The sequence below is a fragment of the Equus caballus genome, chromosome 21 (genome assembly GCF_041296265.1).
Source record: "Equus caballus isolate H_3958 breed thoroughbred chromosome 21, TB-T2T, whole genome shotgun sequence".
Taxonomy (NCBI): domain Eukaryota; kingdom Metazoa; phylum Chordata; class Mammalia; order Perissodactyla; family Equidae; genus Equus; species Equus caballus.
In genome coordinates this window covers 19,209,386-19,497,743 of record NC_091704.1, presented here as the reverse complement: position 1 = coordinate 19,497,743, position 288,358 = coordinate 19,209,386, and the positions used below count along the sequence as shown (strand labels likewise).

Genomic DNA, 288,358 nt, shown 5'->3' with positions numbered 1-288,358 from the left:
AGTAGCTCACAGCATTGCCCATCTCTCCTATTTTTCTACTAACTTTGTAGACTTGATCTTTCTGTCCTTCTCTGGAGAGAACCGAAATAATTTTTTATATTTAGAGCAGTTAATCAGCACTTGCAGAAACATCCTTGAATAATTTGTCCTACAGCGGGAAGGGTAGCACCTGGCTAGTTAGTCCTTCAACGGCAGTAAATCATTCCTATGGTTTCAAAAATGTTCTCAGCATTCCCAACATCATTTGTGTAAGTGAACACTCTTTCCACACCAATGTCACAAAATGAAAAACTTTCAAGGGAATACTATGCATTTGGACATGCAGATTCTGATATGTTTATTTTAAATTTCTTGTCATATTCATAGCACATAATTCTTTAAGTAGCTTATAAAAGGGAGGAAGGAATGCTCTAATGAGCCTTGAAATGTACTGCTATCATGCAAATTATAGAGGTTATGTGCTGAAAAGTGAAGAATTTAAACTTCATGGATTCAAATTCAGCATTCAAGCCAAATTCATTAATGGGTGATGAAACTGTGTGCTGGGACACCGGAAGGATGAAACAAACCAGTGTCTCTATTTGTGATTCATGCATTTTAAATATAGATGTGGCTTATGTCACGCCATGAGGGAGAAGCTTCTAAAGCTGATCAAAGAGCTGCTCAAGAAAGCATGAAAGATTTTGGTTTCAAAGGCAAAAGTAAAATCAACAACTTGAGCCTATTCAGGAAAATTTGCAGTGAGATTTAAAACAAAAGCCGCATCACAGATGCCCCAGAATTGGTTTCTCATCAGGGCACCAGGGATGCTGGTCTCTCCAAGTCTACTTGAAGAGTCCTGTGAAGATTTCTCCAACTTGTATCTGTTAAGGTGTTCATCTTCTGAGCTTTATAGCAAAAATAAGGCTAGAATTATGAAGATAAGAACTTTGACTAGGGTTCTAAGAGATTATATCTTATAAAGCATAATTTTATATAGAATTTTACTGTGTTGACCTGCTTGGTCAACTTACAAACAACTTGGAAAGTTTAATACTGTACAAATGTATTTCGGGGGTCACTTCTCTAAAAAGAAATCCAGGCCCAAAGCAAGAATATCACCACCCCCCCCCCTTTACTTTTGTTTCTATGAAAGGCTAAGATTCAGCTTGCTATACTTCAATTTACAGAAACTTTTCCTAGTTCACACCCATCACAAGAAGAATTTAACTTATGTATTGTATATAAAGTTAAAACATAATGCAAAGTGTACCAGAATATCTGTGTGTGTTAGGTTTTTTGGTGTCAAAGTAACTTCAGGTTATCTCAAGTACTGGGAGATTTACTGTATGTTACATATGGGATTAAGAAAAATAGGAATTTTGGCTACATAGCCAGGCATCGTGGGGCACAGCCAAGCTGGACAGCAAGGTACTACAGAACCTGGCATGCAGCTCCCAGAACTGGAAGGCACCAATGCAGCAGGGGTCACAGGGGACCCCAGATTGCCTCAGGAGCCGTCTTCATTGACTCTCCATCATCATGGTGATTCAGCAACCCTCTCTGTTTCTCCCAGCTCAACAGCTATCAAGCAAACACCTCACTCTGAATATCTTTTCCCTACCTCATGGCTTACGTTATTCATAGCTTCTGCTAGATCATGGTTTCTACACCTTCTTGGCATCTGTATACTGCCCTCTGTCTGGGGAATCCAGATCTGCTTTCATTCCCAATTGCCTTTCTCTTTCCCTTTGTTGCCAGGACAAATTGTTGAGAGAGTAAACCTGATTGATTTAGCTAATAACCATAGGCCACCTCACTTGCCTCTAGCCCAGTGAGTCTCAAATTTGGGCATGGACTCACCAGGAAGGTTTATTAAAACACAGATTGCCCCATGCCACCCTCAGAGTTTCTGATTCAGTAGGTCTCTAGTGGGGTCCAATAATTTGCATTTCTAACAAATTTCCAGCTGATGCTGATGCTTCTGGTCTTGAGATCACACTTTGAAAACAACTACTGTAGCTACAGGTTGGTGGTCCTGGGATAAGATGCCCATCAGCTGTAGGCGGGGGATACGTTACACGATTTAGAATATGGCCACCTGTGAACAGGAAACTTTCAAGTGCCATGTCCCTCAGCAAGCAGCCCTGGAAAGGAAACTTTTAATATGGCCTGTGGACAGGCAACTACACTCTGACATTTTCCATATCCACTCTTCTTCTAAGTGAGGTTCAACAGCATTCACTGAGTGCCTACTATGTGCTAAGCCTTCAACGTACTGAGCGCCAGAGTTACAAAACCAGTTAATTTTAACTCCTAATAACCGAGGACTCGGCTAAGTCACTTTAATAATGTAAAAATCAAGATAAATGATTTAGTTCCCTTTTGAATGCAAAGACACATCAAAAGAAAACTACAGAAATTCTCAAAAGTTTCCACTCAAATCATATCGTGTTGGAAAGGGGGGTGGTGCATAAGCAAGAAAAGCACATTCAAAACAATAACCAAGATAAAAGAATTACTTATCAACTACTCAGAATTTCCGTGTAAACCAAAGCGTATTATGATGAAAACAAGCTAGGCTCTGTGCTCTTAAAATCCAGCTGCGCGCAAGTGAAGTAAGCCTATGTGAAAGGAAGGCGGCGTTCAGCAGGGCTGCTAGAGGCAGGAAACAGCAAGTGTGTACTGGTTTTAGAAAAGGCCATATATGACCAGCCTGTAAAACAGGTGCTGTGAAGAATAGTTTGCACTATTTTTCCTTGACAGTGAACCCCAGATGAAACTACAAACCTGCCTTCTTCCCCAGTCGTTCCAGGGCGCAGCGCTCCCCTTCTCTTTCCTGGCTTTTTGTAGCATCCACTGCCCAAATTCACGGTGGATTGTGTTGTGTTATATCGTCCTCTAGTGGTTTCAAAACTTTCTCATCTCCCTTTTTTAAGGGCAGCATTTACCGCAGGGCCACAGAAGCACATGTTGCTTAACAAACGTCTGTTAAAGGTACTAGAATGAGTGACAGCGATCCTGCAGACGACTGCCACCAGATAAGATGACCTGTCTCAGCTTCCCTGGAGAACGAGTATTCAAGTACCGTAGGCTCAAGTTCCTTAGGCCATCACTGACCTTCTTTTAAAGTAGATAATGCAATATCATCTGCCACTGCCTCTTGTATAGTTTCAGGGAAATCCAATGTAACTCTTTTGGGTACTATAGCTCGGGAGTGCAGAAATTCCAAAAATGGTAACTACAAGTTCTCTGTTGATGAGAACAAATACAGTGAGTTGAAGTGTTTAAAGCAGGTCCCTATTCCAGAATATTGTGACTGCAAGGCATTTCAGAGTAAGGCTTCACATCTCAGTCATGTACAAAATGTGAACACCTCACTTACTGAATAAGCTTATGCCTCACCAATCTTTCTTTTGTATCAGGTTGATATATTATGCATTTAGGTTTTGATTTTTTTTCTTTTTTTACTTTACGTATCCATTCAACAATTGTTTATTGCTTCTGCTGTGTGCAAGGCCCACTGATGGTCAGTTTGGAGGGAGAGACAGAGGTGCAAATGGGACACACCCTTGACCTCAAACTGCTTAACGCATAGGGAGAAATCAGAGCACACACAGAGAGTGATAGAAAGGGAATTAGGAGTTCAAGGAAGGAAGGGCTCTCCTCTGAAATAATTCTCTTTCAGTACGTGGCAGCTGTCTTTCATTCCTGACTGAAGACCACTCAACAGCAAACAAACCACAGCAAATCAATAATGATTAAGAGCGATCTCATTGGTCTACACTGAAATTGTGACTAGGGACAAAACATCCCACTTTGGTTCTTCAGATGACAAAAATACTACTGGATTTCAACCCAGGAAAAAATATTCACTCAGTAATTACTGGCTTTAAGATACCTTACCAGGTACCATAGGGAAAGAAAACTAGCTAAGATAATGACTCTGACCTAAAAAAATGTATCATCCAGTGGGGAAGGTTGCTTGGCGTTAGCAATCTTGCAATGTATCAGAACTAAGATCCTCTGAATGACTTGTCAATTAAAGCTCAGCTATTTTTTTTGTTTTATTAAAATAATTGTTAAATATCTAGGTGTTAGCATTTGGATTGTGGGTTTTAAAAAAGCCTTATCTTTTTTGCTGAAAGAAAATATTGCAAAACATTTGTTGACAAAGGAATGGTATATGCAGAATATGAAGAACTCCTATTACTCAGTTTAAAAATACAAATCACCTAATCAAAAACTAGGTGAAATACTCAGACACTTCTCAAAAGAAGATAGTGGGGCCAGCCCAGTGGTGTAGTGGTTAAGTTCTCACACTCCGTTTTGGTGGCCCAGGGTTCACAGGGTCAGATCCTAGGAGGGACCTACACACTACTCATCAAGCCATGCTGTGGCAGCGTCCCATATGCAAAATAGAGGAAGATTGGCACAGATGTTAGCTCAGAGCCAATCTTCCTCACCAAAAAAAAACGAAGACAGAGAAATGGCCAATAAACATATGAAAAAGTGCTCAACTTTTTATTAGTCATGAGGGAAATGTAAATTAAGTGCGCTATCGCTGTACACCTATCAGAATGGCTTACAATGAAAAAGATTGATACCATCAAATGTGATGAGGAGGTGGAGCAGTCAGAACTCTCATACATACATTGTTGGTAGGCCTATGAAGTGATACTACTTTAGAATATGGTCTGTCTCATAAACCTAAACATACACCTCCTCTGTGACTCTGTAATTCTACTCCCAGATAATCACCTGAGCGGGGGCTGGGGGGTGAGGGCCATACCTGTCTATACAAAGACTTGTACAAGAGTGTTCAAAGCAGCTTTGTTTATAATACTCCAAAACTAGAACAATCCAGGTATCCATCAATAAGAGAATAGGTAAACTGTGGTAATTCATACACTGAACAAAAAGTAGCAAAACACACAGCGGTGAAAAATAATGAACTACTGACATGCAGCAACACTGATGAATCTCAAAAACATTGTGCTGAGCGGAAGAAGCATTATTCAAAAGAGAACACATTGCAGGATTCCATTTAGATGAAGTTCGGGAACAGCTGAATCTACTCTATGGTGCAAGAAAAATAAAAACAGCTGTTTCCCCTGTTGGGTGGGGGTGGAGCTTGATTGAGAAGGGACATGAAGGATCTTTCTGAAGGGATGGTAATAGCCACATCTTGATGGGAGTTTGGGTTACAAATATATATGTATCTGTCAAAACTCAACAAATACACATTTAATATGTGTGCATTTCATTGTACATAAATTTTATGGCAAAAGAAAAACTCTGTAAACAAATATTGAACTTCAGTTAATAATGTACATGCTGAAGTAATTAGGGGAAGTGTCTGGATATCTACAGTTGGCTTTGAAATGTATCAAAAAATATAATGGAGCAAATGGGTAGAGGAACAGATCTATGACAAAACAAGCAAAGCGTACTGTTAATAGCAGAATCTGGTTTGTGGATATGTGGGTTTCATTGTAAAATTCTTTCAACTTTGCTGTATGTTTGGAAAACATTGTAATAAAATGTTGGAAAAAAACAAAAATACACAATTGATAGGCTTCAAAAGTAGAACATAATGGTATAAACACCAGTTATAATAAATACAAGAAATAAGTGTATCTATATAAATAGTTTTAAAATACAGTCGTAGTCAGGATTGGTATCATCTTCTACCTTTTAAAAATCTGTCATTACTTCACACTCTTCCATATTTCTTCACTGTCTTCATATTTATGTTTTATCTTTTTTTTTTTTTTTTTGGTGAGGAAGATTCACCCTGAGCTAACATCTGCTGCCAATCTTCCTCTTTTTGTATGTGAGCTGCTGCCACAACATGCCCGCTGACAGACAGGTGGTGTAGGTCCATACCTGGGAACTCAACCTGGGCCTCCGAAGTGGAACACGCCAAACTTAACCACTAGACCACCAGGGCTGGCCCCATATTTATCTTTTTAAATGACTATGTAGTAATATCCCAAAATCACTGTGCCACAATCAACTTAAACCATTTCCCTGTGATAAACATTCACAATAGAAGAGGCTGAAGGAAAAGCCCTAGAATGGAGGCTGGTTGTCTCAATGCTTCTCATGCCGTCTCGGAGGGTCACTCTTTACCTGACCCTGGCTGGGCAGGTTACCAATCTCACCTGCCCTTAATCTTCTCGTATGTTCCCTGAGGTACTGTGACTCAACAAAGTCCACAGCCCCGCCTGCTCTGCACTTGGTGCTTTGATAAGGGTGGCTTCTAATTTTTCCTCTATCATGAATAATGCCATTATGAAGATACTTTTAAAGTATTACTTTTCAAATTATAAAAGTAATAATGTTGAATGAATGAAGTACTATTCATTATGGAAAATTAGGGAAATGTTTAAAAGTTCAAACAAAAAATTAAAATCACCTATAATCCCTTCTGCCCAAAGATTATCATTATCAACATTCGAGCGTGTCTCCTTCTAATTCAGATTTGTCCATTTTTTTAATGTGCCAATTTGAACACTTAGAAAAAGGATCTGATACAGGTTGGGTTCTCCAGGAGCAGACACTGATTTGGAATTTGCATGCAAGATATTTACAAGGAATCAACACCTGAGGAAGAAAGGGGGCTGGAAGCAAGATTGGGCAGAGAGAAAAGTGAAACTTCAGTACGGGCTCCACAGAGCCTCAACTCCAGCATGTCCTCTGGAGTGTATATGATCTACCAGAGCTGCGGTGCATTGAGACAAAATAGCCAGGCCTTGGGACCTCGCCTCCACAAGCCATCCACTGAAGGCCACTCTAGAAAGCTGAGGCAAGCTCAGAAAGAGTTGACAGCTGAGGTCTATGGGCTGACAGCTAGACAACAAGTCCCCCCCGCCCCGGCCACCTTGATGTGAGATCTGGGGCACACACCTCTCTGTTCACCACAGTATATTTTCTGTTTTAATTTGCATTTCTTTGCTACTAGCAAAGTTTTAAAAATAGGTTAAAATGCAAATCTAATCACGCTTTAACACATTTCCAATCTAACGTGCAACCCTGCCCCCAAATAAGGAGACACTGAAGGGTTAAGGTGTCTGGAAGTGCCCTCAAGCCTGGGTACAGGCTAACAGAAAAGATAGTGATGAGGCTGGACAGGAAGGAAAGGCTAGAACCAAATTAAGGAGAGAGGTTAAAACTTCACGTTGGCAACAAGGGAGTCAGTCACTGAATGCGCCTGAGTAGGGGGATGGTGTGATGAAATGGCAATCTGTCACAGTGATGCCAGCAGAAGATGTCAGCGCCACAATCTAGCCCTGACAATAGATGACCCTCCTCCAGCCAGTCAGACTCCAGAAGTCAGACCTTTCTGACTTCTTCCATATCTAGTTCTCAGTGCCCAACCACTCAACCATCATGAACAAGTTAAGGTGAAAGGCTAATTGGGCAGTATCAAGTGGTAGATGAGAAAACAGAGTATATAGAAACTATACCTGAACATTGTCCAAGCAAAGAACCCAAAGTTGAAATTAGAGTCAAAAGAATTTCCTTAGTATCCTTAGTTTATAAAGAATTTTGTTTTTTAGAAACTGCATTTCTCTTTTTTGCAGCCTTCTTTGTGTGTGTGCGCGTGAGGAAGATTGACACTGAGCTAACATCTGTTGCCAATCTTCCTCTTTTTTTTCTCCCCAAAGCCCCAGTACATAGTTGTATATCCTAGTTGTAAGTCACTCTAGTCCTTCTGTGTGGGATGCCAACACATGGCTTGACGAATGGCACGTAGGTCCATACCCAGGATGTGAACCGGCAAGCCCCGGGCTGCCGCAGCGGAGCTCACAAGCTTAACCACTACACCACCAGGCCGGCCCCAAGAATTTTTTTTAATATCAGTAAAAGAAAATACAATTCCCTTAAAAGAAAAACAAGAAAAAGATCAGAAAATAATTCCCACATACTTGAAAATGAGTGAGAAAAGCCAAGAAATGCGTCAACAGATGTTCAAACTCAATGGTAAAAAAAAAAAGTTTTAATTAAAATAGCAATGATACATAATTTTTTTACCCATAAAATTGCCCAAAATCTTTATCATTTTATTTTACTTTGAGGGTATCCAAAAATGCATTCCTACTTTTTATATATAATAGATTTATTGAGATGTAATTCATATAGCGTATTTAAAGTTATACAATTCAGTGGTTTCTAGTATATTCACAGAGTTGTGCAACCACCACCACAATTTTAGAACATTTTATCATCCCAAAAAGAAACTCTGTACCCATTAGCAGTCAATCCCCATTTTGCAACTCCTTTCCCCTCCCTTTTCTCCCCCACTTCACCAGCCTTAGACAACCACTAACCTACTCCATATATAGATTCACCCATTGTGGGCATTACATATAAATGGAACCATACAATACATGCTCTTTTGTGATTTACTTCTTTTTTTGAAGAAGAAGAAGTTTAGCCCTGAGCTAACTACTGCCAGTCCTCCTCTTTTTGCTGAGGAAGACTGGCCCTGAGCTAACATCCATGCCCATCTTCCTCTACTTTATATGCGGGACACCTATCACAGCATGGCTTGATGAGCGGTGCGTAGGTCCACACCTGGGATCCGAACTGGCAAACCCTGGACCACCGAAGCGGGATGTGCAAACTTGACTGTTGCGCCACTGGGCTGGCCCCAAGATTGACTTCTTTTACTGAGCATGTTTTCCAGGTTCATCCAGTGTTGTAGCATGTACAAGTCTCTTATCAGATATATGATTTGCAAATATTTTCTCCCATTCTGTGCATCATCTTTTCACTTTCTTGATGGTGTCCTTTGAAACACAAAAGTTTTTGATTTTGATGAAGTCTAATTTCTCTATTTTTTCTTCTGTTGCTTATCTTTTTGATGTTATATCTAAGAAATCATTGTCTAATCCAAGGTCACGAAGAGTTACACTATGTTTCATTCTACAAGTTTTATGGTTTTAGCTCTTAAATTTAGGCCTTTAAACATTTGGGGTTAATTTTTGCCTGTGGTTTGAAGTAGGGGGTCTATCTTCGTTCTTTTGCATATGGATAGCCAGTTGTCCCAGCACCATTTATTATAAAGACTGTTCCCGGGCCCATCCCCGTGGCTGAGTGGTTAAGTTCACGTGCTCCACTTTAGTGGCCCAGGTTTCACCAGTTTGGATCCCGGGCATGGACATGGCACCGCTCATCAGGCCATGCTGAGGCTGTGTCCCACATTGCACAACCAGAGGCATTCACAACTAGAATACACAACTATGTATTGAGGGGCTTTGGGGAGAAGAATTAAAAAAAAAAAAAAAAAGAAGAAGATTGGCAACAGATGTTAGCTCAAGTGCCAATCTTTTCTTAAAAAAAAAAAAAGACTATTCTTTCCCCATTGAGTTATCTTGGCACTCTTGTTAAAAATTAATTCACTCTAAGTGTGAGGATTTCCTTCTAGACTCTCAATTCTACTCCATTGATTTATATGTCTATTTTTGTGCCAGTACCACACAATTTTGATTACTGTAGCTTTGTAGTAAGTTTTGAAATTGGGAAATGTGAGTCCTCTAACTTTGTTCTTTTTCAGTATTGTTTTGGCTACTTTGGGTCCCTTGAATTTTTATATGAATTTTAGACTTGGCTTGTCAATTTCCATAAGAAGCCAGCTAGGATTTTTGTAAGATTGCATTGATCTGTAGATCAATTAGGGGAGTATTGCCATTTTAATAATATTAAATCATCTGAGTCAGTCACACAGGATGTCTTTCCATTTACTAAAGTTTTCTTTAATTGCTTTCAATGTTTTACAGTTTTCAAAGTATAAGTGTTGTACATCCTTTGTCAAATTTATTCCTAAGTATTTTTTGATGCTATTGTATATAGAATTGTTTTCTTATTTTCACTTTTAGAGTGTTCATTGCAAGTGTATAGAAATATAATTGATTTTTGTAAATTATTGATCTTGTATCTTGCAACCTTATTGAACTTGTTTATTGATACCAATGTTTTAGTGGATTCCTTAGTATTTTCTGTATGCAAGATCATGTCATTTGCAAACAGAAATAGTTTTACTTCTCTCTTTCCAATCTGCATGACTTTATTTCATTTTCTTGCCAAATTGCCCTGGCTAGGACCTCCAGTACAATGTTGAACAGAAGTGATGAGAGCAGACATCCTTCTCTTTTTCCTGATCTTAAGAGAAAACATTCAGTCTTTCATCATTAAGTATGATATTAGCTGTTGGTATTTTGTAAATATTCTTTATCAGGTTGAGAGTGTTCCCTTCTGTTCCCAATTTGTTGAGCATTGTTACCTTGAAAAGGGGTTGAACTTTGTCAAATACATTTCTGCAATATTTAGATGATCATGTGGCTTTTCTCCTTTTTTTTCTATTGTTGTGGTATATTACATATCTCTATTTTCTAAAGACTTTTAAAAAATAATACCTGGACATGGCAAAAAAAATTTAACTGATACAGAAACATATATGGTGAAAATCAAGCCTCCTCCACCTTTGACTTTCTCTCACAGTTATTTCTTTTTTCTTATCCTTCCAGATATTGTCTCTGTATACACATAAATGGGCAAATACTAATTTTTTTACACCAATAGAAGCATAAAGCAACACACTGTTCTGCATCTTGTTTTTTAACAAACTACAAATAGACCTACCTCATTTAACTGCATACTATTCCATTGAATGAACATACCATTATTAGGAATAATTTCACTAGCTGTGTAACATTGGGCAAATTACTCAACCTTTCTGTGCCTCAGTTTCCTTATTAGTAAAGAAGGGATCATAATAGTACAATCTCACAGAGTTGTCGTGAGGATTGAATTAATTATTACATATAAATTTACTTAAAAGAGTGCTTTAGACCTTACAAAAGATAAATAAATATTATTATTATGACATATGACAGTCTTTTGATGACAATTATGCTGCAATTAATATTCCTATATTTATGTCTTTGCACATTTGTGCAATATATCTTTAGGTTAAATTCCTAGACCAGGTACATTTTAAACTTTGATAGATACTGCCAAATTGTCCTTGAAAGAGGTTATATGAACTTACAATTCTACCAACAATGCAAGAACGCCTGGTTTCCCACACCCTTGACAACAGCGTATCATGAATTTTTCTAATTAAATGATAAATAATATTATTTTTGTGCAAAGATGGGTCAAAAACTGTGAAGGGATTGCTGGGAAGATGGCATTGTAGGAGGACTCTGAACTCAACTCCTCCCATGGACACAACAAAGTACAACTACCCTTGGAACAATTACCCCTGAGAGAGAACTGGCAACTAGATAAAAAGAACCACCACAGCAAGGGACAGTGTGACTGAGGTGAAAGAGGCAGAAATACATTTATGGAGAGGAAAAAAGCCACATTCCAGCCAAAGTGCTTCACAGCCAGGAGCAATAGTAAGGTATGGAGCTTTCCCTGGAAGAGTAGGGGATCTGACAGGGAGAGCTTTGCCACAACATGAAGATTTTGAACTCAGCATGACTGAGATGAGTGTCACAATATCTGACTTTGCTGGCTATTAACAACAAGGGAAATACCCCCAGAAAAGCTGTTGAACATAAGGGAAAGAAAAGCCTGCTCTTAAAGGGCCCACACATAAATTCACCCATTCTGAAAAGCAACACAAAATCACCAGAAAGAAAGGTGCACAGTCCTTTGGTGCAAAGAGACTCACTTGATAGACTCTGGGCATCTCAGGTAGGCAGAAGGTGGCTGGGACCACCTCCCCAGGGACTGAGCCATTGGTGGCAGCTGTTATTGCTGATACAGACACTGGCAGACGTCATTGGAGTTATTCCCTTGGCCTATTAGCACAGGGGTCTGTCCTGCCCACAAGAGCACCAATTTAATTCAGCTCAGCCAGGGCAGGCAGCCCCTCTAGGGGTGGGCATCACCCACCAGCAAGCCTTTGGAAAATTTGTGGGTCTGCATAGGTGGGGTGTATGGGACCTCTGCATGGGGCAAGTGGGTCCACCTTTGCAGGGAAGGGCATGCATGAGGGGTGGGCCAGCATTGGCAGAGTGTGGGGGGCCTCTACAGCAGAGCGAGTGGGTCCACTTCAGTGGGGCAGGGCATGTGCGTGGGGCAGGGCATGTGCATGGGACAGGACTGTGCTGCTGGAGTATGTGGGCCTGCAGACACTGGGGCTTGTCAGCTGCATCAGATTTGTTCTTCCCAAACAGCTATATAGGGAATCTGCCACACCTCCCAACACCTGAAACAAGTGTGTGCTGCCATGCTTGGGGCCAGCCCAACCCAGCTGCACTACTGAGAGAGTTGACAATAGCCTTGCAGGTCAAAGGCCTACAGCAACTGTGAGCCCCTGAGCCTAGCAACCAGTTACACTGGAGGCCTACTCAGTTAAAGAAAAACTGTAGCAGGAAAGTGCTATTAGACCTTGCAACCAACTAGGATGGGACTCCAGCCACCAAATAAAGTGACTGAATGGACAGTAGCAGCAGCATGCAGCTGACCATTATAACCAGCCAACCAGGAGGACAGCCTAGCCTTCCTGTACACCAGCAGTAAGAACAACCCCAGCATAACACAAGGACACACACAGGGGACACTCCTGGAATATTTTGAACTACTGGTGAGAGGGACGTACACTGCTGGGCCTTGTAAGGCATCTCTTCCATGAAGTCACTTCTCCAAAATAGGAGACATAGTTTATCTACCTAAAACATAGATGTAAGCACAGAGAAGCATGCAAAATAAAAGGCAAAAGAATTTGTTTCAAATAAGGGAACAGGACAAATCCTCAGAAAAAGAACTAAACAAAACAGAGGTAAACAATCTACCTTATAAAGAGTATGAACTAATACTGATAAGGATGCTTACTGATCTTGGGAGAATGGATGAATACAGTGAGAACATCAACAAAGAATTAGAAAATATATAAAAGAACTGATCAGAACTGAAGAATACAATAATGGAAATTTAAAATGCACCAGAGGGAAGCAATAGCAGAGTAGATGATACAGAAGAATGGATCAGTGAGCTTGGATGAAAGACTAGAGTAAATCATCCAAGCTGAAAAGAAAAAAGAATTTAAAAGATCAAGGACAGGGGGCTGGCCCAATGGCACAGCAGTTAAGTTCGCACATTCCACTTTGGCATCCTGGGTTTTGCCGATTCAGATCCCAGGTGTGGATCTATGCATCACTCATTGAACCACGCTGTGCTATTCATCCCACATATAAAGTAAAGGAAGATAGGCACGGATGTTAGCTCAGGACCCGTCTTCCTCAGCAAAAAAAAACAAAAAAAAAGAGTAGGATTGGCAGCAGATGTTAGCTCAGGGCTAATCTTCCAAAAAAAAAAAAAAAAGAACAAGGACAGTCTAAGGGATCTTTAAAATAACATCAAGCACACTGACATCCATGTTATAGGTGTTCCAGATGGAGAAGAGAGAGACAAAGGGACAGAGAATCTACTTGAAGAAGTAATAGCTGAAAGCTTTCCTAACCTAAGGAAGGAAACAGACATCCAGGTACAGGAAGCACAGAGCGAGCCAAACGAGATGAACACAAAGAGGCCCATACCAATACCTATTATAATTAAATGTCAAGAACTAAAGACAAAGAGAATCTTAAAAGCCACAAGAGAAAGGCAACAAGTTACATACAAAGGAAATTCCATAAGGCTATCAGTTGACTTCTCAGAAGAAACCTTACAGGCTAGAAGGGAGTGGCAAAATATATACTTAAAGTGCTGAAAGGAATACACCAGCAGCCAAGAATGCTCTACCCAGCAAGGCTACCATTCAGAATACAAGGAGAGATAGGGTTTCCCAGACAAGCAAAAATTAAAGGATTTTCTCACCAATAAACCAGACTTACAAGAAATGCTAAAAGGATTTAAGTGGAAAAGAAACAAATACAAATAGGAATAAGAAAATTATTTTTAAAAACACAATAAAATCAATGGTAAAGGCAAATAAACAGGTAGCAGGTCAACCACCTATGAAGCTAATATGAATGTCAAAGATGAAAGTACTAAAATTATATATTTTCATGACAAGAGGTTAACAGATATACACAAAAAAGAGGTTAATTGTGATATCAAAAACATAAAATGTGGGAGGAGGGGAATAAAAGAGTAGAGCTTTTAGCAAGAGGTCAAACTTAAGAGATCATCAACTTAATATAGACTGCTATTTACAAAGGCTGTTGTATATGAACCTCACAGTGATCACAAACCAGAAACCTATAATAAATACCCAAAAACTAAGAGAAAAGACCCAAACATAATACTAAAGAAAGCCATCAAACCACAACAGGAGAGAACAAAAGAAGAAAAGAACAGAGAAGAACTACTAAAACGCCCAGGAAAAAAGTAACAAAATGGCAATAAGTGCATACTTATCAATAGCTACCTTAAATGTCAATGGACTAAATACTCCAATCAAAAGGCTTAGGGTGGCTGATTGCATGACAAAACCAAGACCCATAGATATGCTGCATACAAGAGACACACTTCAGATCTAAAGACACTCACAAACTGAAAGTGAAGGGATGGAAAATGATACTCCATGCAAATGGAAATGAAAAGAAAGCTTGGGTAGCAATAATTATTTCAGACAAAATAGACTTTAAAACAAAAACTGAAATAAGAGACAAAGAAGGAGACTACATAATGATAAACAGAACAGTTCAACAAGAGAACAAAACACTTGTAACTATCTATGCACAAAACATAGAAGCACCCAAATATATAAAGCAATTATTAACAGACGTAAAAGGAGAAATAAACAGTAACAATAGTATTAGGGGACTTTAACACACCACTTACATCAATGGATACATCATCCAAACAGAAGATCAATAAGGAAATATTGGCCTTAAGTGATACATTAGACCAGATGGACTTGGTAGATATATACAGAAGATTCCATCCAAAAGCAGCAGAATACACATTCTTTTTAAATGCATATGGAACATTCTCCAGGATAGACCACCTATGAGGCCACAAAACAGGTGTCAATAAACTTAAGAAGATTGAAATAATACCAAGCATCTTTTCTGACCACAACAGTATGAAATTAGAGATCAAAAAGAGGAAGAAAATCAGAAAAGCCACAAGTATGTGGAGATTAAACAAAATGAGACTGAACAACAGTTGGGTCAATGAAGAAATCAAAGGAGAAATAAAAAAATCTCTGGAGGCAGATGAAAATGAAAATATGACATGCCAAAATTTATGGGATACAGCAAAAACAGTTCTAAGAGGGAAGTTTATAGCAATACAGGCCTACCTCAACAAAGAAGAAAAATCTCAAACAGTCTAACAGTGCACCTAAAGGACTAGAAAAAAAGGACCAAACAAAGCCCAAAATCAGTAGAATGAAGGAAATAATAAAAATCAGAGTGGAGGGGCCAGCCCAGTGGTGCAGCGGTTAAGTGCCCACGTTCCACTTCAGTGGCCCAGGGTTCACCGGTTTGGATCCCAGGTGCAGACATGGCACCGCTTGGCACACCATGATGTGGTAGGCCTCCCACATATAAAGCAGAGGAAGATGGGCATGGATGTTAGCTCAGGGCCAGTCTTCCTCAAAAAAAAAAATCAGAGTGGAAATAAATGAAATAGAGACTAAAAGAACAATAGAAAAAATCAATGAAACTAAGAGCTGGTTCTTTGAGAAGATAAACAAATTTGACAAACCTTTAGCTAGACCCACCAGGAAAAAAAGTGAGAAGGTTCAAATAAGTAAAATCAGAAACAAAAAGGTGGAAGTTACAACAGACACCTCAGAAATACAAAAGACAGGAGACAGCCCAGTGGCATAGCAATTAAGTTCATGTGCTCTGCTTCAGCAGCCGAGGGTTCACCAGTTCAGGTCCTAGGCATGGACCTATGCACCACTTATCAAGCCATGCTTTGGCAGGTGTCCCACATATAAAATAGAGGAAGACGGGCACAGATGTTAGCTCAAGGCCAATCTTCCTCTGTAAAAACAGAAAGATTGGCAGCAGATGTCAGCTCAAGGATAATCTTCCTCAAAAAAAAAAAGATCCCATGGTTGCACCAGGGAGAGTCTTGGCTTAGCACTAGTGTACAGACCCCACCCACCAAACACAAAGGCTGGGCAACTGAGGAGCAGACGCAGCATGGTTGGGCAAGCTAAATGCCAGCTGCATTAAATGCCCGTAGCCCTGCTGCAGCCCCAGGGAGGCAAGTGAGATCCAGCAGGACCACACGAGGGGCAGTGACAATCCAGACCCCAGCTTGATAGCTCCTTAGTGCAGTGGGAAAATCCACAGTTCCATGGTGGCCCCAGGGAGAGATTTGGCTAGGCCCTAGGAGAGAGCCTCACCCACCAAGCACAAGGGCTGGTGGAACACAGGATCAGACGTGGCACAGCTAGGCAAGCAAAATGTTGGCTACCTTAAATGCCCATAGTTCTGCTGTAGCCCCGAGGGAGTATGTGAGATCCAGCTGAACCAGATGGCAACAGAGCTGCAAGTCTGGGTGAACAAGTTCCCAGCAGCTGTGAAGGCCTGTAACACCACTGCAGTCCCTAAGGAGGGAGCATGTCAAGTCGGGTCTGTGGGAGCAGGCAGCAGCAACCCAAAGCCCCCATGTGATTGTCCCCACAGTTTACGGGAGGCCCCACAGGGCCACTGTGATCCCAAGAAATGGCCCAGGCTTGGTCAGGAACAGCTGACCGGGATCCTGGTGGGTGCAGATTACACAACTCCTGCCCACTCACTCCAGTGGTAGCAAGTGGAAAGCAGTAACCAAACTCTATGTCTACCCAGGGGCACTAATCCAGGCCATCAAGCAGTATGAAAAAATATATTAAATCTCCAGAACAGAAGGAAAATGATGAGTACCCAAAAAACAATCCTGAAGAACAGAAATCTATAACCTAAATGATAAAGAATTCAAAATAGCTATATTTTAAAAACTCAATGAGTTAAAAGAGAATACAGATAGACAACTCAATGAGTTCAGGAGCTACGTCACAAAAGGGCTTGAAACTATAAAGAAGAACCACTCAGAAATGTTGGACATGAAAAATACAATGGAGGAGATTAAGAAAAATCTGGACTCCCTGAGCGGTAGGCTGATAACATGGAGGACAGAGTTAGCAGTCTGGAGAATAGGAATATAGAAATGCTTCAGATAGAGGGGGAGAGAGAACTAAGACTGAAAAGAAATGAAGAAACTTTCCAAGAAATATCTGACTCAATTAGGAAGTAGAACATAAGGATTACAGGTATCCACAGGGAGAATGGAAGGAGATGGATCAGAAAGCTTATTCAAAGACATAATAGCTGAAAACTTCCCAAACCTGGGGAGGGAGCTAGAAATCCATGTGACAGAAGCCAATAGATATCCAAACTTTATCAATGTAAAAAGACCAACTCAAAGGTGTATAGTAGTAAAGCTGGCAAAACTCAACAAAAAAGAGAAAATACTAAGGGCAGCAAGGCAGAAGAAAATAACTACAAAGGAACCCCTACCAGGCTGTCAGCAGATTTCTCGGCAGAAACCTTACAGGCTAGGAGAGAGTGGAATGATATATTCAAAATTCTGACAGAAACTTTCAGCCAAGAATACCCTATCCAGTGAAAATATCCTTCAGATGTGATGGAGAAATAAAAACTTTCCCCAATAAACAAAAGTTGAGGGAGTTCATCACCACAAGACACCCCACCCCACTCCACCCCCCCCCCCCCAACACACACACACACACAAGAAATCCTCGGGAAGGCCCTCACACCTGAAAAAAAAAAAGGAAAGGGGTTACAAAACCCTGAGCAAGGAGATAAGTAGATAGACAAAATCAGAAAATTGCAACTCTCCATCAGAACACGTTAGCAAATGCTTAAGTATAACATTAAAGATAAAGGGAAGGGAAACACCAAGAATAAATATAACTTTGTCATTTTAACCACAAACTCACAACACAAGAAGAAAAAAAGAGTGACAACAACAAATTACAAGGAGAAGAGGAAAGGGATGGAACCAGCTCAGTCTAAGGAAATAAGAGTCTATCAGAAAATGGACTATCTCATCTATGAGATGTTTTTTACAAACCACATTGTAACAACTAAACAAATAATTAGAACACAAACACGAATTACAAAGAAGGATAAACTAAGAAACCAGCATAGAAAACTACCTCACCGATTTGGTAGTCTGAAATACATGGGACAACAAACAAAGGACATGCAGAAGAACTGAAAAACGAGTGATGAAATGGCAGCATTAGGCCCCCACATTTCAGTAATCACTGTAAACGTAAATGGATTGAATTCTCCAATCAAAAGACACAGAGTGGCAGGATGGATTAAGAAACAAGACCCGACAATATGCTGCCTCCAGGAAACATGCCTCAAACCCAAAGACAAAACACAGACTCAGAGTGAAGGGATGGAAGCCGATACTCCAAGCTAAGAATGAATATAAGAAAGCAGGTGTCACCGTACTTATGTCAGACAAAGTACACTTCAAGACAAAACAGGTAAAGAGAGACAAAGAGGGGCAGTATATAATGATAGGACACTTCACCAACAAGACATAACACTTATAAATATATATGCACCCAACACACAAGCACCAAGCTTACATAAAGCAACTATTAACAAAACTAAAAGGAGATATTAACAACAATATAATAATATTAGGGGACCTCAACACCCCACTAACACCAATGGATAGATCATTCAGACAGAAAAGTCAACAAGGAAATTGTAGAAGTAAATGAAAAACTAGACCAGATGGACTTAATAGTTACATGTAGAACAATCCATCCCAAAGCAGTGGGTTACACGTTCTTCTTAAGTACATGTGGAACATTCTCAAGGATAGACCATATGTTGGGAAACAAAGCAAGCCTCAACAAATTTAAGAGGCTTGAAATAATATCAAGCATCTTTTCTGACCATAATGCTATGAAACTAGAAATTAATTACAAGATAAAAGCTGGAAAGGGGCAAAGATGTAAGATATGGAGATTAAACATCATGCTCCTGAACGACCAATGGATCATTGAAGAAATTAAAGGAGAAATCAAACATTATCTGGAGACAAATGAAAATGAAAACACATCATACCAACTCCTTTGGGATGCAGCAAAAGTAGTCCTAAGAGGGAAATCCATTGCAAAACAGGCTCACCTCAGTAAACAAGAAAAACCTGAAATAAGCAATCTCAAACCATACCTAACAGAATTAGAAAAAGAATAAACAAAGCCCAAAGTCAGAACAAGGAGGGAAATAATAAAAATTGGAGCAGAAATAAATGAAATTAAAACAAAAAAGACAGTAGAAAGGATCAATGAAACAAAGAGCTGGTTCTTTGAGAAAAGAAACAAAATTGACAAACCCTTAGTCAGGCTCACTAAGAAAAAAAGACAGAAGGTTCAAATAAATAGAATCAGAAATTAAAGAGGTTAAATTACAACAGATACCACAGAAACACAAAAATTACAAGAGAATACTATGAAAAACTGTATGTCATCAAATTGGACAACCTAGAAGAAATGGACAAATTCTTAGACTCTTACAACCTCCCAAAACTGAATCAAGAAGAAATAGAGAATCTGAATAGACCAATCACAAGTAAAGAGATTGAAACAGTAATCAAAAACCTCCCCCAAAATAAAAGTTCAGGACCAGATGGCTTCTCTGGAGAATTCTACCAAACATTCAAAGAAGATTTAATACCTATCCTTCTCAAACTATTCCAGAAAACTGATGAAGACGGAGCACTTCCTAACACATTCTATGAGGCCAGCATGACCCTGATACAAAAACCAGACAAGAAGAACACAGAGAAGGAAAACTACAGGCCAACATTACTGATGAACATAGATACAAAAATCCTCAACAAAATATTGGCAAACTGAATACAGCAATATATTAAAAAGATCATACACCATGATCAAGTGGGATTTATACCAGGGACACAGGGATGGCTCAACATCCACAAGTCAATTAATGTGATACACCACATTAACAAAATGAGGAACAAATACCACATGATCATCTTAATAGACACAGAGAAAGCGTTCAACAAGATCCAACATCAATGTATGATAAAAACTCTCAATAAAATGCATATAGAAGGAAAGTACCTTAACATATAAAGGCCATACATGACAAACCCACAGCCAACATCATACTCAATGAGTAAAAATAGAAATACCATATGACCCAGACATCCCTCCACTGGGTATCTATCCAAAGAACTTGAAATCAGCAATTCAAAGAGACTTATGCACCCCTATGTTCTTTGCAGCATTATTCACAATAGCCAAGATGTGGAAGCAATCCAAGTGCCCATTAACTGATGACTGGATAAAGAAATCATATACATATACAAAGGAATATTACTCAGCCATAAAAAAATGATAAAATCATCCCATTCACAACAACGTGGATGGAGCTTGAGGGTATTATGTCAAGCAAAATAAGCCAGATACAGAAAGACAAACTCTGTATGACTCCACTCATATCTGGAAGATAAACAAACACATAGACAAAGAGAACAGATTAGTGGTTACCAGGGGGAGGAGGGGTTGGGGGTGGCCACAAAGGGTGAAAGGGTACACCTATAATATGACTGACAAATAATAATGTACAACTGAAATTTCACAATGTTGTAAACTATCATAACCTCAATTTAAAAAAAAAGAAATACAACAAACAAACAAACACATAGATACAGAGATTAGATTGGTGGTTACCAGAGGGGAAGGATAGAGGGAGCAGGGCGAAAGAGGTAACTGGGCACACGTGTATGGTGATGGATGGTAATTAGTCTTTGGGTGGTGAACATGATGTAGTCTACACAGAAATTGAAATATAATGATGTACACCTGAAATTTATATGTTATAAAACAGTTACCTCAGTGAAAAAATAAAACTATACAGACAGATGAATTAAATGGGAAACCAAGGGGTACAAAAACAAAAAAATGTAAAGGGACTAAGATTTTACCCTGATGCAAGCTCACAATTAGCCTCCCAGTTTCTTGGAAGCTATCAGAAGGCACAAGACTCTTGGATCAGAGACAAAGGATTTTGTTACTCATGCTGGCCGCATGAGCCTCACATTTGCAACACTTCACCTTGCCTCTCCCACTCCCAAATCCCACGACGGTAATTCATGGCAGCCTAGGTAAATACTTAGCATACAACTGAGAGTTTAGGAAACTCGAGTCTTTTAAAGGGCAGCCAGCAAACCTGCCCAGGATTTGCCTTAAAAGGAGGCATCATCTTTATTATCCTGATCAGCCAACAAATCTTCCCTCTGCCCAAGAGAAAGATACCATCTTAATCTTCCAAGGCTGTTTGCTCTACAAACATCCTTGAAAACAGTCTGGAACAACAGCTGTAAATGCCTCTGTTCAAAAGACATGCAGAAACACAAGACACTCATAGAGAATTGTTTCCAAAATTTTTCTGCTTTTCAGTTTGTTTTCCACAGTGTGTTTCTACCAGTTGAATTTCTAATCAATTTGAGAAGAAAGGTAACACCATATTTTCTCTACTGTAGCATATAGTTGGTACTAGCACATAGTAGGCCGTTAATAAATATTACATTTTTGACTATTGAGTGGATGAATGGAAGGATAAATTCTTGAAAAACTTGGGGCATAATTATAATGAAACTTCAAGATCTGCTGTAAAATTCTGATCTTCTAGTTGAGAATGTCTAAATATGAACCATTTCTCTCCGTCTCCTCATTTGCATCTTGCTAATCATTCCTTTAGATAATTAGGGTTCCACGGCAAAAAACAATTGTAGGAAATCTACTTCTATTGGCCTAAAAGAAAAGTATTGCAATTCTAACCTAATCAGAAACACCAACTGAATTCCAAGTTCCACTTGGGATGAAAGTTAATCTTGATTATACAGGTCATTTTACCTAGTTCTCTGAGCTCCAAAGGACTAGAACTAGCTGTAGAAAGACACAACAGTTGTTCCCCACTGCCATTCTGATTAGAAAATAGCAATTCTACAAAGAAATTGCTACCCAAAAAAATTGCTAGAAAAAAGGCACTTAGAGGAAGTGAAGCAAGAATGTCACTCTTTGCTGGGCCTTATACCCAATCCACCCAACTCTGGGCCAATGATTATCACCTGATGCAGGCAAAACATATGGACATTTTGTACAAACTAAATAAACGAACATAATGCTATGAAACATGCTGAATTTAAAACGCTAATATGGGCTGGCCCTGTGGCCCAGTAGTTAAGTTCACACACTCTGCTTCAGCAGCCCGGCGGTTTTGCTTGTTTGGATCCTGGGTGCAGACCTAGCACTGCTCATCAAGGAAGCAGCGTCCCACATCGTAGAACTAGAAGGATCTACAACTAGAATACACAACTATGTACTTGGGGGCTTTGGGGAGAAGAAGAAATGAAAAAGATTGGCAACAGATGTTAGCTCAGGGCCAGTCTTTAAAAAAAATAAATAAAACCCCAATATGATTGAGGGAGTACTGTATCTTTGCTCTCTTATTTGCCTTGCTGTCCTAAAAATAAAACAGCCAGTTATTTTACCAGCAAAACGAGTTTATTTGGAAACAGCAAAGGAATTGCAAACCGGGACAAGCAAGCTATAGCAAAAGTCACAGACAAGTCCTACAAGCATAGGAGAAAAATGTTATTTTACAGAGAGGAACGTTATTTTACAGAGAAAAAGGAGGAAGTTGTGAGGGATTGTTTTGAACAAAAGTCCAGTTGGTGGAAAGTGAGACTTCAGGGAGGTGATGCTTTCTCATTGGCTGAGTTGCCGGGGTCGTCTGTTTCTTGGGTGGGGGGGATGCACCCTAGGTCTCTTCCTGTTGGGGTCTATAATTCAGGATGCTTCCTGTAATTAACATCCAGAGGTAGTGCTTAAGGGCTCCCACTTCTGGCCTCCCGACTCCAGTTTAAATGAGGTTTCCCTTTATTAATTTTCATAGCCTCAAATAGGAAAATATGTCTTTAGTTTTTAATGGTCATGCCTTCCTCTGTATTCTACACATAGGATGCATCTTCCCACAATGCCTTTCTGCCATATCCAAAACCTTGTCTAAGTTCCAGGTCAGGCTCTGTCTATCAGTGAGCCTTTTCTGGTTATACTTATACCACACCTTATTTGGAAAACTTTAGCACGTGTGCCTTCAACCGGTAATGTTGCCAACCAGGGCTTCCTCTCAAACTGCTAAATATTTTCCACAATAGATTATGAAACCCCAGCAGGCAGAGGCTGTGATTCCTCATTCTTTTATATGTTACTGACTCTTTAGGCATATTCAAATTAAGTAGAGTATTGTAATCTAATCATAATTTACACTGCTCAAAACTCCATTTTCATCTCCAAATCGCAGTCCTCCAATTTCCCTATGAGCTATACTAATAGCCAACATTTACTGATTACCGTATACCAGTCACTGTTCTAGACGCTCGTCACGTATTAACACGTACAGTCCTCCCATCAATCCTATGATATAGATATTACTATTCCTGTTTCACAGATAAGAAACTTGAGGTACAGAAAGGCCCGGTGACACAACTAGTTAGTGGTAGAGTTGGGATTCACACCAAGACAGACACAAGAGCCCACTTTCTTAACTTTTTAGCAACAAAAAAACCACCCTTTTAAGGGCTGGTCCTACCCGGCCTGGTTTTACAGATGTGCCATAATGAAGTAGCACAGGTCAGCAGTCAGAATTTAAAAGAGATTCTGCTCCATTTAATCACATTTTCTACGGCCCCTCCCTCCGCGCTACAAGAACGCGCTGCGTCCCTGACGGCCCGTAGGTGGCGCTGCAGGGGCAGGCACTACGAGCTCTGGCCGGGTCAATGGGAGGGGCTGATCGGGGCGAGGATTCGATCCTTCACCCCACGGTGGGAGGAACTAGGGAAGGGCACAGGGTGGCGAGTGCGGCGTTGTGCGCAGGCGCAGGCTGGGCACTCCCCCGGGAACTGAGGGCTGCTGGGCCCGATGACGTGGCCTGGCAACGTCTGCTCCGGGGCGCCTCCGGGAAACCAGGCGCCGCCGGAACTGCCCGCGGCCTAGTCCCGACGCGCGTGAGCTCGTTAGCGGGAGCCGGGGACAGCGGCGGCGGCGGCGGCGGCGGTCTGGCCCGCGGGGACCTGACGGGGCCGCTGCCATGGGGGAGTGACGCGCCTGCGCCCGCTGTTCCGCGGCCGCGGCGAGACATGAGGAGACCCCGCGGCGGGGGCAGCGGCGGCGGCTCCTGAGCCCCGGCATGGAGGAGAAATACGGTGGGGACGTGCTGGCCGGCCCCGGCGGCGGCGGCGGCGGCCTCGGGCCGGTGGACGTGCCCAGCGCTCGGTAAGGCACCGACCCGGCTTCGGCCTGCGGAGCCGCTCTCCCGTCGCCGGCTCGCTCCCTCGCACACCCGGACGGCAGCGGCCAGCTGGGCGGGTGCGCGCGGGCATCGGCGTCCGCCCCGGGCCCGCGCCCGCCGGGCTCGCTCGCTCGCTTCCAGGCTGCTCCGGCTCCTGTCGGCCCCGGCGTTGCCGCCGCGGAATGAATGCTGTGAAATCCAGGAAGCTTCTGCTTGAGTTTCTGGGTTTCGAGGCAGACGTTACCCCTAGAACTGCCAGCCGGTTCCCGTGACAGGTTTTTCTAATCCGTGAGAAGCAGAGGCTGTTTCTCCCTGAAATAGTAGTTTAGTGACCGCTTAACCGCTCTGACGTCTCCCTGCCTAAGTTAGGGGGAGGTGTCACCGTCCTCTTTTCGGGCGGAGAAAAAAATCCAAACAGATGAACTTCACTGTTCAGGTTAACCCTGCACGTGAAGAATCCAGCCCGTCATCTAGTTTTAACTCGTTTGGTTTATTTTAGTTTATTTTATCGTTAAATAACAAATGTGTGCTCATTGTCAGAACATTCAAGCAGTACAGGCATCCATAGAGTAGAAAGTGAAATTTACCCTTTGCCCCCTCCCCCCGTTGCTCCCGCTGACCCCCAAGAGGCAGCACAGCGACCACTTTCAAGGGTGTGTTTCGTGACCTGCTCCAAGTTCTCAGGTTGTTTCAAAGGGCATAAAATATGGCCCAGCAGTTTGGTTGGAACTCGCAATCATTGCCTTCTTTTTTAGTGAGGTGGTAGTTCTCATTCTTGATTACTTCTTTTGAGACTTAAAGATCGTTTTGATAAATTCATTGGAACTGTAGCGGTGGCATTACTAACATAACTATTTTTTGTGAAAAGTAAAGAACATATAAAATGCTGGAGCCGACCTTAAATCAGCTGCATTTTTGTAGTATAAATTCAATTTTCTAATCTGTTTCGAGAAACTTATTTTGTAAATAACAGCATGTCCGAAATTATTTACTGAGACATGACAGCTAAATGCAATAGGCGATGCTCATCAGGATTTGATAGTAAAGGGGAAAATGCTATAAAGGCCAGTACTAGGTCCACTGACAAAATTGGACTGTGGATGATAGATTACATGAAGGTATCATATCTGTTAAATTTCCTGAAGTTGATAACTACTGATTTTATACGAGAATGTCCGTGGTCTTGGGAAATGCAAGTATTTAGGGGTAAAGGAACATGATGTATATAACTTAAATAGTTTAGGAGAAAAGTCTATGTGGAGAGAGAATAAGGCAAATGGGACAATACATTAACAATTAGGGAGTCTAGGTAAAGGTTATACTATTGCTGCAATTTTTCTGTAAACTTGAAGTTATTTTTAAATAGTTTAAAATTCTTTGCTCGAGAGCTTGTTGTCTTCGGTAGACGTGGTGAACAGTCCTTTCCCGTCTGTCTGGCATTATTTGCTTAGCAGAGCTGCCCTTCTGTTGTAGTTCATTGCAGAGTCACATTCAACTCAGGACTGGTTGGATTTTGAATGGATTCCAGGTCGCAAGAATTTTCCTTTGTATAGACTAAAAGTCAACCACTGGTCATAATCTGAAACAAAAGCTAATTGACAAATCGTTTAATTGTGGATATGTTTATGCCTGAATTTGCAAATGTGAATTGTTTTACATGTTTCTGTTTTGGCTTCTATAAGTCCTCTTTGCAGGAAAGGGCAGAGGGTGACAGTCAGCATTTGTTGAGTACCTCCTCCTGTGTTCCAAGTGCTTTGAGTATAGCCGTCACTTAGTTCTTACAACAGCGCTCCAGGCCAAGTAGTGGTCTCCTTGATTAGGAAACTGAGACGTAGAAAAGTTAAGTAATTTTCCAAAGATCACGCAACTAATAACTGGGAATCAGTTATCCTAAACCCCAGGCATAGTGCCTTCTACGTAGTAGACACTCGGATATTTATTGATTGAATCGAACTTGAATTACACACAGTGCTTTTGTTTTTTAACTGAAGAACTGTCAACTGTTGCAGCGGGCAAAGCGCAAGAAACAGTTTTGAATGCAAACCCAAATTTCAGTACTTGCAGGTTTAGAGAACCGGAGACTTTTCTAACCCTTAACAGAAAAAACCAGTGATACCTTTGATGAGACTAGTTAATGGTAAATAATGATTTATAAGTTGGAGTGTGGATTGGATCCCCCTGAGTTGCTCAGAGGGTCAGCCAGTGGCTCAAGGGCTGCTGCCCCTGTTTAAGAGCCTCCTTCTCCTTGTGCCCCATCTCTCCCCCTTAGTAAAGGAAGCTCTTCGTTGTTTCCCTCCACAACGTGAACTAGGAATGTCTACTTATTAGTATATGGTTACCTGGCCTTAGCTAGTGTTTCCTCTTTAGCCCAAAAGGAAGACTTCATTAATTGAGACTTTAAAAATCAAAGTATCCAACTTTAAAATTAAATGTTAAAATAATTTTCCTAATTTAATAATGGTAACAAAAGATCTTTAACATATGTTACATGAAAAGTCACATAGTATTGTCTAAATATGGGTAAACTTGTGAATATGTGAAAGTGTCTAAAGTATATGTGTGTCCATACATGGAGATGCAAAGGGAAACGTTTGGAAGGATGTACCCAGTTGGTCACCTGTGAGGAAGAAATTGGTAATGACTTTATTTAAAACTTTTGTAATAACCAGCTACTCAGGAGTTATTTTTGTAATCTGTTTTTTAAAAATTAAAAAGAGAATAAAGAAAATTAGTGTCAGATCGTAATAGTAATATATTATCAAGAAATATTTCATGTTCCATGTGACTAAATCCTGCTATTAAAGTGTCAGATTTTTATGATTTTGTAAATGCTTTAAACAAAACTATTTAGAAATAATTTTACATGTTGCCCTGTCTTCTTAAAATGAGTGTATTAAATACAATTTACTTTTTCCTTGGTGACTTCTGGTCATTATGAGCATCGTCTGTGACCCGAGCTTAAATACAGTAATTTCTTCAAAGGCTCCTTCGTAGTACTAGTGTTCTGTATGTGCTGCTCTCTGTTACTTTGAAAAACCCTTTCCCTTTTCTTGCCTTGTAATTTCTATTTTAATACACACATAGCTCAAACTCTGAAGATGACCTTCTCTTCCCTAGTTACGCTTAGTATCTTCTAGTCCATTCTCTTAGAACAATTACTTACCTGGGTCACATAAACATTTGTTTACTTGCCTGCCTTTTTTAGACCTCAATCTCCTTGAGGTCAGGGTCTCTGTTACGCATTTAGTGGCTTGGATATTGCCTAGAAGTGTGTTTAGTTAGTTGTAAGGAACCAAGCTAAGAGGGCTTTAAACAAATAGGGATGTATTCTCACATAAAAGAAACCAGAGCTTGCTGGTGTTTGTTCAGTTACGCCATCTAGGACCCAGATTCTGTCTTTGCTCTTTGCCATCCTAAGCGTATTGGCTTTCATATTCAGGCTTGTTATAACATGGATAACTTTTTTAAATAATGTAAACATCTCGATAACATTTTTTGGATAAATTTTAGATTGAAGTCCTCCCTTGAAAGCAGAAAGAAGGTGGAAGTAGTTCCAGCTGCATCTTGCCTTTTTATCATGACAGAAGCCACCCTGGTAGACTTCTCTTAGGTCTCATTGACATCTGGCACATAGTAAGTGAGCAAGGAATATTTGGAGAGTGGCTAAATAGCCCCATGGTGGATGTACAAGGCTCTTTGCTGACATCAAGAATTCCCAGACTGCTGTGATTTTTTAAATTTATTTATTTATTTATTTGTGAGGAAGATTTGCCCTGAGCTAACATCCATTGCCAATCCTCCTCTTTTTTTGCTTGAGGAAGATTTGCCCTGAGCTAACATCTGTGCCAGTCTTCCTCTGCTCTGTATGTGGGATGCCTCCACAGCATGGCTGATGAGTGGAACAGGTCCACACCCAGGATCTGAACCCTCGAACGCCAGGCTGCCGAAGCGGGCGTCACAGAACTTTAACCACTCGGCCGAGGGGCTGGCCCCTGGACTGCAGTGATTTTTAATGTACCTATGTCTATTTTCCCTAGTCTTTGTCTCCCCACAACCCCTTTCTCATTGACAGTATTGTTATTCTTTGTGTCCTTCTGTCCTGCTGCCTTATTTTCACACCTAGTTAAGAGCTTAAGGAGGAAGGCACTTGAGATCTGAACTTCCCTCTGTGCTTGATTTCATTCTTTCCTTTCATTCTGAATTCATAGTGGGGTTGCTCATAGTTTAAATTGCCGGAAACTTGACTGCCATCTGTGAGTCCATTACTGCACTCTGTAAGTTGTCGTACTAGACGTGACTGTATCACAAGTGAAATTGTGGAGTTAACTTTCTTTCCTTTGGTAAACATTTGCTGAGCATATATTATGAAAGTCCCAGTGTTAGGAACTGAATAAACAAAGGATTTCTACCTAGTGTTATTGGCTAATTTTGAATTGCTACCATGACCAGAATGTTTAATTAGCATTAATATAGTTAATGTTCTTAAGTCTATATGAGTTTTTTAGCTTAAAATGGGCCAAAATCTAAATCCTAGGTTTTAATAAGCATTCTGTCTTTCATATTTAAAAATAATTTTACTGTTCATGTGGGCCAATGTGAATGTATAATTGGGAACAGTTTAGAAAATAGGAACCCTCAAAACCTTTTGGCTGAACTTTGATTTTCTGTATGACGTTAAAAAGAGCATACTTAAGAGACATGGGCTTGCCCCTGGTTAAGTCTGGGCTTCCACTTCCCAATTTGTGACATGAGAGGAATTGGGCTAGAGAATCTCTAAGGTGTTTTTCAGCTTTTAAACGTTAGCGTTCAATTTTTTCTAGCACACATACCTTTGCTTTCGTACCTAGACAGTTAGTAGGGATTTGGTAGATTTTCCATGTTGTAGTTCGTGTTTTTAGCCAGTCTGCAAACAACCTAGAAACAAAATACACTTGATTTTTTTTCTTGTTATAGCCATACTTTTAAGTTTTTTATCGTTCTTTTTTCATTGAGATATCATTTACATCCAGTAAAATGCATAGATTTTAAAGGTACCAGTTTGCATTTTTCACAAACACGTGCCCTTATAACTTTCAGCACAATCAAGCTATAGGACATTTTCATCACCCCAGAAAATCTCCTTGATCTTTTAATCAGAAAATGCAGGGCTGGCCTGGTGGCTCAGTGGTTAAGTTCCCACGTCCTGCAGCCCAGGGTTCACCAGTTCGGATCCTGGGTGCAGACCTACATACTGCTTGTCAAGTTGTGCTGTGGCAGGCGTCCCACATATAATGTAAAGGAAGATGGGAACGGATGTTAGCTCAGGGCCAGTCTTCCTCAGCAAAAAAGAGGAGGATTGGTGGCAGATATCAACTCAGGGCTAATCCTCCTCAAAAAACAGAACATGTGGGGCCGGCCCCATGGCGGAATGGTTAAGTTTGCGTGCTCTGCTGCAGGTGGCCCAGGGTTTTGTCAGGTTGAATCCTGGGCGCGGACATGGCACCGCTCCTCAAGCCACCCTGGGGCAGCGTCCTGCATACCACAACTAGAGGGGACCACAACTAGGAATGTACAGCTGTGTACTGGGGGGCTTTGGGGAACAAAATAAAATAAAATCTTTAAAAAAAAAAAAACATGTAATGAAGTTTATACTGTTAGAGGTGGGTTAAATAGGAAGTTCTGTCTTTTAGGATGTGACTTCCATTAGTCCACAATAACGTTTTCATTTGTGTCTTGATAATTGATTATCACATTGTTAAAATCCCCAGATAGTCCTAAAAAAGGCCCCCCAGTCTATATTCATGATAAGAAAAACTGCTTTGTTCCAAATCTGATTTTCTTTAATTTATGTAATTTTATCTGGACAGATATATATACATAAAACAGAAAGTGAGCCATCTTGAATGGTAAAGATGTTGGAATTGCTAAGATTCATTCTTTCAGAGACTGAAATTTATTTTAATAGTTGCATCAAATTCTTGCTAAAATAGATATTTCCATGTCTTTTTAAGCAGATTACTAATTGTTTAATATAACATAGTTCTTTCTTGTTGATTCAGTGCCTTGGTACTTGATGTTTCACGCTCATCAGTTTTTATACCGTCCTGCGTACATTGATACCTCCATTATATGTCAGATTGTTTTAGCTCTACTATTTGAATGACCCAGGTTTCCCTTAAACTTCTCTGTTAGCTTTTTGTATTTTTTCTCCCATTGGTAGAAACTTCTTATTCCTGCCAGTGTGCTGTCCTTGGACATCCCTTACTTCTTGTCAATGTGTTAACACCTGTTTGATGTAAGCTTTAAAAATGGCCTCTTGAGGGCTGGCTGGTGGCATAGTGGTAGAATTCATGTGTTACGTTTCTGCTGCCTGGGGATCACGGGTTCAGATCCCAGGTGTGGACCTACACACTGCTCATCAAGCCATGCTATGGCAGCGTCCCACGTACAAAAAATAGAGGAAGATTGGCACGGGTGTTAGCTCAGGGACAGTCTTCCTCAAGCCAAAAGAGGAAGATTGGCAACAGATGTTTGCTCAGGGCCAGTCTTCCTCGCCAAAAAAAAAAAAATTGGTCTCCTGAGTGGTTTGTACAAGATGATCTGTTAGGGTGGGGGAAAAGATTAGACTCTCTCAGCTTTTTATCTCATTCTTTTTAATTTCTAATTTGTGTATGTTTTATAAAGTATATATAACATCAGTACTAAGTACATGTTTATAATATACAGATAAATAATGGGTTCCATGTGCAAAATTCTTTTGCTACTAGAAGGGTATGATCAAAGACTACTGGGCTAGGAAACTGAGATAATTTCTTCTCTATTTTCTAGTTTCTCTTTCAGGAGCTCCTTTTTCCTTTCTTTTTATGACAACCTAATTTTTCCATGGATGCAGTATTATTTCTTACCTCAGAGAATATTATTTATAGTTCTTTGTTGTTTTCTGCTATTCCCTATGATCTCTGTATCTTTTAAATTTCTTTGTTGTTTTTGTTTGTTTGGTCTCGTGTTATAGGCTTATCGTGAAGGATTGATTATCCATGGTTAGCCATTCAGATTTGAATGACACCCAGAAAGCTAGTTAGACCTGTGTGGGGCTTGTCCCCTAGTGGGCTTCTCCAGAGAAGGGTTCTCCTACTGGGAGACTGAAGCCTGGCTGTTAGGGTATTGGAGTTCAGTGAGGGAAGGGAGGTGGGGTGGCATAAGAAGGGAAACTTCCTTTATCTCCTGATTTTGGTGCAGCACCTCATCCCTCCGCTCCAGTGGCTAAGCCTCACGTGTCCTGTCCTGACTGAGGAGGCATAGTTGCCTGGCTGTGCTAGGTAGGAATCTGGGCATCTGCCTGGAAGACTTCCTAATGATCCTCTTCTTTTCAGCTCCCCAGGCCCTTGCTGAGCTGCTTCAGATTCCTGAGCCTTTTCAGGACTTAGTTTGGCCTTTATTTTTTTAATAGACTGTATCTATACATATATGTTTATATACATTAAAAAGAATCTGGAAGTATGTATACCAAAATGTTAATAGTAGTTATCACATTAATAGTGAATTGTTTGGTTTTTTGTTTCATTTTTTGTTTATGTATATTTATGGTTTTTATAATGATGCCTGTTACTTGTGTAATAAGAAGAAACCAAAGATGACAGAGTTCCTTGTGATTTCAGTGACGCTGAAACTTGTTTCTGTTTTTATTTTTCAGATTAATGAAATATATTGTGTTACTGTGTTTCAGTAAATTTTTGAAGGCCGTGGGACTTTTTGAATCATATGATCTCCTAAAAGTAGTTCACATTGTTCAGTTCATTTTTATATTAAAACTGGGGTGAGTGTGTGATTCTTTATTTCCTTAATTTTCTTTCATTTCTTTGAAAATCCTGTTTTAACTGATTATCTTTAGGAAATTTTATGTAGAATATTTTGTGCAATTTATTCCTTCTGACAAGTATTTGATAAATTTTTTTAAAAATAGAGTACCTGAGGTTAGAGGTACGAAGAGACTGGGTTGTTTTTTGTTTTTTGTTTTTAAAAAAAGGATTGTTGTGCTATAATAGCTTACCAAAACATAGACTTGACTTCAGTTTGTGTTAATGAGGTTTTTGCAAGTTTCTTCTGTCTGGCTTAATAGAAGACAGCTGGACTCTCATGTCTGCTTCGGCTTTCAGTCTGTTGCAGCGTCTCACATCCACGCCCCTGAGAGAATAAGAGTGAAAGGAGAAATAACTGTCTTCGTATTTTTACAGAAGTAGTTTTGACCTCACAGACCCCTTGAAAGGGTCTCAGGGGCCCTAGGGATTCCCAGACCGTACCACTGGTGTAGTCCGGCCTTCCTCGAGACACAGAATGTTACCTGAGACTTGTCTTGGCACAGGTGTTCCTTATTTTCTGAATTAAACCGTGCTGGGTATGTTCTCTACATGCTCCCTTCACAGCACAGCGTCCTGATATAGTATAAAGTTTACCTTATTCTGCATATAAGAAATTCTCTCTGAATAAAGTTTTCTGGACCATGAGATTGATAATGGCCACCTTCAGTGTTAACAAAAATCTGTTAGAAACTCCTGTGTGTATAATATTAGTAATTATGGAAAGTGATTCTTGATGAGGAAATTTTAAGCACGAGTTGTATGTATGCATTTTTATATAACTTATTTGGGGAATGTGAAAGGTAGGGACATATAATTAGTATTTTCTTCATTTATATTATTTCAGAATTTGTTATTACTAAATTTTGGAGAAGATAAGAATTGTTTTCTTTGGTAGTTCAAAGTATGAAAAAATAGTAAGACTCCTTTTGTGGCTTTTGAACTCATTTTTAAGGCAATTACAAAAGAAAAATTCCCAAAATGTTGCAGTGGAAGCCTTATTAAAATAAATATAGTTCTCCAGTATAATTCCTTTAGAGGATAACATACTTTTCAAGTTCTAGTATATTTGTTTAAAATGTGTCTTTACTTAAATCACACCTTTTATATGATTGATTAATATTGACATATTAATAATTCAATATTCACAGGACTGCATTTTTTATGGTTTTGTTTCAAAAGCCATTTTCTTCTGGGAAAAATATAACCAAACACCAGGTGAGTTCTTTTGCAGAATCCTTTTTTCCTAGCAGCTTCCCATTCAGTGGGCCAGGAGACAATGCTCTTTCCTTGATCAGGGTTACCTTATGAATAATTTAAGTGCACAGCAGAATATTTCCAGAGTTAGCCTGCTCTTGATTTGTCTTTTCAGAATTGAGGCTTCAAGAGCAAACTAGAGGGACCGGCCTGGTGGCGCAGTGGTTAGTTCACACATTCTGCTTTGGCGGTCTGGGGTTCACCAGTTCGGATCCCAGGTGCAGACTTATGCACTGCTTGTCAAGCCATACTATGGTAGGCGTCCCACACATAAAGTAGAGGAAAATGGGGGTGCCAGCCCGTGGCCGAGTAGTTAAGTTCACACGCTCCACTTCGGCGCCCTGGGGTTTTGCCAGTTCGGATCCTGGGTGCGGACATGGCACCACTCATCAAGCCATGCTGAGGCAGCATCCCACATGCCGCAACTAGAAGGACCCATAACTAAAAATACACAACTATGTACCCGGGGGCTTTGGGGAGAAAAAAGAAAAATAAAATCTTTAAAAAAAAAACAACAAAAGGTAGAGGAAGATGGGCACAGATGTTAGTTCAGGGCCAATCTTCCACAGCAAAAAAAGAGGAGGATTGGCAGCAGAATCTTAGCTCAGGGCTAATCTTCCTCAAAACAAAAAAACCAGCAAACTATAAAGTGGGAAGATAATGGAATCTCTATGGGGCTGGCCCCGTGGCCGAGTGGTTAAGTTTGCGCACTCCACTGCACGCAGCCCAGTGTTTCGTTGGTTCGAATCCTGGGCACGGACATGGCACTGCTCATCAAACCACACTGAGGCAGCATCCCACATGCCACAACTAGAAGGACCCACAACGAAGAATATACAACTATGCACCGGGGGGCTTTGGGGAGAAAAAAGGAAAAAATAAAATCTAAAAAAAAAAAAAGATAATGGAATCTTTAAAAATACAGAAAAGAGTAGAAAATTTTTCAAGCATGCTTGTAATTATTTTCTTAAATACAGGATCCTTATTCTGAAAGGTTTACAAATCAGACAGAGATGTGCCCAGGAGCCTAGTACAAATGTCATTGGGAGGCAGATAAGCATAGGGGTTAAGAATGAGGCCTCTGGAGTCAGTCAAATTCCTGCTCTGTCTGTCCTACTTGCTAACTCTTACTTTGGGCAAGTTGCTTAAATTTCTCTACCTTAATTTTCTCACTGGTACAGTGGAAATAATAATACCCTCCTAGTGGAGCTATGAGGAATAAATGAATTAATACATGTAAAGTTCTTAAAATAGTGCCTGGCATGCAGTGAGGATGCAATACGTATTAGCTGTCAGCATCATTGTTCCCTTTAGGCAGCTGAGGTTCAAATGCATCCCAGAAATGTCCAGTATTCTGCATAGTCCTCTCACATTAGCGCCTCTTTGGAGAGTAGATAGACCTACTACATGTCTGCTTTATACCACAACTTAGAAGCCAGTGCCGTGATTCTTTATCAAAATGACAAATTTAAATACCTCTGTTTTAGAGACCAAGGATGTTTTTTAAAGTAAGATTAATATTTTAAACCCTGTCTTATCTTTTTTCTCTCTTTTCAAATAATTAAAGCACTGTATATTCCTGATAGAAAAGAATTTAAAGATTAAAACATTAAGTATTCTAGCAAACTAGTAAACTAATGAAAAAGAAAACAGAAAATTGTACTCTAGAGGAAAAGATTTCAAGATCTAACAACAGAAATGGAAAACAGAATACTGTCTTGCAAATCTAGATTTAGTCAAGGAATCTTAACATTTTCTATTTAATTTCAAAGTATGTAATTATTTAGCCTTTAAAATACTTGCGTTACCATTATTATCTTTCTCTCTGTTTTAAGATTTTGAGATATTTAGCAAAACATAGATGACTGAAATTTTTTATTTTTTTTCTCCGTTTGTAGTGGATCAAAATATTTAAACACGCAGTTTCTGGATGTATCATTTCACTCTTGTGGTTTTTTGGCCTCACTCTTTGTGGACCACTAAGGTAAATAAAATGCATATTTTGAATGTTTGTTTATATTTCTTCATTTTGAATATATAATGAGTACTTATTTAGTTTGTGGACTAATTCTTTGGTGAATACTATTAATGTTTTGTTCATGGTCTATCATAGATATTTTAGTAGAGTTCAAAGAGTTTCAGAAAATTTTTAACATAAGTGGCTTTTTTATCATTCATTGATGATCACTTTACCAACTGATTTTAGAAACTTAAAGAGCTGAAATGGTAAATAAAATCAACCAATAAGGAGAGCAAACTCTTTAAAAGTACTCTCTTTGTTTTTGGGGGGTTTTTTTTGCACAACTCTGAAAGCACTCTAGAACCCGCAGAAAATGCTTGAAAGATTTGGGTGTAAACAACTCTCTTGGGAATAGTGGGTCAATCATCAGAGTAAAGATGAGTTAACTCTCATCTCACAGTCCCCTAGAGCTAAATGGAGTAGTCTTTTGGTGTCAGTGGGCCAATTGAGGGTGGAACATGCGTAAGGACCACTTAATTTAATGGGAATTGTAACCTGTGCAGCTGTGCATAAGCATTCTTTTAGTATTTCTTTATCTCTAACAAGTTTTATTTTTTGGGTAAAAGTATAAGAAAAAGTACCTTGCCATTGATGAAGGAGGAATATGAGGACCAAAAGAAAGAGCTAAGATGAAGGTTGTTCTAAGGAAATCTAACTCAGAATAGCAGGGTGGACAGTGTAGAAAGTGATAGGTGGGAATACTTAGTGAAAATCCTTTCCCCTCTCCCAGCCAATAGAATAGCTTCTGGATTTGGGTTCCTTCGGTTTGTTTACCCTGTGCTTTGTCCGTGACAGCAGCACCATCCTGGAGTGGTGGGAGAGCCGGCTGAAATTCCTCAGCTTAGAGAGAGCTTTTTCAATATATGCTTGAATATGATTGAGTGGTGGTATTGTTTAACATCCCTAATGTTTTAAATTTCTTATTCATAAAGTTATGTTTTGGTCCATGTGTTGTTACATCACTGTCCCTATGTGTTAGCATAGGGAAGGAAAGGGAAAAATTCATAAATTCTTATTTGGCTCCTGATTTAGTCATCTACTTCCTGTTTTTACAACCCCGCACTGCCACCAGCTCCACTGCCAACACTGCCCCTCTCATTCTAAAACCATCAGGCTATTTCTTGATTAGAAAGAAACACCTTTGGAACAAAATGGGCATAGAAGGAAACTACCTCAACATAATAAAGGCCATATACGACAAACCCATAGCCAACATCATACTCAATGGGCAAAAACTGAACCCCATCCCCCTGAAAACAGGAACAAGACAAGGATGCCCTCTATCACCACTCTTATACAACATAGTACTGGAGGTCCTGGCCAGAGCAATCAGGCAAGAAAAAGGAATAAAAGGAATCCAAATAGGGAGGGAAGAAGTGAAACTCTCGCTGTTTGCAGACGACATGATCTTATATATAGAAAACCCCAAAGAATCCATTGGAAAACTGTTAGAAGTAATCAACAACTACAGCAAAGTTGCAGGGTATAAAATCAATTTGCATAAATCAGTAGCATTTCTATACTCCAGTAATGAACCAACAGAAAAAGAACTCAAGAATACAGTACCATTCACAATCGCAACAAAAAGAATAAAATACCTTGGGGTAAATTTAACTAAGGAAGTGAAGGACCTATATAATGAAAATTACAAGGCCTTTCTGAGAGAATTGGATGACGACATAAGGAGATGGAAAGACATTCCATGTACGTGGATTGGAAGAATAAACATAGTTAAAATGTCCGCTCTACCTAAAGCAATCTACAGATTCAACACCATCCCAATCAGAATCCCAATGACATTCTTTACAGAATTAGAACAAAGAAGCCTAAAATTCATATGGGGCAACAAAAGACCCCGAATTTCTAAAGCAATCCTGAGAAAAAAGAACAAAACGGGAGGCATCACAACCCCTGACTTCAAAACATACTACAAAGCTACAGTAATCAAAACAGCATGGTACTGGTACAAAAACAGGTGCACAGATCAATGGAACAGAACTGAAAGCCAAGAAATAAAACCACACATCTATGAACAGCTTATCTTTGACAAAGGAGCTGAGGGCATACAATGGAGAAAAGAAAGTCTCTTCAACAAATGGTGCTGGGAAAACTGGAAAGCCACATGTAAAAGAATGAAAATTGACCATTCTTTTTCACCATTCACCAAAATAAACTCAAAATGGATTAAAGACCTAAAGGTGAGACCTGAAACCATAAGGCTTCTGGAAGAAAACATAGGCAGTACACTCTGACATCAGTATTAAAAGGATCTTTTTGGACACCATGCCTTCTCAGAGAAGGGAAACAATAGAAAGAATAAACAAATGGGACTTCATCAGATTAAAGAGCTTCTTCGAGGCAAATGAAAACAGGATTGAAACAAAAAAACAACCCACTAACTGGGAAAAAATATTTGCAAGTCATATATCTGACAAAGGCTTAATATCCATAATATATAAAGAACTCTCACAACTCAACAACAAAACATCAAACAACCCAATCGAAAAATGGGCTGGAGACATGAACAGACATTTCTCCAAAGAAGATATACTGATGGCCAATAGGCACATGAAAAGATGTTCATCATCGCTGATCATCAGGGATATGCAAATCAAAACTACACTAAGATATCACCTACACCCGTTAGAATGACAAAAGTATCTAAAACTAATAGCAACAAATGTTGGAGAGGTTGTGGAGAAAAAGGAACCCTCATACACTGCTGGTGGGAATGCAAACTGGTGCAGCCACTGTGGAAAACAGTATGGAGATTCCTCAAAAAATTAAAAATAGAGCTACCATACGATCCAGCCATCCCACTACTGGGTATTTATCCAAAGAGCTTGAAGTCAGCAATCCCAAAAGTCCTGTGCACCCCAATGTTTATTGCAGCACTGTTTACAATAGCCAAGACGTGGAAGCAACCTAAGTGTCCAGCAACAGACGAATGGATAAAGAAGATGTGGTACATATATACAATGGAATACTACTCAGCTGCAAAACAGAACAAAATCATTCCATTTGCAATAACATGGATGGACTTTGAGAGAATTATGTTAAGTGAAATAAGCCAGCGAGAGAAAGATAATCTGTGTATGACTCCACTCATATGAGAAATTTAAAATTATGGACTAAGAACAGTTTAGTGGATACCAGGGGAAAGGTGGGGTGGGGGGGTGGGCACAAAGGGTGAAGTGGTGCACCTACAACATGACTGACAAACATTAATGTACAATTGAAATTTCACAAGATTGTAACCTATCAATAACTCAATAAAAAAAAAAAGAAAGAAACACCTTTGGTATTTCATAGCCTTTCTTATTTTAGGTTAGTATTGTTCTGTTGATATATTTCTTTTCTTAAATTATAAGCTCCCAAATATTAATAGAACTAAAGTTATTGCTGCGTTCCATCATTACAGATTTTTGGGTAAAGAGGGAAAATGAAAATTTTTTTTTCTTTTTGAGAAAGATTAGCCCTGAGCAAACTGCTGCCAATCCTCCTCTTTTTGCTGAGGAAGACTGGTCCTGAGCTAACATCCGTGCCCATCTTCCTGTACTTTACGTGTGGGACGCCTACCACAGCATGGCTTGCCAAGTGGTGCCATGTCCACACCCGGGATCCGAACCGTCGAACCCCAGGCTGCCTTCATTTTTATGGCAGTTTTTTGAAATATAATTGATATACCATAAAATTCAGTCTGTCTTAGTCCATTTGGGCTACTATAACAAAAATACTATAAACTGGGTGACTTATAAAAAACAGAAGTTTATTCTCACAGTTCTGGAGGCTGGGAAGTCCAAGATCAAGGTGTCAGCATGTCAGCATGTTCACATTCTGGTGAGGGCCCTCTTCCTGGTCCATAACTGGTGCCCTTTTGCCATGCCCTCACGTGGTGGAAGGGGTGAGGGGTCTCTGGCAGGTCTCTTTTATAAGAACACTAATCCCATTCATGAGGGCTCCACCCTCATGACCTAAATACGTCCCAAAGGCCCCACCTCCAAATACCATCACAGTGAGGATTGGGTTCAACATGTGAATTTGGGGGGACAGACATTCAGTTGATAGAACTTTTAAAGTGTACAATTCAGTATTTCTAGTATTCTTAGAATTTTATTCACTTTTACTGCAGTACAATAATCCATTGAATGGATATACTCTGTATTATCTACTCTCTTATCACTGGGCATTTAGGTTGTTTCTGGTTTGGGCCTACTGCAAACAATGCTCGTATGAGCAGTCTTAGAAGTGTTTCCTGGGGCTGGCCCCGTGGCTGAGTGGTTAAGTGGCCGAGTGGTTAAGTTAGCGCGCTCTGCTGCAGGCGGCCCAAATCCCGGGCACGGACATGGCACTGCTCATCAAACCACGCTGAGGCAGCGTCCCACATGCCACAACTAGAAGGACCCACAACGAAGAATATACAACTATGTACTGGGGGGGCTTTGGGGAGAAAAAGGAAAAAAAATAAAATCTTTAAAAAAAAAAAAGAAGTGTTTCCTGGTACATGTATACAAGAAATCTGTGTGATAGAATCCTACAGGTAGTATTGTTGAGTGTTTGTAGCTTCAGCCTGTCTAAGGTAGATAATGCCAAAATAGTTTTCAAAGCTGTTGTACCTATTTTTTCATAATGTTTTATGAAATCAAGGGGAGATATTTATTTTCTTTTCTCTTACTCTAGTTGAATTCATGTCATGCTTCCTGATAAAGATCAGATATATTTCATGAATAATAATGGTTTATTTTTGTAGGACTTTGCTGCTATTTGAACACAGTGATATTGTTGTCATCTCACTACTCAGTGTTTTGTTCACTAGTTCTGGAGGAGGACCAGCAAAGGTAGAATTTTCCATTACTAGTTACTTGAAAATTGAAAGTATACATGTAAAATATGATCCAAAGTATATAGTATCTTTTAGCGTTTAAAAGAATACAGGGGCTTTTTCTGCTAATTTTAAGTTTTAAAATAATACGGAAAGGTAACTTCTACCCAACTCAAGTATACTATCAAAACCAGGAAATTGACAATGGTACAATCCATAGACATGATTCAGACTTCACCAGTTTTCATACACTGTGTGTGTGTGTGTGTGTGTGTGTGTGTGTGTGTGTATAGATTCGTGTAACCACCACTGCAATCAAGATGCAGAAGTGATTATCACAAAGATCTCCTTCATGCTGTACCTGAACCCCTCTCTTGCCTCATTCTTTTTTGAACATACCTAAAAACTTGTTATAAGTAAAGTCTGATGAACATTTATCCAACATTTTGCCAACTAGGCAACCCTATTTACCTTAAGTAATTTAAGTACTATCCCCTTTTGGTAAATGAGTCACCAATCTACAATTCCAAATTCTTAGGACTACAGTATTTCTGTTTTACCAAATTAAATGCTTCCTGTGCATGGTGCATTGTCCTAGTTACAGGGAAAAGGAGAAATAAAGAAAAATAAAGTATAATAGTCCCTGTTCTGGAAGGGGCTTTCAGGCTAAGAATGGAGGCAGATGAAAAAAATAAAGTGAACAAAGTAACATGCTAAGGAGAGCAGAGAGACTACCCAGCTTGTAGATTTCACATTGTATCCTTAGTATTAAGCACATGCCACTGTTTCAGCCTTTCCCCTCCCTGTAGAGTGCTCCATAATAAATGTCAAATGGATTGAAGAGTTATGTGGTTAAAGAAAAAGATATTTGTAAAAACATAGAGTAAAATACAGATTGATAACTAATCTGTGGGCAGCGAAGAACTTTCTGAGCATAAAAGAAATGGAAAAAAATCACAAAGGGAAAACTCAGTACATTTGACTTCATAATGCTTACAGACTTTTATGTAACAGAAATCATTGTACAAACAACAATAAAATATTGCCACAAATAAAGGTTTTGCATGTATTTTAAAATATAAACGTACTGAAATCAGGTAAGAAAAATACTTAAGATCTTCAACAAATGAGCGAAAGACAGGGAAAGACAGCTCACAGAAGAATTATCAATGACTTTAAAACATTAAAAAACCAAAAATTTTGCTGCACTAATAATAGAAATGAGAGTCTAGATCTTGCATGTCCTCTCATTAGTATCAATAATGAGTCTGGGCATCTATCCACGACTCAGTGATTTTGTTTTCTTTGTTATGACTCTGAAGCACTACAAAATTCTCAGTTGCCACTCTTTGTTAACAAAAGATTAAATTATATTCTCAGTATTTGAGTGTTGTTGATGTTGCCATATCCTAATTCAGTGAAAATAATGAAATTTTAAAATGTGTGGTTTATTTATACTGACTTTTGTCAGAATAACAGAGAATGTATCACATGTAGTGGTAATCACCTAATGAATGAAATCCTCACTTTTCGTTTTAAACTTCTATTTAATGAAAGTATCTGGTATCCTACCTGTAAATTTGTAAATATAGATTGTATAAAAGTGCTGTTTACATGGCTTTTATACCCAAAATTCTGAAGTGTTTGCATAAACTAGGCTAGTGTGTCCTTTCTATAATTTTCTTTTTTCAAAATTCTTTCCCTGGAATGAGAACATAGACTTAAAAATTTATCAGCTTTTAAATGCTTTATATCTTTACTAGATACTAGAAATGACTTAGCTAGTTTTCTTAATATGCCCTCTTCGTTCTTTTTTCCTAGAAAAGTGCTAACTAGAATATCAATACTATTGTAAATTGTCTTCTCCATCGCTTGCATGTTGTTGAAAAATATAAGTCCCTACTAATTATTTTAGCTTTAGCTACTTGGGCTTTTCAACCAGAAGCAAAGTAACATTTAGGAAGGTTAATTCTGTAAACATTAACAGTTTATGCATGGTAACATGCCTAGCCATATTAGCAAGGAGACAATTGAAGTTGTCATTATGTGTCTTAAATGCCCTTAAAATATCCTGTTGTAGCTCTTTACTTTTATATCTTAGTGTTAATACTATAAATTTGTATTGTATAGTATAAAGATTTTAATGTCAGATTTATTTTTCTTTAGATGTTTATTTGAAAAAGATTTTTTATTCAATATTTGCATAGTCATGGTCTTAAAAATCAACTCTTGAAAAAGCCATCCTTAGTATTATTTTCTTCATTTTCAGACAAGGGGGGCTGCTTTTTTCATTATTGCTGTGATCTGCCTATTGCTTTTCGACAATGATGATCTCATGGCTAAAATGGCTGAACACCGTATCCTTTTGCAATAGATTGGAATTATTTAGTCCGGCAGAAAAATAGAAGACTGGCAGATGGGAAAAGAAGGGGTAACAATTAAACTGATCAATCACAGATGAAACTTTCATAGATTAATGTAGGTATTCTAAGTCAGTATTCAAATAAAGAATAAATTCATTCTGAATTAAATATTTTATAGCATCTCAATATCTTCTACAGCACCTGAAATTTTCAGAAATTTAGCAGCAATGAAAGAATGTTTTAGAATGTCCTGGTGCTAAAAAAAAAAAAAAAAACAGTGGATGATTTGCCACTCAACAAAATCAGTTTATTTGTTCATACTTTAGCAATTTAAATGCTCATTTTAGAAGGCAGTGGCAATTATTAAATATAAACCTCTTTGAGATTAAATGAAAAACCTTTGGCATCTTCTTGCCTGAAAGAAAAAGTTCAGATTCCTTAATCCGATATTCACTCTCTTGCTCTTAAATTATTTCCAGCTCAGCCCTCACTCTTCTCCTATATATACCCAACTTTCCTGTCAAATATGTCTACTCCTTTTCCTCTACAGACATGCAGTGTTCTTTCCTAGCCATGTGCCTTTGCCCACTGCGTTTAGCAGACCTCAGAACACCAGTTTTGATTCTTCTGGTTACTGATACTCCCTGCCCTAAAACCTGTTACTTAATAATAATTTACTTTGTTACAGTGAAAGAGGGTGGCATGACTTTGCAGAACTCCAGGTTGCTTGTGATACAACTGTTCCCTCCCCCCACTCCACCCATCCTCTTTTGCTTGCTTCTTGCTTTGCTGAGGCTTCTGTGATCAGTGACTTTGAAAAAGATTTAAGACTGATTTTACTTGTCATTCTAGAAGGGCATTGGATAGGAGTGGTCCAAGAAAATTCCTTGCTGTTGTTTCTTTGTCTTACTGATAGTATGTATGCATATGTCTTTTGGAGGTTAAGTACTAAAATTTAACAACTGTATCTTAGGCACTGTTGTAATTGTTTTGGAGACAACAAAAGGAATACAGCCTGTTCCAATTTATAAATCATGTCCCAAAATTAAATTGTAAATTGTTTTGTTTTTAAGGGGAAACATATTGTTGAGGGTACTCAAGTTTGGGGCTCCCAGACTAGTCTATAGTCAACCCAAAATAATGTAGCTAAAATTCCAGGAGGACTTCAGGATTCAAAGAATTACTATTTGGAATTTTTTCCCTTACTCCCAGTCCATTAGCTGAAGGACATCATGACAGTGCTCTAACTCACATGCTTTACACAGCCATTGCCTTCTTAGGTGTGGCAGACCACAAGGTATGTTCTTGTCTTTGCTCCTAACGTGATCAAGAGATTCTGAAAAGTTACAGCAACTATAACTGCAGAAGTGCATTTAAAATAAATTATCAGTGATTTACAATACTGTTTGCCATTTAATTGAGTAATTTGGGATATGGAAAAACATACTAGTTCCATTTCTTCAAGTATGTATTTAAGGGTTGAGTATTGGACTGTGTGTTTCTAATGAGACTTATCTAATTTCAATCACAGGGTGGAGTATTGTTGCTAGTACTGGCTTTGTGTTGTAAAGTTGGTTTTCATACAGCTTCCAGAAAACTCTCTATAGATGTTGGTGGAGCCAAACGTCTTCAAGCTTTATCCCATGTTGTTTCTGTGCTTCTCTTGTGCCCGTGGGTCATTGTTCTTTCTGTGACAACTGAGGTAAGAGCAGAAATGTATTGGTAATAAGTAAAATGAATTGCTATTACTTACGAATTTTAGTTCAGTACGTTGTATTTTATTTCAATTTGAGGTTGCAAGAGGGTTAAATTATCTTTCCTTTTCCTTGTAGCTTTTGAAAATTTTTGAGTTAATTTTATTGTTTATAGAAAATACAAATCAAGTACTATTACATTTATATGTCCCTCTCATTCCTATGACCCAAAGGAACCAGTTAAAGAAAGAATTTAATACCTACCATGTGTTAGGCACAGTGATTGTGGCTCACCTAGTATTTATAAAATTATTAGGTGATAATGCTTTTTGTTTTTCAATACTTTGGGGAATACTGGGAAAATGTGCCAATATCTTATAGCTCTTATATTTTGCCATTTTACGAATCATATTGAATCATGAGAATATTTGTTTATACAAAAATGAATTAATTAAAACGTGAACTTTATATACATATAGTATTGACAGTTTTGTTTTTTTTTATTTCTAGAGTAAAGTTGAGTCTTGGTTTTCTCTCATTATGCCTTTTACAACGGTTATCTTTTTTGTCATGATCCTGGATTTCTATGTCGATTCCATTTGTTCAGTCAAAATGGAAGTTTCCAAATGTGCCCGTTATGGATCCTTCCCCATTTTTATTAGTGCTCTACTTTTTGGAAATTTTTGGACACATCCAATAACAGACCAGCTTCGGGCCATGAACAAAGCAACACATCAGGAGAGCACTGAACATGTCCTGTCTGGAGGAGTGGTAGTGAGCGCTATATTCTTCATTTTGTGTAAGCATTTTCCCCTTAGCAAATTTCTTATAGATTCTGATGTTCAAATCACTTACTTAATTTGGGAATTTGTTCAATACTTGCATTTAGTGCTTACGGATACTGTGCTGGTTTTTGGTAGCTTAAACTTCTGTAATATTCTTTTTTTTCCCCTCCTTTTAGCTGCCAACATCTTATCATCTCCTTCTAAGAGAGGACAGAAAGGTACCCTAATTGGATACTCTCCTGAAGGAACACCTCTTTATAACTTCATGGGTGATGCTTTTCAACATAGCTCGCAGTCGATTCCTAGGTTTATTAAGGAATCACTAAAACAAATCCTTGAGGAGAATGACTCTAGGCAGATCTTTTACTTCTTGTGCTTGAATCTGGTAAGATTTTTAAATATTAATGGCATATTTTAAAAGCTTTAATCTTTAAATTTTGACAGTTCTGGTATAATTTTAGTAATTCCCAAATTTCTGGTAATTAGAGATGAGCTAAAATTCCATTTTCTTTAAGTAGTAGAAAGATTACAGGATCATATTCAGATTACTTAAGTAAACAATTTTTGAGGCATTTCAGAAGCGTTGGTTTAGTGTGCTATTTCAAATCAGTAAATATAGTAGCTTCTAAAGATTTTTATCTGTTCTTTACAGGATCTCACTACAGACCAGATTGCTAACATTTTATAGCTTAGTTTTATTGAGTTCTATAGACATGTGAATAAAACTGTCTCCTTTTAATTTATAAGTTGGACATATCTGACTTAGTTTCTTACAGTTTATATGAAATGAGGCTTCTTGTATAAGTGTCAGTTAAGTAATGAAAGAGGCAGTTAAATCATATCTTCAAGTAAGGGTTAAAATCCTTTGATTAAATTCTGATAAATCTCTCTTGAAACAGTATTTCCCCACACACTCCTCCCCTATTTTTTTTTTAAACATATTTTAGCTTTTTACCTTTGTGGAATTATTCTATGGCGTGTTGACCAATAGTCTGGGTCTGATCTCAGATGGATTTCACATGCTCTTCGACTGCTCTGCCTTGGTCATGGGACTTTTTGCGGCCCTGATGAGTAGGTGGAAAGCAACTCGGATTTTCTCTTATGGGTAGGTACACTGATTCTCGAGGTAATACAGCACAGTGAAAAATCTTAAATGCAAAGAATAAAATTTTATTTTAATACAAGTAATTTTCCAGAGCTTCATTTTTCTTTTATTTGAAGTAGATAAGAGAAAATAAACCAAGCGTTTGATAAATACTAAATGACAGTAAGCTCAAGATTATACTCCCTGATAAATCCCTCTTATAAATAGGGAGCAAAGTCAGTTAAATATTCAGGTCTTTGCCTAATGTGTTTCTTTGAGGTAATGGAATGGGCGTGATCATTCACATCTGCTGTTAGAAAGAATATTCAAAATTCGAAGTGGCTGTACATAACATATCCTTGCATTAAGTGAATAGTTCAATTCAGTAAATGCTAGAATCCCTGATTTGTCCAAGGTATTTTGATAAGATCTACTCTAAATAGATTAATAAATTCAGCTCTTATTTTCAACTGTTTATATTTTGAAAATGAATGAGCCAAAAAATACAAATAATTTTGGTACAAAGCAGAATCTGTGTGCTGTGACAGAGATACAGAACACATCAAGGGCTTAAAGGAGAGAGAAATAACTTCTTGCTAAGAAATTAGGAAAGGCTTTGTGTAAAAAGAAACATTGAAGAAGGACTTTGATAAATATGTAAAATTTCCGTAAACATATATGTACAGAAAGAACCTTCCAGCATTAGTATGACGTTAAAATCTTGGTAACGTTCTAATCTTACTATTTTATATAGTCGAAAATCTGATCTTGCTTCCTTAGTTGTAATGTAATAATCATTATGCTTTAATAATACTTGTCATTTTCTTTTTCTTCTAAAAACGTATTCTATGTTTTTAGGTATGGCCGAATAGAAATTCTCTCTGGATTTATTAATGGACTTTTTCTAATGGTAATAGCATTTTTTGTGTTTATGGAGTCAGTGGCTAGATTAATTGATCCTCCAGAATTAGACACACACATGTTAACAGTAAGTCTCTTTATTTTCCTATTTGAATTTCTATTCATACTCATACAGCTTTGTCCATGCTAAAGTTAGTTAGTGATCTAAGAAGGTTTTATTTTATTTTTTATTTAAATCAACGTAACTTCCTGTCTTGCTATTTACATTTACACTGCTGACTGTTAGAAATTAATTAGTCCTTTTCACTAATATTTTAGTAGTTGAAATATTAGATGACATTCAAAACATATAGATTTCTTTCTCACTTAAATGTTTTTGTTTGAAGATGTATTTTTTAAATACCTGAGGAAATTTGCAAAATGTTAGAGATAGAATTAGAAAAATAGAATTTTAAGGGCTTTATTCAATAGATTGTATTATTGCTATAGCAGCTTTTAGTGTTCACCCTGTACCTCTAAACCTTTACATGTGCTATTTCTCGTATTTGGCATGCCCTTCCCTCACCTGTGCCTTTCAGGCTTCCTCAAGACTTTGCTCCTCTGGTGGGATATTTTCCCGTAACCCCTGTCTTCCCTCCTCAAAGTTTGTTAGATTGCCCTTTCTCAATATTCCCATCGTATCTTCTGCATTCTTCTTTTAGCAACATTGAGTTATAACTGTTGTTTAATTTGTCATTCTTTCACAGTTAAAGATTTAAGGGAAGTATCTTCAGGACCTGAATTGTGTATCATTAACTCTTAAATTCTTGCACCTGGCTTGTAGTAGGAACTCAGCAATTAATTGTTGAATGAATAAAAGCAGTTACAAGTTTTGTTGGTGGAAGCATATATTAGTAAAGTGTTTTTGGATTACAGTTTGGAAATATATTTTGAATTTTAAATGTTCATAGCCTTTGACCTTTAATATTTAATACAGAAATAGTCGCACAGGTGTGTAAAGGTCCATTGTTTATAATGGTAAAAAACAACAAACGAATTGTTCACCAATGAAAGGACTAGTTAAATAAATTTGTCATTCATAGAATACTATGCAGCTATTAAAATGAATGAGGTATATATACATATACTGGCATGAAACAATTTATAAGATGTACTAAAGAAAAAAATTGCAAAACAGTATTTTATTTATTTTGTTGTTGTTGTTATTTTGGGGTTTTTTGTTTTTTGAGGAAGATTAGCCCTGAGCTAACATCTGCTGCCAAGCCTCCTCTTTTTTTTTTGCTGAGGAAGACTGGCTCTGAGCTAATATGTGTGCCCATCTTCCTCTACTTTTTGTATGTGGGACACCTGCCACAGCACAGCTTGACAAGTGGTGCATAGGTCTGCACCCAGGATCTGAACTGGCGAACCCTGGGCCACCAAAGTGAAACGTGTGAACTTAACCGCTATGCCATTGGGCTGGCCCTAAAACAGTATTTTAATATGATCCTATTATTGTTTTAAAAAGTTGTATAGGTATATGTGTTAGTATGTGCATGGAAAATAACATCATTCTCTTAGGAGTGACTAACCCTTGGAGGTAGAATTATAGGGGACTGTCACTTTCTACATTATTTTTTTTTTTTCTGATGAAATATATAAAGCTAAAGTATTTCTGAGTCGGGGAGAAGGAGTATTTATGAGGTGATGGAGTCTCTGTAAGCAGTATTTGCTTTCATTAAAAATTCATTAACCATCTTCAAGTTCATACAGCTAACTGAAATTTTAAAATCTGACAGACTAATGGTGTGAGTTGCAAGAAGTAAATAAGCTCCATACGTGTTTACTAAAGTAAATCTCCTGTCTTACTGCCTTGGAAAATTAATCAAAATTATCTGTCTCCCTTTATTTTTATATGTTCTTTTTACAAAACAAATTGATTTCTCTAAAGGAGAAATTGTAGATGTATGTAAATTAAATAACACCCTGAAGTACTATTCAAAATTACTTTGTAAGAGAGGATAATCAAGGGTAAATAACTTGGTTTATCCTTTGGGGTGTTATTGTAGCACCATTAGATCAAGATAATTCTATTCTCTTTGTTAAAAAAAAGAAAAGGGAGATTACCACTATATGTTTGCTTTTCCATTATACTCTTTTTACTCTGGGAAAAATTTTTTTTTTTTTTTTGAGGTAGATTAGCCCTGAGCTAACATCTGCCACCAATCCTCCTCTTTTTGCTGAGGGAGACTGGCCCTGAGCTAACATCCATGGCAGTCTTTCTCTCCTTTCTATGTGGGATGCCTACCACAGCATGGCTTGACAAGCGGTGCATACGTCCGCACCCAGGATCCAAACCGGCGAACCCTGGGCCGCTGCACCACTGGGCTGGCCCCTACTTCAGGAAATATTAAGACACAATAAGACTATATTTATTTGGAATTCACTAGTGGTAAATTATAATCATTGCCTTACAGACTGTTGAAATTTACCTCGTAATATAAATGAGATTTTAGGTACAGTGCATACTTGGCTCTAGTAAGCAGTACTTTCAAACTCTTTATTTAAATAAATAACACAAAACTTTAGCATCATTTATTTATTTATAAGCCATGAACCAAGTACATATTATTCTTAATCACTTAATTAAAGCAAGTCCAAATCCCTCTTCTTGTCAACACCTTTGGTGTTTGAAAGTTAAAATGTTTCTTCTAAAATTCGCATTTTTTTTAAATCTTGGATTTACTTATTGAACTTAGGTTTTACTATGAATACTTTCAAAACTGTAAACAGAAAAACATATAGCTATATAGTAACTTTTAAATAACAAATTTATTTTTTAAATTACAAATTTAAAAGTTTTCTTTTCTCCCTTTTGCTAGCCAGTCTCAGTTGGAGGGCTGATAGTAAACCTTATTGGTATCTGTGCCTTTAGCCATGCCCACAACCATACCCATGGAGCTTCTCAAGGAAGCTGTCACTCGTCTGATCACAGCCATTCACACCATATGCATGGACACAGTGACCATGGGCACGGTCACAGCCACGGATCTGCAGGCAGAGGCATGAATGCTAACATGAGGGGTGAGTCCTTGCCAAGTATTATCCTACCTTTCAACTGTGTTTGAATTCACACTGTTTGTATTAAATATTGGGCTTATGGTACAGTTTTATTTTTGAAAAACAGTCTGTGGCTAAAAAAAGGTCTGAAGTCACATGCTGTAGAAAATGCTTATGTTTGTTCATAAATATTAATTTTTAAATAGATTATAGTAATTATAGAGTCCTTTTCATAGTGACAGTGGCATAAATATTACTTGGAAGGGAAACCCTGAGTGTGCCGTTATGAACTTTGACTACAAAAGAACCAGGAAGATCGTACTGTACTGTAAAAAAAATATGGAGGAGATATTTATCACTTCTTATATTGAATTATTTATTCTGATTGTTTAATATAAGTAATTTGGGTAATGTCAAAACTTGGCTCATGTATGATATCTGGGAAGCCTTCGCAGACAAACCACACCATCATGAAACTCACCATACTGTGTTATAGTTGCGCACATCCTTACCCTTTTACCACTATGCATGAATTCCTTGAGGTCAGTGACCATGTTTTAGTCATTTTGAAGTACCAGCCCCAAGGAGAGTGCCAGGTGCGTAGTAGGTACCCAGTAATATTTGTAGAATGCATAAAAGAACTAAATTAGATGTGCTTTAATTTTTAATATTTTTATATATTTTATTTTTAGGTGTATTTCTACATGTTTTGGCAGACACACTTGGCAGTATTGGTGTGATTGTATCCACAGTTCTTATAGAGCAGTTTGGATGGTTCATTGCTGATCCACTCTGTTCTCTTTTTATTGCCATATTAATATTTCTCAGTGTGGTTCCACTGATTAAAGATGCCTGTCAAGTTCTGCTTCTGAGACTGCCGCCAGAATACGAAAGAGAACTACATAGTGCTTTAGAAAAGGTAGTATGTGTAATTTCTTCACTATTTTTTCCCTTTTAAAATAGTATTTGAAATTGAGTAAGTTGACCTAACAAGAAATGTGCAAGATATGAAGAAAATACAGTTTTACTTAAAAGATATAAAATAGGGACTGAATAAATGGAGATATTCTCTTGGATGGGAAACTATTGTGAAGATAGTGCTTTTCTTTCATCTAACTCTCAATGCAGTTGCCTCTCATTAGGAGCTTTCTGTTTTGTTTGTTTTTGTTTTGGGGGAGGATAGATAATCCAGTATTACATAAGACAATGCTTGAGAATAAAAAAATACATAAATTTACAGTATTAACTAATAAGGTCCTATTTTGTGATTATAAAGTTACAGAATTTACTAACAGAACTTATAGTTTTGTCTTTGCACAAGAATAAACACCCAAATCAATTAAAAAAAAAAACAGATTGTCCAAAAACAGACCCAGGTACTTAGGAATTTAGCATAAAGCAAAGATAGCATTTCACATCAGTGGTGAGAGAGGGTTGACCTAACTAATATTTCTGCTTGGTCAACAAGAAAAACTGTATCTCTATACCATACCGTATAAAAATATATTTCCATTGGCTTAAACAGGTAAATGACAAATTATGAAAGTGCTAAAATAAAATAGAATATTACTTTTAGAGTCACAGAGGTAGGGAAAGCCTTTTTACTAAGCTTGAAGTGAAACCAGAAGCCAGAAAGGGAGTAAATCTACAGATTGGACCAACTGACAATTGTCCATTGGCAAAAGATCCTGTTAGCAAATATGAAGTAGAAAAGGCAGAGCAGGAGAAAATGTTTGCAGCATACATAAACAGGCAAAGGCTACTATCCATAATCCTTTAAATCAGGAAAAAGACAGGCTTATAGAAGGATCGATTGGTTATATAAACAGGCAGTTCATAGAAAAAACAAATACAAAATAGAATGTTTTTCAGCTTTTGGTTTGCCATGTATTGATAAGTAATTAGGATTTGCTGATGAAAAGTTGGCATCTTGTATATTTAAGGTATAGCATCTTAATCCACGGTTTTCATAAAGTTTTCTCACTTTCTCATAATTAGTGAATACTACATCCTACTAAAAAAGTTTTTTATTTCAAAAATAATATATGTCTATTACAGAAAACAAAAAGGGGGAAAAAATCACATATAATTTCACCAACTGGAAAGACAACTTTTAAAAGTTGTTTTTCTATATAAAAATATATTGAAAATAAAAATGGCAAAAAACTCTTTTATAAATTTTTCCCCACTTAATTATGTCATGTTGATAATTATTCTAATACGTTTTTCATGACACTGTAGTGTTACATTGTATGGGTTGTCTATCATTTATTTAACCAGTCCTCTTTTGTTGAACATGGAAGATAGCTTTTGAGTATGTTTACTCTGTATAACAAATAAGGGGCTGGTCCTGTGGCCGAGGGGTTATGTTCACACGCTCCACTGCAGCAGCCCAGGGTTTCACTGGTTCGGATCCTAGGAGCGGACATGGCACTGCTCGTGAGGCCATGTTGAGGTGGCGTCCCACATGCCACAACTAGAAGGACCCACAACTAAAATATACAACTATGTACTGGGGGAATTTGGGGAGAAAAAGCAGAAAAAAAAACCAATATGTGAAGGTGTATATGAATGTAAGGAAACCATGTAGTTCGTTGAGCATCTCTAGTGTTTAGGAGAGGCAAAGTACATCTTATATAGGTGTGCACCTGTTGGGTGTAAAGACACTTGTCAGCTCCATTCACTTCCTACTGAGAGCTTCCTCCCTGGCATCTCTCCCAGGTCAGAATATTTTAGGCGCCTTTACTTTAAGCTAGTTGTCCCTCTCCTGTTCCTTTCTCACTTCTGGGCTCTCCTTATTATCTTTTTTTCATTAATCAGCTTCATAGTGGCTCCTGGACCAAAAAGATTGCTTTGTGTTAAGTAAATTAGCCTTTAAGTCCTTTATATCACCTTTCCTTTTACTTGACAGATACAGAAAATTGAAGGATTAATTTCATACCGAGACCCTCATTTTTGGCGTCATTCTGCCAGTGTTGTGGCAGGAACAATTCATATACAGGTGACATCCGATGTGCTGGAACAAAGAGTAGTACAGCAGGTAATAATCTTTTGTAATTTCAGTTGAGGTTATTCATGTGTAAAATTGCATACATTATAAGTTATACAGCTCAACAGTCATTTAATTGTTCAAAAGTATCAATCTTTCAGCTGTCAAAGGGTAATGTAACTTATTTTTTACATCTAAATTTGTTTTATATCCAAAAATGGTTAAAAAAAAATCAAGTCGAGGCTGGCCTGGTGGCACAGCAGTTAAGTTCACATGTTCTGCTTCAGCAGCCCGGAATTCACTGGTTCGGATCCCGAGTGCAGACCTACACACCACTTGGCAAGCCATGCTGTGGCAGGTGTCCCACACATAAAGTAGAGGAAGATGGGCATGGATGTTAGCTCAGGGCCAGTCTTCCTTAGCAAAAAGAGGAGGATTGGTAGCAGATGTTAGCTCAGGGCTAATCTTCCTCAAAAATAAATAAATAAATAAGTAAATAAAAACTGTTATAAAAAAATAAAATAGAGTTTTAGTATTTACAGGACAAGCTTAAGTTAATGTAAAAAAATTAATTTATGGTCTACCTTGGTTCCCAATAGATTATCCAGAAATAGGTTATTATAAATATAGCCCTAAATTAATAATAATAAAACAAAATTGGTAGGGTATATGCTATGGTTGGAGATAAGGATCAAAATAGGTCCTGTATCTCTACTCTAGACATAGCAAATTGGAATGTCTGTTTTCCTTTTCTACTCTGAATGTCAGGTCAGTAATTTACTGGCCTTCTAAAACATCCTAACGTTTGACCAACTAAGTAATAAACATTACTTTGTGGATACATCTTTGACTATCTGTAGCTATAAAAAAAAATGTGGTATCAGTTATTTAAGATGTATGTACTAAAATGTATGGATTTTTATAACAGGTTACAGGAATACTTAAAGATGCTGGAGTAAACAATTTAACAATTCAAGTGGAAAAAGAGGCGTACTTTCAGCATATGTCTGGCCTGAGTACTGGATTTCATGATGTTCTGGCTATGACAAAACAAATGGAGTCCATGAAATGCTACAGAGATGGTACTTACATCATGTGAGGGAACTCGAGAATCACAGCTGGAGTATGAAACAGTGAAGATTAAAGGACTCAGTGTTTATAATATTGCCAGAAGGAAGAAAATAATTGTACAGAAACTTTTTGCCATATTTAAAAAAAATTTTAAAGCTCCTTACTATTGGATCAAGGAATCTTTCTTAAAGGACCTTTAAATACAGAATGAAGCATTAATTGTACAAGTAAAATAATTATTTGAATTATAACAGAAATCTTGAAATTTGAGTGAACACAATGTAGCGCATCATCTTTGAAAATGAGCATATCATGATGGATTCTAGTGAAGACCCAAATTACTTCTGTGTGTTTACTTTCTGTCAGAAAGCATCTCCAATGTAAATAATGTATTTACATGTTTATTACAAAGACCCAAAAGAAAAATTTTTAGTCAATTTTTTGCATAGCCCTAGGATAAAATGGGAATAAAAGTTCTATATTTATGGATTTTCTGTATATAAAACTGGTTTCTAATTATAATTTAAATCCATTAAGTAAAAGCTGTATTACCACTTTAAATGTAAACTAAATTATTTGGGAGAAACTTCAACCACTGAAATGAGACAAACAGTGAGAATAGGGAAGTATAACATTACAGTGTTTGATGTATTACAAAAACCAACCACTCTGTAAAATAAATTTTTTTACTTTTGGTAATATTTGCAAATGAATAATTACTTTATTAGGGTAAAGAGCTTATACTAAGTTGTGTGCATGTTACTCAATCACTTGTCTTCTTCCTCTAAGGTAGAATATTCTATTTCTTGTTGTGCATCAGGCAGGTATCCAAGCTGCGCCAGGCTTTCGGTCTTTTCATTTAGCTCCACCCGGTGGGGAGCAGCCCGTTGAGAGAATCATAAATAACTGTCCACTCAGAGTTGAATTTTCTGTCTATAGATGTAACTATTTTTTTAAATTTCTGGAACGTGTAGATATGTAAGAAATATCAAAGAATAGGTATTTATTTTAAAGTTTAATAAGTAAATTTTGTCCGTGAACACTTTGGCACTATGAAATCAAAATACCTTATAACTACTTCCTAGTAATATCTAATTTATACTTTTTCATTTCCAATTTAAACTGAATGTATATTCTGAAAAGACTATGATACATAGATATATAATAATATATACAGTTTTATGAACACTAAAGAATGTTTTCCAAAAGAAATTTTTGAATATCTGTCTGCTTATAAGCATCTGAATATTTTCATTTTTATACTAGGAATTTTGACAAGTAGGATGAATTAATTTTAGTATGGGTACTATTTTCTTATCTATACCACAACGGCAAACTTGTGAATTATATTTGTATCTTGCCAACTTTAATATGTGAGAGGTTTTAGAAATTTGTTATAAGTTATTTTGATATTCCTTGTCTTCTCTTTACACATTTTCTAGTCCAAAATCTACATATTAAAATTTTTGCGTGGTGGGGAAATAATTGCATATTGATGATTTAATGCAATTTTTGTACATTAAATTTTTTTTAAGTAGATAGGTACAATAAATATTGCATCATTATTAAAATTGTCATTTCCCTCAGAAGGCATATGAACAGCAGAAAAATGAATGTGATAGAGCTCTCAGAGTGAAAGGGCAGGGCAGCAGGCTAAGGGGGTGCAGGAAGAAAGTAGGGAGACTCCAGCATTGAGAGCACCTGGGTGCTGGTTCCAGCTCATTTAAACCATGTGACTTCAGGCAAATCAGCTTCTTTGGGTATGTTTTTTTTTTTCCCTCATGAATAAAATCTCAAATTCTCAGGGTTATGAGGAGCAAAAGGAATAATGTATGTGAAAATGAAAGTTGAAAAGGGCTAAGTAAAGTTGAGGAATTGACATTATTTTAAACCTGACTTCAAAGGTAGCTTTCATTAGTTTGTCTTTTTCTATTTAAATCAGCATCCTAAGAGATTAACTAGATGTTAAGTGTACAAATAAGTTCAAAATAATACCCAAACAGAAGCCTGTTTAACAGTTCATTTGCCCCAAGAAGGGTGGTGGTGGCACTTTACTACACGTACTAACTTCTCCGCTTCCTCTTCTCATCAGCTGTTCTTTTCCCTTATTACCAATTTGGGTAATAAGTGGTCTTCACTTAGAATAAACTTTACATCCTTTATAATATACATTTATTCTTCCTTTTACATAATAATTGATAAATCTTTAAACTTTTCTAAACAGAAGAATAATGAAGCTATATGTAGATATCTCTAACTAAAGGATTCCGGTTTTACTTTAGATTATGATTGTCCCCTAAAATATCTACTATATTAATGCAGAGATGCATGTTTTTACTAATTAATGGTCACGTGGTCCAAAATTCAAGAGAGTAAATGACAAAAAGCCTCCCTTCTCTCTCACTCAGACACACAGCTCTCCTCTCTAGGCATTACCACACTTGTCAGTTTCTAGTGTATCCTTCCAGATATTTTATGAATATACAAGCAAATATATATATTATTTTCCACTTAGAAATTATTCCATGCTTGAAACATTAAAAAGCGTCCCCATTATTTTTATCAGCTGCATTAGTAATCCTATTGATGGGTTTTTTTAAGTTGGTTCCAATCTTTTGCTATTATAGACAATGCTAATGTGAATAGACTTGTACAAACATCATTTTGCATGTGTGCAAATAAATATGTAGAATAAATTCCAAGAAGCAGAATTTCAGAATCAAAGAGTTTAGGGCATTTATAAATCTGAAAAATATTGCTAAATTACACTCCATAGAAATAGTGACGGTTTACCCTCCCATCAGCAACGTCAGATGTCTTAAAATAGACATTTTAAGACAAGTATTTTTTATATCCTCAATTTATATGCAAATTAAGTACACAAAGAGATGATATATAGATGCCAAACTGAGTTCAATTATAAAACCACTAATGTTCATTTTTAGTGTGATTTTTCAGAAGGAAAATTTTCTAGTAAACAGTAGTGTATAATACAATTAAAAAGATAAAATTAGATTTTTTATCGTTTTAAATCAAATTTTATCAAATTTTTATCAAATTGTTTTGCTCTTTGTAACCACGGCACAATTTCTGACACAGATGCTCAAAGTTGCTTATTTTGTGCGTATACAAACATAGTGTTCTGTTACATTTTTTTATTTTCTGATATTTTTATTAAGATATACTTTGCATACAATAAAATGCACAGAGCTTAAGTGGTCAGTTCAGTGAAGTGGTGAGGATATGGAGCAACTGGAACTCACATAGTGCTAGTAGGAGTGTAAAATCATGCAGCCAAGTGTTTGGCAGTTCTTTTAAAGTTAAAGATACATCTACCCTGTAACCCAGCACTTCCACTCCTGGGTATTTACCCAAGAGAAATGGAAAGATGTGTCCACAAAAAGACTTGTATAAGAATGTATGTATTTGTCATAGCCCCAAACCAGAAACAACCCAAATGTCCATCAACAAGAGAATGGATGAATAGATGTGTGTATTCATAATGGAATACTACTCAACAGTTAAAAAAATTATTGTTACAAACAATACAGGCAAATCTCAAAAACGTTATGTTAAGTGAAAGAAGCCAGACACGAGTTCCTACTGTATGATTCCATGCACATGAAGTCCCAGGACAGAGATGACTAATCTAGTGACAGAGCACAGACGGTGGTTCATAATAATTTTCTATTGCTGTCATAAATTACCACAAACTTACTGACTTAACAGAAACTTATTTACGATTCTGTAGGTCAGAAGTCGTGTGGATCTCACTGGGCTAAAATCAAGATGCTGCAGGGCTGCATTTCTTTCTGGAGGCTCTAGGGGAGAATCCATTTCTTTGCTCAATTCAAGCTGTTGGCTAAAATTCAGTGCTTGTGGTTGTAGGACTGAGGTCCCTGTTTCTTTGCTAGTGTTCCCAGCAGGTGGTGATAAAGGCCACCTGCATTCCTTGACTTGTGGTGCCATTCCTCTGTCTTCAAAGCCAGCAACAGTGGGTCATGTGCTCCTCATACTTCAAGTCTCAACTGCCTCTTCTACTGTTGCATCTTTCTCTGACCCACTCTTCTGCCTTCCTCTTCTACTTTTAAGGACTCGTGTGGTTGCATTGGACTCACTCGGGTAATCCAGGATAATCTCCTTATCGCAAGGTCTTCAAAGTCCCTTTTGCCATGTAACATTAACAGGTATACTCACAGTCTCAGGTTCTGGGCATTAATTAGGGCAAGGGCATCTTTGGTGGGGTCCTACCTACCACATGGTTGCCTCGGGGGGGACAGAGAGTTTGTTGAAAAGGGACAGGGAGGATCTTTTTGGAGTGATGGAAATATTCCATATCTAGAGCAGGGTAGTGGTTACACAGATGTATACAACTGTCAAAATCTTCTTAATTATAATTTAACTTCTATATCGCATTTTCTTTTTTAAGTGTTTCTATAGTTGGCTAGTAATTATTAATTTAGAAGGTGCTATGTGCTAGGTACTGTAGTAAGCACTTTAAGTGCATTTCTTCTCCTAGTACTCTGGTGTTATCACATATTAAGTTTGGTTTAACTGATCAATAATGCAGTATAGTGGACTAGATTTTTTCATGTGCATGTTGTTCCACTTTATGGTTATTTTCCATTTGAATTTAAAGGCCAAGGAGGTTTCTTCCTGCGACAGTACAGTACATAGACCTATCAGTATTAATATTCACACAGTTATGGAAAGTCTGTTTAAGAAAATAATATAATTCAATAGTTTATGGGTTTTTTTAACATTTAATAAATTCATTCATACTCAACAAAAATTCATTTAAGTCTTTTATACCAAGACACTGTCTAGGAACTAGGGATAAAGTCATCAATCAAACAAAGTCTCGCCCTAATGCAGCTTACTTTCTGGTGGAGGACACAGACTAATGTGTAAAAGCGTCAGGTTGTGATAAGCACTATGAAGAAAAGCAATAAGTTATTGAACTCTTCCCAGGTACCAGATGGGCACTATTTTAAACAATATTACCCCATTTTACTGATGAAGAAACTGAGGCAGAAAAAGTTTAACTAACTTGTCCCAAATCATACATCTAGTAAGTGGTAAAGCCAACTTTCCAAACTAGGCAATCTGGTTTCAGGATTGACCCTTTTTTTTTTTTAAAGATTTTATTTTTTTTTCCTTTTTATCCCCAAAGCCCCCCAGTACATAGTTGTATATTCTTCGTTGTGGATCCTTCCAGTTGTGGCACGTGGGACGCTGCCTCACCGTGGTTTGATGAGCAGTGCCATGTCCACGCCCAGGATTCGAACCAAAGAAACACTGGGCCGCCTGCAGCGGAGTGTGCAAACTTAACCACTCGGCCACAGGGCCAGCCCCAGGATTGACCCTTTTAAGTAAAGCAGAATACGAGGATAGAGTGACAGGGCCAAAGAGGATCCCTATGGAAGAAGACTTTAGAACCCGATTTAAGTAGGGAGGCAAACAATATCCAGTATCCTAGACTATATTCTACTAATATTCACTACTCTAGGCTGAGAGAACATCAAATGAAATGGCTTCTAGGAGGAGATGCTTAGCATGATAGAAGAGCAAGAACGCCAGTGTGAGAGCAAGGTTAGGCAGATGGTGTGATGAGGACTTGGAAAGCCGGTGGAGGGCTTTGAGGAAGGGACTGACTTGAGCTGATGTGTTTCAGAGTAACACGGGATCAGGGTGGGAGGATGAAAGTGGAATCTAGGGGAGAGGTAGAAGGTTTTTGCCAAAGCCCAAGTGAGAGAGGCTGATGACTTGGATTAGGTAACATATTCATTGCCTCTTATTATAAGTTTGCTGTTTAGGGTAAAAAATGAGACACAAACCTGCCTTCAATATGCTTATTACAGTAGGGAAGACAAGATGTAGATACCCAGGCTGGCCTGGTGACATAGCGGTTAAGTTCACATGCTCCGCTTTGTCGGCACAGGGTTTGCAGGCCCAGATCCCAGGGGGTGGACCTAGCACTGCTGGTCAAGCCACACTGTGGTGGCATCCCACATAAAATAGAGGACAATTGGCACAGATGTTAGCTCAGCAACAATCTTCCTCAAGCCAAAAGAGGAAGATTGGCAACAGATGCTAGCTCAGGGCCAATCTTCCTCACAAATAAAAATATGTAAATAACTATAATTCAAGATTTAGAGAGATTTGTTGCCATAAGGGAGTGGCAAAATTCAGAAAGTGGAGGTTACTTTTAGCTGAATGGAAGAGGATGCAGCTTCACAGGTGAGGTGGCATTTGATAGACCTAAGGGACCGGTGGGGTTGGAAATATGATAGCAAGGGGATTAATTCCACCTGGAATGAACTGTGCAAACCTATTAGTAGTTCAGCTTTGCATCGTAGTGGCTTTTGAGTATGGGATGAGTAGGCCTGTGATTAGAAAGGAAGGTTAGAAAGCAGAGCATTGAAGGTACATGAATACCAGGTTACAAGTTAAGCATAGACCTGTTAAGTAATCATGCTGGTTAATTGTCTAGCCCTGAAATAGCAACAGGTGAAGTTACACTGACTGATACTTTTCAAATGCCTTCCTTCAAGTAGAGTTTCCCATTGTGAGGCTGCCTCGCTTTTCCAGAGGGGCAGGATAGGAATGCCTAATATGAAAGACTGCAAATTGATGTAGTGGGCTAGACACCGACTGGCCTAGGAATCAGACCCACCGGCATAGCTGTGATCTAAGAGCCAGTCGCTTATTTTCTGACTTAAAATGATGATGTCCGGATCCAGTGAATATGAGATGATCCCTTGCAGTCTTATGAAATCAAGGCAATAGTCTTAAATTAATCCAGGGGAAATGTTAAAGGCACCTATTTAGTCAACAGACATCTGATATATATAAAACAGTGGATGACACAAAGAGGTCTGATATGGCCTCTGTCTCTACAGGAAGGCAATAGTTACTGAGCATATAAAAATATGTAAAAAAGAATGAAGGGGGGCGTTCGCCCCGTGGCCAAGTGGTCAAGTTTGCCCGCTCCGCTTTGGTGGCCCAGGGTTTCGCCAGTTTGAATCCTGGGCGCAGGCATGGCACTGCTCGTCAAGCCATGCTGAAGTGGCGTCCCACGTGCCACAACTAGAAGGACCCACAATTGAGAATGCACAACTATGTACCAGGGGGCTTTGGGGAGAAAAAGGAAAAATAAAATCTTTCAAAAAAAAAATAGGGGCCAGCCTGGTGGCACAGCGGTTAAGTTTGCACGTTCCACTTCTCGGAGGCCCAGGGTTCGCCGGTTTGGATCCCGGGTGCAGACATGGCACTGCTTGTCACGCCATGCTGTGGTAGGCATCCCACATTAAAGTAGAGGAAGATGGGCACGGATGTTAGCTCAGGGCCAGGCTTCCTCAGCAAAAAGAGGAGGACTGGCTGTAGTTAGCTCAGGGCTAATCATCCTCAAAAAAAAAATGAAGAGATAGAGGCTGGGAGAAGGGTAAATGTAATACTGTTCTGAGTTCAGAAGCAGAAGAAAACTCTCCTGGGAGATTAGAAAGACCTTTATGGAGGAGAGGGCATACATTGTGTTGACATAACCCATAAATAATCTATAAATCAGGGATCGCCCCCGTGGCCGAGTGGTTAAGTTCACCCACTCTGCTTCAGCAGCCTGGGGTTTCGCTGGTTCAGATCCTGGGCACAGACATGGCACCGCTCATCAGGCCATGCTGAGGCGGCGTCCCACATGCCACAACTAGAAGGACCCACAGCTACAATACACAGCTATGTGCTGGAGGGACTTGGGGAGAAAAAGCAGGAAAAAAATCTATAAATCAAAACTGGGGTGAATTTATTATCAGCCAACTCTGAGGACGATGTAAGCCTGGGTGAGTCCTTTCCAAAGGAATGGAGCACTCCAAAGAAGTGGGGGTGTACAGAGTTGTTATATACAAAGAGCATGTATCACATCTCACAGGAATGTCCCTTTCACAATAGTCATGAGATTGCTTTGACAGCACAGCAATGTGGTGAACACAGCAGGTTTGTGGTCTCAAGGTGAGTGGGCTACAAGGTGAGCACAGCAGGTCAGTATGCAATCCCTAGTTTAGGTAGAGAAGCTTATCCTTAAGGAAATACCAGTGTGGGGGAAGTTACATCCTTATCTTTAAGGGCATTGTTCTTGTCTTTGTGACGCAGTAAATACTTAAAGCAGACACACAATGCATGCTCAATGGCCATGTCAGCCCCTTTTGGAAAAACAAGTTCAGGCCAAGTTAGTTTTACACCAAAAGGCTTCCTCATATACTAGAATATATCCTATTGCCTGTCATTTATTTATCAATTGCTAATCAGGAAAAATCAGTGGACTTAGCTATGATTTTGAAGCTTGACTTGTCCGTATCCTGACTATGTGACAAATCTGCTAAAACTCTGAGCTTCAGCTTCCTCAGCTAGGAGCATCACAAAGGTTTTGGATGATCAAAGGCACTTTTCATCCGCTCCCACCTCTGACTCCACCAAACAGCTGATTATAAAGTACAGCTGGGCACCAACACAAGACCAACTGTGCTTTCAAGCTCCTGCTCTGTACTGTAGCAAAGGTTCCTCAGCCCCAGGCTTTAGAGTCTCAAGCTACTCACCTTCTGGAAAGACTACTCACTATACAAAGGCTGATTACTGTGCAAGCAGAGCAACACTGGGAGTGGACTGTGGAGGAAAATCCTACTTCAGTTTCCAGGACTGACAGGAGCCCTCTCTCCTTCTCCATCACTTTTCTCTCCGGCCTCCTCTTTCATTACTTGCCCTTTCTCTTCTTCATTCCCTTTTATTGCCTCCGTCTTCTCGCCATCACTTAACTCTGCAAACCGAAAGTCCTTATGAGGACTAAAGTTAGGCTTTGTAACCAAGGTCCCATTGCCCAACTGCTATAATTAATCACAATAAACAGAGCCTCAGGGCTGAGGAGATTTTTTGCATGAGAGCCAATTCAAGAAAAATTTAAATACATACAGACCACATACTAAATATAACAAAAACGGTTTTTCACTATCTTCTCATGTACTAATTCTTCAACAGTCTTACCTCTGTAAATGAATTTGCATGTGCCCACGTCCACACACATACACGCAGTGGGGTAGGGTAGGAGTGATGTGGATCAAGGCTGCCCCAGGGAGGGAAGCCCAAGACATTCTGGCCTACATGCTGATCCCTATCACCCTCCGGGAAGTACGGGACATCCTGACCTGATTCTCATCTAAAATTATAGACCACACAATAACCAGACCCCACCTGCACTGATATCATTTTAACAACTTTCTTTTACATGATCTTTCCTTTGTCTAGTAAAAAAAATAACTCACATACCTATGCCTTATAAATTCAGCCCTACCCTCAACACACTGCAGCTCTTACTGCCCACAGGTCCTGGCCCCATGCTATTTTCTGAATAAAAGAGCACTACCACCAGACCTTGAGAGTCCAAGAAATCTTTCCTTCGACTCCTTGGCCCACTGAGCCTGCATCAGGAGCAGAGGCATCTTGAAGATTCTAGCTCTCTCAATACAGTATTCTGTTACTTGATTTTTTCTCTAAAGTTTTAAAGAGTCTTAAATTTCAGAGAGGAAAGCACAAGAAGAGATGGAGAGAGGCTCTGTTGAGAGCTGGAGTCAACTATGCCTCAAGCTATGTACTCCTTGGACTTGTCAGTGTTGAGAGCCAATAAATTTCCTTTGTTACTTAGGCCAATTGGAGTTGAGTTCTTATCACCTGCAAAAAAAGTCCTTATAATAGAGTTATAATGCTAACGATGACCTTTGTCCCCTTAACCAATATGCCGCTGTTCATGAGAGATGAAAAAGGGAGGAAAATAAGGGGCTGATGCGAAAAGGGAACCCTGTCTATTGCTATCATATTGTAATAATTTATATCTGTAAGAATGTGAGCACCTTAAAAGCAGATATCCTTAGGCACAGTGTGTAAAACATAGTTAAAGCTCAAACAGTACCTATTGATTGAATAACTTGATTTATTCATAGTTAAAAAAAAAGATTTAGAGGCCTGCCCAGTGGCATAGTGGTTAAGTTCATGAGTTCTGATTTGTAGGTTTGGGTGCCACATGCAGACCTACACACCACTCATCAAGCCATGCTGTGGTGGTGTCCCACATACAAAACAGAGGAAGACTAGCATGGATGTTAGCTCAATGACAATATTCCTCAAGCAAAAAGAGGAGGATTGACAACAGATGTTAGCTCAGGGCCAGTCATCCTCACCAAAAAAAGAAAAATATTTAAAGATTCTTTTAAAATCTATGTACTCTTCTATATGCATAGGATGTTCTTAAAGGATATCCAAGAACTTTTTAATCATTTTTGTTTGTGGAGGAGGATTCACTCTTTATGGTATAACTTCCTTGACTGTTAGATGTCGCATCTAAAACCTAAAAAAATGGCAAAACTAATATCAACAATTCAAGGAACAGAGGTAAGAGGTTCAAGTATATATCAGCTTTACAAATGGGACAGTCAGTGTATATAACTGAAGAAGTTATTTCTAAATATACGATATTTCTATATATCCTGAGTCTTCTTTTTCAACTCCTGTTTCTATTCCATTTAGTGTGAATGTCCCTGATTTTCAGTCAACACAATTAATCACTGCTGTCTTTAACTTAATTTTCTTCAGTTACATATGTGCAGTTTTAAGTCAGATAGTTCTTTAAAACTTAAAATCAGCACACCCCTGATCAGCAGCACATTCTTGCTCTCTAAAAGGAACCATTTCTATTCTTTTAACCATTTTCCATTCTATTCTGTGTGATTTGCTGTTTATAGTCATAATTCTCAATAATGTCCTTATACTACTATTTTTTGGTTATACAGTTTTAAAAATTATCCACCAAGGGTTTCGCTCTTTTATGCCACCACCAGCACACATGCACAATCATGCACGTCACTCTTTCTCCCCCAACCTCCCAATACAGTTGAATCATAATTTTTCATTAAATCAATATTCAGTGTTTCCATTACTACGACTGTATGATTTACCATAGTGCCCCATGTACCCTATTGTGATTACATTTCCGTTTTTTCTTTTAACAACTTCTAGTTTGTTCCAGATCTAATATTACCTTATTTTCACTTGCCTACTTTTACCTGTCTATACCTGTCACTAATTTTTCTCCAACTCTACCAGAAGCGTAAATCTCTCCTCAGCACATTCAAATGCATCAGGTAATTTATCAACTTCATTTTTCCACTTGGAGATGTCCCACTTAGAGCCCACCATCCCTGTCATTCTACTCCAGCGTGCACTGATGGCTCTCTAGTCCTACTGAAAAGTGCCAGCCTAGGATCATCCAAGTCTTGAGAATTTCCTTTGCCCCTCTGCTGTGTTGGAACTACTGTTTCTTAGATCCTACATCTTCCTCTTTTTTCTTTTTCATTCTTGTTTTGGGAGACTACACACTGTGATGACTTCCTAAGAAAGAGCACATGGGAGATAATTTTTTAGACTTTGTAAACCTGAAAATGCATTTATTCCAGCTCATGGTTGTTTGATGGCTTGGCTTGGTACAGAATTATAAATTGAAAATCATTTTCCCTCAGAATGTTCTAGCTTTCAACACTGCTGTTGAAAGTCCAATTCCATTCTGATTCTGGATCCTTTATATGCTGTCTGATTTTGTTTCCTTTTAGGGTCTTCCCATTATTCTTAATGTTATACGCCAGCACAATGTGCCATGGCATGAGTCCTTTGTTCACTTGTGCAGGGCACTCAGAGATGGATTCAAGAAACTCATGTTGTTCAGTTCTGGGAGTTTTTCTTGTATTATTTCTTTGATCATCTTCTCCCTGAATTTTCTCTGGTCATTTTTTCTCGAACCCCTATTAGTGGTATGTCAGACCTTGTTGATCCTCTAATATTCTTATCTTTTCTATAGTTCATCTCTGCTTTTTTTTTCTGGGAAATTTCCTTGACTTTCTCTTCCAAACCTGCTATTGCATTTTTATTTGTTTATTTATTTATTTGGGTAAGGAAGATTAGCCCTGAGTTACCATCCGTGCCAGTCTTCCTCTATTTTGTATGTGGGATGCCTCACACTTGGCTGATGAGTGTAGTAGGTCTGTACCCAGCATCTGAACCCATGAACCCAGGCCGCCAAAGCAGAGGGCATGGAAATTTAACCACTCGGGCACATGGTTGGCATGCTGCTGTTGCATTTTTAATTTTTACTCTCATATTTTTAATTTCCCAGAGTTCTTTTTTAAACTTGCTTCTGGTGCATTACTATCTTTCATTTCTCTGATGATATAGATGGTTAACATTTTTATTTCTTAGCTTTCTACTCCTAGAATTGCCTGTTCCCTTGGAGTTTGTTTTTATGTTTGTTTTGGTCTTTTTCTTTCAAGTTGGAGGATTTCCTCAAATGTCTGGTGCTCCTTGGATGGCTATTAATAGTTAAGAGTAAGACATTAAAACATTGATTAGAAGCTCTGTGTCAGAATGTAAGTATGTCAAGTAGAGAGCGTGATTTTAAGGGTAACCCAGCTATTTCATTGCACACCCTAACTATCAGTATTTTAAAAATACTTTAAAAAAGTCTTAAAGACTTTTCTCTTGGGCTGATCCATTCCCCAGAGAAGCATGCTCTTATCTCATTTAGGAGGGTACATGTTCAGCTGCCGGGATTTCAGGGACTGAGTGGAAGAAGGGAACTGGAGGTCTCACCATTTGGTATGAAGACTTTTACTCCATTTGAACTCCAGAGTTCTTTCAGTTTGGCCTCTCCAGAACATAAAATAAACCTCCAGTCATCTGCCAACCGGGAAGAGGCTGCACTCTCACTGCGTTCAGATGTGCAGGAGGGAATCAACTGATCCTGTTTTCAGCTCCACCTACACCACCAATTTCATAGTCTCCTGGGGCCTCCAATTCCTGAGATTTGCTGGAGGCTGTAGCGGGAATCAGTTCGCTTCCTGCCTTTCCACTGCCAGCTTAGATTTCAACTTTCTTGGGCTGCCTGGTACTTCTATTACCATTCTTCAATGTGCTTTCCTGCTTCCTAAACGTTGTCATTATTGTCTCCTTGCCCATCCTTGAGAGTTTTGCATTTTTTAAAAATCCCTTTACTGTCTTCAGGAAAAAACAGAGAGATAAATGTGTATATTCAATCAGCCATGTTAAACCATTATTCCCTCTCTGAAACACTGCCTTCTCTTTTCTAGATACCACTATTTGGCCTCCTACCTCTCTGGTGTTCTTGCCCAATTTTCTTAACTGGCTTCTCCCACTCTGCACAATATTTAAATATGAAGGGCCCCAGGGGTTGCTCCTGGGTATCTACTCTTCTTTAAGTTCCTTCTCTAGATGACCTCATGTGTGTGAGGGTTTAAATACTATCTATAACCAAAGGAGGCTTTGCCTCTCACCTGACCTCTGCCTAGTGGACCTCTCCTCTTGTGTATCTTTAAGCATTCCAAATGTAGCAGAATTCATGATCTCCTATCCAAAACCTGCTACCCTCTAAAAGCTGCTTATCTCTTAGTCTCTTCTGCTTCAGTTTCTCAAGCCAAAACTTATGAGTCATCCTTGATTCTTTTTTCTCTTACTCCAAGCATGCACGCCATCAAGACCCACCAAGTCTACCTCCAACGTATATCCAGAACCCATCCTTTTCTGTCTAGCACTACAAGTACCATCCACGGCATCATCTTTTGCCTGGCCTCTTAGAATAGCCTCTTAATGGCTCCCCTTGCTTCTCTTCTTCTCCTATTTCCCCTGTCTCCTCCCCACCTAAATACATTCTCTCCACAATGATTAAGGTAATCTTTTTGAAAGACAGATTATGCCACACCTTGGCTTAAAACCCTCCAACATGGCTTCCTCTGCACTTATTATACCCCAGACTCCTTATCTTGGTTTACAAGGACTTGTATAATTTTACCATTTCCAATCTCTTTAATCTCATCTCTGCTTGGCTCCCATCCCACCCCCTACCCCCTCAGCCCCACACTCTAGCCACACTAGCTCTTCTGAACATGACGAGCCCATTCCTATCACTGGGTTTTCACAGGCTAGTTCTTCTACCTGAAATGGTCTCCTTCTCGTCATTTAAGCCTCAATTTAAATGTCACCTTCTCAGACCATCCCTGACCACCAAGTCCAAGATAGCTACCAAGTCACTCTGTTTTCATCACTCTCTTTTCATTCTCTGCCTAGCAGTTATTACTATGGGATTATTTTTCCACTTTACTTACATATTTACTTGTTTAGTGTCTCTCTCGCTGTCTTTCCTACTGGAATTTAAGTTTTATGAGAGCAGGGATCTCCTCTGCTTTGTTCAAAGGTATATTCCTAGCACCTGGAACAGTGCCTGGTATGCTGTTGGTACTGTTAACTTGGCCAGGGGAGAGAACATGGAGTAGTTCACTGAGCACAAAAGTCAGAAATTTTTAAGTGTTATAAATAAAGGAGGTGAACCATGGTACTTACGCTAATTAAACATTGAAAACTAGCATTCTGAACAGAAATGAGTCCATCGCTATATACATAGTTGGCAAGATTTCTCAGGCTTAGCACTCTTGGGCTATGGACATTTTGGGCTGGATAACTGTGTGTGTGTTTGGTGGGTGGGTGTTATCTTGTGCATTGTAGGATGTTTAGCAGCATCTCTGATCTCTACCCCCTAGATGCCAGTAGCACTCTTCCAATTATGACAACCACAAGTGTCTCCAGATGTTGCCAAATGTCCCTTGTGGGATAAAATGTTCCCCAGTTGAGAACTACTGGGTTAAAAGAAGTTCCACTGTGCAACGGTCGGGGAGGGTCTTCATTTAGGTCTAGTCAAGGCCTGGTATCCTAGGGTCAGTCAAAATTTAGGTTTTTTTAACCAGCTTCAGCTAGATAGAGCCCATGGCAATGAAACAAGAGTTTCAAGTTTCTAAGGAGGTGCTGCTGTGAGGGGATGTGAAATCTAAGGTGAAAACTGATGAGGATCATGGTTTTAAAGCTCTTCCCACAGATACTTTATTAGTTACAAGGTAAAACAAACAAACAGTAAATGTACAGTAGAGAAACCAAGCAACACCCTAACCAAGTGATCAAAATTAACGTCACTTATGGCAAACAGCTGAACATCATGTGTCTGCAGGGGTGATCCCCTGAAAAGAACATGGCATCACCTATGAGGTCAAGAATGCATAACCTTAATTTGGGGCTGGCCTGGTGGCACAGTGGTTAGGTTTGTGTGCTCCGCTTCAGCGACCCGGGGTTCACAGGTTCAGATCTCAGGTGCGGACCTACACACTGCTCATCAAGCCATGCTGTGGTGGCATCACACATACAAAATAGAGGAAGACTGGCACAGATGTTAGCTCAGGGACCATCTTCCTCACCAAAAAAAAAAAAAAAAAAAGAATGCATAACCTAGATTTAACTCAAAAGGAACCACGAGACAAACACAAAAATAAGAAAGTTCTATTTTTCAAAAAGTGGCAAGCAGTACTGTATTCTTCAAAAACATCAGTGTTACAGGGGCTGGCCCTGTGGCTGAGTGGTTAAGTTCGCATGCTCCGCTGCAGGCGGCCCAGTGTTTCGTTGGTTTGAATCCTGGGCACGGACATGGCACTGCTCATCAGGCCACGCTGAGGCAGCGTCCCGCATGCCACAACTAGAAGGACCCACAACGAAGAATATACAGCTATGTACCGGGGGGCTTTGGGGAGAAAAAGGAAAAAAATAAAATCTTTCAAAAAAAAAATCAGTGTTATAAAAGACAAAGAAAAACTGTAGAAACTGTTTCAGATTAAAGGAAACTAAATGCAATACCTGATCCTAGAATAGATCCTGTACTGGAGGAGGGAAAAAGTGATAAAGGACATTATTATGTCAACTGACAAAACTGGAATATAAACTAGGTTGAATAAAATACTGTAATAAACTAAATTTATGAAGTTGATAACTTTATTGTGGTTATCTAAGAGAATATTCCTTTTGCTTAGGAAATACATACTGAAGAAGTGAGGGATAAAGGGCCATGATATATATAACTTACCCTCCAAGTTTCAGAAAAAAATTTTATATAGTTATACATAGATCTATATATAGAAAGAGAGATTAAGTAAATAACAAAGCAAATGAGCTAAGCGTAGGAATAGCTGAATCTGGGTAAAGGTTATACATGTGTTCCTTGCAATATTTTTGTTTCCACCTTTTCTAAGTTCGAAATTATTTTCAAACAAGAAGATTGGCTTTGGGAAACAATTTGAAAGTAATCTGGCAGGTTAAGAAGCTGACAATATTCTTGAGACAATTAGTGTTGTGGAAACATCACAGATCCAATAAAAGAAGAAAAAACCCTACGTTCAGTCCCTGTGTTACTAATTTATGATTTGGGGAAAGCCACCCAAAGCCTCTCTGAGCTTCAGTTCCTCCACCCTAGAGTGCTGGAATGATCAAACCAAAGAGGGTAGTATATAAAAGCCTCTCCTCTGTAGAAAAGGAAAGTGTGTAACAATACGTAGGACTAGAGCCCTACAGCTTCTCATTTTCTCAAACTGCCACTGCTCCACTGTCACTCTTCCGAGATACAAGGCCGTGCGCTTGGCTACCTCCGGGGCGCACAAACTTGCCTCTCCAGGTGGGCGACACACCTACAGCCTCTCCAGGCAGCAGCGGCAGCTGCCCAGAAGCGCAGGCGCGGAACCAGACCACGTGAGGGCCTGGCGGGCTCCCTGGGACCACAGCCTCGCTCTGGCTCCGCCCCCCTCGAACAACATCGCGGGATCTCCATGGAAACGCATTCTCGCAGGAACCCGCAGCCGCCAATGGGGAGGGAGCGAGTGCCACGAACAGCCCAATAAGGAGGGAGCGGCGCGGGGTTTAAACCTGGGCCAGCCCGGCTCCTCCCGGCGTGTTGCGGAGGAACGGCTGTTGGTCGGCGGTGGGTGCAGGTCCGGGCTCGTCGGGGGCTCCCTTGCTCTGCTTCTCCCCACTGAGCTGCTGCCTGGTGAAGAGGAGGCCATGGCGCTCCGGGTCACCAGGGTGAGCTGCTGCGGACGGTGAACAAACGCGGCCTTACTCGCCCGCTGTGTGTCTTCTCGCCTTCCGGAGGCCCTCCCCACCCTCGGCAGGAGCGGACCCGAGCAGCGATTTGGGGGGGAAGGTGGGCGGGGGGGGGGGTCGGTGGGCCCCTGGCATGTCGGGGGAGTTTGGGGGTCGGACGGACGGGGAAAGGTGAGGAAGAGAACTGGACGGGGCTTGGATACACGTTGAGGGGGCGAGTGGAGGGTTGATGGAGAGCCAGGGTCCCTGCGGGGGCTCCCACCGACTGCGTGACCCTCTTTCCGCAGAGAAGTTGCCTGCAATTGAAGGCTTTTCGGTTTCCTTTCAAGTGTAAATTAGTAGTATTTTAGGGCGGGCGGGGACTAAACCTCGATGGGCGCAAGAGGTTCTGGGAGGAAGCCGCCTTTCACAGCCATGGCGTAGACCCAGTGGGTTTCCTTTGGACCCATTTACAGCCGCCTTTCCTCCTGAGAGCCTCTCCCTCGTTCCCCCTTAATTAACCCTTGACTTACTCTAACCTGGCTGGGCCAGCTCTCAAAGTGGTCTTGCTCCTTTCAGAACACGAAAATTAATACTGAAAATAAGGCAAAGGTCAGTATGACAGGCGCCAAGCGCGTGCCTGTGGCCACTGCTGCAGCCTCCAAGCCCGGGCTGAGGCCAAGAACAGCTCTTGGAGACATCGGTAACAAAGTCAGTGAACAGCCACAGGCCAAGCTGCCTCTGAAAAAGGTACCTATCTTCCCGATGCAGCTTCTTTCCTGTAAGAGGCCACCTTCTGTGACTCTTAGAGAAACATTCCATTTTCTCCCTTTCATCCACAGGAAGCAAAAACTTTAACTGCTGGAAAAGTTATTGCTAAAAAACTACCAAAACCTCTGGAAAAGGCGCCCGTGCTGGAGCCAGAGCCACAACCAGAACCTGAGCCTGTTAAAGAAGAAAAACTGTCTCCTGAGCCTATTTTGGTAAACTTGTGCTATTTTAGAATCTGTTGATTGTGTCTTTCCCCTCGTTTTACTAATGAATGGGATATCATTTAGATAAATAGTAATAATAGTAACATTTATCCAGGGCTTAGCAGGAGGTAGTTTCTGCTAAGCACTTTACATGTATTAACATAATCTTATTACCTCTACTTATTTAGATAATAGATAATGGTTTAGAAAAGTATGTGTCTTTTCTAGAGTCACACATCTAATCAGTGGCACATATTGGATTCAAAACCTGGCTGTCTCACGGCAGAACTTGTGCTTTTAATCGTTTTATTCTACTGCTCCTCTTTTGTTACCAGTATTGAGTAGCAGCTGCCTAGACCAGAGATTTTGCTGTCTTTGGTACAAGCCATCTCTGACCAGAATTTGTTAACTGAAACACAAATTATTCTCTTGAATCTTTTCTTTTTAACTCCCTAATATGGCCACTGGATAATTAATAAGCCTGTAACATTGGAGTATATAAAGGTGTAAAGCAGAAAGAAAGTGTAGCTCTTCAGAGAGGAGGTAAGAAGATGAGTTAATGTGTAGCCTCAAAAACCAAGAACTTTTTATTAACTATCAGGTGTGTAAATGTATCTATTTCTGTGAAGGAAAAGCAGACCATCTAAAAGAGGCTACTTTGCTGAAGTTGCAATGAACTACATTCTGAAGCTCTAATTTTAAAAACTTAGTTAAAACTTTTTGAGTCTAGGGACCGACCCCGTGGTTGAGTGGTTAAGTTTATGCGCTCCGCTTGGGCGGCCCAGGGTTTCACCGGTTTGGATCCTGGGCGCAGACATGGCACCGCTCATCAGGCCATGCTGAGGCAGTGTCCCACACAGCACAACCAGAGGCACTCACAACTAGAATATACAACTATGTACTGGGTGGCTTTAGGAAGAAGAAGAAAGAAAAAAAAAAATAGGAAGATTGGCAACAGTTGTTAGCTCAGGTGCCAATCATTAAAAAAACTTTTTGAGGCTATTGCTTTAGTATTGACTTTTGGGACATAGCACAGGAAACCTGTAGCATGCGCAGTCTTTAATTTCCCATTCCAAACCAACTAAGGTTTCCTAGAAAATCCCATGCTGCTTCTTGCCTTTGCTTTCCCACCTTCTGTTTCTTTTAGCTAATGACATTTTCATCCTTCAAAACAGCTCAAGCATCAACTCCTAAAGCATTCCCTAACTTCCCCCAACCCCACCCTTGTTCTTAGAATCAATCTCCTTACTACATTTGCTCATCTCTTCCCAATTCAAAGCCACTGGAGGACACCATAAAGCCAGTGCCTAGCACAGAGCTTGACTTGAAGAAAGTGTTCAATAAATGCTTGAAATAGTTAATGATAATGATGTCAGTTAATCCTTAGTAGTCAAGACAGAACTTCTGTTCTCCTAAGCAGTGAGAAGCAGTCCATATTTTGACAGAAAGACAAAAGACTGATGTCATTTATTTGGGTTAACTTCCCATGGCGCTAATAAACAGATTCATTGCTTATCAGTTTCCTTTGAAAGAAAGTCTAGGATATGAATTTGCTTCTCTGTTTTATCTGTTAGCGTTTAGGTTCTGCTCTCTTCAAATTGGCTTAGTCTAAGTTGGCATGTTTCATATTAATCACTTCCTAAAGAGAAATAGAATAAATTTGAAAAGAAGATCCTTTTCCTTTAAGGAAATGAATTGTATGTCTGTTCGGCAGATGGTCTCTTGAGTCGGTACCAATAATCGGACCTTCATGCCCAGATTGGATGCTCCTCTTTGCTATTATTTCAAAAGGTCTCTCTGTTTGAAGGTTGATACTCCCTCTCCAAGCCCAATGGAAACATCTGGATGTGCCCCTGCAGAAGAATATCTGTGTCAGGCCTTCTCTGACGTAATTCTTGCAGTGAATGATGTGGATGCAGAAGATGGAGCTGATCCAAACCTTTGTAGTGAATATGTGAAAGACATCTATGCTTATCTGAGACAACTTGAGGTCAGTATTATTAGAGTCTTTGTTTTTTCTAAACTGCATCTAGCTTTATTAAAGATATTTCAGTTAACAGTTTATAATAGTTCAAGCAGGACATGAGCAGCATTTCTTTTGTTAATTTTTATTGAGTTAATGATAGGTTACAATCTTGTGAAATTTCAGTTGTACATTATTGTTTGTCAGTCGTGTTGTAGGTGCACCCCTTCACCCTTTGTGCCCACCCCCCACCCCCCCGCCCCCTTTTCCCTGGTAGCCACTAATCTGTTTTCTTTGTCTACATGTTTAAATTCCTCATATGAGTGGAGTCATACAGAGATTGTCCTTCTCTGTCTGGCTTATTTCACTTAACATAATTCCCTCAAGGTCCATCCATGTTGTTGCAAATAGGACGATTTTGTTCTTTTTTACAGCTGAGTAGTATTCCAGTGTGTGTGTGTGTGTGTGTGTGTGTGTGTATGTGTGTGTGTATATATATATATATATATATATATCATATCTTCTTTATCCAATCATCTGTTGATGGGCACTTAGGTTGCTTCCACATCTTGGCTATTGTAAATAATGCTGCAATGAACATAGGGGTGCATGGGACTTTTGGAATTGTTGACTTCAAGCTCTTTGGATAGATACCCAGTAGTGGGATGGTTGGGTCATATGGTATTTCTATTTTTAATTTTTTGAGACATCTCCATACTGTTTTCCATAGTGGCTGCACCAGTTTGCATTCTCACCAGCAGTGTATGAGGGTTCCTTTTTCTCCACAACCTTTCCGACATTTGTTACTTTTTGGTTATTTTTGTCATTCTAATGGGTGTAAGGTGATATCTTAGTGTAGTTTTGATTTGCATTTCCCTGATGATCAGTGATGATGAACATCTTTTCATGTGCCTATTGGCCATCCATATATATGAGCATCATTTCTTAATAGTAGATTTCACTTTCAAAATCTCCTTCATAGAATTCCAAAAATAAAACGTTGCTAAATAAACAAGTGAAGTCTTTATTTTCTATTTTGAACGGGGAGATTCCAAAGTGAGAGTGGACACTACCATGGTCTTTCTAATGGAAAGCCCACAGATTGAATGATATATTTATATTCCTCACATTTGGGAGCTGGTAAGTCCTAAACCCTCTGTTGAAGGAAGCTATCAGGCAGGAGGTGGTTGGTAATGGAGAAAATGCTGAAAAACTACAGCCACCCCCAACACAAGGCATTTTGGGCCAATGTGGCTGATGTGCATGTGATAGCAGGGAAATTGTTTTTTGTGTCCAAGAGGAATTTTCTTCCATTTCATCCCACTTCTGAAACTTTCTATTAGTGGCATTTGCCTTTTCCCCCTAAAACAAGGAAGCATTCTGTTTGCCAACAACATGAGCTATACAGTTAACCAAATTTACCCAGTTGTTTTATAATGCATTCACTTCTTTTGGCATCATCATATCAGTTTCTTGCCTGGTTCTTTTGGGCATCTCCATTTTCTATAGGATTGTCCTGCAAGAAGACTTCTTTGCCAGGACCTGCTTTGCGTTTCTTCTCTCTTTTTAAAGTTTGCGTTCTAACTTTGGAGGATTGGGTTTAACAGATGTATGTGCTGGTCCTTGATGGTTCCTTCTTCTCTGTATATGATGTTTTGGGGGTTTAAACCCTGGAGCAGGAGAGTGGTGGCACATATCTTCCAGCTGATCTGGGAGCTGCTTTTTTCTCTACTTAATAAAGCTCAGGTTCTGGTTTAGCCTTACGTGAAAAGATCTGAGATGATAGTATGACATCTTTATTTGGAAAGAGGTGGGTACAGGGCATGGGCCAGTAGCACTGATGGTGAATTGAACATAATAAGATTTGCCAATGGGAAATACCTGTCACATTGTGATGTTTGCTTTCTTCTTCAGTGATAGAGCTGTTTGTAGTGACCATATGAATAAAGTTTAGAAGTATAAGAGATTCTAAATGTTCCAGAGCTATTCTGTAGTGACGGATATTTCTAGTCAGAAATGTCACATGGAATCTTCTTTATAAGGATAATCAGCATTCTTTCTTTTTTTTTTGTGGCAGGAAGAGCAATCAGTCAGACCAAAATACCTACTGGGTCGGGAAGTCACTGGAAACATGAGAGCCATCCTAATTGACTGGCTAGTGCAGGTTCAAATGAAATTCAGGTTACTGCAGGAGACCATGTACATGACTGTGTCCATTATTGATCGCTTCATGCAGGTGAGTAATTCAGTAATTGAGGGTTCTCCCTTCCAGGGTCCTAGCATAGTCATAAGAAACAGACTTTTCAGCTAAAATCTATCTTGAGGGTATCATTAATGGAGATTTTGTTATGGAAGTATGTCTTTCCTACCTCTCATTCATAGCTCTTTGTCTTCTTTTTCAAATATATATTACTTATTCATCCAGTTGCAATTTTCCATTGCAGAATAATTGTGTGCCTAAGAAGATGCTGCAGCTGGTTGGTGTCACGGCCATGTTTATTGCAAGCAAATATGAAGAAATGTACCCTCCAGAAATTGGTGACTTCGCCTTTGTCACTGACAACACTTACACTAAGCACCAAATCAGACAGATGGAAATGAAGATTCTAAGAGCTTTAAATTTTGGCCTGGGTCGCCCTCTGCCCCTGCATTTCCTTCGGAGAGCATCTAAGATTGGAGAGGTACAGATTTCTTGAGAAACTTTTGATAATGGTGGTACATTAGGGAATACTGCTAACCAAGCAGATCTAATTCAATTGACATATTTTATACCTTTAAGTACATAAGGAAGTGGTTAGATGTTCTTTGTTTCCAATCAGGCTGTATATTATTATTGAGGCCTTCCATGAGCAATTGCATTTGAGAGTTTATAGACAAACATTTCTAACTATGGTTATGAGCATACTGGTTATTGTCAAGGTGGAATTCTCTGACAGAAGCTCAGTGACCCGTGGGTTTTGTTCCAGGTTGATGTTGAGCAACATACTTTGGCCAAATACCTGATGGAACTAACTATGTTGGACTACGATATGGTGCACTTTCCTCCTTCTCAGATTGCAGCAGGAGCTTTTTGCTTAGCACTAAAAATTCTCGATAATGGTGAATGGGTAAGCTCTGTCCCACAGACCTGGGTTACCCTAAGCTTTTAAATTGTAAATAGTATTTGCCTGAAGACAGAACTGTTTTCATTAAGGGCAATTCAGATGATTCGTAAATATGGAATCTGTTGAGGGAATGATTAAAAATGATATCCCGTTTGCAATGTCTTCATAGAATGCTTCCATTTCATTACCTAATTTCATCTTTCTTCATCCCTTTGAGACTCAAAGGCGGAGCAGCTGCTACTCCTTACAGATGGAGAGGCTCAAATAGGTCAAATGATGTACTGGAAGTTCATTTATATTCATTGATTTCAACAAATATTTCTTCTCTGTGCCATGGGCTACCCTAGAAATAGAACTATGAATTAGAAAGTCAGCCTCAAGGAACTTGGAGTCTAGCTTTGGGGTGGACAAGTAGCAATTACAAAAGTGTAATTAGGTTTGAGCATGTTAATGTATAATAGCTTTAAGCACAGGATTCTAGAGAAACATGAAATAATACCTCGGGGGAAAAAGGAGTCTTAAGCTTATCTTAAATTTAATTATAATCAGTCAAACAGTATCTATCTCCCTACTTTACACTTGAATAACATCTGGAAATTTTATGAAAACCATTGTTGATGAGCATTTTTTAACATTAACCTTTGCTGTCATAGACACCAACTCTCCAGCATTACCTGTCGTACACTGAAGAGTCTCTTCTTGTTGTTATGCAACACCTGGCTAAGAATATAGTCATGGTGAATCGTGGGCTAACAAAGCACATGGTAAGTCAATCAGCAGCCCGGTAGAGTGTTGGGAAAAAAGTGAAAGTAATTAAGACTTCATGCCCACAAATGCATAGCTTATTTTTAAGGAGTTGATGTTTTAAGTTAATATCTGTACCATTGGATCTTAGGATGTTTTTCTTCATTAATTACTATGCTTTTCCCTTCCAGACTATTAAGAACAAGTATGCCGCCTCTAAGCATGCTAAGATCAGCACTCTAGCACAGCTGAATTCTGCGCTGGTTCAAGAGTTAGCCAAGGCTGTGGCGAAGGTGTAACGTGGGAGCTGAGTTGGAGTACTATAGTATCTGCAAATAAAATTGGCACCATGTGCCATCTGTACATATTCTATGTCACATGTACTTATTTTAATAAAGTTTGTGGTCCTTTTTACTTGTTATACCTTAACTCATTTGAATGTGGCTCCTTCGCACTTTAGGGTAACTTAAAAGTTGTCTTAAAGGTATAGTGGGGAATACAAAAAAACCTTTGTTTACCTGGGACCTAACTAATATCTATAATTGTTGCTTATATGGTTCTTAGTTATTATTGTATGTACCTGGCTTTTACCTTATTAATACGAATTACTGAAGTTGTGAAGGCATTTAAAACCTTTCCTTACCGCATTTAAGCCCAGACGTCTTAGAATCTGCTGCCTCATTCTAGTGGAGTAAAAGTCTACCACCTCATCCCTAGTCCCTGTTTTCTGTTTCTTCTGGTGGTTGCTTCCATAATTTTTTTTTTTTTTTTTTTTTTGAGGAAGATTAGTCCTGAGCTAATATGCGTGCCCATCTTCCTCTACTTTATATGTGCGACGGCTACCACAGCATGGCTTGCCAAGCAGTGCATAGGCCCACCCCTGGGATCCGCACCGGCAAACCCCAGGCCGCCAAAGTGGAGCACGTGAACGTAACTGCTGCGCCACCAGGCCAGCCCTATTTCCATAATTCTAAGCAAGCTAATTTTACCACTTTCTTAATTATCAACTTTAGCTAGTATCAACTTTTTCACTTGAAAAAATAAGAACTTTAATGTATATTCTAAACCTAGTTTAGTTTTTCTTTTTGTTTATTGGTTAAGAACATAAAACAGGATCCTCAAACACAAAAGTATCTAGAAAAGATTAGTCCCCTCCCCCTTACTCTCCTGCTGTCTCAAACCCGCCTATGGAAGGATATCAGCAGTTTGGGATGTATCCATCCATGCCATCTATAAACAGACATGCATATAAATTGTTATGGGGATTTTAAAAAATGGGATCATTCTGTACAGTACAATTCCTTTTAAAACGTATAGGCCTTACCTGTATTTAAGCATTACGTTCCATAGTATGGATATACTAAAATATATTCAACCATTCACCTGTTGATATTCAGATTGCTTTTTCTCTTTTCCCCTTCAGACAATGCCATTTAAATATCATTAAATACCATGCTTTTCTTTAGGTACACTGGGTTCTCCGAAGAGTATGTATGTTTTAAGTTCTGGTGCGTACTGCCGGATGACTCAATGTCAGCAGTGTACAAAAGTGCTGGTTTTCTCTATCCTTGCCAGAAGTCAAGGGAATCATTGGCTTCAATTTTTGTAAATTTGGCAAAAGGCATCCTACCTTGTTTGCTGTCTTAATCTATGCTTCTGATGGCTAGTGGAATAAATTTTTGTCTACTTATCAATAGGTAAGGCTTTCCCAGTTTGTCATTTGCCCTTAGACTATGGTGTTTTTTGCCATGCAGACATTTTAAGTTTTTATATTGTCAAACCTATTTTTTTCTGTATTTGGCTTTTGTATTTTCAGTCTTAAGGATAACTCCATCCCCAAGCCATAAACATCTGCTAAATTTTGAAATTTTTCCCATTTAGTGCTATAATCCTTTAGTAAACTTTTTCTATGTGGTGTGAGGGTAGGATTCTTATTTCCAGATGGATGCTCATTTGTGCCAGATATCATTCTTGTCCAATTGCATTGAAACAGTAATACCCATCTATTGCTTCCTGATCTGCTTGTTTTTTCCTGAGATAATAGTTTATGTTAAGTTTATCTGGTAAGATGAGGTGACCACTATTTTTCAAATATTCGGGAACAATTTTGAACACACATAAACTTTAAAGTTATGTCCAAGTGCCGGCACCGTAGCCGAGTGGTTAAGTTCGCACGCTCCACTTTGGCAGCCCAGGGTTTCGCTGGTTTGGATCCCGGGTGCGGACATGGCACCACTCATCAGGCCATGCTGAGGCAGCGTCCCACATGCCACAACTGGAAGGACCTACAACTGACAATATACAACTATGTACCAGGGGGCTTTGGGGAGAAAAAGGAAAAATAAAATCTTTAAAAAGAAAAAAGTTATGTCCAGTTAGTGATAAGCTCCTTTGAGATTTTGACTTTGCATTATATATGTGTGTGTCTGTATATATGTGTGTGTATATACATAGTACATTGTCTACTAGTTCAAGATGGACTGACCTTATTGTCCCATCCAGAAACATTTTTCTCCAGGGCTTGCCGCATGCCCTTCAATACAAAGGTAGAATTTAATTATATAATTGCTGGACTTTTCTTGTCAAGTTTATTACCAGGTTTATGGTTTCTTGTCACTTGTGAATAGGATCTATTTCCTAATTGTATTTTTCTTATCCAGTTCACATCAGTTTTCTTACTTGATTTGTTTTTTTTGGAGTTTTCTAGGCCTTAAGTCCAAAAATGTTATTTTTTTCAATGTTCATGGTATTTATTAGAATCTCCAAAATAATCATTGATGATCAGTAGATACCTGTCTTGTTCCTGGATTGGACATCTCTTTACTTTTACCATTTAATATTTTTGCTGTTAGTCTTTAAGTGGGCTTTATATTTTAGATATTTTTCTCTTCCTGTTTAGAGTTAATAGGCAAGCTGTGGAATTGCATTTACTTTTTTAGCTTATGTCATTAGGGTTTTTCTCTTTGCTGTAATGTTCTACATTAGAGGTTTCCTAAAATGGAATGAATTCCTGCTCGTGGTATATAGATTTGATCTGCTAATATTTCATTTAGAAATTTTGCATCTCATTTGGGAAATTGGCTTGGTTTTTGTTGTTGCTACTGTTTTTCTGTCTTATTCTACCAGCTTTAAAGTGGATTAAAGAGGTTTTCATTTTCAAGTCTTATAATTTGAAATCCTTACTTTTTGATTTAAAACTAGCTAAATTAAAGTGTTAAGTCATTTGGCCTGGAGCTGCTTAAAATGGTAGTTTTCCATGGTCTTTTAGGGATTTTCCTCTCACTGTTAACAGAAAATCACCCACTCTACTTTTTTTTTTTTTTTTGGGAGGAAGATTAGCCCTGAGCTAACATCTGCTGCCAATCCTCCTCTTTTTGCTGAGGAAGACTGGCCCTGACCTAACATCCGTGCCCATCTTCCTCTGTTTTATATGTGGGACTCCTACCACAGCATGGCTTGCCAAGTGGTGTCATGTCCGCACCTGGGATCTGAACCGGCGAACCCCAGGCCACTGAAGCAGAACATGAGAACTTAACCGCTGTGGCACTGGGCATTCTACCCTTATTCTACATTTTAAAAATTATAGCTGTAGAGGTGCATGATATATATAATTAATCTCTTCTGTATTATAGTTATATCTTCTTTCTCATTCCTGATACTGAATACTTTTGTTTTCTAATTAGGCTTGGCCAGGGGCTCTTTTATTGGTGTTTTGGAAGAACCAGTTTTGGTGTTATCATTTCTACTACCTTTATTTTGTCATTTTAGCTTTTATGTTAATTCTCACCATCTATTTTTCTTTCGGTTATTTTCTAGTTTAAGTTAAATACTTAATGTATTTTAGTGATAAAACCCTTTATACCTTTTCTTCTGAGATAGCTTGTTTCTTTTTTCAAGATTTTATTTTTCCTTTTTCTCCCCAAAGTCCCCCAGTACATAGCTGCATATTTTTAGTTGTGGGTCCTTCTAGTTGTGGCGTGTAGGACGCTGCCTCAGCGTGGCCTGATGAGCGGTGTCATGTCCACGCCCAGAATCCGAACCAGCAAAACCCTGGGCCGCTGAAGTGGAGTGCAGGAATTTAACCACTTGGCCACTGGGCCAGCCCCATGAGATAGCTTGTTTCTGAAGTATTCCTTTTGTTCAATTTCTGGTTAAGTTACAATTTCTTTTGTGGTCCTTTTTGATCTGAAGATTATTTAACTAATTTTCTAAGTAGACAGTTCTGTTTTTAATTTTTTTGTCAGACATCTTAATGTTGGTGATTCTTAATTTCATTGGAGATATGTACAAAGCCTTTTTGAAATTGTTAGTGTTTTCTCTGTGGATAAAGTAAGTGACTTTTAATATTTCATGGACATGAGAAAGGATTGTATTTCCTTATAGGGGACAAAGTTCTAGTGATTTATGTAGGCAAACAAACTACAGGTGGACAGAGACAGTGTGTAGGGGGATTATATATACACACATGTGAGCACATGTATATGTAGTCCGTTTTTTTTTTCCAGAGCTATTTGAAAGTAAATTTCAGGGGTCAAGATAATGTCATCTTAAAATGCAGCTCCTAAGAATTAAGGTCATCTTCCTAAATAACCCCAATCTTTTTATCACGCTAAGAAAATTAACAAGTCCACATGTAATAATATGTAGCACATATTCAAATTTCCTCAATGGTTCCAAAAATGACTTACAAACTTTTTTCCCAATTCAGGATCCAATTAAGTTTATTTGTTTTTCCATATAGAATAGTTTCCTTGCTTTTTGTTTTTCAAGGCATGGACATGAATTGTCCAGGCCATTTGTCTTGTGAATGTCCCTCATTCTAGATTTCTTGTTTGTTTCTTCATAGTTAAGTTCAGGTTATGCATTTTGGCAAGAATACAGGTGATTTGTACAACTTATGCATCATATTAGAGTCACATATCAGATTGTTACACTACCGGCGATACCAAGTTTGATAACCTGGTCAAGGTGGTAACTACCAATACAGCTCTGCTGTAAAGGTGCTCTTTTGAGTTTTAGCATCCATTACTGATCCTTGGCTTTGAATTATTTATCTCACTGGTAGTTATCATCCCTTTCTATGTTATTTGGACATTCTCTAAAGAATAGCTCCCCACCCACACCTGCCCCTTTTTTACTCAGTTTTTTTTGTTTAATTCATTATTACGATCCATTAGTGTAGTGGCTCTCAAAGCGTCATCCCCAACCGCAACATCATCACCTGGGAACTTGTTAGAAATGCAAGTCGGCATCAGTGATTTGGAGAGGCACCTAGCAGTCTGTTTTAACCAGCCCTCCCCATGATTCTGATGCATGCTCAGATTGGACAACTACTGCACAGTCTACGCCCCAAATTTCGCCGGTGGACACCTGATAGGCAACTGCTTAAAAGGATGAGATTGATGTGAGATATTAGAAGACTTCTCAGATAAAATGGTAAAGTGAAAAAAAACAATAGGACCACTTTTGTGTAAAACAGAAAATGAAACAATGTTCTTCCAGGAGTTTGAAGTAGGAGAGGTGAACCTAACATCTTATTTTATGTCTTACCATCCATGCCTTTTGAATCTAAGTTTTACCAGGAGCTATTTTACTTTGATGATGGAGAGGGAGAAAGGGGAGCAATGTGTGATCAAGTACAACTCAACGAGGGGCCAGCCCGATGGCACAGTGGTTAAGTGTGCACATTCTGCTTCTGCGCCTGGGGTCCACTGGCCCGGAACCGGGGTGTGGACATGGCACCACTTGGCAAGCCATGCAATGATGGGCATCCCACATATAAAATAGAGGACGATGGGCACGGATGTTAGCTCAGGGTCAGTCTTCCTCAGCAAAAAGGAGGATTGGCAGCAGATGTTAGCCCAGGGCTAATCTTCCTCAAAAACAACAAAAAAGTACAACTCAGGGGAAACTAGCTATAGAAGGGAATGCTTGGCTCACTTGTTCAAAGAGGTTGGAGCTGCTGTGCTTGTGCCTCAAGGACAGAGTGTTCCTTACACCACCTAATGAAAAAGTACAAATCACTCGTGCATTTGTACGTCCTGCATTTTCTCCATTACCCGCTCACTGCACTGTCTAGCAAAGAAACCTCAACTGTAATCTGCGGGATCAACAAGCTGACACGTGGAGGCACCCTACTCTGTTGACTGCGAATCTTCTGACGGCTAAACTTCATGCTGGAAGGTTGGGGTTCAAGTGTCTGCACTGCCTCGTAGGGGACCGTGAGATTCTCTGAACTTAGCCCACTCATTTCTCTGCCAAACGAGGGGTCTGGACATTACGAGCTCAGATCAAAAATCTGCTTAACCCTCCAATGTTTCTCTTTCACACTCATTTTCCAAGGCCACGGATGGAAGGGGAGTGCCAAGACGGGTCAAAAAGGCGCGGTCCCCGAGCTCCCCTGTCGCAGCGCCAAGGCTGAATGACCATTTATGCCGGGGGTTTCCCTCCCAGCTGCCGCCGTCCCAACCGGTTGTAACACAGCACTCGACAGAGCTGACAAAGTTCTCTGACCTGTGTGTGTGAGAGTGAGGAAGATCGTCCCTGAGCTAACAACCGTGCCAATCTTCCTCTGTTTTGCCTATGGGACGCCACCACAGCGTGGTTTGGTGAGCAGTTTGTATGTCCCTGCCGGCATCTGACGCCTGCGATCTAAACCCGGGAACCCCGAGCGCCAAGTCAGGGCGCGCAAACTTAACCACTAAGCCACCAAGCCAGCCCCTTTAGAACCTTGTACTAGCGGTCTGCAATGACTTCAGCTGGGAGAAACGAAGGGACAGCAGGACCCACCGCAACCGGAAGACGAGGCGGAAGGGGTGGGGCCGTGGGGCGGAAGGGGTGGGGCGCGCTGCCACGGCTCCCCCGCCCCTCCGGGTATCAATTTAGAGGCGGGAAACGGGTCCGGTTCTGAGGCGGCGTTGGCTGGTCCTCCGCGGTGGCTCTTCGGCCGAGCCAGTATGGAGAAGCAATCCGAGGACCCCGCCGCCGCCGAGCCCGCGTCCTCCGGAGAGGAAGGCGGGGAAGGTGGGCCGCCGCAAGTCGCCGGCGCCCAGGCCGCTCGTCCCGAGGACCGCGTGAGCCTGTTGCTCAGGTTGTTACCCCTGGCCGCTAGGCCGGAGCCAAGTGGGCGTCGTGGCAAGAGCTCCGCCCTTTGCGGAGAGTGTCCAGGGTTCAAATTCAGTGTCAGTCGCTTAGTGGCTGTGTGACTGCATCATTCACTTAAGCATTTTAAGCCCCTTTCTTCATCTTGGTGGAGAAAAATGACACCCCCTCCAGCAGAGTTGCTATCGGGGTTAAATGAGATGCCCTGGGACAAACGTTTAGCATAGGGCCCTCGGGGCCCAGGGAGCGGTAAATCCCCCCCTCCTTTTCTTACCCCCTCATGCCCTGGGCTCCCACTTTGCAAGCGGTTTGTGGCGTGCATCCGAGCCCTGAGTCTCCGGGGAGAGGTTGCCGCGCCCCTTTCTTTTATACTTAACGACCCTTTCCAGTCCAGAAGCTTTGTTAACATTTTCCACCGAGAGGGCGATTTTTATACTTTTCCACTCAGCAGTTGCTGGGGGAAGATTTGATAAGAAGGAAGATCAATCGTCTAAACCAGTGGGCAACTAAAGCCCGTGCCAAATCGACCCTACTGCCTGCCTGTTTCTGTGTGGCCCCTCAAGCTAAGAATACTTTTTATGTTTTTAAATAGTTGGGGGAAAAAATCACAAAAGGAATATTTAATAACAGTTGAAAATTATATGAGATTCAAATTTCAGTGCCCTTAAGTAAAGCATTATTGGAACGCAACTACTGCAAGGACCGAGTTGAGTAGTTACCACAGAGACCCTATGACTCTCAAAGCCTAAAATATTTATTTTCTGGTCTTTTACAGAAAAAATTTGCAGACCTGTTCTAAATCATAATAAGGGGATTTTTTTCTTTTTTGATAAGCATTCTATTTTATTTAGCTTTACCACTGCTTTGAAAGGCCTTGGCTAATAATAAACCTCATAACTTCACTTTAAAAATTCCCTCCTACTTACAGTATAAAATACTAAAATATTAAACGTATAAGATCTCCTTTTTAATCTCAGTTAACAAGAAACTATTCTTTCAGTGTGTCTTATAAAATGCCAGCCTAAGAAACTGCTCTTTTCTTTTTCTTTTTGATTGGCACCTGAGCTAACATTTGTTGCCAGTCTTTTTTTTCTTCTTCTTTTTCTCTCCGAAGCCCCCAGTACATAGTTGTATATTGTAGTTCTAGGTCCTTCCGGTTGTGCTGTGTGGGAAGCCGCCTCAGCAGGGCTTGATGAGTGGTGCTGTGTCCATCCCCAGAATCCAAAGTGGTGAAACTCTTTGCCCTGGAAGCAGAGCACGTGAACTTAACCACTTGGCCGTGGGCTGGCCCCAGAAATTGCTCTTTTCATTTGGAATTTCAAAACATAAGGAACTTATGCCATGGAGCTTTAGAAATTTGTCTAATGTTTCTTAGCTGCTTAAACAGTTCTCAAAGTCACAAAGCGGCCAGTTTCTCAATTATGAAACTACCACCTAAATGTGAAACATGTTGTAAATACAACTTAATAACTAATTACCATTTTACCCATAGCTTTCCTACTTATTTTATTTATGATTCTGAGGTAAGTAGAATCATAGGACAACTAAGAAACTATATAGATTACCTGTCTATCCAAGGATTAGTATCTTTGTTATTTTTCTATATCTCCTGACATTGTTACAGTCTGTTGGTAATTTACCATTTTATTTCTTCTTTGTGTAGCAGCTCTCATTAAGCCCCTTTTCAGTGTGGCCCATTAAGAATAAATTCAAAAATCAAATTTTTAACTCTCCTTCACAAATGCTGTTTTCCTGCTGTATTCCATTGTGTCTTCCTCTGAGGCCTTACAGTTCTTTATGTCCATTTTAAATAAAATGAGGCCAAACTGAAAGACTTTAATGCTGATTTACTTATACTCATTTTGCTACATCAGCTTCAGAAAAAGATGAGTTGGTTTATCATACAGTAATGAGTAAAACCACAGTAAGTGTAGGACTTTCTCTTTTCCTTATCTGTTTTTAGGCTGAGAGCACAGACGAAACAACAACTCTTGGAATATAAATCAATGATTGATGCAAGTAAGTATTTTCATTTTCACATAAGGTTTTGTGAGTTTGATGGTGTACAGTACACTAGGGAAAATAAAATCAACTTTCCAAAAAATTATTTATTTAGGGAATGGGAGGGGCAGCATAAAAGTACTCTACCATATAAGAAGGCAAAAAGCAGTCTTGCCCCAGCTCTTAGGAACTAGTTAGGGATTCAGGAAATATTCATAAGACAACTAACAATGCAAGACAGTTAAGTTCTGTTGATCAGAGAATTGGGAAATCCCTGTGGGCTGAAGGAATCATAGATCCTGCTACTATTAAGAACTTGAAGATTAAATTAGTGGATCAGATGATTGTTAAGCAAGTAATCTGAGACCTATACTTTGAGGAACACTGGATTATAGGAACGAGAGGCAGAAGGGAGATCAGCTTAAAGATATGAGTGACAATTTTCTGTTTTAAACACACAAAAAATTTAAATTTATCTTTTAAAATTATTAATTCAAAAGTCTCAGGGACCAAGAGAGTAGTGAAATGATGGGTTTAGCCTTCTTAAAGTAATAACCACTTATTGCCACCTGATTGATAAGCCCTTGGGTCACAAGGATAGATGTTGCTGAATCTTTCTTTCTCTGTAGCTTAAAGAATAAAAGCAAATAATACAAGAGTTGTGGAAAAACCAAGGGACATCATAGATGTCTTCATCATTTCACCTGAATCCGTGTTTGAATTTAGGTAACTTTTGGACTCTGCTCAAGCTCTTTTTTAAGGCCATAGATCTGAAGACAGTTCTGGTGTGTTTTCCATACAATCTTCTGGGTTTCTAAAGTAATTTTATGCAAAAAAATAAGTAAATGAATAAAATGGGTCCCCTAGCCTCTTTCCTGCTTACTATAACTAGTAAATTATGGATCTGGGATATGAATCAGGCCTTCTTGCCTCCAAAGCCATGACCCTTCTACTATATCAATAATGCTTAGCTCAAGGATGACCAGTAGGTCACTGTCCTTTCCCTGGAGGAGCTAATGGTCTCCTTGTTTCCAAAGCCCATGAGATGAGCCCTACCTCAGAGATGAGAGGTAGGACATGGCCAATGCTTTTCCTGGCATGAGAACCCTCCTAATAAAAAAGGATAATCTATCTTCTTAGAGGACGAGGTATAGGGGAAAAGCAATTCAAAATTTGGACCATTGAGGAATTATCTCCATAGGTATTCCTGCCTTCATTCAACTCATTTTTAAGTGATATGTCCCTGCCACCATGCTAGGCATGGAGATATGGTCTTGCACAAGACAGACTTTGCCCTCTTGGAGCTTAAATTCTGTGTAGCAAAATAGGTAAGCAAAGAAACATGCAAGATAATTATGAAATGTGGTAAATGTGATGCAGGAGATAATGGTATGATAAGGGGTGGGGCTGCTTTAGATAAAGTAATCAGAGATGGCTTCTCTGAGAAGACATTAAAGCTAAAATCCAAGTGAGAAGAAAGAGTCATCCTTCTCATTAAAGCTAAAATCCAAGTGAGAAGAAAGAGTCATCCTTCTCTTATGTTTCTTGTTTTCCTTGTATAGATTATTGTATTTTTAAGGAATTGTGACATCTGAAAACTTTAGTAGATTTAACAGTCCACACTATAGAATTTCTACAACTAAAGGAAAGGACAGATTTAAAGCAAGCCACAAAAAGTTAGGTTGTAGCCTCTTTAGACTGCATTGTGCTCACCACCAATCGTCTAATTTTTATCCATCACCATATATATGTGCCCCTTTACCCCTTTTACTCATCCCAACCCCCTACCCCTTTGGTAACCACTAAACTGTTCTCTTTATGTGTTTATCTTCCACATATGAATGAAATCATACAGTGTTTGTCTTTCTCTGTCTGACTTATTTCACTTAACATAATACCCTTAAGGTCCATCCATGTTTTTGCAAATAGGATGGTTTTGTCTTTTTTATGGCTGAGTAGTATTCCTATTGTGTTGCTGTTAATTTCTCCCTCTAGGTCTGTTAATAGTTGCTTTATATACTTCAGTGCTCTTGTGTTAGGTGCATATATATTCATAACTGTTATGTCCTCCTGGTGGAATGTCCCTTTTATCATGATATAGTGCCCCCTTTGTCTCTCATTGCCTTTTTTATCTTGAGATCTGCCTTGTCTGATATAAGTATGGTAATACCTGCTTTCTTTTGCTTGCCATTTACTTGAATTATTGTCTTCCATCCTTTCACTCTGAGCCTATGTTTGTCTTTAGAGCTGAGATGTTTCCTGGAGGCAGCATATTGTTGGATCTTGTCTTTTAATCCATTGAGCCATTCTGTGTCTGTGATTGTAGAATTCAGTCAATTTACACTTAGAGTGATTATTGATATATGAGGGTTTAATACTACCATTTTATCTGTTGTTTTCCAGTTGTTCTCTATTTCCTTTGTTTCTCTTCCTTTGTATTTTGGACTGCCATTTCAGTCTGATGGTTTTCCATGATGATTTTCTCAGTTTTCTCTTTATTTATGATTTGTGTCTCTGCTCTGATTTTTTGTTTACTGGTTACCATGAGGTTTGTATAAAAGATCTCATAAATGAGATAGTGCATTTTCTGATAGCGTCTTATCTTTGTTAGCCTAAGCAGGTTCCATCCCTCTCTACTTCCCCATCTAAGTTATTGTTGTCACAAATATTCTGTTTTGTGTTGGGAGTTTGTGATTAAAATGGAGTGTTTAGAGTTATTTTTGATGCTTTCCCTTTATCTTTTATGACATAATTAATTGTTTGCTAACTTACTCCAATGGAGAGCTGCAGTTTTCTCATTTTGTCTATCTTTGTATCTCCTTGCTCAAGGCTTTGTAATCTTTTGCCTTTTGTTTCAGGTATGAGGGCATTCTTGATCATTTCTTGTAAGGGAGGTCTAGTGGCAATGAACTCCCTAAGTGTTTGATTATCTGGGAAAGTTTTTATTTCTCCATTGTATCTTCAGAATAGTTTTGCTAGGGGCCGGCCCAGTGGCACAGTGGTTAAGTGCACATGTTCTGCTTTGGCAGCCCAGGGTTCACCAGTTCGGATCCCAGGTGCGGACATGGAACCGTTTGGCAAATCATGCTGTGGTAGGTGTCCCACATATAAAGTAGAGGAAGATGGGCATGGATGTTAGCTCAGGGCCAGTCTTCCTCAGCAAAAAGAGGAGTATTAGCAGCAGATGTGAGCTCAGGGCTAATCTTCCTCAAAAAAAAAAAAATAGTTTTGCTAGATAGAGTATTCTTAGCAGTTTGGAAAAATACTTCCAATAAACTTGAAAAGTTTTGTCTTTCAGAGTTGTGAATATATCATTCCAATCTCTCCTATCTTTTGGGTTTCGACTGAGAAATCTGCTGAAAGCCTGATAGGGGTTCCTTTCTAGGTTATTTTTTTCTGCCTTGCTGTCCTTAATATTTTTTCTGTCGTTGACTTTTGCCAGTTCTAATGGTATATGCCTTGGAGAAGGTCTTTTAGCATTGATGTAATTAGGAGTTCTATAGGCTTCATACACTTGTGACTCCATTTCTTTCCCCAGGTTTGGGAACTTCTCAGCTATTATTTCTTTGAATAATAATCTCTGCTCCTTTCTCCCTCTGGAATACCTATAATCCTTATGTTGCTTTTCCTAATTGAGTCAGATATTTCTCGAAAACTTTCTTCATTTTTTTGGTCTTTGTTCTTTTTCCCCCTCCACCTGAAGCATTTCTCTATTTCTTCCTCTAAATTACTCATTCTGTCCTCCATAATGTCAGCTCTATTTTTTAAGCTTTCTAGATTATTTTATCTCATTCATTGTGTTCTTCATCTCCAGAATGTTTTTTTTTACAGTTTCAATCTGTTTTGTGAAGAATTCCTTGTGCTCATTAATTTTATTACTGAGTTCATTGAAATGTCTTTCTGAATTTTATTGTAGCTTGTTGAGTTTCTTTGTGACAGCTGTTTTGAATTCTCTGTCATTTAGCTAGTAAATTTCTGTGACTTCAGGATTGATTTTTGGAGACTAGTCATTTTCCTTCTGCTATGGAGTGTTAATGTAGTTCTTCATGGTGTTTAATGAAGTGATCCTTTGCCAGCGCATAGTGGTAGTATCAGGTTGCAGATTCGACCTGCCACCACTGAGAATGGGGCAGGATCTGTGTTTTCTGAACCAGCTGCATCTGCTGGAAGTTGTGCCGATAGGGTTCATCTTCATTTGCTTGCTGGGTCTCACATGTATGCACAGACACTCTGGTTAGGATTCACAGCCTTGCTGGGACCAGCCAAGGTGGTGCGGTAGGCAGGTGTGCAGGAGGGACACTTTCTTTCATGCACACACAGGCCCACTCTGCACTCATGGGTGGTTCACCTCGGCTGCTACACTTGGTGGGACAGCCATGCAGTAGCTGTTCTGTGCCAGTATGGAGCAGTCCTATGCACCAGGTTGCCACTCTGAACGCAAAAGTGTTCATGTGCAGGCCTGCCTGCTCCCTGCCTCCTCTTAGAGTCACACACCAGCTGCTGTGTGAGGACCTGTGATGTAGATTGCTGCTGCTGGGGATCAGGAGGGGATCCGCTCACCTCCTTCCACTGTTTCCCCAGATCTAGTACCCCTACCTTCAGATATATGGCTGCATGGATCTCTCGGACGTCCTACTGTGCTTTGTAGGGAATCCTCTGTTGGTTAGTGAATGTCCGTTTGGTTGTTCCTTAGTGGGGGCAAAAACTAACAGCTCACCCCATCATGATGCTGACGAATATTTCATGTTTTTGAATGCAATTGTACATGATATTTAAAATTTTTAATTTCTTATTGTTTGTTGCTAATATATAAACTTACAGTTGATTTTTTTTGACATTGATCTTGTTCATTTTTAATCCCTTTTATTTTCTGTCATTCTAAAACTGTTCTGTACGATTTGGTAGCCACTAGCTCCACATGATTGTTGAACACTTAAATGTGGTTTGTCCTCGTTGAGAAAGGCTGTAAACAGAAAATATGCATGGAAGAAAAGATTGTGAAGTATTTTATTAGTAATCTAAAACTGATTACATGTTAAAATGATAATGTTTTTGATCTATAGGGTTAAATAAGCTATATTCAAATTATTTTCACTCATTACTTTTGTAATGTGGAAACTAGAAATTGAAAATTACGTATTTGGTTTGCATTTGTGGCTTACATTATATTTCTGTTGGACAGTGCTATTCTAAAATGTTACTAACTTCAAAAAATTATTTATTTGTAGATGAAGAAAAAACTCCAGAACAAATGATGCAAGAAAAGCAAATTGAAGCGTATGTCATACTTTTAAATTTTATTTGAGGTTTTTGCTAAGACTTAGTAATATTTTCTGTCTTAGAATATTGTCTTCCTTTTTCCTTTCCTTTATTTTTTCAAGTAATTTGTCATGCATGTATTGAGAAGTTGTTGTCATGGGGTGTAGACTTAAATGTGCTTATGTGAGTGGTCACATTGCCACTTTTGGCATCCCCCTTAAGAAGATACTTAGAAAAGCATCTCAGGAGGCACCAGTTTATCAAATTTGTAAATGCATTGGTGTGGTCAGCTGTAGAATATTTTTATTAAGATAGAGGCATTTTACTTTTTTCAAGGGTTACTTTATACATTTACTTCAATAGTGACTTTTCTGATATTGCTGAAATTCTTTTGTTCATGCTTCTTTGATAGTAAAATTGAAGACCAGGAAGCTGAAATTGAAGAGGTGAAAATTGCTGTGGAAATGAAAAAGCTTGCATTAGACAGGTAACTATTACATTTTATGTATAAGTATTGAATGTAAAATGAGTAGAGCAGGAGGTGGAAGGAATGTTTTAATTAGTCAAAATGAATTAATCAAGTGAAATGATGATTAGATAATGGCCACACAAATTTTGAGCCCTGAGAGAAAAGCTACATAATTCATTAATATCTTCATTTGAAGAAGTTACATAAGATAGGGTCAATAAGGAACTGTCAGTCAAGACAACAGGAGGGTGAGGTTAAATCCCATTCAGTGTTTGAAAGGATTAGTTGGATTTATTTATTTCATTAAATGTTGATCGAGTTAAAGAATTGTCAGTGAGTTTAAATATATTTTTAAATATAGGTTTTGCATTTGTATTTTAAAATTCATTCAACAAATATTTGAGTGCTTACTATGTCCTAAGCTTTGTGCTAGGTGCTGGTATATAGCTGTTAATAAGATAAACATGGTCTCTTGTAGACTTGTGATCTGAATTAATAATCTCAACTAAATGAAAGACTCTTAAAATTACTTCTTTGTATCTCCGGCCTTACCAGATGATTTTCTTCATACATTTAATTGAAAAGTAGTTAAAACCCCTTTCTTTAATTGCTTCTAGCAGTGAACTTTTTTTCCTTTTCCTCATCTCATATGCTGGCTCATTATATACAACATATTTTTTAACTAAGATGACTTGAGAGCTATTAAGATATCTCCTCTCAATGAATCAAATTTTTGTGTGTGTGACAGAAGAGAAGAAATGACTCTAATATTGCTGAGTTGATTGCCTTTTTATTATTACTTATTTATTAGCTATTTGAATTTAAAAGTAATTTATGGAGCTTGTGTGTATGCAGGCATATTTTAAAGTTACAGACCTCTTTCCATTTCTGGCTGGTGCTGATCTGTGTAGTGCCTTAATGCTTAATGCTTCTTCCAGGCTCTGCAACAAGGTGGATAGCTTGGAGAGCAAAGCTTGGTCTGGATTTCAGGTCTACTGGGCCCTGCAGCCTGGTAACACACAACCACATGTAACAGCCCCATCCATCTTTGTGTTATTTCATATTTCTGTGACTTGTTTATCAAAGTATTTCCCATACAAGTAGATTTTAAAGCCTACTTATGTTTTATGTTATAAATAGAAATCAATCTTGTCATTTTTAAATTTTTCTTTTCAATGTACCACAAATGTTATTCCTGTTTTATAATGAAAGCATTTTTCCTCTCATAGGATGCAACTTTCAACTGCACTGAAAAAAAACCTGGAGAAAACTGACACCAAGACTAGGTACTTTTTTTTTTTCTGGATTTGGTAAAGATGGGAATAAGAAGGGAGAGCTACATAATGACTTTAGTTTTGTGAAATTTTTTTTCTTAAATTAATTGTCACTGCCTTCTACGTGTATCTCAGAAATAAGAAAAGTGATGGAATTTTTGTGGGCCCTCAGCATTACAACAACTTTTCTAGTCGTGTTGACATCTTATTCAGATTACAACCCTAAGAAGCAATGGAAGTTTTATCCAGATAGTCTGAAAATTTTGAAGGGAGGTATTGAAAGTTAACTTTGTTCAGTATTTACTGTAAAATGGGAACAGTGCTATCTCATTTAATGAGACAATAACAACCCAATGAGATAGGAAGTATACTCCTCATTTTTTGTTGGCAGAAATGAGCTTGTATACATTAAAACAATTTGCCAAGGAATATAAAATAAAGACTTTGGTAGTCAGGGTCCTCTATAAACTGCTCCTAAGTGTCTGACTTCAGGGGCCTTACCTGTGATCTTATCTCCCAAAGCTCTCAAAATCTTGTGATAAAAAATCCCCTGCCTTTAGCACCAGAAGAGTGCCAAGATGGATCTGGGCACTTCCCCTATCGGGGCATCTTAGTCCAGACTGATACACATTCTACCATATTCCATTTAATCCCAGGATTACATAAATCCTAAAATCTGAATTTAGGCTCTCGCACTATTGCTCCCCCGTAGAAGGAGAGCTTAAAACATTCTTGAGTTAAAGGAGTACAGGACAGATTCAACATACTGACTTCCAAAGACGATAGAAAGGTCAAGTAGGCCGAGGCAGTGCCTTTAGCATGTTTTAAAGTTTACAACCAAGTACAGCTGTAACTAGTAGGAACTGAGTTCAGCTCTCCCAGGTCTGTGCAAAGATTCCTTTTTTTCAGCCTCCCCAATAAAATTCTACAATATTTCTTGTGCTGGCTGATTATCAGAATAATTAGTATTATACCAGTGATCATATTGCTGGTCCCATCCCAAATCTGCTGACTCAGAATTTCTGAAGATGGGGAGCGGCTAGGGGAATGGGGGAACAGCTGGCAAGCTACATTTAATAAGCCTCCCAAGGAACTTTGTGGCAGTTTGAAGTATGAGAACCACTGTTCTTGTCCAGTCTTATTTCACACCCTTTTCTTCCTGCCATAGCCAATTACTTGATCTAGGTGGTCTAGGTGATTACTGCACATCCTTTAAGATCCAAGGGCTTTCCCTTGTTCTACTCTGCACACAACTGTTACAGTGGTTCATTTTGATTATTGGTTGTAATGAAACCACACTATGGTTGTGGATTTATTTTTCTCTCCCACAGATTCTTTCCTCTTTGAAAACAGGTATTGTGTTTTAGTCTAGTTTGCATTCCTGGTGCCTGGCACAGTTCTTGGAATGTAGTAAGCACTCGGAAATATTTGTTGAACAAATGAGGATAAAAAGTAGCTTATTCAGTGAAACTGTCCTGTATGGTGGATACATGTCACACCAAGAGTGACCCCTCATGTAAACTATGGACTTTGGGTGATAATGATGTGTCAGCGCAGGTTCATCATTTGTAATAAATGGGCTACTCTGGTGAGGGATGTTGATAGTCGGGGAGGATGTGCCTGTGTAGGGGCAGAGGGTACGTGGGCTTACCTTCCACTCAGTTTTGCTGTGAACCTAAAACTTCTCTAAAGAATAAAATCTATTTTTTAAAAAAGCAAGCTATTAGGGTTTTTCCTCCCTAAATATGAGGTTTTTAGAAATGTTCCTACATGTTTAAATTTGATATTCTTTGTCATCTGTGACCAAAAAGTTTTCTAGGGACATGCGTCTTTAATTTTAAACAGAAATTTAGTTTATATCAAACTTTTCCAGATTTCTGTTGTTAAGCGATGGCTTTCTATTGAAGTATACAGTGAATTGAATGAAAGTAAATATATACTAGTTGATTTCTTCATTAATGAGATTTATTATTTTTTAACTAAGGTTAACAAATCCTATTTTTCGTTCCTTTTCAGTGTGCTCATGGATCACATGAAACATGTATTAAAGCTAAATAAATTAATAATGAAATCACAGCAGGTAACTTTGCACATTAGGCTGCTTATGCATTCTCATGTTTTCAGTAACACTTTCTTGCTGGTAACTGTATTTTTTATGATTAAATAGGATTACCCAAAGGGACTGGTATGGTTAGAATTCACTGTCCTTAAGTTTTCTCTCTCTTTTTCATAACTCCATTATTTCTGTCCAATGTTGCTAATTATCTACTTGTAATTTAAGCTACTGTCCTCTCTTTGTTGGTGGAAATAAAGGAATCGAAAACTGGAGCTTTCAAAAATATGAACTAATAGATAAAATTCAGTGACTTAGGTATTAAAGATTTGTTCTTAGGTAATGTGCCTTAATCTTTTTATTTCTATTAACAGGAATCTTGGGATTTGGAGGAAAAATTGCTTGATGTTAGGAAGAAGAGATTGCGTATGTAGAACAGATTTTGTTTGTTTTTTTGGTACACACATTTTTACTCACTATGGAGATTGATAAGGCCAAATCTCTCAGTCACTGAGAAATTTCTTAAAGTTCAAATTTTCTTAAATTTTGGACATGACAGTTTAAAAAGTAGTATATAAAATGTATTTTGCTTGATTTATTTTTGTTGTTTTAGAACTTTAAATCACAAATTTCATACATTCTCAGTGGGGGGAGAAAATCAAATTATTCAGAAAAGTATAATGTGAAAGTGATGCCTCCTTCCTGTGTGACTACAGTTAGGTATATTTCATTCTGGGCCTTTTTCCACAGCCATATAAACATATTTATATATACATAATTTTTAAATGATCAATTGATACATATGGTTCTACAGCTTTTTAACTTAATGAACACGAAATGGCTTTTTGCATTGAAATTATTAAAATGTTTATTTCAAAAGTAGTACACATTCTCTATAGAAAATTTGGAAACAGAAAAGGATCATAGAAAAGTTAAATTTTTTATTTTACCATCAAAAGATGATCAGTCTTAAATGCTTATTTCTTATAAAATAAAATTGGCATCATTTTATTCTGTTGTATACTGCTTTGTTCATTTAACAATAGAGGAATGATTTGTTACTTTAAATATTATACAGATTTTCCTATTTGGAAGTAATCTCAGGGTCACAAGTAGTTTTGGTCATCTGATCAAATAACCCTTTGGATATTTAATTTTTTTCCATTGCTTTCCAACCTACTTTTGATACATCAGTGTCAAGGAACCAAGCTCCTGAGACACACCCATTTATGTTTTTAAACAGTTTAATTCTTAGAACATTTTGGGAATTACAAAAAATAGTTGATGATGTTTATCCCTGGAGAAGGGACTTTTACTTTCATTGAAAATTTACCTTATTGATATGTCATTTTTGTAAATAAAGGAGGAAAAAGTATTTCCTTACATATATCTCCTGCCTATTCTTTTGCCAACCCAGAGTAGTCCTCTTTGACATGATGCCACTGCAGACATTTGTAGACAGCTATCATTGTCATACATACACGTTGAACATTTCACGGAGGGCATTACTAAGTATAAAATTAAAATATTGGTATTTTGCACTGGGGAAGTCATTTTCAGATCAAAATGGAACTGCAATTTAAAATGCTACTTATTAAAAATTTTCTCTTGACTGAAATAACCAGGAACTCTTCTGCTTCATAAATTTCAAGATTCTTATTTGTAGAACTTGTCATATATAGTATATTGTTTTATTTTTACTCATAGAATTAAAACAAGCTTCAGAAAGTAAGCTTTTAGAAATACAGACTGAAAAGAACAAACAGAAAGATGATTTGGACAGTATGGAAAATTCAGACAAGATAAAAACCATACAACAAAACCTACAGATGGAGATACAGATTACTACAGTTATTCAACATGTGTTCCAGGTAACATTTACATAAATTAGGAAGGGAGCTAAAGAACTTTTTTTAAATGATTGATTATATTAGTTTCAGACTTACTTTCAGTTAGTCTTTGATCTTGACAAAATAATTCAGTATTGGTCTGTTTACAGATAGTATCTGGAATGCATGGATATTTAATATTTAAGGCTTTGATTTTTTTGTTATGGTTGAACCTCAGGCATTTATATGGAATGATTTTAGCAGCTCTGTGGTGGCAGAACGGTGTAATGGTTGAGAGCATTAAACTCCAAGTTCGGAGGTGGGAAAACATACATATAGTGATGGGAGTCTAGATTGCTACTTAATAGTTGCTGACCATATACAAATAATTTAACTTTTCTAAGCATCAGTTTCCTTGTTTAGAAGGAGTGGTTGTGAAAACTAAAGAAGATAATTCATATTAATCTCTTTAGCACAGTGTCTGGCCCAAGTAAATTCTCAATAAATGTTGGCAGTTACTATGTCAAGTTTTAAATTTTATGTGTTCCTTTATTCTGGAGTTTTTTCATTACATTTAGAATTATAAATTGTCTCTGGAACTGTTGAGATGAAGTACTTAAATTACCAGTTTTCAACTCTGAAGATACACAGTTAAAACAGTCTATTATATGTAAAACAAATGCCTGTTATGTGTAAAGCATATCCTTGTAGAATAAGAGGTCTTATATCTGACCATAGGAAATTCTTCCCCAAGTCTTATGCCTACTTTTTAGTAGGGGTGGGTGATTTGATTAGGAGTAACCAAATCCCCTGGGCTAACCTCAAGTGGAGGATTGCATCATAAGTACAGAATCATTTACATTTTCTTTGGCACATGTTCCTTTCTACTGCTTTGAGACTTCTATTATTCTGCATTTCTTAATTTTATTCATATCCTCTAAATTAGTGTTAATTTTTATTTAATGAACTCACTGCTTTGTTAAACAGAGCATAGCTTTGGTCAACTTAGGAGCTCTCTTTGTTCCTAAAGGAAGATCAGCCCTTAGGAGATCACTCATGTTTGAATGCTTGCTCCTATCTGCCTTTGTAAATATGACTGGAGTTACATAAACTAGCTCTTTCCTTCACTTACAGTGAGAATATGCCTTATATAAAACAGCTTAGTGGTTACCAGGGGAAGGGGGGTGGGAAGTGGGCACAGGGGGTGAAGGGGAGCACTTATGTGGTGACAGACAAGAAATAATGTACTACTGAAATTTCACGATGATGTAAACTATTATGAACTCAAAAAAAAAAACTACTGCCCCAAAAAAAGAATATGCCTTATATAGGCCTAAGTTTTTAATATTTTTATATATAACAATATAATACTTATACTCTAACATCTGTTTTAACAGTATTTCAATTAGTAACTCAGTAATATTGAGCCATAGTTTTTCAAAGAATAATGACCAGAATTTTCAGTAATTATGACCATAATTATTCCTCCATTTTCTACCACAAAAAAATTCTTCACCTTTTTCAGGGTCTTGAAACTTTGCAAGGGCTGAGAACCAAGCTCTTCTTTTACCTCTTTTTAAAATACGGCATATTACATATGCTGAAATTGTTTTACACCATGGAAGTGCAAAAATGAACTCTGAACCACAGCTGCAATCTTTTTCCTTTAATTTAGGATCCACTGTGCGGATCCTTAATTAGGTAAAAACTATCCACAGAAACGGATGAAGCGTAAACAACTGTAAACATTGTAAATATTCCCTAGCATTAGGGAATGAAGGCTAAAGCCTTACTGAAAGTGGAAATGAGAATACAAGAACGTATTACTATTTTTTCTCATGATCACAGAGTAAATGTTCACACCTAGTTCAGTGAATATTTGATAAGATCAGTGAAAGAGGATTTCTAAAATCTTCTGTGAACCAGCACTGATGGCCTAGAGGTTAAAGTTCTGCACACTCTGCCTCAGCAGCCTGGGTTTGGTTCCCAGTCACGGAACCACACCAGTCTTCTGTCTATAGCCATGCTGTGGTAGCGGCTCACACAGAACTAGAAGGACTTAAAATTAGAATATACAACTATGTACTGGGGCTTTAGGGAGGAAAGAAAAAAAGAGAGGAAGATTGGCAACAGATGTTAGCTCAGGGCAAATCTTTCCCAGCAAAAAAAATTAAAAAAGAAAGAAAAAAGAATCTTGTTAAAGTTTTAAAAGTACTAACTTTAATTTAAAAAAATTTTTTTTTTTAATTACAGAACCTCATCTTGGGGAGTAAAGCCAATTGGGCAGAGGATTCTGCCTTTAAAGAAACTGTTCTGCAGCTTGAGAAGAATCTCACCATGATCTAATAAGAATTCTATTTTGGCATTTTTTGTTTCTGTCTTTGATGTGTCATTTAAATAGCAAATTTCAAGTCAAATGTTTTTTCACTGTTTTTGGAATTATTCTAATATTGCTTTCTTTTTTTCGCTTGAGTTAACACTACAACATGGAATCTGTTGTTTGAAATATGATAATTAAAGTGATTGGCATACTCTAAAAGAATCTGAAAATCTTAGCCTTGAAAGGATCCTGAAAGACATCTAGTCCAGCTTTCCACTGAATGTGGACATTTTTTCTACAACATTCCTGGCAGTTCCAACTTGCATTTGTAATACCTCTGTGCATTTATTTGTTTGTCAGTAAGATATTAGAAAAATTAGAAAAGCGTATCCATATCTTTATTTTTCTTTCAACTGTCAGTTGTATTTTATTCAAATAAATCTCATTTTAGATTTATCTCACTACAGATTCTTTTTTTTGCCTTTTTTATTGTGATATAACTGACATATAATATTGTGTCAGTTTAAGATGTACAACCTGTTGATTGACCACTGTAGCATTAGCTAACATCTCCATCATGTTACATGATTATCAATTCCTTTTTGTGGTGAGAATATTTAAGATCTAGTCTTAGCAACTTTGAAGTATACAATACAGTATTGTTAACTGTAATCACCATGCTGTGCGTTAGATCTCCAACACTCATCTTCTAACTGCAAGTCTGTACCCTTTGACTACTATCTCCCCAGTTCCCCCACTCCTCATCCATAGCTTTAAACAGAGACTCAGATAAAGCACCTCAACCTTGAGAAAGAAAAACATATCCAAAGTGTTAATAGTTATGGTCGTCATAGAGGAATTGTGACTTTTTCTTTTGTATTTCTATATTTATCATGCATTACTTTTATAAATTAAAAAAATGAATAAATGTAACTCTGTCCTATTAAAAAAATAAAACTTGCAACCTTTTATAGCATCCCATTCCATTTTTTGGAAAACTCTAATTTGAGCTCTTTATTAATTTGGAGCTCTTGATCATATTTGGAGCTGTAGATCAATAACAGAAATACAGAGCTTTGCCTAAATTTGAATTATAAACACTTTTTGGAATATTAATAGTTTTACTTCATTTGTTTTGATAAATCATAATTTATGTGTAGTTTTATTCTTTTTACCACAGTGTATTCTTGGAAATTGTCTAGATAAATTGTAAAACAAGTCAAATTTTTCTGATAGAAAAACATTCTGGAAAATACCTTCCTGATCGAAAGATACAGCATTAAATAAATCATAGATGTACACTTTATCAGTGAATGCCAACTCAGTGGGTTATCAGTGTCATCTGAGAAACTTTTTCCATTTTCCTGGGATTTAATTGTCCTCTGTGTTCCCTCTTAAAGCCTAACTCTGAGAGAAAAATTGTCTAGCTTTCCTGAAATCAGGCTGAGTAACAACCACAAATCTCAGTGGCTTATAACAAACATTTATTTCTCTCTTGGATCCATGGTTTGGTTGATTATTCTAAGATCCAGGCTAACGGAACAGCCACTATCTGAAACATGTTCTCATGGCTTACAAGGCCAAGTCATAGTACACAGGGACATTTAAAGTTTCTACTTGGAAGAGGTGTACATTATTTCCACCCAGGTTCCATTAACCAAGCCCAGCATCCCCGGGACAGGAACATACACTTCTCCCACAGCAGGGGAAGGCAGGGTTTCAGGGTAGGAGAAAAAAAATGGAATTTTGCTGAAAAGAATACAGTCTACCACAGTCTGCTATCTTGGTCTTAAATGTTAACTTCTCTTCTGCATGTAAAAGACAAACCCGCTCACCACGGAGGATAAGTTAAGGATGTCATCCAATCATAACAGTTTCAAAGTTCAGGATCTCACCATAGTCTTCACATCAGGTCCAGATGCGTCTCTTCTTGATCTGGAGACCTATAAACTGAAAAGACAAGTTGTATTGCTTCACACAGCCAGCAAACAATAGTGGACAATGTAGCAATTCTGAACTATTTCTTGGTAAATGATAGGAGGTGCCCCTCCCTGGGGGATAGGGAACACCTTTCGATTAGGCTCTTCTGCTGCTCTCTGAAAGGGGTTCTTCATCTGTGGTTCATCACTCTGCCCTTTGGGAGGTTCTCTGTTTCTATTACTAACCTTGGCCATATGTGCAGAGGGCATTAGAGAGCATGCCTTTCTGAGCAGCTTCCTTAATGGGGGACCCAAAGAACTTTTTACATCTCAGTCAGTCTTAAAATCCCCTAGGTTAGTGGTGCTTTTGTTAATATATTTTTCTCAAAAATTTTGTTGTTGGCCTTGGTGATGGTTGTTTTGGTTGGTTGGTTCATCTAGATCAGGGGTCAGCAAACTATAGCTTACCAGCTGCCTGTTTTTGTAAATTAAATTTTTTTGGAACAAAGCCACGCCCATACTTTACACATTATCTGTGGCTGCATTCCCTCAACAATAGCATAGCTGAATGGAACTGAGTAGCTGCAACAGAGATTATATGTCCCCTCCACCCCATTTTTCTGACAGTCATCCACTTGAAGAAACCAGCTACCCTGTAGAAAGTTCTCTATTCTGATTTGTCTGATTGCTTCCTCGTAGTTTATGTAGCTTGTTTCACCTCTGTATTCCTGTAAACTAGAAGTTAGATCTAACTGCTTTATTAAATGCAGTTTCAAATTTTTGCATGAGGAAAATTCACAGATTGTGCTGGGTACTTTACATTGTATCACATCAGGAGGCCGTCATGCATGCTGAGTTCTGCCTAAAGGATCTACAGCCGATGTCAGGAACAGGGTACATGGAACAAGAAAGGAGTTACAGGCCTGGTGAGATAGGGACATTAAGAAGACACAACACAAGAGGCAGAATCAGATGGTGTGCTCAGGGTCCACAAAAATAGCCAAATAATAGCATTGAGGATATACAAAAATCATGGGACCTGAGTTAGGTGAGTAATCAGATGATTTGATGACAGTCAAGAGGCTGATTGAAACTGAGCAACATGATTTGGGGACCGAGGCAGTTCACTGCCCCAGCTTCACCTACTGTTATTATCTTCATCCTAGAGAGAACTAATCCACGAGGGGCCTGGATAAGAATTCTGTGAAGGAGTATGAAGGCCAATACTTAGGTATAAACCCACAAGCAGAGAAAAGACAGCATTTTCCTAGCAGACTCCCCCGAACAAAATCCATACCAATATGACCAGTAATTTGCACTGCATTTGACATTTTCTGAATGTATCACCAGGTATTCCCAGGAGACTTCTCGGTATTAGAGGATTTATCTTTTAATAAAAACTTTAAATCATGGGACTTCTTTGCCCATTTTCTTCATCTCTTTCTCAAATAGAGTCATAAAGAAAAATGAAAAATGTTTATTTTATTTAGAGAAGTAGCCAAGAAAGTCTGTCTGTTTCTTTTAAATGACTTCAGGATGAGAATCTAATATAGATTTTCACATAGAAGCTTGCTGTTTCCCTGTATGTAAATAAAAAGTCTGTGTACTCGGAATCTAAGCTGCTGCTGCTTTTGGGCTTTTATCCCCCCAATTTTTTTGAGATCATTGACAAATAAAATCGTAAGATATTTAAAGTGTACAAAAGAATGATTTTTTTTTAAAGATTGGCACCTGAGCTAACAACTGTTGCCAATCTTTTTTTTTTCCCCCTGCTTTTTCTCCCCCAATCCTCTCAGCACATAGTTGTATATCTTTAGTTGTGGGTCCTCCTAGTTGTGGCATGTGGGACGCCGCCTCAACGTGGCCTGATGAGCTGGTGCTGTGTCCGTGCCCAAGATCCGAAGGGGTGAAACCCTGGGCTGCCCAGGGTGGAGCACGCGAAATTAACCACTCGGCCACGGGGCCGGCCCAAAATAATGTTTTGATATAGGTATACATTGTACGAGAATTCCCACAAGCAAGTTAACACATCCATCACCTCACATATTTACCATTTTTTTTTTTTGAGAGAATATTTAAGTTCTACCCTCTTAGTAAATTTCAATCATACAATACAGTGTTATCTACTATAGTTGCAACTTTTGAGCTTTCAGAACACATTAGTCTATCTGATTTCAGCAACGTTGACCTAAAATTATACTTTAAATAGACTTTAGTTTTTAGAGCAGTTTTGGCTACAGAGCAAAATTGAGCATACAGCACAGAGAGTTCCCATATACCCTCGGCCCCTACACATGCACAACTTCCCCCACTATCACCATCCTTCATTAGAGTGGAACATTTGTTGCAATCGAACCTACATTAACATGTCATCATCATCCAAAGGTTGTACAATCTGTGGGTTTCGACAAATGTAAAATGACAGATATCCGCCGTTACACTAGCATACAGAATAGTTTCACTGTTCTAAAAATCCCCTGAGCTATACCTATTATCACTCCCTCCCCCAACCCTTTGCAATCACAGATCTTTTCACTGTGTCCATAGTTTTGCCTTTTCCAGAATGTCACACAGTTGGAGTCAGTCAGTAAGCAGCTTTTTCTTTTTCTTTTTTTTAAGATTGGCACCTGGGCTAACAACTGTTGCCAATCTTTCTTTTTTTCCCTTTTTCTGCTTTATCTCCCCAAACGCCCCCTGTACACAGTTGTATATCTTAATTGCAGGTCCTTCTAGTTGTGGGATGTGGGATGCCGCCTCAACATGGCCTGACGAGCGGTGCCATATCCGCACCCAGGATCCGAACCCTGGGCTGCCGCAGCGGAGCGCGTGAAGTTAACCACTCCGCCACAGAGCCGGCCCCATAAGTAGCTTTTTCAAGTACCATCTTTTACTCCCACCAGTGATGTACACAGCCTCTTTTCCTACAGCTGCCCCAGAGGGTGTTGTCCAAATTATGCATGTTGGCCAACTTGATGGATTAAAGTGGTTTTTCTCTGTAGTTTAACGTTTTCGTAGGATGAGTGAAGTTGAATTCTTTTAATATTTTTAAGGGCCATTTGTATTTTTTTTATGTGAACTGCCTGTCCATGTCCTTTGCCCATCTAATCACTTTATCAATCTGATTTTAGAATATGTGCTGCTAAAATAAGCTTTGAAAGCTTTTTAAAAAATAGATTTTTGATCTCTTCCACAGACATACTGAATCAGAAGGGCCCATATTTGGGTTTGGTAGTTTATATTCCTAAAAACTTTCCAGATTTAGAAACCACTAACCTAGACAAGAAAAAAATTGTCACTCTAAATATTTTACAATAGCTTAAGGCTACATTACCTATAAAGGTATGCTAAATGGCCACATTATTGTGCATTAAAAATTGTAACAATATAAACATTAGTATTTACCCATAGAACTTAATATAACTTTGGGAGAATGATATGGGATGCTTATGTTTCAAAAAGAAAAAACTGAGCTTTTGAGTTCTCTCAAACTTGAAGCAGGCAGCAGTTTCACGTCAGTACTAACTGGCAGAGAAAACAGAAACAGAAGACCAAATCCATCAATGCCAATAAGCAAAGGAATATGAGGCGGCCTTGTACAGACCTGGAATTAATCACTTTTTCTGAGTTTGCTGCTAACTCCCAAGTTTTAATAAGATTGTTCATTTTAGGAAGCCACAAGAGTTTGTCTTACTTATTTGGCTTCAGATTAAATTTCGGAGTATTAGAAACCGGCTACCTGGAAAGGAAAGTCCTAGATCCCTCATAGGCTGATGAGCAAATAAACCCAACGTCACAAACTTTCGCCCAGAAAAGGAAACACCGACAAACAAGTCGGTCAGTTCCTAGACGGGACGAGGGGCGGCGGGCTCGGGCTCCCGGGGGCGCGGCCAGCTCCCAGCCGAGGAGGGCTCCGCCGCAGCACCCGCTCGCCCCTCCCCCGTGACGTCATAGGCAGGGCCCGCCCCCCGTCGCCCCCGGGCTGCTGTTATCGCAGCAGCTCCTCAGCGCCCCGGAAGCTGTCCCTTCTCGGGGGTCATGATGGGCAGCAAGATGGCGTCTGCCAGCAGGGTCGTTCAGGTAAAGAGATTCGGTCGCCTTTCGGCACGGTGGGCGGCAGGGATGGTGCTGACTATAGCAGCAGCGCTGGGGAGGAAAGGCGGTGGCGGAGACTGCGCGGTGGCCGGGCCCTGAGCAGGGCCAGCGGCGGCGCCCGGGGGTGTGTGTGAGAATTGAACCTTGAGCCCCTTGGGTCGGGCTTTGAGCCGAGGACCGGAGCTGAGGATTGGAGTCAGGCCGCGGGAGTGCCGCATCTCAGCAGGTAGGCCGTACCTGCCTCGGTCCCTGGACTGCCCTCCACCAGGCCCTTGTCAGTCCCCTTCGGAGTCTGCGGGCTCGGCTGCCCGGGCAGGAGCCGGGCCAATCGGCGTCTAGTATTGTTCGTGTGTCCCGGAGGAGCCAATCGGAGGGCAGGCGGTAGCAGCGGGTGAAAGGAAGCGAACCTTGCCTCTGACCCAGTGTCCCTTCAAGGTCTTGGGGATGTCCGGAGAACTGGCCCCGCGGGCTGCCTCCTCGCCCTGCCGCTTCTCCCCCGCCAATGCAAGCGTCTGGTTACAGGCCGGATGGGGAGAATAGAAGAAAAAAGGATATTACTTAAGTTTATCTGTAATACATGTGTTAGTGTTGGTTCCCTAAGCTTTTTGTTTTCTGAGTTTAGATTAGCAGCTAGAGGAACTTGATTGTTAATTCACACATCAGTTACTAACTCTTGATAGCTTTTGTATTTGCTTCTCCACCTGTGGTGTCTAGCTTAAATAGCAGAGGTAACAATATAGAAAGGGACACAGCCTCCACTTTTGTGGTTGGTTTGCACGATCTTTTTAAGCTCTGAAAATGTTTTATTGTATGAATAACTTTTAACTTTGATATGAGAAGTGCATTTCCCTTTAACAAGTGCATCTGTTAAAAGACCTTGTCTTAAGGTTGTTTCAGTCTGAAAGATAATCCTAGATACCAGCCTTTGGTCCTGTTGCAGCAAATGATCATCCCTTATTCATTGAGTGGGTCATCAGTGAGCATTAACTAAAGATTCTGTGAGGACAAGGAGAACATCTGACAAAGGACTGGTATTCATAATACGTACGTAACCATATATACCCATAATATATAGTTCAACTTAAAAATGGGTAAAAAACTTGATACTACGCAAAAGAAGCTATCCAAATGAGCAATAAGCCTGTGAAAAGATGCTCAACATCATTACTTGATAGGAAAATACAAATTAAAACCAGGAAGTACTACTCCACCCACCAAAATGATTAAAATCGAAAAGGCTGAGAATACCAAGTGATGATGAGAATATGAAACACCAGAAATCCTCATACATTGCAGATAGGTGTATAAAATGGTACAGCCACTTGTGGAAAAGTTTTTTCAGTCTCTAATGGTTAAACATACCTGCCCTATGACCCAGCAATTCTACTCATAGGTTTATACCCAAGAGAAATGAGTGTATATACTTATTAAAAGACTTATTTAAAAATGTTCATAGCCGCTTTATTCATAATAACCCTGAAACCAGAAACAATCCAAATATCCATTAGCAGGATAAACCAACTGTGGTAGATTTGTTAAAATGGAATAGTATGCAGCAATAATAAAGAACTAAATACTCTTATGTGAAAAAAATACTGAGAGAGATACAATCAGGAATGGTTTGTCTTCTAACAGAGCTGCAAAGACTTGTATTCAGATATTCATAATACAAAACAACGTGTGCTAATATTATGTAATAATTACATGAACAAAATTTATTGAGTACCTCTGTGCCAGGCCTCTACTCAGTGCTGGGCCTACAGTGCCAAGAAGACAGACATGGTGCCTCTATATAGCTCAGAATTTTGCTGTTGATCCCTATTGAAGAAAGAGGAGTATTTCAACAGACTGACAGGCACAAACTGATGAGAATCCACAAAGCATGGTGTCAGCATTAAGTAGAGAAATTTGACCTGATATGGGGTATTTAGAAATAATTTTAGAAGAGTAAGTTATAGGTATTAATTAAATGCCTGCTGAATGCCAAGTAGTATACATTTGGTATGTTTGGGCTGATGTAAAAGCAGAAAGGTAATAGTTTATCATTTTGGAAAACATTTGGCTGCATGAGACACGGGAAGAAGATGGGTGGTTGGATTAGTTCAGGGTTTGAGATTTACAGGTGCGGTGAAAATAAGCCTCCAGCAAGCAGGCTGAGAGCATTGGTAAGAGAATGTTGAATGGACAGTGCCTTCTAGGCTAGATATGAAAGGAAGTCAAGTCGGGATGGAACCAGTTGACTGGGAGAAAAGGGAATGATCAAGGAAGTGAAGGACTTGATGCAACTACTAGTGGGAGTAACAGAGAAGAGAGTTATTGGTTAAAAGGTTGTAGTTGCAGTTAGATTTTAGGTTAAGATTTTAGGAATGGTACAGCTCTGAACTCAGTCAAGAATTAAGAATAAACGAAAAGAATTTTTCAGAAGTAACACTAAACTAGAAAGAATGGAAAGGTAAGTAGGCAACTCAGAAGTTTTGCTAAAGGAAATAGTGGATGAAAATTAAAAGACATCACAGAATAAAGAAGGAAGAGATTAAAAGGATTCAGGGAAAGGAATAGAAGTAGGTAAAGACAAGGAGATGCAACTTTTGTATAGTAAGTCTCTGACAAAGTAAAAGCAAATAGAATAGAATAAATCTCAAAATCTGTGATTTAATAAAACTTCCTGATCTAAAAGAAGACTTAAACGTATACCTTGTACTTGAGGGAATTAGCCCGGGATGGTTGACTGATGGGTTAGTCTAATCATTAGATTTTAAAGAAAAAAAGAAAAAACTCTTTGGTGATCCAGGCAACAAGACCAAGCACTTAAAATGAAAGTTATCAGATTGTCAACAATAATACTTCATAAAGGAGGACATGTGGATAACATATGCAAGGTAGCAAAGGAGAGAAAATGTGAATCCAAGATTTAGCTAGCTACACTGGCCTTCAAGTATAAAGGCCACAAACTCTTCTAAACCTTGAATACCTGAGGGAATGTTGTTCCCTGGAGCCCTTTCAACCAGATCTCCCAGAGAAGGAGTTTCAGACAACTAAGAAATACTTAGTTGTACTTAGAGTTGTTTTGATATAGGACCTGGGTATGAGCATTGAGTGTATTTAATTGTAGAACTAAGACTAAATAATGGAAATTAGGGTGAAAGACTTGATGGTAATATTATTTGTTCCAACTGTATAGATGTAATATAACTTTAAAAATGGAGGAATAAGATCCAGCCCTGATGGCCTAGCTGTTAAAGCTCGGTGTGCACTGCTTCTGCAGCCAGGGTTCGGTTTCCTGGTGTGGAACTGCACGGCTTGTCTGTGGGTAGCCATGCTGTGGTAGCAGCTCACATAGAAGAACTAGAAGGACTTACAACTATGTACTAAGAATATGCAACTATGTACTGGGGCTTTGGAGAGGGGGGAGAAAAAAAGAGGAAGATTGGCCACAGATGTTAGTTCAGGGCAAATCTTCCTCAGCAAAAAAACCCCAAAAAACAAAAAAAAACAATCAAAAAGAAATTGATAGAAAGTTCTTTAACGTGGCCCTGCTACTAAAAATCAAGAACAATATAAGGATGCCCAGTTTGTTTAACATTGTATTGGAAGTGTTAGCAAATGCAACTGAACAAGAGAAAACTATTAAAAGCATAACATTTGGGGCGCTGGCCTGGTGGCACAGTGGTTAAGTGCGCATGTTCCGCTTTGGCAGCCTGGGGTATGCTGGTTCAGATCCCAGGTGCGGACATGGCACCACCTGTCAAGCCATGCTCTGGCAGGCGTCCCACATATAAAGTAGAGGAAAATGGGCACAGATGTTAGCTCAGGGCCAGTCTTCCTCAGCAAAGAGAGGAGGATTGGCAGCAGATGTTAGCTCAGGGCTAATCGTCCTCAAAAAAAAAAAATGAAGAAGGAAAACAATTTCTATATGCACGTAAACAAGAGACTTTAGGAAAGTAGAAGGATATAAAATGAACTTACAGAAATTATATCTTCATGTGTGAAAACAATCACATGATGTAATGGAAGAGAAACTCTACTTATAATTAATAAACAAATAAATCCAGGCATAAACTTAAAAATGTTTACAACCTATATGAGGAAAAACTATCTCCTGAGAATCATAAAAGAAGGCTTCAACAAACGGACATACCATGTTCTTGAATAGGAATATTTATCGTCATGAAGATGTCAATTCTCCCAAAGTTAATTTAAAAATTTACTGCAGGGGCTGGCCTGGTGGTGCAGTGGTTAAGTTCGCACATTCTGCTTCGGTGGCCCAGGGTTCACCCGTTCGGATCCCGGGTGCGGACATGGCACTGCTTGGCAAGCCATGCCGTGATAGGCGTCCCACATATAAAGTAGAGGAAGATGGGCATGGATGTTAGCTCAGGGCTGATCCTCCTCAAAAAAAAAAACAAAAAAAAACAGAAAGAAAGAAAAAGAAACTACATGGAGATAACATTTTTCATCAATTAGATTTTATTAAAAATGTACAAGTTAGGGGCTGGCCCCGTGCCTGAGTGGTTAGGTTCACGCACTCTGCTGCAGGCGGCCCAGTGTTTCGTTGGTTCGAATCCTGGGCGCGGACATGGCACTGCTCATCAGACCACGCTGAGGCAGCGTCCCACATGCCACAACTAGAAGGACCCACATCGAAGAATATACAACTATGTACCGGGGGGCTTTGGGGAGAAAAAGGAAAAAAATAAAATCTTTAAAAAAAAAAATGTACAAGTTAGATAATGTAAGTCCGTTGAGAAGGCTGTGAGGAAGCAGGCACTCATTTGTTGCTATAGGAATGCAAAATAAACCACTATGAAGGGAAAATCTGGCAATAGCTTTGAAAATTATGTTTTATTTTATTTTATTTTTTTAAATAAATCTTGTCTTTAGATCCCTTTTTTTTTAAATTTTTTTTTACTTTTCTTCTTTTTCTCCCCAAAGCTCCCCGGTACATAGTTGTATATTTCGTTGTGGGTCCTTCTAGTTGTGGTATGTGGGATGCTGCCTCAGCGTGGTCTGATGAACAGTGCCATGTCCGCGCCCAGGATTCGAACCAATGAAACACTGGGCCGCCTGCAGCGGAGCGCACGAACTTAACCACTCGGCCACGGGGCCAGCCCCAAATTATGTTTTATTTTTTGACCCAGCAATCCCTTTTCTAGGAATCTCTCCCACTGATATACTGGCAAAGATAAGATTAGTACAAGGATATTGACTTTATGCATTATGGTAATAGATGAAAGACTGCAAATAGCCCAAATATCCATTAACGGGACTGGGTGAATAAACTCATGGCATTATCATGAGTTCATACTGACCCCTCTGATTCCAGTCTTCACACCGCAGCGTTCTTCCTTGCCCTCCTCCATTCCATATTTGTGTTTTCTTTCTCTCAAAGGGAAATCCCTGGGTCCCCCAAACATCAATCTACGTATGTATTCATTTGCTCAGTCCTAAAGTGTATACAGAATGGTTTCAGCATAGCTATAGCTATACAACTACCAACACCAACCTACTAGGGAAAAAGTTCAAGATTTCTTTGCTTTTAGACTGATGGTATATAGTTCAAGCACTATGAAAGTTACTTGGATTAGCTCCTTTATTTTTCCCTTAGTTATATTATCCAACTAATATACAGTTAGTTATTTGTTTCTCTTTGTATTTACATTTAAAATTTAAAAAGACAACTTTGAGACAGAAGATTTGAGCATAAGCTAAGTATTAGATGATAAAGAACTATTTTTAATTTGTTAAGTCTTGTAAAAGTATTGGGATTATGGTTTAACAAAAATCCTTTTCTGTTAGTGATACACGTGGAAAGCATTAACAGACGAGATGATTGGGATTTGTTTAATGGAGGGGGTGGTGAAATAAGGTTGACTGTATTACTCTCGAAATTGTGTAACGTGTTTATCAGAATCTATTATACTCTCTCTACTTTTATTTATTTTTTAAATTTCTGTTAAAAAGGGGACACCAAAAAGTCTGGGATTTAATCTATAAGGGGATATTACATCATATTTTTAAGGGTACAAAAGCAATGTTGAAATAGAGTCTTTCTCCTCAGTGTATTTACCATTGTGTAAGTGTGTGCATACGTATTCACATGCCTGTATAGTTAGTTCTAACTTACAATGGTCTGTTCATTCACTTGGCAAAATTTCCTGAGCATTTACTATGTACCAGGCATTACAAAAGTGCTTTTCTCTGCCTTTCCAGGAGCTTACCTCTCCTGTAATCATTGGCTCATTTATCTGTCCTCTGCACAATATTTTTAAGAGGTTCAGGATACCATGAAATCACAAAAGAGGAGATTTAAATCAGATTTTGGAATCAGGGGAAGCTTAGAGAGGAGTGATATTTGAACTGTTTTAAAAGATAAGCAGTCAGGTGTAAGCGGAGGCATGGAAGTGGGGTGAGACTGGGGCGATTTCCTGGCAAAGGATGCAAGCTCTAGGTCGAATGAGGATGGAAACGGCCTGATAAATTAGGGAAATAAAAAGTACTTTGGAATACCTGGAGTAAAAGACAGTGGTTGGGAATGAGGCTGGAGAGGTAGGAGAGGCTAGTTCATGATGGGCCTTGTGAGTGCCAAATACGAGTTTGAAGTTTATCCTGAAAGCTGTTGAACGTTTTTACAACTTTTAAATGGGCTATTGACAATAGGATGGATAGAACATTCTTTCAAGAACTTTGGCTATGAAAAGGAAGAAACAGTTGCTAGAGGGAGAGAGAAGTTTTGTTTTTTAACATGAAAGACTTGAGTGTGCTTTTATGCTGACAGAGACAACTATATTCCAGCATTTTCTCAAGGCAGCAGAGTTAAAGTGGTGAGTTTTCTGGCCAGTCCCAACAAGCCTATTTGCTTCTGTACTCATATAAAATGTATAATATTTAGTGCATATATACAAGTATGTTGCAGACAAACACTTCAGTCTCACTAGATACACAGCAACTTATAGATAACTGTAGTTGAAATAGTACTCTGTTCATTAGAGTCTTAGCATTGTATATTCAGAAGATTTCATACTGAAAGTTCCATTTAAGGTCCTCTATGGCATTATTTGGAATTTTAGGGATAAAACATTAATTACTCTTCAAATATCTGTTATAAAAACAGTATTCTAAAAAGATGTATTTCTGTAGGTATAGGAAAAAGACTAAAAGGGCTATCAGATGTCTACATCTGTTTTATATGGGTTTTGGGATTATAGATAGTGTTTTTTTCTTTGTGCTTTTCTGTGTTTTTTCCCAATTTTTTACACAGAACATATGTTACTTTTGCAGTCAGAGAAAGTATTTTTTAGTTACCTAATTTTCAGTATTCTTTTTGTCCCATTCTAAACTTCTGGGTATTAACATAGCAGGGAAACAACATTAGATGAGAAGTCAGGAAACTTCCAGTTCTTACCAATCAGCAGGGCGATAGATAAGTCATCAACATAAAATCTCTGCCATCTTCTTCCTGGGGTTGTTTTGAAGTCAGTTGGTAGTATGGTGAAATGTCTTGTGATGTATGAAGTACGAAGTTATTATGAATTGCAGATAAGATAAACGAGTTAATAGTTCACAGACCAGCTTTCCTGGCTGGGAAGAGTAAAATAGTAAAATTTAAAGTTGCTGTCAAATACTAAGTTATTTTAAGGACAGTATCTATTTCTGAAGTTCAGTAGATTGTTTCTTTTATAGTTAATGAGGTTATTTTAGTGCTTTATCTTTTTTTCTCATGCATTTTATGTTTCCTTTAGGTAGTCAAGCCACATACTCCATTAATAAGGTTCCCTGACAGAAGAGACAATCCTAAACCCAATGGTAAGTTGAATATTCCATTACAGGCAATATTTCTCATTTTAAAATCCGGATTATTGTAGTTTAGATCAAAATGGTGCCTTAGGTTGCATGCAAGTAGAAGTTAAGTTTTTGTTACCTCCATTTAAAAAGGTAGTGACTCAACAGTAGATGTCTCTGAATTTTTAATGATACTGAGTTTATATAGTGTGATTTTGTTCTGCCTTTCTTTTCTTCTATCCTATAGAAGAATCTCCTATGCTTACATTTGCGGACTGTGAGGAATAATAACCATTCCTATATTTCTCTCCCAGCTAACCTTTTTTTCTTGCATTCACTCATTTATCTATTCATTTAATCAGTGAATGTTTCTTAGATTGCCTTAGATCTTAGCATTCATTGCCTATAAAGTAATCAAAGATTCTGAAAAACTCCTGTTTTTCTGTGACCCTTCCTTTTTACCAGATCCTCTATCCCTGTGTTTGTTATAAGATACTTGATCTTTGGGGCTGGCCCCGTGACCGAGCAGTTAGGTTCGCGCGCTCCGCTGCAGGCGGCCCAGTGTTTCGTTGGTTCGAATCCTGGGCACGGACATGACACTGCTCGTCAGACCATGCTGAGGCGGCGTCCCACATGCCACAACTAGAAGGACCCACATCGAAGAATATACAACTATGTACCGGGGGGCTTTGGGGAGAAAAAGGAAAAAATAAAATCTTTAAAAAAAAAAAAAAAAAAGATACCTGATCTTTAATTCAGGGGGAATTTTAATAAATTTTATATGGATATTTTAACCTTATTGTAACTCTTGAATAATTAAGATATATGTGATAAACAAGTAGTAAGGTATTGAGAAAACTAATCTCATCTAAATTTACCAACTTTCTTATTCCCCGTTGTAAGACATTACCTGTAAACTCCACCATATGACAAAACTTAAATAATGTAGGTTATCCTTATGGGTTTGACTCTACTACCTAGAAATTTCATTATTTTACAAACTCGTTCAATTTAGTAATTCACTCACTACTTATTTATTTTAAAAAGAATTTTATGAAATCATATATAGCTCCTCAGCTAAGTTACTCTACAATCCTTACCTTTGAGAATTAAAGTACTTATCATTTCAAGATTGACTTGATTATTCACTAATAGATCACTCAAAATAGTATCTTAAGACACCTGAACAGTTTCTCTAATGACCCCTTTTTTCAATTTCAGTATCAGAAGTTTTGAGATCAGCAGGACTACCGTCTCACTCTTCGTCAGTTTCACAGCATTCTAAGGGAAGTAAATCACCAGATTGGCTGATGTATCAGGGTCCACCAGACACTGCAGAAATAATAAAAACATTACCTCAGAAATATAGAAGGAAACTCATGTCACAAGAAGAAATGGAATTTATCCAGGTATGTTGTTGCTCTATCACAGTACTGTGAAAACACCTTAACGGGCCTGCCCTGTGGCGCAGCAGTTAAGTGCACATGTTGCGCTTCTTGGTGGCCCGGGGTTGGCCAGTTTGGATCCCGGATGTGGACATGGCACCCCTTGGCAAGCCATGCTGTGGTAGGCATCCCATGTATAAAGTAGAGGAAGATGGGCGTGGATGGTAGCTCAGGGCCAGGCTTCCTCAGCAAAAAAATAGGAGGACTGGCAGTAGTTAGCTCAGGGCTAATATTCCTCAAAAAAAACCCAAAAAAAAACCACCTTAACATTTTTTGGCTTTTGGAATTTCATATGTGGATTTACATGCTCTTCCCATTGTCTTGTCAAGATGTGTCCATAGCTCAGACAGACACGGTCAGGTAGGCCAGGACTATGAGAAATAAACCGTGTCTGAGCCCTCAGTAAATGTGCATGAAGGGGAATATGTGTGTAGAAGTGTAATATGGTAAATAGTAATAGAGATAACCAAGTGAACAAAAGCTCTTTAGGGTCCTCAATAATTTTTCAGACTGTAAAGGGCTTCTGAGACTAAGAAATTTGAGGACCACTGATCTAGGTCAACCTTGAGTCCCTTCCAGATCTGAAATTGTTTCTAACACCGAGATGAGTGCCTATAAACAATGAAAAACCTGAAATTGTTTAAAAAAAACTAAAGATCATTTACTTAAAATGGTGTAAATTTGTATAGTGGTCATGAAAACATTTCTTCTGTAAATTTAACACCTAATCTTATTGCTTTATTTTTTGCTTTTCAGCGTGGAGGTCCAGAATAATCACTGACGACGTGGCTGCTAGTTTGTCGTCAGACAAAAGAAGTCTTTACAGTGAAGGACTTCCAAAATGACAAATGAGAAATTGTACATTAAACAACTTTAATAAATATTCTGTAAAAAGATGAAATATCGAAAATTTAGATGGACGCCTGTATCTCCTAATTTATGTATCTTGGTAAGCTTCTCCACAAGCTTACCTAATTGTTTATATACTTATTAAAGTATATATTTTTAAATGTTAGCCTATTAATTTACTCTTGATTATCAAGTATTACCAGTGTTGAACGATTAAAAGCACACAATGTCTAGTAAACTATCAGGTTTCCCATAATTTCACTTTCTTTTCAGTTTCTGTTAAGACACAGAAAGAATTTTTCAGGCAAAATTCCTGCTTTCAGTAACTGCTTTTCCTGAAATTGGATGAGGATCAGTGAAATAATGACTCCATTATTTGCTGTTAATTCTCTTAATGTTTTTCATTCACCAAGTTATGGAGTCTAACTGGCTTAATAAGCATATCCTACTCTAAATGATAAAAATATAGGCAAAGTAAAACAAGTGACTTTGTGTTATTAAGACTGGGGAGTTAAAAAGTTATTTGTAACCTATATTCAGAAAAAAATGTCAGTATGAAATGGAAAATAAATTAAGAGATCAAGTGAATATAACATAGGAATAAATGGAGTAGAAAGTGCAATTTATTATGTTTTGAAGAGTGTTAAGAAAGTCTTGTTCTTTGGTTTACTTTACTTTTTGATTGTGATCATGTATGCAAATCCTGATAACCGTTAATTTTCTCAAACTTACTATCTGAAAGCCTCATAAAATCAACCTAAATATTTACCTTATTAAGGCAATTTATGAATAGAGCAATTTAATAGAGTCTTCCTGTGCCAAGGGTATGTATTATTGTGAAAGTAAAGCCTCACAAAGCTAAATAAATTCTCTTCCACACCTTTAATGATTTCTAAAATATGCTTTAAAGAAGTCATCCCTAATAATAAGTAGCTCATGAGCAATAGAGTAGAACTGTTGTTGAGTACATTTTTATATTTGCCCAATTGCCTGTGGGTTAATCTTTACTTGTTTTTACTATTTAGAGTTGATCTGCTTCTCTTCTAGATTCTGTGTTGTGGCCTAGTATAAATGTTGGCCAACTCAAATATGAGGTAGAGGTTTGGTGCTAGCAATAAGCTGTTCTGGTGACTCATGAAAAATACATGATTTATGATTTTTAAAAAATTTTTTAAGAAATTTATTTGAGAAATTTTCTTAAAGACTGGCACTATTCCCTTTTTTCTCCTTAGCATTCTCATTTCAGTAAAAGGAGGCCCAGGGCATTTTTTTGGCTTTCAGAAACAGAGTGGGTTCAAGTAATTAAGACTGGCTTGAGTAAGACGGTGGGCCAGCAGGTAGAAACCCCAGTACTGGAACTGCTTGTAGGCCACCTTATTACAGCTGCTGCCATGAAAGTCACAAGGAAAAAATATATCACTGTTACAGAATCTCTGAGTACAGCTATGGCAAAAAGGCATGTCACTGGGAATTGCTGTCATAGGATGAGCCCCCAAGGAGGATTGTGTCATAGAAAGAATTCTGGCTAGGCTTAGAGTAAATAACCTGTATTTTCATTTAGAAGTTAAGCACTTAAATGCATGTAACCAACAGCAAATTGCTTCATTTGTCCAAGTTTCGGATTTCCTCTCCAGTACTCTACAGTGTGATAGGCAGGACCAAATTAGTGTATTGTCCATTACTGGGTAATGAATCACTCCAAAACTTAGTGACTACAAACATCAATAATCACTTAGTAGCTCATGGTTTCTCTGGGTCAGGAATTTGGAGCAGCTTGGCCAGGCAGTTCTGCTCAGTGTCTCACATGAGGTTACAATCAGGTGCCACCTGGAGCTGCAGTTATCCGAAGGCTTGATGGGGTCTGGACAATCTACTTCCGAGGTGGCTTGCTCACATGGCTGGCAAGTCGATGCTGGCTGTTGGCAGGAGGCCTCACTTCCTCTCCATAGGGCTGCCTGAGTTAATTCATGACACGATGGCTGACTTCCCCCCAGAGCAAATGATATAAGCATGCAAGGTGGAAGCAGCAATGCCATTTATGGTCTAAACTCAAGTTGCACACACTCACTTCTTGCATATTTGATTGGTCACACATAACAGCCTGTTTCATTGTGGGAGGAGACTACACAAGTGCATTAATACTAGAAGGCAAGAATCATCGGGGCCATCTCGGAAGCTGGCTACTACCAATGTGTGAAAGTGCTTTGTAAACTGTAAAATTCTATACAGATGCTGAATGGTATTTTATATTTACAGTGACCTAATGAACCCAGAATATCACCTAAATACTGCCTTTGTTACCCTATATAAAATGTCCCCAAATAGGAATTTACTTGTTGGCAGCATGGCGTAATGGAGTGATTATCAGTTCATATGCCATGACACACTTAGGAACCTCAAGCCTCACAGGTGTACCATCAAGTTGAGCTCACTGTTTAGCTTATTTCTACTACAAGTAAGGTTAGATTACTTGTTACAGTGATGTCTTTCAGAGGAATTTTGACCTAAATCATGTGACACCATGTATCCTTGGGTATGACTTGCCACAATTAAGAGATATAAGTGGTAAAAATGGTGTGTTTTCTGCAGCGTATGAGAATTTTGCCCAGGAACACATCAGAGCTCAATAAAGACCCAAGTAGTGACAAAGAGCTGGAAGGTGATCAAATAGTTATGTAATGGCTAACATAAAATGAGCACTGATACTATTTTAAGGGTTTTTGAAGTGTGAAGTTATTTAAGCCTTGCAGCAACACTATGAGTCGGGCCTATTACAGACAAGGAAACTAGGAACAGAAAGGTTAAATAATTTGCCCAAGTTAGACATTTGTGAGTGAATATTTGTGGGGCTAGTATTCAAATGCAGGCATCTAGATCCAGAGCAAGCACTCAACCTTTTTTACTTTTATCAAATTATGAGTCTTGGTATTCTGCTGCCTTCAACATAACCTCTGAAAATCAGGATTCTCAATTCTTAGAAAAATCAAATGCTGTAGAGGTTAAAACCTTGGAATTATCCTGTTTTTCCCCCATAACCCATAGCCAGACTGTCAGCAAATCCTATTGGCTAGAAGCCAAACTAGTACCACCTAATCTAGCCATCTGGATTATTGCAATAATTCTCTAACAGGGCTTCTTGTTTCTCCTTGCCCCTCTAAGTGTATAGTTTAGTCTCTCACTACAGCCAGAGTGAACCTTTTAAAACATTAAGTCAGATCGTATCACTTGTCTGCTCAAAACTGCAGTGGCTTTTCAGTGATGTCTTTCTTGTACCACACTATTCAAAAGTGCAAACCCTACTATCTCTATACCCTTTCCCCGCTTTATTATCTCTATAGCACTTATCTCTATGTATCAAGATATCTTTTACTTGTTTTCTCCTCCCATTGGAAGGCAGGGATGTTTGTCTTTTTCTCTGCTGATTTCTCAGAGTCTACGTACGACACAGCCTGGCACACAGTAAACAATATATATTTGCCGAAAAAATCAGTCTTTAATTTTTGCTTTGTATGAAAATTTATGAGAATCAAAGTTTGGTACCGATCACATTTAACACTTAATTGGGCACTTTGTCTAAACTTTCTGCATGTCTCATTTAATCCTCACAACCACCTATGATGTAGTCTATTATTATTTCCATTTTACAGAGTAGAAAAGTGATGACCAGAAGTCCGTTTCACAGCACAAAATTCTTCAGTTGACTTGGATTTTGTTTCCCAGGACGTGCTTCTTCACAAAGGGATTGCGCTAAGAATGCCCCTTGACCAGCCCTTAAGAACTGGGGACTCGTCTAAGTAATCTGAGATTGTGGGGCTAGGCGTTCATAGGAACCGTGGCGACAGGACGCCCTTGAGCCAGAACCAGAAAGCGAGATCAGGGACAAGGCCAAGCCTTGCGCACTCATACACACCTATTAAATCCCGAACTCAGAACATCGTATTAAAATGCTGACCTGTCCCCGGTAGTGAAGAAACTATCCAAATTAAAGCAGTAACACAGTGTCACAGACAGGCACCACGTAATAAATAAACTGCTTCCGGCAGCCACAGGCGGCCACGTGACAGGGCGGGGAGTAGAGCAGCGAACCAGGGAGCCCGGCCTCGCACAGCTTCCGTGGGGCGGGCTGGGGCGGGACCGACGGACTATCACCCACGCCCATCCCGGAAGTGGGGGCGGAGCTAATAAAGCGTCGGAGCCCAGTGAACGGAAGTGGCTGTAGAGGGCTTTAAGGCTCCTTTAAATTCCTGTCGTCTTCGGAGCTCACCCCTTTCAGCTAGAGTCGGGGTTCGCGCGACCGATGGCTGTGGACGTGAAGTCGCGAGCAAAGCGTTACGAAAAACTAGACTTCCTCGGGGAAGGACAGGTAGGGCTCTTGGGCGCGGATCGGAGGGACCTGAGCAGAGAGTGCCTTGCCGCCTGACGCCCTGGCAGGTTTCTCGTGGAAGCCACAGGACTGGCCTTGGTGCTCGCTGTCTCTGGGCGAGGCCGCCGAGGCCTCCTGCTAGCCCGACGGTGAGCCCCTGAGCGGCCCCCCGGTTCTGAGGAACAGACTGCAGCGGGACGTGGATTGCACCCCCTCCAACCCCCCGCTTCAGGCCGCCGCGAGTCGGCCCCCAGAACCCCGGGTCTTTGCTTCCCCCAAATCTAAAAGGGTAAAAAGGCAAACACAAACACAAAAACTACCACAGACCTAACGTTATTCCTGTGTTTTTCTCTAGTTTGCCACGGTTTACAAGGCCAGAGACAAGAACACCAACCAAATCGTCGCCATTAAGAAAGTGAGTTGCAGTTTGTTGTTTTTCCTGGAGGCTTTTTGAAGATGTCTGTATGTGTGAGCTGAAGCTAGGATTTAGTCCAGGGGTCCTGCTGCCAGCTTGAGTGCTGTTTCCCCAGACTGCTGACATCACTAACCCTCTCAAAAAGAGGCTGTTTTTCTCACTCCTCTGGGCCTTTTGGTGGGGTAGGTAACCTCCACCTTTCTGTTGTTCCTGTTGCTGCTTTGAATCTGTCTCTCCTTCGAAATCCCTACCTCCTTTGAAGCCTATCTCCCTAATCGCTTAACCTGGCTGCCTCTTTTTCTCTCCACAGTTAGTCCTGCCATTGTCAGCTTTCTTACTTTTTCTGACTTCTCTCGTGGCCTTGTTTTCCTTTATGTTCTATAATCCAGCTACTCCCTTGGTTAAGGGTTTTACAACTCCTGACCCTTTATCTAAGTTTTTTTGATTCTACCCCTGGTTCACTGTATTCTAGCCACGCTAATCTTTCTGTCCCTTGAGCTCATTAAATTCATTCCAGTCCTAGGATCACTGCATTTGCTTTGCTTTCTCGGTAGTATATAGTTCCTCTAAAACTTGGGGTGGTTGACTCCTTTATCATTTAGATCTCACGCAATTGTCTCCTCCACAGAGAGGCCTTCGCTGGTCACTCTAACTAAAACAGGTGTGCCTCCCTCCCTCCCTAGGGTTCTGTGCCATATTTCTTTATTATCTTCATAGCATTTATCAAAATCTGGAATCTTCTTATCTATGAGTTTATTGTCTGTTTACTTAGGACTGTGGCTAGTACCTTTGTAGACACTCATTCATAATTTATTGACGCGACTGACTGATAGGATCTCTTCAAGCTTTTGGCCTGTTGAGCTCTGTAGTTGTCTGAAAGTCCTCGTGAGTTTCTTGTTTGCTTGCTTTTAATATTAATTATGATTTAGAATCCATCCGGTTTCTCTGTGATAGACTTTGACACTTTAAGGTCACTCATGGTGGAATCTTCTTTTACATTTAATTTTTATTTCAAATAATACGTCTTTGTGGTTTTAAAAGTCAAGAGGCCAAGGCTTTTTAACATGCCTGACTCTTCTACCCCTGCTTTTCACTCCTTGGAACAATCACTTTCAACTCCTATAAAACTCTTTCCTCTGGTATTTACCTCCATTTCGTTGAGTAATATGCTTATATCATTATTTCTTGAGTGGTCCCCACTACCCCCCCCCCCCCCCCCCGCAGTTTTAGACACTATCTGTGTTTCCCACTATAAACATTGAGGATTTGGTGCTTGTGCACCTTCCCCTCCCAACTCACCTAATTTCTGCTCCTGTTCATTTATTAACATTTATGTTTAATTTTACCAAAAAGGAATAACAAACTATTTTGTATTCTTTCACCTCTTGTGTCTTGGACTTTTAAAATATCATTGATCTACCTCATCCTTTTAAAGAGATCATACTGAATTTATGTTTTCCAGTTTATTTAACCAATTCTTATTGGTGGCCTTTTGGAGTGTTTCTCATTTTTCAGTATTTGTCTCAAATATATGTATCTCAACAATATATAGTATTGCATACTTTTAAACTTCAGGTACATGTATATAAAACATTTTTATGCAACTTGTTTTTCTGAATCAACATCATTTCTGAAATCTTCCACATTGATACATGTAGATCTAATTTATTCATGCTCACTGATAATTAGATTCCATTATATGACTGCACTAAAATTTGTCTAACCAAACTCTTGTTGGTAAACACTTAGGCTGGTTTTTTCCCCATGTTTCCCCCAATATAGTCCTTCTACAGACATTCCTATACACATATGAGTTTCTTTAGAAAAAGTGTATCTGTAGTTGAGACCAAATATGAATTATTGCTACATAGAGAATACACAGCATCGGCCTCACCAGATATTGCCAGATTGCTCTCCCAAATGGTTGGACCCATCTAATCTCTTGCCACATCCTCACCATCCTTGTATTGTCAGACTTTACAACATTTGTCAATTAGATTGTTTTACAGTCTGTGGTGGTTGTTTCAGTTAATACTTCTCTATTACCAGTGGGATTGGTCATCTTTTCTTAGATTTATTGGCTTTTTAGACTTTCTCCTACCTATTTTTCTGTTAGGTTGCTTATAAATTTTTTTTCCTAAGGATTTCATGTAATTCTTTATATATTCTGGGTATTGAGCCTTTGTTAGAAATATGCATTGAAGATATCATCTCCCAGTCTTTCACTAGGCTTTTATTTTATTTATTTATTTATTTTTTGAGGAAGATTAGCCCTGAGCTAACATCTGCTGCCAGTCCTCCTCTTTTTGCTGAGGAAGACTGGCCCTGAGCTAACATCTGTGCCCATCTTCCTCTACTTTATATGTGGGACGCCTACCACAGCATGGCTTGCCAAACAGTGCCATGTCTGCACCCGGGATCCAAACCAGCGAACTCTGGGCTGCCCAAGCAGAACATGCGCACTTAACTGCTGAGCCACCGGGCTGACCCCAGCTTTTAGTTTATTTATGGTATCTTTTGAGGCACAGAAATTTTTAATTTTAACCTGGTTGAATTTATCTGTTTTTTCCCTTTATGAGTTTCCTTTTTCTGTGCTTCCCTACCTCCAGGTTATAAAGAATTCTACTATATTTTCTTCTAAAAATTTAAAAGTATCACTTTTCACATTAAAGTCTTTATTCCATCTGAAATTTTGCTTCATCCCATATGAGTTGGTATGGTATGTTTTAATTTTCATTTGTCTCCAGATATTTTTTTATTTTTCCTTTAATTTCTTCAATGATCCATTGGTTGGTCAATAGCATGTTGTTTAGTCTCCACATCTTTGTCCGTTTCTCAGCTTTTTTCTTGTAATTAATTTCTAGCTTTATAGCATTGAGGTCAGAAAACATGCTTGTTCTTATTTCAGTCTTAAGTTTATTGAGGATTTCCTTGTTTCCCAACATATGGTCTACCCTTGAGAATGTTCCATGCACACTTGAGAAGAATGTGTATTCTGCTGTTTTTGGATGGAGTGTTCGATATATAACTATTAAGTCCAGCTCGTCTAGCTTTTCATTTCATTCCACTGTTTCCTTGTTGATTTTCTGTCTGGATGATCTATCCATTGATGTGAGTAGATTGTTGAGATCTCCTACTATTGTTGTGTTATTATTAATATCTTCTTTTAGGTTTGTTAATAGTTTCTTTTTGTACTTTGGTGCTCCTGTGTTGTGTGCATAGATATTTATAAATGTTATTTCTTCTTGATGGAATGTGCCTTTGATCATTATAAACTGCCCCTCTTTGCATTATAAACTGCCCCTCTTTGTCTGTCTTTACCGGTCTTATCTTGAAGTTTGCTTTCTCTGAAATAAGTATGGCAACACTTGCTTTCTTTTGTTTGCCATTAGCTTGAAGTATCATCTTCCATCTCTTCACTGTGAGCCTGTTTGTCATTGGAGCTGAGATGTGTTTCATGGAGGCAGCATATTGTTTGGTCTTGTTCTTTAATCCATCTTGCCACTCTGTGTCTTTTTCTTGGAGAATTCAGTCCATTTACATTTAGGGTGATTATCAATATATGAGGGCTTAATGCTGCCATTTTATCACTCATTTTCCCGTCCTCCTGCATTTCGTTTGTTTCTTGTCCTGTGTATTTTGGTCTACCAGTTGAGTTATGTAGTTTCTTATGTTGTGTTTCTGTGTTTTCTCCTTATTTATTATTTGTGTCCATGTTCTGCTTTTTTGTTTAGTGGTTGCCATGAGGTTTGTATTCAAAATCTTGTAGATAAGATAGTCTCTTTTCTGATGGCCTCTTAGTACCTTAGACTAAACTGTTCAGTGCCTTTCCTCTTCCCCACCTAAGTTGTTTTTCCCACATGTTATTCCTTCTTGTGTTATGATTTTGTGATTAAAATGACAAGATTATCTTTATTTTTGGTGTTTTCCTTCCCTTTGTCTTTAATGACATAGTTGAGTATTTGCTGTCCTGCTCTAGTTCTGTCTACCTATTTATCTCCTTACTCCGTGTTTTGTAACCCCTTTTCCCTTTCTTTTTTTCAGGTATGAGGGCCTTCTTGAGGATTTCTTGTGTGTGTGGGGGGGTGTCTTGTGGCTACATATTCCCTTAGCTTATGTTTATCTGGGAAAGTTCTTATTTCTCCATCATATCTGAAGGATATTTTCGCTGGATAGAGTATTCTTGGCTGAAAGTTTTTGTCCTTGAACAATTGAGTATGTCATTCCAGTCTTTCCAGCCTGTAAAGTTTCTGCAGAGAAATCTGCTGAAAGCCTGATGTGAGTTCCTGTGTAGGTTATCTTGTTCTGCCTTGTTGTGCTTAGTATCTTTCTTGTCATTCACTTTTGTCAGTTTCACTGCTATATGCCTTGCAGTAGGTCTTTTTACATTGACATATATAGGCGATCTGGCAGCCTCTTGTGCATAGATTTCCATCTCCTTCCCTAGGTTTGGGAAATTCTCTGCTATTATTTCTTTGAACAAGCCTTCTGCTCCATTCTCCTTCTCTTCTCCTTCTTCAATACCTATAATTCTTATGTTGCATTTCCTATTTGAGTTGGATTATTCCTCAGAGACTTTCTTCATTTCCTTTTAGTCTTAGTCCTCTCTCCTCCTCTATCTGGAGCATTTCAACATGTCTATCTTTGATTATGCTGATATGCTCCTCTATGATGTCCACTTGAGCATTCAGGGAATCCTTATTTTGTTTTATTTCTTCAATTGTATGTTTCATCTCTAGTAGTACTGATTGATTCTTTATAGTTTCAATCTGTTTTGTGAAGTAGCTCCTCAACTCCTTGAATTGTTTCTCTACATTCTCTTTTAACTCGTTGAGTTTTTTGATGATAGCTATTTTGAATTCTCTGTCATTTAGATTACATATTTCTGTGTTCTCAGGCCTGATTTCTGGGTACTTGTCATTTTCTCTCTGATTTGGAGCTCTAATATAATGTTTGCTATTGCTAGAGGGAGTGGCTCTGAGTTTTCACATCCTGGTGTTATTTGCTTGCAGTTACTGCCTATTGCCACTGGGTGGGGTAAAGAGCCTTGCATTCTGAGCCCTCTGCCTTCAGCCAAGATCCCAGGCACTAGAGCCACTGGAGCTTCTCTGGGCTGGTTGGGGGAGTGGCGCTTTCTCCTGCATGCCCTTGGGTTTTTTTTGCTCTGCTCTCGCTGTCTGCTCTCCTGGGGTATTGGCTTGATAAGGTCACCCCCCTGTGAAAGCTTTCATGCCAGTAAAGGGCTTCCCTCTAGGCTGTAAGGGCCCAGCGGGGATCCTTGATGTTCCCAAGAATGAACGTCCCCTCCCCTGTTCCTTCCCTCTCGGAGGCATCTCATGGTCCTGGATCGCAGTCTTTAGGGGAGGGAGTGAAGTTTTCTCTTACCCTGTTCCACCTCCTCTGAGGGGGACTCCAGCCTCTCTGCCCGCTGTCGTATGGCTGTGTGGGTTTCTCCAACGTTTTTTGTATGTTTGGATGTTCTCTGTTGGAGCACGAATGTCCTTTTTGTTGTGTGTTGGAGGGGAGTGATTACTGGGGAAGTTCACTCTGCCATTATGCTGACATCACTCTAAGGAACCTGTTTTTGGTCATCACCGTGTTCTCAGAGCTCAGCACTGCACTTGGCACATGGTGGGCATTCTCTGGCACGCTATTCTTTAACATTGGTTGATTTTTTCAATCCCTACTCAAATACTACAATATCTTTAATTACTGTTGCCTTATAAAAAGCCTTGAAATCTGATAAGTGCTACATAGCAGTTTTTCTTCTTCAAAATTGTTTTGGCTACTCTATCAGCCAATTGGGAATTTGAAAAGAGCAGGAGAATATAAATATGGACTAGGTATTGCATGCCATTATGGCATTATTATTAATTCTGTTAGGTATGAAAATGGCATTATGGTTACATAAGAAAATGTCCATGTTTTAGAGATGCTTACTTAAGTATTGTATAGGGATGAAATAACACAAAGTCTGGTATTTGTTTTAAAATATTTTCGCTATCAAAAAGGAGAGGATGAATGAATGAAATAAGTGTGGCAAAATATTGATAATTGTTGAATCTGGGTGATGAAGTAGATGGCTTCGTGAAAGTAATCTACTTTTTTATTATTTTTAGAAAATGTAATCATTTTTTAAATTGTCTGTTCTGAGTAATATTTTTTTCAATTGTCTATTCTTAGCTCCTTACTTTTCCACATAAAATTTACAATTGATTTCTCAGTGTCTGAAAAATGCTGTTGAGCTTTAGATTTAGTTGTGTTGAATTTGAAGAGAATTGACACATATATGATACTGAGTCTTCCTATCTGTGAACATGATATTTGTTTATTTTGGTCTCACTTTTAAGCATGTTTTAATAGTGTTTTTAAATTTTCTTCTTGGAAAGCTTTGTACATCTCTCGTTAAATTTATTCCTAAGTGCCTCACATTTTTTGGTGCTATAATAAATAGCCTACCTTTAAATAAAAAGTTCTGTTTGTAGTATGTAGGTAGGAGATATTTTTAAAGGTAGAATAGCTGTGTTTTTTCCAGAAGTAATCTTTTTTTTTTAAATTCTTGATTACATTTAATCATTGTATAAAGTAGTGAGTAAGAGAATGTTCTTTAACTTAGTAATCTGTTTTGTGTAAGACTGAACCTGTTAATGCAATTTGTTATGCTTTTTCACAGTAACAACAGTTTAACTGTTTTATCACAATTTGTAATTTTGCTTTTTGGAAAATTGGCTCCTGAGAGCATACTGTTGGGCATATTAAATGTATCACTTTAGGGGCCGGCCCTGTGATGTAGTGGTTAAGTTTGCACCCTCTGCTTTGGCAGCCCCGGGTGTGCGGGTTTCCATCCCGGGTGTGGACCTACACACTGCTCATCAGCTCATCAAGCAATGCTGTGGCTGCATCCCAAATTCAAAATAGAGGGAGATTGGCGCAGATCTTAGCTCAGGACCTGTCTTCCTCACCAAAACAAAAAACATGTCGATTTATGTTTATGTTACATATTTCCTTCCAGATAGGCTAACTTGAAGTTATGTTTTTGTTTATTAGCCAATTTTCCCTCAGTTATTTTTTTCCACATTTAAGCTTGCAAAGATAAAGGAGATACTTGTTTTCTTAATTCCATTACTTGAATGTGCAGTTTAGAAACTTAAGGAACAAGGAATGGTAGGTACTTAATGCTGTCTTATATTGATAATTTTGCCTTTCTGATTCATGATTCCCACTCCCCTCTTGCCTTCTAATTCCAGCACCATGTGAGTTACTACATGTTTTTGCTGTGGCTAACTTTTTTTTTTTTTAAGATTTTATTTTTCTTTTTTCTCCCCATCGCCCCCGGTACATAGTTGTGTATTTCTAGTTGTGGGTCCTTCTGGTTGTGGCATGTGGGATGCTGCCACAGCATGGCCTGATGAATGGTGCCATGTCCACGCCCAGGATTTGAACTGGTGAAACCCTGGGCCGCTGAAGTGGAGTGCATGAATTTAACCACTCAGCCGCGGGGCTGGCCCCTGTGGCTAATTTTCTGAAGAATTTATATATTATGCATTAAGTCTCAATTTTTTAATACATATTTAATGTGTTTGGTTTTTTTTTTCCTCTCTCAGATCAAACTTGGACATAGATCAGAAGCTAAAGATGGTATGTATTTCTTGTGATCTCACAGAACAAGAAAGGTTTTTATCCTCATTGAGGAAATGAGCAAAGTATTAGAGTTAACAGTGGTTCTGGATAGAGTTATTGCAGGGTCCCAGAATAGTAAAGATAGACTCAGGATAGAGACAGGATATCTGTGATTTCTACCATTTGAGCGTTCAGAGGAACATTCAAGTCACCTAAGTCAATGAAAGGCAGCAAGGTTAGTGGCTTGTCTTGCTGTCTTCACTACTGTTTTAGGTATTGTTACAGGCTGTTGTTTCTTCTTTTTCTGAGCTTCTAATTACTTTGAAAATTCAAGCTATGCCTTTATGGAAGTACACAAGGCTTGCTATGGAATTAGGTGTATGGAGGAAAAGATTTCTTAATCCTTTCTTCCAAAACCTTGTTTGCTAGAGTGCTAAGTTCTATTTAGTCATCAAGAAATAGTTTCTATAAAAGGGTACATCATCTATGTAACAAGTAGTACCAGATCTTATTATTTTTATCTTTTTTTGCTGAGGAAGATTAGCCCTGAGCTAACATCTGTGCCAATCTTCCTCTACTTTTTATGTATAGGTTCCTGCTACAGCATGGCTGACAAATGGTGTAGGTCTGCACCCGGGATCCGAACCCATGGACTCGGGCTGCTGAAGCAGAGCATGCCAAACTTAACTACTGGGCCATGGGGCCAGTCCCACTGGATCTTATTTTTAATTTTGCTTTCTGTGCTTTGCATTGGGAAAGATACTATCTTATCACTAGTTTGCTGTTAGCATCATAAGTTTCCTATTAGCATAAAAAATCTACTGTTGATATTCATAGGGCAAGGGAAGGGGAGCTGTTGACTTATTGCCTATATGCGACATACTTATACATGTTGTTTCTCCAGCAGCCTTCAGATCTGATATGTTACAGATGAAGTGAATACTGTTTTCACCATTTATCATAGTCTGTGTTAAGCTATTTTGAAAATAAAACAATATGAAAGAAAAACAGATGTGTCATAAAAATTGTCAAAATATCCCTTCTTTTTCTGTAGAATGTTTATTGCCATCGACTGAGAGACTTAACCTTTCCCAAAAGATAAGTTTAAGAAGCTTTGAGGTTTCAGATTATTTTTCACTTTTTGCTTTGCCTTTTTCTGTAGGTATAAATAGGACAGCCTTAAGAGAGATCAAATTGTTACAGGAGCTAAGTCATCCAAATATAATTGGTGTGAGTATGATCTAAGTTGTTTCTGGGATTTGGGACCCTCCCTGCCTTTTCTGAATCTCTTGATTCAAGGCTCAGCAAGATGAGTTCTTCTAGATGAGCCTTGCAAAAAGTTCAAAAGTTTATCAGGCTGAAATGTATTTTCTATCCTAATTATTCCTGTTGACAATGTCTTTAAAACTATACAACTGATGAAATAAATATTGACATACAGGCTTATTTTGTTAGAAATCATTATGCAGCCTAGAGAGCTGTAACATGTGTACGACCTTGAGCAAATTCCCTCACAGTTCTCTGCCATAGTCCCTACCTCATAGGGTTGTTGTGAGGCTAGCTAATTGAATACATGTAAAGGTCCTGGCATAGTGCCTGGCCTGCAGAATGCACTCATTCAATGAATGGTGGCTGCTACTGCTATTTATAATACTTTCTTGGCACCGAGCTTGGGAATTTTTCTGAATTGGAGACTGAAGTGAGATTTTCATTAGTTCACTTCTTAATTGTAACTCCCAAAATTTTATGGGCAAGGTTGAATATTTAATGGTTTATAAAAAATAGTAAAGTTTAATGTTTTTGTGCCTCAAAGTACTAATTCTTAGCAAAAGAAGGATAAATATCAAATTTAATAAAACTATTTAAGCTTAACAAGGAATTATCAACAGTCCAAATACTTGTTTAAATTTTTTTAAATTACTTCAGTTGGTGTAATACTGTCAGGTGTTTAATAGACAATCACATTTTGATTTTTTTTTTTAATTTTGCTTTGCAGCTCCTTGATGCTTTTGGGCATAAATCTAATATTAGCCTTGTCTTTGATTTTATGGAAACTGATTTAGAGGTAAGATTAAGATTCCTAGAGGAAGTATTTTTCTCTGTCAAAAGAGAAGCTAAATGTTTATTTTCTACTTATGAAGATACTGGTAGTCAAAAAGAATGCTTAATTTTGTTGAAATCTGGGTGTACTCTTAAGGCCCTTCTGAATCATTTGTTCATATTCCTGGTGCCAAATACAGAGATTTGAATTTCATTAGCATTTCTATTTACCAAGTTCCTTGAATCTTAACAACATTATTTTTATTATTATTTTTTTTTTCCTTTTTCTCCCCAAAGCCCCCCGGTTCATAGTTGTATATTCTTCGTTGTGGGTCCTTCTAGTTGTGGCATGTGGGACGCTGCCTCAGCGTGGTTTGATGAGCAATGCCAGGTCCGCGCCCAGGATTCGAACCAACGAAACACTGGGCCGCCTGCAGCAGAGCGTGCAAACTTAACCACTCGGCCACGGGGCCAGCCTCAATCTTAACAACATTATTTTTAGAGGAATGAGTGTTAGGCCGTTGAAAATTTAGAGCTTATTTTTCCTATTATCACAGAATATCATCCTTTTAAAAGCTGAGTTTCTTTTTGAGAAAAATAAGATCTTATACTTTTCATTAATATTAATCGAATCTCAAAAACTGACAATTCAAGGGTGTGGAACAACTGGAATTCTCATACACTGCTGGTGAGAATGCAAAGTGGTACAGAACTTTGGAAAACAGTTTGGCAATTTCTTGTCCAGTTAAATACATACTTAAAGTGTGATCTAGCAATAGCACTGATAGGTATTTATCCAAGAGAAACAAAAACATGTCTGCTCAGAAAGCAGTTGGTGCACAGATGTTTAGCTTTATTCATAATTCCCCAAACTGAACAACCCAGATATCTTTTATCTAGTGAATGTATTAACAAATTGTGGTACCTCCATACGATGGAATACTATCTGGGAATAAAAAGAAATGAACTACTAATATATACAACAGTATAGACGAATCTCAAATGCATTATTGCTAATTGGAAGAAGCCAGGCTCAAAAGGCTATGTATTGTCTGATTCCATTTATATGGTATTTTGGAAAAGGTAAAACTGAAGGAAGAGAAATCAGATCAGAGATTGCTGGGTTTGGGAGTGGAGGGCAGGATAGAGCACAGAGGACCTGAGGGAATTGTGAGGGATTGTAGAACTCGAGCTTGATTGTGATGGTGGTCACACAGCTCTGTGTGTTTGTTAAAACTCATGGAACTGTGCAGTCAAAAGGGTACGTTTTACCTAAATCTGATTTTTAAAAAAAGAAAATGCGGATTTCTAGCTCATAATAACTGGCAAGTCTAGGAATAAATTGGCTTTAGGCACAGCTCACAAATAATGCCATCAGAAGTCAGTCTTGCACTTTAACTCAGTTCTGTTTTGTTTTCTGTTGCTTTCATTCATGGGCATAGTTTCTTGATGTAGTGGCTCAGACACTTCCAGGCTTATATCCTTAGAGTTTAATAATCCCTAAGAAAGAAAGTGCTTTGTTCCCTTTGATTCTGGCATGGGCACTTGGCCTGGTTCATTGGCTTGGCTTGGATCACCAATCTCCTGGACAGCAGGCTGCAGTATAGTGATTGGCTATGCCTGGGTCGTGTATCTACCTCTAGAGGCCACAGGTGATGGTCAGTCCATGTGGACTGAGCTGGCAACAGGTGGTGTCCCAAAGGAATATGCTATTATCAGAATAATGCTATTATCAGAAAAGGCTGTACATTGTGGGGCAAGTGAAAACAACAGATGTTCGCTACACGGATGCCTAAAATCAAAGTAGGAGACAAAGCACTGCTTTCTTTCCAAACCGAAGATACTTTCCTTAACACATAACTGGATGTTCTGACAATGCTTCCTACACAGCAGTCAGAGTTAGGCAGCATCTCTTGAGATTCTCCTGTATGAGTATATTCATTTTATGTCTATAAATGATTTTATACGGTGGAGTTTATTTGGGCTAATAAAGTTTACCTGTATATTGTATACCTGATTTACAGGTTATAATAAAGGATAATAGTCTTGTGCTGACACCATCACACATCAAAGCCTACATGTTGATGACTCTTCAAGGGTTAGAATATTTACATCAACATTGGATTCTACATAGGGTAAGGGTTTTAACCAAGTACGATTACTTTTTATGTTGTAGTCAGGTTTTATGTAGCCAATTTATATGTAAACGGTCTGAATATGTAAATTGTTAAAATAAAGGTAAAACTAGACCATTTTATCCCATCTTCTTCCTCTGCATGTTCCCTTCAGTTGTTCCACCAAGTGGTTCTGTGAGGACTCTAAATTTCTATGTGAAATTTAGAAATGAAAGAGACCCAGTCCTTCATTTTCTTCATAGATGAGGAGCTAAGTTGCTAAGTTACCAGACCAAGGTTATATATTTTTTCAAGGTCAGTAGCTGATAACTGACAGAGTAATAGAACCTAGATCTTTTGGCTGTAAGTCCAGTGTTCTTTGTGCTATACTGTTGTTAGGGGAAAAAGATGCAGTGAGAGTGTGGCTTAAATTATGCAATGCTGAAATACCTTTGGAAAAATAGTATTTCTAGTAGCTCTAAAATTCTGTGAAGTAATGAAATAAAATTTCTGAAATGGTTGAGTCGTTGTTAGGAACATTCAGCTATTGGAACAAGCTGATAATTTAGATAGATGTTTTTAGGCACCCTGTTTAGATAGAAAGCTAAGAATATGTAATTATAGTTAGTAATTCTCATACCTTAAACTTGGAATCCCTTTTAGGTTATTGCTAATATCATTTTGGCGTGGATTTTGAAGAATATGTTCCTCATCCTTTCTAAATGCATAATGTTTTTATTTACTAAAGTTCAAATATTTTATTGTTATTAAGTTAATAGCAACAACTGTTTATTGAGCCAGTCATCACACTAGGCTCTTTACAGGAAATATTAAATGTAATCCTCACAGCAACTCTGTGAAGTAGGTAAGTTGAGGCTCAGTGAAATTCGGTACCTTGACCCAAGGTCTCACTGAGTATTATGACCAATCTTAGTTTGTATTGATAGGATTTCACATCAGTGAAAAAAAATATTATTGTTTAAAATTGAGGTGTCATCCTGTTTTTGCTAAGTTTAAAGCCAACTAAATGTATCATTATGATATTCCGCACCCTGCTTACTTGTTTGTTTAAAACCTCTATGATATAGGACCTAAAACCAAACAACTTGTTGCTAGATGAAAATGGCGTTCTAAAACTGGCAGATTTTGGCCTGGCCAAATCATTTGGGAGCCCCAATAGAGCTTATACACATCAGGTTGTGACCAGGTAAGAATCTCTTAAATTACTGGAAGCTTATGTTGTGCAGGATATTAATCACAGCTGAGCATCATTTGGTTTCTCTGAAATATCTTGGCAGAGTTCAGGAATCATGGTTGGTGTTTTGTTAAAAATACAGCCCTCTTTATGTGATGTATATCTTACCACAATGAAAAAAAACCAGCCATTTTTTCAAACGGAGTTGAATTAATTCAGTCCTCAGGCGTTTACCTAGTAACTTTTGGGACTAATTTATACTTCTTTTACATTTTAGGTAGGTAGGTTGGAACTTTATGGCTGTTCTTTTACATAACCTGATTTTGGTGGCCTGTATATCATTCAGTGTGAATGAAAATTCTCTAAACAAAGCAGTGCATTGATATTTGGATTTTTCATATTGTTAGTACTTGTATTTTCTGTTTATTTATTCATTTATTTTGAGGAAGATTAGCCCTGAGCTAACATCCACCGCCAATCCTCCCCTTTTTCTGAGGAAGACTGGCCCTGAGCTAACATCTGTGCCCATCTTTCTCTACTTTATATGTGGGATGTCTGCCACACCATGGCTTGATGAGCAGTGCGTAGGTCTGCTTCTGGGATCAGAACCGGTGTACCCCGGTCCGCCAAAGCAGACCGCATGAACTTAATCACTGTGTCACCAGGCCTGCCCCGTTCTCTTTATAGGTTTTATGTATGAAAACTAAAAACCACATTAAATAGATAGGGACAGTACACTTTATAATTCTTGTCAAGATGGCATTTGTTAATTTCCAAGACACTTCTTTTTAAATTGAGGTCATAATAGTTTTTAACATTGTAAAATTTCAGTTGTATGTTATTTTTTCTCTGTCATTGTGTAAATGAGCCCTTTCACCCTCTGTGCCCACCTCCTAACCCCTTTCGCCTCTGGTAACCACTCAACTGTGCTTTTTGTCCGTGTGTTAGTTTATCCTCCACATGTGAGTGAAATCATATGGTGTTTGTCTTTGTCTGGCTTATTTCGCTTAACACAATACCCTCAAGGTCTATCCATGTTGTGAATGGGATGATTTTGTCTTTTTTTATGTCTGAGTAGTATTCCATTGTATATATATATACCACATTTTCTTTATCCAATCATCAGTTGATGGGCACTTGGGTTACTTTCACTTCTTGGCTATAGTGAATAATGCCGCGATGAATGTAGGGGTGCATAAGTCTCTCTGAATTGTTGATTTCAAGTTCTTTGGATAGATACCCAGTAATGGGATAAATGGGTTGTATGGTATTTCTATTTTTTTGTTGAGAAATCTCCATACTGTTTTCCATAGTGGCTGCACCAGTTTGCATTCGCTCTAGCAGTATATGAGGTCCCTTTTCTCTACAACCTCTCCAACATTTGTTATTTTTGGTCTTGGTGATTATAGCCATTGTAACAGGTGTAGGGGATACCTTAGTGTAGTTTTAATTTGCATTTCCCTGATGATTAGTGATATTGAAGTTCTTTTCATGTGCCTATTGGCCATCTGTATATCTTCTTTGGAAAAATATCTGTTCATATCCTCTGCCCATTTTTTGATCAGGTTGTTTTTTTTTTGTTGTTCAGTTGTGTGAGTTCTTTATATATTTTGGAGATTAACACCTTGTCGGATATATGATTTGCAAATATTTTCTCCCAGTTGTTGGGTTGTATTTTTTTGGTGAGGAATACTGGCCCTTAGCTAACATCTGTGCCAGTCTTCCCCTACTATGTATATGGGACACCACCTCAGCATGGCTTGATGAGTGCGTAGGTGTGTCGGTTCATACCTGAGATCTGAACCCACGAACCCCAGGCTCCAAAGCAGAGCATGCGAACTTAACCACTGCATCACGGGACGGCCTCTAGTGGGTTGTCTTTTTGTTTTGTTCTTGGTTTCCGTTGCCTTGCAGAAGCTCTTTCATCTGATGAAGTCCCACTACTTGTTTATTTTTTCATTTGTTTCCCTTGTTCGAGTAGACATGGTATTTGAAAAGATCCTTCTATGACCAGTGTCAAAGAGTGTACTGCCTGTATTTTCTTCTAGGGCTTTTATGGTTTTCAGGTCTTATATTCAAGTCTTTGATCCATTTCGAGTTAATTTTTCTCTTTGGTGTAAGATGATGGTCTACTTTCACTCTTTTGCGTGTGGCTGTCCGTTTTCCCAGCACCATGTATGGAAGAGACCTTCCTTTCTCCACTGTATTTTCTTAGCTCCTTTGTCAAAGATTGGCTGTCTGTAGATGTGTGGTTTTTATTTCTGGGCTTTCAGTTCTGTTCCATTGATCCATGTGCCTGTTTTTGTACCAGTATCATGTTGTTTTGATTACTATCACTTTGTGGTATGTTTTGAGTCAGGGATTGTGGTGCCTCCAGCTTTGTTCTTTTTTCTCAGGATTGCTTTAGCTATTTGAGGTCATTTGTTGCTCCATATAAGATTTAGGATTCTTTGTTCTATTCTGTGAAGAATGTCATTGGGATTCTGATTGGGATTGCATTGAATCTGTAGATTGCTTTAGGTAGTATGGACATTTTAACTATGTTTATTCTTCCAATACATGTGCATGGGCTATCTTTCCCTTTCTTTATGGCATCATCGATTCCTTTCAATAATGTCTTATAGTTTTCATTGTATAGGTGTTTCACCTCTGTGGTTAAGTTTATTCCTAGATATTTTATTATTTTTGTTGCGATTGTAAATGGGATTGTACTCTTGAGTTCTCTTTCTGGTAGTTCATTATTAGAGTATAGAAATGCAACTGATTTTTGTAAGTTGATTTTGTACCCTGCAACTTTGCTGTAGTTGTTGATTACTTCTAATAGTTTACTGATGGATTCTTTAGGGTTTTCTGTATATAAAAATCATGTCATCAGCAAACAGCGAGTTTTTCACTTCTTCCTAGCCTATTTGGATGCCTTTTATTTCTTTTTCTTGCCTAGTTGGTCTGGCCAAAACCTCCAGTACTATGTTGAACAGGAGTGGTGAGAGTGGGCACCCTTGTCTTGTTCCTGTTCTCAGAGGTATGGCTTTCAGTTTTTCCTCATTGAGTATGATGTTGCCTGTGGGTTTGTCATATATGGCCTGTATTATGTTGAGGTGCTTTCCTTCTATAGCCACCTTATTGAGAGTTTTTATCATAAATGGCTTTTGGATCTTGTCGCATGCTTTCTCTGCATCTATTGAGATGATCGTGTGGTTTTTATTCCTCATTTTGTTAATGTGGTATATCACCTTGATTGATTTGCAGATGTTGAACCATTCCTGTGTCCCTGGATCGCATCCCACTTGATCGTGGTGTTTGATCTTTTTAACATATTGTTGTATTTGATTTGCCAATATTTTGTTGAGGATTTTTGCATCTATGTTCATCAGCAATATTGGCCTGTAATTTTCCTTCTTTGTTTTGTCCTTATCTGGTTTTGGTACCAGGGTAATGTTAGTCTCATAGAATGAGTTAGGAAGCATTCTATCTTCTTCAACTTTTTGGAATAGTTTGAGAAGAATAGTTATTAAATCGTCTTTGAATGTTTGGTAGAATTCTCCAGGGAAGCTATCTGGTCCTAGACTTTGTTTTTTGGAGGTTTTTGATTATTGTTTCAATCTCTTTACTTGTGATTGTTCTTTTCTGATTCTCTGTTTCTTCTTGATTCAGTTTTGGGTGGTTTTATGAGTCTAAGAATTTATCCATTTCTTCTATGTTATCCAATTTGTTGACATATAGTTTTTCGTAGTATTCTGTTATAATCCTTTGTATTTCTGTGGTATCCATTGTAATGTCTCCTCTTGAAGTTCTAATTTTATTTATTTGAGCCTTTTCTCTTTTTTTCTTAGTGAGTCTGGCTAAGGGTTTGTCAATTTATTTATCTTCTCTAAGAACTATCCCTAAGTTTTAGTGATCTTTCTATTGTTTTTTTAGTCTCTACTTCATTTATTTCTGCTCTGATGTTTATTATTTCCCTCCTTCCGCTGACTTTGGGCTTTGTGTATTCTTCTTTGTCTTGTCCTGTTAGATGTTGATTAAGATTACTTATTTGAGGGGCTGGCCCCGTGTCCGAGCGGTTAAGTTCACGCGCTACGCTGCAGGCGGCCCAGTGTTTTGTTGGTTCGAATCCTGGGCGCGGACATGGCACTGCTCATCAAACCACGGTGAGGCAGCGTCCCACATGCCACAACTAGAAGGACCCACAAAGAAGAATATCCAACTGTGTACCGGGGGGCTTTGGAGAGAAAAAGAAAAAAAATAAAATCTTTAAAAAAAATTACTTATTTGAGATTTTTCTTTTTTACTGATGTAGGCCTGTATTGCTATGAATTTCCCTCCTAGAACCGCTTTTGCTGCATCCCGTAAGAGTTGATATGTTGTGTTTTCATTTTCATTTGTCTCCAGGGTATTTTTTGATTTCTCCTTTGATTTCCTCATTGATCCAGTGATTGTTCAGTAACATCTTGTTTAGTCTCCACATATTTGCAACTTTCCTAGCCTTTTTCTTGTAGTTGATATGTAGTGTCATAGTATTATGCTCAGAAAAGATGCTTGATATCGTTTCAGTCTTCTTAAATTTCTTGAGGCTTGCCTTGTTCCCAACATATGATCTGTCTTTGAGAAGGTTTCATGTGCACTTGGGAAGAATGTGTATTTGGCTATTTTTGGATAGGATAGTCTATATATATGTATTAAGTCCATCTCCTCACATGTTTCATGTAAATCCAGTATTTCCTTGTTGACTTTCTGTCTCACTGATCTATCCATTGATGTAAGTAGGGTGTTGAGGGCTTCTACTGTTAATATGTTGCTGTTAATTTCTCCTTTTAGGTCTGTTAGTAGTTGCTTTGTGTACTTTGGTGTTCCTCTGTTAGGTGCATATATATTTATAAGGGTTATGTCCTCTTGGAGGAATGTCCCTTTTATCATTATATACTGCCCCTTTTTGTCTCTCACTGAATTTTTTTTATCTTGAAGTCTGCTTTGTCTGATATAAGTATGACAACACTTACTTTCTTTTGCTTGCTGTTAGCTTGGAGTATCATCTTCCATCCCTTCACTTTGAGCCTTTGTATGTCTTTAGATCTGAGATCTGTTTCTTGGAAGCAGCGTGTTGTTGCATCCTTGTTTTTATCCATCCAGCCACTTTGTAGTCTTTTGATTGGAGAATTCAATCCATTTACATTTACAGCAATTACTGTGATATGAGGGATTAATACTGACTTTTTATGTATTGTTTTCCAGTTCTGTATTTCCGTTATTTCTCTTCCCTTGTATTTCTGACTGTGATTTCAGTTTGGTGGTTTTCTCTTCAGTTATGATTTGTGTGTCTACTCCAAATTTTTATGCTTTTTTTTTTTTCAGTGAGGAAGATTGGCCCTCAGTTAACATGTATTGCCAATCTTCCTCTTTTTCTTTTTAAAATTTTTTTCCTAAGTGCCCCGGTTCATAGTTGTATATCCTAGTTGTAGGTCCTTCTGGTTCTTCTGTGTAGGACGCTGCCTCATCATGGCTTGACGAGTGGTCCTAGGTCCATGCCCAGGATCCAAACTAGTGAACCCTGGGCCAGTGAAGCGAGGTGCATGAACTTAACCACTACACCACTGGGCCGGCCCCGCTCTGATTCTTTGTTTTCTGTTCACCATGAGATTTGCATAAAAGATCTCATAAACGAGATAGTCCATTTTCTGGAAGCCTCTTATCTCCATTAGCCTAAGGAGGTTCCATTCCTTTCATCTTCTCTTTCTGAGTTATTTTTCTCACAAATTGTTCTTTTCTGTGTTGTGACTAAATTGAAGAGTTTATAATTATTTTTGATATTTTTCTTCCCTTTGTCTTTTATGTTATAGTGGTCTATGACTGACCTGTTCTGATATAGAGCTGTGATTTTCTGCTCTCTCTATGTATCTATTTCCTTGCTTAAGATTATGTAAGCCTTTGCCTTTTTTTTTTTTTTTTTTACCAGTAGGAGGGTTTCCTTCATCATTTCCTGTAAAAGTAGGTCTGGTGGGATGAAGTCCCTCAGCTTTTGTTTATCTGGGAAAGCTTTTATTTATCCATCATATCTGAAGGATAGTTCTGTTGGATAGAGTATTCTTGGCTGAAAGTTTTTGTCTTTCAGTATTTTGAATATATCATTCCAGTCTCTCCTGGCCTGTAAGGTTTCTGCAGAGAAATCCACTGTAGTCCTGAGGGGTTCCTTTGTGGGTTATTTTCTTCTGCCTTGCTGCCCTTAATATTTTTTCTTTCTCATTGACTTTTGCCAGTTTTGATAGTATATGCCTTGGAGGTCTTTTGCATTGATGTAATTAGGAGTTCTATTTTCATGTACTTGTAAGTCCAGTTGCTTCCCCAGGTTTGGGAAGTTCTCAGCTATTATTTCTTCGAATAAGCTCTCTGCTCCTTTCTCCCTCTCTTCTCCCACTGCAATACCAATAATTCTTGTGTTGCTTTTCCTAATTGAGTTGGATATTTCTCAAAGAACTTCTTCATTTTTTAAAAATCTTAGTTGTTTGTCCTCCTCCACCTGAAGCATTTCTTATTTCTATTGTCTGAATCACTAATTCTGTCCTCTGTAACATCAGGTTTATTTTTTATGGTTTCTAGATTATTTTTTTGTCTCATTGATTGTGTTCTTCATATCCAGAATTTCTGTTTGGGTTTTTTTGATAGCTTCAACCTCTTTGGTGAAGTATTCCTTCTGCTCATTAATTTTATTCCTGAGCTCATTGAACTGTCTTTCTGAGTTTTCTTGTAATCTGTTGAGTTTCTTTATGATAACTATTTTGAATTCTCTGTCATTTAGATTGTAAATATCTAATTGTAAATATTATCTAATTGTAAATATTGTGTGTTCAGGATTGGTTTCTGGAAGGTTGTCATTTTCCTTCTGCTCTGAAGTGTTAATGTATTTCTTTATGGTGTTTCATGAAGTAATCCTTTGCTGCTGCATTTGTGGTAGTATCAGGTCTCAGGTTCCACCTTCCACTGCTAGAGGGCAGGCAGGAGCTGTGTTTTCTGATCTGGCCCTGTCTGCTTGGAGTTGTGCTTGTAGGGCTACTCGAAATTTGCCCTTGCTGGCTGCAGCCACTCTGCAGGTTGCCCTCAGTTACTCTGCAAGGTGTCCTCAGGTGGGCAGGACCTCTGCTTTGGGTGAGCAGGCCAGGTACTGTAGGCGGGGCCTCTGTATTTGACAGGGGCCCAGCTGGACTGCTGCACCCTATGCAGGAGGCGCACCTACGTCGGGGCTGAGCTACCACTTGGTCGATCCTTTGGGCTGCTGTGTTCCGCATCTGGGTGCGCCTTAGTGGGTGGGGCACCTTCTTTCCTGTGCTGCAGTAAGGGTGGGGGACACCCTCGCAGAGGCTGAGCCATCAGTCTGTGGATCCCTTAAGCTGCTGTGTCCGCATGTCAGGCATTGTCTGAGTGGGCGGGGTACCTTGTCTGTGCTGCACTAGCAGGGAGGGGTGCCCATGTAGTGGCTGAGCCACTGCCACTCAGTGTATAGTGTTCCTTTGGATGGGGCTGCTGCAGCACATTGGGTGCTCCTATGGGCTGGGCTGCAACCCTGAAAGCATTTGGGCAGGATGGGCTGTCCCCACCTCCTCTTACAGTGATGCATGGCTGCTATGTGAGGAAGCATGAAGCGGTTTGCTGCTGCCTGGGAGGGGGCAGCGTCCGTCTACTTAGTTAGTTCCACTGCCTCCTTGGGATCCAGTCCGCCCACCTTAAGATGTATAGCTGCATGGATCTCACAGGAGTCCTGTTGTGCTGTGCAGGGAATCCTCTGCTGGTTAATGAATGTCCATTTAGTTGTAACTTAAAGGGGAGAGACCAAGGGAACAACTCACTCCTCCATGATGTTGTTGTCACTCCTCTAATGTTGATATTTTGACCTCTTGAGAGTCATGAATCACGAGTGGTTTTGTTTTTCTTTTTTTTGCTGAGGAAGATTTGTCCTGAGCTAATATCTGTGCCAGTCTGCCTCTGTTGTGTATGTGAGTTGCCACCACAGTATGGCCACTGCCATGTGGTGTAGGTCTGTGCCTGGGAACCAAACTCAGGCCACTGAAGTGGAATGCCCTGAACTTAACCACTAGGCCATGGGGCTGTCTTCCACCATGAGTGTTTTTAATGGCATCTAGAATGGTGAATCCTTTCCAGAAGGTTTTCAATTTACTTTGTGCAGATCTTTCAGAAGAATGAGTATCTGTGGAAGCTATAGCCTTATGAAATGTATTTTGTAAGCAATAAGACTTGAAATTCAAAATTACTTCTTGATCCATAGGCTATAGAATGGATGTTTTGGGGGGGCATGTAAACAACAGTAATCACATTGTACATCTCCACCAGAGCTCCTGGGTGATCAAGTGCAGTGTTAATAAGCAGTAATATTTTGAAAGGAATCTTTTTTTTCTGAGCAGTAGGTCTCAACAGTAGACGTGAAGTATTCAGTAAACTGTGTTGTAATCAGATGTGCCTTCATTTAGGCTCTGTTGCTCCATTTATTGAACATAGGCAGAGTAGGTTTAGCATAATTCTTTAGGGTCCTGGGATTTTCAGAATGGTAAATGAGCATTGGCTTCAACTTAAAGTCACCTGCTGCATTAGCCCCTAAGAGGGGAATCAGCCTGTCCTTTGAAGCTTTGAAGGTTTGAAGCTAGACACTGACTTCTCTGTAGCTGGGAAAGTCTTCTGTTGGCATCTTCTTCCAATAGAAGGCTGTTTTGTCTACGTTAAAAATCTATTATTTAGTGTAGCTACCTCCAGTAATTACCTTAGCTGGATCTTCTGGATAACTTGCTGCAGCTTCTACAGCAGCACTTGCTGCTTCACCTTGCACTCCTTTTTTTTTTTTTAAAGATTGGCACCTGAGCTAACAACTGTTGCCAATCTTCTTTTTTTTTTTCCTGCTTTTTCTCCCCAAGTCCACCCAGTACATAGTTGTATATTTTAGTTGTGGGTCCTTCTAGTTGTGGCATGTGGGACGCTGCCTCAACGTGGCCTGATGAGCGGTGCCATGTCCCCACCCAGGATCCAAACCAGCGAAACCCTGGGCTGCCGAAGTGGACCGTGCAAACTTCACTCGGCCACAGGACCAGCCCCAACACCTTGCACTCTTATGTTATTGAGACAGCTGGTTTCCTTAAACCTCATGAACCAACTTCTGTTAGCTTTTAACTTTTCTTCTGTAGCTTTTTTACCTGTCTCAGCCTTCACAGAATTGAAGAGAGTTAGGGCCTTGCTGTGGATTAGGCTTTGGTTTAAGGGAATGTTGTGGCTGGTTTGATCTTCTATCCAGACCACTAAAACTTTCTCCATGTCAGCAGTAAGGCTGTTTCACTTTCTTAAATAATTGTTGTGTCCACTGGAATAGCACTTTTGATTCCCTCCAAGAACTTTTCCTTTGCCATCACAACTGGGTTAACTGATGGAAGAGGCCTAGCTTTTGTCCTGTAATGGCTGTTGACATACCTTCCTTACTAAGCTTAATCATTTCCAGCTTTTGATTTAAAGTGAGAGACGTGTGACTCTTCCTTTCACTTGAACACTTAGAAGACATGTTAGGGTTATTAATTGGCCTAATTTCAATATTATCATGTCTCGGGGAATAGAGTGGCCTGAGGAGGGGGAGGAAGGAAGATGGGGGAGGGACTTGTCGGTGGAGCAGTCAGAACACTCGCAACATTATCAATTTAGTTTATTGTCTTTTTGGGCATGGTTCATGGTGCCCCAAAACAATTACAATAGTAATATCAATGATGACTCATGACAGATCACCATAACAAATAATAATGAAAAAGTTTGAGATATAGTGAAATTACCAAAACGCGACACAGAGACATGAAGTGAGCAAATGCTGTTGGGTAAATGGCGCTGATAGGCTTGCTCCATGGAGGGTTGCCACAAACCTTCAATTTGTGTAAAATGGCAATATCTGTGCACAATAAAATGAGGTATGCCTGTAGATCTCATTGAGTATCAATCACCTGAGCCCTGAGTAGAAGTAAGCGACATAAGTAGTTATTTATGTAATTTCTGGAAAGATTAAGCCCGTTATTCAGGAACTCTTGGAACTCAGGAAATAGGGACCCACATACAAGAGTGTTGTGTACCAGTGGTTTTCATCTACCAATTTCTCATATTTTCTCTTCTTGCAAATCAAATGTTACTAAAAGGTTGAATTAAAATGAGGACTGAGAATTGACAATTAGGTTAGTCATGTGGACATCATTCATAACCTTGAGAAGAGGAGTTTTGATGGAATGGTGGGATGAAAGTATGATTGAAGAGGGTTGAAGAGGATGAGAGGAGAGGAATTGGAGACAGTAAGAACGTAAAAGAGCCTAACCAGAGAATGAGGAGGCAGCTGTTAGGGGAAGTATGGTCCAAAGAAGTTTTTGTTGTTCATTTCTTTGTTTTTCAGGTTATTTTTTGAGGCCAGAGAAATAATGATATGTTTGTACATTGATAGTGAAAGTCTAGTAAAGACTAAAAAGTTGATGTAGGAGAAAGAAGAGAGAAATAGAGGAGCAGTATCCTTCGAAATAGGGAAGGAAGCATGGTATCTAGTGCCCAAGTTGAGGGATTGGCTTTAAGAACAGTCAAGGGTAGTTCACCTGTGTTGCAGATGGGAAGGCAGGTTGTGTGAGTACAAATGACTGTAGGAGAGTCTGTAGAAATTTCTTTTCATTACTTGCATTTTTTCTAAAGGTGAAATAGGGAGCAAGGTCATGAGCTGAGAAGAGGGGGTGGTGTTGAGGGTTTCAGTTGAAAGAAGATGTTAATCATCTAAAAGCGCGGGAGAGTGATTGGCCCAAGGATGTCTGTAAGTTTCTGGCAGCAATGTGGAACTACTTGGGGTTATAGCCAATTTTTCTTGAGTTAATGTATCTATAAAAGTGAATTTCATCAGTAGGGTCATGTTTTGCTGAGTGGTTTTCTCTAAGAAATACTTTCATAATTCCATTCTAAAGTGACAATGTTTGTTTTTGTTCTTCAGGTGGTATCGGGCCCCTGAGTTATTATTTGGAGCTAGAATGTATGGTGTAGGTGTGGACATGTGGGCTGTTGGCTGTATATTAGCAGAGTTGCTTCTAAGGGTAAGTCTTGAATTGCTGTACACACTTCAATATTGTTACAGGTCTTTGTTCTTAAAATTTGTGTAAGAATCATCTTCCCAGAGAGAATTCCCAGAGAGGAGCACCATCCTTACAACAAAAAGCCAAGAAACAGCCCAGTTAAACAAACAAAACATTTCCCCCAATGCAACCTTTTTATTAATGCTAATGTGAGATGAGAAAACCTCCCATTTAGGACAGTAAATGTTTTATTGTAGATCATTGCTATGTCCTGAAATATAACTATAATAAAGGATTCATTGGGTTGTAATATGGTAATATCTCTACAATAACTAAAGATGTTAGGATGAACTTCTGTATTCCTGGGACTTTTTTGTTTGGGACTCTTTAAAAGTACACTTTAAGAGATGTTGTAATACCAACCACTGCAACTGCAACTCTCTATAACTTTAAACCTCGAGTGAGAGGATCTTTTTAGTTCCCTTCAAGCAGGGCAGATATGGTGGTCCTATAGCATTTCTCTAAGACTGTCTTCAGTAAAACATCCTCTCTCTGCCCTCACTGGAGAGAAAGTTGCTGACTTGGAAACTTTTCTTTAGCTATGAAGTTTATTTTAGCCCTTCTGAACAATGAAGGCAAAGGAATATTGGGGAAATTTTCTGAATCTGAGTTTTTCTCCCAACGTTCCAGATTCTAGCTCCTACTCTCCCTCTCCTCAAGCCTATGTGTTTAAAGAAATGTGAACCCAAGACACAAAAATACAGCTATTTATTTCCTTGAACACAGAACATAGCTTCTGTACACCAGAGAGAAAATTACCTTCTTAAATGTCTTTTTTAGTTCAGTGTAAGTTCTGTACATCATTTTGAGAAGCTTATCCCTCCAGGCGCTTGCAGAAGAAACCCTAACAATTTGGCTTGAAAATGATATAATAATCCCTGTGCTAGTAATGGTCCCTGTGAATCAGCTGGCATGACAACTCTGCTACTCAGAAGAACACAAAGTTTACCAGAAGTTTACATTTGAGAATCTATCAACTCCCAAAAGCACAGTCCATTCATGACCAAGAAAAGAACCCAAAATCCCAAATCCCCTAATGTTATGACTGATCACTCCATTGAGAAGGTGAGTGGAGAGAGAGAGCAGGTGAGAAAAGATGGGTAAGAAATCGTGGACCTGGTTGAAATCTTAGAGTCTTGTTAGCCACTGGCATTCTTGCTGGAATATTATTAAGGTTATGAAGAAATTGACAGGCAGCCCTAACGGGTGAAGACTTGTTACCGTTTTGCCATATTTTTTGTCCTGCACAATTGAAGAAAAATATTTCCTGTTTTAAACTGTCCCTGTGCTTATTTGAAAAGATGATGCATGGAAATGCTGTCCACACAGTTCTGAATCTGTGGTGAGATCTTGCAGTCCAAACAGATAATGATCGAAAGCAGGCTAGGTCAGAAAATTTGCTAGTATAAGCATTCAACCTTTTTAAAAGTGTTGTTTTTCTTTTATGTAAATTGTATAAAAGTAGGTTTAAAAACTACTTAAACTAGAAAACAGAGGTGCAACAATAAGTAAGCCTATATGGAACCAAAGTAATCAATATTTTTAAAATCACTTTTAAAGCAAATTGATCTGCCTTCTGAACATCCACTGTTATTGTTAAATGAAAAGGAATCTAGAATATTTATACTAATGAGTACTTAGGTTCAGTACTATGTCATTAAATAGCACGAATGTACTTTTTAATTTATGATCTGTTTATGTTCTTGTTTCTTAGTCATGATTTGAGGCAGATAGTGATTAATAGACTATCTAAACTTGTATATTACCTACTGAGCAACTGCCTTTATCTGGTTTAGACAGTTTCAAAGATAACCTTTTAGTCTGTAAACAAGAAGTCCATAGTTTGGGAAGACATTTTATGCCTTGCAGTAAGGTGACTGGACATCCTTCAGACCTGCATCGGAGCCTTCTCTAGAGATGATGCGGAGATGCAAAGGTTTGATTAACCAGCACCTGCCTGCCTTCCTCGTACTGCATTCAGCTGATCCAGAGCTAATGGCTTGGCATATGACTGAACTTCAGCTCTCTGTCATTCCAATACTTAAGTTTGGCTCTATCAGCTCAGAACAGAGCTTCCATCAGTTGTTTTTGCATAGACTTTTGGATGCGCAGGAGTGCTAGAGGCTAGAGTGTTCCAGTTATTCAAGAAGTATATTGTTGATTATGCTAATTGCATAAGAAATATCTGCTGATTTTCTGATATTTGGTTTGTGATCCCTGCCTCCCTGTAAAGACATGAGAAAGGAAAAATAAATTTCTACAATATCAATTTTTTTTTAAAGATGAATCTCAACACAATTTAAAAAGAGATTTCATGAGTGGAGCCCTAGTGAAAAGAACCAGAGAGAAGTCCCTCTTGGGTTCCTTTATTTTAGTACTGTTGAACTCAGTACCTCTCTTCCGTTTAGGATTATTTGGATTCTTTTTCCTAAAACTAAAAAGTTTTCATTCATATGCTTAGTCACAATAGTGTATTGGTGAAATTCCAATATCCTCCAAGAAGTTATTACAGAGCAAGAAAAAGAAAATAATGAGAAGCACAAGCTCTTCCTCTGGTAAGGTTTGTGTTTGCAATAATATCTGGATCTTACTTAAGTCTTGTACAGTTGTGTTAACTAAATACGGATGGCCCACTAACCCATATTCTGTATTTAACAAATGAAAATCTGTAAGACCATTGGCTGTTAAGAATGAGAGTGTAGAAGAGCTGCCTGCCATATGAGCTTATACATATTCCTAACTTTAGCCGTTCACATTACTAAGTGAAAATTAGAAATAGTTATCAATCCCTAGAAAAAAAAACAATTGTCTGTCTTGGGTTACATGCTGAACCCAGTACCTGTTCATACATGACTGGATTTCTTAGTCAATATTGTATTGATGCTTAATACAAAGAAGACATTTCAAATAAAGCGATAATTATATCTCAAGGATTTTAAAGATGGCAGGGAAAAAAATCTGCCCCCTCAGAAATCATCTCTAAAAGAAACAAACACAAGTGCCATCTTTGAAACTAGGAGATGCCTAGAATACTATGCCGGAAGATAGGAAGCCAGAATGAAGATGGCTAAAAGCCTGCAGGAAAGGATGCCAACTAGAGGCAAATGTGGTTTGGCACACAGAGTCCTGGAGTTGTTTAGTAATGAGAAGTACCTGTGATCATTGATGACGATAATGAGGTGGAGGACTAAAAACAGAAGGGTTGGTTGAAAAATCTGTATATGGAGCAATTAATACCAAGGTTCCACACACAGCCACATCACTTCCTTCCCCCAACCATGCTTCTCTCTAGCTTATCCCTCCACCAGAGAAAGGTGTATTCTCCAAAGAAGTTCAAGCAGGAATCTCCAGAAATGGCCATCCTTAGATACAATGGAGGGTGGGGGTGAGTGCCAGAGTGAAAACGTGCTGATTACGTAAAAGTCTGCACACTGAACAGTAAAATCTTCAACTTATTTTCCTGCTCAGCTCCCAGAACCTTGGTAGCCAGTGTAATAGCTCATTTTAACCCAGGTGAAAGATTAGAGTAGCCTTCACTGGAAGGACTGAATTTTCCCAGAGAACAGACCCACAGATAACTGGCATTAAACTCCCTGCCCAAACTTTCCAGAGTAAAGCCCATGAGTTGACAAGCTCTCTTCATAGATATAATGGTTTTAATCAGCTTTTTAAATACCTTTCCCTGAAATAGGAATGGTTAGCCAATGATCTGCAGACAGTTATCAAGGATCTTCAGATATTTAATGAATGCTTCCAACATGTAAGGATCACCAGAGAATTGACAGGCATCGTCAATCATATATTTGATGAAAATGTCCAATATGAAAGACAGACTGAAACAAACTGAAAAAGACACTTGGAAAAAATAGAAACTATGAGGTAGCAGAAGAAAATCCACCCCCTCCCCGAGTCTTCAGAGAACTAAGAGAATATCCTGCATCTGTGAAACAAGAACACAATGCTCTTTTACTAAAGGAACAATCAAAGAAACAGGGATACTTGAAAGTTTTCAAATAGGATAACTTAAAAGCAAGCAAAAACAGTGGAAGGGTTGGAAAAGTAAGCTAAAGACCTCTTTCGTTAAATAGAATCAAAACATAAAGAGATGGACTGTGGTAGAGAAAAGAAAAGAAAATTAGCAGATTAATCCTAGAATACAGCAAAAAGAGAATAAAGAAAATAGAGTAGGAAATTCTCAAGAAAATATCCTGATGTTGATGGATGTGAATAGATTCAAAGTGCCAGAAAATCCGATACAGTGAATGAAAGAAGACTCATGCCAAGGCACATTGTGAAATTTCAGAGTAATTTCAGGGGATAAAAAAAAGATTTTATTTCCTCAGAGAGGAAAAACATAGAAACCTCACATAGATTCCAAAATAAAGAATTAGGGAAAAGAATGGCATCACACTTCTCAACAGCAACATTGAACCTAGAAAACAATAGAACGCATTGTGAGGGGAAATGATTTTCAACCTAGAATTCTGTGCCCATTCATATTTTCAATTAGCTGTGAGAATAAATACAATTTATTACCCCAAAATTTTACATCCAATTCCTTTCTTAGGAAGTTATTGGAAGATGAACTCTACTGTAACATGAGAGTAAATTAAGAGAGAGACGTGGGATCCAGGGAACATGAAATTCAACATAGAAAAGAGGCTAACAGAATTCACATTTAATAGTGAAGGAGGGGCCGGCCCCATGGCCAAGTGCTTAAGTTCATGCACTCTGCTTTGGCAGCCCAGAGTTTCGAGGGTTCGGATCCTGGGCGCAGACATGGCACTGCTCATCAGGCCATGCTGAGGTGGCGTCCCGCATAGCACAACCAGAGGCACTCACAACTAGAATATACAACTATGTACTGGGGGGTTTGGGGAGAAGAAGAAGGAGTGGGGGGGAAAGAAGATTGGCAACAGTTGTTAGCTCAGGTGCCAATCTTTAAAAAAAAAAAAAATAGTGAAGGAATGTTCTGAGAAAACAGGTATATATCAGGGCTAGAGAGCAGCTAGTTCAGATTGTAGCAGGTTGGGTGAGGACTCCAGCAGGCGAGGTCTCTAGGAAAACAATGAAACTGATGGGTTTTGATAGATTTGATCATGTAGAAAATGATATTGAATGACTGGAATCTTAGCCTTAGGTAGAAACTAAGTTACCAAAGGGGGCCAGTGGGAGGAGCTGAGGGAGGAGGGCTAGGAAATCATTCCCTCTAGGAAAAGCAAATTACTGCAAAAGAAGGGAAACTTAATATCAGATCTGCACTGAACAAAAATTACATAGTTATAAATGAGAGAGGGGTGATGGGTCAAAGGACCAATTTTTATCATGAGTCTATTCAGTGTTTGATCAGTGTGTTTATTAATTTCATACAAATAAAACACTTTTTAAAAGCTTAAGTTCTAGTTCCAAAGTAGGTCTTCCTTTAGGGGAAAAAAATGTTTTTAGTATTTAGTATTTTCAAACATGCAAAAGCAGAGAGAGTAATAAACTCAGCCTCTGTGTACCCACCAACCAGCTTCAACAGTTTTTAACACCTGGCCAACCTTACTTTCTCAATATTTTCCCACACCATGTTATTTTGGCACAAATCTCAGATAGAATTTTATTCATATGTTGCTATTTCTTTAAAACATAAGGATTTTTACTTATTTATTTATTTTTATTTTGCTGAGGAAGACTAGCCCTCAGCTAACATCTGTGGCCAATCTTCCTCTTGTTTTGCTTGAGGAAGATTAGCCCTGAACTAACATCTTTGCCAGTCTTCCTCCACTTTATATGTGGGTTGCTGCCACAGCATGGCTCATGAGTGGTATAGGTCCATGCCTGGGATCTGAACCTGCAAACCTAGGGGCTGCCAAAGTGAAATGTGCTGAACTTAACCACTAGGCCACAAGGCCAGCCCCTAGGATTTTTTTCTTTTTATCATAACTGCAGTACCATTATCATCTGAAAAAAATGAAGAGTAAATCCTTTATAATGTTAAATACCCAGTCTGTTTTCAGATTTCCCCAATTTTTCTCATAAATATCTTTTATTGTTGGTTTATTCAAATTGGGATCCATAGTTCACACATTAGGCAACACATTTTAATATAAATTTTTTACATCAGACCAAAACACTCATCCTTAAAATCTGATTAAATTTGCAAGCTTGCCTGCAAGGCTAAAGTTATAATGGTGAGTGTCCCTCTTTTCAGACCTCCTAGTACAGTTTACATTGGTGGTCTGCAAAGGAGGAGATAATCCGTTGAGGTATAAGGAGAAAATGTGAGCATGTCTAAAAATATTTGTGAAATGCTAGTTAATATCCCTTCTAGTTTCTATTTTTTGGTGCACATTTGATATACATAATAGCACAGTGTTATAAATATGTGATTTATGTAAGGGTTATATTGTCTAGATCCAATCAGAAAATAGAAACCACACATTAATTTGAAGTGGGAAGTTTAATATAAAGATTATTTACTATGACAGGAGATTGGAATAGTGAGGGTTTGACTAATAAAAAGTAAAGAGAACTCTAAAGAATATAGGAATAGCAGATGTGAGGAGCAGCCACCCTTTTCCTCTAGGACTGAGACACAGAACCCAAGGAAGATGACCCCCAGGCCTGAGATCTGGATCTTGTTGAAGAGGGTACAGTGTGGCTCACTGGGTGGCAGAGAAGTTGCTGTGGAACTGTGCTAGTGGAACTTGCTGGAAATCTCTCTGGAACGTATTGGAAATCTGTCCTCTTGGGTGCTGAGGAAAGTTGTTCAGGGGAAGCGTTTCTTTGGAGGCACTCTGCTTTGTAGAGTCTTGAGGGGGTTCTAGAGGGAAGCTGCTGGCCTCTGTGCACAGCTGGAGCTGGACACTGGAGAAACTGCCCACTTGGCAGCAAGCTGGTGTCAGGGAAGCTGCGTACTGCGAGAGTCTGCTTGGGCAAGCAAACTGGAAGCGGAAAGCAAAACTCTTCTTGCTGTAATGTCTCTCCAGCATCCCCTACTGATAAAGCTTCAGTTGGCAAAGGAAAAGTTTTTGAAAGGGTCCATTTTCACAGAAGCAGCAAAAAGGGTGAATTTGGAATAAATTGATACCTGGCAGAGTTTGATGCTTTTTTTGCTGGTAGAGGTTCACAGTAATAAAAATGTTGGAGACCTGGTACTTAATCTCATGTCTTCCCAGCAAGCCTGTAAACCTTTTCAGGGCCTTTAACAGTGCCGAATACCTCTGTTATTCACAGAGTAAACTGTTTTTATTTTTTATGTATTTATGTAGGTGTCTGAGAATGAATTGGAAAATAATGTCTATGTATAGCAAGGATTTTGATAATTTCTTATCAGCTTACTAATTTTTAACTTGTAATTATTTATCCTCTTTTAAAGTTTGCCAGTATACCTCTTCAGAGAAAGAATTTGCCAAGAAATTAAGTAAGATTGGAATATAGATGTGATCTCTTGCCTTCTAGCCTTTACACCTGCCTTTTTGCTAGAATAGTTTTCTTGTTCCATCTTAGACTTTTCCTCTAACCAACTCTTCTTCACCCATCGACTTTCGCTGCCACTTCCTCTAGGAAGCCTTCCCTGACCTGCCTAGTGCGGGGTAGGTGCTGTTCCTATGTGGGCTAGGATCCCATGCTCTCGCTGAACATATCATTGTAAATGCCCCTTTACCTGTATCACCATTGTTCGCCACATCTACCCCAGGGGAGACGGGACTGTTTTGTTCCCTCATGTAAATGCCGAGGTTTTAGCACAGTGCCTGTTACATGGTACCTGTTTTGGAGTGAATGAAATGGGCCGTGTGGTGCTGTTGATTTGGTTAGCAATGCCAGGATCTAATGCCACATCCAGCATACCTCAGACTGCATTTTAATTTTTGTTACAGTTTAGTTTTTCTTATTAAGTTTATAGTATTATTTATTTAATAGCTATCACAAGCCACCTTGAAATATCTGCCTCTTGCTTTTTTTCAGGTTCCTTTTTTGCCAGGAGATTCAGACCTTGATCAACTAACAAGAATATTTGAAACTTTGGGCACACCAACTGAGGAACAGTGGCCTGTAAGCCTTCATAGATTTTCTTTAAAATTCAGTTAGGATTCTTTATCGTGCTGTCACATGAATATTACTTAAAGAAATGTGTTCATTGTCTTAATTTACTAGTAATGTATACTCATTGCAAAATATATACAAGGTAAAAAGTTAAACTTGTGATACACCATCCAGCCTCCTATATACATTAGCCTTTCCCCTGTCCCAGTGATTCCCATCCCAGGCTTAATCACTGTGTATTTGGTGTAAGGTGTTGCTGTGAAGATACACAAACACATACATACAGAGTTGCATTTTCTGTCCTTTGTTCTTTAACAAAAATGGGATCACACCATATAGTTCTTTTTGCAACCAACTTGCTCTTTTTACTTAATATTTGTTACTGACCTTTTCAACAGCTGCATAATAGGTCATTTTATGGCTATTTCTTGCTTATCAACATCTTCTTTATGGATTTAGGTATATTTATAGAATTTTCACTAACACAATTAAGATGTTTCATGTTAATGTTACACAGTTAAGATGTATTATGATTATTTTTAACCCATGACATTGTCTACAAAAAAGAAATATTAAGTCTGTGGTAAAATTTACAATTTAAGTTGCTAAATTTTATATATTACAGTTCAGTAAAATATTCTCACTTGTTCATTCTTAAATTAAAATTGTAGACTTTTTGATTTTGCTTCTTATTTTAACCCCATCTCCTGGGTAATAAATAAATACTAGAAAAGAGAAATTTTAATCAGATTCTACCTTCTGGTTAAAACTGTAATGAAATTATCTGAAGCTGAAATTAAGTCTAAGGAGTTTCTTTTGTGCTCTTGTTTCCTCAACTTTCTCATTGAAAGTTTGCTGTACGTTCTAAATGTAAAACATGCCCTAATAGCTGTCATTTGTTAAACACTTACTATATGCCATTAATGATAGGCTTAATAAATTACATTATATGTAATTCTCCCAACAATCCTATTAAGTAGGTATGATGATTCGCATTTTGCAGATGAGATGACTGAGGCTCAGTGAGGTTAATTTACCCAAGGCCACCCAGTGTCAGAGCTAGGACTGCAGTATGGGTCTGTCTGACTTCAGAACAATGTTTCTGATATTTATTCTGTAATTTTCTCTTTGACAAGATTTTCTAAATATTAGTTGTTTACTGATGTTTCCTTTGAATTTTTTAAAATCAGACTTCTTATTGTGAGATTATTGTAGATTTATCTGCAATCGCAATAAGTAATAGAGGTATCCCTTGTACCCTTTGCCCAGCTTCCCGCAGTGGTAACATCTTGCAAAATTAGTACAATATCATAATCAGGGTGTTGACATTGACACGGTGAACATACAGGACATCACCACAAAGATCCCTCATGTTGCCCTTTTCTAGCCATACCCACTTTCTTTCCACTCCCACTTCCTCCCTAACCCCTTGCAGTCACTAATCTGTTCTCCGCTTCTATAACTTTGTCATTTCAAGAACCTTATAAGTGGAATCATATAATATGTAACCTTTCAGGATTGACTTTTTTCACCTTCAGCATCATTCTCTGGAGATTCATCTAGGTTGTTGTATGTATCAATAATTCATTCCTTTTTGTTGCTGACTGAAATGAATGGACCACAGTTTGTTTAACCATTCACTGATTGAAGGACATCTGCGTTGTTTCCAGTTTGCAGCTGTTACAAATAAAACTTATGTAAACTTTCATCTACAGGATTTTGTGTAAGATTAAGTCTTTATTTGTCATATGGTAGTTGCATGTTTAGTTTTAGGAACTGCTAAACTGTTTCCTAGAGCGGCTGTACCATTTTACATTCTCACCAGCAATATATGAGTAATCCATTTTCTCTGCTCCAGCATTTGGTGATGTCACCTTTTTATTTTAGACGTTCCAATGGGTGTTTAGCAGTAGCTCGTTGTGATTTTAATTTTTACTTCCCTAATGACTGATGCTGTTGATCTTTTCATGTGCTCATTTGCCATCTCTATATCTTTAATGAAATGTCTTTTCGTGTATTTTCCCCATTTCTTAATTGGATTGTTTGGTTTTTGGCTGAGTGTTGAGAGCACTTCATGTATTGTAGATACTAGTTCTTTGTTGTATGCTACTGTGCGGTTTGCAAATACTTTCTGTCACACTGTAGTTTATCCTTTCATCCTCTTCACAGAGTCTTCCCAGAATTAAAGTTTTTAATTTTGATCAAGTCTGTTTTATCAACTTTTTCCTTTTATAAGTCATGCTTTCGGTGTCAAAGAATTCTTTCCCTAACCCAAAGATTTTCTTGATGATTTTCTTGTGTTTTTTTCCCTAGAAATTTCATACTTTTACGTTTAAGTCTGTGATCCTTTTTGAGTTAATTTTTGTTTGAGGTGTGAGACTTAGGTCAAGGGTGATTTTTTTTGCCTGTATATGTCCAGTTACTCCAGCACCACTTGTTGAAAAGACTCTCTTTCCATTGAATTGCTTTGTACCTTTGTCAAAAATCAGTTGGGCATATTTGTGTGGGTCTATTTCTAGGTTCTCTCTTGTGTCCCATTAATCTGTATCTGTCCCTCCGCCAATACCACAGTCTTAATTCAAGTAGCTACATATTAAGTTTTGAAATCAGATAGGCTGATTCCTTCCCCTTTTCTACTTTTTCAAAGTTATTTTAGCTCCTTTGCCTTTTCATATAAAGTTTAGAATAATGTATCTATATAATAATTTTGCCAGAATTTTGGTAAGAATTGCATTAAACCTGTATATCAATTTGAGTAGAATTGACATCTTATGACATTGCATCTTTCAATCCGTGAACGTGATAAGTCTCGCCATTTATTTAGAGCATTGATTTATTTCACTGGTGTTGTGTAGCTTTCAGTATATGCATCCTACAAATGTTTTTGTTAGATTTTCAACTATTTCGTTCTTCTTTTTGAGTGATTCCACATGGCATTATTTTTAATTTCAGTGTCCACATGTTCATTGATAGTATATAGAACTGCAATTGATTTTTTCTACTCACTAGTTCTAGGAATTTTTAAGTAGATTTCTTGGGATTTTCTATGTAGATCATCATGTCAGCCATATGACAGTTTTATTTCTTTATTTGAGATCTAGATCCCTTTCAATCCTTTACTTAAGTTTGAATTATAAAAATATTTTTTACAGGACATGTGTAGTCTTCCAGATTTCGTGACATTCAAGAGTTTCCCTAGAATCCCACTGCAGCACATCTTCATTGCAGCAGGAGACGACTTGCTAGATCTCATACAAGGCTTATTCTTATTTAACCCGTGTACTCGAATTACAGCCACACAGGTATTGCAGCGTATCTTTTTATATTAGGAAATATGAGGATAATCTTAACTGTAGCATTGATAAAAATAAAAATAGAATTTCATAAGATTTTGTAACATTCTTGAAACACTGGGAAGATGTGTTTTTGTTTTGTTTTAAGGAATAACAAATTTTATATTTTTCTAAGCTATAAGCACTGTTCAGACTGGTATTAAATTGCATCATGCACACACAACTACAGGAGAGTTTATTCTTGCTTAGGAACATATAAATATATATCTATTTTGTAATTGGTTTTCAAGTAGTTTACTTAGGAAAAAATAAGGTTTTTGTATTTGTTAAGATACTGGTATATTTCAATTAAACTCTTATGTATTAATTTAAATCTTGTGCCAAGCTTAATGCCAAAAGCGTTTTGTTTTTTTCTGCCATAAAATGCAATCCAGATATGCCTGCTGGTCATTGTTACAGTCAAAAAGTGATAGTGGGGAGAAAATGTTATAGTCCAATACAATTGTGTGTTTATAAGAGATTGAAAGCTATTCTAAATAGAACAAACACTGAAACTGACAGTTGTTTAAGCGAAGTAAGAATCAAACTCAAGAAAAATTTAGAAGACCCAGAATATCTGCTCTTATAAAAGAAAGGGGAAAGGTTATCTTACACAAAAATATAAAACCCACAGATTTCTTTTTTTTTTTGGTAGGGAAGATTGGCCCTGAGCTAACATCTGTGCTAGTCCTCCTCTATTTTATGTGGTCTGCCACCACAGTGTGGCTTGATGAGTGGTGCTGTATCTGTGCCGGGGATCTGAACCTGTGAACCCTGGGCGACCGAAGCGGAACGTGTGAACTTAACCATTACACCACTGGGCCAGCCCCAAGACCCATAGATTTGGAAAAAAAAAAATTTCTTTGTTTTAAAAACAAGCCCACGGGCCAGCCCGGTGGTGTAGTGGTTAAGTTCGTGCACTTCACTTTGGCGGCCTGGGGTTCGTGGGTTCGGATCCCAGGTGCAGACCTTACACACCACTCAAAAGCCATGCTGTGGTGGTGACCCATATACAAAATAGAGGAAGACTGGCACAGTTGTTAGCTCAGTGACAGTCTTCCTCAAGCAAAAAGAGGAAGATTGGCAACAAATGTTAGCTCAGGGCCAATCTTCCTCACCAAAAAAATAAAAATATAAAAAATTTTAAAACACACAAACAAAAAAGGGTAGAGTCACAAACGCTTAAAATTGAGGCAGAGAAATGCAGAGTACAATACAGTACAATAATTTGGCTTCATACAGGAAGAGACTGATTGAAATGAAATGTCACCAAGTCTTCATATCTAACAAAACACGTTAATGCACAATACATCAAGGATACAAAATGGATTCTTTTTCACTTAAGTTTATTACAGACTACCAAATCATTGTTTAATGCATTTTCTACTATAAACTTTCTCTTTTTAGCAGTACATGCTACATTAATACCTACATCTAGATATTTTACCATTAGAGTTACTCTTCTAATTTCAAACAAGTAACTCATTGTTACCTTTTCACCTATACGTATACACACATTATCTCCATCATAAGAAACTTGAGACCAAATCAAATTATCTAGAAAATTTTCATTAATAGTAAAACTCAAAACATGCAAAAAAAATTCCAGTTGTGAAACTTATTTGTGTTGTATTTGATATAATGAATTTTTAAAAATGGGATTGGCTCATGGCTATCTCAAAATTGAAATGAGATCTTCTTCCTTTCTTAGATCTCTGTATAGCTTAGAATTAGCTTAATTTACTTATGGAACTGCTTTGATTTGGAAGTAATACGTTAGAAATGCACTTCTTTTGAAGTAAGGAATCTTTAAATCATTACTGCAAATAATACGATGTTAGGGGGGAACTGCTTGAAAAGTTTATATGGACTTCTTTTTGTTCCTAAGAGGATTATCTGAAAGGACATTTCTTAAATTATCGTGGCTATTAAATAGTACTATGATGCCAATAAAGTATGAACTTGACAAATTTGTCATTTAGAATAAAATTATTTTTGTTGGAATTTTGGACAGAAGAAAATATGGTATTAGGAACATTGGACTGATAGTAAATAGAAATAACCTTGGGCAAGTCCTTCTATGTAAAATTTCTATTGATTTGTACTGGATTGTTGAATTGAAATCCATTGTTTCCAACTTATTGCATCTTTTTAAAAGCTTTATTTTTAAGAATTTATATTTACATGATTTGGAATTTGAATACATATAGAGGTTGTGACACATAATCTTGGAAGTTCTTTTTAAGCAACTTTCTCTCTTTGTGTTTTGAACTATAGAGCCCATAATGTGTAGAGAGCTGAATATATAATACCTTACTAAGGATATTTCATATTTAGTACAGTCTATTTTATTGTGGAAAAATTAAAAAGTGTCTTTTTCTTTTTCTTATGGAAATGGAATTATCAGCCAATCTTAGGCTGCTAGATGTTTATTTGTAGTAATTTGCATATCCAAATATTTGAAATTAATTTTGTTTTGGGAGAGTGGTAGTCACATAGTAGTTTTAATGCTGCCAACAATTTTGGAGGTTAGATTTTCTTAAACACAGTTCAGATACTCTTTCCTTTCTTTGGTATCTTCTCTTTTAAAAGGCCTTGAAAACTAAGTATTTCAGTAATCGGCCAGGGCCAACACCTGGATGTCAGCTGCCAAGACCAAACTGTCCAGTGGAAACTTTAAAGGAGCAGCCAAATCCAGCTGTGGCAACAAAACGGAAGAGAACAGAAGCCTTGGAACAAGGTAAAACTCTCATTTTCGTAAGAAATGAATTCAGAAAACTCCAAATAGCTAATGCATAGCTAGTGACTGAGGGGCAGCTAAGAAATGGAGATTTTGAGCTATTTACTGTTTGTAAATTTAGATTATATAAAGTAGATAGAATGTGGTATTTTAGCTATATTTGCTTCCATTGAGAATACTTAGATCATGCTCTTTAAAAGGACATGGGCACTTTTGAGTATACCTCAGAGTTAGGAAAACTATCAGTGTGTACCTAGTCTCTTTATAAATTCCTACTGGTACACTGAATGCTTAATGTTTAACAAGTGCTACTGGAAAATCAAAGCAGGTGAAATAAATGTAGTTGGAATGCAATGACTGGTCAAGCTTGCCATAAGATCGAATGTAAACCACCTCATTTTTTTTTTTTTTCTTCACCTAGGAGGATTACCCAAGAAACTAATTTTTTAGTTACAGAGAACACTGGACAGTATCTTACTACTGAAGGAAATAGTCAAAAAGGCAAATATTGGAAAAATAGTAAACATTAAGTAAATGCTGTAGAAGGAATTTGTAAATATTCTACACATGTAAAATATGTAAACTGGGTTATTTTTATTAAATGTATTTTAAAACAAACTTAATTCTGATTTTTCTGATTACAGTGCAAAAGATAAGTTTAGTTCTCTGAAATGTAGAATTGAAAATGTGTTAAGGAGACCTTAATAAAAATAATTATCAGTTATTCTGATGATCTGGCCCATATAGCATCACAAATTTGTAGTAGTGGGGGTAGTATTTAAAAAATAGAAAAACAGTAGTAGTAAGGTAGCAAATATCTACTACCGAGACTTAACAAATGTTAATATACTAAATAGGAAAAGCAGAAAAAAGCATTCCAGATAAAACTGACGTCCCTTTAATACATCATTCTATCCTATTTCTTCCTTTTCTCCCTCCCCAGAGGGGATTGAATGACTCTCAGGAAATGAGTGTGTCCTTCCATGATTTTATACTGCTATTTTGTAAGAATGCATGCAGTAATGTACAGCATTGTTTGGGGTCTCATCTCATAATGCAAGTTTTTTTTGTACTCAATACTTAATTCCTTCCATGTTAATACATATAAATTTAGTGTATTTAACTGTCATATAATACCTTATGTACGCAACATTACTTACCCATGCTCTATTTATGGACTGTGTTATGCTCCTTTGCTGCATAAAAATTACCATAAATATAGCAGCATAAAGTAACACAAATTTGTTAGCCCACATTTCTGTCAGTCAGATACCTGGCATGGCTCAAAATGTTTTCTGCATGGGCCAAAACCACGCTGGCAGGCAGACTAGGCTCGTGTCCGAGGCTCTAGGGAAGAATCCGCTTCCAAGCTCATCCAGGTCATGCGGTTTAATGCACATGCCTCCTGTCCTTGCCAACTGTCAGCAGGGGCCCCTCTCATTTTCTTAGGGCAGTCCACATGCCTTGTCACATGGCACTCTACCTCTACAAGCCAGCTATAGTTTGTCAAATCACCCATGTGCTTTGAATCTGTCTGGCTGCCTCATCTGCTACCAAGAGAGAAAACTGCCTTTTTTATTTTTTTGAGGAAGATTAGCCCTGAGCTAACTGCTGCCAATCTTCCTCTTTTCACTGAGGAAGACTGGCCCTGAGCCAGCATCCATGCCCATCTTCCTCTACTTTATGTGGGACGCCTGCCACAGCATGGCATGCCAAGCGGTGCCATGTCAGCACCCGGGATCGGAACTGGCGAACCCTGGGCCGCTGAAGCAGAATGTGTGCACCTAACCATTGCACCGCTGGGCTAGCCCCTGCTTTTTTTAAGAAAAAGGCTCACTTGATTGGGCTATCTGTATATTAAAAGTCAACTCACTTGGGATTTTAATTACATCTTAAAAATTCCTTCATAGCAGTACCTAGATTAGTGGTTAAATAATCAGGATGGAATTTTTGAGAGGGCTGTCTTTAGAATTCTGCCACATGGACATTTAGGTTATTTTCAGTTTTACATTAAAAGAAATGGAATGTTTATATACATATGCAAGCATTTCTCTAATGTACATACTTAGAATTGTAATTGTAAGGTCATAAAGTATGCATTTTCAATTAGTATTGATATTGCCGTTATCTCCAAAGTAGTTGTATCAATTCACACTCCCAGTTCAGTAGTTCTTAAAAATGAAGAAGCCCCTTACCTTACACCATATACAAAAATTAACTCAAAGACCTAAACCTAAGACCTAAAACTATAAAAACTCTTAGAAGAAAACACAGGGGAAATGCTTCAGGACGTTAGATTTGGTAAGGACTTCCTGGATATGGCCCCAAAAGCACAGGCAACAAAAGTAAAAAACAGACAAACTGGGTTACATCAAAATTTAAAACTTCACTGCATCAAAGGACATAATCAACAGAATGAAGAAAAGACAACCTATGGAATGGAAAACAATATTTGAAATCATATCAAGGAGTCAATATGCAGAATATATACAGAACTCTTAGAGCTCAACAATAAAAAAAAAATCTGACTTAAAAAAGGGCAAAGGACTTGAATAGACATTTCACCAAAGATGATATAGAAATGGCCAATAAGCATATGAAAAGGTGCTCAACATCACTAATTATTAGGGAAATGCAAGCCAAAACCACGAGATATCACCTCATACCTATTAGGATGGCTACTATCAAAAAAACTCCAGAAAATAACAAGTGTTGTTGAGGGTGTACAGAAATCAGGACGCTTGTACACTGTTGGTGGGAATGCAAAATGTTGCAGCTGCAAAGGGAGACTGTGGCATTTCCTCAAACAATTAAAAATGGAATCACCGTATGACCCAGCAATTTCACTTCTGAGTGTATACCCCCAAAAACTGAATGCAGGATCTCAAATATATATATTCATCAACGCTGAAGTATCTGTTTGACCTTATCATCTCTAGCACTCACGTAATTTTTGTGATCTTTGCTAATTTGATATCTCCTCCTAATTTACATTTCTTTGATTTCTACTGTGCTTGAATATTTCTTCATGTTTGCTAACCATGTACAATCCCTCTTTTGTGACCCGTTGATTCAGATTGTCCATCTGTCAACTGGAGCATTACAAATTTTATCAATTTATATATTGTTTTATGTATATACTACAGACATGCATCACTTAACAATGGAGATACATTCTTTTAAAAATTTTATTTATTTAATTGCAGTAAGGAGATACATTCTGAGAAATGTATCATTAGGCAATTTCGTCATTGTGTGAACATCATAGAGTGCACTTACTCAAACCTAGATGGTATAGCCTACTGCACCCCTTGGCTATCTGATACTGATCTTGTGGGACCACTGTTGACTGAAACATTGTGTGGCCCACGACTGTATACACATGTATTACATGCATATACACACATAGTAAGAAAGAAGCTTTCTAGTTTTTGTAATTTGATTTTTTTTTTTTTACACTTCCAATTTTGGTATTGTTAAATCATCCCAAATCTTTCTTTACCTTTTATTTTATGTTAAATTATATATACTAGATCTGTGTATGGTCTTTATCGTATTCCATTGACCTGCTGGTACCACACTGCTTTAAATAAGGTAGCTTGATATTACTATCAGGACAATACATTTTAATATCTGGTAACAGTAGTTCCTTATCATTCCTCCATTTTTCAAAATTTATTTGCCAAGTTTTCAGCTTTTATTATTATTTATTAATGCCAACTGAATGCTGTTCCTTTAACACTTTATAAATGGTTTATGTTGTTACCTTATTACCCTATTATTATCTCATCTATTTAAGTATAGCCATATCTTCTGTTTTCTCTAGAGATGATAATTAGACAAAAGTTTTATTGTAACTATTGACAATGTAATGTACTTCTTTTGACATAGTTGTATGCTATTAATATAGGAATATTCTTAAAAGGTATTAAAGATTATTACTATGTAATATTTATTGAAAGAGAAGTAAAATTAAATGGCCTAAAATTCAGTGTCAAAACCAGGAAGTTAAGTGTGAATGGTCTGAGTGCCAGAATTCTGTGAGCTCTGGCTACCAAATGTCACCATTCCAACAAAAACAGAAGATATGAAGGTAACTAGCAATGCCTTTGAATAGACTTCTGCCAAAGTCCCACCATAATAACTTTTTCATTGAAGTAAAATTAAGCAAATTATTTTATAACTTTATATGGCAAATGAAAAGTCCTGAAAAACAAAAATAAAACAAGATAAATGTATTTCAAAAGTTAACATCAGTCACTCCTAGGCATTATTTCTTAGAACATTAATTTACTATTATATTGTTGCTTAAGCCAGCCAGTCACAGATCCCAATAGTCAATATAAATAACTACTTTTTTGTATTTCTTAAAAGTGAGTTTCTTTATTTTTGACGTTGGCAAATACTAAAAATTTCCTAAAGTATAGTAATGTAATATATAAATAAAATATGTCAACACAGAATACTAATAAATTTCTTGTAGAAAATGTTTTCAGTACTTAAGCTTACTCCTAAAATTTAGAAATACCCAGAAAACGTATAACTTCTGGAGATGTAGCAACATGTACACAATCCTTTTCCAAAGGCTCCTGATGTAAACAGCTCTCAGTTCTAATTTCAACTGGTTTGTCTTCCAAACACGATATTTGGTGGCAAAGAATGGGATCTTTTCAGAGTTCCTGTGTAGTTTTGATCTGTATGAAGGCTCTGGACTGAACGAATGCAGCCCAGAGAATTAAAAATTTGAGCACTTGAATGTACAGGATCATGCAAAACAGAGAATTCTGAAGTTTTCTGCCAAGGGTCTCTTAATGGAAAATTGTCTTTCATAGGACTTATTTCTTTATTCTCTTTTGAGGCAGTGTCTTTGTTTTCCAATGCCCGAGCAAGCATATAACTAACTTTCCTTTGATGAGCCAAAGCTTCTTCTTTATCATTCAGCTGCATGCGCAGAAATTAAAAATGTGCCAGTTAGTAAATAAATCACAGAATATAGAACTAGCGTCAGAAATATTTCATCAAAATGTTCAATCATCAATCTGTCACATCAATTAATGTGAATAAATTAATTAGGTGTCCACTAACTCCCAAGCAGCATGCTGCATGTTATTGAGGATTTTTTTTTTAAAGCAAGAACAGAAAACAGCATTCCTTCTGTTGAAAATTTTGTAAGTCATCTGAAGAGAGGGGGGACAAATATATACATGGTGTGTGTATGTATGTATACATAATATCAACATGTGCTTATTTTCTCTAAAAGAATGTTGAAGTTATATAAAACTTTTATATATTTATATGCAGATAACTTTAACAGGCTTCTCTAGGTAAGTATGTTCATATAACATGAGTCTCTTAGTTATCTTTGACATGGGGATAATGGGACTGACTTCAGGCTTATGGTAATGATTAAAGGATATAATCATTGAGAGGAAGTGCCTTGAACACTTTAAAAATTCCTGAATAAAAAGGATGTCTTGTCATGAACTGTATGTCTAAGTGCAGATGACAGAGATATCTGGAGTTAATGACGGGGAGCCCCCTTTTTCACAAGTGGAGCTTTAAATTTGCACAAGAAGAACATGGATGGGAGAAGTGGGAAGAGCATGCAGGGAGTTTAAGGAAATGAGATCATGACTCTGGAGGATGGTACCTCAGCTGGGAAAAGGGCTTAAAAGGCGAATATGGGGTGATAAAGAGTTGAATTAATAGGAAGCAAAAAAAAAAATAGCTTAACCACAACCTGCAACAAAAAGAAAGCAAAGATACTAACCAAATCTATTAGCATCTTCAAGACTTCCTGAGGATTATCCTGCTCTTCAGTCCTCTTAGAAGTGTTTTCTGAAGGGAGCATACCCAATAGTTTCTGCCCTAAGGTCTTCTTACTACTTTGTGATGGTAATCCTAAAATTAAACATGAAAATCCACTTAAGACATAAAAAGACACTCTCAGATGTTCTTCTAGGAAAAGAGGTAAGTACGAACCCGGGCTCATTCACTCCTCGATCAGTCAGGAAGCTGCCCTCTTCAGGAGACCTCTTGCACGAGTGCGTCAGGCAGCACAATGTAGTGGGAAGAGCCCAGACTTTAGAGCCAGGATGGCAAACGTAGGTGACAGGGCCACTGAAAACCCAGAGCAACGCCCTGCCTGCTGCTGTCTCATCACACAGTCACTCAGCCCCAACAACCACTGCCCCTCGGGAGAGAACGCAGCCCAAGCTACAGATCATTTCAGTCTTCCAGAGGAGCCAGCGATCCAGATTTGTATGTGAAATATCCCAGTTTTAAGTGTCAGTCACTTATCCACATTATTTAAGAACACTTATGCAGATCCAACAAATGTGTCTGCAGGCCGCAGGTGGCCTCTGAATTACGCAAACTCTGCTCCAGAGCTAGAAAGTCCTGGACGTGAACCCTCAGTTAGCCACATACTAACTGCATGACCTTGGACAAGTTCTCTGAGCTTCATTTCCCCGCCTCTGAAATGAGAATAATAGTACCTGTGCCTCAGGGTTGCTGTGCCATTAAATTATAGAGCACAGTGTTCACGGGAAGAGAGTTGCTGGGAAAATGAAAAGGTTCTGGAGGTGGAAGGCGGTGATGGTTACATAATGAAGTGAATGTCCTTCATGTCACTTAAAAATGGTTAAAATGGTAAATTTTATGTAGATTTTACCATAATAAAAAAACATACATAGTTTTGAAAGCATGTAGCCCAGGTATTGACATAATGTGTAAGAGTCCACGCCCTGAAATATGTACACTGATGTCCTTCATCCACAGAAAGGATGCAGTTTGTAGCAGAAGGTACAACATTTACAGGTTTATACAAAGAAAATTTCAAGAATGTCTTTGGAATGCTCTGGATGGCCTAATAGGAAACTGAGAGGCGATAAGGGACAATCCCCTTTCAATTCTGATAAACCACAGTGACTCGGGCTCACGCCTGACCTCTTCTGCAAGCAACTGCGGCGAAGGGCACAGCCAGACAAGTTGACGTGCTCACCAGCTCTGATGAGTGGATTCATATGTGCTCTAGTTTCAGTCTAAAAAAAGAAACATGCTAATTACCTACCTCTCAGAACTTGTCTAAGCTGCCACATCAAGAAGAAAAGTTTAGACTTGAACCAAACAAAAGAAGATGACCTGTAACACTCATCCTGTGCCTCTTGATTATTGAGCTATACTAATAAAATGAATCAAAGACTTGTCACTAAGAAACTCACAAAGAGCTAATGAAACTTACATGGACTTGTAACGGCTTTTCAGAGAGAAATTAATTATTTTAAATTCTTCTTCTAGTCTCTCTCAGTACCTTAATGGAAAAGAAAGATTGGGAGCTATACCTTTCAAATAATATTTTTTATGGAAAAGTTCCTGAGGTTTGTCAATGGCTAAGAAAGGCAGGAATTCTGGAATATAAAATAAGTACATACTCAAGTGCTGAAATGAATATGAATCTACCTAAGAAAAACCCAGCTTTGTCTACATAGCACTATCCTTATAGCCAACCTCCATGCACAGTTGGGGGCCTTCTATGTGGGTGACAGAATGTGATAGGCTTTCATAAGATTAACCACACCTTTCCCCTCCTTTTCTTTCTCCCATCACTCCCTACCTACCAACAAAACAACTAAGATCAGATTTCCCAAGGGATTTGCCTTCAGTCACACCAAGGCTGTCCTCAGAGTATCCCTGTAAATATTCTGCAGTCCAGCTCCCAGCAAGGGCCTCGCTGAGGAAAGGGGTGCCTAAGGAAGATCACCTGCACATCTGTTGTCTATGACAGAACTAGAATTCTTAATGTTTGCCACTGATTCCTAAAAGGCTAAATACACGAACTGTTAGCTTAATTCCCTTGCAAATCACCTACCTTGAGTTTGACATGAAGGTTATACCTTCAGCTTTTATCAAGGGATTATTAAAGAAAACAGACATATAAATAATGATTTTATATTTATTGTAAGTGACTGTTGAGGACTTAGCCATTATATTTGCTCAATGGCATCTGTAAGTCTCATGTCAGAAAATGCTTTTAGGAGTTAATTTCAGGCAACATGAAATGCCTCTTTCAGAATGAGAGTTGAGAAATGTATTTTCCCTTTTTGCCCTGACTTCCACCTGATGAATACTCTAAACATATAGCCTTTAGGATCAGCTTTTATCTACTTTCATAGTTTTTGTTTACTACTTCTATTTTATTATCCCTGTAAGCTACTTCTTAACCATTTCAGCAAAGAGATGGGTAAAGTAAAGCTAAAATTCACAACACTTGACCCATATACTATTACTAATATATACTATTTGAAATATTTCAAACAGAATAGGTATCTGCTATTAAAAGTTTTGTTTTTAATGTAAGATTTTTATTAGTTTTGAAGTTCATCTGAAAATAAGACATTGGAATTGGGATTAGAGATTTGACATAGTAGAAAATATTTAGAAATATAGTCATCTCAGAATTTTAATATTAAAACATTTAAACGTCTTATAAACTTCACTTTAATCTTTACTCATAGTGGTTTCAAACTGGAATTTAATTGGAATTTTAAATGGAAGCTATATGAATTTTATGCATAATACTGATAAATGAAAACTGATATTGACCATTTAGGGAAACCAAAATTTCTAGAAAATAATAGCTACTTTGTTTATACTGGAGGACCTACGTCAGTTGTAATTTTATTCTCTCAGGCCATTTTTATCTACTTGGTTTACACTAGTACAATGATACTCAAAAATAGCCACGGACCTTTTTTTCTTCCTGAGGAAGATCAGCTCTGAACTATCATCTGTTGCCAATCTTCCTCTTTTTTTGCTTGAGGAAGATTAGCCCTGAGCTAACATCTGTGCCAGTCTTCCTCCACTTTATATGTGGGTTGCTGCCACAGCATGGCTGATGAGTAGTGTAGGTCTGCGCCTGGGATCCAAACACACAAACCAGGGCTGTCAAAGCAGCGTGCGTCCAACTTAACCACTATGCCACAGGGACGGCCCTCCTGGCCATGGACTTCTGATAGGCTTGTGAACCAAAACCTAAACCTTAACTTCTGTTTCATTTTTTATAAGAATATTTTATTAATTTGTCCAACTTAAGATTTTTTTCTCTAACCCTCATGTCTCTTCAGGATCACACATTTCAATAGAATGTAATTAGATAGATACATTTAATGTTGGATTTCACTGTCATTTTCAATATTACTTCCTTCTTGGCAATTGCCCTTTAATCATCAAGGGCTCTAATTATAAGTTTTTTCCACTAAACATGGTCTTGTTTCAATGAAATAGAAGAGTACTAAAAAAGAGATTCTCCTGTTATTTTATGGTTTTGTTGATCCCAATTGCTCATCTGCATATGTAACATCCAATGACCCCCTTTTTCCCATGGTTTCTAAATTTTTAAATAAATCACAGTGATATACAAAATTTCAATTATATTCTCCATCGTATTAACTGTGCTTAATCAACTTTGATTATAACCAAAAACAACTGAAATTATGCCTGATTATTGCCCTTATAATTCATATTTACCATGCTCTTTAAGGTGCTTCCATTTTATCCATTTTGTTGATGTTTTACACATTTTATCCATTTGTGTCAATCTTAATGCCTGGTCATTTTTCCTCATTAACTGTTGTTCAAATGCAATTCTGAATGCATCTGCCATTATGTAAGCTTCTTCTTTACTCTTCTGCAAAAGTTCCAACTGGTTTTGAAAGAAAGTTTGAGAGGTGTAAGAGGCAAAACCAGAACAATTCTCACCTCGATACTGGATCAGGTTAGCAAATGCAGTCTCCTGTCTTTGATCTATTTCATCTGCCTAAAGTAATTAGTTCTTGCTGATTCTCTTCTGCAGTAGCTACCCACTCTGAACTAGATCACCCTAGACAGGCCCTGTGTGTGTCCTGCCCAACGAGGAAAAAGGGAGGATGCCAAAGGCTGCATTTCAATTCTGCCTTGGGCCAGTCCAGACAATACCACTGAAAATAATGAAAATCAGCTTTCAGATACCCCCGATAGATGACCTCGACTCTAATCTATGTAATCTTATACTTTTCCTAATGAATTGTTAATGTTTAGCTGTTAGCTTTCCCATATACTCTGAATACTTTAAATTCCATACCTTCAGTAACGGTCAAATATTTTTAAAATTATGGTCCATGTACTATATTTGTTATTAAAGCCTTAATTATAGTGGCAGCTAACATTTGTTTAGAAGCTAGCATGTGCGTGGTGCTGTGCTAAAAATATGTCTACTTCCTCTGTTTCTCACAACCCTCCACACTCGTTAATACCCGCTATTTAACTTCTGTGTCCAAAGCCACACAGCTAGAAAATGATGGAGCTGAGATTCAAACTTAGGCCTGTCTGGTATAAAGGTTCCTCCCACTGTACCTTGCTGCTTTGCTAATAAACTTCATGTTTATCTCCCCATTAATCAGTGTTCTGGATCCTAGTGACTTTAAGCGTAAGTGCACCTTTTCCTCTAATATACAGTAATTTTAGGGCTGTGTATAGACAAACAGAATTTTGGAAATATTAACTACAAACTTAAGCAAACAACTTTACATGGCAATGATATTGTGCAAAGTACTATTTGTATTTTGGAAGCATGTAAACAAAATCCAGTTTATATGTTAATGCTATCATATAAAATTATAAGTTCTATAGCCAATGACTACTAAAATAAAGCTGATTATTGCAGATACTTCTGTTTATTCTACTATTAACAGAGAAACAAAAGCAAAGCTTTTACTGTTTGGTAATTTGATACCTCTTGTTTGAGCTGCAGAAACGTTTTCTGAGCGGACGCTGCCATTTTGGCACAGGAACAGGGGCTCCCTCTGGGACCATGACAGAGGCAGGCTCCGAGGACCTCAAGCTTCAAATCCAAAAGCATTATCCCGTGACTAAGTGTCACACTGCCTAGCTACACACACACACACAGGGGCGCGCGCACACACACACACACACAGATGCACATTTCTATTCAAGCATCTGAGTCAAAGAAACTAGAGAGGAAAGCAAAAAGAAGAAAGCTGAGACCAGGATTTGGGGATGGATTTCCAAATGGAAATTAACTACAAATGAGCAAAGAATGTTATTACTTAGATCAAAAACATAAAGGAATTCTACTTTCCTTCTTTTCACTCTCCAAAACCTTTAACCTGGCACCAGTTTCCTATAGTTCTGAGTACTGGCAGGAACTTGACCTAACAAATATTAACATCCATGTGGGCTTGGCCCTGTGGCCCAGCATTCATTACCGCCAGCCCCTGCCAGGGGGAGTTGCATACTCAGAAATGACGAGTGAATTTTCATGGCAATGAGGAAAACAGTCATCCCTCCACTCCAAAAATACTACTCTCTGATCTTGTAATGTGAGACACTTCTAACAGAGCTGCTGCTAAAACTGTAAAAATAAGAAATAAAAGGGGCAGAAAGCGGCTAGCACATCCCCGTCCACTAATGTCTAAGAATGTCATGCATGAAGGGTGTGATACCAGAAAGGCTGAAGAACTGACCTGGGCAAACCCATGGGCCTCTCTCACTCAGCCTCAAATTGCTAGACATGGTGCTACCCTAGAACACGTAGCAGACGGCAATGGTGGAAAGAAAAAAAAGTAGAAAATTTCCTTTCTGATAAACTTTCAGACCTGCTTACCTACCTCAAGACCTGAAACTTCTGAGAAGCCACTTTCATCATGACACATGTTTTCCTGAGCCATCTTCTGCTGTTTGATACCAAGCATGGCGAGGGCCTCCAAATACTGTTGATTCAAAACTAGGAAGGGCCATATAAGAAAGTGTTAGTTATGAGGTCTGACTCCGGCCTCACCTAATCTAGTTACACCAACATCATATCCTCATTTCTTACAATCAATGCATATACAGTTGATGCTTCCCACAAAATCTAGCTCCATCCAGAAAATCCATCTGATAGAATAGTGGGTATCAAGTGAGATAATACATATATAACTCTAGATAAAATGTTATTTTTAATGTGGAAGTATCTTAACTTTGCAACCGAAGCCTGATCTTCATTTGCTCTGGGAAAATTTGTAGGATTGTCAAAGAGAAAACTTAGACAAAGGCAAATTATTCAGAGACTTCGTGGTTAGTGAGACGACCAGGTAAGATCTCATGTATTATGTCAAATGTACCAGCTATCCAAACTATCAGATTTTTCTATTATGCGAAAAATAAATCATTTGAGAACAAGAGAGGTCCTGCTATCTCCTGGAGAGCAGAAAACAGTAACTTTTCCCCTCTTGCATCAGGATGGAGTGGTAGAGAGGAAGGGGGCGGGTTGTGGCCATGAGCAGCTTCTGTGCTGAGAACTAAGCTAACACAGGAGAAATCTCCGTCAGCTCAACTCACTGGCGTTGAGAAGCACCATCTGTGTGTGCAGCTCCCACCCAGGGGCGCTGCCACAGTCTCTGCACTGCAGAAAGTGCCTCTCTCGGGCCCGTGACCTGATTCAGAGCTTATTTTGACCCCTTCAAGCCACCACTTTAAACCAGTTTCTTCTATTTTAAAGAAGTTTCTGCTTCTGCCAAGAAGAGGGAATCAACATCTCCTCTTAAAATTCTATAAAAAGTTGGTACCACTTTAATATTCTTAAAACCCCTTAATATTCTTTCATTAACTTTTGTCATAAGGTGGCTCATTATATGAGAGACACACGTGTGTGTGTGTGTGTGTGTGTATGTGTGTGTACACACATATATACATAAAAAATTTCAAGTTCTTAATGAGTCAAATATCTTGAAAAATTAAGAATATTTGTATTAGTAATAAAGTCATTGGACATTTTCTGAGAGAAAATAATGTTGAATAACTAAACAATTATAAACTTTTCCTACTAGTGTCCCAATGAAACACACCCTACTCAGGTTCCTCCAACATCAGGTGCTCCACCGTTTTGTTTGACATGAGCATAAAAACTAAAGGGTAAAGGAAAATGGGGAGAAACTGCTCAATGAGTATGAGGTTTTATTTGGAGTGATGGAAATGTTCTAGAACTACACGGTTGCACAATATTATGAATGTTATGAATTGTTCACTTTTAAATGGTTAATTTTATGTGAATTTCACCTCAAAATTTTTTTAACTTAAACCTAATTGATGCATTTCTCCTCTCTCTTGTCCTTTAAATAAACTGCTTCGAAATACTGGCACTTTGTCTACTGATATGTGTTCTCAACACAGGACATTCTATATAAAACTGATCTGGTAGCATATTTTTACAGAATCATCAAAATGCCACGCTTACTTGCATTTTCAGACTTGAGCATTTTAATTTCTTCTGTTTTCAGTTTCAGAGTTTCCTTGAGGACTTCATTTTCACAGTTTAGCCTAGGAAAAAAGTACCCTCCAAATAAATAACTAAAACATTAACACTTCAGAGTTGAATGAGAATATTTTTATCCCATAACTAAAACACAAAAACCCAAATATAATTTTTCCTACTTCAAAACAGTCTTGAATGTATATGTGTCACAAAACAAAAACAATTCAAAGGAGTGTGGTAAGATTTTGTGGTAACCCTTCTGTATACCTAGTGGAGAGAGAATCAGAATCAGAAATACCTCTAAGGCATCCATTCTGAATACTCATTCTCTTTACTAAAGTTTTAATCAACTTAATAACCATTTGAACACCAACTATATGCTTACGCCACCTTCAAAACTTGCATAAAAAGATACAGAGTAGGTACAAACTTCCAACTGTACAATACATAAGTCCCGGGGATGGAATGTACTGCATGGTGACTGTAGTTAATAATACTGTATTGTATATTTGAAAGTTGCTAAGAGAGTGGATCTTAAAAGTTATCACAAGGAAAAAATTTATACCTATGTATGGTCATAGATGTTAACTAGACTTATTATGGTGATCATTTTGCAATATATAAAAATATCAAATCATTATGTTACCCCTGACACTAATACAATGTTATATGTCCATTATATCTCAATTTTAAAAAAAGCAAAAAAATAAAAAGATACATAGGGAACTTTATTTATTGAATAAAAATTGGAATTACTTATAAGAGTTCCTAAATTGCCTAGGATCAGAGGCTTAAAAAAATTGTTTTTCTAATTAAAAACAGAAGCCAAATCATCTGGTCAATTTACAACTTTTAATAAAATACCCATCAAAATATTTTGTGATCATGTTTGTGGGGAATGTTATGTGCTCTGCTCAGAATTGGCCTCAGATCATTAAAATGGTGGTCATGATGTTAAATCTTCTCAGTTAAAAGTGAAATGTAAACCTAAGGCATTCTTCTTCCATGAATTACTTAACAAACTAATTAAAATGGTGAAATAGGTTTCTCAAGCAAGGTCTTTAGACCTTGAAGAATAAAGCACCTTTGTTAGCACAACCTCTTCCTAAGAGTGTAGGTCTGTGATTTTCAAACAGAATTCTGAAAAAGTGTAAGCAAGAAAGTGCTCAAAGAATAATAGGAAGGCATCAAAAGCCAGAGGAGCCAACTTGAAGGGGTTCCCATTGACGGACGTTGGAAAATTTTAAGCATCAAAGGAAATTATGATAGTAATGGTTTTTAATCCATTGAATAATGCCAGAATCCATGAATCCATATTGGTATAAACAAACAAAGAGGGAGAAGAAAAAGCTCTTTCTTACAGTAAAATGCAAACAAATAAATGTAGAAGGAATAATGGAATTAGAAAATTACCATTGGCACATCGTAGCAATAATTGCTTCAGGCAGAATAATCAGTAGATGTAAAAACTAGTGGGTGAAAGTCTAAGTCACAGTATATTTACATACTCTCAAAGTGTCTCCCCACAGGACGCTTATTAATTACAAGGGGAAATACAGTGACTTTACAGTGGAGAATGAGGGCAGACAGCACACCCCAACCAAGTGATCAAGAATCACACCCTAGGAACGGGACAGAGCAACGTCGCAGGTCTCCTGGTACGATGCACTAAGAATAGAACACTGTTCCCATGGTCATATTGCCCAAAACACATAACCCAGATTGAATCCAGAAACAGCAGACATCCCCATTGTGGAATATTCTATAAAGTAACTGGCCTGTCCTCAAAAAAATGTCAAGGGCAAAGAAACACTGAATAATTGTTTCAGATTAACAGAGACTAAAACGTAGACATGGCAGCTGAATGCAATGTGTGATTCTGGATTGGATCCTGGAGCAGGGGAAGTGTTTTTCTCTTTTGCTATAAGGGCATAATTAGGATAATCAGCAAATCTAAATAAGGTCTGTAGATTAAATAATAGTATTAGGTTAAGGCCTTGATTTTGATAATTACACTATGGTTATAAAAGAGAATGTCCATTTTTAAAAAAATACAAACTAAACGATTTAGAGCAACAGGGCTTATATATGCAACTTACTCTTAAATGGTTAGAAAAAAAATTCTATCTATATCTATATACTTAACTACAAAGAGAGAAAGAAGGAAAGAAAGAACGATAAAGCAAATGTAAAGAGATAAAATCTGGAGAATCTTGGAGAAAGATATATAGGAATTTTTTGTACTGTTCTTGCAACTTTTCTGTTAGTCTTCAATTATCTCAAATTAAAAGTTAAGAAATAATAAATTCTCCAAGCACATGGGTTGGAAGAATAAACATAGTTAAAATGTGCATACTACCTAAAGAAATCTACAGATTTAATGCAGTCAATCAGAATCCCAATGACATTCTTCATGGAAACAGAACAAAGAATCCTAAAATTCATATGGGCAATCAAAGATCCAGAATTGCTAAGGCAATCCTGAGAAAAAAGAACAAAGCTGGAGGCATCACCATCCCTAACTTCAAAACGTACTACAAAGCCATAGTGATCAAAATGGCATGCTACTGATACAAAAACAGACACACAGATCAATGGAACAGAACTGAAAGCCCAGAAATAAAACCACACATCTGTGGACAGCTAATCTTCAACAAAGGTGCCAAGAACATACAATGGAGAAAAGATAATCTCTTCAATAAATGGTGTTGGGAAAACTGGACAGCCACATGCAAAAGAATGAAGGTAGATGATTATCTCATGCCATACACAAAAATAAACTCAAAATGGATCAAAGACTTGAAGTCCTGAAACCATAAAACTTCTGGAAGAAAATGTAGGTAATACACTCTGTGACATCAAACTTAAAAGGATCTTTTCGAATACCATGTCTTCTCAGACAAGGGAAACAAAAGAAAAAATAAACAAGTGGGACTTCATGAGACTAAAGAGCTTCTGCAAGGCAAAAGAAACTAGGATCAGAACAAAAAGACAACCCACCAATTGGGATAAAATATTTGCAAATTATACATCCAACAAGGGGTTAATCTCCATAATATATAAAGAACTCACACAACTCAACAACAAAAAAAACCAAACAGCCCGATCAAAAAATGGGCGGAGGATATGAACAGACATTTTTCCAAAGCAGATATACAGATGGCCAATAAGCACATGAAAAGATGTTCAACATCACTAATCATCAGGGAAATGCAAATCAAAACTACATTAAGATAACACCTTACACCTGTTAAAGTGGCTATAATTACCAAAACTAAAAATAACAAATGTTGGAGAGGGTGTGGAGAAAAGGGAATCCTCACACACTGCTGGTAGGAATGCAAATTGGTGCAGCCACTATGGAAAACAGTATGCAAATTCCTCAAAAAACTAAAGAGAGAAATACCATATGACCCAGCTATCCCACTACTGGGTATCTACCTGAAAAACTTGAAATCAACAACCCGAAGTAACATATGCACCCCTATGTTCACTGCAGCACTAGTCACAATAGCCAAGACATGGAACGATCCAAGTGCCCATCACTGATGACTGGATAAAGAAGATGTGGCGTACATACATACAACAGAATACTACTCAGCCAGAAAAAAAGACAAAATCATCCCATTTGCAACAACGTGGTTGGACCTGGAGGGAATTATACTAAGCGAAATAAGCCAGACTGAGAAAGACAAACACCAGATGATTTCACTCATATGTGGAAGATAAACAAACACATGGACAAAGAGAACAGTTCAGTGGTTACCAGGGGAAGAGGGGTGGGGGATGGGCACAGGGGGTGAAGGGGAGCACTTATGTGGTGACAGTCAAGAAATAATGCACAACTGAAATTTCACAATGATGTAAACTATTACGAACTCAATAAAAAAAAGAAATTAATTAAAAAATTAGGTACTAAAGCCATCTATAATCCCAGATATCAAATCAATTTCTCAACGACTGACTTTATAATAAATGTATGTTATAATTTAAAGTTATTAAATAAATTCCCACTAATAAAAGTCTTGCTCAAAAGACTGCATTTGAAAAAACAGTGCCAATGCTAAAATAACTTGGGAAACATGACTCTCAGACTGTACTTTAAGTTTCTACCATACATTTTTTTTTTAATTAACACTAACAGAAAAATATGGAACTGGTAAGTGAATAACCCATTAGAATTTTATAATATTTACACTTAGCTCAAAGAAGAAGAAAGCCTAAGCTGTATTTGAATTACACACACTTTAAAGATTTCCAAAGAAAAACTATGGAATAATAATATACAAACCTGTCATATTTTTGGGTCCAAGATTCCTCTATATTTTTAAATCTATTCTGATCAAATTCTATTTCCCACTGCAAGGCATTTATTTCCTATAGAAAGAAAACAGCACTTTCATGGAAAATTATTAGAAATAAATCATTGCAAGACAATGTCAATAGCTGAAATAAGTCATTTAATCATTTCACAGAAATAGGTTAAAAAGAAAAAAATTATCGTTCAAAGAGTCTATGACATTTGTAAACACATATAACAGGCCTCTTTAGCACTCAAAAAAACCTTTGCCAAAGCTTGCTTACTAGAGGGAAAATTTCAGATTGTTTAGCTTCAAAATTTGCTGGCTCAAACCTAGTGAGATTTCTCATCGCCCCTGCCCCCAACCCATGCAGACCCCATGAGCAAAACACACTCCTGGGGTCTGAGCCCAGGACAGTCCCAGCAAGGGAGGGTACGACAGGCACAGGCATGTGACCATCTAAGGTGACTCCTCACTGCCTTTCCAGTGATGAGGAGATGGTCAGAAAGAGGCAGGCTCTGCCAGGCAAGTGGAGGACAAAAAAAAGGAAAAGAAGAAGAAAATAGGAAATGCCAGTTTGGCAGGTCTCCTAATACCTTAAAATGGGGAAATAAACCTTAATTCTTTGCCCATGTGACAATCTATTTTGGATTATAAGTGACCAAGGAAAAGGACCACTTGAAACGTGAAGTGACCAAAAGGGAAGCGGCCATATGAAACTAAAGCACAACTAGCAGAGGGGATGCACACACGACACAGCCATTAGTACGATGATTTTAAACAAGTGCTATTTGAAAGCTTTTGGGATGGAACAAGTCCATGCTCAAAGTGGCAAATACCTTCTCCAAGGATCTCTTTTGTTCCATAGTCTTTTGAAGCACTGCCTGGGTATGACTTGTGGCTTTGCCAAATATTGCCTAAGAAAAACAAAAATTGCATCAGTATAAATCAAATTTCTAATCACTCCCATAGGCATGGTGACGTTCATATTTTTATTTTAAGACAAGAGGAAATTAACTTGAGAATTGCCACAGGGACCACGTTTTTTAGAGTTTGATAGTTCAAAAGTCAGAAGATTTTTATTTAGCTCTTTCTCAGTGAATGTGAGAATGAATAAACGAATTTCCCACACAAAGACTTGCACATAAATGTTCATAGCAGTGTTATTCATAATAGCCAAAAAGTGGAAGCCCAAAGGCCCATGAAGGGGTGAAAAGATAAACAAAATGTGCTGTACAGTATCCAGACAAAGGAATATTATTTGGCAATAAAAAGGGAGAAATTACTGACACATGCTACACCATGCGTAAACCTTGAAAACATGCTAACCGAAAGGAGCCAGATGCAAAAGAATCCAGACACATACTGTATGATTCTATATATATATGAAATAGAAAAAGCAACTCTCTAAGACAGAAAGTACATTAGTGTTTGTCTGGGGTTGAGGATGGGATGGGGAGCGACTTCTAATGTGTACGAGCTTCCTTTTTTGGGGTGTTAGAAATGTTCTAAACTTTGTGGTGATGGTTGCACAACTCTAAGCTTAGTAAAAATGAATTGTATTGTATGCTTAAAATGAGTGAAATTCATGGCATGTAAGTTCTACCTCAGCAAAGCTTTAAAAAAATCTATACCTCAAAAAGAAAATTAATTATATTAAGCACTGCTGCTTTTGTTTTAAAAGCTAAAACCATATCACTTATTATTGAAATGTATGAGTGATAAAAGTTTAAAAATAACTTCTCACCATGCTTTGAAGAATTTTCATTGCTTCCTCTTTACCTTCAAGTTGTCTTTGAGATGCCTCAAGTTCAGTTTTTAAAATTTCTACCTCCTGAGGACAGAAATAAAAATTAGCCTTCCTATCCACAAGATATGCAACCCAAAATGGTCAGTTTGCACGGTGTACATTTAAGCTCAACACGCACTTTCATTCCAAGCACTCTGACCTTACGAATGAGGCTGGAAATTCCTCTAGGCTTTATAAGTGGACCAGAAAGGCTAAATCTGAGAGCCTCACTATCAGGTGCCAGTTGCGACTGAAAGCCAAAATCTTTTGCTCTTACCCATCTAAGCCACACAGCTAATAATTTGAAAAAAATCTTTGGACCACATAAAATAAGCACACACTTATTCACACAGCTAGAGCAGCTGTTGTAGTTTGAATTGTGTCCCCCCAAAAGAAATGTTTCAGTCCTAACCCCTGTTACTGTGCACGTGACCTTATTAGGAAATAGGGTGTTTGCGGATGTAATTAAGTAAAGATGAGGTCATACGGATTAAGGTGGGCCCCATTCCAAAGACTGGTGTCCTTAAAGATGAGGTAAATTTGGACATAGCCACACAGGAGAGACGGTCCAATGACGACTGAGGTGGAGACTACATCGATGCAGCTACAAGCCAAGGAATGTCAAGGATTGCCGGGAGCAACCACCAGAAACTAGGAAGGGACAAAGAAGGGTTCTCCTCCAGACCCTTCAGAGGGAACACGGCCCACCATCACCTTGATTTTGGACTTCTAGCCTCCAGAAATGAGGAAGAAAGAAAAATCTTTGTTGTTCTAAGTCACCAGTTTGTGGTACTTTGTTGAGGCAGCCCTAGGAAACCGATAAAGTAGCTTTCACCAGAAGAATCTCACACACACACTAACAAGGCTTCCTGCTTCCTGAAGGTTAGGCGCCCCGTACAGACCCTCCTCCCAGCAGGCTGGACTGCTCCTCAGACGGCCTGGGACACATTCTAGTCTTCTAAGTTCAAAGGGGTGAAATTACGCCAGGTTATTTCAAGCCATACATCCAGGGAAGACAGATGGAAGGAAGTGATAAGTGTCTTCTCCAGGAGGAGATTAGAGGAGTAGAGGATTAGGGGCAAAAGGACACATAAATAGCCTTTTTGAGAGATGAGGAGGATAAGAAACAGAGGAGGCCAGTTGAAAGGTATGAACTTTACACTGTGGTTCATCAAGAATTGCCTTTCAGACAATTTTAGTATTACTTACACAAAATATCTATTGGTGGACTTTATTCACATGAGAATTTTTCCATTAGAGTACCCACCTCTAAAGTTTCCTGAAGACGTCGCTTCAATTCGACATTTGACAATTCTGAATTAGAATCTATTAGGACAAAAAGTTGAATATTTTAACTACTTAAATACAGTAAATTTGCTTACAAAATATCAAATACAGATTTCTCCTAAATTGCAAAGAGAAAAGAATTGTAATAAACCAAATAATGATAAAATAAGTAGCTTAAAATGTTTCACAAATGACAAGACACATACTTTTGAATAAAAAGACTCTAAAAAAAGGGCCCTAAATTAAAACTGTTGTTAATAAATTAGTTAATTACTACATCCAAACACAATATAAAAAACATGAATGTTGGTGAGTGAGATAAATAAATTTTGGCGTTTGACTTAAGTTTGATCAATATAGTGAAATGGATATCTAAGAAATAACCTGAATTTAATTTCTTTCCAAAGAGAGTGACTACAAGTCTCCTTTACTTCAGTTATCCTCCCCTTAACGTGATCAATTGAGACATGAAACTGAGCTTCCCACGAGCGTCATTTTCCTTGCAGTCTCACTGGGAATATAAAAACATTAAAGTGGTAAACTACGACAAAAAGATAAGATGAAATAAAAGGAAGAAAAAACAATTTAGAAAGAATATCTTTGAAGGACATTAAAAATTTCTCAAAATTTTTTTCTTTGCTATTCTGAACTTTCAGCAACATGACAGCATCCAAGACAAAATCTAAATCATGTTTTTGCTCTGACGATCCAGGGTTCCGAGGAGGGACAAAACTGACAGTGGGTTGGCAATGACAGGTTCTGTTCTGTTAACACCTGTGGTGAGCAGAATAATGGCCCCCCAAGATGTCCACATCCTAATCCCCAGGACCTGTGAATACATGGCCAAAGAGACTCAGCAGGTGTGATGGAATTAAGTACTTGGAGATAGGAGATTGTCCTGGATGACTCAGATGGGTCCAACTGACTCCCAAGGGTCTTTACAAATGAAGGAGGGAAGCAGGAGCGTCAGTGTCAGGGTGATGCAGCTTGAGAAAGACTCAATCAGCCATGGCTGGCTTTGAAGATGGAGGAAAGGGACCACAGGCCAGGGAACACAGGTGGCCTCTAGGAGCTGGAAAAGGCAAGGCAGTGGGTTCTCCTCTACAGCCTCTAGAAGGAATGCACCCCTGCCTACATCCTGATTTTAGCCCAGGGAAACCTGTTTTTGGACTTTTGACCTACAGAACTGTAGGATGATAAATCTGTGTTGTTTTACACCATTAAATTTCTGGTAATTTGGAAATTACCTACTAGTAATAGGAAACTAAGACAATATTCTTACTTAGGATCAGGTCAATTTTGATAAAAAGACAAAAGTTCATAACCCAACAAAATAGGAGCTCATACTATCACTATTACATCTTGTTTATATCCCAGGGGTTTCCTCATGTTTTTATAAAGACATCTCAGCATCATGTCCAGTTTTCAACATCTTGCTTGCAAAACAGGATCCATCACCTATGCATGATAAGGAACTGGAAGAAAAATACATAAATAATCCCATCCTAATTTCACGAAGGATTTTGAAAGATGGGGATAGATCTCCAGCTGCAACATGTTTTTTGTAAATCTGAAACCATGTTTCTTAAATTACTTTTGTGTTGTTCTAATATGTGTTCGTTCCACTTTGGAGGGAGAAGTTTTACAACATGGATTACAAAAGACTGGGCCACAAAAGAGCTGTGCTTGGGGGGCTGGCCCCGTGGCCGAGTGGTTAAGTTCGCGCACTCCGCTGCAGGCGGCCCGGTGTTTCGTTAGTTCGAATCCTGGGCGCGGACATGGCACTGCTCATCAGACCACGCTGAGGCAGCGTCCCACGTGCCACAACTAGAAGAACCCACAACGAAGAATACACAACTATGTACCAGGGGGCTTTGGGGAGAAAAAGGAAAAAATAAAATCTTTAAAAAAAAAAAGAGCTGTGCTTGGTTCCCAATCATTTTGGAGCTGTAACATTCTATCACAATATGATTCTGAATTTTACTCTTTCCTTAAGTTAAGACATAATTTATTTTTTGGATATAATAAATTAAGATTAATTTTGTTTCGATAATTTTTGAGAATTTCATGATATCCCTAAAATAAATGGAAGCATACGTATTCTACCTGGAACACTCTTTCCTCAGATGAACACCTGGCTTGGGCACTGATTCATTCCGGTGCTCAAACTCATGTCCTTAGAGAAGCCTCCCCTGACCCTCGCCTGAAACAGCAGCACCCCAGCCCTCCAGTCACTCACTGTCCCTTCACTGACCACTGCCTGATACTATACAGCTGTTGACTTGTAGGTTTATCTTCTGTCTCTTCTACTAGAACGTGAACTCCATGACATTAAGGCCTTTGACTACTTTGTTCACTGATGATATTCTCCGAGCCTACAGCTGTCCTGGACACGTAATGGACACCCAATAAACATTTGTGGAATAAGAAAAAAAAAAGGATAAACGAAGCATACCACTACACCACAAAAAAAGCTAGGTAGGCAATCACCTACTGACAGCACTAACAAATAGGTATCAAGGCAGAATGTGACTACTGTACTTTGCAATGTGGACAAGACTTGGAAACAGAAACATCGATTACTTTTGTACTATCACTAATCCCAAGAAGTGAATAAAGATAAATTTCTAAAATCCACTACAGTGATCCGTTTCCATGTGTTGTCAGGGTGACAGCACTGATAAAATTCACAGGGGAGGAGAAAGGAGAGGACTAGGCTTTCTTACCGGCGCTACTTTGTCGTCTGTAATGGGAAATTCTGGACCCTTCAGGAGATGTGTTTCGCAAGCTCTTATGCTTGGGATACTGAAAAAGGGCACCACATTTTTCTTCCTCATTTCTTGCAAACGGGGGAGGGCTAAAGTCCTTTCCATCTGATCTTTTCCTAGATGTAAATAAACGTGAAACTTGCACTTCATAAATGCCACCGGGCCTTCTTCCGAGGCCATACCCTAAATCGCCTTCCGCCATGTCATCCTCTTCCGTCTCCCAGGTCTGCACCTCCGCCTCCCTCGGCGGCCTCACCACGCTGCTCATCAGCCAGACGCCGTCTTTACCATAAGGAATAACAGGTGATCTGTAGTTAAGAAAAACAGTAGTTAGAAAGCTGTCATTCTAACAAAAGTTGGGTTTTCCAGGGAAGAAAAGATTCTGCATTATACAGGCATGACTCTCCCAGCAATGCACCAGCACACAGCTGCCCCTTGCAATCCAATTCAAGGTATTTAACATTTCAGGACTTTTTAGGCAAGAAAAAAATCCAACTTCTTATTTCCAAGATTGCAGTGAACTGTAAGGCAGCAGGAAAGGCTTTCATTGATTCCAATAATCTACTCATCACATGGAAGCAGATCAGCCTTTGCCAAGGAAACAGAACACTCTTGATATACAGGCTTATAAAGGAAAAGGCTCGATTTTCACAAACCTAAGAGCTGTATGAAATTCAGAATAGTCTGTGAAAAACCAGACTTCCAGTGACTAAGACTATCCTGCCTCTGTGCCTTCATGGCCCTTTATCCACTTAGGAGCATTGGGCTCCTACAGTGTTTCCTACTTGGTTCATCCGCTATTTCTGAGCAGACACAATGAGCAGAGGTTTTGTGTTTGGGACAGTGTTAGGTGGGAGAGAAGAAGGCACACCTCCCTCTCTCTCAAATCAGGCCACGCCCATGTTCAGAACCCTGCACTATTCGCCATGCAATCAGAGTACAAGCCAAGGCCCTTTCATCGCACATCTCTGCCCTGCCCGCATTCTAGGCTTCGGCCTTGGCCTCCCCGCTGTTTTCCACCATGCCAGGCATTCCCGCCCAGAGCTTTATGTTCCCTCTGCTTTCCATGCTCTTCCCCCAGACAGTGGCATATGATTTTTTTCCCTTCCATTTAGTTGAGAACTTTCACCTTTTCACTTAAAGAAACGACTTTACGGCTTCTCTTTGGCATATCCGAAGTGCCAGCATTACTACTCTTGCGCTTCGAGGCCATTATTAAGTAAAATAAGGGTTACTTGATCACGAGCTCTGTGATACCACAACAGTCAACCTGATAATCAAGACAGCTAAGTGACTAACACGCACGTAGTGGACGCAGCATGGAGACACTGACAAAGTGGGATTCACAACCTGGGCAGGATGGAGGGTGATGGCCAGATTTCATCATGCTACTCAGAATGGTGCACAATTTGAAACTTATGAATTGTTTATTTCTGGAATTTTCTATGTAATATTTTCAGACCACAGGCAACTGAAACTGTGGAAAGCGAAAGCGCAGATAAGGGGGGACTACTATACTATTATTGTTTAAGTGAAGACAGTTAAACTGAAGTACAGAGAGGTTAACACAGCTAACGAGAGGAAGAGCCACATTCTGAATCCAGACCCCTGATGTCAGAGCCACCACTACACTCTGAGCCACTGCTTCTATCACTTGGAGAATTTCAATGAGATGAACATAGAGTAAACCAAGTTTCTATTATTTATGACATCAAATAGAACTGAAAGTAAGTCTAAAATAGCTAGTTTTAGCAACATTCAACACAGTCTATTGGACTCCTTGTTTTCCTCAAATTTTTGCAAAATCATCTTGGTTCTTTTACGAGGTTATTTCCTAAAATAGTAAGTTTGTCTATTTTTATTTGTCAAGATAGACAGGAAATTATTTATCAAATCAAAGAATAACTCCTTATAAATGCAACCTTACACTTCTGTTAAGGAGGCTGTGGTCAGGGTTAGGCAGCCCGCAGTGAAGAAAATGGAATTGGTCAACACAAAGGAAACAAGCCGTAAGAGGAAAGAGTAAGCAATCGAAGGATTAGCTAAAAATATTTTTTAATGTGCCACGTACATTCAGGCATCATGGTTACTTCTTCCTGCTGTTCAGAGTGGAACATAATGAGCTTTCACATAGTCCAGTGCTCTACTGGTTTTTAAAATGTAACTTCAGGAACTGTTGGCCGTGTACTCTCCCCCTTTTTATAAACTAATAGTAATATGAATATGTAATGCAGCACAAATTAAACTTTTGGAATACATTTCTTCTAAGAAAGGGAAAATATTTGAAGTTGCTAATATTCCATTCAACCAGTTTTAAATGCATTCAGTGCTGACAACCGGGGCCGCAGCAGAATGTGTGACAGAGAAGGCGCCGACTCAGGAGGTGTGGGTTCAGATCTCACTCCACCACTTGCTGCTCTGTGGTCCCGGGCACGTCGTTTAACTTCTCAGAGCCTATTTTCAAGTCTCCAAAATGAGTTAAGCATAACTATGTATGGTTGTTTTGGGCACCATCGATATAATATATTGGAAATCAATGTTTATTGAATTAGCATTTGAGTATTAGTTTCTTCACTTGTCAAATGAGAAAACTGGAGAAGATTCTTGGGTTCTTTAGGGATCTAAAATTCTGGCTCTATATCAGCATTTTCCGAAATACGTCCCATGGAACTAGTTGTATGAACGATTAGCTGTTGCTAGGAATAAACGGTTCTTTTGGTGTCATTAAGGGACGTGTGTTCCTAGGCCAGTCTAGGCATGCATGACTTGCCCCACACCACACAGGCAGTGGCAGAGCCAGAACTAGAAACCATTCTCTCTGGCTCCTGGCCCGGCGCTCTGGCCAGTTGCGAAAGGCCACAGGATGAACAGATTGCAGACTGTGGATAATCTTCCTCCTTTTCCACTAAAACAACTCTTTGAAAAGTGACTGGTGTCTTCCTAATTGCTAAATCCAAGACCTAATCTCCTTCCTCAGCCTCCTCCTCCTCCGCAGACGCTGGGGCCCCACCGACTCAGCACAGCCAGGCCTGGCCACCCTGGCTCCTCAACCCCAGGAACCCCGACTGCGCCACATCTGCCCGCTCGGGCTCCTTTCCCTTTCCTGTCCCGGTGGTGTAAGTTTGGCTTCCACTCTTAAACACTCCGAAACAGGCATCTCCAACTGGATATACTGCCGGCAATTCAAATACAGCTTGTTCAAAACCAAATTTATTATCCTCCCCAACCTCATCCCTGTATACTCCTGAGTCTTCTATTTTTGCAAATGCATCACCCATGCTCCAAAATACCCAGGCACAAAACTCTGGAATTTGTTTTTCCTCTATATTCTCTTTGGTCCCTTCAGTTGCCAAGTCCTCTAGGTCCACAAAATCTCCTAAAACCATGTGCTGCTTTGCACATTAACTTCACAGCTCTGGCTGAATTTCTTATTTGCTCTTCCGGGCTAAAGCAATAGTCCCCTATCTGGCCTACTCCCAAGCCATCCTACACACACACTGCTGCCAAGTCAATCATCCCCAAGCACAGCTCCAGTGATGCCCCTCTCTGGCGCTACAACATCCCATGGCTCCCATGGCATATATAATGAAAGTAAGTGTCACCCTGTTTTCTACAATGAGACTCCAGCTTTCATTCCCTGTTTCATTTGTCAGTACTCCTTGGGCGTGATAGGTGCTTCCATGTAGGAGGGACTGCACCTGTGCCCAGGTGCCCTCAGCTTGGTGACCTTGAAGCCTCTGCTGGTACCATTCTCCACAGGAAGAATGCTTTCTCCTCTCAGGCCCCCTCAGTTCATAAGCCACTTCCTCCAGCAGCCTTCCTCACTCCCTTCGGCCAAAAGTGATTTCTGCTGCCTCTGAGCCCTCTTAGCTCTGTATTGTACTTTCTTAATAATCCTTACTTCCTACCTTTCAGGCGTAGCAGTTAAGATTCAGCTCTCTCACCACCGCCACTGGGTTCATTTCCTGGTCGCGGAACCACAGCACGTCTCCTGTACTGTGGCGGCTGCCTGTTGCTGTGACGCCGAAAGTACACCACGGGAATTTCAAATGCCAGCAGGGTCACCCACGGTGGCCAGGTTTCATCAGAGCTTCCAGTCTAACACAGACTACGAAGGACCTGGCCACCTACTTCCAAAAAATTGGCCATGAAACCGTAGGAACAGCAGGGAGCATTATGTGATAGAGCGCCGGAAGGTGAGACGACGGCAAAAAAAAAAAAAAAAAAGACCGGAAAAAGGTCCGGCTGGGTTCCGCTCTGCTGTACCCAGGGTCCCTGGATGGCACTAACGACAAACTTCCTACCTGATAAGGTTTTGGTTGCACACACCCCTAGTGCAGGGCATATGTGTGTCTCATTTCCTTGTGCACAACAGGTGTTCCAAAGATATCTGGTGGACAGAGCTGAAAGAGAAAACAGGTTTCTCTTTCTGTTTGGACGGGCAGGCGGACGGGCAGGGCTGGACCCCGGACCCGCTGCAAGGCACCCCGACGCTGCAGCCCGCGACCGCTGCGAACGCCTGGGGCGGGGTCGACCCGGAGCACGGCTACTCCGGAGCTGGGGGCCTGGGGGGACGCGGCTGGTCAGGGGCGGCGGCGGGGGGTGTAGGGGGGCGCGGCTGCTCCGGGGCGGGAGGCGGGGGGGGCGGACTGCGGGCGCGGGGGCGCGCTGGTGGGCGGGGTTCTTACCGTGCCTGGCTGGAGGCTCCGCGGAGGCGCAGGGGTGGGCGGGGCGCCCAGGGGTGACAGGCAGAATGGCCGGGTGGCGGCCGCCGAGTCAGCGGGCAGTAATGGGGCTGCGAAAGTGGCCTGTGCCCGCGTCTGGGTGGAGGGAGAATCCCAGCTGACTCCTGCCTCTCTGGCAGAATCTTTAACGTTAGCAGTGGGTCTCTTTGACTTATGTTCTTAGCGCTTATTCCAGCTGGTGTTTTTGCGCTGGCTTCTGGGTCCAATGAGTGTACACGAGCCCTTTAAACAGCGGGATTTCCGTTCCCTACAGTTCCTCAGTTTATAGTTTCCTGGATCTAATCCCCTTTGAGGTTTTGTTGTTTTTTTGTGGGTATTTTTTGGTGAGGAAGATGGCCCTGAGCTAACATCTGTTGGCAATCGTCCTCTTTCTTTTTTCTCCCGAAAGCACCAGTACATAGTTGTATATCCCAGTTTCAGGTCATTCTGGTTGTCTGTGTGGGACACCGCCACAGCCTGGCCCGATGAGTGGCGCCATGTCCACGCGGGGATCCGAACCAGCGGAGTTCGGGCTGCTGAAGCGGACCGGGAACTTAACTGCTGGGCCACCCCGCTTTGGTTTTTAAAGTCAGGTGTTTTGGGGGCTGTCTCTCCCGTGTAGATCTAAGGGTTGGGTTGCCTGATGTGGAGCTCGGAATCCGGTGCTTCTCAGGGAAGAGTTGCGATCCCTCCTGCTTGGGGATGGCTGTGGTTGGGGTGTGTTTTTTGCTCAGCTAGACCATTTCTCTGCCTCTGCTGTGGCTCTTGATTTTATCCTTTTATTCTTTGTGTGGAGGCTCTGTTCATCCAGCTTTCAGGTCCCTCTCATAGGGATTTATTCCATATATAGTTGTAGATTTGTTGTGTCCGTCGGAGGAGGTGATTTCAGGATCTTCCCACGCTGCCTTCTTAAACCCTCTCTCCCTCTCATTTTCAAATTGGGTTGTTTTTTGTATTGTTCAGTTGTACTTGTTCTTTATATATCCCGGATATTAATCACTATTCAGATAGATAATTTGCAAATATTTCCTTCCATTCTGTAGGTTGCCTTTTCACTCCTTTGTGTTGATTTTGTCCTTGATAAACAAAAAGTTTGACAAAATCCAATTTGTTTATTTTTGCTTTTATTGCCTGTGTTTTGATGTCATATCCAGGAAATTATGGGCAAGTCCAATGCCATGAAGATATTTCCTCTATGTTTCCTTTTGGGAGTTTTATATTTTCAGGTCTTACATTTATGTTTTTAATCCATTTTGAGTTAATTTCTATATATAGTGTAAGTTAAGGGTCCAACTTCATTCTTTTTCATGTGGATATCTGAGTTTTCCAACACCGTTGTTGAAGATGAGAAAAGTTAAAATAAGTGGAGCCATTTTTGCATAGAGGCAGGGCAGCAGTTTCAGAGGACCTGCCGGCACGTCTGACTCCTTGAACCTTTGGACCGTTTGAACTGGGCCAGATCTTTGGCCTTAGCCAAAACCAATACTGTTTTCCAAACTTGTGTTTGTAAAGCTAACAGGAACGCAGACATCCTGACCACAAAAGCTGATGATTATGGACTCTCTTTCTGAAGATAGACTCTGTAACCAGCCATATATAAAGAATAACCTAGTTTAATACCTATAGAAGATTTTTTTCCCTCTTCTTTTCATACAATTGCCCCTTTCCTTTCCCCATAGAAACCCTCGTCTTTCACCCTGTAATTGGGACACTATTTGGGTTTCTACTTGAATCTGTGCTCCAGGAGTTGCAATTGTTTGATCCCAGATGAATGCTTTGCCTCTTAAACTGGTTTCTGTTTTTGAAGGTTGAGAAGGAGAATATTCTTTCCCTTTTCAGTAGTCCTGGTACACTTGTCAAAGATGATTTAACCACATTTACAAGGATGCATTTCTGAACTATTATATTCCATTCATCTATTCGTCTGTTTTCATGCCAGTGCCACATTTTTTTTATTACTGTACCTTTGTAATACATTTTGAAACCAGGACTTGTGAGTCTTCCAAAGTTGTTCTTTTTTAAAGTTGTTTTGGCTATATTGGATAGCTTGAGATTCCATATGAATTTTACAATGATTTTTTTTCTATTTTTGCAACAAATGCCATTGGTATTTTGATAGAAATTGATTGAATCTGTAGATTGCTTCGGATAGTATGAACATCTTAAGAATATTAAGTGTTCCTATTCATGAACACAGGATGTTTTTCCATTTATCTGTGTCTTTTTATATTTCTTTCATCAGTGTTTTGTAGTTTCATTGTATGAATCTTTCACCTTCTTGGTTAGGTTTATTCCTAAGTATTTTATTCTTTTTTTTATACTGTTTTAAACCAAATTGTTTTCTTAATACACTTTTGGTTTCTCAATATTATTGTATAGAAATGCACCTAATTTTTGTATGTTGATTTTATGTCCTTAACTGTGCTGAATTGGTTTATTAATTCTCACAGGTTTTTTGTGGAATCTTTAGGGTTTTCTACATATAAAATCATGTTAGCTATGAAGAGATATTTTTACTTCTTCTTTTCCAATTTGGATGCCTTTTAATTTTCTTGCCTAATCGCTCTGGCTAGGACTCCCATACTTTGTTGAGTAAAAGTGGTGACAGTGGGCATCCTTGCCTTGTCCCAGATTTTAGAGGAAAAGCTTTCAGTCTTTCTCTATTGAGTATGATGCTAGCTTTGGGCTTTCATAAGTTGTTTTAATTATGTTGAGGTAGTTTCCTTTAATTCCTAGTTTTTTGACCATCTTTATTATGAAAAGATATATCAGTTGCCTTTTCAGCATCTATTGAGATGATCAAGTGTTTTATTGTCCTTCATCCTGTAATGTGGTGCTTGCATTGATTGATTTTTGTATGTTGAACCATTCTTGCATTCCAGGAATAACCCCCTCTTGGTAAGGGTGTATAATTCTTTTAATGTATTGTTTGAGTTGGTTTACTAATATTTTGTTGAAGAAATTTGCAATACATTAGGAATTTTGTCTGTATTTTTCTTTTCTTGTAGTTGTTTTTTTCTTCTGATTTTGGTATCACACTAATGCTGGCTTCACAGGATGAGCTTGTAATTCTCAATTTTTTTAAAGAGTGTCAGGAGGAATGGTGTTAATTCTTCTTTAAATGTTTGTTAGAATTCTCCAGTGAAGCCTTCTGGCCCTGGGCTTTTCTCTGTTGGGAGGATTTTGATTACTAATTCATTCTCCTGACTCATTACTACTTTGTTTGGATTTTCTGTTTCTTAATTATTTAGTCTTGGTAAGATGTGTTTCTAGAAATGTATGCATTTCATCTAAGTTATCCAATTAGTTGTCATATACTTGTCATAGTAGTCTCTTATAATCTTTTTTTCTACCTGTGGCATCAGTTTAATGTTCCCTCTTTCATTTCTGAGTTTAGTTATTTGAGACTCTCCTCTTTTTTTTTTAGTTATTTACCTAAGGCTTTATCAATTTTATTCATCTTTTCAAAAACCAACTCATACTTTCATTAAATTTTTTAATTGATTTTCTATTTTCTATTTAATTTACCTCTGCTCTAATTCTTTATTATTTCCTTCCATCTGCTAGCATTGGGCTTTGTTTGTTCTTTTTCTAGTTTCTAATGGTATAAAGTTACGTTGTTGATAATGAGATTTATCTTTTGTAATGTACTCATTTATACCTATAAACTTACCTATTAGCACTGCTTTCACTGGGATTGAAGTTAAGTTGTTATCAGTTTAAATAGATTGTTATGGCTACAACATATTTTATGTAATTTCTATGGTAATCAGAAAGAAAATACCTACAAAAATGTACAGAAGAAAATGAGAAAGGAATCAAAGAATGTCACTACAAAAAAAAAAAAAAATCAATGAAACCCAAAGGAAGGCAGCAGAGAGGAAAAGAGGGACACATTTTAAAGAAGACATACAGAAAAAAATTAACTGAATGGCAATAAGTCCTCTATCAGTAAATATTTCAAATACAAACTTATTAAACTCTTTGATCAAAACATATAGCATAGCTGAACGGGAGAAAAGACAAGATCCAACTGTATGCTGGATAAAAGAGACACACACTCACCATATCCCTTCCCCCAATGGCATGGTGTGATCAGGAGGAAACTCTCAGCTCCTAGTATCTCCCTGGGGACAGAAAGAGATGACTGAAATACACAACCAATGTTCTGACCTTTTGAGAGGCTGCAGGAGGAAATTGTTTCTGTCTTGTCTGATTCTAAACACTGACAGGAAAGTGTGCCAGATTGTAGGCCACTGAGAACAAAGGTAACAAGATGGAGCATTACTCAACATGGTCGCTCCCCTTGCTTAGTGCAGAACAAGCAGAAGAAAACTTACAACTCTAGAATTCTCTCTAGAGAGGGAAAGAGTTGGAGTATGTGTACAATGTTCTGGCATTTCAGAGTGGTGCATAAAGTACACGTATCTGTCTTGACATATTCAGAGTACTGATGGGTCCCTCATACTCTAAAAGCCTAAAAGCCACTGAAAGTAGCTCCAGAGAAATGGCAATGCCATGGACAGATGCAATAAGTATGAGACTAAGAGCTCTTGAAAAAGAAGTCTGACAATTTCTTTAATTTGGTATTTGCACAAGGGGGTTGAAAGTAGATGCATCTGTAGTTTTGAGAGGCCCACAGAAGTTCTAGCCAGACGTTAACGTGAAGAGCTTTCCCAGAGTGAAGCCAGGTTTTGAAGACTTGGAGAAGTGACTGTTTGTTAAAAAACATGGGTTGTAATTTTAAGGATTCTCTACAGAAACAGAAACAATAAGATATATAGATAGACAGATAAATGGTAGTTGATAGATAGATTTATTATAAGAAATTGGCTCACATGATTAAGGAGGTTTAGAAGTCCCAAGCTCTATAGTTGGCAAGCTAGAGACCCAGAACTCATGTATAGTTCTGGTTCAGTTCAAAATCTTGAACACCAGGACAGGAGAAGATGTAAGTTCTAGTCTAAAAAGTGGCTGGCTCCAGACCCAAGAAGAGCCGATGTTTCACTTGGAGTGGAAAGGCAGGAAAAGACTGAAGTTCCAGTTCAAAAGTAGTAAGGCAAGAGAAGTTCTCTCCTAATCAAAGGAGAGTCAGCCTTTTTGTTCTATTAAGACCTTCAACTGATTGCATGACAGATACTAACATTAGAGACGGCAATCTGCTTTACTTAGTCTATCAATTTAAATGTTACCTTCATCCAAAAATATCCTCATAGGCACAACCAGAAAATGTTCGACCTGATAGCTAGGCACCTCATGTTAGTTTGACACATGAAAAGAACCATCATACATATACCAACACAAAGCTACAAGGCATAGGAAGGAACAGAGACACATGGTTCAATGAAAAGAATAAGATAAATCTCCAGGAAAAAAACTCTGAAGAAATGAAAGTATATGAATTAACTGACAAAGAATTCAAAATAGCCATCATAAAGATGCTCAGTGAGCTCAGGTAAACAATGCACGAAGAAAATGAGAATATAAACAAAGAACACATTCATGCATCACTTAATGACAGAGATACATCCTAAGAAATGCATCGTTAGGTGATTTTGTCATTGTATGAACATCATAGAGTGTACTTACACTCACCTAGACGATATAGCCTACTACATAGGTAGGCTATATGATACAGCCTTTTGCTCCTAGACCACAGCATGGTGCTGTACTGTATACTGTAGGCAATTGTAACACAATGGTAAGTATTTGTGTATCTAAACAAATTTAAACATAGAAAAGGTATGGTAAAAATATGATATAAAAGATAAAAGATGGTACAGTTGTATAGGGCACTTACCATGAATGGAGCTTTCAGGACTGGAAGTTGCTCTGAATGAGTCAGTGAGTGAGTGTTGAAAGGCCTAGGACATTACTACACACTTCTGTAGTATTTATAAATACTGTACACTTAGGCTACACTAAATGTATAAAAATATTTTTCTTTCTTCAACAATAAATTAAACAGCTTACTGTATTTTACTTTTTTTTTTTTTGAGGAAGATGAGCCCTGAGCTAACATCCACCAAACCTCCCCTTCTTGCTGAGGAAGACTGGCCCTGAGCTAACATGTGTGCCCATCTTCCTCTATTTTATGTGGGACACCTACTACAGCATGGCTTGCCAAGCGGCGTCATGTCCATGCCCCAGATGCGAACCGGCGAACCCCGGGCCGCTGAAGCAGAACGTGTGAACTTAACTGCTGTGCCACTGGGCCAGCCCCTGTATGTTACTTTTTAAACATTTTAATTTTAACAGGATTCAATAACTAGAAAACATTGAGAGAAAAGTAAAAAAAAAATTTTTATTTCTTCTGTTTTGTTTTCACTTGGTTATGCTGAGTGTAATTGTGAGTAGAGGCAGAAAGTTTGAAATTATAAGAACTGTGTTTCACTAATTAAACCATTACTTCTGGGAGTGACATCACAAAGATGGCAGAGTAGGAGATCCCAGTCTCCATCCCCTCAGAAAGATAAACAATTATACAGCTATCTATAAATAAAAACAGCTCCGGGAGAGCTCAGGGGTCCACTTAAGAAGCTTCAGCAACAAAATAGAGCAAAAAAAAAAAAAAAAAAAAAAAAAAAAAAAAAAAAAACACCCTGAGAATAACTGCCAAGAAATGGTGGGAAGAATAGTTTTATTTTTCCCACATCACCCTATCCCCCAGGCCAGCACAGCTCAGTGCCAAGAGGGAACTCCCAGGCCTGAGAGTTCCCTTTACCAGGAAAAAGAGAGGGGGTGAGTGAGCACCTTTTATAGCCTTTTGGGCATACTGCATGGACTCCACTAAGAGACTGGCACAGTGGAAATATCTAGAGATGGCTAAGAACATGGAAGAAGAGCCAGGGGCTACCAGTATCAGCCATGTGACAGGAGTGACCATGGTTTCCAGTGGCCTGCTCTGGAGAGGACCCCAGAAGCCTCTGAAGATGCTGCACACCCTCTTCCTAAGCTTTCATCATTGAGATCCTCCTCACTGACCCCAGAAGATCCCAACAGCTTTCACTCCTGAGGAAAGCAACAGCCAGTAGAGCCACCACAGACCCCCTATAGATTTTGCTGCTGAGTTTTTGCCCCACAGGTATTCATGTTTGCAGACACCAGCTGCCTGAGTCCCTCTCTACTCCTTTCCCTCCTTTTCCTGCCAGAGCCGGGATCCTTACCGACAGACTGCCACAGCCTCTGCAGCTGTGTGCTTGCAAGAAGCCAGACTAGGCCCCGCTGGCTGACTCCCACCACCCCCAACATGCACCTGTGGAAAGTCCCTGCAGTCACGTACTGCACACAGAGAGCCAAGACTACACGGCTTCTTGAGGGCTTCGTTCCAGCCCTATCTCCTGTCACTGGCCAGTACCACTGTGAGCACCTGCAACTAGCCCCTGCAGCTAGACACCTGCATGCCACTGGTCTTACTCTCTTCACTCTCCTCCGCTGTCAAATTTATTCTCACAACTAGCTCCTAAAGCTGCATGAGTACATCAACAGCCCAGGTGTCTGCAGCTCTTGGGTGCCTGGAGCTAGCCCCAGTTTCTATTATTGGCCTATATAGCAGCATGTGTCTGCTGCTAGCCCCTACAGACATGCACCTGCATGTCACTGCTCCAACCACCTGTCAATGGCCACCAGTGCCAAGCACATGACTATGTCTAGCCCCTGCAGTCATGTGAGTAGACAGTGATAGTCTGGGCCCCTGCAGTTGCTCATATACCAGCAATTGGCACTGGCCCCTGCTGCTGGCTCTGGCCCTCACCACTGTGCATGTGTTTGTATTAGGTCCCTGTCACCATACAGGTACCTGTAGCTCATCCCTGAAGCCAACCTTGTGCACACCACTGGCTCCAGCCCTCATTGCATCCTACCTTGGCCCTTATTTGCTGAGCCTGGAATGCTGCTGAGGACCCCAACAGCCTTTTCAGCCACTATGAACCCCCTTCAGGCCTCAAGAAGGATCAAGCTGTTGTCGATGCTGTGGACACTAGCTGTCTGAGACAACAAGACATCGAGCCCACCTGGAATTGTAGCTACCACATGCCCCTGCACTTGGTGTCCCACTTTGCTTTACCTGGAATCACAGCACGCTCTAGTGTGACCCACCCACAGACACATACCTTTCCTTACCAGAATCAGTTCTAAAAGTTTGAAAGAGGTGGCTGCTTCTTCCAATGTGCAGATATAGAAGTGATTTCAGCAAAACATCGATTTGAACCACTCTCTGTGCATGAAAATACCTTCACAAGAGCCAAGGACTCCAGGAGGAATTATAGCAAGTGAGTAAAGTGTAGAAATAAGAAAAGATGCATTGAGAAGGGTAGGAAAAATAGATTCACATAACTCCATTATCCCTCCACCAAGCCCAGGCAGCCCAGCTCAGAGAGAGACACCTTCCTCACAGGAGGAGAGTAAAGTGAGCATCCAACTTCACCACAGACCTGAGAGTTGGCCAACCCCAGCACCAGGCCAACTCATGTCCCTAGGTGGCTCCTGAATGCTCCTACAAACCCAGGACCCAGGCCTACCCCAGCACCTGCTGACTCCAGTAGCCCCAAGTGGCATCTGTGGCACTGGGCTTGCATGAACCTAGATACTGGCTTACCCCAGTGTCTTCCTACTCCAGGAGCTTCAGGCATCTCCCATGGCCCAGACAGCTTCTACAGCAGGGTTCCCACTTGGCTCCCATAAACCCAGGCCCCCAGATCACTCTGATACTTATGGCTCCAGTAGCCCCAAGTGGATCCCATGTTAGCAGGCTTCTGGCAGGCTCCTACAAAATCAGACCTTTGGCTCACCCCAGCATCTTCAGATTCTAGCATCCCCAGATAGCTCCCACAGCCCCAAGCATGTTCACTGGCACCAGGCTCCCAGTAGGTTCTCACAAACTGAGGCCCCCAGCTCACCCAGCACCAACCATCTCCAGAAGCCCCAGGCAGATCTTGCAGCCCTAGGAAGCTCCCACGGTAGCAGGCTCCCAGCAGGATCCAGTAAATCCAAGATGTAGTCTCACCCTAGAATCTGCTGGCTCCAGAAGCTCCAGGAAGCCCCAACAAATCCAGGTGCCTTCCTCAACTCCAGCCTCCCAGAAGGCTGCTGTGAGTACAGGCCCCAAGCTGACTTGGACATAAGTCAGTAGCAGTGACCCCAGGCAGATCAGCCGATATATGAAGTACCCATAGTTCCGGGCAGCTTTCTTGGCTCCAGGCTCTTAGAGGGCTCCTGCAAACCAAGACTACCAATCCACCACAGTGCAGACTCACATCCACATCCTTAGGCAGCTAAGGTGGTCCAAGGCTCCCTGCTCACCCCAGAACCAGGCCACCTAAGGACTCTAGCAGCAGGCCCACCCCTGGACAGCAGCAGATGGCTCAACCAGATTTCTGGATGTAGTGACTTGCAAAGAGCTGTGCCTGTCAAAGTCAGTCTGTAAAGACTGGAAGAGGAGCATACTTCCTCAAATGTTCAGAGACCAATGCAAGGCCACAAAGATTATGAATAATCAAGGAAACATGACGCCACCAAAGGAAACTAATACAACACCAATGGCCAACACTAAATAAATGGACATCTATAAACAGTCTGAAAAAGAATTCAAAACATCCTCTTAAAAAATTCATTGAATTACAAGAAAACATAGAAGAACAGCTAATAAAATTAGGAAAATAATGCATGAACAAAATTAGAAGTTCAAGAATGAAATAGAAACCATTAAAAAGGATCAAATAGAAAACCTAGAGTTGAAGAATACAACAACTGCACTGAAAATTCAATAGAGAGCTTCAGCAGCAGATTCAACCAAGCAGAAGAAAGAATGCATGAAATAGAAGTCAGGCAATTTGAAATTATCTGGTTATAAAAGTCAAACACAAAAAGAATGAAAAAAGTGAAGAAAGTCTACATGAATGATGGGACATCAAAAGAAGTATGGCGGCTGGCCTGGTGACGTGGTGGTTAAGTTCACACCCTCCACTTTGGCAGTCCTGGGTTTGTGGGTTTGGATCCTGGATGCAGACCTATACACTGCTCATCAAGGCTTGTAGTGGCATCCACATGCAAAATAGAGGAAGACTGGCACAGATGTTAGCTCAGGGACAATCTTCCTCAAGCAAAAAAAGAGGAAGATTGGCAACAGATGTTAGCTCAGGGTCAATCTTCCTCACACACACAAAAAACTATGTATCATTGGAGTCCCAGAAGGAGAAAAAGGAGAAAGGAGCAGGAAGCTTATTTAGAGAAATAATGGCTGAGAACTTCCAAAGTCTGGGAAGAGATTTAGACATTCAAGCCCATGAAGCTATTAGCTCACCCAAGATTTCAACCCAAAAGTATCTTCTTCAATACATATTAAAATAAAACTGTCTAAAATCAAAGACAGAGAGAATTTTAAAAGCAGCAAGAAAAAAAAAATTCTCACATATAACAAAACACCATAAGGTATCAGCAGATTTCTCAGCAGAAACACTGAAGGCCAGGAGAGAGTGGGATGATGTATGCAAAGTTCTGAAAGAAAAAAGAACTCCAACCAAGAATATTTCACCTGACAAACTTTTCCTTCACAAGTGAAAGAGAATTTCCTGGGTGAACAAAACCTGAGGGAGTTCATCACCATGAGACTTACCTTAAAAGAAATGCTGAAAGGAGAAGTTGAGCTGAGATGAAAGAATACCATAATTAGTAACAAGAAAATGTAAGAAAATATAAAACACACTGGCAAAGGTAATTGTATAGTCAAATTCAGAACTCTAATACTGTAATATGGGGGTGTTAATATTTAACTTTAGTAGAAATGTTAAAGGACAAATGTATTAAAATAACAATAACTACATTAATTTATTAATTGGTAAACAATATAAAAAGAGAGAATTTGATATCAAAAATATAAATTAAGTGTGTGTGTGGTAAAAAGACAAAGTTTTTGAATGTTATCCAAATTAAGTTGTTATTGGCTTAAAATAGACTGTTAATATGTAAGATGTTTTAAGTAAGCCTCATGATAATTCCACACAAACAGAAAAGCCTACAGAAGATACACAAAAGGCGAGAAAGGAATTAAAGCATATCACTATGGAAGATTATCAATCCACAAAGAAAGCAAGCAAAGAAAAAGAAAGGAACAAGGGAATTACAAAAGAGGCAGAAAAAAGTAATAAGATATCATTAGTAAATCCTAATTTATCATAATTACTTTAAATGTAAATGGATTAAATTCTCCAAACAATAAGCATAGAGTAGCTGAACGGATAAAAGCAATATCTGATTATATGCTGCCTAAAGAGACTAAGTTCAGCTTTAAGAAAATATGTAGGCTCAATGTGAAGGTATGGAAAAAAGAGAGCAGGTTAATTATACTTATGTTGACGAAATAGACTTTAAAACTATAATGAGAGACAAAGAAGGTCGTTATATAAAAATAAGTGATGTCATCAAGACAATATAACAATTTTTGGGACTGGCCCAGTGGTGTAGCAGTTAAGTTCATGCATTCTGCTTTGGCGGCCCAGGGTTTGCTGGTTCAGATCCCAGGCATGGACCTAGCACCACTCATCAAGCCATGCTGTGGCAGGTGTCCCACAAATAAAGTAGATGAAGATTGGGCATAGATGTTATCTCAGGGTCAATCTTCCTCAGCAAAGAGAGAAGGATTGGCAGCAGATGTTAGCTCAGTGCTAACCTTCTTCAAAAAGAAAGAAGACCATATAACAATTTTAAGTACATATGCACCCACCATTAAGTTCTCCAATGAGCACTTGAATGTATTCAGCAAACACTAACATTTCTAAAGGGGAAAATATAATAAAACAACACAATAGTAGGGGAATTCAGTACCCCACTTTCAGATATAAGTAGATCATCCAGATAGAAAATCAAAATGAATATCTTGGACCTGAAGTATATGTCATGCCAAGTGGACCAAACATACATATACAGAATATTTTACCAATAGCAGCAGACTAAACATCCTTCTCAAGAGCACATGAAACATTCTCTAGGATAGAACATGTTAGGTAATAAAAGCCTTAGCAAATGTAAGAAGTTTGAAATCATACTGAATATCTTTTTCAATAACAATGGTATGAAAGTAGAAATCAATAACAGGAGGAAAACTTGAAAATTCAAAAATACATGGAAACTAAACAACACTCTTCTAAACAGTAAAAGGGATAAAAAAGGAAATTAAAAGAGATAGCCTTGGTGCGTAGTAGGCTATACCATCCAGGTTTGCATAAATATACTCTAATGTTTGCATAATGACAAAATCACCTAACAATGCATTTCTCAGAATGGATCCCTATTGTTAAGTGACACATGAGTGTATGGACAATTATACACCAAAAAATTGGATAACATAGAAAAAAGTAATAAATTCCTAGAAACATACAACCCACAACACTGAATCTTCAAGAAATAGAAGTTGAACAGATAGATAATGAGTCAAGAGAAAGAAACAGCAGGTAAAAATTGCCCAACAAGTAAAGCCTAGAAACAGATAGTTTCAATGGAGAATTCTACCAAACATTTAAAGAACAACTAAAATAAATTCATCTCTTCCAAAAAACTGAATAAGAGGGAACATTCCCCAAATCATCATACGAAGTCAGAATTACCTGACACCAAAGTCAGACAAGGACATCACAAGAAGAGAAAACTACAGGCCAATATCCCTGATGAATATAGATGAAAAAATTGTCAATAAAATATTAGTAAATTGAATTCAATAGCACATTAAAAGAATTATACACCATGATCTAGTGGAATTTATCTCTGGGATGCACCAATGGCTCAACATATGCACATCAATATATGTGATATACCACATTAATAAAATGAAAGATAAAAATCATATGATCAACCAACAGATCCATAAAATTATTTGACAATATTCAAAATCATTTTATAAGATAAACACGAAACAAACTGTATATAGAAGGAAAGTACTTCAAAATAAAAAAGGCCATATGACCAACCATCAACTAACATCATAGTCAACTATGAAAGGTTGAAAGCTTTCCTGCTATAATCAGGAACAAGACAAGGATGCCCACTCTAATTACTCTTATATAAAAGAAGACAAAATAATTTGGCAAGGAAAAGGATAAAAGTCATCCAAATTGGAAAAGAAGAAGTAACATGGTCTCTGCTTGCAGATGATGTAATCTTACATAGTGAAAATCCTAAAGATTCCAGCAACAATCTGTTAGAACTAGACAAAAATTTCAGTAAAGTTTCAGGATCAAAAAATAAGCATACAAAAATCAGTTGTGTTTCTGTACATTAACTATGGACTATCTGAAATATAAATAATGAAAACAATCACATTTATGATAGCATCAAAGTTAAAATACTTAGGAATAAATTTAACCAGGGTGGTAAAGGATCTGTATACTGAAAATTATAAGACACTAATAAAAGAAATTGACATAAATAAATGGGAAGAAAGCCTGTGTTCATGGGCCAAATGTCCATACTACCCAAAGCCATCAATAGATTCAAAGCAATTCCTATCAAAGTTCCAATGGCATTATTCACAGATATAGAAAAAATAATCCTACAATTTGCAGAGAACCACAAAAGACCCTGAATAGCCAAAGCAATATTGAGAAAGAAGAGCAAAGCTGGAGGCTTCACAATTTCTCATTTCAAAATATCCAAAGATATAGCAATCAAAACAGTATTATAGTGGCATAAAACAGATATATAGACAGGTGGAACAGAATTGAGAGCACAGAAATAAGCAAACATATATACAATTAACTAATATTTGAAAAGGGAGCCATGAAGAGTCAATGGGGAAAGGATAATTGCTTCAACAAATGATGCTGAAGAACCTGGATAACCAGGAGAGTAGAATTGGACCTATATCTTACAGAATACACAAAAATTAACTCAAAATGGATTGAAGATACATGTAAGACACAAAATTGTAAAATTACTAGAAAAAGACATAGGGAAAAACTCCTTGGCATTTGTCTTGCCAGTAATTTTTTGGATATAGCAGCAAAGGGGCAAGCAACAGAAGTAAACATATAAGTGAGTCTACATCAAACTAAAAGGTTTCTGCATAGAAAAGGAAAATTCATCAAAACAAAAGGCAAACTATGGAATGGGAGATGACATTTGCAAATCATCTATTTAATAGGGGTTAATATCTAAAATATATAAGAAACTCATACAAATAAATAGCAAACCCCCAAAACAATCCATTTAAGAAATGTACAATATACTTTAATAGACATTATTTCAAAGAAGACATACAGATAGCCAGCAGGTACATGAAAATATCCTCAACATGACTAATCATCATGGAATGCAAATCAAAACCACAATGAGATTTCACTTCACAGCTGTTAGAACGGCTACTATCAAAAAGAGAAGAGACAATAGGTGTTGGGGAGGCTGTGGAGAAAAGGGAATCCTCGTGCATTGTTGGTGTAAATGTAAACTGGTACAGACACTATGAAAAACAGTATGGAGTTTCCTAAAAAAAAAAAAAAAAGATTACTATAGGATCTAGCAATCTCACTTCTGGGTATATATCCAAAGGAAATAAAATAGCTGTATTGAAGAGTTATCTGTACTTCCACATTCATCGCAGCATTATTTACAACAGCCAGACTTGGAAACAATGCAAGTGGCTATTGATGGATGAATGGATAAAGAAACCATTGATCATTGTTGTTATTATTCAGCTATGAAAAGAAATCCTGCCATTTTGTGACAGCATGGATGGATTTTAGGGCACTTTGCTAAGTGAAATAAGTCAGACACAGAAATACTGTATATTCTCACTTATACGTGGAATTTTATTTTATTTTTTGTCATCTTTAAAAAATATATTTTTTGTGGTAACATTGGTATATAACATTATATAAATTTCAGGTGTATATCATTATAGTTCGATTCCTGTGTAGATTACACCATGCTTACCACCAAGAGACTAATTACAATCCATCACCACATACATGTGCCTAATCATCCCTTCTGCCCTCCTCCGTCCTCCCTTCCCCTCTGGTAACCACCAATCCAATCTCTGTCTCTATGTGATTGTTGTTGTTTTTACCTTCTACCTGTAAGTGAGATCATAAGGTATTTGACTTTCTCCCTCTGACTTATTTCAGTTAGAATAACACCCTCAAGTTCCACCCATGTTATCACAAAGGGCCAGATTTCATTGTTTCTTATGCCTGAGTAGTATTCTATTGTGTATATATACCACATCTTCTTTATCCATTTGTCTCTTGATGGGCACCTAGGTTGCTTCCAAGTCTTGGTTATTGCCAATAATGTCACAGTGAACATAGGAGTGCATATAGCTTTATGCATTCATGTTTTCATGCTCTTTGGCTAAATACCCGGCAGTGGAATAGCTGGATCATATGGTATTTCTATTCTTAATTTTTTGAGGGATCTCCATACTGTTTTCCATAGTGGCTGCAGCAGTTTTCACTCCCATCAGCAGTGCACAAGGGTTCCATTCTCTCCACATCCTCTCCAACACTTGTTTCCTGTCTTGTTAATTATAGCCATGCTGACGGGAGTGAGGTGATATCACATTGTAGTTTGGATTTGCATTTTCCTGATAGCTAATGATGTTGAACATCGTTTCATGCGCCTGTCGGCGATCTGTATATCTTCTTTGGGGAAAAGTCTGTTCAGATCCTCTGCCCAGTTTTTAATTGGGTTGTTAGTTTTTCTGTTGTTGAGCTGTATGAGTTCTTTACATATTTTGGGTATTAACCCTTCGTCAGATATATGGTTTGAAAATATCTTCTCCCAATTTTTAGGTTGTTTTTTCATTTTCTTGATGGTTTCCCTTGCTGTGCAGAAGCTTTTTAGTTTGATGTAGTCCCATTTATTTGCTTTTTCTATTGTTTCCCTTGCCTGGTCAGATATGGTACTTGAAAACATGCTGCTAAGACTGATGTCAAAGAGTATACTGCCTATGTTTTCATCTAGAAGTTTCATGGTTCCAGGTCTTATCTTCAAGTTTTTAATCCAATTTGAGTTAATTTTTGTGTATGGTGTACAATAATGGTCTACTTTCATTCTTTTGCATGTGGCTGTCCAGTTTTCCCAATACCATTTATTGAGGGGACTCTCCTTTCTCTATAGTATGCTCTTGGCTCCCTTGTTGAAAATTAGCTGTCCATAGATGTGTGGGTTTATTTCTGGGCTATCAATCCTACTCCATTGAGCTGTGCATCTGTTTTTGTGCCATTACCATGTGTTTTGGTCACTATAGCTTTGTAGTATATTTTGAAATCAGGGAGTGTGATGTTTTCAGCTTTGTTCTTTTTTCTCAGGATTCCTTTAGCTATTCAGAGTCTTTTGTTGTTCCATATAAATTTTAGGATTCTTTGTTGTATTTCTGTGAAAACTATTGTTGGAACTTTGATAGAGATTGCATTGAATCTGCAGATTGCTTCAGGAAGTATAGACATTTTAACTATGTCAATTATTCTAGTCCAAGATCACAGAATATCTTTCCATTTCTTGTGTCATCTTCAATTTCTTTCAACAATATTTTATAGTTTTCAGTGTAAAGATCTTTCACCTTTTTGGTTAAGTTTACTCCTAGGTATTTTATTCTTTTTGTTGCAATTGTGAATGGGATTGTATTCTTAATTTCTCTTTCTGCTACTTCATTATTATTGTATAGAAACACAACTGATTTTTGTATGTTGATTTTGTATCCTGCAACTTTACCACATTCATTTATTATCTCTAAAAGTTTTTTGGTGGGTTCTTTAAGGTTTTCTTTATATGAAATCAGGTCATCTGCAAATAGTGACAGTTTCACTTCTTCCCTTCTAATTTGTATCCCTTTTATTTATTTTTCTTACCTGATTGCTCGGGCTAAGACTTCCAATGTTATGTTAAACAAGAGCGGTGAAAGTGGGCATACTTGTCTGGTTCCTGTTCTTCGAGGGATAGCCTTCAGTTTTTCTCCATTGAGAATTATATTAGCTGTGGATTTGTTATATATGGCTTTTATGATGTTGAGGTACTTTCCTTCTATACCCATTTTATTCAGAGTTTTCATCATGCATGGATCCTATGTCTCATCAAATGCTCTCTCTGCATCTATTCAGATGGTCATGTGATTTTTATTCTTCATTTTGTTAATGTAGTTTATCATGTTGATCCATCCCTACGTCCCTGGCATAAATGCCACTTGATTATGGTGGATTATCTTTTTAATGTGTTGTTGTATTTGATCTGCTACTATTTTTTTGAGGATTTTTCCATCAATGTTTATCAGTAATATTGGACTGTAACTTTCTTTTTTATGTGTTGGCCTTGTCTGGTTTTATATCAGGATAACGTTGGCTTTGTAGAATGAGTTGGTAAGCTTCTGGTCCTCTTCAAGATTTTGGAAGAGATTGAGAAGGATAGGTGTTAAGTTTTCTTTCAATGTTTGGTAGAATTCACCAGGGAAGCTATCTGGTCCTGGACTTTTATTATTTGGGAGTTTTTTGATTTCTGTTTCAATCTCCCTTCTGGTGATTGGTCTATTCAAACTCTCTATTTCTTCTTGATTCAGTTTTGGAAGGTTGTATGATTCTAAGTATTTATTCATTTCTTCCAGATTATCCAATTTACTGGCATATAGCTTTTCTTACTATTCTCTTATAGTCTATTTCTTCATAATTCTCTATGCTAGGTTTTGTTTCTAGAAATTTTTCCATTTCTTATAATTTTCCAATTTGTTGATGTACAATTGTTCACAATACCATTTTATATTCCTTTTAATTTCTCTTTCATAGGTCATAATGTCCCCTGATTTTTGTTACTTGAATCTTCTCTCATTTTGTCTTAGTAAATCTAGCTAAAGCTTTTTTAAAAAATTTTTTTAATATTTTCAAAGAACTAATTTGGTGTTGATGATTTTCTTTATTGATTTTCTCAGTTTTGATAATTTCTGCTCTAATATTTCTTCTTTCCTTCCACCTGGTAGCTTTGGGTTTGATTTGTTCTTCTTATTCTAGCTCCTTAAGTTATAAAGTTAGTTTGTTGATTTTAAATCGCTCTTTTTTAATGTAAATGTTTACAGCTATACATTTTCCTTTAAGCACTGTTTTCATTGTATCCCATAAAGTTTGCTATGTTGTGTTTTTGTTTACATTCATCACTATATATTTTGTAATTTGTTTTATTTCTTCTTTGTCCCTTTGTTTCCAAGCATTTTGTTAAATTTCTCAAATATGTGAATTTTACAGTTTTTCTCTTGTTAAGAATTTTTCACTACCTCTGGTTGTAGTCAGAGAAGATATTTTGTATAATATCAATATTTTTAAATCTATTGAGACCTTTTCAGTGGCCTAAACTATGACCTATGGTAGAAAATGTAACATAAGCACTTGACAAAAATGTGTGTTTTGTAGTTGTTGAGCAGTGTTGTGCATATGTCTGTTAAATCTAATTGGTTCATTGAGTTATTCAAATCTTTTTCCTATCAATCTGCTTTCTGGTTGTTTTATCCAGTACTTAAAGTGGGGTATTGAAATCACCTAGTGTTATTGTAGAGCTATTTCTCCCTTCAGTCTTTTAATTTGTCCTTCATATATTTCAAAGTGTTTCTTTTCTTCTTCTCCCCGAAGCCCCCTAATACATAGTTGTATATTCTAGCTGTGAGTGCCTCTCGTTGTGCTATGTGGGACCTTGCCTCAGTGTGGCCTAATGAGTGTTGACATGTCCACACCCAGGATCCAAACTGCTGAAACCCTGGGCTGCTCAAGCAGAGTGCACAAACTTAACCACTCAGCCACAGGGTCGGCCCCCATATGTTTTGAAGTTTTGATGTTTGGTATGTATATATATACACCAAATAAGTATATGCCAAACATCAAAATGATAATGTATCTTAATATAATAAATATAATATACGTTATTATATATACATGTGTAAAGTGTATATCTTTATAAATTATCTTTTTTGCATTTTTTACTGCAGTAACATTGGATTATAACATTATATAGCTTTCAGATGTACATCGTAATATATTTCAAATTTCGTGTAGATTACATCATGTTCACCACCCCAAAATTAATTATAGTCCATCAACACACATGTGCCTAATTAAATTATCTTTTTAATTCATTTTACTTTCATTATACACGTGTCCTTAGGTTTATAGTTAGTTTCTTTTAGACAGCACATAGCTGGGGCCTTATTTTTTTCCATTCTATCAATCTTTTTTGGGGGGGGGTTAGTCTATTTACATTTAAAACAATTACTAATAGGGAAGGATTTTTGCCACTTTATTTGAATTCAATAAAACTAAACACTTTCAAGTTCAAAACAAAAATCCTTTTTTGTTTCTCATATCCTGTCTATACTGCCTTCCTTTGTATTTAGTTGATTTTTTCTTGGGACATGTTTCAATTCTCTTCTCATTTTCTTTTGTGTGTATTCAATAGATATTTTCTTAGTGGTTACATGGGGGTTACATATACTATACTAAATTTATAGCACCCTGTTTTGATTTGGTATCAATTTAAGTTCAATCACATACAAAAGTTCTACTTCTTTATAGCTTTGCTCTCACAATTTATGTTATTGATGTCACAAATTCCATGTTTACATGCTCTGTATCCACTAACATAGACAATTATTTTTGTTATGTGGTTACAATTATGAACAAGATTATTTTAGAGGATTCTGCACATGTGTATTAGATCTAGTTGGTTTGTTGAGTTGTTCAAGTGATCTATTTCCTTATTGCTCTTCAGTCTGCTTGTTTTGTCTATTATTTAAAGTATAGTGTTGAAATCTCCAATTATCATTTTAGAACTCATTACTTCTCTCTTAATTCTTGTCCATATTTGTATATTTTGAGCATTTGTTATCAGATGCAGAAATCTTTATAATTGTTACATATTCTGGCTGTATTAAATTTTTCATAAATATATCATATCTTTGTCTCTTGTAATCTTCTTTGATTTAAAGTCTATCTTGTTTTATTTTAGTATAGCTACTCCAGCGGTCTGTTGGTTACTATTTGTATGAATTTTTTTCCATTACTTTCAACCTATTTGTATCTTTGGAATTAAAGTTAGTCTCTTGTAGAAAGCATATAGCTATATCAACTTTAAAAAAAAATCCATTCTATCTTTGTCTTTTGATTGGAGAGTTTATCCATTTATATTTAAAGTTATTGCTGATAAGGAGGGGCTTACTTTTGTCATTTTGCTATTTGTTTTTCATATACATTATAGCTTTACCCCCTCATTTTGTGCATTACTGTCTTCTTTTGTGTTCAGTTGATTTTCTGTAGTAAAAAATTGTTATTCCTTTTTTATTTCTCTTTGTGTATATTCTATAGATATCTTCTTTGTAGTTATTGTATTAGTTTGCTAGGGTTACCATAACAAAAATAATACAGACTGGGTGCTTAAACAACAGAAATTTATTTTCTCATAATTCTGGAGGCTAGCAGTCTAAGAACAAGGTTTCAGTAAGTCTAGTTTCTTCTGAGGCCTCTCTCCTTGACTTGTGCCCCAAATCATAGACAAATTTTTTAAATGCATTTGTCTTTTAAGTTTGTAGAAAGTAAAAACTGGAGTTACAAACTAAAAGTATAATTATACCAGCTCTTATAATTATCCATGAATTTACTTTTACCAGAGGTCATTATTTCATATCACTTTGAGTTACTATTTACTATTCTTTTGTTTCAATCTAACGTACTCTCTTTAGTATTTCTTTAAGCATACAAGTAGTGGTAACAAACTCCCTTAAGTTTTGTTTATATAGAGTATCTTAAGTTCACCCTCATGTTTTTAAGGACAGTTTTGCGTTCTCAGTTGATGGTTTGTTTTTTTCCATCTACACAAATATGTCAACCCACTGCCTTCGGGTCTCCAAGGTTTCAGATGAGATATCTGCTGATATTCTTATTGAGGATCCCTTGTATGTGACTACTCACTTCTCTATCGTTGCTTTCAAGATTCTCTTTGTCTTTGGAATTCAACAGTTTGAATATAATGTGTCTCCACGTAGGTATCTTTGAGTTTACCCTATTTGAAGTTATTGAGCTTCTTGGATTTGTAGATTCATAGCTTGCATCTAATTTGGGAAGTTCTTAGCCATTATTTCTTTAAATAATATTTCTACTCCTTTCTCTCTCTCCTCTCCTTCTGGGACTGCCATAAGGTGTCTCTTTGGTGGTGTCACACAGATCCCTCAGACTTTGTTGACTTTCATTCCATCTTTTTTTCTTTCTGTTGTTCAGACTCAATAACTTCAATTGTGTCTTGAAGTTTATTATTTCTTCGACTTGCTCAAATCTGTTTCTGAATCTCTCGAGCTAATTTTTAAATTTGACTTGTACTTTCTAGCTCTAGAATTTTTTATTCCATTTTTATATCTTTATTGATATTTAGTTTGTTCATACATCATTTTCCTGACCTTGTCAACTGCTTTTAGTTCCTTGAGCATCTTTAGACAATTGTTGTCTAAAGTCTTTGTCTAATAAAAAAAGTTGTTTTAAGGTCTTTGTCTAGTAAGTTCATCATCTGGACTTCCTTAGTGATGATTTTTGTAAACTTATTTCCTTTGAATGGGCCATATCCTATTTCTTTGTATAATGTAATTTTTAAAAAAAAATCTGGACATTTGAAGTTCATAATATAAATCTGGGAATTAGAATCTCCTAATATTTCAGGTTGCTTTTTTGTTTGTTTTGTTTTGTTTGTAAGTGCTCTGTGCTGAGAACCACCCTGAGATGTAAACTTCAGGTCTTCTCGGGTCTTTTATGAGCCTGCATCTTTCCCTAGGTGTGCAAATGACTTTTTAAATTTTACCATATATATGGTTGCTTTTGATGTCCTAATCCTTAAATAGCTGACTCTAAAAAGGGGAAAAAAGGAAAAGAAATGAAGATATAAAAACAGATACTTCTTTTTAAATCCCCTGGAAGCAACTTAAGCCAATGGTGGTTACAAAAATGGTGGCCTGCCTCTATGTCTGCATTCCTGCTATCAGAAGAATCCATCAGTAATCAGAAGCACACATTATGACCTTCTTTCCTAATCAAAAACTTGGGACTAACTCAAGTGGAACTGCTTAACATCTCTCTTCCACTCTACTTCAGGGTCAGTTTGTGGACATGATATACTCCTTGCTCTTTAATGCTGCCTAGAATATTGTTCCCCCATTCAATTTTTCAAACATCTTTTAAGTGTCATGCTAAGGAAGTATACATCCCATTCATCCCTCATTGGACCTGTTCACTTTACTACTGGCCACATTTTCTCAATTATAGATGACAACAGGATAATGACCTTTTTTCATAAGCTAAATCTTGCCCTCAGCCTTTTGGCACCTCATTCTCAGGTCTTTGACTCTTTCCTGTAATGTCCTGTTTATCTCATTTGCTCCTAGCCATATTTTGGGCTGTAATGTCACCATAATGGAGTGATGGCTTAAATTCCTAATTTAAGCAACGAAACTTCCAAGTGTCACATCCTATCAATCCTTATAGCTCAAATAATTGATACAACTGCATTTAAAAATTTTTTGACTTCTATCTCAATGTTTGCTCTTTATAATCTGAGACTCTAACACCCATCACTCCTTTGCCACTATTTCCAATTATACTGACAGAGCTAAGCCTCAACCCCAAATGAACCCTGCCTTTCAACATATGTATCTGAGTCCAAACAACAGCTGAATGATCTTAAACCAAAGTACACAAACAGGTAAGGCAGTATCACAACAAATCGATGATATCCTACTCCAATTCAACACTTAATTTTGCTCCCAAATACACCTTTATGTCTTTAGCCAGCTGTCAATTCCAACTTACAAATGAATTATGACCTATCTTCACCATTTCCTTCAAACCCCATCCTCACTTCTCTTTGGTAAAAAGGAGCTAACATTGTCTCAGAATTGAAAGATGAAACATAATCCACGTAAGTTCCCAGGTGAGGTCTTGCTCATTAACTAGTCTCCATTTCTTTAGACCCTCATCAGATCGCAATTATCATCTCTCTTTCCTTCCTACAGTAAATTAAATATTTTTCCTATTGAATGTTGACATCACCACACTTGTCCTAGAGCCCTTCCTTTTCAATCTCAGGCTATCAGTTATTACCCTGCATATTTCGTCCAGAGTTTTCCTCACTAAAGGACCCTTACCACAAGTGTTCAAACTTACTCAGACAATAAAATCGTCTATTTAACAGAAATACATCAGCATTTTTCTCACATCTTCACAATGCATTCCTCAGGGTAACTGTTTATGTGCACAATTGCTTTCATTTCTTTTTTAAAAAATTATTTTATTGAGATCATATTGGCTTACAACATTGTGTAAACTTCAGGTGTACATCACTCTATTTCTGAATAGACTGCATCATGTCCACCATCAACAGTCCAGTTTTTATCCATCCCCATACATATGCGCCCCTTTACCTCTTTCACCCTTTATCCCTTCTTTCCTTTATCCATTGTATGTTCTTGGCCCCTTTATTGAAGACTAGCTATCTATAGTTGAGTGGTTTTATTTCTGGTTTTTCAATTCTGTTCCATTGATCTGTGTGTCTGTTTTTGTGCCAGTACCATGCTGTTTTGATTACTATAGCTTTGTAGTATATTTTGAATTCAGGGACTGTGATACCTCCAGCTTTATTCTTTTTTTCTAAGAATTGCTTTGGCTGTTTGGGATCTTTTGTTGCTCCATATAAATTTTAGGATTCTTTGTTCTATTTCCATGAAGAATATCATTGGGATTCTGACTGGGATTACTTTATGTAGTACGGACATTTTAACTATGTTTATTCTTCCAGTCCATGGACATGGAATATGTTTCCATTTCTTTATGTCAATTTAATGTCTTTCAATAATGTCTTATAGTTTCAATTTCTTTCAATAATGTCTTATAGTTTTCAGTGTATAGGTCTTTCATCTACTTGGTTAAATTCATTCCTAGGTATTTTATTCTTTTTTCTTTTTTGCTACTGTAAATGGGATTGTATTCTTAATTTATTTTTCTGATAGTTGTTGTTAGTTATAGATATGCAACTAATTTTTCTATGTTTATTTTGTACCCTGCAACTTTACTGTATTCGTTGATTATTTCTCATAGCTTTTTTGGTGGATTCTTTAAGATTTTCTATGTATATAGAATCACGTCATCCACAAATAGTGACAATTTTACTTCTTCCCTTCCTATCTGGATCCCTTTTGTTTTTTTTTTTCTTGCCTAAGTTCACTGGCTGTTCTGGCTATTCCTAGTTTCTGGCCTAATTTCTCCACTACTATGTTGAATAAGAGTGGTAAAAGTGGGCATCCTTGCTTTGTTCCTGTTCTCAGAGGACTGCTCTCAGTTTTTCACTGTTGAGTATGATGTTGGCTGTTGGTTTGTCATATATGGCCTTTATTATGTTGAGATACTTTCCTTCTATATCCATTTTATTGAGAGTTTTTATCATAAATTGATGTTGGATCTTGTCAAATGCTTTCTCTGCATCTATTGAGATTATCATATGATTTTTTTCTTTATTTTGTTAATGTGGTGTATCACCTTGAGTGACTTGCAGATGCTGAACCATCCCAGAATCTCTGGAATAAATCCCACTTGATCGTATATATGATCATTTTAATGTATTGTTGTATTCAATTTGGTAATATGTTATTGAGGATATTTGCATCTAGGTTCACCAGCAATATAGGCCCCGCAATTTTCCTTTTTTATGTTGTCCTTGTCTGTTTTTCTTATCTGGGTAATGTTGGCCTTGTAGAATGAGTTAGGAATCATCCCATCCTTTTCAATATTTTGGAATAGTTTGTGAAGGATAGATATTGAATCTTGAGTGTTTTGTAGAAGTCTCCAGGGAAGCCATCTGGTCCTAGACTTTTCTTGGGAGGTTTTTGATTACCATTTCAGTCTCTTTACTTGTGATTGGTCTATTCATATTCTCTATTCCTTTTTGATTCAGTTTTGGGAGATTGTATAATTCTAAGAATTTGCTCTGATTTTTATTATTTCCTTCTTTCTACTGACTTTGGGTTTTGTTTATTCTTTTTTCTATTTCTTTTAGGTATAGTGTAAGATTGCTTACTTGAATTTTTCTTGTTTGTTTTGGTCCTGTATTGCTATAAATTTCACTTTTAGTACCACTTTTGCTGCATCCCATAAGAGTTGGTATGTTGTGCTTTCATTTTCATTTGTCTCCAGGTATATTTTGATTTCTCCTTTGATTTCTTCATTGATCCAGTAGCACGTTGTCTAGTCTCCATGTATTTGTGACTTTCCAATTTTTTTTTATTGTAGTTGATTTCTAGTTTTATACTATTCCAACATATGGTCTATCTTTGAAAATATCCCATGTCCACTTGAGAAGAATGTGTCTTCTGTTGTTTCTGGATAGAATGTTGTATATATAGTTATTAAGCTCAACTGGTTTATTGAAGTCCACTTTTTCCTTGTTGACTTTCTGTCTGGATGATCTATCCAGTGATGTAACTGCGGTGTTACAGTCCCCTACTATTATTTTGTTGCTGTCAATTTCTCCCTTTAGGTCTGTTAATAGTTGCTTTATATACTTTAGTCCTCCTGTGTTAAGTGCACATATATTAATGTGTTATGTCTTCTTTGTGGAATGTCCCTTTTATCATTATATAATGCCCATTGTTGTCTCTTGTTATCTTTTTTATCTTGCGGTCTATTTTGTCTAAGTATAGTTACATCTATTTGTTGTTGTTGCTATTTGAATGGAGTATCATCTTCCATCCCTTCACTCTGAGCCTATGTTTGTCTTTAGAGCTGAGATGTGTTTCCTGGAGAAGCATAATGTTGGGTCTTGTTTTTCAACCCACCCAGCCACTCTGTGTCTTTTGATTGGTGAATTCAATACACTTGCATTTAGAGAGATTATTGATATATGAGGGCTTAATACTGTCTTTTTATCTTTTGTTTTCTGGTCATTCTATATTTCCCTTATTTCTTTTTCCTTGTATTTGTGTCTGCAATTTCAGTTTGGTGGTTTTCTCTTTATTTATGCTTTGTGACTCTGCTCTGTTTGTTTTGTGGCTACCACGAGGTTTATATAAAAGATCTCATAGATGAGATAGTCCTTTTTTTCTGATAACCTGTTATCTCCATTAACCTATGCAGGTTTCATCCCCAGCCTCTTCCCCTTCTGCGTTTTTCTTATCACAAATAATTATTTTTTTCTGTTGTGTGTTTATGACCAAATTGTGGTGGTTACAGTTATTTTTTATGCTTTCTTTCCCTTTATCTTTTATGTATAATTAAGTGTTTACTAACCTATTCTGATATAGAGCTGCAATTCTCTGATTTTGCCTGTTTATTTCCTTGCTCAAGGTTTTGTAAACCTTTGCCTTTTGTTTCTGATGGGGGGCTCCTTTCAATTTTTCTTGTAAGGCAGGTCTAGTGGTGATGAACTCTCTCAGCTTTTGTTTGTCTGGGAAAGCCTATATTTCTCCATCAAACTGAAGGATAATTTTGCTGGGTAGAGTATTCTTGGGTGATAGTTTTTGTCTTTCAGTATTTTGAATATGTCATTCCACTCTCTCCTAGCCTGTAGGGTTTCTGCTGAGAAATCCACTGAAAGCCTGATGGGGTTTCCCTTGTAGGTTATTTTCTTCTGTCTTGCTGCCCTTAATATTTTTTCTTTGTCACTGTCTTTTGACAGTTTTAATAGTATATGCCTTAGAGAAGGTATTTTTGGACTGAGGTAGTTAGAAGTTTTACTAGTTTCATGTGCTTGCATGTCCAGTTCTTTCCCCAGGTTTCGGAAGTTCTCAGCTATTCTTTCTTTGAATATCACTTCCATTTCTTTATAGACTATTACCTCCCTCACCGTCACTATTCTGGTGTGCACCCTCCCAAGTTGAAAGACACTGCCCTTCCCAGGAACAACAATAACTTGTGTGTTGAGAATTTTGATGAAAAATTTTTAATCTTCACTTTCCCCTACTCACTGTCTCTTCCTTCTGAGAACACTCTCATCCCTTCAAAGAGTCTGTTTAACTACCTCATGAATGCCCTCCTACCTCTATGGTTCTTCTTTCTTATTCCTTTCTTTTTTGGTTTCTCCTCCTTCACTTAAAATTTATGTTTCCAAATTCCTCTGTGCTGTGTCCTTTATTGTCTTATTTTTGTTGTTGTTTATACTCTTTGAGAACTTTTATTTATTCCCTCATTTTCAAATCTCATCTATATGTTGAAAACTTGTAAATTTTTAACTCTAGACCAGGCCACAACTCTAAGCTCCAGAGCTATGCATACAAATACCCATTTGGCATAATTTTTTGAAGTCTCTCATATGTGGATCAATAATCTTTTTCTCTCACTATGCAGAGCCAAGTACTTTCAATGTTAACCCTCTAGAAGGAAGCTTTAGATAATATAATTTGTCTGGTTAAACATAAAACACAATTAATATATTAATCAGTGATTAACTTTTCCAAGGTGAGATATTAGACTTTTAAACGTACATTAATCCCTAAAGCCCAGACCAATGATGCCTCCTTCCCTATATCACCCAATTCCCATCCTATCTCAGATTCCAATGCATTACTTTCTTTCTATCCAAGATTTGAACCAGACAGATCTGATAAGGACTAACAACAGTCCTCAAAAGTCAAGTCCAGGAGGAAGAGGAAACAAAGTTTAGAAGAAAGTGATTAAGAGAAACCAAGAAAATGTGGTGAGAGAAAATTACACAGGGAAATTACACGAGTGCACTTACACCTGAATCTCAGGAGTAGACATGAAACATGTTGCAAGCCTGTGAAGAAAATACAAATTGTTGCCACTTCATAGGACTAAGGGTGTGAGACCAAGCATCCATTCCTTATTGTGAGGCTCTTCTGATGATGGATTCATCATTGAGTCTCTTCCTATGAGGGATTCATTATCAAGCCTAAAAATCAAGCTTATTTCCTCTCCCATGTGGACTGATTATCAAACCTAAAATCAAGCCAATCTCCTCTCACATGTGAACTACTCCAATGGCTTCAGAACTATTGCTCACTTGCAGTCCTTTTCTCCAAACAGCAACAAGACTTGCAAATGCAAAATACACCATTTAATTCCCTAATTAATATCCTTAGATAATCAATCATTTCTGTTATATTCCAAAAACCCTTCACAGTTATTAAGGACCTACATGGACAAACTTTTGCCTCTCTCTTCTGACTTATCTCATTTCTTTACCCCACTGTACCTCAGGCTTTTTCTTCTGCCATTCCCACCACTCTCTCTGCCTGGACCACTCTTCCCATCCTTATTTTCCTCATTCTTGACATGTATGCTAAAAAACAGAGAGCTTCTCTTTATAAATCAGACCTGTATAAGTCAGACCTCAGTATTCTCTGTTCACATACTAGTTTGCACTTTATTTTCTCATATTAGTCATCATAAATAGAAATAAATAATTACTCATTTGATAATTAATTACATATTTCAATCCTGTTCCAGATTGAAGCATATATTAAAGGTCTCCTTTGGCTTTTTCTATATCATTGCATCACCAGGAAACCCGAGAGCAATATGGGATCAGGACCAAGGAATGGGAAAATGAAATTCTGGAGATGCACATTACAACAACTGAATTTTAAAATCACTAGAGGAATTCAAGGGCAAACTTGAGCAGGCGTAGAAAAGAATCTGTGAATATTAAGATAAAACATTTATTGAATGTGAGAAGCAAAAGATAAGAACAAAGAAATTTTGAACACAGTCTAAGAGATTTATGGAACACCACCTATCTGACCTATATACACATTATTAGAGTCCCAGAAGGAGAAGAAAGAGTGAAAGGGGCAAATATATTATTTGAAAAAATAATGGCTCCAAACTTCCCAAGTTTGATGAAAGACATGAATCTACACATCCAAGAAGCCCAATGAAGTGCAAGTAGGATAAAACTAAAAAGACTCACACAGACTCATTGTCAAATGTTGAAATCCAAAGACAAAGAGAATCTTAAAAGTAGCAATAGAGAAGTAGCCTGTAAAATACAATGGATCCTTTATAAGATTAGTTGTCAATTTCTCAGTGGAAACCTTGGAGGGCAGAAGGCAGTGGGATGATATATTTGAAGTGCTAAAAAGAAACACTTATCAACCAAGAATTCTATATTTGGGAAAATTGTCTTCAAAAATAGGGAGCAATTAAGACACTCTTGATAAACAGAAACTGAGGGAGCACATTACCACTAGAGATGACCCACAACAAATGCTAAAGGTAGTTCTGCCTGAAATGAAAGGATGATAGACAGTAACTCTAAGTCATATGAAGGTATAAAGATCTCTAGTAAAGAAAAATATAACACCCAGTATTATTATAATTTTGGTTTGTAACTCTTCCTATTTTCTACACCACTTAAAATTCAAACTCATTAAAGTAATTCTAAATCTATGTTAATGGGAAGTCAGCATCATGGTAGTATAAGATGTCTGCCCTTTTCTCCTCTTTTTCTTGACAACTAATTAGACCTTCATCCATGAACAAAAGTACCTCTGTGGGAGTTGTTTCCCCAAGTACCAAACACCAAGGCACCTAGGGGGAGTCTCACCCACCCATGCATCCAGTAATAAGCAGACAGACCAAGGAACGGGCTCTGAAAACAGCAGGAGTAGGCAAAATTTCCCCAACTCTTCTTGGCTATGGTTGGAAAAAGCCTGGAAAGTGCTGACTTGGGAAGACACCTATGGACAAGAGAGATTTTGTAGCAGTCCACTCTTGCTGAGGTGAGATTCCAGCATGCTGTTGATGCAGCATTACCCTGATACCAAAGCCAGAAAAGAATACTACAAGAAAAGAAAACTATAGACTAACATCCCTGAAGAATACATATGCAAAAATTCTCAAGAAAACATTAGCAAACCAAATTCAACAACACATTAAAACAAATTACACCGTGACCAAGTGGGATTCATCCCTGAGATGCAAGGATGGTTAAACTCATGAGAATCAATAAATGTGATACATCACATTAGTAGAATGAAAGATAAAAATCATATAATCATCTCAATAGATGTAGAAAAAGCACTTGGCAAAATACAACATCCTTTCATGATAAAAAGCCTCAACAAATTGGGTATAGAAGGAACATACTTCAACATAATAAAGGCCATATATGACCAACCCACAGCTAACATCATATTCAGTGGTAAAAGATTGAAAGCTTTTCCTCCAAGATCAGGAACGTGACAAAGTTGCCCACTCTCACCACTCTTATTCAACATAGTACTGGAAGTCTTAGCTAGAGTAACTAGGAAAAATAAAGAAATAAAAGGCATTCATATTGGAAAGGAGGAATTAAAATTATTCTTATTTGCAGATGATATGATCTTATCTGTAGAAAATCCTACACACTCAACCAAAAAACTCTTGGAACTGAAGAAGGAAGTGAGTAAGTTTACAGGATATAAAATCAACATAAAAGAATCAGTTCTGTTTCTATATACTAGAAATAAAACACCTGAAAATGAAATAAATAAAACTCTCCTATTCACAATAGCATCAAAAACAATAAAATACTTAGAGATAAATTTAACCAAGTAAGCAAAAGATGAAATAAAACTACTATGAAAACTACATGACTTTGATGAAAAATTTAAGATGACACAAATAAATGGAAAGATATCTCATGTTAGTGGATCTGAAGAGTAAATAGTTAAAATGTCCATACTACCCAAAGCCATTTATAGATTCAATGAAATCTCTATCAAAATTCCAATGTCATTTTTCACAGATATAAAAAAAAGTCCTAAAATTTGTTATCAAACCACAAACCACCCCAAATATCCAAAGAAATCCTGAGAAGGAAGAATAAAGCTTGAGGCATCACATTTCCTGATTTCAAACTACAGTGATTAAAGTAGTATGGTACTGGCATAAAAACAGATGTATAGAGCAATGGAACAGAATTGAGAGCCCAGAAATAAACCCGAGCACATATGATCAACCAACATTTGACAAGGGAGCCAAGAAGACTCAATGGGGAAAAATTAGTTTCTTCAACAAATGGGGTTGGAAAAACTGGATTACCACATATAGAAAAATAAAATTGGACCTCTATTTTACATCAGTCACAAAAATTAACTTAAAATAAGTTGACTTAACATAAGACCTGATATCCTAAAACTCTTAGAAGAAAACACAGGGAAGAAGCTACTTGACACTGGTCTTGGCAATGATTTTTTTGGATATGACACCTAAAGCACAAGTAACAAAAGCAAAAATCAAAAAGTGGGACTGCAACAAATTAAAAAAACTTCTGCACAGCAAAAGAAATAATCAACAAAATGAAAAGTTAACCTAGGGAGTGGGAGAAAATATTTGCAAGCCATATATTGGATGAGGGGTTAATATCCAAAATGTATAAAGAGCTCTCATAACTCAATAACAAAAAGTAAAAACAATCTGAAAATAAAATGGGGCAGAGGAACTAAATAGACACTGTTCAAAAAAGACATTTAAAGGTCAACAGGTACATGAAAAGCTGCTCAACAACACTACTCATCAAGGAAGTGCAAATCAAAACCACAATGAGATATCACCTCATACTCATCAGAATGGCTATTATTAAAAAGACAAGAAATAACAAGTGTTGGAAAGGATGTGGAGAAAGGAGAACCCTCATACGTGTTGGTGGGAATGTAAATTGGTACAGCCACTACGGAAAGCAGTATGGAGAGTCCTCAAAAAATTAAAGATAGAAATATTATATGATCCAGCTATTCTACTCCCGGGTATGTATTCCAAAACACGAAAATGCTAATTTGAAAATATATATGCGCCTATGTTCACTGCAGCATTAATCACAACAGCCAAGACTTGGAAACAACCCAAGTGCCATCAACAGATGAACTAAGATGTGGTATATATATACAATGGAATACTAATCCATAGAAAAAGATGAAATCTTGCCATTTGTGACAACACGGATGGACCTTGAGGGGTTTATGCTAAGTGAAATAAGTCGGATGGAGAAAGACAAATACCATATGACTTCACTTATACGTTGAAGATAAATAAATAAGCACATAGATACAGAGAATAGATTGGTGGCTACCAGAGGGGTAGGGGGGTTGAGGGGAGGGCAAAAGAGGCAAAGGGGTACATATATACGGTGACAGACGGCAACTAGACTTTTGGTGGTGAACATGATGTAGTCTATAGAGAGGCAAAATATAATGATGTATACCTGAAATTTATATATTATAAACCAACGTTACCTCAGTAAACTGTATGTATGAAACTATTTAACAACCTAAAAATTAAATAAATTAAATGAAAATGGGGGTTGAGGGAGAACCAAGATAAATGGAGAATGGAGAATAGAGAAAATCAAGGAAACCAAAAGAGAAGTGAATACGCTGGGGCCTAGCTCCTAAGATGTCACCTTGCTCTACCCTCTACCGGAGCTAGGTGTGCCTGTGAGGTTGACCAAGTAGGGTCCAGAGGATAGCACAACGGAGACACCTTCACTCCTCACCAAAGGGTAGCCTCAGCTCTAAAGGGCCTGAAGAAGAGTAGATAAGGGGCTTTACCTCTTCAGCGACGTAGCCTGAACCTGGGCTGTTTCTGCTTTTATGTTCTCCATTCTTTGGGGATAGGAAAAGCCAATGGCCCCTTGGATTTACTTTGCTTATTTCCCCTAAGATTTCATCACCTTCATGTATGGAGGATTTGTGTGGGACTACACTATGGGGTTGCAGTCCTATAGATCAGATCGTGCGTAGGTAGATGGATCCTAGGATCAGATGGAAGGTGGCAGGAGACAATGACAGGCACAGGAGTCCTTCCCGTCATCATACTTGTTCCCTTCATTTCGGTGAAGCCAGGGAGGGCGACTATACCTGAGCGCTCCCTCTCCTCCCCCAAAATGGGGTCCACTTCTTGCGGTGTCTATGATTGCACATGCCGTCCCGCCCAGTCCGCCAGCAGACAGGAGTCCACCCTCTAGCCACGCAGCGCTTCTGCAGCACGTTCCCCGTGGCCCGCCCTTAGAGGGGCGTCCAAGTCCTGTGCCGGCGCTGTTTGCGCATGCGCTCCCCCCCCCCCCACCGTGAGCGCCAAGGCCCTGTGCAGGTGGTGTCTGCGCATGCGCTCTCTCTCCCGCCCACCCCGGTTTTCCGAGACGCGTCCTCTGTGAAGGAGGCGACTGTGCATGCGCGCCCCCTACTGTCTGCACTCTGTGAGTTCAGTGTGTGTGCCGGAGAACGGTGTCTTCCTGCCGGGCTCCTGCGGGGATGAGGATACAGTGTTATGTGACAGCTACAGGTCACAATGGTCAGGAAAAGTTTAAAGGCGGCCCGCGGAGGGGTCCGGCGGAGGCGGCAGTTCCCGAGTGGACGTGCGGGTGCGCATCGTGCTCATGGGGACGCGGGGGCGACTCGGGGCAGGGGCTTCACCTCTGCTCTCGGAGCGCGGGTCTGTTCCAGGCCTGACCGTGCCTGCACAAAGGCCGAGCGGTCGGTCTTCAGTCCCCTCTGCGGGGCCCCGGGGAGGGGGCGCGCTGCGCAATGTGGTGAGATCAGTGTGGCGGAGCCGGGACCCTGACCTGGGCGAGGTGGGGAGCCCCGAGGGGGAGGACACAGGACAGTGAGGGGCAGAGAACCTGACAGGGAGGGACCCTGACCAAGAGAGGGCACAGATCTTGATCTAGACCAGAGGAAGGACGTTGACCGAGGTGGGAGTAAAGGTGACCCTGGCCCTGAACAGGGAGGGAGGGGACGCTAGTCTAAAGGGAAGAGCCAGGCAGAGGGAGAATAAGTGAAAAGCTGTGAGGCAGAATGACTTGTCTTTGCTTGAATAGACGTGATGGCCACTTTTCCTGGATGCAGTGAACCCTCACTGAAAGTAGTGAACTGTTGTAGGCTTGAGCCAAGGGAGGGCGGGAAAGTGAAAGTTTGAGGTCTGTGACATAGTCAAGGGCCAGTAGGGCCACCCCACCAAGTTGTGCAAGTTATTCACTGCACAGGGGCAGCTGGCTGAGGGGTGAGGGTAAGGTCTCCCTCTGGCTTGCCCGGCATTCACCAAGCTGTGCAGTCATCCTTGTGCTGGCGCACCTGAAATAAGCAAAGATGCCTTCCTTTAATTCCCACGGGGGCCCTGTCTGCTCAGAGGACCCCTTTGTCTAAATCACAACATGGCGTAATGTGTGGGTTAACTCCTTGTCCCGGGGGCTGTGCTGTGCTGCTAGATCATGGGCCAGAGTTAAGGTGCCTCCTCTTTTCAATTGTCTTAACCAGAGATAGCCATGGGTAGCAACAGGACGTTATCATATCACAGCACCCAAAGGTGCTATGTATTACACGTGTTCAACAACAACTCCCTGGGGAAACTGCAGCGGCAACTGTACAATGGCGACTATTCTGTATTCAAGGACGTACCCATGTTTGAGAGCGACTTCATCCAGGTGAATGATCTGGTCCTTCCACCTCCTCTCCCTGATTCTTTCTTGCAATCTCCTGTTCTTTCCTTTTCATTCTTCTCCTTCCACAAGAATTTATGGAAGACCTGTTGGGTGCTGAGTGTGCAAAGATGTCTTCAGACACCTCAACCAGGTAGAGGAAACAGACATTTTTTTTTCACTTACTGCTTTATACACCCAATTTTATCAGGTGGTTACCCTTTGCCATATTTGCTTCAGATTAATATTTTTTAAAGAAAAAAAAGGATATAATTTAATCTCCCTGGATGCCCTTTCCTGATTGCATTTCCCTTTCTCTCCATTTACCACTGTTCTGAATATGTTCATTAGCATTCCCATGCAGGTTTTTGTCGTTTTATATGTGAGCACTTGTTAAACATTTTCTGACTCTTGTAGATCCAGTGTAGTCTTGTTTTATATGTGTGGACTTTAGACGTGATATTATACTGGGTGTACCTTGCTCAGCTTGCTTTTTCTCACTTGGTGTGTTTTTTAGGAACTTTAGGCTCTGTATATCCATTGTATTTATATGGTGCTGTCCAGTATCGAAAGCACTTTGGTGTCCATTTCCTGTGAGCCTCACCACAACCTCACTATGTAGGCAAAATGAATGTCCTCATTCTACTCGGGAGCAAACTGAGTTCCAGAGAGTGAAGTGACTTTCCCAGACCAAAAAGTGGCTGAGGCCAAGGCTTTCTGACATCCAGCTCAGGGAGTTTCTACTCTACGCTGCTTTCTGGATGATGGTGTGGGTCCTATCCTAGCAGTATGAACCAGACTTTGGGTGTAAATAACCACATGCCTTTTAAGTGTGAGAGAGAAAAGTAGAGAAGAATAGACGTGTGAGAATCAACCAGGGAGCTCCATGACTTTAGATCTGTCACTGATTCTCAACCTTGGCTGCTCCTTGGAATTATCTGGAAAGTTTAGAAAACACTTATGCCTGGGACCCCCACCTACCCCCCAAGATTCTAGTTTACTGACTTGGAACAGTCTGGGCAGCAGGATGTTTCAGAGCTTCCAGTTTACTGTAATGTGTAGGCAGGATTGAGAATCAGCACACACAGACACAAGACACAGACTATTATCCTTTCTGAATCCGTTAAGAGTTAGGTGAAGTGGCTAGTATCATGTCCCTTTACCCTTAAGTTTTTCATGTATTTTCTAGGAACTTGGACATTTGCTTATGTCCAATTTCAGGAAATTTGATGTCAATGGAATACTATTATGAAATATATAGTACATGTTCAGATTTTCTCAGTTGTCCCAATAGTGTTCTTAGTAGATGTTTTTGCCAGTCTAGGACCATGTATTACATTTAGTTGTCACAACTCTTTACTCCTTTAGTCTGGAATGACCTGTTCACATTTGATTGTGTTTTGCATTGGCATTTTTAAGGTGAAAAAGATGTTTTTATTTTTAATAAAATGTCTGTTTTGTGAAATTCTAAAATGGTTTACCTAGCCCCTTACTGTGAGTGACTTGGGTTGTGTCCAATCTCTTGCTATCAGAAATCGTGGTAATGAACAACTTTGTACATAATTTGCGTGTGTGCAGGTAAATGTAGAATAAATTTTCAGAAGTGGAATTGCTGGATCTCGGGCTGAACATGCATTTGTTATTTTGATACTGATCACGGGCACTTATGAGCAGGGAAATGCGTGATCACAGGTATGCTGAGCAAGTAGAGTTTGGCCCCAAAGAGAGGTCAGATGGGAAAGGAAATGAGTCAGAGCTGTTGCTGTGGTACAGGGCTTGAACTGTGTGTGTGTGTGGGAAACTAGCATCCCTTTGAGCTATTGCTGCACACCAGGAACTGTGCTACATACTTTATTTACGAGTGGAGCGGAGGAGGACAGATAGAAGAGAATGTAAGAGAGTGCTGCTTTCCTCTTTCTTCCAACAACAGATCAGCAAAAGAGGAGAAGTGATCGATGTGCACAACAGTGTGCAAATGGTGACTGTGGGCATCACATACACCAGCCCCAACCTCACAATACCTGATGTCATGCTGCTGGCACGACCAGCTGTGAGCTGTGCAGTCAATGCCAGACATGATCGAGATACCTCAGGGAGGGGCTTCAAGTCGACAAAGAGCTTGGAGTTGACCAGGTGAGTCCCTCCCTGTGAGGAGTATACAGAAGGGACAAGACAGTGAGGCACATAATTCGCCATAAGGTAGAACCCAAAGCAAGAGGAGCTTCTACAGCATGACTAGCAACTGTGGTTTCAGAGCAGCAGAGATCAGAGTCAGCCACAGCAGTTCACCAAGGCTTTGTGGGGAAAGTGGCCATTGATTATGTAAGGAAGGTTGTGGGAATAAGACCAGGAAGGGATTTGGGGACATCCAGTGGGAGGGCTTTGCATGGCAGTTAGGGGTTAACACCTACCATTTTTGGTACATGGTCGGAAGCCATAAAGGTGTTGAAATGAGGCATGATGGGATTAGTGTGTACTCCAAATCAGGGCTGCACATGTCAGGGCTGAGGAGGTGAATGTGAGAGCTGAGGTCAAGAGGGCAGGATTTGGTAAATCTTAATGGAGAGAGTGGACTGGCCGGGCCAAGAGGCTCACAGCCTTTTCCTTCCTGTTTATCCACACCTAATCTCCCACTCCTTTGCTCCCTATAGGCTGCTTCCTTTGAAGTTTGTAAAGTTATCCGTCTACAATTATGTAAAAAAACAGATCCACTTGAAGCTTGCCACTGGCCGCTCTTTTTACCTACAACTGTGCCCGTCTTCAGATGCAAAGGAAGATCTGTTTGCACGCTGGGAAGACCTGGTGTATCTCCTGAGACCGCCAGTGGAGGTTTACAGTGGTACCCAGGCTGAACCAGCTGGTGACACAATGGACATACCTGTGTTGGAGGCAGAGGACGAGAAGAGCCCAGCAGTAAGCCTTTGCAGAGACTCTCGGAGATGGGGCCAGGGTGCTTTGGGAGAGAGCAGCTGAGGCTCTCCCAGCCTGCTCTCCCAGGGTCACTGGGTAAACACATTGCATTTGGAAGAGCTCAGGCCAAATGAGCCACCATATATAGGCCTTGTCACATTGGAGAGCTTCCGAGTGCTTTTGCGTATTCAAGGTCCCTTAGATGTCAGCTCCTCTAATCTTATACCCAATGTTTTAATGCCCTCAACAGCATCCTGACTGTCCAGTCTATTCTGGAACACTTGCTGCTGCAACCCAGGCAGTCTGATCTGTTGCGGGACATTTTTAACTATGAGAAAGTCTTTCCTTTATTTGAGTCATGCACGAATTTTTCTATATATCTGTGCATTGCAGCATGATTTGTGCACATGTACACAATTTGTTAATAGGTGTCAGAATGTCAGATGGGCATAGCTCTTGACCAGTAGTCTCACTTTTAGAAATCTATTTTGCAGAAATGCTAAGATAAGTGTATAAAATAAAAGTGTGAGGATGCTCCCTGGTGAATTGCAGTAGTGCTCTCCCGGGGCCTGGGACTGTCCAAGCAAAACTAGAGTGACCATTGCGGGGGTACTGTAGAGGGGATTCCTGCATCCACTGGGAGATGACTAGATGACCTCAAAGGTCTAATTATAAGCTCTTGTGTTGTTCAGCTTAAAGAAGACGGGGGATAGCCGTTTCTAGTTTCACTTATTTTCTTTTCTACTTTCCTGTTTTTCTTCCCGGCACAGACTGTGGAGCTCCATGGAGAAGGAGACGAAGATCAGGTCAGCATCAGGAGCCTTCCCATGGTTGCTGAGGTGTCTGGGGCCACCTCTCTTGCTTATGCTGGTGGGGAAGAAATCCAACAACGTGCTTCCCACACATACTGTGAGCTTAGGAACCCACTCTCTTTCGTAATTACGGCATCTCCAGGGCCTGACCAAGGGGAAGCACCAGGGGCAGCAGCAGCAACACCTGAGGATAGCATGAGTGTGGTTGCAGGAGGGGAGATGACCAGCAGACCTGTTACAGAGGCCGCTGAAGGTCGAGGAGAGGGACCCTTTGTCTCAGCCTCGCAGAGTAAAGAGAACGTGAGTGAACAGGGTGGAGGCCAGAGAGTCTCCCAACCCCAGGCTGAGGGCCTGAGGAAGAGAAAGGAAAAGGGGAGAACTCCCACTCAAAGGCCTTCCCTTTCTGGTAGGATGGGAGAACATAAGTCAATACTAAAATCCCATGGAATCATTCAGAGAGATAAAAAGGAGAAGGACCAGAGAAGCCCAGGGGCTGAGAACATGGCTCCTTCCCCAGCCTCAGCTCCACCCAAAAGAGGTCTAGGTGAGTGGCCAGATTTCCCTCCCTTCTTTTCTATTGGATTTGTTATTTCATATTCAAATATTTTGTGCTCAGATGTATGCCGTAAATTAGGATAAGTGAAACACTAACCCTCAAGCAGCTTGCAGTCCAGTGGAAGGCATTACAAACTTTTCTCCTTTTCTCATCTTTGTCACTTGCTTCAGAGAATCACTGGTGCTAAATCATAGCTAGCACAGGCAAACAAGCATTATATAAAGAAAGGGGCAGTGTGAACCTGATATGGTCTGGCTGTTTCCCACTCTGAGCTGTAAACTCTGTGAGGATAGGGACATGCATGGAGGTTGACTCCATCATGCAGTGAGTAGATGGCTCCTCTGGGAAGAAAACTGGAAGTCTTGTTTCTTGCCTGCTCTGTGCCGCACTGTACCTGGCATTTTGTGCATGTGTCTTATTCACACAGCCAGCAGTGATAAAGTTCTATTCATCTCAGTTTTACAAATGAAGGAAATGGAGGTTCAGAAGATGTCGGTAACTTGGACAAAGACACACACACTGATGAGTAATACAGTGAGGATTTCAACCTATGTCTTTCTAGTTACTAACCTATGCTCTTTGCAGAACTTAGGAATTATTTCATTTAATTGCTAATTTAAAAGGCAAAAACAAGTGCATTAAAAAAAAAAACCCAAAGAAAAACTTACTTCAGACTTACGGAAAAGTTGCAAAAAAATAGTAGGGTTTCCCTAAATTCTTCTCCTGGCTGTCTCTGATAGTAACACCCTACATAACCATAATACAATCATCAGAACCAGATTAACATTAGTACAATCTTATTAACTCAGCTAAACATTTGAATTTCATTGGTGTTTTGGTTCCAGGATCCCAAACTGCATTTACTGGTTATTTCTTTTCAAAAACCTGTTTTTCCCCAAGTGTTTGCTCACTGCTTTTAGCATTCATCAGTGGGTTTTGTCTGCAGCAATTATTCCTGTGGTGTTTGCCTAGTGGAGATTTTATGTTTCCCTGATTCCCTTTACATGTAATAATTGGAATTCTACTATTAGGAAGAATTATCCTTTCTCCCTCATTTGTTTTTATTCAATTATTTATTTATTTATTTATTATTATTATTATTTATGACATGGATATTTATTCTATGGGTTATAATCCCCCACTGTTATTATTATTATTTTGCTTAAATTATTCTAAGACCTTTAGTAACTCTTTCAGTTTGTCTCCTATGTTCCTGCAACAAGCGTCTGTCTTTCTTGGCATTTTCTACAAGATGTTCCAAACTCACATTTTCCATGTCCTAGCCCTGCAATTAACCACTTCTTCAAGGAGTCCGGGCTCTTTTTATTGGGAAATGGTGTTTATATATCAAAATCTTGACATTATGTGGTATTTGTTTTGACTAAACTTGTTCTGTTTTGTTTTTCAGGTTTTCTCAAAAATTGAGGAGGAGCCGATCCATGACTAGGTCAGATGGGACGCCGTAATCCAGAGATTGGTTCCCTTCCCTTCTTTTGCAGCTCTTCCTAGTCTAGGAGGGAACATATTTTAGACATTCATGAAACTTGAGGATATCAACTAGACTGGATCTCAAATGTCATCACGATCTATCAAACATGGGTAAACATAACTTGCCTGAAGTAGGTCAATTCATTCATCTCTTGAAACAATTAAATGCCCACTGCATGCCTTGCCCTGTGCTAACAACTGGTATGTATAAAGACAAATCAGGCAGAGTGGGGAGTATATGCTGAGATACGGGGTACAGCTTCCATAGAGGCTCAAAGGCATAAAGGGCAGCTGGGTGTGTTTAGGATACTCACAGCTCTGTGTAGTTGGAGCAGCAGGAAATGCAGTAGGAAAGATGTGCTCATGCAGGTCATGGGACAGAACCTACCGAGGTATGTGGGGCAAAGGAGTGACTTGACCACAACTGTGCTTAGAGTGCTCCCTGCTCAGGTGAGTGCAGGGAGACTGAAATCAGAGAGGCCAGTTAGGATGATGGCCATGCAGGAAGAGATGATAAAAGGCCTGAACAATGGACACATAGATGAGTCACGGACATAGACCCCATAGAATGTGGTGAGTGATTAGATGAGGGAGTGAGTGATGGGGAGAATATGAAGTGACCCCCAGGTTTCCTTCCTGAGGGTCTGGGTGGATGGCAGTGCTGTTCACAGAGGTGGGAAAGTAGAAGAAGATGAGCAAATACGGCATTAATGAGCTCAGTTGGACAGATCTGACTTGATCTTTGTATTTGAAGATGTTCCAGTTTAATAGGACAAGATATGGTGACTCAGTACTTTTTAAGTAGACTTTGATGTGTGCCTACAGTATGCCAGATTCTCTGCTTTGGACAGAGCAGGGTGAGCTATGCAGCCCTTAGGAATAAAGCCCTCAGGGAGCTCACAGTCTCTGTAGGGAGATAAGATATATTAAGGATATAAAGCTACACTGTGAGACAGAATTTGAGCAATGCCTTCACAGTACCACATGCTAGAGGATAAGAGAAAATGTGTTTGAGGCAGTCACTAGTCAAGTTTGGCTGAAGTACCGTGTGCCCATGGGGGAGCAGTTGGAGATAAGATGGTTAGAACAAGTGGGTCCAGACTGTCACAGGCCTCAAATGACATACTTAGAAGTTTGCACTTGATTGTGGGCTTTTTTTTTTTTTTTAAGCCAAGAAATGATATGATCATTAGTAGACTTTTGAATCAGAATCCATGAGTAAATTAAGTGAGAATCAAGATAAAAACCTCTTTCTCATTTTCCTTGGGGTACCTTTATTGATTATCATCCTGACTCTTTTTCCAGGGTCTTCAAATAAGAGCCCCAGAAAAAACTGGCTCTTTCTTCAGAACTTCAAAACCCTCCTTACTACGCAGACAGTAGAGCAAGGTTCTGAAAGTGAAAGATCCAATGGGATAGGCTCTTTACTAAGAAATAATAACCTGCTGTAGATAGGGGAGACAGTGTGGAGGAGAGCAGCCTGGAGGCCATATCATGCAGTCTTCAGATTGTGGTAAGGAGCTAGAGGTCACTGGTACTGTGACAAGTGCAGCCAAGAAGGCAGTAACCTTGGAAGCCCATCACAAGAGGCACAAGGTCTTGGGGGGCAAGCTGTTTCCACTCTGCTTGCCTTTTACATCGAATAAATAATACTTTCCTTTTTGCAATGAAACACTTGTCTTTTTTAGTTTACATGTCCCACAGCATAGTAATGACCTTGGAAATTTCTGTGACATCAGCTAAAGTGAAGCCTGAGACCCCAGGCTCCTGCCTAGCACAGCCCCACCTCATACGTTTGCTCAGCAGAACCAAGAGGAGTGCTGCTTCTTGCTTTAACCACTACCTGCCTTTGGTTCCCCAGGCTATGACCGAAAGTCACGTTCTGTGGGCTCAGAAGCACCTCTATCTCCTTCTCCCTCTTCTGTCTGAAGGTCCATGAACATAGATGTTAATTCCAGTCCATAGATTAAGAAAGAACAGGATTTGTGTCTACTCAGGATATTCAGGAGAGGGGAGGAAGAGCACAGCAGCATTTCTCTGTGATCAGAATAAAAAAGGCTATCATCTACACTTAACGATTCCACATCTAGATCGATACCCTGAGGAAACTCATACATGTATTCCAGGAAAAGACCATGAGAATTTTGGAGTAAAGCACAGGAAATATCTCCAGTGTCCATCAGTTGAAGAATTGAAAAATTATGATGTGTGTATACAGTGGGATACTATACAACATTGGAAGTTAGACATATTGCCGTGGGTGAATCTCACCTGCTGCTGAATAGAAGAAGCAAGTTGAAGAAGAAATATAGTTCCATTTATAGAACAGTTAGAAAACAAGGCTAAACAAGACATGATTACGTATTTAATAGTTTGTTTTGAGAAAAGCTAATATCTCTAAGGTGGAAAAGAGATGTCATCTGGAAAGTATACACAAGAGATTAAGTAGTGTTGGGAATTGTCCTATTTCATAAGGTGTTGAGTATATAGGTATTTAATTTTCACATTTTAACATTTCTGGAAGGATGGTCCCTGAGAGATGTAGTTATCATTGTCGTAGAAATAACCAATTTGTTTTAGTCACTTTATTTTTCATGTATTCACAAGAGTATGTGTGTCAAAAATCAAAGTCTGAAGGACAACTTTTTAATAAGTATGAAATACAAATTTGCAGTGACAAATCATTATATCAGTTTAGTTGACAGCATTTTCTTTTTTATGGTGTACAAAATAATGGTATATCTTGAACTGATAGCATCTTAGTTCAAATAAAATGCTGGTTTTTTTCTTTAACCCATACATCTATGGTACATGTGCTGTTTTGCGTGTATATTTTATAATAATCTATTGTCTGTCCTCATACTTCCATCTTGTACAGGGAACAGAAAAGCTGCAAATACCTATAATTTAGGACTGCTCAATTGGGGAATATGACGGATTGTGGCAGAGACTGCTAGTTGACGACCCAATATCCATTCTTGCTTTTCTTACCATAACCTTAATTTTATTGGAAACAGGGCCCCCATAGCATTGTCTTCTTACAACCTGGGGGTGATTAGAGAAGAAAGTATGGTTTATTGACATTATTGGTAAGTGATCCTGTTTGTTTAGAGTGATCCTCTTTATTCTTCATCATTTCTTAAAAATCTTTTTTTGACAAAGTCTATTAATTGTCTTTTCTCTCGTGAGATGTTAAGGTTTTCTTCTTTCTTTTATGTCAGACAATTTAGAATTGTATTCTGATCAACTGAATGCTATGGGACTCTAGCTTTTGAATACATCCTATGGAAAATGATGATCTTTGAGTTGTATCTGACCTAGTTAGGTTCAGCCACAGTTCCTATCTGCCATCTATGGGCTTTGCTTCCCCTATCAGTTCAATTTTAAAGTGTTTTCAGTGCTGTTGGTATCTATCCCACATGCGTACCAGTGATGGATGGTTTGCAGTCTGTATGGTGGTCTATTGCATACTTTTGTTCTCAAAGATAGGGATATGCTGTTTATATTCAGATTCAAGCATCTGCAGCCTGGAGATGAGCCTAGGAGTTTATACACAAATTCGTAGGATTGCTTTCTTGAGCTCCTCTGTCTCAGCTACCTCCCAAACTTTCTCCTGTTCCTAGGGATCTTTTCCTGGTCGTTTTGCTAGAAATTGTGACTTTCATTACTTTACTCTGGTGTGCACTCTTCATGACTCTGACTGCTTCTCTTCCAAGTAATGAGACGATATAGAGCAAAAGACCAGCAGGAGTTCCTGCTTCCCACACCCTACAGAATCACAGCTTCTGTAGTCAGAAGTGTTCTTCTTTAATCACATTTTAGGTGCCTGCCTGGCCGTTGTTGTCACTGTGGTGCTGTAGGATTACTTAGGGGCCAGGGCAGAAGAGAAAAAAAAGAATTTTCCCCACTCATTCTGAGCTGAAGGGTCCCCAATTCCACTTCTCAGTACAGAAATGGACGGCTTCTCCTGGAGCTCTTTCTGTTAGACGTCAATGTGAAGTTCTGGGTTTCCAGCTTCTTTTGAATCTAGGCTAAGAGAAACAAGAAGAGAAAAGAGGACAAATGTGCTCGGTAAGTGGTATTTCAATATATATTTTCCTTCCCCAACCCACCTGCTACTGTTTACTTTTTAGAGTCCTCAAATCCGTACATTGTTTCTGTGATTTTTAAGTGCATTCACTGGGAGAGAGAGAGTAGGATCGTTCGCACTATATCTTAACTGAAAGTGAAAGCCTGACCTTAAGTTTTAAAAACACTTTGTTATGAAAAAATCAAAACATGAAAATAGACAAGTATCGTGAACTCAGCCATCTTCAACTAGATAGATCTAAAAAGGTTTCATCTCCGTGACTCACCTAGCCACAAACTAAACTAGTTTAAAGAAAATGTGAGACATTGTACCATTTCACCCACAAGTATTTCATTAGATATCTCTAAAAGATAATGTATTTCTATATGGATTTATAAAACCACAGCTACAATACTGTTACCAGAAATATTAATCATTCCTTAATATTTCAGTAATTATTTGAGTTTCCTCATTGTCTCATAATATTTTCAGTAGGTTCTATATTGTTGGGTCATGTTTATTTTTATCTAATTTGACAATCTTGGTCTTTTAATTGAGTCACTTGGACCATTTATATTTAATGTTACTGATGATATATTTGCATTTAAATCTACCACATTTCTTTTTCTTTTCTATTTGGTCCATCTATTCTTTATTTTCTTTTTCTATTATTTTGGCCTTGTTTTTGATTAAGTATTTTTTGTGTGATTACATTTTATTCCTTGATGGGTTCTTAACTAAAACATTTTTAGTGTACGCATTTAACTTATCATAGTCTAATTTCAACTAATATTATGGTAATCCAGGTAAAATTAAAAAGATATAGTTATCTGCCCTTCTGTCATTTTCTGTTCTTTTCACTTCTTGTGTTGATCCAAATCTCTATCTGCTATAGTTTCCTTGTGATTATTGTATATCTTTTAAAATTTCTTGTGTTTCGGGTGTGATGAACTCTTTCAACATTTGTATGTCTGAATAAATCTCTAAATCATATCTGTTTTTGAATATATTTTTGCTGGATCAAGAGTTTCATGTTTACTTTTTAAAAATTATTTTTAGTACTTTAAAGAAATTGCTATTTTCTGGCTTGCACTGCTTCCATTGCCTAGTCTGCTGTAATTCCTCTTTTTCGCTCTCTACGTAGTGCATCTTCTTTTCCTCTTCTTTATTTTAATTTTATTTTTTTCCAGCTTTATTGAGTTATATTTGACATGCAACATTGTGTAAGTTTAAAGTGTTCGATGTGTGGTTTGATACATTTTTATATTACAATATGGATACCACTGAAGCATCAGCTAACAGCTGTATCATGTCCCATTATTAGCATTTCTTCTTTGTAGTAAGAATAATTAAGATCTAGTCTCTTAGAAACTTTATAATTGGTTGTTTATAGAATATAAATATATAGTTATATGATTTATAATACAGTATTGTTAACTATAATCAATATGTTGTACATTAAATTTCCAGAGTTTATTTATTTACCAGTTTCAAGTTTGTACCCTTAAACAACATTTCCCCAGTTCAGTCGCTCTCCAGCACCTGGTAACCATCATTCTACTCTGTTTTTGTGAGTTTGGCTTTTTTAGATTCCACATATAAGTGAAATCATACTATATTTGTCTTTCTCTGACTTATCTCACACAGCATAATGTCATCAAGATCCATCTATATTGTTGCAAATGTCAGAATTTCCTTCTTTTTCATGGCTGAATAATGTTCCGCTGTGTGTGTGTGTGTGTGTGTGTGTGTGTGTGTGTGTGTATCACACCACATCTTCTTTATCCATTCATTCATTGACTGACACTTAAGCTGCTTCCATGTTGGCTGTTGTGAATAATGCTTCAATGAACATGGGTATTCAGCTATCTCTTCAAGAGGCTGATTTCAGTTTCTTTGCCTATATACCTAGAAGTGGGATTGCTGAATCAAATGGTAGTTCAATTTTTTATTTTTTGAGGAACCACCATACAGTTTTTCATAGTGGCTGTACCATTGTACCTTCCCACTAACAGTATATAAGGATTCTCTGTTCTCCACATCCTCAGCAACGTTTGTTACCTCTTGTCTTTTTGATAAAACCCATCCTAACAGGCGTGAAGTGGTATCTCATTGTGGTTTTGATTTGCATTGTGGTTTTGATTTGCATTTTCTTGATGATTAGTGAAGTTGAGCATCTTTTCATACACCTATTGACCATTTGCATGTCTTCTTTAGAAAAATGTCTCTTCAGGTCCTTTGCTCATTTTTAAATTGGATTATTTGCTTTTTTGCTATTGAGTTGTATAAGTTCTTTACATATTTTGGATATTAACTCCTTATCAGATATATGGTTTGCAAATATTTTCTCCCATTATGTAGGTTGCCTTTTCAATTTATTGTTTCCTTTGCTGCATAGAAGCTCTTTAGTTTAATATAGTCCTACTTGTTTATATTATTTTTTGTGCCCTTTGCTTTTGGTGTCTCATCCAAGATATCATTGTCAATACCGTGCAATGTCAAGGATCTTTTTCTCTAGAAGTTTTATAGTTTCAGGTCTTATATTTTAGTCTTTAATCCACTTTGAGTTAATTTTTGTGAATGGTGTAAGATAGGGGTCCAGTTTCATTCTTCTGCATGCGGATATCCAGTTTTCTCAGCATCATTTACTGAAAAGACTGTCCTTTCCCCCGTTGTCCTTGGCACCCTTGTTAAAAATCAGTTGACTATATATATGTGGGTTTATATCTGGGCTCTCTATTCTGTTCCACTGGTATTTGTGCCTGGTTGTATTGCAGTACCATACTGTTTTGATTATTATAGCTTTGTAATATAGCTGAGAATCATGTAGTGGGATGCCTTCACCTTTGTTCTTTCTCAAGATTGCTTTGGCTATGTTGAGTCTTTTGTGGTTCCAAAAAATTTTAAGATTTTTTTCTATATCTGTGAAAGATGCCATTGGAATTTTTATTGAGACTGCTGTGAATCTGTAGATTGCTTTGGTTAGTATGGACATTTAAACAATATTAAAACTTCTGATCTATGGACATGGGTTGTCTTTCCATTCGTTTGTGTCTTCTTTGATTTCTTTCAGCAAAGTCTTGCAGTTTTCATTCTACAGATTTTTCACTTCCTTGCATAAATTTATTCCTAAATATTTTATTGTTTTTGATGCTGTCATAAATATGATTGCTTTCTTAATTTATCCTTTATAGTTTGTTGTTAGTGTATAGAAATGCAACTGATTTCTGTATGTTGGTTTTGAATCTTGCAATTTTACCAAATTTATTTATGAGTTCTAACTTTTTTAGTGGAGTCTTTAGGGTTTTCTATATATAAGATCATGTCATCTGCAGACAGAGATAACTTTACTTCTTTGTTTTTAATATAGACTTTCTATTTCTTTTTCTTGCCTAATTGCTATGGCTAGGACTTGTAACAGTATTTTGAATAGAATGGTGATAGTTTCTATGTTGTTCCTTATCTTAAAGGAATTGATTTTAAGTTTTTACTGTTGAGTGTGAGGGTAGCTATGGGCTTGTTGTGTACGTCCTTTATGTTAAGGAACATTCCATCTATAGCCGTTTTGTTGAGCTTTTTTTTAAAACATGAAAGGATATTGTATTTTGTCAAATGCTTTTTCTGTGTCTGTTGAGATGATCATATGATTTTTATCTTTCATTCTATTATTGTGGTATATCACATTTATTGATTTGCATATGTTGAACCATCCTTAAATTCCAGGGGTAAATCCCACTTGATCATGGTGAATGATCTTTTTTACTGTGCTGTTGAACTTGGTCTGCTAATATTTTGTTGAGAATTTTTGCATCTTTATTCATCAGGCATATTGGTCTGTAATTTCTTTTCTTGCAATGTCCTTATCTGGCTTTGTTATCAAGGTAATGCTAGCTTCATAAAATGACTTTGAGTGTTCTCTATTCAATGTTTTTGGAAGAATTTGAGAGGATTGGCATTAATTCTTTAAATGTTTTGTGGAATTCACCAGTGAAAACATCTGGTCCTGGGCATTTCTGTGTTGGGAGGTTTTGATTACTGATTCAATCTGTTTTCTCATTATTGGTCTGTTCAGATTTTCTATTTCTTCATGATTCAGTCTTGGTAGGTTATATATTTTTAGGAATTTATCTATTTCTTCTAGGTTATTCTAATTGTTGGTAGATAATTGTTCATAGTAGTCTCTCATAATTCTTTGTATTTCTGTGGTATCAGTTATAATGTCTCCTGTTTCATTTTGATTTTGGATCTACTGTATTTTTTTCTGATTTAGTCTAGCTAAAAGTTTGTCAATTTTGTTTCTTTTCAAAGAACCACCTCTTAAGTTTTATTGACTTTTTCTATTTTTTCCCTCTGGTCTGTATGTCATTTATTTCTGCTCTTGTCTCTGTTATTTCTTTCCTTCTGTGAACTTTGGCCTCAATTTATTCTTCTTTTTCTAGTTCCTTGAGCTATAAAGTGAGATTTTTTGAGATCTGTATTGTTTCTTAAGGTAGGAATTTATCACTTGAGACTTCACCCTTAGTACTGCTTTTGCAGCTTCCGATAGGTTTTGATGTATTTTGCTTCCATTTTTGTTTGTTTGAAGATTTTTTTAATTTCCTTTTTGATTTCTTCTTTGACCCCCATTGGTTGTTCAGGAGTATTTGTTTAATCTCCACAAAGTTGTGAATTTTCCAGCCTTTCTCCTGTTAATGATTTCTAGTTTCATGCAATTGTGGTTCAAAAAGATACTTGGTATAATTTAATCTTCTTATATTTGCTAAAAATTGCTTTGTGACCTATCATATGAGCTGTTCTGGAGAATTTTCTGTGTGCACTTGAGAAGAATGTGTGTTCTGCTGCATTGGATGGAATGCTCTTTATCTGTCTGTTATGTCTGTTTGGACTGAAGTATGGTTCAATCTCAATGTTTCTTTAGTGATTTTCTGTTTGAATGATATATCCATTGTTAAAAGTGGAGTATTGAAGATCCCTGCTTTTATTGTAATGTTGTCAATTTCTCCCTCTAGATTTATCACATTTGTTTGACGTATTTACATGCTCCATTGTTGGGTGTGTATATATTTACAATTGTTATATCTTCTTGACAATTTGACCCTTTTATCATTGTACAATCACCTTCTCTGTCTCTTGTTACTGTTTTTGGCTTGAAGTCTATTTTGTCTGCCATAAGTTTGCCTGTTTCCACTTTCTTTTGGTTTCCACTTGCATAGCATATCTTTTTCCATCCTTTCAGTCCTATATGTGTCCTTAAATCTAAAGTGAGTCTCTTATAGGCAGCATGTAGTTGGGTCTTGTTTTTTAATCTATCCACCTTCTCTGTGCCTTTTGACTAGTTATTTCATTTACATTTAAAGTAATTTTTGATATGTAAGGCTTACTAATTTGATTTTTCTTAATTGCTTTCTGGCTATTTTTTGTTTCAATTATTTCTTCTTCTCTTTCTGCATACCTTTTTGAATTGATGATCTTCTGTAGTGGTATGTTCTCCTTCCCCTCTCTTTATCTTTTGTATTCTACTCTAAGTTTTTGCTCTTCATTTACCATGATGCTTACATAAAATATCTTGTAGATAAAACAGTCCATGTTAACCTGATAGTAACTTAATTTGATCACGTACAAAAGCTTGACCCTTTATATTTTTCACAGTAGTTTCTCTTTTTGTATTGTGTATTTGTCTGCAAATTATAATAGTTATAGTTATTTTTAAAACTCTTTTATTTTAACCTTTATACTATAGTTAAGTTGATAACATCCTATTCTATTGCAGAATTAGTTTTCTAAATTTGACTGTATATCTACCTTTACCTGTGTGTTCTATATTGTCATGTTGCTGATAAGCGTCCTTTCATTTTTGCTTGAAGAACTACTTCACCATTTCTTGCAAGGCAGGTCTAGTGGTGATGAACTCCCTCAGCTTTTATTTGTCTGGGAAAGTCTGTATTTCTCCTTCATATCTGAAAGATAGCTTTCCAGATAGAGCACTTTTTGCTGGTAATTATTTTCTTTCAACACTTTGAATATTTCATTTGACTCTCTCCTGGTCTCTAGGGTTTCTTCTGAGTAATCTGATGATAGCCTCATGGGGTGTACTTTGTAGGTTACAATATTTTTTTCTCACGCTGCTTTTAGGATTCTCTTGTCTTTGATATTTGACAGTTTTATTATGATGTCTTGGAGAAAGTTGTTTTGAATTGAGATAATAGGGTACTCTATTAGCTTTGTAAACCTGGATGTCCAATTCTTTCCCCAGGTTTGGTTAAGTTCTCAGCCATTATTTCTTTAAATAAACTTTCTGACCCTTTCTCCGTCTCTTTTCCTGGAATGCCAATGATTCTATTTGTATGTTTGTCAACAACCCATAGATCTATAGACTTTCTTTCCTACTTTTCATTTTTCTTCTCTGTTTGGGTTATTCCCAAAGTTCCTATTCTTTGGTTCACTAATTCCATGTTCAATTTGGTATACTCTGTTTTAGATACTTACTATTGTGTTTTTCATCTCATTTATTGAAATCTTCAGCTGCAGAAGTTTTGTTTGGTTCTCCTTTATGAATTCTTTCTCTTTGTTAAAATCTCATTTTGTTCATGTATTATTTTTATGACTTCATTGAATTGTCTTTTCCTGGCTTTTTTTGTAGCTTGTTGAGTTTCCTCAAAATAGCTATTGTGAATTCTTTATCAGCTAGATAGCAAAACTATGTGTCTTTGAGTTTAATTATTTGAGGATTATTGTCATCTTTTGGTGATGACATGTTTGTTTAGTTCTTTATGTTCATTAGAGTTTTGTGTTTCTATTTTTACATTTGAAGTAGCAGGCACCTTCTGAAATCTTTACTGGTTGCCTAAAGATGGGATACACTGTTCATTGGTTCTGTTATATCTGGGGCTTTCTCAAATTTTATGTAAATACCGACTGCACACTTCTTGCTCCCTTTTGTGGCAGAATTCTTAAGCTTTTATGTTTTTTCCTGGTTCTTAAAACTTACCAGATGGGTGGCTGGAAACCTCTTTAGTTTTCCAGAATGTGGTGCAACAGCTCAAGTTTGAGGTTTCTCACTTGCCCATGGTCAAGTGGTCTTGGTCTGATTTTCTGAGTGTAGTCCATTCACTGGAGCTTTCTCTTGCCACCGCACTCAGTAGTGCATACAAGGAGCCAGCCACAGAGTGGAAGGAGGTGTGAGGGTAGCACCCAGGGTATTGGGGGCTCTTGCAAGCCTGGTGATGGGATCTTCACGTGAAGTTCCCTCAGAGGTTCATACGCAGGCTTCCTGTTGAGGTACTGTGCCCAGTCAATAGGAAACATATCCCTTTGATATTCTTATCTGCCTCTTTTCTGATTTCCTCCCTCAACCTAGTAATGAAGGTCCGCCTCAGTACTCTGGGTGCTGCTGGAGAGAACCAAGTTTCTCCAACACTGTTCCACACAGTTGGATAGCCAGGACTCACTCACCACTCTCCTTTTCCCCCATGAAAGAGGTTTCCTGTGTCTAGTTCAGTCCTATGTTGTTTGTGGAAGGGGCAGTGCTGGTAAAGTTTCTCTTACAATGTCCAATGCGTCCAAACTTGCATTTCTAATTTGCTCCATCGGAGTGCTGTATTCTCTCCTTGAGAAGGCTGGACTTCTACAAAGTCTCTCTCATCTGAGGTTGTCTGCCTAAGTCAATACCCTCTAGGCTTTCCTCAACTACAGCCAAGAATTTTGGGGGCAGGCATGCTGCCTCCTATTGGTCCTGTAGCCTGTAGTGAGGTCTGTTCCATATGCACAGTGGGTGAGACTCCTTCTGGGTGCCTTATTTATATGGCCCTGGATCCCACACCTCCCACGGAGGCACTAAGTAGGATGAATGCCTACTTAGTTGTTAAAGAGGGGGGAATCTTACACCAGCCATTTTTTAAGTGTAGGGCTGTTAGTGACAAATCTTCTTAGCTTTACTCTCTCTCTTGATTCCTGAAGGATGATTTTACTGAATGTAGAATTCCTGGTTGGTGTGTTTTCTTTCAGCACTTGAAAAATGTGCTACTTCCTTCTGGTCTCCATGGTTTCTGAAGTAGAATCCACTTTCATTCAAATTTGTTTTCTCTTACAAGGCCTGTCATTTCTCTCTGGTTGCTTTTAATATTTATTTATTTTTGGCTTCTAGAACTTTTATGATGATATATCTTGGCATAAATTTCTTTGGGTTATTCCTATTTGAAGTTCACTTGCCTTCTTGAATCTATGTTTATGTCCTTCTCTCAACTTGGGAATTTTCTTTTAGCAATTATTTCTTTAAATATTCTTTCAGTCTCACATTCTATCTCCTCTTCTTCTGGCACCCCAATAAGACCAAATTTATGTACTTTACTTTTGTGGCATGATCCCTGAACTCTGTTCCTTATATTTTTTGTTCTGTTTTATGTCTATTGTTTAGATTGAGTAAATTATATTAATCTACTATAATGTTCTCTAATCTTAACTTCAGTCATCATTGTTCTACTATTGAGACTATCGAAGTATATTTTTATTCCAGTTATTGTTTACTTCCATAATTCCTATTTGGTTATTTTTTATACCTTCTATTTCTTTGCTGAAGTTTGCTATTTTTTCATGTTTAAGATTATTTATAATTTATTAACATGTTTTTGTGACACTTACTTTAAAATCTTTTTCAGATAGTTCCAACATCTGATTCATTTTAATATTGAAATTGGTTGAGTGACACTTCTCATTTGTTTGATTTTCCTGGTTCTTGGTGTGATGAGTGATTTTCAATTGTATACTGGGCTTTTTGGATATTAGGTTAGAACATTCTTGATCCTATTTGATTTTTGTATTTTAGCTGACATTTACCCTGTTTAACATGTAGATTCTGACTTACTTTTGGATTCCTGTCATTGTTGCTACCAGGTGACTCTACATGATGTTTGAGGGATGATGGACTTGCAAGATGGGAGATGTTTCTACTCCCTGATTTCCAACTACCCTGTACTTGTGGGCTTCTCAGTCTATCTCTGCTGGTGTCACTGGAGGAAAGTTCTGACCTGTGTCCCTTTCTGATATTGATAGAGGGCAGGAACCACAGGGTCTGAATGGAGAGTTGGGAGACTCCAGTCCTGGTTTCCTGCTGATGCTGGATGGAAGGCCATGAGATCCCTTGCCTGGATCATATTCTGTTGCTAGGTGGAAAGGTGTGTCTGGGTTTATATGGCTTTCTGCCTTTGAGTGGAGGGCCAAAGACCCTGGTACCTGGTTGCTTTTTGCCACTGGATATAGGATCAGGAGATACCAGATCAAGCACCAGGAGAGGGGACATGTGCAAGAAGAGGGGACCACTTGTCTCTTGATGTAGGTTGGTGATTAGGTCAGCCAGACTGGGCTCTGCTTTTATTACTGCTGTGTGCAAATTGGGTCCGTTTCTATCAGCAGATTTAGGGCAGAGTACAAGTTAGCACCACAAGCTCTCCCAGCACCAATGGTGCAGGCAGATGAAGCCAGCAAGTGCCACAAGCTGTGAGTCTCCTTGATAACCTGATATGGGTCTGTGGTAGCTGATCTACATTAGGTTTGAATGAGTGACTCTTCCAGTATAGGTTAGGCTAAGTCATGTGCTACCACCACATGACTTTGTTATGCATCTGTGGGTTGACTTTAGACTCTGATATACTCTGGGCTGGGCTGAAGCAGCTTACCTGGGGAAGCTTTGTTTTTCATTTTCCAGTTATATTCCTGAGTCAAGCAGGCTTACCTGAGGTAGTTGAAAACAATGATAGAGGCACAAAAACAAGCAAGGTTGCTTGCACAAGTGCTTTCCAATCCTCTGCATATTTTCCACTAACTTACTATGGCCCAAGTAGGTCACATGGCTTACCTCAGGGAAGAAAATTCTCCCCTACCAAAAGAGGCAGGGTACTATAACAATTTATGAAAAAAAGCATGGAAAGAAATAGACTTTTCATCAAATGTTTGAAAAAATTGATAAACATTAAGGAGACATTAAAAGAAATTGTGAGACATGGTGTCAAGATGGCAGTGTAGGTGGACTCTGAACTCACCTCTTACCACAGACACGACCAATATACAACTACACTGGGAAAAATTACTCCTGAGAGAGAAATGAAAACTGGATAAAAAGAACTCCCACAACAAGGGACAGTCCTGATGAAGTGGGAGAGGCAGAAATTCCTTTCTGGAAAGTAAAAAGCCACCTTCGTGAGCTGCAGAACTTCACAGCCAGCCAAGAGCAATCCTAAGCTATGCAGCCTTCCCTGGAGAAGTGGGGGAGCTGAGCCAGGGAGTGTTACCACTATTAGCATCCTTTGAACTTAGCGCAAGTGAGATGAGTCTCCTGATATCTGGCTTTCCTGCCTACTAACAACAACAGGGAACCCCCCCAGAAAAGCCATCAGACATAAGGGGCAAAACGAAGCTGGCTCTTAAAGTGCCCATGCACAAATTCACCCATTTTGGAAAGCAATGTAAAATCACCAGAAATAAAGGTGTACAGTCCTTTGGTGAAAAGAAACTCACCTCATAGGCGCTGGGTGCATCTTGGTGAGAGGTGAGACCTCTCCAGGAACTGAAACATTGACAGCAACCATTATCGTGACCCAGTACAGGCATGCTGACACAGATGCTGGCAGATGCCATTGGAGTTCTTCCCCTGGTCTGTTAGCCCAGGATCTGCCCCACCCACTAGAGCACTGATTTAATCCAGCTCAGCCAGGGCAGGCAGCCCACCATAGGGACTGGCCCTATGCAACAGCAAGCCGTAGAAAAACTTGTGGGCCTGCATCAGGTGGGTTCTTGGATGCTTTGCAACTGAGTAGATCCAAATCTGTGGGGCAGGTTGTGCATGAGGAGTGAGTGGAGTATGTGGGGCATTGGTGGTGTGAGGCCCCAGCAATGGAGTGACTAAGTTCACTTCAGTGGGTAGGGACATGCATATGGGGCAGGACTGTGTTGACAGTGTGTGTGTCCCTGTGGGTGGTGGGACTTCTCAGCTGCTGAAGACTTGTACTTCTCAAACAGCCACATAGGGGATTGATCCCACCTTCTAAAGCCTGAAACAATCCAGTAATCCCATCCTGGGGCCAGCCCCACTCAGCCACAATCCTGAGAGAGCTGACAGGCTTGCAGGCTAAAGGCCTATAGCAATTGTAAGCCCCTGAGCCTAGCAACTAGCCATGCTGGGGGCTTACTCACTTACAAAAACTGCAACAGGAATGTGCTATTAGACCTTGCAGCCAACTGTGCTGGGGCTCCCCAGGCCCAAAAAAAGTGATGGAAGTGTCAATAGCCACCAAATACAGCTGAGAATTACAAGCAGCTGGGCAGGGGTACAGCCTAGCCTCCTGGGGCACCTGCAGCAAGAGCAACTCTGCCACAACAGGATGACACGAGTAGCCCACACAAGGGTTACTCCTGGAACATTGGGAGTTGGTGACAAGAGGGAAGCACACTGCTGGGACTCATAAGGCATTTCTTAGATAAGGCCACCTCTCCAAGGTCACATATAGCTGACTCATCAAATACATAGATATAAGCACAAAGAAAGAAGCAAATTGAGGAGGCAAAGGAATATGTTCTAAGTAAGGGAACAGGCCAAAACCCCAGAAAAAGAACTAATGAAACAGAAATAAACAATCTACCTGACAAAGAGTTCAAACAAAAAGTCATAAGGAGGCTTACAGATCTTGGGAGAAGAATAGATGAACTCAGTGAGAACATCAATAAAGAATTGGAAACTATAAAAAAGAACCAATCAAATGAACAATACACTATGGAAATGAAAAACTCACTAGAGTGACTCAGTAGCAGAGTAGATGATACAGAAGTATGGATCAATGAGACAATTGAAAGATTAAAGGTAATCACCCAAGCTGAATAGACAAAAATTAAAAAGAATGAGAAGTCTAAGTGACCTCTGGGACAGGAAACACACTAAAATTTGCATTATAAATGTCCCAGAAGGAGAAGAGAGAGCTAAACGGCAGAAAATATGTTTGAAGAAGTAATAGCTGAAAAATTTCCTAACCTAAGGAAGGAAACAGACATCCAAGTACAGGAAGCACAGAGAGCACCAAACAAGATAAACCCAAAGAGGCCCACACCAAGGCACATTATAATTTAAATGTCAAAAATTAAAGATAAAGAGAGAATCATAAAAGCCCTTAAAAGGCAACAGGTAATATACAAAGGAAACCCCATAAGGCTTTCAGCTGACTTCTAAGCAGAAACCTTACAGGCTAGGAGAGAGTGGCATGATATATTTAAATTGCTGAAAGGAAGAAACCTTCAGCCAGGAATACTCTTCCCAGCAAGGATATCAGAATGGAAGGAGAGATAAAGAGTTTGCCAAAGAAGTAAAAGTTAAAGGAGTTTATCACCAAGAAACCAGTTTTACAAGAAATTCTAAAAGGACTTATTTAAGTGGGTAGGAGAAAACCACAATAAGAATAAGAAAATTATTTCAAAAGAGGCAATAAAATTACTGGTAAAGTCAAAGTACAGTAAACATAGCAGATCAACCGCATATGAAGATAATAGGAAGATCAAGAGAGAAAAGTACTGAAATTACCTATTTCAATGATAAGAGGGTAACGGATACACACACAGAAAGAAAGAGGTTAGATATGATGTCAAAGACATAAAATGTGAGAGGAGGGGAGTAAAAGAATAGAACTTTTAGCAAGTGGTCAAACTAAAGAGACCATCAACTTAATATAGATTGCTATTTGTAGGTTGTCATATAATAACTTCATGGTAACCACAAACCAGAAACCTATAATAAATACACAAAAAATAAGAGAAAGGAGCCCAAAGATAATACTAAAGAAAGCCATCAAAACACAAGAGAGGAGAGCTAGAGACGAAAGGAACAGAGAACTACTAAAACAACCAAAACAAGGAACAAAATGGCAATAAGCTATTAATTATTAATAGCTACTTTAAATTTCAGCTGACTAAATGCTCCCACCAAAAGGCATAGGGTGGCTGATTGGATAAAAAAAAGACCCATATGTATGTTTCATAAAAGAGACACATTTCAGACCTAGAGACACTCACAAACTGAAAGTGAAGGGATGGAAAAAGATACTCCATGCAAGTGGAAAAGAAAAGAAAGCTGGGGTAGCAATACTTATATCAGATAAAATAGACTTTAGAACAAAAACTGTGACAAGAGACAAGGGCACTACATAATGATAAAGGGAACAATCCAACAAGAGGATATAGCAGTTGTAAACATCTGTGCACCCAACATAGGAGCACCTAAATATATGAAGCAATTATAAACAGACAAAAAACGTGAAATAGACAGTAACACAATAATAATAGGGGACTTCTACACTCCTCTTACACCAATGGATGGATCATCCAAACAGAAGATCAATTAGGAAGTGTTGGCCTTAAATGGCACATTACACCAGATGGACTTAGATATTTACAGAGCATTCCATCCAAAATCGGCAGACTGAGCATTCTTTTCAAGTGCACATGGAACATCGTCCAGGATTGATCACATATTAGGCTACAAAATAAGTCTCAATAAATTTAAAAAGATTGAAATAGTACAAAGCATTTTTTTCTGACCATAAAGGTATGAAACTAGAAATCAACTATGGGAAGAAAATTGGAAAAGCCACAAATATGTTGAGATTGAAGAAAATCCTATTGAACAATGATTGAGCCAATTAAGAAATCAAAGGAGAAATTAAAAAATACCTGGAGTCAAATGAAAATGAAAATATGACATGGCAAAATTTATGGGAACAGCAAAAGTGGTTATAAGAGAGAAGTTCACAGCAATATAGGCCTACCTCAAAAAAGAAGAAAAAATCTCAAATAAACAATCTAACAGTGTATCTAAAGGAACTGGAAAAAGAACAAAGCCCAAAATCAGCAGAAGGAACGAAATAATAAAAATCAGAGCAGAAATAAATGAAATAGAGACTAAGAAAACAGAAAAAAAAATCAATGAAACCAAGAGCTGGTTCTTTGAAAAGATAAACAAAATTGACAAAGCTTTAGCTAGACTCAGCAAGAAAAAAGAGAGAAGGCTCAAATAAATAGGAGTGAAAGAGGAGAAATTACAATGGACACCTCAGAAATAAAAAGACTATAAGAAAATACTATGAAAAGCTATACACCAACAAGTTGGATAATTTAGAAGAAATGGATAAATTCTTAGAATCATACAACCTTCTAAAACTGAAGCAATTTGAGTCGAAAAATCACCAGTAAGGAGATTGAAATAGTAATCAAAAACCTCCCAAAAAACAAGAGGCCAGGAGCAGACAGCTTCCCTGGTGAATTCTACCAAACATTCAAAGAAGATTTAACACCTATCCTTCTCAAACTCTTCCAAAAAATTGAAGAGGAGGGGAAGCTTCCTAACCCATTCTACAAAACCAATATTACCCTGATACCAAAAGCAGACAAGGACAACAGAAAAAATGAAAATTACAGGTAATATCACTGATGAATATTGATGCAAATATCCTCAACAAAATACTAGCAATTCAAACACAATATATTTTAAAAAATCATATACCATGCTCAAGTGAGATTTAGTCCAAGGATGCAGGGATGGTTCAACATCCACAAATCAACATGATACACCACACTGACAAAATGAAGAATAACAGTCACGTGAACATCTGAATAGGTACAGAGAGAGCATTTGACATGATACAGCATCCATTTATGATAAAAAAAACTTTGATTAAAATGGGTACAGAAGGAAAGCACCTCAACGTCACAAAGGACATATATGAAAAATACACATCTAATATTCATTCTCAATGGAAAAAAACTGAAAGCTATCTCTCTAAGAACAGGAACCAGACAAGGATGTCCACTTTCACCACTCTTATCTAACGTAGTATTGGAAGTTGTAGCTAGAGCAATACGGCAAGGAAAATAAATAAAAGGGATCCAAATTGGAAAGGAAGAAGTGAAACTTTCGCTCTTTGCAGATGACATGATTTCATGTTTAGAAAATCCTAAAGAATCCACCAAAAAACTTTTAGAAATAATAAATGAATAGGGTCAAGTTGCAGGATACAAAGTCAACATACAAAAATCAGTTGCATTTCTATACAGTAACAACAAAGTAGGAGAAAGAGAATTTAAGAATACAATCCCATTCATAATTGCAACAAAAACAATGAAATACCTAGGAATAAACATGACCAAAGAGGTGAAAGAGCTGTAACACTGAAAACATAAAACATTGTTGAAAGAAATTCAAGAAGACACAAAGAAATGGAAAGATATTCTGTGCTCTTGGATTGGAACAATTAATGTGTCCATACTTCCTAAAGCAATCTAGATTCATTGAAATTCCTATCAAAGTTCCAATGATTGTTTTCACAGAAATTGAACAAAGAATCCTATGATGTACATGGAACAACAAAAGACCCCGAATAGACAAAGGAGTCCTCAGAAAAAAGAACAAACCTGGATATATCACAATCCCTAATTTCAAAATCTACTACAAAGCTATAGCAACCAAAACAGCATGGTACTGACACAAAACAGACACAGAGATCATTGGAACAGAATTGAGAACCCAGATATAAACCCACACACATATGGACAATTAATTTTTGACAAGGGAGCCAAGAACATACAATAGAGAAAGGAAACTCTCTTCAATAAATGGTGTTGGGAAAACTGGACAGCCAGATGCAAAAGAATGAAAGCGGACCAATATCTTACACCATGCACAAAAATTAACACAAAATGGATGAAAGACTTGAATGTAAGACCTGGGACCATGAAACATCTAGAAGAAAATATATGCAGGATGCTTTTCGACGTCAATCTTAGCAGCATTTTTTTCAAATACCATGTCTGGCCGGTCAATTGAAACAATAGAAAAAATAAACAAACAGGACTACATCAAACTAAAAACTTCTGCACAGCAAAGGAAACCATCAAAAAACCCCAGAAAGACAACCTAGCAATTGGGAGAAGATATTTGCAAACCATCTATCTGATAAGGGGTTAATATACAAAGAACTCATACAGCTCAACAACAAAAAAACCTAACCCAATTAAAACATCGGCAAAAGACCTGAACAGACATTTCTCCAAAGAAGATATACAGATGGCTGACAGGCACATGAAAAGATGTTCAACATCATTATCTATCAGGGAAATACAAATCAAAATTACAATGAGGTATCACCTCACACCCATCAGAATGGCTGTAATTAACAAGACTGGAAATAATGAGTGTTGGAGAGGATGTGGAGAGTAGGCAACCCTCGTACACTGCTGGTGGGAGTGCAAACTGGTGAAGGCACTATGGAAAATAGTATGGAGTTTCCTCAGAAAATTAAGAATAGATCTACTGTACGATTGATCTATTCCACTGCTGGGTATTTATCCAAAGAACTTGAAAATGCAAATACATAAAGATACATGTACCCCTAAGTTGCATTATTCACAATAACCAAGTTGCATTTATTATTGTCGCAGCATTATTCACAATAGTCAAGACTTGGAAGCAACCTAGGTTCCCAACTAGGGTTGGATGGATGCAGATGTGGTATATGTACACAATGGAATACTACTCAGCCATAAGAAATGATGAAATCTGGCCAATTGTGACAACATGGACGGACCTTCAGGGTGTTATGCTAAACGATATAAGTCAGAGGGAGAAGGAGTGATTAGGCACATATGTGTGGTGATGGATTGTAGTTAGTCTTTGAGTGGTGAACATGATGTAATCTACACAGAATTTGGAATGTATGGTGATGTACACCTGAAATTTATATAATGGTATAAACCAGTGTTACTGAAATGAAAAAAAAGAGTGACAAAAATGGACGTTCTTGTCTTCTTCCTATTTTTTAAAGGGATAGCTTTCAGTTTTTCACCATTTAGTATGATGTTAGCTGTGGGCTTGTCATATATGGCCTTTATTGTGTTGAGGTCCTTTCCTTCTATACCCATTTTATTGAACGTTTTTATCATAAATGGATGCTATATCTTGTCAAATGCTTTCTATACATCTGTTGAGATGATCATGTGATTTTTATTCTTCATTTTGTTAATGCAGTGTATCACATTAATTGATTTGCATATGTTGAACCATACCCGCAACCCTGGAATAAATCCCATTTGATCATGGTGTATGATCCTTTTAATGTATTGTTATATTTCATTTGCTAGTATTTCATTGAGGATTTTTCCATCTATGTTAATCAATTATATTGGCCTGGAATTTTCTTTTATGTTGTCCTTGTCTTGTTTTGGTATCAGCATAATATTGACCTCATAGAATGAGTCAGGAAGCCTCCCTTCCTCTTCGAGTCTTTGGAAGAGTTTGAGAAGGATAGATGTGATATCTTCTTGACTGTTAGGTGGAATTCCCCAGGGAAGCTGTCTTGTCCTGGACTTTTGTTTTTTGGGAGGATTTTGATTACTGTTTTGATCTCCTTACTAGTAATTGGCCTAGTAATATTCTATTTCTTCTAGATTCGGTTTTGGAAGGTGTATGATTCTAAGAATTTATCCATTTCTTCTAGATTATCCAATTTCTTGTACAGCTTTTCTTAGTATTCTCTTATAAAAATTCATATTTCTGTGGTGTCCATTGTAATTTCTCCTCTTAAGTTTATGATTTTATTTACTTGATTATTCTCACTTTTTTTCTTGGTAAGTCTATCTAAACGTTTGTTTATGTTTTGAAAAAATCAACTGTTTCATTGATTTTTGCTATTTTTTTTTAGTCTCTATTTCATTTCTTTGTGCTCTGATTTTTATTATTTTCTTCCTTGTACTGATTTTGGGCCTTGTTTACTCTTCCTTTTCCTGTTCCTGTAGATGCACTGTTAGACTGTTTATTTGAGATTTTTCTTCTCTGTTGAGGTAGCCTGTATTACTATGAACTTCCCTTTTAGAACCACTTTTTCTGTATCCCATAAATTTTGGTTTGTCATATTTTTTATTTTCATTTGTCTCCAGGCATTTTTAAATTTTTCCTTTGATCCAATCGTTGTTCAGTAGCATTTTGTTTAATCTCCACATGTTTGTGGCTTTTCCAATTTTCTTCTTGTAGTTGATTTCTAGTTTCATACCAATGTGCTCAGAAAAGATGCTTTGTATTGTTTCAATCTTCTTAAATTTATCGAGACTTGTTTTGTGGCCTAATGGGTAATCTATCCTGGAGTATTTTCCATGTGAATTTGCAAAGTATCTGTATTCTGTGGTTTTGGATGGAATGTTCTGTCTATATCTTCTAAGTCCATCTGGTTTAATGTGTCATTTAAGGCCAATGTTTCCTTATTGATCTTCTGTTTGGATAATCTATCCACTGGTGTAAGTGGAGTGTAAAAGTCCCCTACTATTATTGTGTTACTGTCTATTTCTCCTTTTATGTTTATTAATAATTGCTTTATATATTTAGGTGCTCCTACGTGAGTGCATAGATATTTATAATTGTTATGTCCTCCTGTCGTATTGTTCCTGTTAGCGTTATGTAGTGCCCTTCTTTGTCTCTTATTACAGTTTTTGTTTTAAAGTCTATTTTGTCTGAGGTAAATATCGCTACCCCATTTTCTTTTTGTTTCCATTTTCATAAGTTATCTGTTTCCATCCCCTTCACTTTCAGTTTGTGAGTGTCTTTAGGTCTGAAGTGTTTCTCTTGTATGCAGCATCCGTATGGGTCTTGTTTTTCTTCCAATAAGCCACACTATGTCTTATAATTGGAGCATTTCATCCATTGACACTTAGAGTAGCTATTGATAAGAATGTACTTATTTCCATTTTGTTACTTTTTTTCTGGTTGTTTTAGTAGTTTTTCTATGTTCCTTTCTTCTTCTCTTGCTCTCCTTCTTTGTGACTTTATGGCTTTCTTTATTATTCTGTTTGGATTCTTTTCTCTTTATTTTTTGTGTATTTATGATAGGTTTCTGGCGTGTGATTACCACAAGGTTCATATATAATAACCTGTGTAAATAGGAATCTATATAAGTAAGGTCGCTTAAGTTTACCTCTTACTATAAATCCTATACATTTCCTCCTCCCATATTTTACCTTTTATTTTTGTGTATCCTTTAACCTCTTATCATGTAGATAGATATTTTTAGTACTTTTGTCTTTTGACTTTCATACTAGCTTTATAGGTGATCGATCCACTCCCTTTACTGTATATTTGCCTTTACCAGTGATTTTTTTCCTTTGATAATTTTGTTAATCTGATTTGTCATCTATTCTTTTCCACTTAAATAAGTCCCTTTAACATTTCTTGTAAGCCTGATTTAGTGATGATAAACTCCTGTAGTTTTTGCTTGTCTGGAAAACTCTTTTATCAGTCTTTCCATTCTAAATGATAATCTTGTTGGCTAGATCATTCTTGGGTGTAATTTTTTTCCTTTTGACACTTTGAAAATATCATGCCACTGCCTTATAGTCTGTAAGGTTTCTGCTGAAAAGTCAGCTGATAGTCTTATGGGATTTTCTTTGTATGTAACTTTTTGCCTTTCTCTTGCAGGTTTTAGGATTCTCTCTTTATCTTTAATTCTTGACAGTTAAATTATAGTGTGTCTTGGTGTGGGCGTCTTTTGTTTCATCTTGTTTGTTTTCTCTGTGCTTCCTGTACTTGCATGTTTTTTTCCTTCCTTAGGTCAGGGAAGTTTTCAGCTACTATTTCTTCAAATGTGTCTCTGTCCTTTTGTCTCTCTCTTTTTATGGGACACTTAGAATATGGATGTTAGGTTGCTTGATATGCTCCAAGAGGTCCTTTAGACTGTCCTCGATACTTGAAATTCTTTTTTGTTTTTTGTGTTCAACTTTGGAGATTTCCCCTACTTTTTCTTCCAAATAAGTGAACCATTCTACTGTGTTATCTACTCTGCTGTTGATTCCCTCTGGTGAATTTTTCTTTTCCATTATTGTATTCTTCATTTCTGATTGATTCTTTTTCATATTTTCAAGTTCTTTGTTTAAGTTCTCACTGTGTTCATCTATTCTTCTCCCAAGGTCACTAAGCATCTTTATGATAATTAGTTTGTACCCTTTATCAGGTAGAATGTTTATTTCTGTTTTATTTAGTTATTTTTCTGAGGATTTGTGCTGTTCTCTTATTTGGAACATATTCCTTTGTCTCTTCATTTTACTTACTTTGCTGTGTTTATATCTATGTATTGTTTAGATCAGCTATATCTCCCAATCTTGGAAATGTGGTCTTATGTAGGAGATGCCTTATGGGGCCCGACATTGTGCTTCCCTCTCATCACCTGATCCAAAATATTCCAGGAGTGTCCCCTGTGTGGGTTATGTGAACACTTCTGTTTTGGCAGGGTTACTCTTGCTATGGGCACACAGATAAGCTAGGCTGGTCCCAGGGCTGGCTGGTTAAAAGTCTCAGTCTTGTGTGGCCGCTATGGTTGCTTTATTGGGCAGGGAAAGCCCCTACATGGCTTGCTGGGAGGTTTAATATCACAGGACTGATGTTTTGCTGTTAAGGAATTCAAGCCCCCAGTGTGGTTTGTTGCTATGCTCAGGGGTTCACAGTTTCTCAGGCCTCTGGTGTGACTTTCTGCAGTACATAGCTTTTTTTGGCTCTTTCAGGAGTGCAAATGGACTACTGACCCTAGATGTAGGAGTACGCAGTCATTTCAGGTGTTGGGAGGTGGGGCAGATCCCCTGTGTGTCTGCCTGGGATAGCTAGGGGCATGAGTCTGCTGCAACTGACACTCCCCTTTGCTCACAGAACCACACACCCTTCCAACACAGGCCTGCCTTGCTGAGGCAGACTCACTTGCCCCACTGAAGATATCCCACACTCCTTGGCAACATGGGCCCACAATTTTGCTGTGGGCTTGCTGCTTGGCAGGGCCAGTCCCTGGGGTGGGCTGCCTGCCCTAGCTTCACTGAATTAAATCAGTGCTCTAGAGGACAGGACAAACCCCTGCACTGATAGGCCAGAAGAAGAAATACAATGGCATCTGCCAGCATCCATGCCAGCAAGACTGCTAGGTCACAAAAATGGCTGTTGCCAGTGTCTCAGTCCTTGGGGAGCTTGGCCCAGTTGCCTGCTGCCTCTCTTAAATGCATTCAGAGCTTAAGTTAGTCTCTTTTACCAATGGACTATACACCTTTATTTTCTGGTATGTTTGTGTTGGTTCCTGGAACAGGTGAATCTGTATGTGGGCCCTTTAAGAGCAGGCTTTTCTTTCTGTAAAGTTTGATAGTTTTTCTGGGGACGTTTGCTGTTGGATTTTAAAGCCAGCCAAGCCAGGTATTACAGGATCTTGTCTTAATTGTGTTGAATCCAAAGGCTGGGATGTCGATTGTGGCATAGATCCCCAACTCACATCCCCCAACGCCTTGGGGAAAAGCTTTGAACCTTGAAAATTGAAGTGGAACTGCTAGGATGTGTTTTTTTTCCTCAGCAGAGGTTATTTCTGCCTCTTCCACCCCTGTCACTGTTGTCCCATGTTGTGGGAGTTCTTTTTTCCCAGTTTCCAGATCTCTCTGAGAGGTAATTTTTCCATGTGTAGTTGTAGATTTCTTGTATCTGTGGGAAGAGGTGAGTTCAGAATCCTCCCACGCTGCCATCTTCCCAGACTCTGTAGCTTAATTTCCTTTTTCCCTTGCTGCCTTTGAAATTCTTTCTTTATCATTGACTTTTGACAGTTTTAATATAATGTGTTTTGGAAAAGGTCTTTTGGCATTGAAATAATAAAGTGTTCTATTAGTTTTATGGATTTAAATATCCAATTCTTTCCCCAGATTTGGGAAGTTGTCAGCTATTATTTTTTTAAATAAACTCTCCCTCTTCTCTCTCTCCTCTTCTTGGATACCCATTATTTTTATATTGGCTTTTCTATGAGTTTGATAACTCTTGTAGGATTTCTTCAGTTTTTAAAAATTTTACTTCTTTCTCCTCTTCTACCTGAATCATTTCTAAATTTCTGTTTCCAGATCACTTATGTTCTCTTCTATCTGATCTACTCTATTTCCAATGCTTTCTAATGCTTTTTAAAAATCTAATATACTGAGTTCTTCAGCTCCAGAATTTCTGTTGTGTTCTCTTTAGAATTTCAATCTCTCTGGTAAAGTACTTCTGTTCATTAAATTTACTCCTGAGTTTATTGAATTGTCTGTTTCAGTTTCCTTGTAGCTCATTGAATTTCTTCATAACAGCTATTTTGAACTCTTTATTAGTTAGATTGCAATATTCTGTATCTTTGAGTTCAGTTTCTGGAGAATTGTCATTTTCCTTTTCTGATACCATATTACCATGATTTTTCATAGTGTTGGATGAAATGTGCCTCTGCTGTCACATTTGGAGTAGTGAACACCTTTCTTATTTAGTTAAAGCTTTGTTTACTTTGAATCTAACAGTTCAACAGATTGAAAATTAGAGGCCTTTTATTTTACAGAAGGTGACAATAAGCACAAGTTTTTTTTAATTTCTCTTACTGAAACTGACTCGCCCTTAAAAACATCATGGTGGCAGACTTGGGGGAGGTGTGTGCTTAGCACTTGGGGTTTTGGATGTGCCAAGAGCCCTGTAGTGGGATCCTTGAGTGGAGGAATTCCAGAAGTCCATGGGCAGACCTCTTGCTGAAATTCTGCAGCAGACGGCAGGAAATGTGCCCCTTTAGTTCTCTTTGTCCACCTTCTTTCCTTTTCTTTCCCTTCCCCTTTTTACAGAGGTCTCTTCTTAGAAATCCAGGTGTTACTGAAGAGCAAAGGGACCCTGCAGCTGCAGCTCATGCAGCTGGGCAGACTTTCACTCACCACTTGAACTTTCCATCTTTTCTTCTAGTTATCACCAGTGCCACTGCTGCTGCCACTGCCACTGCCACTGCTGGTGCTGCTGCCACCACTACCACCTAGCCACTGTGGCCATCATGACTCCTTTGGAATGTCTGTTCATTTTTGCCTATTTTCTAGTTGTATGGTTGTTTGTCAGATACATTGTTTGCAAATATTTTCCCCAAGCTATACTTTGTCATTTTATTCTCATCATAGGGTATTTTACTTAAAAACATTTTTACTTTTGATTAGATCCAATTTATACATTTTCCCTTTTGGTGTCTTGTTTAAGAACTCTGCCTAGCCTTAGGTCCTGAAGATTTCTATTTTTTTTTTCAAATGGTTTATAGTCATATTTTATATTGCAGTCCATGATCCATTTGTTTTTGTTGAGGTCACATTGGTGTAGAACATTATATAAATTTCAGGTGTACATCATTATATTTTGACTTCTGTATAGACCACATCATATTCACCACCAAAAGACTAGTTGCCATCCATAACTATACACATAAGCCCATTTACCCCTTTTGCTTGCCCCACGCCCACCTCCCCTCTGGTAACCACCTATCTGTTCTCTGTGTTTGCTTGTTTGTTTATCTTCCATATATGTGTGAAGTCATATGATTATTGTTGTTCTCCATCTGACTTATTCTCTTAGTCTGACTTATTTTGCTTTGCATAATACCCTCAAGGTCCATCCATGTTGTAAAAAATGGCAAAATTTTGTCTTTTTTATGGCCAAGTAGTATTCCATTATGTATACATGTATATTATATATCTCACATCTTCTTTATCCATCCATGGCTGGGTATTTAGGTTGCTTCCAAGTCTTGGCTATTGTGAATAATTCTCCAACGACATAAGGGTGCATATTATCTTTTCAAAATAGTGTTTTTGGATTCTTTGGATAAACACCTAAGAGTGAAATAGCTGGATCATATGGCATTTCTATTTTTAATTTCTTAAGACGTCTCCATATGGTTTTCCATATTGGCTGCACCAATTTACATTCCCACCAGCAGGGTACTAGTGTTCCTTTTTCTCCACATCCACTCCAACACTTGTTATTTCTTGTGTTTTTAATAATCACCTTTCCAATGGGTGTGAGGTGATTTGTACTTCCCTAATAATTAGTGATGTTGACCATCATTTCACGTGACTGTTGGCCATCTATGTATCTTCTTTGGAAAAATGTCTGTTCATATCCTCAGCCCAGTTTTTGTTTGAGTTGTTCATTTTTTGGTTGTTGAGTTGAATGAGTTCTTTATATATTTTGGATATTAATCTCTTATTAGATATTTGATTTGCAAGTATTTTCTCCCAGTTGGTGGGTTGTCTTTTTGTTTTGTTGATAATTTCCTTTGCTGTGCAGGAGCTTTTTAGTTTGATGTAGTCCCATTTGTTTATTTTTTCTTTTGTCTCACTTGCCTGAGGAGACATGGTATTCAAAAACATAGTGCCAAGGCAGATGTCAAAGAGCTTACTGCCTATGTTTTATTCTACAAGTTTTACCTGTTAAGGTCTTACATTCAAGTCTTTGATCCACTTTGAGTTAATTTTTGTGCATGGTATAAGATAATGGTCTACTTTTATTCTTTTGCATGTGGCTTCCCAGTTTTCCCAACACCATTTATTGAAGAGACTTTCCTTTCTCTATTATGTATTCTTGGCTCCTTTGTCAAAAATTGGCTGTCCATCAATATATGCTTTTATGTCTGGGCTCTCAATCTGTTCCATTGATCTTTGTGTCTGTTTTTGTGCCAGTACCATGCTGTTTTGGTTACTACAGCTTTGTAGTATATTTTGAAATCAGGGAGGGTAATACCTCCAGCTCTGTTCTTTTTTCTCAGGATTGTTTTGGCTATTCAAGTTCTTTTGTTGTTCCATATAAATTTTAGGATTCTTTATTTTATTTCTGTAAAAAATGTCATAGGGATTTTGATTTGGATTGCATTGAATCTGTAGCTTGCTTTAGGTAAAATGGACATTTTAACTATCGTAATTCTTTTAACTTATGAGCATAAAATATCTTTCCATTTCTTTATGCTTCTTTGATTTCTTTCAACAGTGTCTTGTAGTTTTCAGTGTACAAGTCTTTCACCTCCTTGGTTAAATTTATTTCTAGGTATTCTATTCTTTTTGTTACAATTGTAAATGGGATTGTATTCCTGATTTCTCTTTCTGCTGTTCTGTTCTTGGTGCATAGAAAGGCAACTGACCTTTTTTTTTTTTTGAGGACGATTAGCCTTGATCTAACTACTGCCAATCCTCCTCTTTTTTCTGAGGAAGACTGGCCCTGAGCTAACATCTGTGCCCATCTTCCTCTACTTTATATGTGGGATGCTTACCACAGCATGGCATCCCAAGCGGTGCCATGTCCACACCCAGGATCCGAACCAGTGAACCCTGGGCTGCTGAAGCAGAATGTGCTCACCTAACCACTGCACCACCGGGCCAGCCCCAAGCAACTGACTTTTGTGTGTTGATTTTGTATGCTTTCTGAAAGGTAACTTTCTGAATTTGTTAATTATTTCTAATAGTTTTTTTTGGTGGATTCTTTAGGGTTTTCTACATATAGAATCATGTGATTTACAAATAGTGACAGTTTTACTTCTTCTTTTCCAACTTGGATAACTTTATTTCTTTTTCTTGCCAACTTACTCTGGCTAGGACTTCCAATACTATGTTGAATAAGAGTGGTGAGATTGGGCATTCTTGTCTTGTTCCTGTTTTTAGAGGAATAGCTTTCAGTTTTTCATCATTGAGTCTGATGTTGGCTGAAGGTTTGTCGTATACAGCCTTTATTATGTTGAGGTACATTCCTTCATACTCTCCTATTCAGAGTTTTTATCGTAAATGGATACTGTATCTTGTCAAGTGCTTTTTATGCATCTATTGAGATGATTATGTATTTGTTATTCTTCATTTTGTTAATGCGATGTATCACATTGATTGATTTGTGGATGTTGAATCATCCCTGCATCCCTGGAATAAACCCCACTTGATCATGTTGTATGATCCTTTTAATGTATTGTTGTATTTGATTTGTTAATATTTTGTTGAGGAGTTTTGCATTGATGTTCATCAGCCATGTAGGCCTGTAATTTTCCTTCTTTGTGTTGTCCTTGTCTGGTTTTGCTATCAATGTGATGTTGGCCCATAAAATCAGTTACAAAGCATCTTGTCCTCTTCAATTTTTTGGAAGAGTTTGAGAAGAATAGGTATTAAATCTTCTTTGATTATTCAGAGAATTCACTATAGAAGCTGCCTTGTCCAGGACTTTTGTTTTATGGGAGGTTTTTGATCACTATTTCAATCTCTTTACTTGTGGTTGGTCTATTCAGATTCTCTATTTTTTTCTTGATTCAGTTTTGGAAGGTCGTGTGGTTCTAAGAATGTATCCATTTCTTCTAAGCTATCCAATTTGTTGGTGTGTAGATTTTCATAATATTCTCTAATCCTTTATATTTCTGTGGCATCTGTTTTAATTTATCTTCTTTCATTTCTGATTTTATTTATTTGAACCTTCTTTCTTTTTTCTTAGTAAGTCTAGCTAAGGGTTTGTCAATTTTATTTATCTTTTCAAAGAATCAGCTCTTAGTTTCACTGATCCTTTCTATTGTCTTGTTAGTCTCTATTTCTTTTATTTCTGCTCTGTGTTTTATTATTTCCTTACTTCTACTGACTTTGCATTTTGTTTCTTCTTTTTTAGTTCTTTTAGGTATAGTGTTTGATTGTTTAGTTGAGAGTTTTTTTCTCTTTTCTTTTTTTTTAATTTTTATTTTTTTCGGATGTACATCATATTTCAAATTCTGTATACATTACATCATGTTCACCACCCGAACACTAATTGTAGTGCATCCCCTCACATGTGACCCTAATCACCCCTTTTTGCCCTCCCCCATCCCCCCTTCCCCAATGGTAACCACCAGTCCAATCTCCAATGCTATGTGTTTTGTTGTTGTTGTTGTTGTTTTTATCTTCTACTTATGAGTGAGATCATATGGTATTTGACTTTCTCCCTCTGACTTATTTCACTCAGCATAATACCTTCAAGGTCCATCCATGTTGTCACAAATGGCTGGATTTCATCATTTCTTATGGCTGAGTAGTAGTCCATCGTGTATAAATACCACATCTTCTTTATCCATTCGTCCCTTGATGGGCACCTAGGTTGCTTCCAAGTCTTGGCTATTGTGTATAATGCCGCAATGAACATAGGGGTGCAAGTATCTTTATGCCTTTGTGTTTTCAAGTTCTTTGGATAAATACCCAGCAGTGGAATAGCTGGATCATATGGTAGATCTATCCTTAATTTTCTGAGGATACTCCAAACTGCTTTCCATAGTGGCTGCACCAGTTTGCACTGCCACCAGCAGTGAACAAGGGTTCCCTTCTCTCCACACCCTCTCCAACATTTGTTGTTTCCTGTCTTGTTAATTATAGCCATTCTGACCAGAGTGAGGTGATACCTCATTGTAGTTTTGATTTGCATTTCCCTGATAGCTAATGATGTTGAGCATCTTTTCATATGCCTGTTGGCGATCTGAATATCTTCTTTGAAGAAATCTCTGTTCAGATTCTTTGCCCATTTTCTTATTGGATTGTTGGTTTTTTTGTTGTTGGGCTGTTTTTTTCTTGAGGTAGGCCTGCATTGCTATACTCTCGTCTTAGTACTGCCTTAATGTTTTGTATGTTGTGTTTTCATTTTCATTTATCTCCAGCTATTTTTTATTTCTCCTTTGATTTTTTTCATTGATCTAATAGTTGTTTAGTAGCTTGTTTAATCTCCACATATTTTTGATTTCCAGCTTTCTTCTTGTAGTTGATTTCTAGTTTCATACCATTGTTGTTAAAAAGATGCTTGATATAATTTCAACCTTCTTAAATTTTTTAAGGCTTATTTTCTTTCCCAACATATAGTCTATGTTTGAGAATGTTCCACTTGAGTAGAATGTGCACTTTGAGTAGAATGTGTATTCCACTGCTTTTGGATGAAATGTTTTATATATATATAAAGTCCATCTGGCCTAGTGTTTCTTGTAAGGCCAATGTTTCCTTGTTGACTTTCTGTCTGGATGACATATCCCTTAAAGTAAGTGGGGTGTTAAAATCCCATACTATTATTGTATTGCTGTCAATTTCCCCCTTTAGGTCTGTTAATAGTTGCTTTATATACTTTGGTGCTCCTATGTTGGGTGCACATATATTAATAAGTGTTATGTCTTCTTGGTGGAAAGTCCCTTTTTTCATTATATAATGTCCTTCTTTGTCTCTTACTATATTTTTTGGCTTTAAGACAATTTTCTCTGATGTAAATATAGATACACCCACTTTCTTTTGATTGCCGTTTGCTTGAAGCATCATCTTCCATCCTTCACTTTGGGCCTGTGTTTATCTTTAGAGCTGAGTGGGTCTCCAGGAGGGAGCAAATTCTTGAATCTTTTTAATCCATCCAGTCACACTGTGTCTTTTGATTGATGAATTCAATTCATTTATATATAGAATGATTATTGATATATGAGAGCTGAATACTGCCATTTCTCTTTTTTTACTGGTTCTATATTTCCATTGTTTCCTTTTCCTTGTATCTCTGTCTGGCATTTCAGTTTGGTGGTTTTCTGTGAAGTTTTTCTCAGTTTTCTCTTTTTTTAATGTTTTGTGACTCTACTCTGAATTTTTGTTTTGTGGTTACCATTAGGTTTGTATAAAAGATCTCATAGATGAGAGAGTCCTTTTCCTGCTGAAGTGTCTTTACTCCATTAGCCTATGTAGGTTTCTCTTCTATGTTTTTATCATTGTAAATTGTCCTTTTTTAATTGTTAGTTTGTTATCAAATTGAAGTGGTTATAGTTATTTTTGATGCTTTATCTCCCTTTAAACCTTATAATTAAGTTTCTCTAACCTATTCTGATATGGAGTTGCAGTTTTCTGATTCTGCCCGTCTATTTATCTACTTGCTCAAAGCTTTGTATACCTTTGCTGTTTTGTTTCAGGTAAGAGGTCTCCTTTCATCATTTCTTGGAAGATAAGTCAAGTGACGACAAACTCCGCCAGCTTTTATTTGTCTGAGAAAGGCTTTATTACTCCTTTGTATCTGAAGGGTAACTTTTTTGGGATAGAGTATTCTTGACTGGTAGCTATTATCTTTCCATATTTTGAATATATCATTTCACTGTCTCCTAGCCTGTAGAATTTCTGCTGAGAAATCTGCTGATAGCTTAGTAGGGGTTCCTTTGTATTTTCTTCTCTCTTGCCACTGTTAATGTTCTTTCTTTGTCATTGACTTTTGACAGTTTTAATTTAATATGCCTTGGATAAGGTCTTTTGTGTTGAGATACTTAGGTGTTATATTAACTTCATGTGCTTGTATATCCTCTTTCCCAGAATTGGGAAGTTCTCAACTATTATTTCTTTGAATAAATTCTCTGCTCCTTTCTCCCTCTCTTCTCCTTTTGGGGTACATTTTATCCTTATGTTGCTTTCCTAGTTGAGTCAGATATTTCTTATAGAATTTCTCCATTTTTGAAAAATCGTAGTTCTTTCCCTTCTTCCACTTGAATCATTTCTAGATTTCCATCTTTGAGCTCACTAATTCTCTCTTCCATAGGGTCTGTTCTTTTTCCAATACTTTCTACTTGTTTTTCACTCTTATTAATTGTGCTCTTCAGTTCCAGAATATCAGTTTGGTGTTTGTTTTAGAGCATCAATCTCTTTGTTGAAGTATTCCTTCTTGTCATTAATTTAATTCTGGAGCTCATTGAACTGTCTTTCTGAGTTTTCTAGTAATTCACTGAGTTTCTTTATGACAGCTATTTTCAATTATTCTGTCATATCAGAGTCTTCCATAACTTTAAGCTTGGTTTCTGGAAAGTTGTCATTTCCTTTCTGTGCTGCTGTGTTACTGCAGTTCTTCATGGTGCTTGATGAATTGTTCCTTTGATGGCACATTTGTAGTGAAAAACACATTTCTTATTTGGGTAAGGAATTGTTCACTTTGGTTCTGAGCTGCTTCTGGTTGTATCTGAGAGCCTGAGCTTTTCACACAACTGCTTTTGCCAGAGGCATCATCAGTGCCCTCCTTGTCTTGCTTGCAACTCTGAGATTGCTGGTGCCTTGCTACTTTTTTTATTGCAGAAAAATTGGTTTATAACATTATGTAAATTTCAGGTGTACACCATTATATTTTGATTTCTGTGTAGGTTACATCATGTTCACCACCCAAACTAATTACAAGCCATCACCATACACATGTGCCTGGTCAACCCTTTTCACCCACCTCCTGCCCCACTTCCCCTCTGGTAACCAACAAACCAATATTTGTCTCAATGTCTTTGTTTGTTGTTGTTGTTGTCTTCTATTTATGAGGGAGATCATACTATATTTGACTTTCTCCCTCTGACTTATTTCACTTAGCGTAATACACTCAAGGTCCATCCATGGTGTCACAAATGGCCAGATTTCATCATTTTTTATGGCTGAATAGTATTCCATTGTGTATATACACCACATCTTCTTTATTCATTCATCCTTTGTTGGGCATCTAGGTTGCTTCCAAGTCTTGGCTATTGTCAATAATGCTGCAGTGAACATAGGGATGCATATATCTTTATGAATTCATGTTTTCATGTTCTTTGGATAAATACCACACAGTGGAAGAGCTGGATCATGTGGTAGTTCTATTCTTAATTTCTAGAGGAATCTCCATACTGTTTTCCATAGTGGCTTCATCACTTTGTACTCCCATAAACAGTGTATGAGATTTCCCTTCCCTCCACATCCTCTCCAACACTTGTTTCCTGTCTTGTTAATTATAGCTATTCTGACGGGATTGAGGTAATATCTTATGGTAGTTTTTTTTTCCCAGATGTACATCATAGTATATTTCTAATTCTGTGTAGATTACATCATGTTCACCACCCAAAAACTAATTATAGTCCATCACCTCACATGTGAGGCTAATCACCCCTTTTGCCCTCTCCCCTACACCCTTCCCCTATGGTAACCACCAATGCAGTCTCCTTTGCTATGTGTTTGTTTGTCATTGTTTTTATCTTCTACTTAGGAGTGAGATCATAAGGTATTTGACTTTCTCCCTCTGACTTATTTCACTCAGCATAATACCTTCAAGGTCCATCCATGTTATCACAAGTGGCTGGATTTCATCATTTCTTATGGCTGAGTAGTATTCCATTGTGTATATATACCACATCTTCTTTATCCATTCGTCCTTTGGTGGCCACCTAGGTTGCTTCCAAGTCTTGGCTATTGTCAATAATGCTGCAATGAACATAGGGGTGCATGTATCTTTATGCATTTGTGTTTTTAAGTTCTTTGGATAAATATTCAGCAGTGGACTAGCTGGATTGTATGGTGGATCTATTCTTAACTTTCTGAGGATTCTCCCTACTGCTTTCCATGGTGGCTGCACCAGTTTGCACTGCCACCAGCAGTGTACCAGGGTTCCCTTCTCTCCACATCCTCTCCAACACTTTTTGTTTCCTGTCTTGTTAATTATAGCCATTCTGAACGGAGTGAGGTGATATTTCATTGTAGTTTTGATTTGCATTTCCCTGATAGCTAGTGATATTGAGCACCTTTTCGTATGCCTGTTGGCCATCCATATATCTTCTTTGGTGAGACCTCTGTTCAGAACTTTTACCCATTTTTTAATTGGATTATTGGTTTTTTTGTTGTTGGTCATTGTAGTTTTGATTTGCGTTTTCCTGATAGTTAATGATGTTGAATATTTTTTCATGTACCCCTTGGCCACCTGTATATTATTCTTTGGAGAAATGTCATTTTAACTATGTTAATTCTTCCAATCCAAGAGCGCAGAATATCTTCCCATTTCTTTGTGTCTTCCTCAATTTCTTTCAACAATGTTTTATAGTTTTTGGTGTACAGATCTTTCACTTCTTTGGTTAAGCTTATTCCTATGTATTTTATTCTTTCTGTTGCAATTGTAAATGGGATGGTGTTCTTAATTTCTCTTTATGCTACTTTGTTGTTAGTGTGTAGAAATGCAACTGATTTTTGTACATTAATTTTTTATCTTGCAACTTTAGTGTATTCATTTATTATTTCTAAAGTTTTTTTGGTGGATATTTTAGGATTTTCTCTATATAAAATCATGTCATCTACAAATAGTGACGGTTTCATTTCTTTTCCAATTTTCATCCCTTTAATTTCTTTTTCTTGCCTGATTGTTCAGGCTAGCACTTCCAATGCTATGTTAATTAGGAGTGGTGAAAGTGGGCATGCTTGTATTCTTCCTATTCTTAAAGAGATAGCTTTCAGTTTTTCTCGATTGAGTATGATATTAGCTGTAGGTTTGTCATATATGGCCTTTATGATATTGAGGTACTTTCCTTTTATACCCATTTTATTCAGTTTTTATCATAAATATATGCTGTATTTTGCCAAATGCTTGCTCTGCATTGATTGAAAAGATCATGTGATTTTTATTCTTCATTTTGTTAATGTGGTGTATCACATTGATTCATTTGTGAATGTTGAACCATCCCTGCATCCCTGGAATAAATCCCACATGATCATGGTGTATGATCTTTTTAATATATTTTTGTATTAGATTTGCTAGTATTTTGTTGAGGATTTTCACAGTAATTTCCATCAATGAAATTGGCCTGTAACTTTCTTTTTTCTTTCTCTTGTTTCGGTCTCAGGGTAATGTTGGGGCTTCCTAGCTTGATCTAGGAAGCTTCCCTCCTCTTCAATCTTTGGAAGAGTTTGAGAAGGATATGCATTATGTTTTCCTTGAATATTTGGTAGAATTTACCAGGGAAGCCCTGTGATCCTGGACTTTTATTTTTTGGGAGGTTTTTGATTACTGTTTCAATCTCCTTAGTGGTGATTGATTTATTCAAAATCTCTATTTCTTCTTGATTCAATTTTGGAAGATTGTATGATTCTAAGAATTTATCCATTTCTTCTAGATTATCCAATTTCTTTGTGTATAGCTTTTCATAGTATTCTCTTATAGTCCTTTGTATTTCTGAAGTGTCTGTTGTCATTTTTCCTCTTTCATTTCTGATTTTATAAGCTTTATCTCCTTTTTTCCTGGTGAGTGTACCTAACATTTGCCAATTTTGTTTATCTTTTCAAAGAACCAGCTCTTGATTTCATTGATTTCTTTCTATTGTCTTTTTAGACTCTATGTCATTTATTTCTGCTCTGATTTTTATTATTTCCTTCTTTAAACTGATTTAGGGCTTTGTTTCTTCTTTTTCAGGTATGAGAGCCTTCTTGAGGATTTCTTGTAGTGGAGGTCTTTTGGCTACAAAGTCCCGTAGCTTTTGTTTGTCTGGAAAAGATTTAATTTCTCCCTCATATCTGAAGGATATTTTTGCTGGATAGAGTATTCTAGGCTGAATATTTTTATCCTTTAAAGTTTTTAATATGTCATTCCATTCTCTACTACCTTGTAAGGTTTCTGTAGAGAAATCTGCTGAGTCTGATAGGGGTTCCTTTGTAGGTTGTTTTCTTCTGCCTTGCTGCCCTGAGTATTCTTTCTTTGTCATTCATTTTTGCCATTTTTACTACTATATGCTTTGCCGTAGGTCTTTTTACCTTGACAAATCTAGGAGATCTGAAAGCTTCCTCCACACACATTTCTCCCTCAATCCCTAGATTTTGGAAGTTCTCTTCTATTATTTCGTTGAGCACACTTTCTGGTCCATTTTCCTTTCCCACGCCCTCAGGAATTCTGATGATTCTTAAGTTGCATTTTCTCATTGAGTCAGCTGTTCTCTGAAATTTTCTTCAGTTTTTTTAATTCTTAGTTCTCTTTCTTCCTCTGTCTGGAGCCATTCAGCCTGTCTATCTTCGATTATGCTAATTTGCTCCTCTATGGTGTCTACACAGGCATTCAGGGAATCCGTATTCTGTTTTATTTGATCCATTGTATTTTTCATCTCTAGTATTTCTGATTGATTCTTCTTTATATTTTCAATCTCTTTTGTGAAGTAACTCCAGAACTCAATGACTTGTTTCTCTATATTTCCCTTTACCTCATTGAGTTTTTTGATGATAGCTATTCTGAATTCATTTTCACTTAGTTTACCTATTTCCAAGTCCTCAGGACATAATTCTGTGTTTTTATTGTCTTCCTTTTGGTCTGGAGCTTTTATAAATTGCTGGATGGTAGAGGAGTGGTTTTTGCACATGATGCTATTATTCAATTGCAGGTACAGCCTGTCTCCACTAGATGGGGGTTGAGAGCTTCGTTTTCTGAGCCCGTGGCCTTCAGTTGCTATGGCGGCATGCAGAGCAGGTTGGGGAAGGAGGGACACTTTCTCTCGTGCGCAGACCCAGATTCTGTTCAGCACTCGCTCTCTGGTTTCCCAGGGCCCTGGCTTGATGGGGTCCCCCCACGTGAAAGCTTTCCCCCATTAGAGGGTTTCCACTGCACAGGTGGTGGGAGTCCTGGACAATCCTGTGGACATGCGGCCCCTCACCCACTCCTTCCCTCAACCATGGCAGCGATCCCAGTCTCTAGGGGAGGGAGCAAAGCTCTCTCTTATCCCCTTCCAGCTCCTCCAAGGGCGGCTCCAGCCTCTCCGCCCTCCATCATCTGGCTGCTGTGGGTCTCCGACGATCTCTGTGCCACTAGGAATTTTTGGTTGGAATTCAGTTGTTCCTCTTGGTTGTAGTCTGGAGGGGAGAGAGTCCCGGGTGAGCTCACCCCACCATGTCACCAACGTCACTCTGGATGTTTACTTTTAATTCACCAATGTAATTCTTAATTAACATGCAATAAAGTATAGTCAAAAATTAGTTTGTAGTGTTTTAAGTGAGAAACCACGATGACATAATATACACAGTAAATAGCCATAATTGAGTGTTCCTTGGGGTACATTGCATTTTGTACTATCAGAAGCCATAGTGCTTATAGAAAATAAGTGGCTATAGAGGGGCCAACCCATTGGCCTAGTGGTTAAGTTCAGTGTGCTCTGATTCAGTGGCCTGGGTTCGTTCCCAGGGCAGACCTATACTGCTTGTTGGCGGCCATGCTGTGGCAGTGACCCACAAACAAAATAGAGGAAGATTAGCAACAGATGTTAGTTCAAGGCAAATCTTCCTCAGCAAAAAGAAACTGAAAAAAGGATATCCAAGTTACTTGGGGGTGGGAACTACAGTACTGTCTCTCAGAGTTTGACACCTGATATCTTGCCTTACAAACTTTTTTTGTGTGTCCCACGTATGGGGTAGTGTAATTGGATTAATACTGGATAGCCTATAACTCCTTTTTTTTTTTTGCAGCTCATTTTACATAGCCTGAATCTTAGCTTTTTTTAGCAGTTATTTTTACAGCTAATTCCATCATAGATCTTTTCTCATCCTATTAAATTTTGAAAAAAATAATTAAACACTGTTTATGGACTGTGTAATAGTCCATAGTTTGGAGTGGGCTCTTCATCTTTGATCTGAAATCTAGATCTTGTAATTCCTGCTTGTTTTCAGAAAGAAAACAAGAGGCATGATAAGGCCTGCAAAGCAGATTATGCATCCACATTCTCTGACGGCTTCAGAAATAACGGAAAATCTGTACACATCAGCCACAGCTGGATACATAGAGATGAGAGGGTGCCCAGGCTACCAAGACCATCACTGCCTACACATGAGGAAGAGCCAGCAAGAGAGCACAGGGAGCATGAACAATATACATAGCCACAACCAGAAAGCATCAAGCTTCACAAGTCAGCTAAGCAACCCAGCAAGAGCAAGCTATGGTCACTAGGGCGCGCCAGGAAGCTTTCCTCTAATACTCATTCATGTGGTGACAGGGATGGGTGTCTCTTCTCTGTGGCAAGAAGATATTATAGGAAAGGTGGATAAATATTGCCTCTAAGAGTGAGCTGCCTAATGATGATTAAAAACATATATCATCAAATATGTAAATTACAAGCCATGGTATACATTTGTAAGTTTCAAACAGTGTTAATAATACAGACTCTTAGAAACCTACAAATGGATACCTTCACTTGGGTATTTTTTCCAGTAGCCTTTATTTCCCACGAGCACCCTGGCTTCTAATAATGCAATATACAATATATCCTAAGGAATGTTCAGTTAGGGCATTTGCTGAGTATTTTATTTTATAGTTCAGCAAGAATCCTGTTATTGATTTTTCATTTCAAGCATTATAAACTTATTTTTAGTATAGTTTATTGCATATTAATTAAGAATTATGCTGATGCATAAAAAATAAACATCCATTTATGTGTATCATATCAAACCAAATTTACAGATATTTTTAAATATTCAAATTTTCATCTAGAAATAATATTTTTAAATTTCTCTTTTGTATTTCCCAGTAGAGTTGGCTTTTAAGTTTTTTTCAGAGGCATATGATTAATTCATTTACCGGTGCACAGAGAAATTCTAAGTTCCTTTATTATTTATCATTATGATTTTATGGGTTATTTGAAAAATCTAGATGTTTACCAGTAACTTTAAGTCTAACAAAATATTACTAAAAGTCATTTCAATTAAAGAGAAGTGATAGTATTTCATTGTAATAACAATTTAACTTCATTGTAAGTGCAAAGTAATGGTGGTTTTATTATAATAAGATAGCCCTGAATTCTTGAACATTTATTTAGTTGGAATCACATGCTTTGTGTTTTACATGCATTCCTTTATTTCACCTTCAGAATAGCTCTACATGTTGAGCGTCAATCTACAAAAGTGAAAATCGAAGCCTAGAAAGTAAGTGATTCACTCAAGGTCACCCAGCTCAAGGTAACTGTGACACCATAGAGGCCATCTTTGTATACACAGCTTTTTCTTGCTTCTCTAGGCAGAGAGTGGTAGAGCACTGCCTTACCAAATATACTTGTTTACAAAATAATGAAGGGGAAGGAAGTGTATTTAAACTGATAGAAGTCTCACACAGTAAGTATGGGAACAGACTACTTTATCTGCAGCCTTCCTACAGCATACTGCCTTTGCTTTTGAGGGCTGTGCTTGAGAAGCTCCTAGATAACGTGGCGCATGCTCAGTGGAGAATGTTGTGAGGTTTTAGAATCATGCCAAGAGAAAAGTAATGAAAAAGAAGTGGAGGTATTTCACTGGATTTGGAGAAGACAAATATGGACGATTATACAGGAGGTATTAAATAATTTCACAAGAGAAATTAAAATTGCTCTATTTCACCGTAAAAGTAGAAATGCCATTAATAGGCAGCGTTTTTAGGAGAAGATATTTTGGTTCAATGAAAAGAAGGAAATTCTAAAACTCATTTTTTATGTTGTTCAAACACAAGGAAAATGATCACTTTGTTAGGTATTAAATAAGGAAATAATTATTCTATAGATAGGATAGACATCCAAGTATTTTAAAAAATTTAAGTCTATGATTTCATAGACAGAAGTTACTTTGAATTAACTTAGGGGCATAGTTTTTTGACAAAATCTAAATTCAACTCTGTCAGCATAGATATTACTTCTGTAGAGGGACAGCGAGAAGGGGATTTTCCAGGATGCGTTAATCATAGGGTTTTATTTTCAAAGACGAGTCATCATCTCTCTCAAAACCCATTCTAATGCCTTATCATTGCTTATCACTGGTGGAGACTTGATATACGATGCATAGAGGCAGAATTCTAATTTCAGCAATCTAACTGATTTCTGGTAATTTTCAAATATTTTATCTTTATTTTAATTTTCTTATAAAGTAAGAATGAGGACTATTTAAACATTACATCCCATTGCTTGCTGCATTTTCTATGTATTTATATGATGTGGTGGGGCCATTATGAGTATAAGGCATGAGTGATTGATGATATTGTAATTTTAGAATTCCTTGATATCCAAGGGCAAACTTGAGCAAGATGGTTCTTTATAATTTAAAACTGCTGTCTACAATCAAGTAACTGACTAAAGCTTGTGAAGTAACTGAAACAACCAGCCACAGAAAATAAATAACCAATCCAGGAATCACTGATTATTTTTTCAAAACACCTGCATCTTGAAATTAGCAGATAATTTGTTATTACCTTAATAAGCATCCTGATATATAATTAGGAAGAAAATCTTCATTTCTGAACATCTGTATGTGGAGTACACAATGGAGATAAGGAAACTTCAGAACAATTAGCCCCTGCACACAACTGAACAAAGATTGACACCCTTTCTCTCAGGGGCATTATGTGATTGAGGAGTGAGGGGTTTGGGCAAGCATTTGTTGAATACAAATTAGTTGCCAGACTCTCCATGCACAATATCCTATATAAGCCTTATAAAAGGATCCATTTTACCCATGAGAACATAGGCAGAGAGGCTTACAAAATTCACCAAGGTCACATAAGGAGTATATATGGTATAAATAACCTATCAGTTTGATAGGAAATATGCATTGGCACTCAGTGCTAATATGGATTCCCATGCTAAGAGTGTCTGTGAATTCAAGGCTCTTCTACCAACACACCACTACAGCATGAGAAAAAAGAAAGTCATAAAAGAGGATTTTTTTCTGCTTTCTATAAGATTTAATGGAGAGGAAGTCGCCATATTTCATATCAAACTGGTGTTTGAATGAAGTTCAAACAGGTGTTTGATTTCTGCTTCAAATCCATTTGTCTTCCACCACAGTGCCCTGTCTTCAGGGCAATTCTGGGAATTGCAGTTGCTATGGTAGTGGAATCAAGCTCAAAGGGGCATCAAAAGCAATGAGCAAATGTTTTTATGAGTGATGTCAGGTTTCTGATCCTGCTGGTGATTCAGCAGCTAGCAAGAGAGACAAATGAGGAAGAGATCTAACACCTGCCCTGAAGAGAATTCCCCCCACAGAAGTGATGATGCGGGCAAGGAGGGCCCAGCTCAGCAAGGCTGGGGAGAGTGTTGGGTGTAGCAGCTGAGACTGATACCACCCTGTTCATGTAGGGAGATCTCTTTTCAAACGAGTTTTACCTTACCTTTTTAAAAAATTTTTTTGAAATTTTACTTACAGAGGGCCAAGTTCTTATCATATACCTTCTTTACTTAAAACTTTAAAAATGCATTCATTTCTACAAAGAAAATAAGACTAACCTTTGTAAATTTTTTTATGGAGTGCTTTGCCTCCTGCTGTTTGCTCTCCGAGGAAACCCTCTTCAAATATCATCATGAATTGTTACTGATTTCCCTCCTACCCTGCCACCAATCAGTATAATAAATATGTGCCTGCCCATCCTGTAAGTCTTATAGAAGGCAGAAAAAAATCCTCTCTTATGACATGTTTTTTACCTCATGCTGTAGTGGTGTGTTTGTAGGAGACCCTTGAATTCACAGACATTCTTAGCATGGGTATGCATATTAGCACTGAGTGCCAATCCATATTTCCTATCAAACTGATTTATAACAATAGCACGATATGAAACACTGGATTCCATACTAGACCATTCATTGTGGATGCGTGAAAGTCTATATACATGGAGAAATGCCTCTGTGCCTTTCTCCCATGTATTATACATACAATAGAGACAGAACAGGAAGTTGAGATATCACCGCAAACTCATTGGAGAACCCTTCATAGGCTTTGCTTGGACGAGTGGCCAGAGAGGCCTAGAATGTTTTCTTTTTCTATTTATCAGAGAGAACAATGGGATCTATGCAAAAGCAGTTAAGTTTGGGCTGCCTTTAGAAGTTGGCAGAAAACCCCACAACTTTGCTGTTCCATTTCCTCCCATTCCCCCAGTCAGATTACAGCATCCCTAAGGATGGCCAAAGCCTCTACTACCAGTGACCCATAGGGCTTCAATACCCAAACCACCGGGAAAGACAACAGCAGGGCCTGGAAATCACATCCAGTGAAGATCATTGAAAATCTGTCATTGGTACCCATTACCTGCCACTAAAAATCTAAACATTTTTGCATAGCATGTAAAATTGATAATTATCTAGTCTTTCCCCACTTACAGTCTGAGCAGGAGCCATACCAAACTTCGGGAGGTTCCAAGACACAGCATTCTTTTGTCCCCTGCTGGATTTTGCACGTGCTATCTGCTTTGACTGAATTCTGCTAGAACTCCGGAAGCAAACTGGCAATTCCAGGCCTCCCTGGACACTGTATTCCAATAGCAGTTCTTTTGAGAACCTTCTCAGACCCCTTCTTCTGCACATTCTCACACGATATCTTCATTCTGGTTGTCCCCATTGTCCATCCTTGTGAGCGTACCCAGTAATATGTGCTTCCTCTGTGCCATTATTTTGTCCACATGCCAGTTCTTCCCTGCAGCTGGAGTGAGCTCTTGGCTCTTAATTAGCTCTGCATTTTGAGTCTGACGTCTGGTGCCTGACTCCTAAAACGGTCTATTGAAGGAAGAATTAGATTCCTGTGCTGGTCTGCAGATCACACCAGGAGCGTCATGGAACACTACACCTTGAAATGTAAGGCAAAGTTCATTTTTGCTCACTGCATTTGGTCAACTCTTGAATGTCTCTTGTCTGATATACAAATGGGGCTTATAACTCCTCCTTCAGAGAGTGATTGCAAATTTCACTTGGGAAATTGTATTTCTTAATTTATTCTAGAAGTTATACTGCGTCCTTACTCTGTGCAGGCCCAGAGTGAAGGGACTTTGGAATAAAAATATGAACAGGATGCATTCTTGTTCTTGAATCTTTCAAATTACTTAAAGGAAAACTTTAATGTAAATCACCCAAAATGTAACATTGCTACATAAATCTACCTTTGTTAACATGCACATGCTCTTGTGCGTGGAAAGGAAGCCAAAGGCCAGCATTGGTCCCACTGGACCAATCAGTCTCTTGGAGACCGTTGGTTCTCCCTCACAGTCACAACGGGTCCTCCCTGCTTCAAGCTTTCTCTCTGAACCCTTTCCACGGAAGCACAGAGGTTTGCTGCATGTGGGCGCCCCATATCCAGCCAGGGAAAGCTGAGACTGTGCCCACAGAGAACTTGAGACAGCCTTTGCTCAATGAACCACCAATATAGTCTCTGGGGAAAAAGAAAAAATAAAAATGCAGGGTTCAACTGCTGATATGAGAACCAACAGAGAGCCTTTTAAAAACCACAGATAGGAAGGAAAGTGCTGCGTCAGTGGTTGTTGCTTTTGAGTTTTGTGCTGGCTGTTTTTATTTTCATTGTGGAGTGTGCTGAGCTGGGGGATGGGAGATGGTGAATCCCCAAAGCTGAGGCAAAGGATGTGGCTGTAGAGAGCTAGAGCCTTGGTAAAAAGGGCTCAGGCTAGGAAAGGAAGTATAGATGCCGTGAAGAAACAGCTTCAAGAGCCCAAAGCCACGATGCCAAAGAAGTTAGGGAAGGTGAGCGGGGAGGAATGGTCAGAGGATGGAGAATCCCATATTGTCAGGGAAGACAAGACACATATGGAGACGAATATTAGAGGAGGAGGGTCGTGGGGGACGAGGGGATTAGCTAAAAGATCTGCAACTTTGCAACCTGCAAATGAGTCAGACGATGGAGTCGGGGTAAGATCAGGAGGAGGTACGTCAAAAAGTGGTTTATCAGCACAAACACAGAGGTGTTTTATTCACCTCAAAATAAAGATCATGAGAAAATACAAATTTAAGTTAGACCACCCCTGTTAAACAAGAAATTGCCCCGGGAGCCACTTCACAAAGTTTTTGTAAATAGAACAACATCCAGTTATAACCCAGGCCACTACTTACTTGCACAGATGGGCTGTAAGGAAAATCTGTTTTCTAAGAACGGTGGCACCGACCTCATTCCTAGCCTACCAACGCTGGAGACAAAACAGAGCTTAAGCTCAGTGATCCCAGAACCAGTCGGGGAAGAAGTGTCATCTGATGTCAGCTCACCCACTTCAACTCACTTTCCTGAAAACACTGTAACCCCTGCACCAGAAGCCAGTAACCTCCTCTTAACCTCCTAGATACTAGGAAATCCACATTCAGGTGAGCTGTCTATCAATTTGTCCATACATTTGAGCAAATATATTGCTTTATTGTGTCTCCAAATAAAACAAAAATGTGTTCTAGCTTCTTTGAGAGTCGCAGTGATATAAACAAGCAAAATTATATATGTAAAATGTAGAAAAATATTAATTTCACATTTGACATAATATGGTCATCTTTGAAATTCTTTCCTTTCTAGCTTCTAGGATAAACTATACTGATTCTGTTTATTTATTCACTTATTTATTCAAGTAGTATTTATTGCATGCCCATATGCGCCAGTCACTCTTCAAGGTACTGGGCATACAGCATTGAACAAAATAGAAAGAAAGTCTTCTTGTCCTAATGTAGCTTACATTCTGTCTCACTATTCTTCCATTCATTTTGCTATTTCTTCTCTTTTTCTTCAATTAAATACACTCACTACATACCTGGACCTGTATCAAATATGTGATATCTGTTAGCTCATGTAATCCTCCGAATGGCCCTGTTTGAGTGGCACTAACAAGATCTCTGTGTTTTAGAGGAAATTTGGCACAGAAAGGTGACACAGACTCATCTAAAGCCCCTTAGCTAGCAAGTGGCACAGTCTTCAGCCTGAGGCCAGGGTCTCCTTTTCTGTTGAGGAGCCCTCTGCCCTTTTGCTTGCTTTTCTAGCTTCACGTCTTTGATGTTTTGCTCATACCTGTCTCTGTTTCGTCTCAAAGAATCCATCTTAATTATCCACCTAACCTTTCATCAGATGGCCTCAAAACCCTTTAGACCCTGCCTTCCTACAAAGCTCCAGGCCAAACCCTTGTCCTTAGAATAAGGACCCACAAACCTCACATGAGCCACCAGGATCTGAGTCATCTGTCCTCGCCTTTCTTATCTGCTGCCACTCGTCCTCATCTGGCCCCGTACACCAGCTTGCCTGGCCAGCCTCACTCATTGAGGCACATCCTGCTCCCTCTTGCCACAATTCATTTTGTGTTCTCTGTGCCCTCTGGCTGTCCCACCTGCTAGATGTCATCTTCCTGCTTGCAGCTTGTACTCACCTTTCAGTTGTTAGCTGGGAGACCTCCAAGGGCCCAACCCTGACCCCATGGGCTAGTTCAGAGTCCTCTATTACAATCTTGCAGCATGGGTGAGTGCCCTTTCTCCCAGTTAGTTTGTAATTGTATGAGTTCTCCTGATGGATCTTAAGGCTCCTTGAGAGCTGGGTCCTATGTCTCTTGCTCACTCTTGTGTCTGAGACTCCAGCTACTAACAAACGTGCCAAGGGACAGACTGAACGCTTTGCCACAGGCATGCCCATCACCACCTCAAATTCAGCAAAATGGAAATTACATTTTGCTTGATGACAGATTCTCCCGGCACTTGTCTACCTTCCGGAGGACCTAGTGACCTCATCATACTCATCCTGAGAAGGAATCACATCCTCTCTGTCAAATCACCTTGCTCCCTCCTATGTCTCTCTCAGCCTCTCCCATTTCAAAAGGCGCAGCTGCACTGATGGGCTATGCTTGAATTATTCCATCTAACAAGTGTTTTAGCTTACAGCTTTGTCAGCTGCCAGATACGCTCTACAACAATCATAACACGTATGCAGTCATTCTAAGGCCCTCACGGAACAGGGCCAGATGTTTATTTAAATGTTCTGAATTGTTGCTTGCCTACAGACTTATCATTATTATGCACTCATCTATTCAGGCAGCTCCTTATCAACTCATCTACTCATTTCTTTGTCATGAGCTAATTAACAGGAGGTAGAAAAACTGAAGTTTGGAAAAAGATCTTAAGAAATCATCATGCTGTATGAAGAGGAGAAGGCCACGGGCTGGGGGGGAGGGGAATTCAGAAAATTATGGAGGGAAGGAGCTCAGCAATTCTCCAAATTTAGTAACAGTGAAAATAAGAGAGTAGAGGCTCCGTTAAGGTGCACTATGAAAGATTTCGTTAGAAATGTTGTTTCCTGGGAGGCCAGGGTTCCGAGAATGTTAATTTTATCCTTGTGGTTTAGGGTGTCTGAGTTGTAACTTTTCACCGGGAGTGGCTCATTTGGACTCTTGAAGCCGAGCCAGAGGATAAAACCCGTCCTGTGCCTGCTTCTCCTGAGGCTCTGGGGTTCCTCCCTTCTGTGCCAGACCACGAGGAGAGATAGCGTGGGTAGCTGGGGAAGGCAGAGCAGCTATCGGCTGGGCCAGGCGAGGCCCTGCTGGCCATGGCCTCGGAGGCGCCCGGCGAGCGGCTGCGCGAGGAGGCCAGGTGCCCTGTGTGCCTGGATTTCCTGCAGGACCCGGTCAGCGTGGACTGTGGCCACAGCTTCTGTCTCAGGTGCATCTCCGAGTTCTGCGAGAAGTCGGACAGCACGCAGGGTGGCCTGTATGCCTGTCCGCAATGCCGGGGTCCCTTTGGGATGGACAGCTTCAGGCCCAACAGGCAACTGGCCAGCTTGGTGGACAGCGTGCGGCAGCTGGGGCTGGGCGCCGGGCTCGCCGGGGTGCGCCATTGCCCCCGGCATGGCGAGGAGCTGAGCTGCTTCTGCGAGGAGGACCAGGTGGCGCTGTGCTGGATCTGTGACACCACCCCTGAGCACAGGAGCCACCACACCAAGCCGCTGCAGGAGGCCGCCAGGTGCTACCAGGTGAGAGCCGCTGCGAGCGCTCCGCAGGGCAGGGGTGGAGGTCCCTGATTCGGGGTCCGGAAATGCTACTTTAACAGAGGAGCAGCTGAGCCAGAGGTGTTAAGTGCCTTGCCCAGAGACAGAACCAAATGATGTCACCTGATCTGAATAGCTCTGCGCCCGCCTCCCTCAGCTCACATTCAAGTTGAGGTCTGCTTGACTTTGCTCCGCGGTAACCCCCTTTTTAGAACTCCTGTTCAGAAGCCCAGACTCACTCATTGTTTTAGACTGGCCCCCTCTCCCACGAAGCCTTCCCTGGTCCTTAATTTTATGCTGGTCTCATTTATCCTGATGCTGATGGTCTGGATGCTACGGCTGGAGCTCTGGTATGGAGGGCTGTGTTGTCCAATTGGTTCTTGGTTCAGGTGTACATTTTTTACAGTAAACTAATAACTATCATTTGTATAATAGCTTGCTTTTTCATGGTGTTCATCTTACGTTAAAATTGTTACCAAAATAACTCTGGGTTTGAGCATTTGTTAAGAATAGCTTCTGAGCGGGCACACGGCTATGTTCACATTTAAAGCCTTTCAGTGCGTGTGTACCCTGAAGTGGGAATCCAGCAGCTAAGTGCACAGGCCAGTTCTATATTCAACAAATATCTGGGAACTTATAATGTGAGCATATTCAATGAAGAGGTGCCTCATCCTGGAGTATTTGGCCCCCAAAAGTAACGTTGGTGAAACTCTGTAAATAGAATTCTCCCTACTTGTGGTCTTCAAAAGTTTGGGGCATGTTCTGAACACGTTTAGATTCCCAACACCTGGAACCGCTGGTAACACAAAGAAGGCCAAAGTCATGTTTAAGCTACTGACATGTTTAAAGTGCTATCACAGTGAAATTAATTGCAAATACATATTAACTTTCTTAAAATTTTTATTTTTATTTTTTAACTTTGATTGTTTTAAATCAAGGTTTGGGATATTTCTCCCCCTCAACTTCCCTCTGGATCTACCTGAAAATATCTCTTTTAGTTTTACTTCGTGGTTTTGGTTGTCATCTACAAAACTCAGCTGCTAGCGATATTCTAGCTAGACTTTTGCAGTATGCTCCTGCCTTCTTTTTATCCAGGAAGTACCATATAGATACACTAGCATGGCTAGTGTAATATTTTTAGAGAATTTCTCTGTATTTCAGTAGCCCTTCAATTAAATACCAAAGAAGTATCTTCCAAACTCCTTAGCCTGTCAGTCAAGATTTTCTGAGGCCCTATGTTCTGATTCCACAGCTCTTGTCTTAACCAACCATGAGACCAAGTAAAAGTAGCCTAATCACTGTTGTCCCCAAACAGGACACACTGCTCTCACCTCCTCCCTTTGCTCACAGTTTCTTTTCTCTGAGGGAGTTTTTCTCCATCTATAAATGTCAACGTGTTTTATTCCTTGCAAATGCTAAAGCAAATACCACTTCCCTTGTCGTGTTAAATGCTCCCATGAATTATACTGCTTTTTATATGCATTACATTACAATATCTCTTTTTAAAAATAATTGGTATGTAGGACTTATTGAATGATTTTGATAACAGTTTTTGGGTTTTTTTTCTACTCTTTCTGAGACTTATTGAATGACTTTGACTAAGTTTAAAAATGTGTGTATGTGTCTATCTTTGCATGTGTTCTTTGTAAATAAAATATATGTGTTTACCTCTAGCAGGGGTCATAGGGTTGAAAGGAGATTTAATTTCCATTAAATTATTTTTTTTACTCCTTGTGAGATTTACAATGTTCTATATTTCTTTTTCATTTAATAAATACTAACAAGGTTTCTTCTGGCCAAGTAATAATAAACACTTTTCCGATTATAAAGTAATAAATAATTTTAGAAAGTTGAAATACATAGATACAAGGGATAACATCACTTTTCAACCAAGCATTGGTAGATGAGGTTTCATCTACTGAACATTTTCGTTGATCTGTGCCTAGTTTTTTTATATTCATTACAAGCACTTTTTTTTCAAAATTTGGGTCACATTACATAAAATGTACTTATTTTAATTGACTTTATAATTGTGAGCATTTCTTGTTAAGTATTCTGCAATACTTTATTTTAATTCCATCCTGTTAATATAAAATAAATTTTTCTTACCTATTTTTACCATTTTGGTTAGTTTATAGTTTTACTATTTTAATTCTGCAATGAACATAATTTTAAATAAATCTTTGATTGTATCTACTATTGACATTTAAAAATATATTTATGCTTAATTTAGTTATGAATAAAGTTGAATGTTTTTATGTGCTTGCTGGGGCCTGTTTTAGTTGATCCTTATATTTCCTGACACACCTGGTTGGTTCGGTACTGGATGAGGCATCCATAGTGTTTCAGCATATCTTCCCAAACAGGTAAAGCTCCAGATGGCCCTGGAACATGTGAAGGAAGAGATGGAGGAGGCCTTGACTCAGGAGGCCAATGTGGGGAAGAAAACTGTAATTTGGAAGGTAAGAGCATATTGGGGCTTCAGGAGGCTTGCCTGTCTGAAGAATAAAAATTTGAGTCATTAAATCATTCTTCAGCCATCTTGCCTGCTCCAAACTTTTGTTCTATCTACGTAGGCGCTCAAGGAAAACTTCTCAGTGTCATCCTGGATAGCCCATCCCCTCAAATTAAATTGTGGATCTGTGTTCTTTTTATCTCTAACACTACCAGCACTACCCCGACCCAAATTATTAATAGCTTTGCTAATCTTGATCTCACTGAAACTCACTGTTGCATTCCTGGTACCTCGAGCAAAGTCTCCTACTGCCAATATGAGTTTCAAAAATATGTATGTTGGGTGAATGAAATAAGAAATATTTCATAGCATTGATGTTGATGAAATACAGCTAATAGTGGTCATCTTACATAGAGGAGGATAATCGGCATTTTCAGCCATCCATGTATATAATCTCTCTTCTATACTTCATCAGCCCCTTTTTTCTCTTACCCATTTACACAGACACACACACACACACACACACACACACACAGTATGGTTCTCAGTCTGGGAGGTTTTGCCTTCGAAGGGACATTTTGCAATATCTGTCGATATTTTTAGTTGTCACAACTGGAGGTGGGTGGGCGTGCTACTGGCATCTAATGGGTACAGCGAGGCAAGGAATGCTGCTAATACCCTACAGTGCACAGGACAGCCCCCCAAAACTCACAACAAAGAATAACCTGGCCAATATCAGTAGGGTCTAGACTGAGAAACTATATATAGAAATTATATGTAAAACATACTATACTTATATAAGAGAGAGAATTTATTTTATAAAATATTTCTATTCTTTATTCTGCTCCAAACAACCCTTCTTCTCTGATAATTTTTTACATTTTCCTAATTCTTTCCTAATTTTTTCCTTGAAAATTTTGTCTTACACTCTATCCTCAGACAGTTATTTCCATAGGGACCATTTTTGCTACATTTGTCTTCTGACATAAGTCTTATCTTTTGCCACAGCTATATATTTATATGTAAAGCTAAACATTTATTGATAATTTTTGTTCTTTTTAGGCTAATAATCCAAGTCAATTGTTTTTAATTCTTACTTGATTTACAAAATCAGAAACTCCATGTCCAAGGTCTTGGTTCTCGCATTTTTTTAAAACTTCCACTGATTACTCTAAAGTAGAGATGATGCTAAATTCCTGTGCTAAGCCAAATAAACTTGCGTGATCTTTACCATTGAGAATGTATTCGTGTGAGCCATATGCGATAGGCATGGGTTTAATAAAATGAACTCTAAATTCTACAAAATCCCTTCTCCTTTCTCTATCTGCAGATATAATTGTAGTACTCAAAAGGATGATGTAAGAGAAAGAAGAAGTGCACCCAAACCCCTTCTTACCACACTATCCGTCATGCCCCAAAGATAACTGCACTCTTTTTCAATGACTGAGTTATTGGCCTCACTCCTCAATAGCCCAGCCTCCAACATGGGGGAGAAACTACATGAGTTGTACCTTTCAGATCTGAATATGGAATTCAGAGCTGTTTGTTTTTAACGAAGTCAGAATTCTATGAATCTAGTGGTTTAGAAAGTGGTAGAAAGAGGTAGAGGCAGGTAATTGGAGGAAGGAGATGAATCTCTTGGGATTCATAAACCATCATTAATTTTTTTTTTTTTTTTTTTTTGGTGAGGAAGACTGGCCCTGAGCTAAAATATGCATCAGTCTTCCTGTATTTTGTATGTGGACACCACCACAGCATAGCTTGATGAGCAGCGTGTAGGTCTATGCCTGGGATCTGAACCTGTGAACCCTGGGCTGCTGAAGCAGAGTGTGCAAACTTAACCACTACACCACCAGACCAGCCCCTTAAAATTTTTTTAAGGTGGTAGCTTATGCTGTTTAATCAAACCAAGATGTTATAATGTTTAATAATGGACCAGGGAATCCAAAATGTAGAGAGACTGTGAGAGAATAATTTGCCTCTTATACTCAGTTGAAAGCTAGTTTTCTGGATACCAGTCTCAAGAGGATAAAATTTATATATAATAACGCTGTAGCAAAATATCTTCCTTAGGCCTATCCAAAAATTGTAGATGTGAGATTTGGGTAGAAATCAGAATTAATTCCCTGAAGTTAACTCTGCAGTAAGTGGCCTGAGGATCACTTAGTTCTTTCTTGGCTCTGCAGAAAAGATTAGCCTTATGGTTTTAAGATTACTGTATTACTAAGGAATGTTCACATTTTCTAATCTCGAAGCCTTTTCTTATTCACATTTCTAAATCCACGTCTCTCTAATCTTTTTTCGTAATTCAATTGTACCTACACAATGCTCATTTCAATGACTATTCTAATAGTAAATTTTAATTGCTATTGTACAAGTACTCTATGCTGCTCACTTTGCTCAAGAGTTTAATAGACATTTAATTCTAATTCCCATGCTCTTCTTTCTCACATTTTATGTATGGTACTGAAACTTGAATATAAAAGTGCCTTGCCCCCAAGTCCATGGCAAAATGGGAACCCAAACCCAACAGTCTTTCTCAAGTTCTGAGTTTGAGAACTCTACCAGGCTGCTTCTCATATGAGTGGCCTCTGGTTTCTGCATGTTGTTAAAAGGCACCCAGTCAGTTTGCAGAGTTATGGAGCTGAGATCACTCGGGACATTGCCTTCCCCAGCTTCACCCTTCCATACACAAAGGTGGAAGCCAGACGCTGTGCCCCCGTCACTGATGATTTGATCCACTGTGTCACTCCAGGAGAAAGTGGAAATGCGGAGGCAGCGCTTCAGGTTGGAGTTTGAGAAGTATCGAGGCTTCCTGGCCCAGGAGGAGCTACTGCAACTGAGGCGGCTGGAGGAGGAGGAGCGAGCCACTCTGCAGAAGCTGCGGGAGAGCAAGAGCCGGCTAGTCCAGCAGAGCAGGGCCCTGAAGGAGCTGGCTGAGGAGCTGGAGGAGAGGTGCCAGCGCCCAGCCCTGGGTCTGCTGGAGGTGAGGCTGGGTGCCTGGGGGAAGCGAGGGTGGATGTGAGACCAATGGGGCAGACAGCACCTTTCAGAGAAAAACCGTTTAGGCATTTATGCTCTTTAGGAAAAGGGCATCCTAGAACTTTCTTGGAAGGCATCTTAATTCTAAATCCTACCATCAGAATCAGAAGGAACCCTGGAGAATCATATAAAATAGTTCGTATTGAAGACAAAAACCTAAATATTTTTAAAAATTAAAATTAATTTGATGATTTACGTAAGACTAAAGAGGAAAAGGACAACATGCACTATGTTGGCTGAAAAACACTTCTTAAAACCTCACAGTCAATCTGTAAATAACTCGAGTGCTATATTCAGTGACGGCCAATCCAAAAAGTCTTTGGTAACCTGTTTCAGTCAATAGCCAAGCATATGAATAATGTTTTAAATTGTCTAGCTTGAAATTTTAATGTTAAATTTTAAGGTACATGCTAATTTCCTTGCCCCTATTGCATGCCTATTCCAGGCACAATGGGAAGGAATTACATGGGCTCCATGCAGCTTGCTCACAATCTGTTTGAGATTCTAGAGCAGACAAATAACAGGGAAAAGGAAATATTTGTTTTTAATTCTCCATTAAGGCATTAAGATCCCAAGTGAATTGGAAGAGTTGTCATTGATGGATGTATGTTATCATGATAGAACCCACTACAATAAAAATTTTCTGGGCACACTTCATTCTATCTCATCCTCAATCACCTATTCAGGGGTTTCTGAACTAAATAATTCATATCCTCAGGGTTGGCCTACTGGCGCAGCGGTTAAATTCGCACATTCCACTTCTTGGTGGCCAGGGGTTCGCTAGTTCGGATCCCAGGTGTGGACATGGCACCTCTTGGCAAAAGCCATGCTGTGGTAGGCGTCCCACATATAAAGTAGAGGAAGATGGTCATGGATGTTAGCTCAAAGCCTGTCTTCCTCAGCAAAAAGAGGAGGATTGGCAGCAGATGTTAGCTCAGGGCTAACCTTCCTCAAAAAAAAAAAAAAAATTCAGGGCTGGCCCCATGGCCAGAGTGGTTAAGTTCGCGCTCTCCGCTGCAGGTGGCCCAGTGTTTCGTTGGTTCGAATCCTGGGCGCGAACATGGCACTGCTCATCAAACCACGCTGAGGCAGTGTCCCACATGCCACAACTAGAAGGACCCACAACAAAGAATATACAACTATGTACCGGGGGGCTTTGGGGAGAAAAAGGAAAAAAATAAAATCTTTAAAAAATAAATAAATAAATAAAAAATTAGATTATCTTTAAAAAAAACAATTCATATCCTCATACAAGTACAGTGACTAATCAGCACTGGGCACATAGTGAGGGTCATTAAATGAAGGAATTTACAAAGCATTTGTATTTCATTTGTCCAATTTTATCTTCAATATAGCTATATATAAGTAAAAAATTATTATTATCATTATTATTGTTATTGTTATGCCAGTTTCCTTGTGAGCAAACTAAGAGTCAGAAAGGAATTAATTTTCCAAATTCCAGACAGTAAATACACAGAGGAACTTCAGCATTTTCAATAATAACATTCATTATCTTATCTTACTGTATCTCAAAACACAACATTTAAAACGAGCATTTATTAGCACCAAATAAATGTTAAAATGATTTATAATGCAAATCTTAGGGAGAATATATTCTTAAATAATTTACTTCCATTTTTATACCTACCTTTTCCTTTCTTCCCCAGTATCATGAGCTACACTTTACCCCCAGTGGCCAAGACCAAGGCCTGCCATTCCCATAAAAAGTAAAACTAATCATTTCCTTGTTTTTAAAAATTAATCTGACAAGTGGTTATTTTTAGAGGGAGAGGGGAAATATAATGCAGGTGATTTATTTAATAATCTACTTTGAGATAAACTGCTGCCAGATATTGATGACTTCTAATTTTATCCACTTAAGTAACACTCACATATGAGTCCACAGCTATGGTGTGTTGGTTCAGAGAATGAGGAATTTGGGGTTTTCTTACAGAGACATTGAGAGTAATGTTTTGTGTCTATACCTTTCACTGTTTCTCAAATTATGCAGATGTTTAGGATCTGTTTTTACCCTAATTCCATCTACCTGGTGCATCTATTTGGTGCAGAAGGTAACTCTTTGTTAATATATCCAAATGTCAGAATTATCAATTCAGAAAATAGTTAAATTGGTAGATATCCTAGGAACTAACCTAAACCTTGTGTAATCTGATTCGATTCTAATAGAGGAAAACTGATTCTAGCATTTTAAATTCACAGGAAAATTCAACGACAGCCTATTTTTGGCTTTTCTTAAGAGAGATTCACGTCTCCTATAGTTTTATCTTAATAGTTAACAATTTCTACTAATTCCTCAACAGATGGTCGTGGTTTGTCCCCAATGTGTCAAAAGCAGTTTAGAGAACTTAACTCACACCTGCTTGTGTTTTTCTTTCGCTTTCAGGGTGTGAGAGGAGCCTTGAACCGGTACGTTCGCTTTCAGAATCACAGAGGGGGTTGGGATAGTCCAAGGAGGTTGGTGGATTACCTCACTGAGAACTATTGATTCTGTGCTCTTCTCAGAAGTGAGAGTGTTACAAGGCTGGAACCAGAGACCATCCCCATGGAGCTGAAGACAATGTGTCGTATCCCTGGCATGAGGGAAATGTTGAGGAAGTTCCAAGGTAGGTTGCATCGTAGAGCTTGGGGAACTATAGTGCCTGGAAATTGGCTGTTATTGCAGTTTGTTACCTTACAGGCTAGATCAACAAACAGAACCCAAAGTTTAGGGGCTAAAATCAGCAAAGGTTTATTCTGAGATCATGTTATTGGTTCATTATTGGATTGTGTCTCACTGTGGGACCTGTGCAGATAGAGATCCACATCCTTCCTGTTGCTGGTAGCCATAGGAAAGGGAAGGTTACGGTGAATCACGCACTGCTCCTAAAGGCATCCACACTGAAGTGGCCCATGTGGCTTCCCTCAAGATTTTATTGATAGAAGTGAGTTGCACGGCCATAAAAAACTATAAGGGTAGGGGCCGGCCTGATGGTGTAGTGGTTGAGTTTGTGCACTCTGCTTTGGCGGCCCATGGTTCACCGGTTCGGATCCCAGGCGCAGACCTATACTCTGCTTATCAAGCCATGCTGTGGCAGGCACCCCACATGTAAAGTAGCGGAAGATGGGCACAGATGTTAGCTCAGGGCCAATCTTCCTCAGGAAAAAAGTAGAGGATTGGCAATGGATGTTAGCTCAGGGCTGATCTTCCTCAAAAAAACCAAAAAAATAACTATAAAGGGACATAAGAGAGAGCTCTGTGCCCAAAAGAAAGAGGACTGGGATATTTGTGATCAGTCCTAAAGAATATCTGAGTCACTGACATCCACATAAGCTGCATTTGGTTAGAACAATGGGCTTGAAAGTGTAGTTCATCTCTTATTAGCTGTGATATGAGTAAGATTAGTTCCAATAAATCTCCATTTTCTTGTTTATAAAATGTGAAAAAAATTATTGTTTGGAGGACTAAATGAAACATATTTAAAAAAGGGTAAAAAATCATCAATAAGAAAACATTGTGGGGTATCAAATAAGAAGTTCGATTTATTTTATTATCTAATTTGATAAGTTGCTTAAATTAGAGAGTCAATAAAGCCAAAAATATTCAATCAATTATTTTTATATAGGAATTACTGTAATGTCATAAATTAATTTGTTTGGTTTGATTATGTTATTCTTTAAAACAGTATATATTCAATATTATTAAAATTTCTTTTTTTAATCCAGTTATACCAAGTAATGAAAACAGTGGCTAATAGTGGCTAAATAGTGGTTTCACTACTTACAGGGAACCAACCTCGTCCCATAGTGAGAAAACCCACATTAGCAGTCCTATTCAGTGATTTAATCCACATTCTGATGGGCAGATGAATGTACACTAACTGCATGAATCGTTGCAGGTCATTACACTCTCAGAATCTGTGTCCTCATTTTCCTGTTTCTTTTTACTGAATTGAGTAATTAATCAATTCAACAAAATTGTCTATTTTATGCCAGCCACTTTTCTAGTCATTCGAATATATCTTTGAACAACGGCGACAAAAATCCTACAAATCTGCAGCTTCATGTTACAAATGGTTATTTAAATTATTCAAAATACACAGAATGTCAGATGATACAGAATATTGAAAAAACAAAATATGGTAAGGGTGACCAGAAATTCTGGGGATAAAGCATCTAATTTTGAATTTGGTGATCAAGGAAGACCTCATCCAGTAAAGGATAACTTAGCAAACAGCTTGTCTGGAGGAGAGCATTCCAGTAGCAGGAAGAAGGAGTGTCAAGGCCTGAGATGGAAGTGTGGAAGATGTGTTCTGGGAGCTATGAGGAGGCTGTGCAGCTGCAGCAGAGTGAGAGGAGAGTCAACAGTGCAGGACCCTCCAGGCAGGCCACTGCGAACAGGATGCTTTACCTCTGAGTCAAATAGGAAAGTAATGAAAAGTTGTATACAGAGGAATAGCACGAGTGGATTAATGTTCTGTGGGGATCACTCTGCATGCTTTATTGAAAACAATGTACAGATGGGCAAGGTTTGAAGTGTGAAGTTAGGAGCCTTTGCAATAATTCAATCAGATGATGGTAGTAGTGCTGGAGGTGCTGAGAAATGGACAGAATCTTGGTGTATTTTGAAGGTAGAGCTGGCAAAACTTGCTGTTGGATTAGATATGAGGTGTCTTTAACCACTTGCCCTGGGCCAGCCCCTGCAAATTTTATTTTTAAATGCGGAAGATCTTCCCAAGAGTACCCAAGTGCTCTGGATGTAGATGAAAGGGTTCTAAATGATCATGCACTTGGTTTGTCATATTATCAACGTTATGTTTTTACTGGAGCAATAAGGAGCCCTGAATTAAGAAGAGGCAGCAGTGGAATACACCCGAAGGTAATGAAGAATATCCTTAGTGACCTGCAAGGTGAAATACTTATTTTGTTTTCTCCAGGAATTATTAGAGAGAGGAAAGTGAGGAAGAGTGTGACTATTCTCAATATCATGGCTTTCTAAGTTTTTACCAGTCTTTTCTGTCCTTTCACATGTCCCACAAAATTCTTTCCGCAGTCGATGTAAAGCTGGACCCTGCCACGGCCCACCCTAGTCTCCTCTTGACTGCTGACCTGCGCAGTGTGCAGGAAGGAGAACTGTGGAAGGTTGTCCCCAACAACCCCGAGCGATTTGACACATGGCCTTGTATCCTAGGTTTGCAGAACTTCTCATCAGGGAGGCATTACTGGGAAGTTGTCGTGGGAGAAAGAGCAGAGTGGGGTTTAGGTGTCTGTCAAGACACCATGCCAAGAAAAGGGGAGGCCACACCGTCTCCGGAGAACGGGGTCTGGGCCATGTGGCTGCTGAAAGGGAATGAATATATGGTCCTTGCCTCACCGTCAGTGCCTCTCCTCCACCTGGAACGGCCTCGCCGAATTGGGATTTTCTTGGACTACGAAGCAGGCGAAATCTCCTTTTACAATGTCACAAATGGGTCTTACATCTACTCATTCAGCCAACTGTTCTCTGGTCTCCTCAGACCTTATTTTTTCATCTGTGACACGACGCCTCTTATCTTGCCACCTATAACAGAAGCGGAGTCAGGAGACTGGGCATCCAGGTGTCTTCTTGACTCTGCCTCTAGTGTTAGAGACGATCATTCCTAAAATTCTGTTCTTGACAATTTTAAGCCTAGCAAAGTTTCCTGGAGTGGAGTGGGGGATACAAATATGCTAAGCTTCAACAAATACCCCCATTTAGATCATGACTGTAATCTTTATTGCTGTGGAAATTTTCCCATAGGGACAAAACAGAAAATATGAAATATTTGCATTTGGAGGAGCGTTGTAGAACATAATAATTTTAGAAATGGGGCACTCTCATCACTCTTTTTCCAAATGGCTCCATACATTCTTTTTTTTATTATTATTGTTTTTTGCTGCTTTATTAGTTATTCTGGGCATCAAGGGGATAGAACTGAGGTTGGAATGCCACCAAAACCAAGGACGCTTTCTCTCCATCACAGTCTCTCAGGGACCACCTGAGATCATTAAATCTCCCATGTCCATTTCTTTCCCCCATCTCTATTTTTTGAACTGAGTCTTTTATTAGACTTCTTTGAACACAGGACAGAAACTGATCGTATTAAAATGGAGCACCAAGTTTCACATGTACACGGGCAGCTTACCAGCTGGAATTTGGATACCATTTCTTTATTCTGTAGAGTAAAGATAATTTGATGTTGATGGCTTGATTTGCATCATTTCTTTCCTAATTATTGTGGCTGAGAGTGAGAAGAATCTAGTAGTAACATGGCCTCAGGAGGCCAAAGTGTACCGTGTGTGTGTGTGTTTGTTTTGGAGAATGAGCAGTTCTCAGAGCAGAGGTACCTGAGCTCATATATCCTAAAATGTGACCTTTATAAGACAGATGCCAGAATGTTAACCAACACATGGAAATAAGGAGGAGATTCATTTCTATTCACAGGGCTCCTTGAAATGAAAATTAGTAAAGTGCAAGGAACAACATGTGAATGAGGGATTCCCTGTGTCTTAAAGTTTCAGCTGTAGCAGGGGGGCCACCTCTTTTATTAATAGTCTCTGACACTGTCTCTCATTATACTCCCTCTATCTCCTTCCTTTCACCACACTGGCTACATTTTGAGCCTTGCATAGCTGAAACAAGCACCTTCCTCAGGGCCTTTGCACTGGCACTTTCCCCTGCAGGGCACACACTTCACCAGATAACCTCTCCATACGCTTTCTTGATGAGTCTTTCTTCAAATGAATAGACTTTATATTAAACAAAGACTTTTATACATTCATTATAATTTCTCACTCCTTTTAATATCCTTTCATGGCAAGTCTTCCATATATTAAGAATTCGAAATGGCAATTCTTAAATTGGTTCA

The 288,358-nt window shown here is 38.5% G+C and overlaps 8 protein-coding genes and 2 long non-coding RNA genes across 30 annotated transcripts; 7 read left to right on the top strand and 3 right to left on the bottom strand.

Annotated features, from left to right (window-relative positions):
• Window positions 1-23,817: 23,817 nt before the first annotated feature.
• Window positions 23,818-54,836, top strand: SLC30A5 (solute carrier family 30 member 5). Of its 2 annotated transcripts, XM_023625243.2 has the most exons (16): window positions 23,818-24,301; window positions 31,990-32,112; window positions 33,304-33,370; window positions 35,308-35,393; window positions 40,180-40,267; window positions 42,521-42,608; window positions 43,835-43,911; window positions 44,146-44,316; window positions 44,819-45,107; window positions 45,270-45,478; window positions 46,041-46,198; window positions 47,036-47,165; window positions 49,900-50,101; window positions 50,770-50,996; window positions 52,989-53,117; window positions 53,995-54,836. In XM_023625243.2, exons 1-16 carry the CDS (start codon window positions 24,216-24,218, stop codon window positions 54,163-54,165), a joined length of 2,301 nt encoding a protein of 766 aa, XP_023481011.1. In that variant the 5' UTR covers window positions 23,818-24,215; the 3' UTR covers window positions 54,166-54,836. The 2 variants fall into 2 exon arrangements, with proteins under 2 accessions (XP_023481011.1, NP_001288071.1); NM_001301142.1 differs by lacking the exon at window positions 23,818-24,301 and having other exon boundaries at window positions 31,889-32,112.
• Window positions 54,837-70,886: 16,050 nt separating this feature from the next.
• Window positions 70,887-78,343, top strand: CCNB1 (cyclin B1). The gene is made up of 9 exons (XM_001491280.6): window positions 70,887-71,129; window positions 71,709-71,879; window positions 71,972-72,112; window positions 73,911-74,093; window positions 76,144-76,302; window positions 76,511-76,747; window positions 77,033-77,173; window positions 77,824-77,934; window positions 78,106-78,343. The coding sequence occupies exons 1-9, from the start codon at window positions 71,109-71,111 to the stop codon at window positions 78,211-78,213; spliced, it is 1,272 nt and encodes a 423-aa protein (XP_001491330.1). The 5' UTR covers window positions 70,887-71,108; the 3' UTR covers window positions 78,214-78,343.
• A 6,369-nt stretch (window positions 78,344-84,712) lies between these two features.
• CENPH (centromere protein H) lies at window positions 84,713-100,681 on the top strand. Its single transcript, XM_001489869.7, has 9 exons — window positions 84,713-85,004; window positions 86,979-87,034; window positions 92,245-92,293; window positions 92,688-92,762; window positions 93,974-94,030; window positions 96,035-96,098; window positions 96,446-96,497; window positions 97,779-97,942; window positions 100,154-100,681. The coding sequence occupies exons 1-9, from the start codon at window positions 84,871-84,873 to the stop codon at window positions 100,244-100,246; spliced, it is 744 nt and encodes a 247-aa protein (XP_001489919.3). The 5' UTR covers window positions 84,713-84,870; the 3' UTR covers window positions 100,247-100,681.
• On the bottom strand, window positions 91,779-106,076 carry LOC111769704 (uncharacterized). Its single transcript, XR_011430513.1, has 3 exons — window positions 105,876-106,076; window positions 102,056-102,170; window positions 91,779-91,979 (listed from the first exon to the last, which is right to left on the bottom strand). It is a non-coding gene; the product is annotated as an uncharacterized lncRNA (long non-coding RNA).
• KGD4 (alpha-ketoglutarate dehydrogenase subunit 4) lies at window positions 105,942-117,190 on the top strand. The gene is made up of 4 exons (XM_001491166.7): window positions 105,942-106,216; window positions 113,971-114,034; window positions 115,232-115,419; window positions 116,212-117,190. Exons 1-4 carry the CDS (start codon window positions 106,175-106,177, stop codon window positions 116,227-116,229), a joined length of 312 nt encoding a protein of 103 aa, XP_001491216.1. The 5' UTR covers window positions 105,942-106,174; the 3' UTR covers window positions 116,230-117,190.
• Window positions 111,541-115,237, bottom strand: LOC138919921 (uncharacterized). The gene is made up of 3 exons (XR_011430514.1): window positions 115,111-115,237; window positions 113,634-113,809; window positions 111,541-111,675 (listed from the first exon to the last, which is right to left on the bottom strand). It is a non-coding gene; the product is annotated as an uncharacterized lncRNA (long non-coding RNA).
• A 3,146-nt stretch (window positions 117,191-120,336) lies between the features above and the next one.
• CDK7 (cyclin dependent kinase 7) lies at window positions 120,337-159,898 on the top strand. Of its 3 annotated transcripts, XM_001491054.7 has the most exons (12): window positions 120,350-120,667; window positions 121,023-121,082; window positions 128,687-128,720; window positions 129,865-129,932; window positions 130,699-130,767; window positions 132,767-132,877; window positions 133,945-134,063; window positions 145,039-145,138; window positions 153,131-153,217; window positions 156,361-156,510; window positions 159,133-159,280; window positions 159,702-159,898. In XM_001491054.7, exons 1-12 carry the CDS (start codon window positions 120,602-120,604, stop codon window positions 159,728-159,730), a joined length of 1,041 nt encoding a protein of 346 aa, XP_001491104.1. In that variant the 5' UTR covers window positions 120,350-120,601; the 3' UTR covers window positions 159,731-159,898. The 3 variants fall into 3 exon arrangements, with proteins under 3 accessions (XP_070102900.1, XP_001491104.1, XP_023481356.1); XM_070246799.1 differs by lacking the exon at window positions 128,687-128,720 and having other exon boundaries at window positions 120,337-120,667; XM_023625588.2 differs by lacking the exons at window positions 120,350-120,667; window positions 121,023-121,082; window positions 128,687-128,720 and having other exon boundaries at window positions 129,865-129,930.
• A 2,552-nt stretch (window positions 159,899-162,450) lies between these two features.
• CCDC125 (coiled-coil domain containing 125) lies at window positions 162,451-188,853 on the bottom strand. Of its 8 annotated transcripts, XM_070246791.1 has the most exons (13): window positions 187,405-187,674; window positions 187,021-187,119; window positions 182,675-183,024; window positions 179,929-179,987; window positions 178,620-178,706; window positions 177,712-177,789; window positions 176,863-176,948; window positions 172,554-172,636; window positions 170,947-171,062; window positions 170,052-170,159; window positions 168,809-168,983; window positions 165,051-165,181; window positions 162,451-164,221 (listed from the first exon to the last, which is right to left on the bottom strand). In XM_070246791.1, exons 2-13 carry the CDS (start codon window positions 187,059-187,061, stop codon window positions 163,898-163,900), a joined length of 1,638 nt encoding a protein of 545 aa, XP_070102892.1. In that variant the 5' UTR covers window positions 187,062-187,119; window positions 187,405-187,674; the 3' UTR covers window positions 162,451-163,897. The 8 variants fall into 8 exon arrangements, with proteins under 8 accessions (XP_070102892.1, XP_023481350.1, XP_070102894.1 ...); XM_023625582.2 differs by lacking the exon at window positions 187,021-187,119 and having other exon boundaries at window positions 187,405-188,853; XM_070246793.1 differs by lacking the exon at window positions 170,052-170,159.
• Window positions 188,854-220,531: 31,678 nt separating this feature from the next.
• Window positions 220,532-230,400, top strand: GARIN6 (golgi associated RAB2 interactor family member 6). Of its 11 annotated transcripts, XR_011430510.1 has the most exons (8): window positions 220,604-220,950; window positions 221,675-221,841; window positions 223,766-223,968; window positions 224,487-224,748; window positions 225,516-225,857; window positions 225,968-226,101; window positions 227,522-227,712; window positions 228,907-229,273. XR_011430510.1 is itself a non-coding variant. In XM_005604204.4 (6 exons), the coding sequence occupies exons 1-6, from the start codon at window positions 220,710-220,712 to the stop codon at window positions 227,558-227,560; spliced, it is 780 nt and encodes a 259-aa protein (XP_005604261.1). In that variant the 5' UTR covers window positions 220,532-220,709; the 3' UTR covers window positions 227,561-230,400. The 11 variants fall into 11 exon arrangements, 5 of the variants coding, with proteins under 5 accessions (XP_005604261.1, XP_023481353.2, XP_014590329.1 ...); XR_011430508.1 differs by having other exon boundaries at window positions 220,603-220,950; window positions 225,516-226,101; window positions 228,907-229,263; XR_011430509.1 differs by having other exon boundaries at window positions 227,522-229,273.
• On the top strand, window positions 230,394-287,693 carry TRIM58 (tripartite motif containing 58). The gene is made up of 10 exons (XM_023625583.2): window positions 230,394-231,672; window positions 268,114-268,168; window positions 271,676-271,827; window positions 273,099-273,336; window positions 275,339-275,962; window positions 278,344-278,439; window positions 281,188-281,418; window positions 283,879-283,901; window positions 283,998-284,098; window positions 286,525-287,693. The coding sequence occupies exons 5-10, from the start codon at window positions 275,540-275,542 to the stop codon at window positions 287,112-287,114; spliced, it is 1,464 nt and encodes a 487-aa protein (XP_023481351.1). The 5' UTR covers window positions 230,394-231,672; window positions 268,114-268,168; window positions 271,676-271,827; window positions 273,099-273,336; window positions 275,339-275,539; the 3' UTR covers window positions 287,115-287,693.
• The last annotated feature ends 665 nt before the right edge of the window (window positions 287,694-288,358 follow it).

Bases quoted from the DNA above. Each gene is read 5' to 3' on its own strand.
- CDK7 (XM_001491054.7), top strand. From the start codon at position 120,602: ATGGCTGTGGACGTGAAGTCGCGAGCAAAGCGTTACGAAAAACTAGAC. The intron at 134,064-145,038 runs GTAAGAATCTCT...TTTGTTCTTCAG, and splicing joins ACACATCAGGTTGTGACCAG to GTGGTATCGGGCCCCTGAGT. The intron at 145,139-153,130 runs GTAAGTCTTGAA...GCTTTTTTTCAG, and splicing joins TAGCAGAGTTGCTTCTAAGG to GTTCCTTTTTTGCCAGGAGA.
- CENPH (XM_001489869.7), top strand. From the start codon at position 84,871: ATGGAGAAGCAATCCGAGGACCCCGCCGCCGCCGAGCCCGCGTCCTCC. The intron at 87,035-92,244 runs GTAAGTATTTTC...ATTTATTTGTAG, and splicing joins TAAATCAATGATTGATGCAA to ATGAAGAAAAAACTCCAGAA. The intron at 94,031-96,034 runs GTACTTTTTTTT...GTTCCTTTTCAG, and splicing joins AAAACTGACACCAAGACTAG to TGTGCTCATGGATCACATGA.
- KGD4 (XM_001491166.7), top strand. From the start codon at position 106,175: ATGATGGGCAGCAAGATGGCGTCTGCCAGCAGGGTCGTTCAG. The intron at 106,217-113,970 runs GTAAAGAGATTC...TGTTTCCTTTAG, and splicing joins CTGCCAGCAGGGTCGTTCAG to GTAGTCAAGCCACATACTCC. The intron at 114,035-115,231 runs GTAAGTTGAATA...TTTCAATTTCAG, and splicing joins AGACAATCCTAAACCCAATG to TATCAGAAGTTTTGAGATCA.
- TRIM58 (XM_023625583.2), top strand. From the start codon at position 275,540: ATGGCCTCGGAGGCGCCCGGCGAGCGGCTGCGCGAGGAGGCCAGGTGC. The intron at 283,902-283,997 runs GTACGTTCGCTT...TGCTCTTCTCAG, and splicing joins GTGAGAGGAGCCTTGAACCG to AAGTGAGAGTGTTACAAGGC. The intron at 284,099-286,524 runs GTAGGTTGCATC...TTCTTTCCGCAG, and splicing joins AATGTTGAGGAAGTTCCAAG to TCGATGTAAAGCTGGACCCT.
- CCDC125 (XM_070246791.1), bottom strand. From the start codon at position 187,061: ATGCCCTGCACTAGGGGTGTGTGCAACCAAAACCTTATCAG. The intron at 177,790-178,619 runs GTGAGAAGTTAT...TGTTTTTCTTAG, and splicing joins TGAAAATTCTTCAAAGCATG to GCAATATTTGGCAAAGCCAC. The intron at 165,182-168,808 runs GTAAATATGAAT...GTTTAATTTTAG, and splicing joins GAAGCACCTTAAAGAGCATG to GATTACCATCACAAAGTAGT.
- GARIN6 (XM_023625585.2), top strand. From the start codon at position 220,710: ATGGTCAGGAAAAGTTTAAAGGCGGCCCGCGGAGGGGTCCGGCGGAGG. The intron at 220,951-221,674 runs GTGAGATCAGTG...TGTCTTAACCAG, and splicing joins GGGGCGCGCTGCGCAATGTG to AGATAGCCATGGGTAGCAAC. The intron at 223,969-224,486 runs GTGAGTCCCTCC...TGCTCCCTATAG, and splicing joins AAGAGCTTGGAGTTGACCAG to GCTGCTTCCTTTGAAGTTTG.
- CCNB1 (XM_001491280.6), top strand. From the start codon at position 71,109: ATGGCGCTCCGGGTCACCAGG. The intron at 74,094-76,143 runs GTCAGTATTATT...TTTTTGTGGCAG, and splicing joins CTTATCTGAGACAACTTGAG to GAAGAGCAATCAGTCAGACC. The intron at 77,935-78,105 runs GTAAGTCAATCA...TTTCCCTTCCAG, and splicing joins GTGGGCTAACAAAGCACATG to ACTATTAAGAACAAGTATGC.
- SLC30A5 (XM_023625243.2), top strand. From the start codon at position 24,216: ATGGAGGAGAAATACGGTGGGGACGTGCTGGCCGGCCCCGGCGGCGGC. The intron at 45,479-46,040 runs GTAAGATTTTTA...AACATATTTTAG, and splicing joins ACTTCTTGTGCTTGAATCTG to CTTTTTACCTTTGTGGAATT. The intron at 47,166-49,899 runs GTAAGTCTCTTT...CCCTTTTGCTAG, and splicing joins TAGACACACACATGTTAACA to CCAGTCTCAGTTGGAGGGCT.